General features: G+C 39.5%; 1 protein-coding gene and 1 long non-coding RNA gene across 2 annotated transcripts; both read left to right on the forward strand.

Annotated features, from left to right (window-relative positions):
• The first annotated feature begins 67,182 nt into the window (after positions 1-67,182).
• On the forward strand, positions 67,183-166,103 carry LOC140710207 (uncharacterized). The gene is made up of 3 exons (XR_012091146.1): positions 67,183-67,378; positions 71,519-71,640; positions 165,970-166,103. It is a non-coding gene; the product is annotated as an uncharacterized lncRNA (long non-coding RNA).
• Positions 166,104-169,976: 3,873 nt separating this feature from the next.
• On the forward strand, positions 169,977-203,709 carry DPT (dermatopontin). The gene is made up of 4 exons (XM_007989602.3): positions 169,977-170,332; positions 185,086-185,211; positions 198,050-198,157; positions 202,564-203,709. Exons 1-4 carry the CDS (start codon positions 170,028-170,030, stop codon positions 202,628-202,630), a joined length of 606 nt encoding a protein of 201 aa, XP_007987793.1. The 5' UTR covers positions 169,977-170,027; the 3' UTR covers positions 202,631-203,709.
• The last annotated feature ends 84,649 nt before the right edge of the window (positions 203,710-288,358 follow it).

The following is a 288,358-nucleotide window of genomic DNA, read 5'->3' on the forward strand; positions in this document are numbered from 1 at the left end:
GTGTTACTTATTAACTGTGTGACCTAAGGCAAGTTGTCTAGCAAACTTGGCCACTAGTATCTTCATCATTTGAAAGAGCCTATAATATTATTTACATCTTCGAGTGGTTGTAAGAAATAACTGAATTTACACATGTAAAATGCTTAGCACTGTACTGGTGCATAGTAAGAACACAGGAAATGTTGGTGCAAAAGTAATTACTGTTTTGGACCATGAATTTTAAATCATTATAACGAGGCTCAAGCACATCTTTATTATTCAAGATAGGAACCATTACAATCAACACATTTTTGCCTACAAGAAATAAGTTTGTTTATTCCTGTAGCCTAAAAATTCAAGCCTCCAGATTCGGCAAACTCTTGGAAAGCATTTTCTGTATCCTGCTGGTTGTGGAAGTGTTTTTGCTGCAAAAAGTTGTCAAGATGCTTGAAGAAGTGGTAGTTGGTTGGCGAGAGGTCAGGTGAATATGGGAGGTGAGGCAAAACTGCATAGCCCAATTTGTTCAACTTTGAGGCATTGGTTGTGTAACATGTAGTTGGGCGTTGTTGAGGAAAAGAATTGGCCCTTTTCGGTTGAACAATGCTGGTTGCAGGCATTGAAGTTTTTGATGTATCTCATCGATTTGCTGAGCATACTTCTCAGATGTAATGGTTTTGCTGGGATTCAGAAAGCTGTTGTGTATCAGACTGGCAGCAGACCACGAAACACCGACCAAGACCATTTTTTAGTGTGAGTTTGGCTTTGGGAAGTGCTTTGGAACTTCCTCTCGGTCCAACTAATGTCACCATTGTCATATAAAATTCACTTTTCATTGCACATCACAATCTGATTGAGAATGGTCCATTGTTGTTACATAGAATAAGAAAAGATGACACTTCAAAGTGATGATTTTTTTGATTTTCACTCAGCTCATGAGTCACCCACTTATCAAGCTCTTTCATCTTTCCAGTTTGCTTCAAATGCTGAATGACTATAGAATGGTCGGCATTGTGTTCTTCAGCAACTTCTCCTGTAGTTTTAAGAGGACCAACTTCAATAAATACTCTCAATTGGTCATTGTCAACTTTTGATGGTTGGCCACTCCGCTCCTTATCCTCAAAGCTCTCCTCTCCTTTGCAAAACTTCTTGAACTATCACTCCACCGTACATTCCTTAGCAATTCCTGGGCCAAATGCGTTGTTGATATTGCAAATTGTTTCCACTGCTTTACGACTCATTTTGAACTCAAATAAGAAAATCACTCAAATTTGCTTTTGGTCTAACATCATTTCAATAGTCTAAAATAAATATAAACTAAACAGCAAGTAATATGTCATTAGCAAAAAAAAAAAAAAATCCATAAAGCAAGAAATGTGCATTAAAATGATGTATAACACAACCATATTTATTTAAGAATGTATTCCAATATCAAATGGCAAATTCCAACAATGTAGAAACCACAATTATGTTTGCACCAACCTGATAGCAACAAATGTTAACAACATCCAACAATTTTTGAGCACTACTATATCTGCGTGTTAATGTATGTAAGTATGGATGTATATGTATGTATGTATGTATGCATGTGTGTGTTCTCATATCCTCAAAGCAGCTCTGAAAGAAAGGTATTACTAATATTCATGTTTATAGATTAAGAAAGTAACACAGAAATGTTCAATTACCTGCCCAAGTTCATACAAACTGTAAGTGACAGAGCAAAGATCTGAACCTCTGAGTTAGCCATTGTGATCTCTTTGCTTTCTATTGCTTCTTTGCTAGTGTTACTGTTTTAAAAAGGAGTGGAAAGTCTATGGTCAGAAGTACTAATTGCATTAGGTTCTGTATAAGGCAGTTTAGTAACCTAGCCATATCGCCACACAACATTTTTCCCACTCTAGTGTGACATTTAGCATCTATCTTTATATAATCTAGATAGCCGAGAAGTTTTCTGTTTAATTATTACAGCTATTTCAGCAAGCCACTGAGTTGAAAGTGAATAAAGCCACTAAAAGATATAAAGCTGTCTTTGGCTCAGATTTACCTCACTGGTTACAATCTCAGGGGGACCATAGGTGATGTCATGCCGCTATGTTTATGCTGCTCACTTTGGGTAAATTTTATCAAAATGTACTTCTTTTAGTGGAAACCAGTCTATATGCAGGAATACCTTTTGAATCAGGAAAAGTTTGTATTAATGAAATATTGAGAAAGAGAAAGGAAAAAAGAAATGATTGGGGAAGTTGTATTTCACTGAGGGAAAACACATGTTTATTTTTAACACACCCGATATTAGCATTGATTAGTGCTGTGGGATCCATCTATTTCTGTTTCTTCTGAAAGTGACCTCCCATTGGAGTCAGTCACGTTATCCCTAGACACAAAGATTCTCACTTGGAAGCAAGAGTTATCAGCAGAGAAATGGAAGCAAGAGTTATCAGCAGAGAACTCAAATGGAAGCAAGAGTTATCAGCAGAGAACATTTACCATGTGTGTGAAGTGGGTAAACAGCTGGTCAGTCTCCATCTAGGGCTTTTATTTCTCTTTTGGAGCTGAAATCATTGGAAGAGGCCAACATGGACTTCTCTACTACTTTATTTCCCCCAAGCCTGGTCAGCTTCTTCCAAGGATATTACTGGGAGGAAGCTTCTAGGATTTCTGGGTATGTGAAGTTGGGGACTGAATGGGGAGGGAGGAAAGGAAGAAAGGGCAGAGAAGTTCAAAAGGTGACAATGCGAGTACTTTTGAGGATAGCTATTCTTAACGCAAGTGTCCACATCAGGCAGTATAGATTCAAGGACCGTGGCTGGGCAGAAACTGTGGGCTTGGTAAAGGATGCACAGGAGGAGTGTGAGGCTAATACTGACTACAGTATTGATTAGATTGAACTTAAAGAATTTAGCTGGTTATACATCAACACATCTGCCAGATGCAGCCTCACAGCCCCTGCAAGTGGGGTCCTTATACATCAAAGCTCTTAACAGAGATATAGATGAATACTTCCTCTAAGACAACTCTGAGAAAACTGTGGCAAGGGAAGGAGGCAATAGCAGAGAAAATGCTAAATATCTTTCTGCAGGCAACCAGTAGGAACTCTGGAGCTCTTGAGCTGTTCAATGAAAGCTCTAATGTGGCACTTCTGCCCAGAGGCCCCAGCACACGTGGGTCATCACAGCCTTGAGAATAGATGTAATCGTGCCACAGGAGAATAAAAAAAGCTAAATTCAAAAGGACGTCATCAAACCAGTTTGATGAATAATGTTTGCCTACTGCTTGTATGCTTTTGAAAGAAACATAAAATCAAAGGCCAAATTGTTAGGACAGTACACAAAGCAGGTAGCTGGTTAGCGTGGCTTTACAAATTCCAAATCTAAGCTCCTATGTAAAAAGAGCAAGCCGGCTATTGAAAGGACTTTCGCAATTTATTTAGAAAGGATCTCATGTTCTAAGGCAACGACCACATTTTCCTTATTAGAGGTGAGCAAATACCTAAGTTCATGGCCATGAGATCAAGTGTAATTAATAGAATGTTAACCCATTTCTGACATTAAATCCCCCAGATACTGAGTGTGAGAAGGAAGTAAAAAAGCCACTTCAGTGAGAGGCTGTGGCTTATAAAACCAAGAAGAAAAACCACCAGCATTTTTGCTTTTTGCTTTAAATTTCTATAACAATGAATAGTATAATATAATTTTTATGGAAGCTGACAGTTTTGAGTATCACAAAGTTAAAAAGAATGGGTATTAGTATTCTCATTTGTAGGTGAAAAAATTGGGACTCAGGCTCAAATTCTCAGAATGAGTGCTACATCTCCTTTTATCCCCTCGTATCAAGGCGCATCCTATCATGTTATGATTGCTTCAAAATCTGCTTAATGTGGGAAGAAGCAGACAGGATCTGCCTAAGTTACATCCAAGCTGTCTCCTGGTAGGCTCCCAGATCGTTTGGGGTTATCCTAAAAAGGAGAGGCATGGGTAGTCATAATTCTGGTTTGATGACATGCAGAGGATTGATGATTATACAATAACTAAGAAATGAGCAATGAATGGCACCGTGTTAAGAACTTTCTGTGTATTACCTTCATAATGATCCATGAAATTAGCATTATCATAACACCTATTTTACAGATGGGGGCACTGAGGCACAGATGTGAAGTAACTTGCTGAAGGTCACACGGTAAGTTCAAACCCATCCAGGTCCATACTGGTGGGCCTTAATAGTTAATACTTTGTCATTAACTTTGTTGTCAATGCCATTCCTATGCATTTGAATGCATTTAGAGGAACAATTCATATAGTAGATAGGAGCACCGACTCGGAACCAGGAGGCCTGGGTTTTAGGCCCAATTCTGCTACTGATTAGTATGGTATCCAGATCTCATGTTCCTCATCTGCAAAAATAAGCCTTTATGCTACATAATTTCTATACTTTCTTGAAAATCTAATGGGGTATATTAGATTAAAGTTTCTGCCTAGTTAGGTACTCAAGGGTCTTCATTTTCTAACTAAGGTTTAAAGATATTCTTCTGGCTTCTGCAATTCTGCAAGACTGTTTTAGTTGCCTTTGAAAAACTAAATTTCTAAGAACGATTTTGTAGAGTGCTTGAGCTTTTCAGAGCTCCTAAAAAGGTTCATAACTCATCTTCTCACATTGCTGCTTGTGTTGACCTTGGCATCCACCATCCACAAACTCTTCAAGGCCATCCTGAAAGGTGGGTAGGAGGCAGCAGATCATTGTAGCAGGCACTGAGAGAGCGACTACCAAACATCTTCCCTTGGATTGCTTTCAGCAGCTTAAAAATCACTTTCACAGATTGTAGGGATTCATTTATTCCTCACAACACCATTTGAGGTAGGCACTAGCATTCTCATTTTATAGATAAAGAAATTAAAGCCCAGACAACCATATATTTTGTCTAAGCTTTGAACATTTATAAATAAAGACCTGAGTTCCAGCCTACATCTCCTGACTCTAAAGCTAAATATATTACCATTGCCTCTTTTAAGGAAGGCTGCGTAGGTAATTGGTAGGGCCCTATAGTGGCAGGTTTGACTGCTCCGCTCTTTATCATCCATGTGATTTGGGTAAGCCAACTATTTTCTATGTCTCTTCTGTGAAATAGATTAATAATACTTTCCTTGAAAAATTATTGCAATGCTCAATGACACATCCAGAATTACCTAGCCGAGTACCAAGCACAAAATAGATGCTCAAAGTCATCATTATTTTCACTTCTCTATGTTTTAAACACTTTCACTTCTAAGGAGTTTACAGTTTTATTGTAGTCTAATTACTACACAAATGAAGAATCTTAAAGACCTCCTATAGAAATAATTTTCTCATCAGTAAAGAGTAAAGAAGAGGACACATTAGAAAAGTGAAAAATTTGTCAGTCAGAGAATAATCTGGGGCTGCAGAGTTTAGGCTTTCTTGCTATTTTTTATGCCTCTTTATTCTTTTAGTTTCTATACTTATTTCCCTTTGTTAAACTCAGATTTAAAAAATTAACTCACAAATGATATGATGTATTAGTCAGGCTGTTCCATTAGGCATGATGCACAGAAAACTAAACTCGAATGGGAAGTCAAGCAATGCAAAATCTCTATTCAGCATATACAACTGTGTCCATGGTGAAACATTCTCCACTTACACTGTAATAACAAAAAGACTGGTATGCTAAAAGAATAAATAAGTCTCCAAGCTAGAATTTTCAATTTTTCATGTTTTTACTAATGTGCATTTATTTTAAAACAGAAAATTTTATTTTGACCACCATCATCATTTTTCAGTTCCAGATGTTGGATACCCTGCTGGTTTCCCCATCTGATTATTGAAATTGATTTTTGGAGTTGAGGAAAAGAAGGCAAATCATCACATATCAACCTATTATGCATGTTATGCTGTTTGCATTATCACATCTAATCCATTTGACACTGCAAAGGAGCAGGTAGTGTTATCTGACTCAAGTCTGTCCTCCAATTCATCTCACCACCTCCAGGATTCCTTTATGCTCTTTGTCAAGAACTCTGGTAGAGCAAAGCAAATGGTGATGTTTGTCATGTTCAAAATCTTATTGACCAAGACAATCCTCTCTCTGTGTCTCTCTCTCTCTCTCTCTTATTTTTTTCTTTTTCTTTTTTTCTTTTTTTTTTTTTTTTGAGACAGAATCTCATTCTGTCACCAGGCTGGAGTGCAGTGGTGTAATCTCAGCTCACTGCAACTTCCACCTCCTGGGTTCAAGTGATTCTCCTGCCTCAGCCTTCCAAGTAGCTGGGATTATAGGAGCATGCCACCATGCCCAGCTAATTTTTGTATTATTAGTAGAGACAGGGTTTTACCATGTTGGCCAGGATGGTCTTGATCTCTTGATCTCGTGATCTGCCTGCCTCGGCCTCCCAAAATGCTGGGATTACAGGCATGAGCCACCATGCCCAGACGACAATCCTCTCTTAAGGAGAAAAAGGGGTATATATTTACCTAGGGAATTCCCTAGAGGAGGAGAGGCAGAAAGGCGTAAGAGGAGTATAGTAAACTGAAATCTTGACATCTAAATCTAAGACCTGGCTCTGTCACTGTACCCCTTTGGAACTTTGGGTAAATTCTTAACTCTTTCTGGGTCTCAAGTTTCTCTTTTAATAAGGCAAAGATTTAGAATAATAAAACTCTAAATTCATTTCCAGCCCTAGGACCTTATGGTCTAAAATGAAACTTCTTACATGATTCTAGTTAAGGTAAAACAATTCAGGATTAATAATAGTTATGTTAAGTACACTAGGTTTTTAAGAGCTCAATTTTGCTTATGTATAATAATGAGTTTGACAAAAAAAGTGGATTAAAGATGAATGGTTGAAACCCTCATTTAGCCTCTCCCTAGACAGGGGGATGGATAGTTTGCAAGGGAAAGTTTATTTTCTAGCATTGTGCCAGAAGAAAACAGGATAGGTCTAATAATAGCCTAAAAGATGCAAGCACTTTGAGATTCTTGCTTCCATACCATAGTCAGATTCTCAGGGTCTCGGTGGACATAGTCTTGGAGTTGGACAGGGCATCTTAAAGCAGTGATCGTCACCTAGGTTTAAGTTGAGATTCTTACTTTACAACGTGCCTTCTGCCCAGTGACTCATGAGTGACACAGACAGTTATGGGTACTGGGAGGAGGGAGTAATCACTTAAAGGTGACAATGTTAGAGAAAAGTATAAGGAGGTGACTGGAAGACTGGATCTTCTTTGAAGGTTGGGTATGATCTAGAGAAACAGAGAATAGTTGGGGTCTAAGAACACAGAAAGAGATGGAATACATAGTGTAGCTGAGGAAAAATAAGTGGGCCAGCTTAACATAAGCAACTCTGACATAGATTCAGTCTTCTGAATCAAAACCAGAATTTTGAGGCACTCAAGAAAGAGGGGTATTAACTACATCGGTTATAAACTTTTTTAAAAAGTGATTTTACAGAGACTAGTCTGGAGTGGGTAGTTTCGATATCTTCGTAAGGATGACATTGCCTTGACTCATTCTTTAGCATTATTGTCCTTATAAAAAGTAATGCTATTAAAAATTTCATGTGTACATTGAGTCTTGAATTTCTTTTGGCACCTCCTGTGTCCATTGATTCAATGCAAGGAAGCTGTATTCTCTTTCTCGAACTTTATGAGTTTGAAGTACAGTCCATCCTATTGAGTGAGTTCTATGGGGCCATTGTCAAATCTAAAAGTGCTTTACAATGCTCCTGAGTAGATGGCATCCCACTGGGGTCATATCATTCACTAATTGTAGGTAATGTTCTTGGATGATAGCAAAAACCATATATAGCTCTAATAGCTGCTCTACAGATAGGTCCAAGTGCTATACCAACCCAACCCCAGTCTGTTTATGTAAACCAACTATAAAATAATTTGCATGAAAAATATTATTTTACAAACTCCAATATCACAGGAGTAAACTATCTATTGAGAAGGCTTTGAATACTTGCATAAATGTTATATAAATGTTACATAAACATGATGGGCTTTAGTTTGGAGTCTTTGTTAATATAAACATTTTTAGAATTATCATAACCTAATTTATTTTAGCTCTAGACTAATTAATATTTATTCATAACCTATGTCTTTGCTAACTTGCCTAACTAAAAAGAGCCTCTGACATTTCTTTCCCCTGGTATAATTAAAAATTAAAATTTGCCATCAGTAACTTATAGAAAACTTTTTTCACACTTATTTTTATCTTTTATACATTAGTATCTTAGAGGTCAAAATTGCTCTTTGGAGTAAAAACTCTCTGTCTGGTTCTTTAAAGAATCTATAAAATCTTTCCTTCCTTCCTCCCTCCCTCCCTTCCTCCTCCCCCCTTCTTCTTTCTTTCTTTCTTTCTTTCTTTCTTTCTTTCTTTCTTTCTTTCTTTCTTTCTTTCTTTCTTTCTTTCTTTCTTTCCTTTCTTTCTTTCTTTTTCCTTCCTTCCTTCCTTCCTTCCTTCCTTCCTTCCTTCCTTCCTTCCTTCCCTTCCTCCCTCCTTTCCTTTTTTCCTTCCTTCCTTCCTTCCTTCCTTCCTTCTTTCCTTCCTTCCTTCCTTCCTTCCTTCCTTCCTTCCTTCCTTCCTTCCTTCCTTCCTTCCAGCAACGACGATAACATTTAGCACATATATACATTTTAGGAAGCAAAGCATGGGGAATCAGAGGCAAATTATCCCCAAATCTCTGCCTTCTAGGAATACAAAACCTAAGAAAATTAGATCTAAATAAAAACTGTAAGCTACATGTAGACTGAGTTGTCCTGCTTATTGAGATTAAAATGAGATTTATTTCAACCCTAACGTGTAAGCTGTAGTAGCCTTGAATCCCTCCCAATCTTTCCAAAAGTACTTTTGAGAGGGAGGATGGAGGGAGGGAATAAGTGGTGATTGGTATGATAGTCACATGCCCCTTAACATTTCTTGCTGCATATGCTGTTCTTCAAATGCTGTTTCTGCACTATATTGCCCAAGATGTGAAACACAGTCTCATTACCCCTGACAATTTCACTCACACAAGACATTTGCTTGTGTGGTAGACTTTGCTGAAAGCTTGAAATGATGGAGGGGTTTCACACAGCCCATTATTTGCCCCCCTCCCTTGATACACATCCTTTTCTCCATCGTCCAGGTCTCCACCCTATTAACACAGAAGAGAGAACCTTAAGAGGATTTTGGAAAGTAAGGGATGGGACAAAGCATAAAAGATGAACAGGTGCTAGCCAAGTTGTGGGACACTTTGCTGAAGAGAGGGAGCCCTGCCCTCGTGTGATAGGCAGAATCTTCATCTTTCTTCTTCATGCTTTCCTGTCCATGGACTCTTTCGTGTCTGCTTAGTATAAGCCACCAACTCCCATCTCACATTTCAGTGACACCAAAGAATAGCAGATACTTTGAAATTTTCTTTCTCTTCTTTTGCTTCTCTGGCATAAAGGAAAGTAAGCACTATACAGATTCATTGATATTGAATTAGGCCATTTATATTAGAAGAAAAGAGTGACTTTTAAATGTTATTTTTTCTCCCTTTACAATTGCAACACATTTCTATCTAGTCCCATCCTACAGTTGAGTGTTAATATCTTATTCAGTGGATGATGGATTCTTTATTTTTCATCTTAAAATTAAATAGCTATGTTCTATACCAGAGAAGTGCTCACTGGCTACTAGAGAATTCACTCCCAAATGAAAAATAAATGACATTAAATACATAATTCTGTCACTGCTAGAGCACTGTATTGTTTTCTTGTCATGGTCAATAGATACTTGTTCACCTTTTGGCAGCAGTGAAGGTAATTTTAAATTTTAGAAAGGGAAAACTTCCAGTTATACAGGAATTACTATTCTAAAAGAAATGTGTTTTCTGAATTTAATCTTTTAGATCAAAATGATAGAATTGTAAAGTCAAAAGGAGAAAAATTGAGGATTGCCTGGTTTGTATTATCATGAGTTCTCAAATGTTTATAAAGGCCATCTAAGAGTGAAAAGACAATGGAAACACGTAAGTCATTTCCTAATATTATTTTAACCTTCAGGTTCAAACTTTTTATAGAATAGATGAAATGATAGGTACTTCATTGATTACCTTTTCACATAATCCTGTTTATCCCATAAGTGGAAATACTTCTCAAGAGTGAAATAGCCAAATGGAGGAAAAGGTCTTGGATAATAGCACACATTAGTCTTATTTAAAATTGTCATTCCAAATTATGATAATTTGTTTCCAAAGATGGCCGCCATAAATTTCTTCTTTCTCTGCACCTATGCACAATTCCCACATCAAGAGGTGAAGTCTAATTTCCCTCCCCTGTTATCTGGACTGACCTTCAGTTTTTGTTTCACCAATACAATCAGGTAGAAATGATATTGTAGCACTCCCAAGGCTAGGTCGTAAGAAACTTTGCACCTTTCCCCTGGGCCACATGGAACATTCCTCTGGGGATGCTCTTGAAACACATCAGTCATACTGTGAGATATTCAAGTCACATCCAAAGACCACATATAGAAGCTTCAGGAGACAGTCTCAGCAGAACTGCCAATCAACAACTGGCCATATGGTACAGCTATCTTGACCATAAAACCCATTTGGGCCTTCAAATGATTCCAACCCAGCCACCATCTGTTAGCACCTACTTGGGAGACTCTGAGCAAGAACCATTCAGCTCAGTCCAGTTAACCTAACAGAACTTTAAGAGATCATAATAAATTGCTATTTTGAGCCACTAAATTTTAGGATGGTTTATAGCAGAGCAATAAATAACTGAAACAGAAATACAAATATTTTGAATAATCCACCTGTTCCTTCTTTTTTCAACTCTTTGCATAGTCTTTTTTAACCAGGTACTATGCTAGGTGCTGGTGATAGATTCAAAGATGAAAGAGATATAAGATGTAAAGCCTGATGTATTTTCATAAGGAACATTTACTTGGTGAGACAGACAAATGTGTAGAAGAATATTATGCCATATGATAAGTGATACAAAAATGCATATGATTCCTGAGAGATCACATAGCTTTGGGAAAATGAATTGACTTTTTCTGGGAAGGTTATTAATAAATAAAACTGAAAACTAAGCAGAAGACACAGAGAATCACCTGAGCACTAGCATGGGGCAAAGGTGGCATGTGGAACTTTCTTGGAATTGCAAATAGTTCAGTCTGGCTGGGGCACAGAATATGAAGACTAAGTGGAGAGATATAATTGGGAAAGTTGACAGAGAGCTCAAAAACATGCTTGTATACTGTCAAACGAGTTTGATTTTATTATTCAATGTTAAATTCTAGTCATTTTCATCCATTCATCTTTTATTTTACCTTACTATCCTTCAACAAGTAAAAAATATTCATACTCCTCCAATGGCTAAGTTAAAGGATCTTGAGGACAGGAAGAGAGTCACATTGTCTGATTTATGATTCAGGATGATGGAATCTTTGACCAGATTTCTTTTTTTTAGATCTTAAAATGCATTATCTTCAGTGAAGCCATCTTTGGGGTTAGTCATTACTCTCACCTTATCTGTCATCTTGACTCCAATATGCTATTCCTCTTCTTTTGGTCTAGACTCTCCAATTTTAAAGCTATTTTCAAGTTAAGGAAAGGTCATTTTTCCACAGTTCAGTTCTCTGAAAAACTTACATCCCCCAGTGAAAGTCACAGTCCAGGAGTGAAGCAATCACGTGCTAGAACTTTAAGGCCAATTGGAAAGTCTTTACAAACACTTGCCTTGGTCAATCTTATTTCTTGCTACAAGCCTGAAAATGCACAGTCCTAAAAAATATATTGTCTCTGTGCACACATGTAATTTTTAAAAAGGAGAGGGCAATACGAAGGGAACTGAGGCTTGGTCACCAAAAATCAGCACAATGGAAACAAATGATAATGAATAATGAGCACTAGAATTCAAATTACCAGATGTTTTAAAGAGATGGAGTGCCAGTTTTCAATTCCATTTTGAGTACCACATTACAAAAGAACTATTTTAAAAATAAAAAACTGATTGAGGGAAAAGAAAAACAAATAAAAGAATACCTAAACTACTGAATGATCTCATTTGCTCCTGATAAACTTCAATCACATCTTCTTACTCCATTCCCAGTTCTTTTATAGTATGAGTAGCAGCAATTCTCTGATCTTCAAAGACAAATCTGAGTGAATTCATTGGAACTCCGTCTTTGACAGTATGATTCTTTGAGTTTCTTCAGATGTGTTGTCATTTTCACTTTGAAGTGAATCTCACTGCTATCCTGTCCTATGACTTTAACATATTCTCATTCCTTCTTATTCCCCAAGTCATTGGTTGAAGGTTTTGCCTCTTGCATAGCAGTGACCTCAGGTAGGCAAAACTTCATCTGGGGGTTTATAAATTGGTCTCCCTTCCCCATAGTACAATACTGTGGCTGCAGGGACTCTGTTCTTGTCTTTTAAAAGGTGGTGTAGGTATGTGCTTGCTTCTATACAAAGGAAGAAAATGCATTAGAGAAGAAGAGACAGAATACATGGATGAAAGGAACGAAGAAGGGGAACTCAGAGCACAGGCAGAGAAAAGGCATTGGAGGACACTTTTCCCCACTGAGGAAGGTGGGAATAAGTTAAAGATGCATAAGTTTCTAAAGGCATGACGGAAAGGGGCAGGACGCAGTCAAGAAGCCTATGCAGTAGGTGAGAGCTGTGGCATCCAAGAATAATAGAGAGGATGGTAGGTAGGTGGCTTCTAAAAAAATGGCAAGGATCTGTAAAAGCTACTGTAGAGTAGTAAGATTGGACTGACTTGAGTCTCAGAGGACTGCTGCACAGCTACACGGCCAAGCTAAGGTTTAAAAGAATGAAAATCTGCATGGGTATGTTATCTTTTTTTCCTAGCACTCAGCAATTCAAGTATGACAGTGAGAAGGTGAGTGGCTGGATTGATCCAAGGTTATAACTTTTTTGGGCAGATGCAGTGAACTCAAAAACTGGATGACAGTTAAGAATACTGACAAAAGAGTAGTGAGAAAGATAGGACACAGGGTCTAAGCAAGGACTTGGACAGCTCATTCAGGTGAAAAAATGGGTTTAAAAGTAAGAAAGCTGAAATGATCGGGGGCTGTGGTTAGAGAGGTGTTGTGCAGATTGGAGACTGAGTGGGCTTTCCTTATGGGCACAAGAGACACAGGGTGATGTAACACTTCTAGAGAAGGGATTGTGAGCTATCCATGATGGTGATGACATCACTAGTCATCACCATCACTTCAGTAGGAGGTCAGTAAACTCCATCTATGTCAAGAGTGAAGAATGCTAGAGCTATAGTACAAGAGCCAACAGGAGCCTCAAAATAAGAGAGAAATACAGAAATGATGATAAGGAACAGGCTGATTAACTCTGAAGCATTGAGCAGGTAATGTCTGAGTTTAGCTTTTAAGGATCAATAGGAGTTCTTCAAGGAGATGAAAAAGGTGATAGAGGAGATTTCAGATAATGTCAGTATCACCTGCCAAAGTTTAGAGGCATTTAAATTATTTTCTAGCACAACAGCCTCAGGAGGTATAAACCATAAATACATGTCCTACTTTCTATTTTTCCTCTTTTCTTCAGACCATGACCATTCTTGAAATGAACTTTCCCATAGAATTAAAATAATCCCATTTCTGGATACTTGAGTAAGTTTGACTTAACTCTTTTCTCAGTTTGCCAGTTGTATAGTCTGAACAATCCTGCTACCTGTGGTTCTTAAGGAAGAGAGGGCATAGGTAAAGTTGGTGCAAAAGTCATTGCGGTTTTTACCATTACTTTCAATGTACAAAAATTGATATCCTAGAATCCATGATTTCTTCATGGTCCATTTTCTTTTTGTATCCTTTTTTGGAAGCGGGGTGATTTTAGAAAGCGTATGTATGGCATTCAAGGCTAAACAGAGCTGGTGTTGAATTGTGCTAACAACACCTACAAGCTGTGTAACATTTGGCAATTCACTTGGCCTTTCTGAATTTCCATTTTTGTGAAATACAGATAACATGTCTATCTCCTAGAATTATGAGAATGAAATGCAATCATGTCAATAAGGGATGGTACAGAATAGATGCTCAATGCTTCCTCTTTGTGGTTCTCTCTGAATCTCCCTTGCTTCTCCCAGCTCTGTTTTCCTAAGCTAATTTCTTTCAAGCTTATGGCTGCTGACCTTTTATTATTCTTAATCCATTGATCCCTCTATATTGTGTATCTGCCCCCTGCCACACCTCACATAAATACATCACAATTCCCTGAAAGTGTCCTGCTTTCTTAGAACTTGACTTCCAGCAGACTAACTCAGAAAGATCCAAGACAAAAAGATGAGGAAAAGGGAATCTCTTTTATACTGGATAGTTTTAATAATGGAATCCTAGAGACAAAGTCAGAAAGTGATCATGGGAACAGAAAACAAAGAGAAAAAATACAAGAACATTGAGGAGACACCCTAACAATAAGACTAAGAGCAGGAGAGTGTCCTCCCATGCTTTGCTGAAGTTGAGTGATATCTGGTTAGTTTCCCTGGGCTCTTACTACCTTTCTGAAACTAAATGTTGTTTGAATAGGAGGAGCTAAATTTTTCATAAATAAATCTCTCTGATGGTTTGTTACATGTCCTTTACTTTGTTCTGCATTAAAGTGTAATCCATATTTTACAGTTTTCCCACTTGCCGACTTATTTAACATTTTATCTCATATAGAGGTCTGCAACCAAGGAAAACTGAGATTCTCCAACCGATTCTCTATGTATACTTTCAGAATAGAGTAGCACACTGTATTTAGGTGAATGACAATCCCTGGGGTTGTGCAACTATGCTTGCCCCGAGAATGACAGAGGCTGGGTTTTCAGGGACCCAGGACACTGAAATCCCTGGAACTGCCAAGCCTCAGTAGTTTCTTCACCTTTTCCTGTTAATGATCACACCACTTTATTCAAGTTTCTATGAAACTATACAGCAATGATAGAAAGATAAGTTTGCAATATAGACAAGACCATCAAAAAAAGTAATTTACAAAAAAAGAAGTATAAATGGTCAATGAGCATATGAGAGGATGCTCTGCCTCTCTAGTAGTGAGAGCAATGCCACTTAAAACAGCAGGGATAAGCCATTTAGAGTGATTTGACATTGATAGCATAAAATAATAACCATTGTTGGTGTGAATGTGAGAGAAGCCTGGAAGAGATTATTCCTATTTTTATTTTCCACATTTAATATATGATTATGATGTATGTCTATTGCAGTAAGGGGCTAATAGAAAGTTGTCCAGAGAAGTATAAAGAAGAAAGAAATCACCCATAGTCACCTTGCTCAGTGATAACCACCACTGCCATTTACAATTGATTTATTTGAATCAGGATCCAGTTGAGATCTAATCATTGCATTTGGGATGTCTTTTAAGTCTCTTTTAATTTCGAACAGATCTCCCCCCTGCACTCTGCCTTTTTTTTTCTGGTGCTTGACTTCTGGAAGAAACTGGGTTAGCTGTCCTACAAATTGGTTCAAAATCTGGATTTGTCTATTTGTCCTCCAACTGCTCTGCAAACTAAAAGTTAGACCTAGGTCTTGATTCAACTCAAGTTTAACATTTTTTGGCAAGAAAAGTTTGCAAGTGATGCTGTGTATTTTTAATTGCATTACATCATGCAGCACATAATGTCTGGTTATCTCATTTTGAAACTGCTTACATTGATCAATGGCTTCAGATGGGACAGCCTGATTCTTCCGTTGTAAAGGTCCCTATCATCTCTTCTCTTAATGGTTTTAGCATCTGTTAATGTTCGTTGCCTGAATCAATTATTTCATTATGTTGTTAAATGGGAATTTTCTAATTTCACTAGTTCTTCTACATTTGATAACTATAATTCTCTCTAAGGAGAAAAATGTTCCTCATCAACCAGAGATTTTGTTATTTTGAAATATAGTAAAACAGTGGAACCAAAATGAGTATTCCCTAATTTTGTCCACTCAAATTCCTAGAAATAATGACAAACCAGTGGCAAGAAATATCCATACATGTTCAGATTATGGTTTCTATGTAACATTAACGACCAGAGATTCGTGGAGAAGGGCTGAGTCCAAGTTCAGGGTGAAATAAGTAAGATGAACCTGATAAACCTTGTGGTGGCAATAAAGAATCTCTCAAAGATAACGGCTGTGTCAAAAAGATCTCCCAGGAACTAGTTTGAAAGAACTTCTGCCAGTGCAAGATGGGGCAATCTTAACATCAAAAACAATAGTGACTGAAATTGATTATCTCATATTAAATATATTTTTAAGCCTATTAGTTCATAATAACACAGACAAAAAATAAAAACTGATAGAGAACCACAAAAGCACCAGCCAAAACAAAAACACAACAAATACCATTTCAGAAAAGTAGGGCACCAACCCCTTACTCTGAAAACTGGTAAATTACAGGGAAAAGATGATTTATGTTTCTAAATGGTCATCATGGCTGCTGTGTGAGGAGTATGTTGTAGGAAAACAAGAGTAGAAACAGGGAGGCTTCGACCAGACTCCAGGGACTGTGTAAGTTGCCAGGGATACATAGATGATGAGCTAGCCCCTGACCTCCTGGAGCTCCCATCTCCAGTGGGGAAGGCTACCTTGTCACCAGGCAGTTAGAATCAAGCGGCAAGTATATAATAACAGAGGCAAGCAGACGGTGCCACTGCAGCACACGAGAATGGCATCAAGCCATCCTGGGAGCTCTAATACAGAGGAGTACATACCCAAGCTGAGTCTTACAGGTTGAGTCAGAAATAAAAGACTATCATATCCAAGACCAACTCCAGAACCAGTTAGAGCCTGCTGGAACTAAGGCAGCTGTAGTCAGTACTGACTCAGGACCTGGATAGGATTAAGCTGGCAGGAGGAAGGGAACATTAAGTCCAGCAGAGAAGGGACTGGGGAAGATGGGCTGAAAATTGATCCAACTTAGCTACAGAGAGGATAGGGCTCAGATTTCTTTTGTACTTCCATCATCTCTCTGTTTATCTGATCATTGCTTGTAACGGTGAAGCACGCTAATTGGTGGTGATGAGAGGAGAGCTATGAGGAAAAGTGGGGAGGCAGACATCAACGAAGCACAAATCACAGCAGTTTTACATGGAAGGTGAATTATGCTATGTTGCTGAGCTGCATCATAGGAAAAGAGGTGCTGTGTCTATGCTGTGTTAAAATTTTAATCACTAGGGATGTTATAAACACTGAGGATTCAAAAACACACTGAGAGATCACTGACCAGACAGAAGTAACACATGGAGACAGACTCAGGCTGTGGAATAACATGAGATGATGTCAGAGTAGACCCTCACATGACCCAGTGGATCTGCAAATATCCCAGATCCTTGGGATATTTGGATGGATGAAGTGGACCCTGCCCAAAGGAGGCTGAGTAATATGGACTGCCTATGCACAGAAATACAGAGAAGAGTTACAAACCGATGCTGAGCTGAAGTGTAAAGTTTCAGAAGAGGGTTTAAACAAATATTTAAAACAATTAATGATAACATTCAGTTGTGGCAGGAGTGCAGTAAAACTGCTGTTTTGATGTACTACTAGTGAGAGCTGAATCAGTACAATCTTCCTGGAAAACAAATAACGGTATGTTTAAATATCCCTAAAATGTTCTTATACTTTTTCCTAATGATTTTACCTTTGAAAATATAAGGAAAAAATCCCCAAAATATACAAGAATATATGTATATACACAAAGTATATCAGAGTATTAGTTTAGAGGAAAATAGAAAACAATCTAAATTCCTACCAGTAAGGAAGGATTAATTAGGGGTGGCATATGTGTAATTGGAATATTATGCAGGAATTAAATGGTTACAGAGATTTCAGTAATATGGGGAATGTTTATTATTTGAGATTAAGTTAGAAAGTAGAAAATAAAGTGTATAAATTTTTCAGTTTTTAAAACCTTAGAAAAACTATATCTAAAGTAGAAGCACAGCAAAATTATCTGTAATCAAATTATGTTATTTTTAGAAGATTTATTGGGAGATAATTGACATACAACAAAATTCACTAATTTAAATGTCTAATTTGATGACTTTTGATAACTGTTTATACCTGTGTAACCGCCACCACAATTAAAGAATATTTTGATAACCCCCAAAATTTCTGTGTTTTTTTATATTCCCTTCTATCAGGACTCCCTGACACCTGATAACCACTCTCTGCTTTCTGGTGCTATAGTTTTGCCTTTTCTAACATTTCATGTAAACAGGTTCTTATAGTGTGTAGGTTTCTATGCTAGTGTCTAGCATAATGGTTTTGAGATTCGTCCATGTTGTTGGATGTATCAATAGTTTGTTCCTCTGTGTTGCTGAAGAGTATTCTATTGTATAGGTATACTACAATTTGCTTTTCTATTCACTAGTTGTTGGACATTTGGGTTGTTTCAATTTGCTTACTACGATAAATAAAGCTTCTATGATCATTAGTGTACAAGTCTTCGTGTGCTCATATTTTCATTTATCTTGGGTAAATACATAGGAATGGAATTATTAGATTATTTGGTAAGGGTTAACTTTATAAGAAACTGCCAAAATATTTTTCATAGTAAAATAGATGTACCTGTTATAATGTGTGAGACAGTTCCAGTTATTCCACATTATAATTTTGAGGATTCCTTTGAGATTTGATTTCTAGTCTTATTCTGCTGTGGTCTGAGAAGATACTTGATATGATTTCAATTTTTTAAAATGTGTTGAGACTTGCTTTGTGGCCTATCATATGTTTTATCTTGGAGAATGTTCCATGTGCTTATGAGTAGAGTGTATATTCTGCAGTTCTTGGGTAGAATGTTCTGTAAATATCTGTTAAGTCCAATTGTTCTAGAATGCCATTTAAGTCCATAGTCTCTTTCTTGACTTTCTTTTTCAAAGATCTGTCTAGTACTGTCAGCGGTGTATTGAAGTCTCCCACTACTATTGTGTTGCTGTCTGTCCCATTTCTGAGGTCTAGTCGTAATTGTTTTATGAATCTGGGATCTACAGCGTTAGGAATATATAAATTTAGGAATGTAATATCTTCTGTTGGATTGATCCTTTTATCATTATATAGTGACCATCTTTGTCTTTTTTTTTTTTTCTGTTAACCTTTTGAAGTCTGTTTTTTTCCTAATATAAGAATAGCTATTCCTGCTCACTTTTGGTTTCCATTTGCATGGAATATCTTTTTACACCCTTTTACCTAGAGTTTGTATGAATCCTTACATGTTAGGTGAGCCTGTTGAAGACAGAAAATACTTGGTTTGTGATTTTTAAAAATCCATTCTGCCATTCTGTGTCTTTTAAGTGTAGCATTTAGGCCATTTACATTCAATGATAATATTGAGATGTGAGATACTATTCTCTTTATCATGTTGTTACCTAAGTTTGATATTTTTCATTGTGTTATTTATAGCCCTTGTGAGTTTTAAGCTTTCAAGAGGTTCTATTTTGGTGCATATTTGGCTTTTATTTCAAGGTTTAAAACTCCTTCTAGCATTTATTGTAGGACTGGTCTGGTGGTGGCAAATTCCCTCAGCATTTGTTTGTCTGAAAATGACTTTTTTTCACCTTCATTTATGAAACAGTTTTGCTGGATACAAAGTTCTTGGCTAACAGTTGTTCTGTTTAAAGGGGTTGAAGATAGAACCCCAATCCTCTCTGGCCTATAAGATTTCTGCTGAGAAGTCTGCTGTTAGTCTGAAAGGTTTTCCTTTGTAGGTTACCTGATACTTTTGTTTTAGTGCGCTTAAAATTCTTTTTCTCGTGTTGACTTTAGATAGCCTGATGACTACATGCCTTGCTGACGATCTTTTTGCAATGAATTTCCCAGGAGTTCTTCGATCTTCTTGGATTTGGATATCTAGATCTCTAGCCAGACCAGGGAATTTTTCTTCAATTATTCCCTTAAATAAGTTTCCCAGACTTATTGTGCTCTCTTCTTCCTTAGGAACAACAATTATTCTTAGGTTTGACCATTTTACATAATCCCATATTTCTTGAAGAAATATGGTAGGCAGAGGTCCCAGCCTTGACAGAGGGGTCTGGAGGAGCTCTCAGTGTGTCACACTGAGGTCTTAACAGGGGGAAGGGTTGGAGCCACCTCAGGTCCCCTGCCAGGTCAGCAGGAGAGTTATCCAACTCTTAGACATATCCCCGTCCCAGTGCGATTGCTATTCAGATCACACACGTGCCTCTTTTCATCTGTAGGAGTGTTGATGTTCCAACTAGAGAGGAATTGTGACTCTTGTAATCCTGAACCTGGAGGGTGTTCCTTCTGCAGGAATACAGTCGCCCTGACGTGTTCCAGAAAGGCTGTCTATAGTTGCACCCATGTCAAGCTCCCATGGCAGAAGCCCCAACTGTGTCTGCAGTAGTGGACAAAGTGGGAAAGATGTCCCCTTCTCTGGTACCCTTCACGCACACCAGGGCTGTCTGACTGTTGGGTTAGAACTGAAGTTGCTCCCTGCTGAGCCTAGCACTGCAACTCTGCCTCTGCTGAAAGAAACTTCCCACCAATGGAAAGATCTGGTGCTCAAGGCCTGCCATCCAGATTACTTTGTCTCACAGGGTATTCCCTTGCTGTGGTACACTACCACTTCCCCTAGGAGTGGGAGTCCCTGGGAGACAGACTGCTTTGAGTGTTGTTGCTCCTCTGGGTCTAGCCACCCAGTGAAGTTGCCATACTCCAGGCAGGAGCTGGAAAACGTCTGCAAGGGATCTGTCCTCAAGTCTTCCAGCAGTGGATAGCAGCACCAGCTCTAATGGGGGTTGCAGGGGAGTGATGTATATTCTGTGAGATTCCTTGGTTATCGTTAACCTTAGTGCATTGGCTTTCTCAAATGCCAGTTAAAGTAGTAATGAAATAGTCATCTGGACAGACTCAGGACCTCCTGGTTAGCCAGAGTGGTGCAGGCAGAGGTGATAGCTGAGATCATGAAGCTGTTTCCTCCTTCCTGGGTGCAGTGTTATTCTATCAGGAGATGCTGTAATGGACTGCGTTGGTTGGTCTCCAACTAGGAAGTGCTGCTTGCAAAAGAGCATCAGCTGCAGTGGTAGCAGTGGGATTTTTGTTTGCCTTATTTTGCCTGGGGAGAAGGGGATACTCTGGTTTCTCAGGCAATGAGAGGAGCCATATAGCTCCCAAAAGATTCTGTCTTTTGCGTTAAGCTACCAGGGCAGGTGGTGGGGCAAAGCTAAGTTGGGGCTGAGACAGGCAGGTTTGTACAGTGAGTCTCATGCAGGGTAAGCAGCAGCCCCTGTGGGTATCAGAAGACAGGAGCAGTTCTCAGGCCACTGGGTTGATATTTCCAGAGTGTAGTATTGCTGCCTCTGTTGCACAGAAGAGTTAGCACAGGGAGTGGGGAGTAATGGTAAGCCCCACACAGATCCCACACACTTGGCAAGGCATATCCACTCCTGCAGTGTTCCACTGGCAGCAGTGAGCTCAGTTCCAGGTGGCCTGCATTCAGAACTCACAACTGCTCCAAAGCGTATGCTTTCCCTCTGGAGATGGCAACTGTGGCTTTCAGGCCATGCCCCTTCCTATCCACTGCAAAGCTGGGCACCCAACTTCTGCACTTGTGGTTCCTGCACTAGCAGCTGGAGCACACTTTTCACTCACCCGTCCCAGCCCTGGCTAAGGGAGTTCATCCTTACCCAAGATTATATCGTGAAACCCAGTTGGGGACTTCTTTCAACCTGAGACCCTGACTGAACTATTTATCTGTGCTCTGCAGGGTCCCCTGTGAGGAACAGTGAAAAATGCCTTCCCTCTATCTGCACTGGAAACTGGGAGTGCATGCAAGGGTCTTCCTGCTGCTGCTCCTAGTTTTATATTCCATGTACCTCACCAGGTTGGTTCCTGTACTGGGTAGGGTTAAAGCCTTCCCCTGGGGCCTAGATTTCCAAGGTCCCTGGAGGGGGCTGTATGTCCCAGGGGTAGTCTCTCCCCTCACTCTAGGGACTCATAGCCCTTCACCTGGCTCACTGTGTGGGCTGCAGCCTCTTGTTTCCTTCAAAGGGTCTGTACATCCCTTTGGTTTCCCTGTTTAGTTTCTGTATCGCTTCTTGAAAAAAGTTCACAGTGTGAATATCTACACACTATTTTGTCCTTCCAAGTGGGAGAGGTATGCTAGCAATGCCTCTAATCCACCATCTTGGACAAAATAAAAAAACAAAAGAATTGACATTATTTTTTCAATAAACATTTGACAGAATTCAACTGTGAAATCATCTGGGCCTGGGGTTTTGTGTGGGGAAGAATTTGTTTTAATTATAAGTTCAATTTCCTTCAAACATAGACAAAAAACTATTCAGGTTATCGTTTAGTTTTTGAACTACTTGGGTAGTTTGCTTCTTTCAAAAATTTTTCATTTTACCTAAATTATTGAATTTATTGGCAAAAAGCCGTTGATTGTATTTCCTTATTTTCCTTTTAATGTCCCTAGGAACTCTAGTGATGTTTCCTCTTTCGTTGTTGATATTGTCAAGTTGTGTCTTTTCTCTTTTGCCTGATCAGCTTGGTTAGAGGTTTATCAGTTTTATTGATTTTATTGTTTTCTTAAAACATTTTTTTCTATTTTATTGTTTTCTAATGTTTGTTATTCCATTCCTTCTATTTACTTTGGATTCCATTTGCATTATTGTAATCAGAAAACAGTCAATAAACAAAATCAAATATGACAGTCTAGCTACACTAAAATTATCTTTTCTTGAGTTATTAAAGTAAAACATTTCAGTTTGAATAGAAGACTAGAGACTCACCCAGTCTTCAAGGACTACAAGCAGTTCAACAAAATCAAATAAGATATTATTTGCTTTTCTGTAGAAACAAATGCTAGAGAAGGATTTTCATTGGCACAGGGGGGCTAAGAAAGAATTTTACTTTTTTAATGTCAGTTTTTATCCTGAATCTTCTCAATATGTTTCATAAAATCACCGTACTATGCTTTTCTAAATTTAGAACAAAAGAATGTCAGGGAATGATCCTCATCATTCACCTCCTGAGCATATCTTGACAAAATCTGATGAATAATTGTGAAGTGCCCTATAAAAACAGCTGTGGAGTATAATTGCCAAAATGCTAATTAAAATTTATAAAGTGTCAACATATTGACATTGAGAGTCTCCAATTTACCTAAAAATTATTAGAATTCATGATTGAAATGATGTCACTGCCATCCAAAGCAAGAAATGTTTGTAGAATGTCAGCTTGTATATGGTACTGGGCTAGCAAAGAGGACCCTGCTCTCAAAGAGTTAATATTTTCATTGTGGATCCAAGACGTACATAAAGAGATAAGTGCTACAGGTTGTCCAAAGCTAAGTGCCAAATGAGTAGTGCAGAACTCTAGAAATTCAAAAGCTTACGACATATAAGGGCTATAATCATGGATCAGGGATGTAGAAGAACATTTTATAGGGAAGTTGAAATGTATCTGGATCTTAAAAGAAAAAATCCAACTGAAACAAGAAGGAAAGACACAAATCCACTCAGAGGAATCAGGGTAAGTAAATGTGCAAAGAAAATAATGCTTATAATGTGCTTTTGAAACAAGCCAAATGGTTGTAGTTAAGTGGGTTTGTGAAATGCAGTAGAAGTAAATAGTTGGGAGAAACCAACAACCCCCTAAAGTGTGTTTTATGTGAAATGGTTTAGATGTGCTTTGCACTTTATTGTTGGACCCATGATGTCTTTGTTGGAGTGCAGGGATTATAATTCTAATTTTACAGCAGAGGAAGCTGAGGCTCGGTGAGCTAAAATGACTTGCCCAAATTCAGTCAGGAAAATCTAGCAGACATGGGCTGATTGGGGAGGGAAAATAACGTTTAAATTTGGGTAAGTTGAGTTCGAGGAGTAGTGTGACATCCAGACAGAGAGAACTAGCAGGGTATAGGAACCCAATATAGTGCTGAAATTTACAAATAACCATTAAGGGAATGTACAAGTAGGGATCAAGGTTAAGAATCTTCTTAGAATGCTTTTCTATAGCTGGTCCTTTCTGGAAGATTGATTCTGTCTTTAAATTCTCCATAATTAAAGAGAAATCAAGTATGATGCTTTGAAAAAGTGATGAAAAGCTTTGGCAAATCAGTCTTATGAAGAAAGATTTTATAATAGCTGTGCCAGCAGCCAAGATGGATGAAATATTTTACTATGAAGAATTCACATTTGTGGACTGCTTACTATGTACTGGATGCCTTTCAGAGTCTACCTCATCTAACACTGACAAAACAGATAAAATGGAGGAATCTCATAGCAGAATCATAAAGCTTAGAAGAATCTTGGAGTGCTGTTCAGAGATGAGGAAATGTGGACCCAAGAAGGTTAACTGACTTACTTTCTGAAGAGTTTTAAAAAGAAAAGTGTATTCTTGTTATTTTTATGTAATCATACTCCTGTTTAAAGCCATAAAAAAGGACCATGGAGCCTTATAAAATCTTTTCTGGGTGTGTGAGTACATTTTGGAATTGCGTTTAGTAAGGATGACCGCTCCATCAGGGTTCAATCTTTGGCCCTGTTTCTACTCTTGGAGTGACTAGGAAACCAACAAGTATATGGCCTCTACTCATACCTTGCATGCAACCAGTGATTGAACATTTCTGCTATTCTAAACAATTAGCATTTTTCCTCGGAGTCCCCCATAGGTCAGTCCTTGTAGCCTATTTTAAGCTATTTATGCTACTTAAGCTTCTTTTTCCTTCTAGATTAACATTTCCCACACTTGATTTCAGCTCTGAAGAAAATCTTATTTTTGGAAAGTTCTAAAGAAAATCTGTGCAGCTATTTTTGAGTTTTCAGAGTGAGAAAAGTACTTTGATGCTTTGGATACCCAGATAATTAAAATCTGTCTTCTCATAGAAAGTTCTAACTCAGCATACTTATCGTTCTCAGGAAAAAAAAAAAAAAAAATCAGCTGCTATGCAGAGTTTGACAATATTGGCCCTGTTTTAGTTTTCTATTGCTGTGTAACAAATTACCACAAACTTTGCAGCTGAAGCAACACACATTTACTATTTCACAGCTTCCATGGCTGAGGAGTGGCACAGCCTAACTGGGTCCTCTGCTTAGCCTTCACAGGGTGGTGATCAAGGTGTCAGCTGAGGCTGAGCTCCCATCTGGGAGGTCTTCTCCCAAGTTAGTTCAGGGTGCTGTGATTATATGATGAGGTCTACATTTCCTTGCCAGCCGTCAGGCAGGGACCACCCTTATCTGTAAGCAGCTCATAGCATGGTTGCTTGCTTCCTCCAAAGCCAGCTAGAGAAAACTGCATTTAAGGGCTTACCTGACTAGGTCAGCTTCTCCCAGGGTAAGATCAACTTATTTGTGGTCTTAATTGCATCTGTGAGATCCCTTTGCTATATCATGTAATATGATCAGGAGAGTGATATTTCATCTGATTCACAGGTTCTCACCACACACAAGAGGAGGAAATTATACAAGGATGAGAGACTGGGCATGATGTTATCATAGAATTCTGCTTACCACCGGTCCTGAAATAAACTTGTTTCAAATGAGTAGAAGCTGTCATAATATATAGTAGTCTATCAAGTCCTCTATCAAGATTTGAGAGTCAGGGCTGGTTGCATAACTGAAACAAACCACAAGCTCTTCAGGCCTTTGTGTTTCTCCTCTTTGTACTGCTATAAAGAATGAGAAAGCTAAATGGAGGTTAAATCTGTCTTAGGCACTGATGAGAAGAGTAGTGGACACCCATTCATTCATTCATTAAACGTGTGTGTGTGTATATATATGTATATGTGTATATGTATATATACATATATGTATATATGTATGTATATGTGTGTATATGTATATATGTATATATGTGTGTATGTGTATGTGTGTATATGTATATATGTATATGTGTATATATATACATATGTGTATATATATGTGTGTGTATGTGTGTGTGTATGTGTGTGTGTGTATAGGAGACCTATATAGAGGTATTGGGTAAGTTGAGTTTGAGGAGTAGTGTGGCATCCAGATAGAGATAACTAGTAGGGTGTAGGAACCCAATATAGTGCTGAAATTTACAAATAACCGTTAAGGGAATGTACATAGGGATCAAGGTTAAGAATCTTCTTAGAATGCTTTTCTATAGCTGGTCCTTAGAGAGGCCAGGCACTATCCTAAGCAGTGGAGATGAATGATAAAACAGATAGGTGCTCTGCCGTTGAGAAGATTTACCGACTGGTAGGAGTAACAGGAAAAAAATTTAAGGTGGAAGGAATAATTGTTCCAAAGACCTTGTAGCATGAGAAAACATGGTATATATGAAGAATTCAAAAGAAGTTGCCATGGCTGGGTTACAGTGAGCAAGGGACATTGTGGTTTCAGATACATCTGGAAAATTACTTAAACAAATAGAGAATACAGAACCTTTCAGACCATGGTAAGGATTTTGCTCTTAATATTGTGAGCAAGGCAATAACACACAAGGGTTTAAGCAGAATAGTGTGATCAGGATTGCATTTTGAAATGATCCCTCTGACAAGAGGGTAGATACTGTATTTTAAACTGGCAAAAGTAAATGTTAAAAACCAACTGGAAGACCGTGATAGAGACCCAGTTAAGACAGAAGACAGCATGAAGTAGGGTGCCGGTAGACTGGATGGAGAAAAGTAGAGTTTGAAGAACTTTAAGAGATAAAATAAACATGGCTTGGCAATAGACTTAGTAATAGGGTGAGGAGAAGACAAAGGAAGGGTCCAGGAGGGTGGCCAGGGCCCTGGATTATGCAGTGGTGTCACCATTTCCTGAGGTTAGGGTCACTGTAAAAGGACCAGGTGTGTTATGTCGGAAGAGAAGGAGATGGCAGATGGAGATCATAAATTTGTTTTTGGACAAATTAAGTATAAGATGGTTTGATATATTTAGGTGGAGATATCAAGAAAGTATTTGTATAAGGAGTCTGGATCTAAGAACAGAAGTCTGGACTAGAGTTATATAGTGAATCCAATTGTATTTTTTTTTTTTTTTTTTTTTTTTTTTGGACAGGGTCTCACTCTGTCACCCAGGTTGGAGTGCAGTGGGGTGATCTCAGCTCACTGCAACTTCTGCTTCCTGGGTTCAAGCGATTCTCATGCCTCAGCCTCCCGAGTAGCTGGGAGTAGAGGCATGCGCCACCGCGTCTGGCTAATTTTTGTATTTTCAGTAGAGACAGGGTTTTGCCATGTTGGCCAGGCTCGTCTCGAACTCTTGACCTCAAAAGATCTGCCCACCTCGGCCTCCCAGAGTGTTGGGGTTACAGGCATGAGCCACCGTGCCCGGCCAAATCCAGCTGTATTTGTTGCTCCTGTAACAAAGTACCACACCTGTAGTGTCTTAAAACAACACAGATTATTCTCTCACAGTTCTGGAGGTCAGAAGTCTGTAATGAATCACACAGGACTAAAATAAAAGTGTTGGCAGAGCTGGTTCCTTCTGGAGGCTCTAGGAAAGAATCTGTTCCTTGCCTTTTCCAGCTTCTAGAAGCTGCTCCTGTTCTTTTCCCTCCTATTCAAAGTGAGTTGTGCAGTATCTTCGGAACTGTCTCTGCTTCTGTCTTCGTGTAGCCTTCTCTCTTATAAGGACCCTTGTGATTACATTGGGCCTATCTGGAAAATTCGGAATAACCTCCTCCTTATCTAAAAATCCTTAATTTAATCATATCTGCAAAGTCTCTATTACCGTGTAAGTTATGTTCACAGGCTCTTGGAATTAGGACGTGGAGATCTTTGGGAGTGGGGACATTATTATTATTATTATTAACTTTTATTTTAAGTTCAGGGATACATGTGCACGTTTGTTACACAGGTAAACTTGTGTCATGGGGGGTTGTTGTACAGATTATTTCATTACCCAGGTATTAAGCCTAGTATCCATTCATTGTTTTTCCTGACCTCTCCCACCTCCCAACCGCCACCCTCTGACAGGCCCCAGTGTGTGTTGTTCCCCTCTATGTGTTCGTGTGTTCTCATCATTTAGCTCCCACTTATAAATGAGAATGTGTGGTATTTGGTTTTCTGTTCCTGGATTAGTTTGCTGGGGATAATGGCTTCCAGCTCCATCCATGACCCTGCAATGGTCCGTGGTATGTATGTACTACATTTTCTTTATCCAATCTGTCACTGATGGGGTTTTGAGTTGAGTCTGTGTCTTTGCTATTGTGAATAGTGCTGCAGTGAACATACACATGCATATGTCTTTATGACAGAATGATTTACATTCCTTTGGGTGTATACCTGGTAATGGGATTGCTGAGTCAAATGGTATTTCTGTTTTTTGGTCTTTGAGGAATGACACACTGTCTTCCACAATAGTTGAACCAATTCACAATAATGTATAAACATTCCTTTTTCTCTGCAACCTCACCAGCACCTATTATTTTTTGACTTTTTGTAATAGCCATTCTGACTGGTGTGAGATGGTATCTCATTGTGGTTTAGTTTGCATTTCTCTAATGATCAGTGATGTTGAGCTTTTTTCATATGATTGTTAGCGTTGCGGGGTGGGGACATTATGAAACCTATTATATCAACTCTGCCAAAGCAGATGGAAAGGGATTATGAGTACAACTACCATATTATTATATGCTAGGAAGATTTTCATACATTGATATATCATCTAGGCACTTTAATATACATTGATGCAGATCCTTAAAGATCTCCTCAGGGTAGATATTGTTATTACTATTTTACAGATGCAGAAATAGAGACAAGGAGAGGTTAGGTGACTTATAGCTTGCACAGCTAATTAGAGGGAGAAGAAAGATTTAATCCAAGTCTGTCTAGTTTCAAAGTTCTCACAGTTCCCTCTATGCTGAAGAGCTCGCTTTTGTGGCAATCTGGCCGTCTTTTGAGAGCTTCTTCTCTCTTAGGCCTGTTATCCTTCACTCACTTTGGGTGCCTACTTAACTCCTGCTGAACCAACCTTTTCTTGTAGTGAGAGATGCAACTAAGAAGCAAATCCACAAAGGGTTATATGACGTGTACTGTTGCCATGGGTATTTGCTTTTGAAAGAGGAGTACATAGCCATAGTCATGTTACACTCAAAGTATTTCTCGATGATAGAATTTTAGGTTCACTATACCAGGAAGAGAAAGGGCAAGAGGAAGAAGTCCCTCCTGAATATCCTATGATGCCCGCCTGGTTCTTGGCTGAGTTAGTAGAAATACTGAGCTGTGATAACTATAGGTGTCTGTCTAAATGGGAGGGAGAACTTAAAGCCTGTGACCTCATACCATTTTCTTCATAGGTTCAAGGACATGGGTTGGCTAAGGAGACAATTGGGCTACATTCACAGGCAGTGGGACTTTGGATAGTTGTACAGATTGGCCTTCCCTGAAGTAAATTTTTCTTTGTTGCTCTTAAAACATGTCAAATATGCTGTTCTTTGGGTTCACCTTTCCATGTCTCTACTTGCGCAAGTCATGATAAGATTCTGGAGGGTCACACTTGGAGAGTGGTTCTAGTGTTTTTTCAGGTGGAAGAGTCAAATAATTTTCTTATCTTTGTAAGGTCCAGCCTGGCTCACCTGGGCTCCATGTAAAGACTTTGGCACATACATCCTTATAGAAGTAGACTTCTGAAATCCGCCTGGAGTAAATTTTCTGCCTATCTTCCTGTCAAGACTAAATCGGTGGTACCTGATTGAAAACCCAACATTCTGGAAACTAAATATCTTCCTATGTCCCTTTTCACCAGGGACATAATTAAGACTGGCCTGTTTTTTAAAACCATATTTCGGGGAACAACATCAATGCATGTTCTGACTGAGATTTACTTGGAACTTGTATAGTTTTGAAAAATATCAAGATATGTGGCCATATAATTAACCACTATGCATCCTCAAGTAGGATTGGAGTTCCATTTACAGAACCATGGCACCCAGATGAATTTGTCTCAGAAAAATCAGTGGATAAGGTTACTGACCACTTTTCTGTTGCTTTGTGTGGCACACTGAGGTATTATTCTGTTAGGCATCAGTCTCCCTAAAGGCCCTCCTTTGAGATGCCAATATTTTTTCTCTGTCCCTGACACTGAATTACGAGAAGAGGATTTCTGCTTACCACTTTCTATTTTTACTAACTCTCCACCTTTATGTCAGGAGTTGCGTTTTTTTTGGTGGAGTGCAAATGAAAGCTTGCATTCCTGCTGCCTCTGGCAGATCCGTTGTTTGGCAGAAATTCTTGCAACACAGCGTATTCTACTTGCTTAAGTTAAACTCAATAAACTTAAGTTTGAACATCCATCATATGTTGGTGTTATCGGGGATGCAGAGATAAGTAAGCGTCACATCTCTGTTCTCCAGCAACTTCGCAGCGGATATTCTCCTTCTATAGCTCAGAGAAACTCCTGCTGTAGTCTCCTAGAGAAGAGAAAATTCTTCTGCTCCTCAGGCCACATCTCCTTTAATTCTCTAGTTAACTCCAAGATACTGCTCAAGATAGCTTAGAATTTTAATCCCCATTTCATAGATAAAGCCACTAAGGCATGAGAATTCAGCAGCACTTTGTCTGTAAGTCAACAGTGACACTTACTATTGAGTTAAACTTTCTTTGTCTCTCTATCCCACGGCTATGGGCTTTTTGTTAAAAGTGGTACATTACGGCTGGGCATGGTGGCTCGTGCCGGTAATCCCAGGACTTTGGGAGGCTGAGGAGGGCAGATCACCTGAACCTAGGGGTTTGAGACCAGCCTGGCCAACATGGCAAAACCTCGTCTTTACTAAAAATACAAAAATTAGCTGGGCATGGTGGCAGATGCCTGTAATCCCAGCTACTCAAGAGGCTGAGGCAGGAGAATTGCTTGAACCCTGGAGGTGGAGGTTGCAGTGAACTGAGATCGTGCCACTGCACTCCAGCCTAGGCAAAAGAACAAGACTCCATCTCAAATAATAATAATGATAATAATAATAATGATAATAGTGCATTTTTCATTTCAGTGTTCCTTCAGCTGGCATGCTGTCACATAGTGGGAGTTAATGTTAACTTTTATTACAATTGTTATTATAGGTTATATATTCCTTATATAAAACGCTTGGGACCAGAAGTGTTTTGGATTTTGTGTATTTTTTTTTTTTTTTTTTTTTGAGATTTTGGAAAAATTTGCATTATACGTACTGGTTGAGGATCTGTAATCAGGAAATTGGAAATCTGAAATGCTCTAATGTGCATTTCCTTTGAGTGTCATGTCAGCATTCAGAAAGTTTCAGATTTTGGAGCATTTTGGATTTCGGATTTTTGAATTAGGAATGCTTAACTTATACTTCTGAACATCAGTTCTAAACTTACTGTGTATGTGAATCTCAGTGCTGTGTTCTTTGGTTGGTTCTTTTAAGGGAAGGACAGTAACACGTTTGAACAAGGGGAGACTCCATTTATGCTGAGGGTCTTCTTAATCTCGCACTCTAGTCTCAATCATCATATCCTTAGCTCTGCAGGATACATGGCAGAACCTGGGAAGATGCTGACTTCCATTCCTCCCTCTTGCCTAACATCTCCCTTTCCTCTTATTTTCCTCTGTTGAACACATTTCCATGGAAGGCCCACAGGTGTTCAGTGCAGCCATTTTCACTTTTTTAAGGTTAAATTGCAAAAATCCCTATTATGCCACCTACTTTACTTACTTTTTTTTCTTCTCAACCCTCCATCTAATATAAAATAAGCCTTTAGGGTACTCATTGCGTTTCAGCATTCTTTTTTCTTTTTTTTTACACAGAAAAAAAAAAATTAATGTTTTCTTAACAAAATAGGTTCATTTGTAATTTGAGGGAATTGCCTCATTCCACCTCTTCACTGTACATTCACCATCTGAAGGATTCCGGAGGATTTGTCCCAGAGTTTCCATGCACATTCGATTCGATTCAGCAAACATTCATTAAGTGCCCACTAAATGCCAGACTCAGGGTTAGGCTCTCGGTATGCAAAGATGAATTAAACGTTGTTTCTGCCTTTGAGATGCTCATGGTCTAGATAGTGGAGGCAGAGCAGCATATGCAAAGCTGTTGTGAAAAGACATTTCAAAGAAGAGTTATGAGAGAAACGTGGCTAGAGTATAGAGGACTTGTGGGAAGTGGTGGAGATTGGGGCAGGATATAAGTTTAGGACAAGTTGTGAAGGGACTTGAATGCCAAAATAAGTTTTTGGGATTTTGTCCTGATGTTTATGGGGTGACCTCTAAATGAAAAAATTAGATTTTTGTTATGTTTTGAGTCTGATGCAAAAACGGAGCTGAAATTCAAATAACATTCAATTAACTTTAAAGTAGATAATTCAGGGGCATTCGGTGCATTCACAATGCTGTATAATGGCCGTTTTTCTCTAGTTTTAAAACTTTTTCATCACACCACAAAATACCTTACATTCATTAAGCAATGATTCTCTATTCCCCCTCCACGAATCTGCTTTCTGTGTCTATGGATTTGCCTATTCTGAGTATTCCAAATACAAGGAATCATACAATATGTGGCCTTTTGTCTGGCTTCTTTTGCTTAGCATAATGTTTTTGAGATTCATGTATCAGGACTCATATCACATATGTAGCATGTATCAGGACTTTATTCCTTTTCAGGGCTGAATCATATCCCATTGTATGTATTTAGTATAAGCTGTTTATCCTTTCATCCACTGATAGGCATTTGGGTTTTTTTGACATCTTTTGACTATTGTGAATAGTGCTGCTATAAATGTCCATGTACAAGTCTCTGTGTGGACATATGTTTTCATTTATCTTATCTTTCTAGGAATGGAATTATTGGGTCAAATGAGAATTCTGTATTTAATTTTTTGAGGAGTTGCCAAACTATTTTCCACGATGGCTGCACCATTTTATATTCCCACCAGTAATGTACAAACTTCCCTATTGCTCCACATTTTTGCCAAATTTGTTACTTTCCATTTTTAAAATCATAGCCCTCCTATGGAGCTTGCAGTGAGCTGAGATCACATCACTGCACTCCAGCCTGGGTGACAGAGCGAGATGCCGTCTCAAAAAAAAAAAAAAAAAAAAAAAAAAAAAAAAAAAAAAAATCATAGCCCTCCTAGTGGGTGTGAAGTGACATCTCCTTGTGGCTCTCTCCTTTCCTTCCTCCCTCCCTCCCTCCCTCTTTTCCTTCCTTTCCTCCCTCCCTCCCTCCCTCCTTTCCTTCTTTCTCTCTTTTTTTTTCTTTTTCTTTTATTTTCCTTCCTTCCTTTTCTTTCTTCTCTCTCTTTCTTTCTTTCTTTCTTTCTTTCTTTCTTTCTTTCTTTCTTTCTTTCTTTCTTTCTTTCTTCTCTCTCTCTCTCTCTCTCTCTCTTTCTTTCTTTCTTTCTTTCTTTCTTTCTTTCTTTCTCTCTCTCTCTCTCTCTCTCTCTCTCTCTCTCTTTCTCTTTCTCTTTTTCAATGGAGTTTTGCTCTTTTTGCCTAGGCTGGAGTGCAATGACACTATCTCAGCTCACAGCAACCTCCACCTCCCAAGTTCAAGCGATTCTCCTGCCTCAGCCTCTCAAGCAGCTGGGATTACAGGTGCCCACCACCACACCTGGCTAATTTTGTATTTTTAGTAGAGGCGGGATTTCAACACGTTGGCCAGGCTCGTCTCGAACTCCTGACCTCAAGTGATCCACCCGCCTCTGCCTCCCAAAGTGTGGGATTACAGGCATGAGCCACCACACCAGGCCTGATTTGCATTTCTTTAGTGACCAGTGTTTAAACTCTTTATATGTGCTTGTTGGCATTTTTGCATACCTTCTTTGAGAAAAATCCCTATTCAAGTACTTTATGCTGTGTTTCACTAGACAGCTTTATTGAGGCAAAATTCACATACTATACAACTCATCCATTTAAAGTATGTAACAATTCAATGATATTAATATATTGACAAGATTGTGTGACCACCCCCAGAATCTAATTAATTTTAGAATATCTTCATCACTCCAACAAGAAATGAACTATCCACCAGGAGTCACTACTAATCCCTCCACATCCCTCAAGCCCTTGGCAACCACTAATCCACTTTCCATCTCTATAGTTTTGCCTATTCTGAATGTTTCATATAAATGGAATAATATAATGTGTGGTCTTTTGTGACTTGTTTCTTTCACTAAGTGTAATGTTTTCAAGGTTCATTCATATTGTAATATGATCAATACTCCATTCCTTTTTATTGTCAAACAATAGGCCATTGGAGGAATACACTACATTTTGTTTATCGGTTCATCAATGAATGGAAATTTGGGTTATTTATACCTTTTGGATATTGTGAATAGTGCTGCTATGAATGTGATTGTATATGTATTTGTTTGAGTACCTGTTTTCAGTTCTTCTGAGTATGTACATAGGAGTGGGATTGCCAGATCATAAGGTAACTCCATGTTCAACTTTTGAGGAACCACCAATCTGTCTTCCAAAGTGGCTCCAACATTTTACATTCCCAGTGGCAATGCATGAGAGTTTCAGTTTCTCCACATCCTCTACAATGCTTGTTATTAGCCACTCTATGGTGGCTTTGTGAAGTGGTATCTAGTGGTTTTAGTTAGCATTTCCTTAGTGAATGATCATTGTAAGCATCTTCTCATGAGCTTATTGGTTATTCCTATGTCTTCCTTAGAGAAATGTCTACTTTGATTCTTTGTTCATTTAAATATTGGATTAATCATCCTTTATTATTGAATTATAGAAGTTGTCTATATATTCTGGATACACATCTCTTGTCACATGTATTATATGATTTCCAAATATTTTCTCCCATTCTCTGTGCGATCATTTCATTGTCTTAATAGTATTACTTGTATTATAAACCTTTTACATTTTGATGAAGTCAAATTTATCTATTTTCTTTTGTTGCTTATGCTTTTAATGTCATTTCTAAGAAGGCTTTGCCTGACTCAAGGGCACAAAGATTTATCCCTATGTTTCCTTGTAAGAGTTTTATAGTTTTGACTCTCACATTCAGGTATATAATCCATTTTGAGTTATTTTTTAAGTGTGTAATGTAAGGAAGGGGACTGGCATCATTATTTTGTATGAGTTTGATGTGTTTGGATTCTCTACTTTAAGGAAGGAAAAACTAATGATAACTTTAGTACAGGTTAGATGGAGGTGCGGAGAAGAGATGAAAATTTGAAGAGGACAGTCAAGATGATAGGTTTGAGCTTTGTACTACCAGGGCCATAGTTCAGGAATGTAGATATGACTGAAGCCAGCTCAATGTGATGCAATCTCAAGACTTGCTGGAACTATTGGAATAAAAACTCTTTTTTTTTTTTTTAAAGGATTATTATCTGTTTTGATAACTTAAGTCTCAAGCTACCAGTCTCTCTAAGTAGACAGCTTACTGGAAAATGGGTCAATAAAACGAAAAGCAAAGCCAATAGGTGGGGTGAGACACTGAGTTTGTTAACATTGTTTGAACTTTGAAGCAATACTTGAAAATCTACTCTTGAATTTTCAGTTTTAGATTTTTTTCACTTAATTACCAAGTAAGTGCAGAATGGCACACACCTGTGTCTTGCTCCAAATACCCATCAACAATATACACTAGAGAAAGAATACATTTATTATAGTTTCCTGATCATTCTTTGAAGCCTTGATATGGCTGTTTCTCCCACTAGGAATGTCTTTTCTCCAATTTACTTGATTAACATTGCCTTTCCTTCAAAAATCATGAAAAGGCCTCAACTCCTCTCCTAGAAGCCTTTGCTAATATAGTGAGGCAGGGTTGAAGGCCCTCCCCTCAACCCTGCCATGATCCCCAGTGGTGTCTGTCTCATTTCATTTTAGTTTTCTGGCCCCTCAACTTTTGAGAAAGTAAGGGGCAGTGAACACATTTATCTGTGTATTCCTTGTGCCTAGACCAGGGCCTAGTATGTAACGGGCAATCAGTAATGTTTGTTGAATGAATGGTAAATGCAATAGAGCGCCCATACCATGAAATTTTATTAAGATCTCACAGTCCTCTAAATATATAATTATTTTCTCTGTATCTAGCTTGTTCCCTCTCCCCTTGTGTTGAATTTTAAAACATTCCTACCAGAAGACACCTAAGATTAAGAGGAGCACAACCCGATGTATTAGTTTTGGCCAGTGTGGAATGCAGCTGCCTTCTTGCTTTCTGAACAAAGTGATGGAAACCAAGTATAACAGTCCTATATTCTCTCTGCTTATCAGTAGGTATATATATATATTTAGGTTGGCTTTCTTGAGTCAGAAGGCCAATGACAAATAATCCCCTTTGCCTTCAGACACATTTAGCATTCTTGAGCTTACCTTCCCACTCAACCACACCCATCGTGTTTCTGGAGTTACTGTATGGTTTAAGTCAGAGCAGTGAGCAGCTGGTGTTACTTTATTTCCTTGTGAAAACTTCTCTGTTCCAGCCAATATCCACGCAACCTCTATTCTTTTAATATTTCCAATATTAATTGAGTTTGCTTATTCTACACACGATAGATGGCTGACCTGTAAAGATTTTCAGGCAAAGGAAAGAGCACTGGAGCCAGGCAAGTAGCCTCAGTTCCTCCATTAGCTTATTATATTTGATGTCTTCAATCCTCAATTTCTTCTCCTGAATCATGATAAGCTTGGATGGAAGAGCACCTAGGGCCCATTGCAGTTCTCAGATCCACAGGACACTCAATGTTCCTATGGTTCTCATTGAAGTTATTTGTGATGCTGGATAGAGGCTGAGGGAATTTGGCCTTCTGACTTTTGGTAGCATGTTCCCAGGACGTAGGCACTGTTAATTGTACTGTTAATTAAAGAGAAAACATTGGCATTAAAAAGAGAGTTCCTTTTTACTTAAGAAAATCTGTCTTTACTTTCCCCCTTTTTGTTTTTATCTCTTTAAATCCCATGTTGTGACCATTTTATGGAACCGCCCAAATAATCTAAGTGGGCCCTGTGATCTGCCTTATTTCTTAAAAGAAGGCAATATGCTGCCTAGTCTCTAAGACTTTACATAGCTGGGTTGTATAGTCAGAATAGGCCAAATACTATACTAAATAATCTCCAAATTTCAGTGTTTTAACACAATAAAGGTGCATTTCTTACTGACATCATAATCTAGTGAGAAGTGGCAGGGGCAAAGTGTGGGGATGGATCGGGACGTGAAGGTGTCAGAGAGACTGTTTCCACCATGCTCCAGGACCTTAAAGTCTTTCACTGGGTCTTTTGCTTCCACCAGCAGATACAGAAAGAGAGGGGAAGGGTAAATTGTTTTGTCGCCACATGACCAGAATTCAGTCGCATGAAGAAAGTTTAACTGTACACCAAAGACAAAGAGGAAATTAGTTTAGTAATCTCTGCTGGGTCATCTAGGTATGGCAGAAATATGCATAGGGAGATGTTTATATAATAAGGTAATGATACAGACAGACATATAGACTGAAAAGACTCATGAGACTGGAGGGCCACAAAGAGGGGCCAGATGGTGATTCTGAGCTCAGACAGGGGACTTAATGCAACCCCTCTTGTTTTATAGCCAAGGAAATTATGACCCAGGTAAGTAAAATGGCTGCTCAAAGTCACCACAAATTAACTGCTTATCTGAAACAAGTACCCTTTGGTCAGCGTCCTTCCTGGCATTCGTGCAGTAGAATCACAAGTGCCAGCATTATTTGGAGAAAAGCCTACTTGGCTCTGGTTTAAGACCAAAGTGAAATATCAATCTTAATTTTTTTTTTTTAATGGAACTGGTCTAAAAACCATGTAGGATTTTAAAATTCTGAAGAACTATTGAAAGTCACCAAATGTGTAAGAGCACAGAGTAGGCATTTAATTAGAGATAGGAGACAGAGAGAGAGAGAGAAAGAGAGAGGGAGAGAGAGAGAGCCATTAAGAAAGAGTCAAAGATCTATTAAAGAAATACTCTTTTGATACTACACCTGGCCTATTGGTTTTGCTAGCTATAGGGGTCTGTAAGTTTTACTTCCTGTCTTGTAGTTCTAAGGAGAAGGAGTCACTAAACAAATATTGACAAAGATAAAGGCTGCCTTTGGGCCGTTTGCCCCTTTGATGGTATTCCTCTTCTAACATTCAAGTTGTACCAGTGTCTCCCATCCCCCTCACCAGATAGCAATGCCTTCATTCCATTCCCTGGTCAATCTGATCACTCCATTTTCCATCCCCAAACAGACGATTATAGTTATGTGCAAAGTGCTGATTACATACAATCATTGTCTCTTTTAGAACTCACATAAATTTTAGGAGCTAAGTTTTAGTATACCAATTTTACAGATGAGAAAAAGAACAATAGATAGAGCTACCAATTATTGAATACATGCTATGTTCCAGATGCTTTATATGCTCTATCACAATTTACACGGCAATCTTGCAAAATATTATTATATCACTTCCCTTTAAAATATGAGGTATCAATATCAGAGGGGTTAAATAATTTTGCCAAGATCACCAAGTTGGCAAGATAAAGAGACACATTTTAAACTTGGGTTTATTTGATTTTAAAATCTATGTTTTCCATGATGCCTAATAATAGCAATGATGATTTTATTATTTTTTAAATCATTTTTACTGTTATTAAATTTTTTATTTCATAGTCTTTCCAGAGAAAATTCACATTCTCTGATGGGATTCTTAGAGGTGCAATGTTTTAAACATTATGAATAAATGTGGTAGTTCAATTTATCAGTTAGGGTGCTTTTAGCTGGACGTTAAAAAAAAAAAAATGAACAAAGATAAATGGTATAAAAAGCAAATAAACAAGGCTATTTATTTTGCCCCTTAAGGAGAAATCTAAAGCTAAAGGAATTTTAAAGCTGGGTAATTCAGTGTCTCAGTGATGCTACCAAGAACCCAGTATCCATCCTTTCCGTTCTGTCATCTACAGTAATTTGCTTTATCCTCTTAGGCTGGTTCCCCTGATGGTACCAGATGGCTCTCTCATTCCAGGTATCTTAAGCAGGTGACAACATCCAGAGGCAGAAAATAAAACTGCTAGACTTGTGTTCATTTTTAGGAGTGAGAAAACCTTCCCAGAGCCTCACCGACAGACTTTCCTTGACATCACTTCAGCCAAAATTAGATCACATGCCCATGCCTAAACAAAATCACTTTCCAAGGGGAATGGAGTTGCCATGTTTGACTAAATCACTTAAGGCTTTAATGTCCTTTGAAATAATTGACTTATCAATATCTGAGCAAAATTCAGGTTCTGTTAGGAAGAAGGATCAAGGCAAATTCTAGTGGGTAAGAAGCAATAGTGATGATCCCATTCAGGTACCAGGACTTGGTGGGATAGGGATGGAGGTAGAAGCTTTCAAGTTCACACAGAGATCTTGCCTTCCCATGAGCCCAGCCCTGCTGTGAGTCATCTTATAGAAGTAAATACTATAAATGTTTGGGGAAGAATTTACACATTATCCCAAAGTGTTATTTTGAAATTACAAAGATTCTCAGTTGACTGACTAGAAACTATGTGGGGAAAAAAAGCCAAATTCTGACTCGTTAAGGGCCACTTATGTTGTTATACTGCTTGGCTTCCTTCTACAATGTCTTTTCCTCTTGATTATGTTACCTCTGCTACACAATTTGTGGCAAGAGGCTTACTACTTGTGAGGCCTCCGAGCCCAAACTAAGCCATCATAACCCCCGTGACCTGCAAGTATACATTCAGATGGCCTGAAACAACTGAAGAACCACAAAAGAAGTGAAATAACCAATTCCTGCCTTAACTGATGACATTCCGCTATTGTGATTTGCTCCTGCCCCACCCTAACTGATCAATTGACCGTGTGACATTCCTTCTCCCGGACAATGAGTCTCAGGAGCTCTGCACCAAGCACATTGTGACCCCCGCCCCTGCCCGCAAGAGATAACCACCTTTAACTGTAATTTTCCACTACCTACCCCAATCCTATAAAACTGCTCCACCCCTATCTCCCTTTGCTGACTCCTTTTTCGGACTTAATACGCCTGCACCCAGGTGATTAAAAAGCTTTATTGCTCACACAAAGCCTGTTTGGTGGTCTCTTCACACAGACACACGTAACACTACTTACACTCTTTTATCTTTGAGGGCAATTATTTTTGTTACAAAGTTATTTCTCATTTTAAACTGAAGCTGCTGTTATTAAATAAGTATATCTTTTACATAGACACAAATGTGCTGTGTAGAAAAAGCAGGTTTTGGAGTCAGACAGAGTAAGGTTAATATCTTGGGTTTGCCAATAACTGGTTAGAGAGTTGGGAGCCCAACAATTGGCCTTAAATCTCAAATATGCTGTTTATCAGTATGTAACCTTTGGAAAGCACTTAAGTCATCCCTTTATCCCTCCATGACCCAGTTTTTGTAGCTGCAAAATAAATCCTATAGTGCTATCTCCTTAATAAGGTTAAGTCAGTCAATACATGTAAAGTCTTAGTGCTGGAGACAAAAAATATTTCTTATTATTACCAAAACTAACTGCGAGGACATATGAAAATGGTTTGAACTCTTTGGTACTCAAGAAAATTGATATAATCATAACATACTTTTGAGGTTCCATATAATGATTAAGTGCACAATAAGCATTAGCTTTTGATATCATTATTATTTCACAAACTCAATTGTTGGGCAGCTAATGGGATGGGGGATAGTGGAGAATACAATTATTTCAGAGCTTTACAGTACTTATTTTCTTTCTTTCCTAGCCAGAAATTCAAATGTTTACTTTTCCTCTCCCAAGATGTAAGTCATATTCACAAAGACCAGCCCGCACAGTGGGCAGGGAGTTCTAAATGTCTTGTGGACCTATTTTCTGCATATCTGTGCTTTGGCTGGTGTCAATTTGCAGTTTGAAGTCATGCAAATTGTATTTTCAGTGAATTAACCTAAGTAAAAGTTTGATGACTTCTGCCCCTAAACATGCTTTGCCTAAATCACTTATTTTTGCCCTTCAAATGATAAACTGAATTGCTTATGAAATATGGCATATGTCACATTAAATCAAAACACTGATCCATTCAGTCCAACCTTTTCTTCCCACTGCCATCTCAAGGTATGGATTGCACAAGAATTTTGTGGTATAAATTTGAAAACAAAACCAAAAACAGTTCTTCATTATCTTTTATGGATTCTCCATTATGGATTAGTCTTAATGTTTCTTGAATTTCTGTTAGGGAACATCAAGGTCCCTATTTTCTCCCCCATTTTCTTAGGCTTGTGCATTTAATCACATGCCCTTGGGATCAAGCTTGTGTTTTCACTAAGGTCTTGTAACTGCTGACCTATTTCCCAGCCTCCTCCTTAGCTGACCTAAGAGGCCTGCTCTATACAATGGCTGCCCTCAGCTTTGTGGGATCTCTTCTTTTAATCTTTGGTATGCTTGAACACTAAATAACTTATTCAGATCCTGCCTGCCCAGGAAAGATGTCCGCACTTTTTTCTCTTAATACATAACTTCCTGATACCAAAGAAATCTATTTATCTAAGGAGTCAGAATTTCAGAAGCTACACTGAACTATTCTTACTTTGGGAACTAAGTGTGAAATCTGATGAATTGACTCCTACTTTTATTTTAGCTGGGCTGGGATGTCTGTATAAACAGCGCTTCTTATGACAATTTGGCAGCGCAACTTTTGGTCAGGAAGAGAATCAACAAATGCTTTATTTCTCAGTCTCCATCCTTACCCACCCTCCCCTTTACTGACCTTTCTTTGAACCAAAACTACAGTTTTTTTGGGGCTTTGTTTTGTGTCTTGGGCAAGAGTTTTGGATCAGCTGAGGTCAGATCTTATTTTATCTAAATCAGTTTGCCCTCCCCTAATCGCAATGGAAAAACTTCAACAAAAATACATTTACACATAAGTCTTAGTTTTCATTGAGTTCTGTCTTGGCAAAGGAGGCCAGATTCTTATCCCTAGAGGCACTTAGCCTCTTAAACAATGTTTTATTAATTTTTTTCAAAGAACCTCTACTCAATCATAAATAAATTGGCTCCCCTGCTTCTGATTCTGACTCCAGAGGCTTGTGGACTTTTGATGTTTTCTGTAATTTTGAATCTAGACATTGTCTCCCACATATAGCAAGAGGCAACATTACAGAACAGAGAATAGAGGATTGGTGGTTAAGAAACCTGGGTTCTAGTTCTGACTGCGCCACGATGCATAACCTTGGGCAAATTTTTAAATCCTAGACTTCTCATCTCAATAACAGAAGATTGGATAATATTTACAGTTTCTGTGGACTATACGATTTTATGATTGGATTGAGAGGAACTAAGTAGAAATTCAGGACCTCAAAGTAAATCAAAAGGCATTGGACTTATGTCAGAATTCAGAATTGTATTAATTTTTTAAAAAGATTTACTATTATTATTATTATTTAGAGATGGGATCTCACTATGTGGCTCAGGCTTGAGTGTAGTGGCAATTCAACAGGTGTGATCATAGCTCACTGCAATATTCAACTCTCAGCCTCAAGTGATCCTCCCATCTCAGCCTCCCAAGTCAGGTGCACCACTGAGCCCAGCTGGAGCACACAATTATCTGCGTGGTTAATTAAGACAGAGGTACTCCTTGAGTTCCCAGATTAGGGTAATGTGAGGAGCAATAGAGAAATGTTGGCATGTCAGAGCTGGAAGGGCCAACAGAGGCTGTCATATCTACCCCATTTCTTTAATAGATGAGGAAACCAAGGCGTGAAGAGGAGCAGAGGCTTTCCTAAATTTGGCCAAAAAAAGCTGCCGTGGATTTTCTCTTCATCGCTTTCACTTCATACTACTTTGCCTCTTTATACTACTATTCAGAGGTATTCTTTATAATAAATGTTGTTATTATTGTGTTTTGAATAATTCTAGTTTTGGAAAACTCTGTTAAAGGCAAACCTGTTAGGCCACTCTCTCTTCCGCATTAAGACTGTAACCATAAGCCAAGGGGCGGTGTGTTGGTTGACACATTGTACATACATCCTGGTAGTTTCAACACATAAGAGAGGAATTTAAAGCACCACGTATGTGAGGCCACGTGGATTTTCTCTTTCATCCCCTTTTTTTCTGGTTCCACATACACCGATTATCCAGTATATTCAAGCCTGAAAAATACTTTCTTGTCACAATTTTCCAAAGACTACCTTTATCTAAGGTATCTGGGTAACTGAAGTCCAAGTTTATTTTGGAAAATTGAATAATCAGGATTACTAGCTGTGGGAAGTTTATATACTACATTAAAGAGGATAGATTTGGTTTTGTACACATCTCCTCTCATCCCCAAACTTTATGTGTTTCCAATATTCCTCAGACAATGAGAACAACACATTCCATTTTAGCAGGAGTCATATTTGAGTTCAGAGTTTGCCAGCAAATATTTTCTACCCTTCATGATCTTATCCTGTTTATTCCATATTTGAGAGGATGAAAAGGATCAAATAAATGAGTTTTTTCAGACAATTAGTATCTTTATTTTAAAAAGCGCAACCCTAGTTTTAAATTGATAATATTTGGCAAGATATTTGATTTTATATATATATACACACACACACATATATATATGTTTAACTGGAGTAGTTTATAGATGTTTTCACATCATTTGAATGATCAAGCTTCATTATGAACATCGATTATTGTACAGTTCCTGATAATACAGTGATTATCCTAGGGGCTACTGAAGTGCATGGGGCCATCACATGACCCGAGCCAGTACACATCTGTATTTTGGGGGCAGTGGTGGTATAAATGATATGTCATCTATGAGGTCCTATCATGAATAGTGTGATAATTTTCGGTAGCCTCTCATGCACCTGAGAACATACTGCTTTAGGCTTTAAACCACATAAGCAAATTTGTTATAACTGTGGGAAGAATGAGAGATAAGAATCTGAGAGAGGCTTGTTGGACTTTGGTGCATGGAATTTTACTGCTCAAAGATCTCTGCTATTTACTCTAGCAATCACTAGCTTCTAGGAGGAATTTTCTCCAGGGTTTACAACCATGTCTTAGTTTCCTAATTGGAATTTTGGATCAGTTTGTTTACATTCTTCTAAATAAAAACTTGAGTCATTCTTGGAACTAGACAAGTTATAAATTATGAATGATTGGGTAAATAATTAAGTAAACAGAATTTAGATATATACAGTAGATTCTCTTACAGTTCATTCTATTTCTAAGAGACAGCATAGTATGCTTGTTAAGGAGAACAAGCTTTGGAGCCAAAGCAACTTAGGTTTGAATCCAAGTTTGAATCCATAAACTTAGGTTTAACTCCTATTTTCTTCATCTATAAAATGCATATGTAATAATGCCTACCTCTTATTTTTTTGTGAATGTTAAATGTGATAATGCATGTAAAACACTTAGTACAGGGCACATGGTACTGGCACATGGCAAATGATCAGTAAATATTAAACTGTATTTTAAGGCACACCTTCCTCTTTATCTTCCAAATGTCTCTAATCTTTTTGTCAGTCAGGATTGGCTGACTGCTATAATGAACACCATTTAAATTTCAGGGACTTAGGATAACAGAAGTTTAGTTCTAACCTATCTAAAGTCCAGTCAGTAGTGAGTAGGGTGTAAGCTCTGTGTTCCACACAATGATTCAGAGACCCAGGCTCCTCCCAGCATGGAGAATCTCCCAGCATGGTTCTCCATGACTGCCTTGGGGAGGAAGCAGCAAATGATGGCCCATGGGCCAAATTGGCCTGTTGCATGTTTTTTTTTTTTTTTTTTTTTTTTACAACCCATCAGCCAAAAATATTTGTTATCTGTTTAAATGACTGTTTTAAATGGTTATAAAATAACACATAATATCCTTGATTTTGCTTCTTAGTCTACAAAGTCTAAAATATTTACCATCTTGCCCTTAAGAAAAAGTTTGCCGAGTCCTTTCCTAGGGCCCTACAGCAGAATTGTCTGCTAGGTTCTTGGCTTTGGGCCATAAAGTGTAGGAAGGGAAGAAGTGGAGGATCATATGGGAGATTTTTGTAGGTCCATTCTGGAAACGGCATGCATTATTCTCACCACATTGCTTTGGCCAGAAAGTAGCCAAATGGCCATACCTAACTGCTAGGAGGGCAAGGAGATGTGATCTAGTGTATGCTCGGGAGAAAACATAGTGGATTTTAGTGATGACAAGGCAGTACTACCATACTATTGTAAAAATAAACAGAAACTTAGCAATTCTTCCATTTATCTCCAATCAACAACCTGTTGCATACCTAAAATTTATAATTTCCTTGTATCTGTATTTTGCCTTAACCAACCACTGTCTCCTTATTCACTATAGATGACTATAAATTAGTAATTTATATATGTTTTGCTCATTAATTCAATACATATCTATTGAGAAACTATTATGCACTCTATTACACTTTTATCTATTTTTTTTCAGGCCATCCAATATAAGGATGTCAATTTACTCTTGATTTCAAAGTGTCTGTATCTACTTACCTCTCTCTCTGCTCCTTTCCACTATCTTAGAGGATGAAGAATCTCTCCCATTTTCTTAGGCTTGTGCTTTTAATCACATGCCCTTTTATCTCTGTTAGACCTAGTCCTATCAATTATTCATTTTCTTTTCTTCATGTTCCACTCTGAATGACTCTACTTAAAATTATGACTTAGTATCCTCCATTCTAGGAAACCAAACTCTTCTCCTGATCCTACTTCCCCTTACAAAAAAATCCTGTCTTTTTCCTTTGTCACCGTATTTTTTTTTCAGAAAAGCTGCTTTGTGTATTTTACCACATATTAATATTTTAATCTCCAGTAATCTAATTACCCCTTTCCCCTCCTGAATATGGTTCTTTTTAAATTTTATTTTATTTTAAGTTCAGGGGTATATGTGCAGGACATATAGGTTTGTTACATAGGTAAATGTGTGCCATGGTGGTTTGCTGCACCCATCAACGCATCACTTACGTATTAAGCCCAGCATCCATTAGCTATTTTTCCTGATGCTCTCCCTCCTGCTGAATCCCCTTCCTCGACAGGCCCCAGCGTGTATTGTTCCTTCTCTGTGTCCATGTGTTCTCGATCCCATTGTTCAGTTCCCACTTAAGTATGAGAACATGTGGTGTTTGGGTGTCTGTTCCTGTGTTAGTTTGCTGATGGTAATGACTTCCAGCTCCATTCATGTCCCTGCAAGGACATTACCTCATTCCTTTTTATGGCTGCATAATATTCCTATAATATGCCTGTGCCCTGAATGGTATTGCTTCGATTTTCTTCTAGGGTTTTCTTTATCCAGTCTATCATTGATGGGCATTGGGTTGATTCCATGTCTTTGCTATTGTGAATAGTACTGCAATGAACATACATGTGCATGTGTCTTTACAATAGAATGATTTATATTCCTTTGGGTATATACCTAGTAATGGGATTGCTGGGTCAGATGGTATGTCTGCTTCTAGATCTTTGAGGAATTACCACATTGTCTTTCACAATGGTTGAACTAATTTACATTCCCACAAACAGTGTAAAAGCATTCCTATCTCTCCACAGCTTCACCAGCATCTGTTTTTCTTGACTTTTTAATAAGCACCGTCTGACTAGAGTGGGATGGTATCTCATTGTGGTTTTGATTTGCATTTCTCTAATGGTCAATGATATTGAGGTTTTTGAAATATGTTTTTTGGCCACATAAATGTCTTCTTTTGAGAAATGTCTGTTCATGTCCTTTGCCTACTTTTTAATGGGGTTGGGGTTGTTCCTTTTTTTTTTTTTTTTTTTGGTTTAAGTTCCTTGTAGACTCTGGATATTAGACCTTTTTCAGATGGATAGATTGGAAAAATTTTCTCTCATTCTGTAGGTTGTCTGCTTGCTCTGATGATAGTTTCTTTTGCAGTGCAGAAGCTCTTTAGTTTAATTAGATCCCATTTGTCAATTTTTGCTTTTGTTGCAATTGCCTTTGACATTTTTGTCAAGAAATCTTTGCCTGTGCCTATGCCCTGAATGGTATTGCCTAGATTTTCTTCTAGGATTTTTATAGTTTTGGGTTTTACATTGAAGTCTTTAACCCATCTTGAGTTAATTTTTGTATAAGGTGTAAGGAAGGGGTCCAGTTTCAATTTTCTGCATATGGCTAGAACATGGTTCTTTTTAAACATTTTTTTTCTTCTTTTCTTACGTAAAAAAAAAAAAAAACAGGATACATGTACAGAACATGCAGGTTTGTTACATAGGTATACACGTGCCATGGTGGTTTGCTGTACCTATTGACCTGTCCTTTAAGTTCCCTCCCCTCGTACCCCACCCACCAACAGGCCCTTGTGTGTGTTGTTCCCCTCTCCGTGTCCATGTGTTCTCATTGTTCAACTCCCACTATGAGTGAGAACATGTGGTGTTTGGTTTTCTGTTCCTTTCTTAGTTTGCCTAGGATGATGGCTTCCTGCTTCATCCATGTCCCTGCAAAGGACGTGACCTCATTCCTTTGTATGGCTGCATAGTATTCCAGAACATGGTTTTTCTTTAACGGTAATCCTTGACCTAATAATTACTAAAGCAAGTACTTTTTCTTATTGTTTATTCCTTCTGATCTCTACCTTCAATTTTTTAAAATTAATATAATAAAATAAACCAAATAATTTCTAAGTATCTTTATAATATATCCCAATTTCTGGTGGTATAAGTGTTCAACTTTGTTCATCTTTAAGATTATTTTGGCTATTGTTGAATCTCCACGTAGATTTTAAAATCAGCTTGTCAATTTACACACACATACACATAAACTGCTTGAGATTTTAATTTTAATTGAGATTGTACTAAATATGCAGATCAGTTTAGAAAAAATACACATCTTTACAATACTAAATTTTCTAATCTATGACTATGGTATATCTTTTTTTTTTTTTTTTTTTTGAGACGGAGTCTCGCTCTGTCGCCCAGGCTGTAGTGCAGTGGCGCAATCTCAGTTCACTGCAACCTCTGCCTCCCGGGTTCAAGCAATTGATTCTCCTGCCTCAGCCTCCTGAGGAGCTGGGACCATCTTTTTCTTTATGTAAAATTTCTGTCATTGATCTTAGCAATATAGAGTTATTCCTAGGTAATTGCTGTTTCACTGTTATTTTGTAAATCTTTGGTTTCTAATTTTTTGTTGTTGATATAAAGAAATTAAATGTATGTTTATATATTGATCTTATATCCAATAGACTTGATACATTAATATTTAATTCTAACCTTTTATCTGAGATTCTTTTGGATTTTCTATACACATGATCATAACATCTTTGAAAAATAAGAGTTTTCTTTCTTTTTTTCTTTCTTTCTTTGTCTTTTTTCTTGTCTTATTGTACTAATGAAGGCATTCAACACAATGTTGAAATGGTGATGATAAGCTCTTTGAAGTTTTTTTAAAATCATGAATGGTGTTGAATTTTATTAAGTAACATTTCTGTATCTATTGTGATAATTATAATATTTTCTCCCATTTATTATTATTGGGAAACCAATTGGTTGATTTATATATATATTTATATTTTATATAAAATATATAATATATAAATATATATTATATTATATATTAATATATAAATATATTATATTATATATTATTATATATTAATATATAAATATATATTATATTATACATTAATATATAATATATTATATATTATATAAATATATATTATATTTCTATATTTCTATATTATATATTTCTATATTTCTATATTATATATTTATATATATATAAATTATATATAATTTCATATTAAGCCCAGCATCCATTAGCTGTTTTTCCTGGTGCTCTCCCTCCTGCTGAATCCCCTTCCTCGACAGGCCCCAGCATGTATTGTTCCCTCTCTGTCTCCATGTGTTCTCAATCCCATTGTTCAGTTCCCACTTAAGTGTGAGAACATGTGATGTTTGAGTTTCTTTTCCTCTGTTTTATATATACATATATACATATATTATATAATATATATGTATATATGTAATATACATATATTATATAATATATATGTATATATGTAATATACATATATATATATAAATCAACCGATTTGTTTCCCAGGATTAAACATAAGTTGGATATAAAAATCTTATTTTATACAATATTTAATAGTATTTTATTTAGAACTTTTGTATCTAAATTTGTAATTGACTGATATGTTTCTTTTCTTGCATTATCTTTGCCAGGTTATAGTATCAATATCATACTGGGAATATAAAAAATTGGGACATAGTCACTCTTTTTCTATTTTCCTGAAGAGTTTATGTAACATTAGCATTATTTCTTTTTTTAATTAATAAATTTTATTCTTAGAGTACTTTCATGTTCACAGCAAAACTGAGTGGAAAGTACAAACAGTGCTCATGTGCCTCACATGCACAACCTTCCCCACTATGGAAATCCCACCCTAGAGTGGTATATTTGCTGTAACTGATGAACCTACATTGACACATCATTCTCACCCAAAGTCTATGGTTCACTTTTAATGTTGTACATTCTATGGGCTTTGACAAATGTATAATGACGTGTATCTGCCATTGTAGTATCATACAGAATAGTTTCACTGTCCTAAAAACCTCTGTGCTTTGTCTATTCATTCCTTTCTTCCTCCTAACTCCTGGCAACCACTATCTTTTAATTGTTTTTACAATTTGCTCAAGATTATATGGCTAGAAAATAGCAAAGCTAAGTTTCAAACCCAAGCCAGAACACAAAGGTTTACCCACAAAATTGTGCACTGATTTACCCCCTTAAAATGCTGATTTCTGACAGTAGCACCCTCTTTGCAGCCCTCACTACCCTCACCAACCATTCCCTAGATTTGAACACTGAATCCTGTGTTATCACTAATACAAAGCTATTTCTGGAATACGGGAGCCCTCAATAAATGCTTATCAAATTAAAACAAAGCAAGAAAATAAATGTTTTACTATGTCTGAATTTAGCTGACTTATTTCTGAACCATTCAATATCCCAGGGGCACTCTGAAATTAGAATGGGTTAGATAACATAAAATTAAGAAACATAATTCAAATTCTCCTTAAGGTCTAGGTGTAAATTAGACTCTTGGAGACAGAACCTACACTATTTTAGGCCTCTTGTGTAGGAAGTTTTACGTGAATTCTTTGAGACTGCTGATTAAATATACTTATGCATATTCTACAGGTACAAGAAAGAGTCGAGTGTGCTAAGCATAGTGGTCTTCCTTGGCTGAAAGGATAACATGGACAAAAGCCTCTCTATGTAAGTCCACTGTGGCCCAAAAAAGTTAGAGTCTTCCCAAGGAGCCTGATTTGCAATGGGAGTGCCAAGTAGCCCCAAGAAGCTACTGAATCTCAGGGCAGCACTTCCTTCTTCCTAGCACAGTATTTTGTATTGTGGACCATCTCTCAGGTTTTGTCCATAGTGAGTGGGAATTCTCATCACTGGAGAACATGTACATGATATGCATGATGTGCATCTGTGATACAGCAGGGGCGCTTTGTTCTTGGGTAGCCTTTTGCAGGCAGCTTCATCCTGCATCCTGGGAACAATGTTCTTTGACTTCAGTTGCAAAGCGGGGGAAAGGGATGAAAGTGGGAGTGGTGGCTGGATGAGAGTCCCTGTCTTCATAGGACAATCCTTCCATATTTAATTCCTTCCAGCTCCAGCCTCCTTACAGTATTACTCCTCTCAAAAAAAAAAAGGCAGGAGATGGTGGTACAAGTGGGAGTTTCTACCTCCCTGGGTGTGAATGTGAATATGCTTTATATACTGGGAATTTCTATGCAAATATAAAACATGATTATATTATATATTACACTCTGTTTTGAGGGGCAAATGTTGACTTGCAAAGAAATACCCACGGCTGCCTAGAACAAAACCTGTGACAAATTTAACCATGTAAATTAGCCCTGATAATTTAACAAGAATTAAGATAATTTGGAAATTTAGACTGAGCCTAAAGGACATGAGAATAAAAATAGGTTTAGGAGATTAGGAGGAGTACATTTTGGTTTTCCTCTGTTGGAAAGAGTTAACTCACTGTGACACCTACAATTTGCACAAAAGGCTGTATTTTTCAAAGCTCTTTAACATATTACCTCTCATGTAATTTGATCCTCAGAGTAACTGTATGAAGAGGATAGCATTATAACCCTTTTGTAGAAAGGAGGAAATAGTTATCCAGGCATTTGTTCATTTCTATTACTTATTGTCTATGGGAAGACAGGGTGGGACTGGAAAATAAAACTTGCCCTTCTGCTTCCAGATCTTTAACCTTTCTACTACAGTGTAGACTGTAATATAATGTTATTATTAAATCAGCTTTCTTCCTATGTCACACCTTAGACAAAAGCAGAAGGGTGGCAGTAACGTTTGTGTAGGCTTGAAGAGCTTTTGTCATTGACTCAGAGTTACTGTGCAGAGGGAGACATGTAGAGCAATCCCTGACATATATTTAATCAAGAAATTGTGATCACAAGTGCATTCCAATGTTCCCTCTAATTCAGCCTTGCCCTTCTTCTCCTACAGTGGTGGAGCAGATTTTGTCAACAAGTGTGCTTTGGGCACTGTGCTGGGCACCATAGGGAATAAAGTTGTAGTTTATTGCAAGATCCTTGCTCCCAGGAGCCTGAAATCTAGACTAAATAAATTCACACACACACAAATCTATAGTACCAGCTCTGTTTGAAATTCATTTAAGAGAAAAGAGAGACCAGTGAGGGCAAGACTAGCTTCAGGAAGCTGCAGGAAGAAGGCATCCTTTACAGCTAGTCGGACATAGATAAAGAACTAAATATACTGAAGGGTGAAGGCACATATTTCCAAGGGAAAACATGAGCCAAAGCTTAGAGGCAGGAACAACCAGGGTATGTGTGTGAGACAGTGAGGAAGCCATCTTGCCAGAGGTAGGAGGGTAAACCACAGTTACCTATTAGGAGGAGAAACTGCCAGCCAGGCCCAACCAGTGGCAGAAGCAATGAGAGAGCTTTGATGATGCTGTGGCAGGGACTCTACCCCGCCCCAGGTGTATCTGTATTGTTGACCAGAATGATCCTCAGAGGGATGTACTCAGTATGGATGTAATTTTTTTCCAGGAGTGTGAGAAGGAGGAAGTGTAGGGAAGTAGGAGAGAGGAGAAGAAATGCACTGGGGTGGGGAGGTTGTAGGTTTCTACCAGCTCACATTGTCCCACAGGAAAACGCTTTCCACGAGGCATATCTCCTTCCTCGTCTTTGCAGGCTGATTCCTGCCAATGATCTTCCTTTGGGAGATTTCCCATTTTCTCTTCCCGTTCCTGCTTGGTACATACTTTTTCTTCTTATGGCAAATTTTGTATTTTTAGCCCAGGCAGTTGCTGTGGAAACCACTAGAGCTGAACATTTTGTTTCCTAAGAACAAATGCATGCTTAAATATTCAAGCAATTTTCTGTTGTTCAAGGAACTCAGATTTCTAGCGTATTGTTCAGACCACGTGAAAGAAATTGAAGTTTTTCTTCATTACTTTTAAGGGTCCCCACAGTAGTCACACTTTTCTAGGGTTGAGAGGAGGTCAGATTTGATGTTTACATCAAACATGGTAATCCCTTTCAAAAATAAGCATAAGGAATAATTTTATAATGTTTCCCTTCTTCTTCCAACTTTTTAAAAAGATCTTAACAATGAGTCCTCTAGACAATGAAGATGGGAGTTCATTTTTTCCCTCTTTGGGAGGGGGAGATGCATTAAGAGGCATGCTTCTTCAGCCTTTCAGTAAAGAGGTGCCATCTCTTTCAAGTCTAACTTACCTCGAACAACACTGGCATTGAAAAATAGCTTTTTGCTCTGTATTTCAACCTGTCCCTACTTTGGAGAAATTGTAGAAATTGCATTTGCTGTATCTGAGTAGCCTTTTTCCCCTAAGAATATTTCATATACACATTACAGCCTATGAATTGCAAGCATGTCCCTACTTTGGTATCTGAGGTTCTGAAGCCTACCCCAGCCTCCAGATTTCTTTCAAGTACATTAGAGAATAAGAATGGATTTCCCACACATCTAGATAAAGAGTTCTTAACCTTGGGTTCACAAACTTGGATGGAAAAAAACCTACACCATTATTTTTGCTAACTTCTAACTCAGATTTATAATTTCTTTCACTTACGAATGTAGGCAACAAATCAAAAGTCTAATGATGACTTTGTCACCACTGGAACTTATTATAGTTGCTGAAGAGTTATATCAAAATTTTGTGCTTTCTTCACACTCCTTTGAAATTAGCCATTAGATATGCTGTGCAGTCCAATCTTATTTCTTGAGTTAATAAAGAATATATATATATTCCTATGGAAATTTGATTTATAGTATTTTGAGAGCTATATTTAAATATAATTGCTATTCTTTGTAATAAATTTTATTTTATGCATTTAAAAATGTTATTTTGAGAAGGGGTCTGTAGATTTTCCAGACTGCCAAAGGGATCCATGGCACACAAATATTTAGCAACTCTAGTGTTACCATCTCAACAAGCTGTCACCATCTATTCACTTCCGACATTTTCTGCATTCTGTTTATTACCTTTGAAAGCCACAGGTAAAATTTATAATGTAAAAACAACTCTGTGGAAGGAAGTGGTATCAGTTATGGTAGTGTCAGGACTGGGAAACCATTCTGGATATTTTAACCAGGAAGAGATGTAATATAAGGAGTTATAGACTGGAGCTGAAGGATCAAAGGTCAAGGAATACTACCACTGACATTCTAGAAATCAGGAAGTTTAAGGAACTTTCGGAAGCTTTCACTAACATTCTTAGCTGCTACAACACCAAGGGGTATGATTGGTGGCAGAAGGATACCTGAAAGCTTCTGGACAGTGTCACATCTACAGTGTATGCAAGCCCACACAAGGCATACAACTGCCTGTTGCTGCGCAGAAAACTTAATAGTTTCTATTTTTTCTCTGTTCTCCAGTTCTTGCGGTTGCTTTACATTGTTGAAATGTAACTCGGGCTGGGATTCTGAGAAATGTAGATTTCAGGCTTCCAGCCTCTGGAACACAGAGGCAGCATAAGGTGGGAAGCAGGGAGCATGCAAAGAGGAGTGCTGAGCCAACAGCATACCCAGCACACAAGCCTGGTGCAGCGGTGGTGTCATGGAGAACATCAGGTTTAGATGTTGGGATATCTGAGTTCTAATAACCTTGCCTGTGTGCCTTTGGGTAACTCACACTTGTCTTTTCTGAGACACAGCTTCTACATTTACAATTTACAAAGGTTTAACTTTTAAACTAGACTAATATTTTGACTCAAGTCACTTTTAGCTCTGAATTCTGATGGTTCTGGGAATGTAGTTCCTTGGAATTCAATCCCTTGAAATAAAATTTGCTTTTCCATTCACAAGAACTGATGAATGATTGGGTCTAGGAAAAGTAGAGCTTGTTAGGCAATGGGTTAAGGAAAAGTAGAGCTTGTTAGGCAATGACCTGAGGAATTTTGAAATAATTATTTAGATTTCTTTTGCTCTGAAGAGAGGATACGCGTCCTTCCCAGTACCACATAATTATAGGCTGACATCTTTCTCTACAGTGTTGCTTGGGCAACCTGCGTAGAAAGCAGTAAGACTAATTCCACAAGCCACACAGAAGGGTTTGATTGCTTTATCTGAGAGTTTCATCACTTACATGTATTTACATGAAGTGTTTGAAGATAATTTCTTACTAACACAGAGGCATCTCTGTGTGATATATTCAACCACTTTGAAGAATCTCCCTCTAATCTGGCTCATATTCACCTTCACCATTTCCTCCACTCAGTCCACTTCCCCATCATTTTGCCGAGTGAGGGAAAAAGCAGACTAGGAATACAAATATTTCAAATACCTACAATAGGTCAAAGCAATACAGATTGGATCTAGAGGCATTTTGTTGCTGTTCCATCACATTCATGTTAGCTCCCCAGAGGGACTCTGGCTCAAGCCTTCCAGGGAAAGTTCTCTTCTCTCCGGCAGGCAGGTGCATCCTGGAGGGCAGGAGCACTTTGGTCAGAAGGCTGAGCTCCTTAACCAAAAAGCCTCAGGGGTGCCATGCTGTCACCCATCAAGTGAAAGGTTGAGGAAAGAGGCTTCGAATGGCCAACATTGATTCTCTGAGCTTATTCTCTTGAAAGTGAAAGGATTATGTGCAGCTGGGAGATCTAGTTTAGCAGGAATTTCCTTTCAATAAGGAAAGGACTTCGTATTTGATTTTATACAAGGGCAGGTCTTGGTTTACAGAACATATCAACAATTCTATTCCTGTCCTGAGAGTGAGGAGGCCTCTGGGCAGAGGTGGGGCAAAGTCAGAAGGCTAGGCTTCCTGGAATTCTTGGCTCTGTAGAGAGGCGATAAGCTGGTTGTATAGTCAAGTGGGTTGCAGTTTTGAAGATCTCTGCTTTATATTGCCTATTTTCTGCCCTGAAGTGACAAAGAGAAAATCAATCGAATTCACTTTTTGAAAGCAACTGTGGATCGCATATATGTAAAGACCCACGCTGAAGCTATTGCGGATTCAGAGATGAAAAATGCCTTATTTCTGTCTTCAAGATTTTATAAGCTGATTGGAATGAATTACTCATCCAAACAAATTTGATACAATTCTGTGATGACTACTAAAAACCATATTTTATGAGAGAAAGAATTATTTCTGTCTCTGTGAATCTGAGGAGTCATCTAAGAAAACATGAGAGTTGTGTGGGCCTCGAAGGAAGCAGAGGAATTTAATAAATAAATGATGGGAAGATTAGTAAGGGAGAGTTTGCATTAGTAATACAAAAGCCCAAATTCGTACTGAGGCCTAAAGTAGAAGGGTGAAGGACATTATTTGAGAAATAAGGAGTGGCCATAAGTTCAGTGTTAATGAATCAATACTACATATTAAATAAGGTGTCTTTAAAGAGAAACACACATAAAACAAGCTTATGTATTCACTGCTTGACAAAAATGTTATGACCAGATACTCACAGGAACTTAACCTTGTATTTCTTCTAGGAACAATGGGTCAGTATTTGCTAATTCATTGCCTGCAGTAACTTTACAGAACACAACTACCATGAATAATGAGAATCAATTGTACTTGTCATCTCTGGGCTAGACAATAATCCAAATAACAGATACACTTAATTACTAAGTACTACTTGGCAGGCATTGTGGTAGTTGTAAGAGATACAGTGATGAAAGAGAGAGACACAGAGACACAGCCCCTTTTCTCAAGTTTATAGATCATAGTGAATTTAGATGCTAATGTGCTCATTGCAAAAGTGATGGGTATGATGAAAAGGGAATTATGGCATGCTGTGGGAAGATATGCAGAAGGACCTAATCTACAGGTAGGCACTATTACTCTCCTATGCATAGAGGACTTGGAGGCACACAATTCCTTAATAATTTGTCCCAGGTTCCCTTATCCCACTTTGCACAACTACCTCTGGGGGTGGAAAATGTTGGGAGGTTGGAAGGCAGAAGTGATGAGTAATCTCACTATAAAAGGAATCTTGATTTTATTGGGATTCACTTTAAATACTATGGTGCACAAATGCAAAGTGTCAGGAACTACTGCAAATGAAGACAGAAACGATGAACCTGCAGTGCTTCAATTTCAATGGTTGTCAGTGAGATACAAGTCAGTTTTCTAAGCATTTCATTATGCACAACTTTTCAAGATAAATCTGCTACATAAGGCAAGGTAATTCTCATGCAAATGAATTCAAGTTTCTAAAATAGGGAATTTCATAGAGAAACCTTTTTTCCTTCTTTCTTTTTTCTCCCTTCTACAGCTCTGCTGCTTTTCTCTTGGGACCATGGTTTCTCAACTGAACTGTATTCAATTTTATAATTATGTTTAGTATTGATATTTTCTGGTTCCTGAGAGTAAGAGAATCAAGGAGAGAAAAGCAAGTAGTACATGGTTTCCTCTTACTTTGCTCTCACTTTCTAGAGATTTAATTTGTTTCTGGTAATGGGTAATGACTCCCAAGAGGCCTTGATGACACAGGCACTACAAATGGAAAAGTTTCTAGGGAAGCCCCTGTTTTCCTTGTTTATGTGAATACAACAGCATCCCTCTGTCCTTAGGTTTAAAGGAAGAAGCACTTGCCAGTGACAAGGTACAGGCACAAGAGAAGGCAGGAAATGAAGAGTTCTCCTTAGGGGAGAAGGCGTGGGATGGGGGATAAATGGGGGAAGCATTTGTTGGGTGGAGACTTTAATGAACAGCATGACAAAGAAGCCCCATTTCCACACGAAGGACGACCACTTCAGGATCCTTCAAGAGGGCACAGATTCTATTCACCTCATCTGGTGGCACATGTCCCAGTTCTGCTTTTTGTGTTTTGGAAACCTTTGTTGTTTCAACTGTGGTCATGTAGAACCACCTATTGTATGTACAGTGTTGTTCTACTTCCCTATACTCCTTCACAGTACAACAGTTCCTGAAGTGGGTGGAAATGATTACCCGTAGGTTTCTGATGGGAAGCAAACCCTTGAGAGAGAAAATGTTTGTCCAGGGCTCTCTAGCCAGTGAGTAACACAGCTGTGATTTAAGGTAACCATTATAGGCAACAGAGCAAACAGAAAAATATAGACAAGAAAATGTCTTTCTCTGGAAGACCAGCTTGCCAACTGAACATGTGCTGAGAGCTCCATCACTTGCTTTTAAAATCAGCTGACTTAAACAAATGTCTGAAAATCTTATACTCTACCAATGTCTATTTAAACATGGCTGATTAAATCCAAAAGAAGGGCAGATCAAACAAAAATAATGTTTGGACTTCAATTGCCAGATCGAGCCATTTGATTAAAAATATGCCTGTGCCTTGAATAGAGATTCTATATAAAAATATAGCTGAGCTTAGCTTTCTTGTTTAAAATAGGACACTTGTAAAAATGGAACACATGTGGGAGATTCTTCACAAATGGCCATTATTGTTCAAATTGGAAGAGGTGGATACATGTAGGATTGCCAGATAAAATGCAGGATGCTTAGTTAAATTTGAATTTCAGATAAACAATGAATGATGTTTTAGTATACGGATGTGCCAAATACTGCGTGGACCGTGCTTATTCATTGCTTATCTGAAACCCTAATATGACTGAGTGTCCTGTATTTCTACTTGCTAAATCTGACAAGTTTAGTCATGTGCTTTAAAATCAACATCTGGTTGTGGATATCAGAAGTGCAAATAATATCATAAATGCAATGCCTTTCCAAAGCATTTTCTAGTCCCTACTGCAAAGTTGATACATCTTGAAAATGCATATATCCTGAAAATGGAAATCCAATCAAAGGAACTTCCTCATGCTCCAAACACAGAAAATTTGGATAAACTATGCCAACAAAAGTTACATATGCTGCTAAGCTCAACAAAAAAGGAACTCCATAGGTAGTAGAAATAAAGAAATTCTCAAAGTCATAAATGGTGATAGCCTAAAGCTACAGTGGCTCATGGGACAACAGGTCCTTGATATATATTTTAATGTATGAATATTGGGTTTTTCATGGCCACAGAGGACAGATTATGAGATCTAAAGCCATTTGAGATGAGTAACTATAATGGAGTCTCTTACATATTGCTGCAATTCTTGAAAGCAGATTCTATCTGTGGAAAAATGATTTTAAAAAACCTCCACCTATTAATGACCCAAGGAACTAGCTATCCATAACACCCGTAAGAATTCAGAATCTTGAAATTATATAATGATTGTGTGTAGAGTCTAAATATACCCCACCCACGAGGTGTAGGAACCCCAGATTTAGAAAGCAGCATAAAACTGGACTAGCTTTGGTCAAACGCTGAGGCCCTGGCAGAGGCAAATATGAAAATACTGTGTAAGTGCACTTCCATCAATCAGTGCAACAGAATTCCCAATGAAACCCACCTGCAGTAAAGATGAACTTTTAAAAGTTACAAGAGACAACACAAGAAAATTCTGAGGAAAACCAACAACAATGTGAAAAAGAAAATGACCACTTCAGTAAAAAAAAAAAAATGAGAAAATGAATATGTTTAAAATATTCATGTTAGAACATTAAAAAAGGCAAAGAAATCAGAAGACAAGAACAAAAATAGTATAAGAAAAGAAAAAAGCAGAGAAATGGCATTTCTAGAAATGAAAAAATATGTAGTTCAATTAAAATAGCAAATGATGAGTTAAACTAAAGCACATGTAGCTGAAGAAAGTTTAGTAGAAGGTAGAGCTGAATAAAACATCTATAATGCAGGAAAGAGTGACAGAAATGGGGTGTTTTATAAAGAGATTAAAATATATGAAAGTTAGAATAAGAAGATCTAATATATATCTGTTAGAAAAAATGAGAAGACACAATATTCAAAAAGATATTGGCTTAGAATTTTTCAGAACTACAGAAAGATGTAAGTCATCATATTAAAATTATGCAAGTAATCCCAATCAGAATTAATTTCATAGTGAAAATGCAAGATAACAAAGATCAGAAAAAATAAATTGTACAGGTTCCAAGAAAAAAGACAGATTACCCACAAAATAACTGCTAAGACTAATAGCATACTTTAGCAACAATAGAAGCCAGAATGAAATGGAATATTTGCAAAATGTTCAGCTGAAGTGTCATTGAAAGGTATGATGAAATACAGTCATTTTTCTGTAAAGGAAGATTGAGTTTATAAATCACAGATTTTCACTGAAATAACTGCTAAAAGTAACTGCTGATTGTATAAACAACAAAAAAGGCTGTTTTGAGAAGCTTGAAAACAAGGTGAAACTAACGTTAAATAACATGAAAATGGAAGGGGATTGGATTTAAAGCATACCAAGTTTCCTCTATTGGTCAATAAGAGATCTTTATTAGAATTGGACTTTGTTAGGTATCCATGTTAAAGAATAGAAATAAAACACGTATGTTCAAAAGAGTAGATGAAGAAAAGGAAAGAAAGAAAATGGATCTGTTATTCAACTACCTTAAAAAGTAAGAGCAGAGAACATTTTAAAGTAAAAATGTTTTAAAAAGATACAGTAGGAAAAAAGAAAGCTGTTATTGCAATATTAATATCAGACAAATCTAGTTTTTAAGGCACAATAGCTGTGAAAAGGTTTATTTCTTAATGATTAAAACAGTTCAGGGCCAGGTTGGTGGTTCATGCCTATAATCCCAGCACTTTGGGAGGCCGGGGCGGACAGATCACCTGAGGTCAGGACTTTGAGACCAGCCTGCCCAACATAGCAAAACCCCATCTCTACTAAAAATACAAAACATTAGTCGGGCGTGGTGGCAGGCACCTGTAATCCCAGCTACTCAGGAGGCCGAGACAGGAGAATCGCCTGAACCCAGGAGGCAGAGGTTGCAGTGAGCCAAGATCATGCCACTGTACTCCAGCCTGGGCGACAAGAGTGAAACTCTGTCTAAAAAAAAAAATGAGGAAAAACAAAAACAAAAACAAACAACAACAACAAAAAAGCTTCATCAGGAAAATATAATAATCATTACATACTACAAACAGAAACTGACAAATACAAAATCATAATGGGAGACTTTTTTTACCTCCCATCAAAAACTGATAGATGAAGTTAATAAAAACTGGTGAAGGTATATATATTTGAATATTTGTGTTTATAAGCTTGATTAACTAGACATGCTTAGAACACTTTACCCATCAATAGAGAATTTAACACATACTTTCATCTTGTAAGCATTTTTTCCAGAGGAAAGGAAGCAAGCGAAAACTCCCCAAGTCAATTCATACAGCTATTCTAACTTTGACAGCCAAACAAGACAAGAATAGTAGAAGAAAAGAGACCTGAGGACAAACTCTTCATTTATAAACATAAATGCAAATTTCATAAAATATAAGGAAACTGAACCTGTCCATTTATTAGTTTTAAAAAGTTCATCATGGTGAAGGAGGGTTTATTTTAGACATGCAGGGATATATTAACATTAGGAAATCTATAAAGTAACTCACCACATTAACAGATTCAAGAAGAAAGTCAGATGAGCAACTCAATAGATGCAGAGGATGCATTTGATAAAAATTCAACATTCCTTGTGGTTTAAAACAACGCTTAACAAACTAAAAGAAGTTTTTTATATTAAAAGAATCTAATAAATGTGTATAGTGAATACTATACTTACAGCCTTAGAATCTATTCTTTTAAAGTCGGAGATACAGCAGAGATGCCCATTATTATTTCTAATCATCATTGTATTGAAGGTCTTAGGCAATACAAAGAGGCAAGGAAATGAAACAGGAAGAATAAGGATCAGATTGGGAGAAACAAAACTTTCTATCTACAGACAAGCTATTACAAGTTATAAGAGAAGGAAGCAGCGTTCAGGGTGTGAATTTCATTCTGTAGGAGTATAATGACTTAAACACACACCTACTCCAGTCATTCCTGCTTCAGTCCTGGGTTTAGTTTGGTTACTCTCTGCAGTCTGTCATTTTTTTTCTTTGTGATAGATTCTTCCTTTGGTCATATTCCCTACATTGACCACTGGATTATATCTTTCCATAAAACATTTTCTCCCTCTTCTTTTACTTACAGATCTATAGTATAAATGCAGCATGGGCTATCAAAGATAGTTTGGTGTTTTTTTTTTTTTTAATTTAACTTTCATTTTAAGCTCAGGAGTACATGTGCAGGTTTGTTACACAGGTAAACTTGTGTCATGCATATTTGTTGTACAGGTTATTTCATCACTCAGGTATTAAGCATAGTACCCATTGGTTATTTTTCCAGATCCTCTCCCTTCTTCCACCCTCCTTCCTCCAATAGACCCCAGTGTGTGTTATTCCCCTCTCTGTGTCCATGTGTTCTCATCATTTAGTTCTGACTTATGAGAACATGTGGTGTTTGGTTTTCTGTTCCTGCATTAGTTTGCTAAGGATAATGACCTCCAGCTCCATCCATGCTATGGAGAGAACATAATCTCATTCTTTTTTATGGCTGAATAGTATTCCATAGGGTATATGTACCACATTTTCTTTATCCTGTCTACTATTGATGGGCATTTAGGTTAATTCCATGTCTTTGCTATTGTGAAGAGTGCTGCAATGAACATACATGTGCATGTGTCTTTATGATAGAACGATTTATATTCCTTGGGTATGTACCCTGTAATGGGATTGCTGGGTGAAATGGTAGTTCTGTTTGTAGGTCTTTGATGAATTGTAACACTGTTTTCCACCATGGTTGAACTAATTTACATTCCCACCAAAAGTGTATTAGTGTTCCTTTTTCTCTGCAACCTCGCCAGCATTTGTTAGTTTTTTACTTTTTTTATAGTCATTATCAGAAAGATTTTGAAGCACCATCAAATACATAGCGGGATTCCATGTTCTAGCTAGTCCACACTTTCAGTCAACACTGTGATGACGGATTGTAGATCCCTATATTCATTAATAAAAAGAAATGTTACCAAACTTAATAGGAAGGTGAATATTTTGATGCTTCCCTTTCAGTAACTGAGGATAGAGGCATTTACAATACTTTTTATACTATTGTGGAACTTCAGTCAAAGGACCTAGAGAGTGAAATTTATTTGCTCTGATAATTTCACTGATGGAATGACTGTCACAGCTGGAATAATATGCAGAGAAGAGAACAGCAAGGAAAAAGTAAATAGACATTACAGAACACTGGGGTTCTATCATTGCAAGTTGAGGAGACTCATATAGTAGGAATAGTTCTTTCCTCCTTTTAAGAGTGATTTTTTTCCTCCTAGATTTCCTTTCCTTGGTGGCTGTGGAAATCTGTGCCTTTGCACAGTAGCCTCCAGAAGCATGTAAGCAAATAAGATATCTGACATTTACAAAATATCTTATAGTTTACAGTGCAGTTTCACATACATTATCTCCTTAGATGCTCATAACATCCCTGAGCCTGCCATGTGGTGTCATTTCCACTTAATAAGGAAGGATACTGACTTTTCAGAAAGGTTAAGTGACTATTCAAAATCATGCAGCTCATTTAGTAGCAGGGTCCAGATTCAAGCCAGTAGGTTGTCAATGTTTTTTCAGCAATGCATTGAAACTCAGTGACTGATACAATGGGTGGCAGTAAATAAGATATCAGAAACCATCTGTCTGTAGGTAACAGCTTTTCTAGGATCCCAGGTCTCTGCCAAGGACAGAGGGCACAGAAAATGTCTTTGGAGACTATTGCACATATCCTTAGGGCTCCAGAAGTTTCACCCACTGCAGATGGCTCTAACCAGGTCTCTTGAATTCTAGTCTTGACTTGTCCACTGTGTTTGGAATCTTGGGCAACTTGTGAAGTTTCTCTGGTCTTACTTTTTCTTTTCATTAAATAGGGTTAATGATAATTCCCCTAATAACATCAGGATTGTTGCAAGAATAGAGCAAATAATAAGCATCATCTCAGAAGGCTTAAAGTGCAATATAAAAGCTAGAAAGGTATTGTTATTCTTGTCAATAATAATGGAATAAATAGTACAGTAAGACTTTGGTTTCAGTTAACATTTGACAAGATGTCCATGGACCCCATGCCAGGTAAATGCTGCAGTAGCTTCCTAGAATTGTGTGCATTTATTTTTCCAATTTGAAAAAATACCAAGACATATCAATATAAAAATTATCCACATTTCTAATATTGAAAATGAATACAAATTAAGAATATGACATCTCCTGTCCTCGTCTGCCCTCTCCTCCCCTCCCCTCTTCTTCACCTTCCCTATTACCTCCCACTCCCACCCCTAGAGTTAATTACTGTTGACTGCTTCTTGTTTTCTTCCCTTTAGTTCCTGGATTTTTATGAAATGTGCTACACTGAGAAATAATATTGCTATGCAAATAATGACCACACCTTACAATCACATGGAGCCCTATAGTTTATGAAATACTTGCTTGAGTACAATCACCTTTGAGCCTCCTAAGAACCCCTAAAAAGTGTTTATTATGACTTTTGTATTGTGGTTCAGTCAGAGTAATACCATGGAATCAAAGCCATGAATCTTGCAGCAATCACAGTTTAGTGAGGGAGATGAAAAAAATATATAATATGCTTATATATTTTTAAAAATTTATATTAAAATACATTTTACTTATACACATAAGTTTTATATTATAAAATGTATATATTTATATATTTTTAAATATATGTAAATGTATATATTTTTATTATAAAGTATATATATTTTAATGTATTTTAAATATATAAATGTATACTTTATGTAAATAAAACATATATATGTGCTATAGACATATATACACATACATATATATACACACATACATGTATATATAAAATTAATTCAGCCTAGGGCCTGGTAGAAAAGAGAGGCCAGGAAATATTTTATATAGGAGATTACAGTAGAGCACAATTATGAATGATATTAAAATCTAGAGAGCAGTAATTACTCAAGGTCAGACCACTAGAAAGGACTCAGACTCATATCTTGTGGCTCCAAGTCCAAATTTCTTTCTCCCACACTTTATTGTACAGTTTGTGGTTTGCCCATTCAAAGCAAGCATGTTTTGTGTAATATTTAACCAGAGTCAAAGGAATTTCCCAGCTTCAAAGACATTTAGTACAGCTGACAGAGACATGTGATTGCCTGAATGGATTCTAAAGTTCATAGAATTGCCAGTTACTGTGAGAATACCCTTGATGTGTCAGAATGTGTATGGTGTGAAATAGATGAAGTAAGGAAAGTTTCCTTTTGGACCGTTTCTCCTCAAACCCTTTAGACTTCCTGGCTCTCTTGCTGTCTCAGGCTTCTCAGGCCCCATTGTGATAACACAACCAAGGCTACCTGGTCCTTAACACAGGCCTATCCCTGCATTATCCAACACTGACCTGCCAGTGTGTCATAATGATGCTTAACAGGCTGCAGTGGAATCTGGTGTGAGTACATTACCATGATGTGATCAATTACTAATCATGGTGTGAGAGTGGTTTATGTAGTGAATATTTAGTTCATTTAGGCATGAGATACATAGAAACTACAGTCCCTTGATTCAAATATATGGCTTTCTAAAGCTACATTTTGAGATGTGCTGCCTGAGGAGGGAAATATGATTTGTGTTAGGCAGTGGGGGATTAGAAACCACCAACTCTGTTTACATGTACGCTGGATCTCACAACAGCAGAAATAACTGTGACCTTGCTTAGCTTATTTATTTGTTTTCCATGCTGGTGGTGACTGGCTACTTTGGTAGGGGAGGAAGAGTGAAAGTTTTTCTAAGACAAAGGACAACACATGGAGTGTTCAGCTCAGAGGGGCTCCCTCCCCTTGGCCTTGTGTCTTATCACCCCTGTGGCAGGAAGGAAGATGCCTGCTGGGATTGACAGCTCTGGCAGGGCCACCTCCGGTTTCCTGTTCTTTGGGTTGCCATGGTGGCAGGGGGCAGGTAGCAGGGGGAAGCACTGGCTACCAGAGGAGGGGTAGCTTAATGAAGCCAATAATGCTTCAGGAATTGGAGGAGAAAAAGTCAGGCTTAAAGATGTCCCAACCAAGAAATACTATTATTTGGACTATGAGAGCTCAAAGGCCTTTCCAATGCCAGCACTCAGTGACTTCATAACTATGAAGGGAAAGGGCAGAGTGGTATTGGGGAGTATCTGCTAAGGGAGCCAAAAGTTTTGCCAGCCTTTGCCTGTCCCCATGACACCTCTTTTATTTCCTGTCCTTCCCATTGCTACGGTAATTTGCATGGGTAGTCACTATGCCTGTTGTGTTTATTGCTTTATTGCAACACTTAGCATTGTGTCTGACACATAATAGAAAATTAATAAATATTGCTGAATGACCTTTACGACTATCTATATCTATTTGAAGTAAAATCCCATTGAACTATTTCCTTCTGTATAGTCTATTCAGACTTAACACTTTGGTTAACAAATAAACAAATTAAACTTGTGCATAGGACAAAAGACTAGAGGGAAATTATCAAAATATTAATAACTTTCTTTGGGAAATATAAATATGTTTATTTCTCTCTGTTCTATTTTGGTTTAACTTTCTTTTTCTACCTTTCTGTAATTAAAAAGTGTGTTAACTTTTGTAATGAAAAAAATCTTCAGCAAACTTTATTAAAAAATGTAAAACCTTTTTTTGGGGAATCTATGTTCTGAAGAAATAACAACTACTGTCTTCCTGTAATGTTTGGGGTGCAGCCATGGGTGGGCTTCTGTGCACATAAGTACATATCTACATATGTAATACCTGTACATTCCTCCAATGGAGATGTTAATTCCTTTTTTTAAAGTTTAGTGTAACCAAATAAGAAAGACAAGCATTGTACTTGGTAAGCTCTTCCAGGACAGTAGCATTACACAGTTCCTTCATGAACATCTGCAGAAGTGCTTCCCAGCTTCCCAACTGATTAATTCTACAACCTCATCTCTTTCTGGGCCCATCTCCTCACTGCCAGCAGTGCCCAGCATCCTCCACTGCTGCCATACTGAATTGCTTGTAATTACCTGAGGAAGCTAAGTCTTGTCTATTTCTGCTTTTGCACCTTTCCACCTAGGAAACACCTCTCCTTCAGAATGCAGCTCACTAAAGTGTCACACACTCCATAAAGCCCTTTCTGGCTCTTTTCCCAACTCTACTCTTCACCTTTATGGACAACTGATCCCCCATCCTCTGGGCATTCGTTGCACCCCATGAGGATCCCCATCGCAGGCCTGCAACCCTGGACTGTGCTTATCTGCACAAGTTCGCTCCTCCACTACCCTTTGGCTCTCTGCAGGTGAGCAGCAGGTCTGAGTGCCAGAACCTAGCCCAATTCTTTGCACCTAGAAGGACCTTGAGGGTTGTTCGATAAAGGAGCAAAACTGACCTCAGCCTGCCAGTCCCAGTGACAGGTTAACGGCAGGTGGTGACATAGTGGCAAGAAATGCATGGGGGGGGGGGGGGTGAAGACGTGTTTAAAATTATAATGAAAGTCAGAAAAAATGAGAATTTACTGCAGCCAACTTTTAGAGATGTAAACTGACTTGCCATTTGTTTTGGATCTCCCAATGCATTACTTTGTTGTTTTTGTCTAGAAATGTCACCTGAGATGATGCTGTTTATATCTTGTCTGTCACAAGTTCTACGGTTTGGTAGTAAGAACACAGAAACTGGCTTCTGTGCTGCTACGGTAATCATTACCTGTAAAAAACAAAATGAAGCAAATAACTTTTATCCTTGAGCCCATAAAAAATAAAAAAACAGCTTTGAGATACTACCTAATTAAGATGTAAATGTTCACCCTATATACTCCAAGACAACTATGATAATTATAATAGCACATTCATTATATTCACAAACGTTTGCAAAGCACCTACCATGTGCCAGACACTGTTTGCAAGTGCTGGCACGGCTCTTGACAAGGGACTGGGGACAATAGGTCCTTTCTACCACGGTGTGGCTGGGAATGTAGCCACACCGTGGCTTCATTCTTCCCTTCCCCCAATATCCATGGGGTACCATGCTCTGACCTCAGCCTGAAAAGCGAAAGGCATTTAACCCCTACCTGAACATGTGAAGGAGGGAAGCCTCTTCTCTTTTCCCACAGCTCCTTGATGAGAGATGTACCAACCATGGGGCTTCAGAGAATGAGGGAGACCATCGTTACGGGGAGATGCAATGGTAAGGAGAGAGAGAAGAGGCTTTCATGTACTGACGATGGGGTGGAAGGGCAGTAAGACAGGAGACTTGAGAAATGGGAATTGCAGCAAGGAGCTATCAAGACAAGAAATGTGTAAAGAGAATGAACTAGAAGATAGGAGAGAAAAATGGATAGATGGACGCTGGGGAAGAGACCGGGTGTGGGAGAGCTTGAACTAGAGAAAGAGTGGTGAATGACAAAGCAGTTGTGTTCCTTCAATGTGTCCCGGTTGTGCGCTTCTCTTGGAGAACCTGGGGCCTCTCATTGTTTAGCGACTTTAGCCCAGCTTGAGATCCTGGGTCAGCTGCCCAGGCTCATTTATTTACTTATAAAATGCAACCTATCAAACTTAGAATCTAATGAAGATTCTTCTCTTGGCATAATAGGGCCAGTCTGGGCATAGGGCATGATCTGGTTCCTAACCCACTCTCCAACCTCATTACCTCCTACTCACCCTTTTGCTCAATCCACACTGGGTTTCTTACTGTACATCAAACATTCTTCTCCTGCGTTTGGCCTTAACATATAGGCCTTTAAGCCTATAACGCTCTTTGGGCAAATATTTACATGTCTGTATTTCTCAGTTTATTCAGATCTCTGCTCAACTGTTACCTGATCCTAAAAGTCTTCCCTGACAAAGCTATTGAAAACAGCTTTCCTTATCAATCTTCATGCCCAAACTATGATTTTTTTCATATCCCTAATTACTATCTAACTTCACACATTTATCCCTTGATTCATTCAATATATTTATCTTTGCCATTTAGAAGATAAGAGCCATGTGTTGGGAGAGATTTCTCCATGAGTCTCACATTTCTGCCTTTCTTGTGAACAGAGACATGGACTTTGTTGCAAATGATCTCTTCTAGTTCATTTGTATAGTAAACACCCTGTAAAGTGGAGAGAGCGTCTCACTCCAGAGCAAAGACCAGGAAAGCTTAGTGACCAATTAGAAAAGATTCAGGTTCCCTAAACTCAGTGTTCTTCTCCTGCAATACAACCCGCTGAGTGTTCCCGTCACCTGGTTCCACGGATCCCAGTTCTCACAGGGTGATGCCAGTGCAAGAAGAGGCTGTTATTCTGCATCCACTGAAAATGTTGCAGGCTAACTTTTAGCTTACAACTAGGGTAAAATGCTTTAAGAGTGGATAGTCAGCTATTTAATTACATTTAGTTACATCTTGGTAAAGTTCCTTCCCACCCTTCCCACACTGCTACCTATGCCCAGATTCCCTGTTCCTCTATTAGCCACTATTGGTGTCTAGAGCACAATAAATTGCAACCGCCCTCAGTGGGGCATCCCAAGACCTAATCAGGACTCACATGAAATAGCTTAGGGAAATTCCCAACCAGTGGGGCTGATCTCAAATCTCCTATCTCTGCCAGATTTGCACCCAGGAAGTCAATTTAGATAATCCCCTGACTTTTCCCCAAGGCTTGCAGAGTTTGAATTTTGTCTGTGGGAGTTATTTATAGAGAGTTTTCTTCGTGCACAAGCAAGGCTGAAAATTTACAAGGTTGTTTTCATAGCTCCCTGATCCTCAGCTGTCTTAAGAACATTTGATTCAAAGGGCAGTTTTGTAGCTAATGCTAGTGGATCAGTTGGTGAGACTGAATTGCTGTTTTGCCTGACTTAACCTAAGTATGGTTTTAAAGAGGTGTAATTATTTATTTGCATTGGTAATAGAAGCACATGCAACAAACTTTATCCCCAAAGGTCTATGTAATTGAGTTATTATAGATCAATTTGTATTTTCTCATTCAATTGCATTACAATTTTAGAGGTAAAAGTACTTATTCTCATTGCTTAATGGTCTACAAATGGAAGTGATTACTGCCTCAATTGTCATTCTCCAAATGTTTATTGAACACCTATAATATCCAAAGGATAGTGTTAGGCTTGCAATAAAGCTGGCAAACAAGTGCACCCTAATCAGGTTAGAGTATGATACGTGTCTTAAATATAAACAAAAGGTTAAGTATCAGTATAAGCAAAATGCCATGAAGGTTTCAGGAAATGGAGTGATGGGGAGTAAATAAGGTTCTTATATAACATCAAACGCAGGGCTTGATTTAGACTAAGTTTTCAATAAGTGCTTGTATAATTGAATGCAGAAAAGAGAGCATATCTTTTGGGGAAGATCAATGATTTTATGGAATAAATGTTATTTCATATAGATCTTGAGAAATAGGCTAATGTAAAATCTCTGGGAAAGAGTCCAACATTTTAGTAAATGTATATGAAAGTGAGAAGATGGAATTCTCTGCCTTTGAACTCCTTTTACTAATGTTTCATGACTTTGTTCTCTCCTCTGCTTCTAATACTAAGTATTATTAGCAATTATATTATTATTAATTACTACATCTTATACTATATAGTTATTAATATAATTACTACAGGTGTTTGTATTATATTAGTAATAATATAATTATATATTAATGATTACAGTAATATTATAACTACTAGTAGTAATAATGACTAGTGAAGTGTCTTTATCATATTAATCCTTGTTTTCTTTTCTAGTGCAAATAAATAATTTTGATATTGACTAATGCATTTTATTATATTTCCAAAGTCAGTTTAGAACCAGGACCACTCTAGACAAAATTGTAGTAAAGCAAGGGGAATTTGTCATCACTGTTCCTTTCCCAGGCAACACATATTCTGAAACATTATACTCACACCAGTATAGGCCATTCTTGGTTCCTAAATCTTAAAGAGTTCCCTGTCTGCTAATCTGTAGCTAAGTTGCTTGATAAACAAATGACAAAAAAAAAAAAAAAAGAATTATATTGTAATGTCTTGCTTTTATCTGGTGTTACATATTTAAAGATGGCAGCATGGAGCCAATCTGAAACTCATAGTCTTAAAGCGATGATTCAGATAGTGGGGGTTTTGTTCACTATGACAAGCTGGTGGTTGAAACACACTACATGCTGCTACATTTATACTATCTTCTTTGGAATCATAGAATTTTAAAGCTACAAAAGACCTTGGATATCAACTTTTAAAATAAGGAAATTGAGGCCTAGAGAGATGGAAAAAAACAAGTAAGCAAGAAAATAAGCAAACACAGATTATCCAGTCATGATTCACGCTAGCAGCATCAAACTAGATGAAATGAAAATTCAGTGCTTTTAATGTATAAGCTAGAGTTCTTAGCAATTTTAGGAACCACTACTTATCATTGTTCTGAAATAATTTAATTTCTAATTAAGATCAGGTATCAAACTGACAGTTAATGGGTCTCATTATATGAAAAAAAATTCTGAATATTATGATTCAATTACATATTACAGGTTTGTTTTTTCTGGTTACATCAAAGACAAAGCAATTTTCATTGTAGAAAATTTAAAAGCTAGTAATTTCTAAGTGACTGCTCTAAGATCATACAAAGTGTCAGTGGTTCAGCAGGGATTGCAACTGAAATTATTCGCCTGCTCTTTAAAGTTTTTAAGTCCCAGAACTTCTGCCGTGGACCCTTATTTCCCACAATATTTCCAGCTGTGTGTAAGTTTTAAACACATAAATGTATGCTTAAGTATTTGTGAATGTATTTAGGCAACTGCTGTCTGAAATCCAAAGAAGAATAATCTCTGATGTCAAGGAGTTTCTATCTGGCTGGGAATTCTCAAGAAGTATATTCTATCCAGGAACAAGGAGGTTAGATAATCATATGGCTTGTAAGCTTCCACAGATGGTTTATACCTTGAAGTAACAGTAACATAAACCAGAGCAAAGTTTTTGACGAAAGGCCCTAGAAGCTCATAGATTTTCTATCTGACATTTTCACTCCTTTCAAGCCACATATTAATGATGCTGACCTTTTTAGTAATTTGATTCTGACAGTGACACAGCAGCAACAGTACTCAAAGGCTGACAGCCTGATGTGGGCAAGCCAGGGAAGTAATTACTGCTTTAAATCAAAGAAGAACTATTTGTGCCTCTGTAGCAGGAAAATTCCGTGTTAAGCAGGAACACTTCCATGCTCTGAACCATATTGTATCCATCATCTTTCTGTGGGTTTACTTCCCAGGGCTCAGAAAAACTGGCTGCCTATTTGTGCCTCCAGACATAATAAGCATGTTTTTTGTTTGTTTGTTTGTTTGTTTGTTTTAAGACAGGGTCTTGCTCTGTTGCCCAGGTTGGAGTGCAGTGGCATGATTATGGCTCACTGCAGCCTCGACCTCCTGGATTCAGGTGATGTTCCCACCTCAGCCTCCTAGGTACCTCGGACTACAGGTACACACCATCACACCTGGCTAATTCTTTTGTAATTTTGTAGAGATTGGGTTTTTCTATATTGCCCAGGCTGATCTCGAATTCCTGGACTCAACTGAAGACAGACCCTGGAAATGTTGGACTAAGATCTCAGTATCCTATAGATAAATTCATGGTGAAATGAAGGTGCTTATGAAAATGCATTTTCGTCACATAACCTTCAGGCCGTAGTTTTGGATAAGAAGGAAAAGGGCAAGTTAAAGAATATTTTTAACTTAAAAAGTGTAAGCAAACTCAGTTTGCAAAAGACTAATTGGATTTTCTGCCTAGCCATTCCTTATTTCCCCATTGCATTGCACTTTTCCTGGAAGAATTAGATCAGGCTGGGCAATTTAGCTTTTGGTTTGTAACCAGATTCATTTCCTATCCCTCCTGGGTTTTAGCAGAGTTAGCTTTTAAACTATAGGAGGGAAAAACCACATTCTCACACTCAGAGCCAAGATTTCAAAACGATTTTTCAAACACCATTGACTTCTCTAATTATCAAATTCAATTCTTCAGCACTGCACTTGGACCATTCTAAACTATCTAGTTTCTCATATCTACTGATGATATATCCGAAGGGCAGAGACTAAATGTGGACTTCTTGCTCCTACTTACTGAATTTCCTCATTCATGAGGAATAACTCATGCTTTGTCCCCATGAGTATAGGGCCATCGTTAACCTACACAGCACCTTTGGAAAATGGCAAAACATCCCATCTTTGGGTAGATGTACAAATTACCTAGCAGAGGGTAGGGCCTCCTGCCTCTGAATAAATGCTGCCCTAATCTAGTGCTTTAGCTTTGCATCGTAAATATAGCACAGGGAGTTGAGCTAATACTAGCTGCTATAACAAACTAGCTCAAAATGACCAGTGGATTAAAACAACAGAAGTTCACCTCTAGTTCACGACAGTTACTTATCAACCTCCAATAGGCAGATGGAAGAAGGCAGAGAATGGAGAGGTCAACCTGCTTCTTGATTTTGGCCTAGAAATAACATGCTTTACGTCTGCTCGTGTTCCACTGACATTCCTCTAGAATGGAGCTTTCTAGAGGATGGGGGGAGTTAGGAGATATAGTTCATATCTAGGTAGTCACTTTTCAGATACAAGGGAATTTCTGTGCCTTATGATTTAATAACATGCATTTTGAGCAAGTCAAAATGTTCTTGTGGAGCCCTACATTCACCAGGACACCGCAGAGCTGCTAGTGTTCAATTTAGGAGGCTGAGTTCCAAATGCTTTTCATATGCTAACGGATTCAGACTATAAATTCATGTGAGCATGGACTTGGGAGTCAGCCAGAATTATATTTAAAATCTCACAAATTGCTTAGCCACTCATGGTCTCAGTTCTCTCATGTATACAATACAAAATAGAGATAATAAGAACCCCAGTTCAACATAATGAATCGAATGGCTTGTTTGTCTTTGTTCCTTTCTGAAGTCCCAGTAAAATAAATATGAAATGTAACAATGTTATAACCTTTAAACCCATTGGACAGTGACAGCAGATAGAAATGTCAATACATTTTAGCTGATGGGTGGTGGACTCATGAAAGAGAACTGATTTGATGTAATGAAGCAAATAAAACTTTAAAATGTAGTGAGGGGGTGAAGAAAGCCAGCAACAAGCAAACTGATTTATACCACAGAACACTATAAAGGCTCAGAAATTGGAGAAAGGAGGTACATCTGAAGAAAAGACTGTAAGATTGAACTGAAAACAAGATTAACTGCCACCATCCTGGGAGCTGGAGAGAGATGCAGTGCCACGTGAAACATGGGCTTACAGACAAGTCTGTGAGTGGTATGGTAAAACCCTTATCTTTTTCTCCTGCTTGGTTCCCAGATTTTGAGAAACCAGGATTACATGTGCTCTCTTCTGGAGAAACTTCTGGGCAAAAGAAAACGCCTATACACATCCTCATTGGGGGTGTATTACTTGCTTGCTGCTGCTGCAACAAATTCCCACAAACTTGGCAGCTTAGACCAACACAAATTATCTTATACTTATGCAGGTCAAATGTCCAAAATGGACCTCTTTAGACTAAAAGCAAGGTGTTGGCATTCTGGGGGATCTGGGGAAGCATGTTCACTTGTCTTTTCCAGCTTCTACAGGCTTCCCACATTCCTTGGTTTGTGGCTCTCTTCTTTCATCTTCATCAACGTCAGCAACATCAGACCAAGTCTTTTCCACACTGCCATCTGTCTGATTCTTTCTTCTAATTACCTCTTCCACTTTTAGGTGCCCTTGTGATAATACTGGGCAGCCCAGATAATCCAGGAAAATCTCCCTATTTTAAGGTCAACTGATTAGCAACCTTAATTCCATCTACAACCTTAATTTCTTATTGCCATGTAACCTGATACAGTCACAGGTTCTGGAGATGAGGACATAGCTATCTTTGGGGGACATTTGATCTCATCTCACAAAAATGCATTTGTGTCCTAGACTAATCACCTTGTGAGGCCCACTGACTGCCAAGCTGTGCCCATGCAGACAGAGCTCCCAACTGGCTTTTTAGAGCCTCTCCCTTATACATGAACTCACAGTCAAGGACCATCAGACATTAGGATACCTCTCAGAGGTAAGAGAAACGCATACAAGCACACTTGAACACATATCCATGCACTGCACTACACCACACGCACCCACACTTATACTCAGATCCCTCTCACCTCTCACCCACCAGGCCCACAAGGGTGAGAGGAATGTGAGTGTAAGTGTGGTTGGGTTTGGTTATAGTGCAATGCATGGATAAAGGCTCACCCCCTGACCTTTTGTAGGGTTCTGTGGTATAGATCACTTTGCTTGTTGTCATGAACTAGCTTTTAGCTTAACAACCTCTGCCGTATTTATGATTATGGCATCCCTGACTACAGATAGAGCAAGGATCTTCATCAGGCACATGGAGCCATTCCAGAATGAATAGGACTTGCTGTATATTCTCCTGCTTTTCCCCTAGAGTTAGAACAGAAGGAAGGCTGGAACTACTTATCAAAAAGCAGATGAAGCTGGGGCCTATTGCCCTCGGCATCTGGGGCCTATGGTCCCAGGCCAAGTAAAAGAAGAACTATGAAAGAAATGTTCTGGCCATGTGTGAAAAGATTAGAGTGTGAGGTAAAGTTGGAATACCCTGGTCTACTAAGCTGCAGACAAATGGGCCAGGTCAGAGAGAGCTGTTGAGATGTCGGGTAACATGAGAGGCTGGGGACATGGCCACATATGCTACATGGTTTCACCCTGTATCTCTCCCATTCTTCCCCTTCTCTTTTCCTTCCTTAATCCTGCTATTTCTTTCTTCCTTCTCTATAACCTTTCCCCACTTTGGATTTTGTCCAAATCTCATATGGAATTATAATCCCAAGTGTTGGAGGTAGGGTCTAGTGGGAGGTGATTGGATTGTGGGGGCGGATTTCTCCCTTTGGTGCTGTTCTTGTGATGGAGTTCTCATGAAATCTGATTGTTTAAAAGTGTGTGGCACCTTCCTCTACTCCAGTCTAATGTCCCCTTTGCCTTCCACCATGGTTGTAAAGTTTCCTGAGGCCTCCGCAGAAGCTGAGCAGATGCCAGCATCGTGTTTCCTATACAGCCTGTGGAACGTGAGCCAATTAAACCTCTTTTCTTTATGAATTACCCAATCTCAGATATTTCTTTATAGCAGTGAGAGAATAGACTAATACACTTCTCCCCCTTTTTTTTCCTTCAATGTCCCTGCATGTCTTTCTGTCTCTGTACCTATTTGTCACTTAAACTCTCCATATTATGACAATATCCTCTTAGTTTACACATAAATACGTACCAGAGTCAATGTACCTTTCTCCTCATTTTCCTGAAAATGAGTTTGATAGATTATTGCCATTTCTGGCATATCACCTGCCTCCCCAAGATTTCTAGGAATATATGAAACAGGAAATGTAATAAATTGCTTTTCTTTCATAATAGGCTTTCATCAGGTATACTCTGAGGAAGTGTGCTAATGGAAGAGGTAGAAGTTTTATTGTCTCTAATCAATAAACCTAACTAAAACATTCCAAGTGCTCCACAGTTTTTCCTTGAGTTATTGGCATCTCATGGTTACATGAGATGGAGTGATGATTTTTGGAGTGATGATGGCATCAATGAATGCTAAATGCTGGGGGAGAGCTTGGGGTTAGCTCAGAACATTCTGGCCCTATTCTGGTGATTATCCTCCTAACGCCTGCCAAGAGGAAAGCTTTGAAGTTCTAGTTCCCAAACTGAGCATTCGCTAGAACCATCAGAAACATCCCAACAGGCAAGGGATAAAGGATCATGAGTTATGATGACTCTTAAAAGTGAAAGGAAGAAAATTGGATTATTCTCAAATATGTCATTAGATTTAGGTTTCTATATGATCATGTCCAAATTGATATAAAAGAAAAAAAAAACTCGCTTCAAAACATCTTAAAACCCTCTAACATTAAGTTCTTATATACTTAACTTGTTTCATAAGGTGTAACTAATGTTTAAATTTGTATTGAAATAATACATATATGTAGCCTAAAAATTAAAACAGTACTACAAGGTTTATAATGAAAAATAGCAACCCCACATTTCCCCAATTCTGATTTCTACTCCTATAGGTAAACATTCCATTCTTTTAGCTGTTTCTTCTGTTATTTATCTTCATCTTGCTATATAAATACTTACACTGCCATTTCTTGATCTTCCAATTTTAGACACTGGATTTCCTACAATATAAAATAGGGATTTAGACCTCTTGCTCCATGTCCCCTTTGCACACTTGCAGATTTATTCCAAATATATTGACATCATAAATTTTGGTTATATCAATATTCAGGACTCAACATTGTTATGTTTACATTAATAGCCATCACAGCTGGGCCACTGGCAATGGTGTCATTGCATTATATTTCTCATCTAGCTTTTCTATTTCAATGAGAGTAATCATTGCTTTTATGATGATTTGCTTAGATTTTGGTGTCCTTTCACTTCCAAATTCTCTACCAGATCTGTAAGATTCCTCTCATTATAGTCAGGTTTATCACAAATTCTATGCATTATTTTTAGTTTTTCTTAAAGACATCCCCTCTGGAGGCTTCCATTCTCTTACTCCTAGCTGCACTGGTTGTTGAACAGACTGTGAAACAACTGGGTATTTTGGGGTCTTCTCTTTTTTTTCTATGTAAATCTTGCCTGTTTGATTCTAAATCCCTGTCCCTCCTTATTTTTTGCATATTTCCCTTTTTTAAAGAAATGGAAAACATCCTTTAGCAACTTTCTAAGAAGGGAATAATAGGGATAAATATTTTGAGACTGCCTATAAATGAAAATCTTTTCATATTCCCATAATTGAGTGGTCATTTATATGGGCCCTGAAGGGTTAGAATTTAAATTTTACTCGATATTTAAGAGGCATTTCTCCATTATCTTCTGTAGTCTAGCTTTGCTGTTGATCAATTCAGTACCATTCTGATTTCAAGTCTTTTGTATGTGACCTGGTTTTGATTTGTTTTCCTATCTCAAGAAGCAGTGAGAATGTCTTGACAGTGTTCTGAAATTCTCTAATGATATGCTTTGATGTGAGTCATTTTTCATTTATAATAAGGGGCTCTTAGTAGACCTTTCTGTGTCAGGCTTATGTCTTCAGTTTTGAAAGTTTTCTTATAACATTTCTTTGATAATCTTCACACTTCCACCATGCCCCTCCACTTTCCTGGTCTTCAATTCCTGGATCTTCTGATGAATCTTTAATCTAATCTTATTTTAGAGATATTTCCTTAACTTTATCTTCCAACCCATATATTGACTTTTTTGTAAACTTCTACTATGTTTAATTCTCCAAGATATTTCTCTTTCTCTCAATGTTTCTTTATTACGGCACTCTGTTTTTGTTTTATGACAATAAAATCTTGGTTACTTAAATAAATTAATTTTAGGTTTTCAAAGTTGTCATTTTCTGCCAGCCAGCAATATCTCTATTTCTTATGAGTTTCCCTTCCTTCCTTGCCGTTTTCTTTCTTTTTCTTCCTTTCTCTTCTTCCTTCCTTCCTTCCTTTTATTGTTGTAAGAATAATTAACATGAAGTTTGCCCTCTTAATGACTTTTTAAAAGTGGATAATAAAGTATTATTATCTATAGGCACACTGTTGTACAGCAGGTCACTACAACTTATTCATCTTGTATGACTGAAAGTTTATACCCCTTGAATATCGACTTTCCATTCCCACTCCCCTCAGCTTCTGGCAGCCACCATTCTACTCACTGCTTCTATGAATTTGACTATTTTAGATACCTCATATGAGTAGAATCATGCATTATTTGTCTCTCTCTAACTGGCTTGCTTCGTTTAACATAATGTCCTCAGGTTCATCCACATGGTCACTTATGACAGAATTTTTTTTTTTTTTTTTTTTTTTTTTTTTTTTTTTAAGACAAAGTTTCCTTCTTGTTGCCCAGGCTGGAGTGCAATGGCGTGATCCCAGCTCACCGCAACCTCTGCCTCCCGGGTTCAAGCGATTCTCCTGCCTCAGCCTCCAGAGTAGCTAGGATTACAGGCATGTGCCATCATGCCCAGCTAATTCTGTAGTTTTTTTAGAGGAGACAGGATTTCTTCATGTTGGTCAGGCTGGTCTCAAACTGCCGACCTCAGGTGATCCACCCACCTTGGCCTCCCAAAGTGCTGGGATTACAGTCATAAGCCACTGCACCTGGTCAGAATTTTCCATTTTTATGACAGAATAATATTCACAGATATATGGATATGGTATAAATATTTATTATGCCTTTTTTATCCTTTTATCCAATGATGGACATTTAGTTTGTTTCCACAGCTAAGCTATTGTAAATAATGCTGCACAGAACATGGGAGTGCAAATATCTCTTTGAGATTCTAATTTCAATTCTTTTGGATAAATAACCAGAAGTAGGATGCTGGATTATATAGTAGTCCTATATTTAATTTTAATTCTTGAATTTTTAGAGAAACTTTCATACTGCTTTCCATAGTGGCAGCATCATTTTACATTTACACTAGCAGTACATAAAGCTTCTAATTTCTCTACATCCTTGCCAATTCTCCTTCCTTCCTTCCTTCCTTCCTTCCTTCCTTCCTTCCTTCCTTCCTTTCTTTCTCTCTCTCTCTTTCTTTCTTTCTTTTCTTTCTTTCTCTCCCTTTCTTTTTCTTTCTTTTTCTCTTTCTTTCTTTCTTTCTTTCTTTCTTTCTTTCTTTCTTTCTTTCTTTCTTTCTTTCTTTCTTTCTTTCTTTCTTTCCTTCCTTCCTTCCTTCCTTCCTTCCTTCTTTCTCTTTCTTTCTTTCTCTCTCTTTCTTTCTTTCTTTCTTTCTTTCTTTCTTTCTTTCTTTCTTTCTTTCTTTCTTTCTTTCTATAATAGCCGTCTATCAAATGTGACGTGGTTTCTCATTGTAGTTTTCATTTGTATTTCCCTGATGATTACTGATGTTAAGTATCTATTCATACACTTGGCCATTTGTATATCTTCTGTGGATAAATTCAAATCCTACTCAAGTCTTTTGCCCATTTTAAAATCAGGTTATTTGGTGTTTGGTTTTGTGTTTGCTATTTAGCTATAGAAGTTCCTTATATATTTTAGATATTGACCCCTTATCACATATATAGTTTGCCAAAAATTTCTCCCATGAGTTATTTTTTCTTTTAATCTCTTATTTTTCTTCTCATTACTGAAATGCTGTTTGTCTGTCAACTCATAATTAAATTTGAGCCACATAACTAAATTCAACTTAGGTTGAATGGGGGTGTAAGTGTGACTGTCTGCACTCTGGGTATCGGGTTTGCAGTAGGTTGTACTGTTCAACTTGTGGGCTTTTACTTCATTTTTTTATGATTCAGTATGAGCTTTGCTCTTGCCCTGAGGTAGGCGGGGTACCCCCAAATCCTGAGTTCCTCTACTTTAACCTCTCTTTAGAGGAAATCTCTATCATTTTCCAGAGTGAGAGAATGAGTAGATGAGGATGAGTAGATGAGTAGACAATCTGCAATTCTAAGCTCCTTATACAAATTTATAATCACTCTTCTTTTTTTCAGCCTTCCAGACCATCCCCACCCTTTACATCCCCTCAAAAAAAAAAAAAAAAAAAAAAAAAAAAAAAAAAAAAAAAAAAAACCTAGAATTTCTAAGTCTTTCTAAGAATCTGACCTGTGGCTTAACTTGATTTCCCATTTTCTTGGCTTTCCCCCTACATGCTTAGGGCTCAGCTTTCTATTTGGTCAGTTACTACTGGTGCTGGTGCTGTTGTTTTTCATTTTCCAAAATTTTGGCATTGCTTATTGACTATTGTCTCTCTTTACCTTCCTTTTTCCTTATACATTTACAAAATCCTTTACTATAACTTTAGTATGCTTCCAAAAGGAAGTGTTCAAGTGTTCAGCCCACCACATTTAATACAGTCATCTTATTTAAAGTTATGATGTAACAGAAATAAACTGAACTTGCAATGAAAGCATAAGATTGGATTCTATTGCATCTTAGCTTACATGACTATGGTCAAATAAATTAATATGCTGAGGCATCTCAGTTTTTTGTCCTTAAGCGGGGAAACTTCATTACACCTGTACACCTGTGAAGTATAAAATCCCAAACACAGCAGGTTTCTGTAAGCCTTTATGAGGGTAGGTATTGGTAGTCCTATTCAATAGTGTGTCCAGTGCCCAGCACAGTGACTGATGCATACTAAGCATCCATTGTTGTTATTAAATGTGAAATCACTTTGTGAAGTATAAAATACTGAACATTTATAAGGCATTACCAATGGGTATTATGGGAAGGCAATACTGAAAAGACTTAGTCAAGAATTTACTATATACTAGGCACTGTTCTAAATGTGTTATAACATTCATGCTCTCATTTATTTCGTATACAAACATTCTGAGATAAGAACTAGTGTTATTCCCATTTTATATATGAAAAAAATGAGGCACTAGTGGTTAAATAATTTGCCAAGGGCCGTGTAAAGAAGTAGCACAGGTTATGATGCCTGGTAGACTGACTTTAGTGGTCAGGTTGGTATTTACTACATTGCAGTCTCCATGACACGGGACCAAAATATTAGAATGAAAATTCCAGAGACTTACTTTATTGTTAGGTAAGACCAAAAATATAACTGGAAGATAATCAGCAAGCAGCCTATTAAAAAATGTAGTATATCAGTTATTTAAATAATCATTGTGGGAACAAAAACACAAAAGGAAATAGACAGTTAATCCAAAAAGGCTTCCTGGGATCAGTAAATTTTTAAGCCAAAAAAAAAAAAAAAAAAAAAATGCTTGTAGAAACTCCAACTAAGATTCAACTATGGTAATTATAGGGACATTTAAAATGTTAATACAAGTTTTTCACACCCCACCCTGTCCCCACTTTTCATGCCTTAGTCAAACCAAGTTATGGATGATAATGCAGGAGTCTCCAAAAACGTCCAGAATTTGGCCCTGCAATCTTTCCTTCCTTCCTTCCATACATCCATGTATCCATCCATCCATCCATCCATCCATCCATCCATCCATCCATCCATGCATGCATGCATGCATGCATCCATCCAATCATCTGTTTATCACCCTAGGCTCTCAGGCACAAAGTTGAATACATCACATTCCCTTTCCACAGAGACTTTGTAGACTAATGGGAGAAGCAGACACCTAACTTATGCCATAGGTATAATAATATAAGGTAGACATCAGGAATTATAGAAGGAAGAAGAAGGGGCTCTTGAGAGTCAGGAACGGCTTCATTGAAGGAAGTGGTGTCCAAATTAAGTCTTAAAGGATGAACTGAGCTTAGATAAGCAGAAGAGAGGAAAAGAGAAGGGAGTAGTAAAGAAATTAGAGATCTGCATTGCTGAAGCAAAAGGTTTAATCCCTGAGAACTGAGGCTGGAGAATTCAGCAAGTATCCATTAAGGAAGGGTATTTATGGCTGGTTGTGGAGCTCAAATGTCATGCAGTGTTGGAAGGAAGCCACTGAAGGTATTTCATTAATGAAAGATACTCCCAAACCTCATACTGCCAGGCCTAGTACCTAACATCTCACCCTTGTATGACAGTGGGAGCTATCCTTCAGGCAGCCAAGAATTGGACGCCCTTTCTTTAATGGCATTTTTCATTCAAATTGCTAGTTCATGGGCCTTCAACTCGCCCAAGACAGACAAAGGCAGTTGACATCCTAAACCTAGCCCTTTAACGTTGCTTCATGGAACTTCTGGTTTCAACCCAGTGAATCAATGGACAATGAGCATATCTCTAAGCTCACTACAATACATGCATGAATGCCATTGTTCTTACAAAAATAGAAGAACAATCTATCACATCTTATATTCTGTGTTGACCCTCAAGCTTTTCTATTTATTCATGCAAATTTTAACAATTGACTGAGTAACAAACATAAAAAACTAATTTGTTCTAAGGAACTGATATTTAATAATGTCTTAAAATATTAATTTCACCAAAAAATGTCTGCATATTTTCTGGGGTCTTCAATCCCCAACCCAAAGAAATCCTTAAGGTGAGAATATCAACAAATTGTCAGACCAATGGATAAGGTATCTGTGGTTAGACTTCCCATTACACATTCCTCCAGTCTTACTCTCTGTGTAGACAGTCCCATATTCATTCATTCTTTCTTTCTTTCTTTCTTTCTTTCTTTCTTTCTTTCTTTCTTTCTTTCTTTCTTTCTTTCTTTCTTTCTTTCTTTCTCTTTCTTTCTTTCTTTCTTTCTTTCTTTCTTTCTTTCTTTCTTTCTTTCTTTCTTTCTTTCTCTTTCTCTCTCTCTCTCTTTCTTTCTTTCTTTCTTTTTCTGAGACAGGCTCTTGCTCTGTCACTCAGGCTAGAGTGCAGTGGTACAATCATGGCTCACTGCAGCCTCCACCTCCTAGGCTCAAGTGACCCTCCCACCTGAGCCTTCTGACCAGCTGGGACCACAGGCAGGCACAGCCATGCCTGAATAATTTTTTTTTTTTTTTTTTGTAGAGGTGGGGTCTCACTATGTTGCTCAGGCTGGTCTTAAACTCCTGACTTCAAGTGATCCTCTCATCTAAGCCTCCCAAAGTGTTATGATTACAGGGGTGAGCCACTGACCCTGGCCTCATTTTATTTTCAGAGTCAGAGCAGCTGAATCTATTCCATTAGGATACCTGGACCAGTTCTGTGTAGGCTCAGAGCAGGGATCTTCCATGGAGAAGATACTGACTTTCTGAAGAGTGCTGCTTTCAACCCAGATCCTGGCTCCACTAAATTAACTGTATCCATGAAAATGTTTCCACAACCATAGATTGCCTTGCAAACATATGCTGCCATTGAGATACCAGGATATGAGATTACATTCATGGCTAGGTTCATACTCTGATCTTCTGATGTGATCCTTCATTGCTCAAAGAGACCATGAATGATTTCAGAGGATGTGTGCTTGTTCTTGATGGAAGTGGGACTGAAGTTCCGGTAGAAAGATAAGGTATTAAGTAAATCTGAAGAGGAGGAAAAATGAAAGGAGTTCAGGTCTCTGATGATTAAAGAGTTAGGGTTAGGAAAGTAAAAGTACTTCTTAGTTAATTGGTGCACACACTAACATCAATTTACAGAATAATTTTTGTCAATCTGCTAAATATTTCCATCCGAAGCTTCTTAATTTTTTAAATCTAAAAATCACTTGGCAGCCAAAGCGAATATATCCTAAGTCAGTGTGGTGAATATGATTTTCATTTCACATCAGATCTAAAAGAAGTAATTTAAAATAGACTTAAATAGCTTACATTGAGGCGTTACATTGAGACATTCTCTCCATATATTTATGTATGGCACGCCTATAGAAATTTTTTTCTTTCAACTTTTATTTTAATTTCCAAGGTACATATGCAGGGTGTGCAGGTTTGTTACATAGGTCAATGTGTGCCATGGTGGTTTGCTGCACAGATCAACCCATCACCTATGTATTAAACCCAGCATCCATTAGCTATTTTTCCTGATACTCTCCCTCCCCCTTCATCCCCCTACTCAACAGGACCCAGTGTGTTTTGTTCCTCTCCATGTGTCCATGTGTTCTCATCCTTCAGCTCCTACTTATAAGTGAGAACATATGTTGCTTCATTTTTTATTCCTGTGTTAGTTTGCTGAGGACAACAGCTTCCAGCTCCATCCATGTCCCTGCAAAGGACAGGATCTTGTTCTTTTTTATGGCTTTGTAGTATTCCATGGTACATATGTACCATGTTTTCTTTATCCAGTCTATCATTGATGGGCATTTAGGTTGATTCCTTGTCTTTGTTATTGTGAAGAGTGCTGCAGTAAACATAGGCATACATGTGTCTTTATGATAGAACGATTTATATTCCTTTGGGTAATATACCCAGTAATGGGATTGCTGGGTCAAATGGTATTTCTGCTTCTAAATCTTTGAGGAATCTCCACACTGTCTTCCACAATGGTTGAACTATTTTACATTCCCACCAACAGTGTAAAAGCATTCCTATCCCTCTGTATCTTTGCCAACATCTATTGTTTCTTGACTTTTTAATAATCACCATTCTGACTGGCATGAGATGGTATCTCATTGTGATTTTGATCTGCATTTCTACAGTGATAAGTGATGTTGAGTTTTTAAAAATTTGTTTGTTGACCACATAAATGTCTTCTTTTGAGAAGTGTCTGTTCATGTCTTTGACCACTTTTTAATGGAGTTGTTAATTTTTTTCTTGTAAATTTGTTTAAGCTCCTTGTAGATTCTGGATATTAGACTTTTGTCAGATGAGATTGCAAAAATTTTCTCCCATTCTGTAGGTTGTCTGTTTGCTCTGATTATAATTTCTTTTGCAGTGCAGAAGCTCTTTAGTTTACTTAGATCCCACTTGTCAATTTTTGCTTTTGTTGCAATTGCCTTTGACGTTTTTGTCAAGAAATCTTTGCCTGTGCCTATATCCCGAATGGTATTACCTAGATTTTCTTCCAGGATTTTTATAGTTTTGGGTTTTATATTTAATTCTTTAATCCATCTTGAGTTAATTTTTATATAAGGTGTAAGGATGGGGTCCAGTTTCAATTTTCTGTATATGGCTAGCCAGTTCTCCGAGCACCATTTATTAAATAGGAATTCCTTTCCCTATTGCTTATTTTTGTCAGATGTGTTGAAGATCAGATGGTTGTAGATGTGTGGTCTTATTTCTGAGTTCTCTATTCTGTTTCATTGGTCTATGTGTCTGTTTTTGTACCAGTATCATGCTGTTTTGGTTACTGTACTCTTGTAGTATAGTTTGAAGTCAGGTAGCCTGATGCCTCCAGCTTTGTTCTTTGGCTTAGGATTGTCTTGCCTATTGAGCTCTTTTGTGGTTCCATCTAAATTTTAAAGTAGTTTTTTCTAATTCTGTGAAGAATGTCAGTGGTAGTTTGATGAGAATAGCACTGAATCTATAAATTACTTTGGGCAGTATGGTCATTTTTACAATATTCATTTTTTATCCATGAGCATGGAATGTTTTTCCTTTTGTTTGTAGCACTACAAACCACTGCTCCAAGAAATCAGAGAGGACCTTCGCTTCTCTTGTTAGCTGTATTCCTAGGTATTTTATTCTCTTTGTAGCAATTGTGAATGGGAGTTCATTTATGATTTGCTTGCCTATAGATTTTTTTTTTTTTTTTTTTTTTGACAGAGTCTCTCACTGTCAGCCAGGCTGGAGTGCAATGGCTCAATTTTGGTTCACGGCAACCTCCGCCTCCCGGGTTCAAGTGATTGTCCTGCCTCAGCTTCTCAAGTAGCCAGGAGTATAGGCACCTACCAGCCACGCCTGGCTAATTTTTTGTGTTTTTAGTAGAGATGGGGTTTCATTATGTTGGCCAGGCTGATCTTGAACTCCTGACCTCATGATTCACCCACCTCGGCCTCCCAAAGTGATAGGATTACAGGTGTGAGCCACCGTGCCCAGCCGAGATCTGATATATATATATTTTTTTTCTGAGACAGAGTCTCGCTGGGGTGCAGTGGCCGGATCTCAGCTCACTGCAAGCTCCGCCTCCCGGGTTTACACCATTCTCCTGCCTCAGCCTCCCGAGTAGCTGGGACTACAGGCGCCCGCCACCTCGCCCCGCTAGTTTTTTGTATTTTTAGTAGAGACCGGATTTCACCGTGTTAGCCAGGATGGTCTCGATCTCCTGACCTCATGATCTGCCCGTCTCGGCCTCCCAAAGTGCTGGGATTACAGGCTTGAGCCACTGCACCCGGCCTGTCTGATGTTTTTTATAAGGAGCTTTTCCCCCTTTTGCTCAACACTTCTCCTTGGTGCCGCCATGTGAAGAAGGATGTGTTTGCTTCCCTTTCTGCCAAGTTTCCTGAGGCCTTCCCAGCCATGCTGAACTGTGAGTCAATTAAAACTCCTTCTTTTATAAATTATCCAGGCTCAGGTATGTCTTTATTAGCAGCATGAGGAATAATATAGTGTTTTAAATTATAAAATGCATAATCATTACTGCAGATACTAAAGGCATGTATTTTAATTTGCATTGAACACACGAGGAAAGCAAGGCTCTGAGAAGTTAAGTAACTTGCCCAACACCACATAGCTTATAAGTGGCAGAACTAGGGGTACAGGTGGTGTGGGTGGATTAATCAAAACTAGGGCTGTTTGACTCCGTGGCCCAGGCTCTTATAAACTCACATGTTGATGTCCTCTCTTCTGCAAGCCCACTAAAGTGCAATTTTATATTTTAAAGGCTGTGACAGAAGACAATTCCACCATACATTTGTTTATCCATTTCTTTAATATTGTTTTTTGTTTTGTTTTGTTTTGTTTTGTTTGCCATTTACATCCTCCCCTTGTCCTGCCACATGGCTGCTCAAACCTATCAGTTTGAGGCCCACCCTCTCTCCTGCATATTCAAGGCCAGCTTGAGTCTTGGAGATTTTTCTGGAAAGATCTGCTTACTGGTCTTCCTTCACAGTATTATAGAACAAGGGAAATATATCAGTGTTCTTGATCCCAGTCCTACCTCATCATCCTCTAGTTGTCATCAACTCTTCAGGTAAAAATTAAGCCATCTGGCTATCCTCTGACTTTCCTCTGGCTTCTTGAAGCCCCGTGTTCTTTTAGTTTGTGTAAGGATAGAAGGGATGATAGCTCACCACTCAGTAAAAATGGTGGAGGGAAACATAAGGAAAATATTTCAAAATGTTGTTTAGCAGGTGTCGTGGGTTGAATTGTGCTTGTTGAAAAAAGATATGATTGGAATTGTAACCTCTGTTGCCTCAGCATGCGACCTTATTTGGAGACACAATCTTTACAGAGATAATCATATTGAAATAAGGTCACTATGTTAAGCCTTAATCCAATATAACTCATGTCCTTATAAAAGGGAGAAACTTGGAAACAGAGACAGACACACATAGAAGGAAGACAATGTGACAAGACAGGGAGAAGACGGCAATCTGCAAGTGAAGAACATTGGCCTAGAATAGATCCTTCCCTCATGGGTCTCAGAAGGAAGCCTGCCAACGCCTTGATTTTGGACTTCCAACCTCCAGGACTGAAATGATAAATTTCTGTGTTTAAGCCCCCCAGCCTGTGGTACTTTGTTATGGCAAGCCTAGGTAGCTGGCAAGCAGGTGAGTATAAGGGAAGACGTGCTCCAGGAGAGCAGCCCAATGGTACTCTGCATAGGAAATATAAAGACAGGAAGTGAGTCTCCAGGGAGCCACCCACAGAGCCCTGTGAGTGACGGAGCTCTCTCAGGATCACTGAAGGAAAAGGATCCTTGTTTGAGCTGCCAGCATCTCATTCTACATCCAGGCTCCAGGATGCTATTCTCTCTATTGCCATGCCAAATGAGAAGTCAAAAATTCAAGACCATCTTTTAGGTTCTCGATCCAGCACTTACCATGAGCACACTTGCCTCCTTAGAGCTTCCATTTTAAGGTGGATAAGTCATAGCATTCTTTCTTTTCACTGATTTCAAGGTTATGGTCTATTTCTATCAATAGAAACACCTCTGTATAGTATGTGGAAACATTCACCACAGTGTGTTGGGGCAAATCAGCAAGTAATGTTTTGGATCATTGTTATGCACAAAAAGATGATACCCCTCAGGGTCTGAAGCAGTAAATGCACTTCTTTCATCACTCATGATTGCTTGTGTGCATGCATACACCTACCCACACCCCCCAACCCCACACACACACACACAAACTTACATAGTACTTTCTTTGATTCTTCCCAGTGCATTTCCATTCTCCCCATCACCTGCTGTACCACTGCACGTATTCCTGTGGGAGCTCAGGTGTCAGACTTCAGACCGTCTATTTCATCATAGGTGGTTTCATTAGTGATGAAATCATCACTTATTCACCTCTGCTGTCTGAACAAAGGGAATAGGCAAAATCTCTGTCCTTGTGTCTACAAAGCTCAGAAACAAGCAAGGATATAGGGCATCTTCACAGGGGTCATGACAGGCTTTCTAGGAGCCCCTTAGCAGCTGGGTACCTTACTTCAAGGAGATGGAGAATTATTTATGGTCTGATGACATTCACTCACACACTGACTCCGAACAGTGTTTCATAGCTGTGTTTAGAAGTTCTCAAGGGAAGATATATTTGGAATATTTTTTGACTGAAAAAAGAGTAGTGGAAGGCAGGCAGGCAGGTGAAGGCCAGCAAGTGTCACCACAGCAACTGGAACCTAGAAGAGGACAGTGGTGGCTTATTTTCTGCTTCCTCTCTGTCCCCATAAATACTCACAGAAATCATGACCACTGGGACCTCGACTGAGTGGAGAGCAAAAGTAACGAGTACAACTTTTCCAAGCTAATTTGGCATTTATGCCTATCTAGAGAGAGACTGGTTTTTTTCTAATTCTTCTTTGTGCTCAGTTACTGTTGGGGGAAGGCATAAAATTACAGGGACACTCCCAGGAAGACAGCATGGTATAGACAAAGTAAAAAAAAAAAAAAAAAAAAAAAGAGGGGGCACATCATAGAACTGGAGTATGAATAGTGACTGTCTCTCACCTTAGATTCTGTGAACTTGGGCAACTTCTATAACTCATGTTTTGGGGAGAGGATCAAATAAGAGACTCTATATTGATAGATTGCTAAGTTGTAGAAATGTATCTTTCATTCCTCTTCCCAGGTCTCCCCTGCATCCTGCCACTGAGCACACTAGCATGATAAGTCTGAGCATCTGAATGAAAGGAAAGTGTTCTTTAAAAAAATATATCAAATTTGTCTTAAGAAGACAATTTAGGAAAGTTCTAAATTTCTTTCTGGCTGACTGAAATGCAGTACCCAACAGCATTCCTGTTCTTCCATACTTTCTTTTCCTCTGTAATACTTCTGCCCTTATAATATATGACATAGGACTTCTTTATTTTCATTATTTGTCTTTACAAAACTATATTAAATCTCATGGGAACAGGTTTTTGTTTTTGTTTGTTTCTTTGTTTTTCCAGATGCCCCTCTGCAAGGCCTGAGGTTCTCAGACTCGTCATCTGCTTCTAACTGCATCAGCTAGGCCCAAGTTTCCTCCATTTTGGTATCTCTCTACCTTTATCTCTCTCCAAAAAATGAAACGAAACAAAATAAAACAAAAATCTAATAAAAATAAACACACACCATGATCCAAATATCTCATAAAACATTATCTCTGAGCTTTGCTAGGTAATTAACTTATCAATATAATCAAGATACTATTCATATAATTTTGTATAGTGATAATATAATACAGCAGTAATTATAGAAATAAGTAAATTGATTTATTTGATTCCTTATTTGTATATGTTTGATGTACTATTGTATTATGTTCATGTTCATTGGCATTACTGAACTTTTTGTACGAACACATTTCCATTTTTAGTAATTGTTGTCAATGGCCCTAAGCCAATTTGTGGAAACCTCAAGCTCTGAGGCAGGTGGATGTTTTCTGAGCAATGGAAGTGAGTGAGTGTTACACATGTGAATGGAAGTGAATGAGTTATACTTTGTGAGGAGGAGATGTGGTATCCAGTGAAGCAGGGCTTATGGTAAGAGCTGTCCCCATTGGACACAGGTGGCTCCTGAGGCTGCAGACTCATGCAGTGATCTGTATCAATTTTGCTCTGACAACAGGCATGCAGGGATGCCTGTCTGAGGGGCTTTGAAGGGCATTGAAAGCCTCCCTGCATTGGTGGTTTTCAAGTGAGAATATGACAGGATACCCAGGAACTTTGGACTTAGAGTTGGAGGGTCTATGTTTGAGTCCTGATTCTGCCATATATGGTTGGATGAGTATTTGTGTCTTCATGGGTATAAAGTTGCTAATACCACCTCCCAGGATTTTTATGAGGATTAAACTCTAGTGAGAATGTGAAAATGCCTAACATTGAAACTAGTTCTATGGCAGCTGATCAATACACATTAGTCCTATCTGGATCTCGTTTCTTTAATTGCCTTACTTTTCAAAGCTGTGAAGCCACATAATGCACTGGTTTTGAAACTGGGAAACTTTCACCCTCCTATTCATACACATGCACAGGAATGACAGCTCTCAATTCATCAGAGTCAACACTTAAAATTGGGCTCTCAAACTCTCATATGTCCAGTGTTCAGGTGGATAAAGGGAAGAAATCAACTTGCTTCTCTTGACAAAGACAAACGTGAACAGTGAGTTCTATGTCTATAAACAAATATGCAGAGAAATACACACAAACAATGATGTGTCTCAAGTTGAAGGAAAAATAAAATGGGCCTTAGGTTGTCACATTGATGTTATTAAGAAGGAAAAAGGATATGGACACATGAGAAAGACTATGAAAAGGGATTTCTAGGTAGACGGTGATAAGCCAGCAAGACCAAAGGGGAAAATCAGTGAGATGATCTTGATTCTGCAGAGTTCTAGTCAGTCACCATGTTCCTGAACATATAGGGTATAACTTGAATCAATGACATGAAGAAAATTCTTTGTTTTTAAAAGAATAGCTTTAGGAAAGTTAGATTATACAGCAAATATTCTTCTTTCAGCTGGGTTATTTGTTTGGCACACCATGATTTTTTCATATTAAATGTCTTTTAAAAGCAGGGTAACCCTATAAGCACTATTTCTTTATCTGTAAGCCCAAAAAAGGCATATACCAGAATGTTAAAACACGGTGCCATAATATTTTACATGAGTTTATTTAAAGAAGAGTTTTCTAAATTATGACCACTTGGCAGAACTAGCTATTATTTTACAAATGCGGTAAATTGACTACTACGAATTATTTTAAAGTTAAGTTTTGAAAAAGCTAATTCACCCTGCAGTTATAATAATTTAAGAAACAAAAGTCAGAGTATGTCAAAGAAGATTAAAAGACTCCAGATATCTGTTCAGAGAGAAGATGGAGGGTGATTTAATCATCCTTCCTTGCATATATATACAGGGTTGCAAGGAATCTCCATTCATTCTGAATCTTCTCAGAACAAGATGACAACTAGGTATAAACTATGTTCTGAGGACTTGCTTAGACATAAGCAAGCTCTTCCTCCCTGTTTGGGTGTTTGAGCATTGATACACATCTGCAAGACAGGTACCAAGGAGCACTTCTGGGGAACCCAGCTGAATAAGGCAGGCACCCAAATGGAGCCTACTTATTCTTGGGATTCTAGAAGCTCCTTCTGAATCCAGCAATCTCTGACTATGCCTTATGTGATGGAAGACCCTATGCAGCATGAAAAATCACTAGGGCATGAAGATGCTTGGTCTATAACTGGGTCTGGAGAGCTGAATGCAAAAATGTGAGTAATACCTTCCTTGCAGCTCTTTCTTGGTGCCTCCTCCCGTGCAGTCTGCCCAGCATTCCCCTGGAGCAGATACATCTCCAACTGTGTAGTCATAGCACCTTGGATTGCAGCACTCACTGCAAAGTATGGATATTACTTGCTTTTGGCTCTTCCTAAAGTCTGTGCATTCCTTATATTTCTCAAGAAGTAAGCAATAAGCAAGCCTGCAGGAGGTGTTTGAATGAATAAGTGAATGTGTGAATGAATGACTGTGACCTCTAAAGGAGGCTTGTGTTCTCTGAGTAGTGTCTCTAAGTTCTGGATCCATCTTTCTACCCCATCCCTCTTTTTTAAAATCAAAATATACTATTCTTACTCTCTCTCCTCACCTTCAAAGGTGCAAATTCCTCCCTATGAAGGAATTTGCACCTCCCTGGTGGTGGAATGCAATAAAAGGAACAATTGTACCTAAGTATGTTACCACTCGAATGCCATTTCCATTTTAACTAGAGGCTTCTGAGGTTATAAAAGAGTAAGTCAGAAGAGCAAATTCCTAGTAACTGAAGAGAAAACATTTAGGGATCCCCCAAGTAAAACGTTTAGGGAAAAATATTGTTTAGTCCGTGCACTGGGGTAGCTCTTTCTATAACATTGAATGTTGGAAAACATCTCTAAGAATTAGAATCGTGAAGACAAGTCAGGCTGATAGATGTATTGAATATTTTCTATTTAAACTCCCACTTTTATAGGATAAGGGGTTTAAATGAAGCCTTTGGTTATAGGTTTCATTATTCACTCATCCAGCAAATATGATAACCTATTATGTGGCAGGCACTGCTCTAGGCTCTTAGGATACATGAGGGAACAACACAGACAATGACCTTTGCTCTCATGGGGCTTACATTACAGCTAGGGAAACAGACATTAGCAAACACATGCAAATAAATAAATATATTCTACTTTACATAAGAGAAATAATGGAATGAGGCAAAGGAACTTGAAAGTACAGAGGGGCAGTGGGAGTATAGCTGGGAGATTATAGTAGTAATGAGGTGGCCAAATCAGATTTTATTGAGAAGGTGAGATAAAGGAGTAAGCCACACAGGTATTCAGGAAGGAAGGTTCCAGCAGAGAGAAAAACTAGCACAAAGTCCCTAAAAAGAGAGCATGCATGCCTGGCATTTTTGGGGAAAGCAAGATCAGAGTTGTTGGAACAGGGCAGCACAGGGAGAGTAACAAGAGAAAAGAGACCCACTGGTGTGGCAGCTCGGAGAGGGCCTTATGCCGTGGTGAGGACTTGGACTCTCACTCTGATTGTAAGTGGGGGCCAGTGCAGGTTTGATAAAGGGAGTGACATAATCTGATTGACATTTTAAAAGCATTATTGCTACTGCTCTGTAGGGATCGTACAGAGGCAAAGACAGAAGCATCAAGAACGGTTAGGAGGCCATTACAATCAATATTCCAGGCAATTGATGATGGTAGCTTGAGTGGGCAGTAGCCCCGGTGAGGGCAGGAAATGGTCAGGGTCTGGATGTGTTTTGATGGCTGAGTCTACAGGGCTACCTGATAAATTGTTTAACTGAGGAGTCAAGGATGACTCCCTGATTTTGGTCCTCTCAACAGAAGGACAGAGTTGCCAGAACTGAGATGAGGAATGCTGTGGGTACAGTAGGTTTCAGATGAGGGAGTGGGGAAAGCTGGAAGTTTCTCTTTGGACCTGTTGAGGCTGAGATATCTATTGACATCCGAGATGTTGAGTCAACAACTCCAAGAGAGCCTTCAGATTCCCCAAGGTATATTTCTGTGTCTCAGATAGAGTGGGTCAACTTTGTCAACAGGCTGGTGCCCAGCCCAGTTATTCCAAATAAAAGAAAATCACTCTCCTTACTTCTAAAACCAGCTAGTTTCTGATTTCTTTCTCAAAAGAAATATCAGTAAACAGAAAAAAATAAGGGACTTGGATATTCTCCAAAAGGCATACATATCCCTTATGATAACTTTAGATAGCAGTTTACACAGAATATGTGCAAAGACCTAATTACTGTTAGGAATGTCTTCCCTCTGCTGGGATTACATTCATATGTAGGTATTGACTGATCATCAGAACACCAAGATTTAGGCTGGGCCCTATGGCTCATGCCTGTAATCCCAGTGCTTTGGGAGGCTGAGGCAGGAGGATTGCTTGAGACCAGGAGTTTGAGACCAGTCTGGGCAACATAGAGAGACCCCATCTCTACAAAAAATTAAAAAATTATCCAGACATGGATAATGGCTAACGCAGCAGGCTGAGCTGTGACAATAAGTTTGGGAAGTTGAGGCTACAGTGAGCCATGATCATACCACTGCAGCCTGGGAAACAGGGAGACTCTGTCTCAAAAAAGAAAGAAAAAAAAAAAAGAATACCACAGTTTATACCTCAAAGTCTCAATTTTACTTGCTTTTTATATTTGGTTAGATTATTATGATAGCACATTAAAAGAAAAAAAAATCAAGAAAAATATGTGTAATATTGTCACCCTACTGCAATGACATCTTTTTTATTTATTTTCATGTCACTTTCCAGTTACTTCCAATTTTATATAAAGGCTTGATTAAGAGACTTTTCAACTGTAGGATTCAGAGAGGCCTTTGGGGGAAAGTTAGCATATCCAAGATGTGAGGATAGAGGTATTTGCAGCTAATAGGGTGAATAAATAGAACTGAATTTCACTGAAACATTATTCTGTTTTAATAATTTTCAAAAAAGATGGAAGACCTATTTTCCTGAGTGTTATCTCTGCCAGTAATAGCACCTATTAATTACACTTTTGTGTTCATGTACTTTGGGTGTTTTTGTTTTGTTTTGTTTTTACTATTTGCTCTGTTTACTTTTTAAATTCTAATTAGTTTTTTACCATATACTTTACACATACTCACACATTCCAATTTCACCCTTGATTTTGTATTTACAACACATACATATAAAATAAAGCCCGCCCCTTAAAATAACCCAGGAAATACTGCATCTTGCAATATCAAATCATTATCCACTTTCCCTACAAATTCTTAATGTCATGAAAATCAATAAAGAACTTCAGATACATTTTACCTCCCTCTGTGATTTTTTAAAGTAAACCTTTCTTTGAAGAAAGTGCTAGAACAATAGCAACAGATTACAGACTACCTGTAGATACAGGTGGCATTCTTGCAAAGAGATAATTAACAACAAAAAGAAAGAGTGACAAAAAACAGAACTCTGGAATCTGGAGAGCTCTTTCAGAGGCAAAAATAAGACCTTCTTCAAGAAATGCGTATATTAACCCGAGCAAAAACACCAGTCACCTGAAAACTTACCTGATGATGCATCTCTATTAATAAAAATGTTTTAGTTTGTTCCTCCAGGAAAAAACATATTTATTTATAACGCATGAACAATTGTACTAATATATTGTATATTTTATAAAATACATGCAAAACAGAAATTAAATGTAAGTTAATGTAAATAGCATCCTAATCATTTCATCCTGCACCTCAATGGATCATTTTCCCCCATGGACCACATTTACCCTATTTAGGAGAACACTGAACATTGCAAGTGAGTACTGTAAAAAACTTTTCAGCGAATGCAGCCTCTGTGTCTCATTCTCCATTGTTTTCAGCTCTGGATTGCTGCCCTGTCACACCAAACACAAAACCACAGCGGTTAGCTCTTGTCACAGTGGTCTGAAAACAACTACCCCAAGTGGTCAGCCTGAGACTGGAGACAGGAAGGCGTCATGTCACTTTAAAGGACTGGAAGGAGATAAATGCCACAGTCTCAACCAGCTCTTGCCAAGTTCAGAATATGTCAGGCCTTTTGTAGGGCCCTGAATGATTTGCCTTAGTATCCATGTCTGCCAATAGCAATATAAAAATTACCCCTCTTAAAAGCAGTGCTTTGATGTTTGCACAAGGCGTGCACTTCTCTCTTAAGCAGGCATTCCCTTTCATCTTCTACTGGCCACTGGCAATCTTATGACTGCCTACGTAGACATCCAGGTGCATTTCACTTGGCTGTTTCCCATCATGGGTTCCTTATATAGAACTTGCTCTCTTTTCTCATGGAGAATGTGTATATCTGTTTCCGTCCATATGTACCCATGTACATTCATGCTGTTTAAAGAAAATTGCTCTAAAAGCTGGGTTGACATCCAAAGAAGGAAATAAATGAATGTGTGTTTATTTTAGACTGATCGAAAGCCTGGATACTTGGTGACGGGATTATTGATTTCCCCTTTATGAGACAAACAGACACACCAAGTCATTGCCAAGACATCGTGTCCCTGGTCATAAGACAGTGTCTTAGTGAATCATTTATTTTGTCCATTTTAATGATTTGGGTGGTTAAATGGTAGAACTGACCTGCTGAACAGAAAATCAGCCAATAGCATCTTCAAAGACCATAAAAGTGAACTGTCATAGATGGTTTGGCTCACTGGTAAAGCAACTAAAGCCCTTTTATGAATGTTCTCAAAGAGAAAGAACCAACCAGGTTATAAACCAGGGTCTTCTTGAATGTGAAGGAGAATAATTATTGCTTTAAGCAAGTTCGTGCATTATTACCAGGTTTTAACAAAGCAAAGCGTATCCTACCTTTACTACCTGCCATGAGATTTATAATCATACAAATGAGATATAGGCCTGAAACACATTGCCATTTTAGCAATGACCACTTGTTTTGTTTGTTTGTTTGTTTGTTTTTTGAGATAGAGTCTCGCTCTGTTGCCCAGGCTGGAGTGCAGTAGTGTGATCTCGGCTCACTGCCAGCTCCACCTCCCAGGTTCACACCATTCTCCTGCCTCAGCCTCCCTAGTAGCTGGGACCACAGGCACCCGCCACCACGCCCGGCTAATTTTTTGTCTTTTTAGTAGAGACGGGGTTTCACCGTTGTAGCCGGGATGGTCTTGAACTCCTGACCTCGTGATCTGCCCGCCTTGGCCTCCCAAAGTGCTGGGATTACAGGTGTGAGCCACCGTGCCCGGCCGACCGCTTGTTTTTTATCCCAATAGAATATTTCAAGAACTTATTATTACTGACAATTTAAATGTTAATATAATTTTAGTTCAATATAATTGACTTAATTTTTTTTAAAGTTTCATTTATTTATTCAATAAGTATTTACTGAAGGCCTTCTAGGTATTTCATAGGGGACAAAACCCAGTCTCTACTCTTAAACAGCACCATTGTTGTTAAATACAGGGTGATAGGCACTGCCATTCAGGAGGTCCTGGGTGCTAAGGGAGCATACAGGAGGGCAAAAGGGACACTTAACCCAGTCTAGTCATTGAGGGAAAGAATTTAGAGGGAAGTGAAGTTTAAGCTAAGAAAATAGACTAAGTGGGAATTAGCTATAAGAAGAGGGTAGGTAGAAGAAAGTCTGAACAGGGTAACACAACTTGTAAAGGCCCAGAGACTCAATCTGAGTCCAGAAAGTAAGCAGGTACGGCTAGATTGTAAAATGAAAATGAACCAGTTAGAGTGGAGAAAGATGAAGCTACTGTGATAAAAAGAGTGGGTGATGGAGGGTCTTAGAAACAATGTTAGAGTTTGAAGTTTATCCTTAGAGTAATGAAGGCATTGAAAGATTTTAAGGAAAAATAATTGTATTTTGGAAAGAGCATTCCAAACGGCCATTCCAAGTGGCCAGGTAGAAAAATATCTTCTTAAACTGCAGATCACGATCTATTGGTCAGTTATGAAACCATTGCAATAAATCACAAATAGTCGGGTTTTTACAAAATTAAATATATAGAATAGAAAATATCAGCATATACTGCAAAAGAGTATAGGAAGTATTGTTTCATGAAACTTTTGTTTCAGAAGTGTGTGTGCCCTAGATCTTGATGTGAAATGTATTTCTTCCTGTGGGTCTCAACAAAAAAATAAATAAAATAAAATTTGAAAGTACAGAGAATAGACTAGAGTTGAATACAAAACTCTAGCAGTTCAAAATTGTAACCTGAAAAGAGCAGTAACAGGGAAATACAACGGAATGGAGGAGTTACTCTAGTAGAAAGAATGAATAGGAATTGGTGATGAAGTAAATGTGGTGAAGAGGTAGAGATCAAGGATGACTCCCAGTAGGATCAATAGGTATATGGTGATGATGCCAGCCCCTAGACACAGGAGCACAGAGAGGGAAGTATGTTTGCTTAAGAAGATGGAGGTTCACTTGCACAAATTGGCTATGGGAAGTATGTTAGTTTCTTATCGTTGCTGTTAAAAATTACCGCAAACTTTGTGGCTTAAAACAATACAAGTTTATTATCTTATAGTTCTGGAGGTTCTAAGTCCAAAATGGGTCAACTAGGAATTGACTTTTTTTCTTGACTAAAACCTTTAGCCGGTTCTCAGCTTTTTCCACGTTACAGATTCAATCAAAAGATCATTCAAGAGAAAGTAAAGAGGAATTAAAAAAAATGTTTTAAGTTATAAAAATTAAATTCTACTCACTATTTTGGCACAGAAGTTTATTCTGGATAGTTGGCTATCCTGGCATATGCAAAAAATGCATTATCTCCTATTTAGTATGAGCACTGTTTGTGTATTTAATTCTACACTGTTCATGTTGCAGATCTGTGAGGTTTAATTATCACATATATGCACACTATTTATCCTATTTAGAAACACGGAGAGATAAAACATATAAAGGTACTTACGTATCTGCCTTCAATTCCCTTTGAAGACTAAGAAAATGTTAAATATAATAAAAATTGCTTCATAGAACTTTGATGTTTAAACAGAACTTAAGCATCATTTATTCTAATCTCTTTATCTTATGGTCAAGAAACCTGAGACTTGCTCCAATGACTCACAGCTAATCAATGGCTGTGACATGAGTAGAAGAGAGAAGGTCTAACTTTTTTTTTCAATTCCCTTTCGTTGTTAACCAGAAATGGGCCTAACCATGGCTCCCTTCAAGTAAATAACAAAAAAAGAAAAAAGAAAAAATTTAAGTTTAATGAAAATTTTTTTAAAGTTAAGATTTTCTCAGTATAGTTGATTTATTATTTAATGCATATTCAAGTACACTACAGAAAGCTATATGATATGGTTTGGCTCTGTGTCCCCACTCACATCTCATATTGAATTGTAATCCCCAGGTGTCCGGGAGGGACCTGGTGGCGGGTCATTGGATTGTGGAGGCGGTTTACCCATGCCGGTCTTGTGATACTGAGGGAGTTCTCAGGAGATGTGATGGGTTAAAAATGACAGTTTCCCCTGCTCTCTCTCCCTCTCCTGCTACTTTGTGGAAAAGGTGCTTGCTTCCCCTTCACCTTCCACCATAATTCTCAGTGTCCTGAGGTCCCCCTTGCCATGGAGAACTGTGAGCCAATTAAACCTCTTTTCTGTGTAAATTACCTAGTCTCAAGCAGTTCTTTATAGCAGTGTGACAATGGACTAATACACTATAAAATAGTTTACTACATTAATAATATGAATATCTATTATGCTGAAGTTCATAATTCTAATAGTACAAATGTCCTAACTGATTGTACATTTCCAGTCATGCACCTCCCTCCATTGCCACCAGACTATCTAAACTATATGAAACATATAAAATATAAATCTGACCACTTATCCCCTAATTAAAATTCTTCAGTGGACTTCCATTGTCTACACAAGTCAAAGACTAAGCTCCTTCACTTATCCCTGTCCACAGTTTCAGCCTTCTCTCTTGCACTGCCTGTCTCAATCCTTATGCTCCAGCAACAAGCAGCTGGTCATGACTTTCATAGATCTTGTATTTATTGCTTCTGTGCATTTGTTCCCATTCTCCTTTCTGCTTGAGATGTCCTGCACCCCCACCTCCCGCCACCCACCCTGCCCCATCACAGCCTCACTCCTCTCTATGGGCTCTCACTTGAGACTCAGCACTCAGATGACACCTTCAGGAAGCTCTTCCTAACATGTTCCCTGTTTCCTGTCTCCTAGATTAGGTATCCTTCCTCCCTGATTCTGTATTTTTATCTGCATAAGTAATCATTACTTTTAAAGAAGTAATTACAAGACATTGTGTTACGTGTCTACCTTACCTAACTTACTGTGGATTCCTTGATAGAAGGGCTATTTTACAGCAAGCGTTAGTCCTAATATATTTTAAGAGCCTGGTATGAGCTCAATAAATGTTATTGGAATGATTAAATGGTTAATGATTAAGTGAGTTAATCATACAAAGTGTGTAGAAAAGAAGTTGGCATACAGAACAGGAAGAATGCCAAGGAGTAAATGAATAACTCTAAGATCTGCCCCAATTAGTTCTTCTGACTAATGAACGTTGTACTTCAATAGGAGTCAGGTGGTAAGTGGATGATCACTAGAATGTGCCAGAGGAATTGGGAAAAATTCTGATTCGGAAAACTCTTAGGAAGAATCTTCAAGTGTGGGCATACCTTACCTTGGCTTTGCAAAGAGTTATAAGAGTGAACTGCAGAAAAATAAAAAAGTCTCACAAAATAGTTTTATGAAAGTTTTTTCAGTATGCAAAGAACATGACATAGTGTTACGGCTTCAAGGAAGCTCTCCTTCCTAAGTTCTTGGCATTCATCAAATCTTTCTTTAGTCTGTAATGGTTTTGTGCCTGGTATATCTACTAGAGGTCAAACTTCTAAATACAGTGTATGTCCTTTCAATAGCATGGAGGGCCTAGAGAAACAATTTTATTTCCTTCTTGGCTGTAGTAAAAATTGCTGTTCTCTGTAGGTGGATTGCATAGCAAATCAATCTCCTATAATAACTTGGGGAGTAGAACTAAAAATTAAACTTTTTAAAGAGAATGCTTTTCTCCTGTCCTATGTCATGCCTCTACTCTTACCAGAAATGGGTGACGATAGCACTGGCAATTCAAAGACTATATCTAGTTGCAGAACGATTTATGTAGGTTGCCATAGGCAAGCAGCAACTAAACCTAATTCTTTGTAGTACTGATAGAATTTTTTCTGTTTTATTGTTATATAGGCATACCTTGGTGATAATTGTAAGTTTGGTTTCAGACCACCTCAGTAAAATGAGTAGTGAGAGAAATTTTTTGACAAAATTTAATATTCTTTTCTTATAAAATTCTCAGCACTGTAGTAAGAGAAAAAAACCTCCTAAACCTAGTAACTCGCATCTATAATAACCCGACAGTGAATTCAGTAACAGTAAAACACTGAATGCTTTAACTCTAGGATGAGCCACAAGGTACAGATGACTGCCATCAACCACTTGTATTCTATCTTATACTAGAAGTTCTAGTCAGTGTTTGATAAGGAAAGAAAAAAATAAAAGGCGTTCAGTTTGGGGAGAAAGAAGTAAACTGTTTTTATTTACAGATAATATGATAGTCTATGTAGAACTCTAAATAAATCTACAAAAATATACTAGAACTAATAACTGAGTTTAAAAAGTTTGCAGGATACAAAAGTAATATACAGAAATCAATTGTAGTTCTATGTACTAGCAATGAGCAAATGAAAATTGAAATTAAAAATGACATTTACAACAGCAACAAAAACGTAGCATGCCTAGGAATTAAATTAATAAAAGATATTCAATATCTGCACACTGAAAACTACAAAAACATTCCTGAGGGAAATTAAAGAAGACCTAATTAGTATATACTGTATTGATGGGTTGGAAGATTCAATATTGTTAAAAGATCAGTTCTCCTACATACCTATCAGAATAGCTAACATTAAAAAAAAAAAAAAAAAAAAAAAAAAACAGTAACAATGCCCAGTTCTGGTACAGACGTAAAGAAACTGGATCTCTCATACATTGCTGATAAGAACGTAAAAATGTCACAGCCTCTCTGAAAAAGAATTTAGTAGAAGTCATTCAAAACTAAACCTGCACATACCATACAACTCACAAATTACAATCCTGCGACTGAGTGTGATGGCTTATGTCTGTAATTCCAGCACTTCGAGAGGCTGAGGTGGGCAAATCACTTGAGGCCAGGAGTTTGAGACTAGCCTGGCCAACATGGTGAAACCCTATCTCTGTTAGAAATACAAAAATTAGCCAGGCATGGTGGCATGCAACTGTAGTCCCAGCTACTCAGGAGGCTGAGGCAGGAGAATTGCTTTAACCCGGGAGGTGGAGGTTGCAGTCAGTTGAGACTGTGCCCCTGTACTCAGCCTGGACAACAGAGCAAGACTCTGTCTCAACAACAACAACAACAACAAAAAGTAAAAGAAAGAAAGAAATTACAGTTCCTGGGCATTTACTTCAGAGAAATAAGTATGTACTTATGCATAAAAACCTGTATGTACACAATTGCTCACGGCAGTTTTATCTGTAATGACCAAAAACTATAAACAACCAAAATAACCCTCAAAAGATGGATGGTTAAACAAACTGTGGTATATCCATACCATGGAATGCTACTCAGCAATGAAGAATGAACAATTGATGCATGCAACAACTTGTATGGATCTCAAAAGCATTACGCTGAGTGTAAAAAGTCAGTCTCAAAGGTTATATATAAATGTTATATATATATCCTTATATAACATAAATCCATACAAATCCATATATGACATAAGTGTTATATATAATCCATATAAAACAGTCTTAAAATAAAAATATTATAGAGACGGAAAACAGATGAGTGGTTGCCAGAGGCCAGCGATGATGGGAGAGGTAGGTGGGTATAAGCATAAAGGAATAGCACAAGGGAGATCTTTGTGGTGATGAGCAGTCTTGTATTTTGTCTGTGATAGTGGTTACACAAATGTACGTTTGATAAAAAGACATAGAACTGCACACACACACATTGAACAAATAAATACCTTGGACTAAACAGACTGAAGGGCATCTGTATTTCTTTGTACGATCTTTGCAACTTCCTGTAAACCGATAATTATTTCAGACTAAAATTTTAAAAAGGTGTCAATTTCTCCCAAGGTGGTGTGGAGATTCCATAGGATACCATTCATGTCCCAGCAGACATTTTTGCAGAAATTGTCAAGATGATTCCAACATTTATATGAAAATTCGAAGGATCTAGGACAGCCAATATAACTATGAAAAAGATAAAGTTGGAGGACTTATCGTACTACCTGACTTTAAAAATTATTTTAAAGCTATGATAATGAAGACGAAGTAGTGTTGTTGAAATGGTAGGCAAATAGATCAATGAAACAGCATCCAGAAGTAAAACCACATATATATAGTAAATTGATTGTGGGTTTATTGTTGTTATTGTTGTTGTTGCTGTTTTGAGATGGAGTTTGCTCTGTCACCCAAGCTGAAGTGCAGTCCAAAATCTCGGCTCACTGCCACCTCCACTTCCTGGGTTCAAGCGATTCTCCTGTCTCAGCCTTCTGAGTAGCTGGGATTACAGATGACTGGCACCATGCCGACCTAATTTTTGCATTTTTTAGAAGAAACGAGTTTCACCATGCTGGCCAGGCTGGTCTCGGACTCCAGACTTCAAGTGATCCACCTGCCTTGGCCTCCCAAAGTACTGGGATTACAGGTGTGAGCCACCATGCCCAGCCGTCAATTGATTTTTGACAAAAGAGATAAGGTAATTCAATGGAGAAAGAATAGTTTTTCCTATAAATTCTGCTGGAATAGCTGGTTATTCATATGCAAAAAAGTGAACTTAGATTCACATCTTATGACATATACAAAAATTAACTCAAAGTGGATTATATACCTACATGTAAAACTAAAACTATAAATTCCCTATAAGAAGAAAAAGAGAAAAATTATTGTGCCCTTGGGTAAGGCAAATATTTCTTAGATATTACACCAAAGGCACAAATCATAAAAATTTGATGATTTGGACTTGATAAAAATGAAAAACTATTACTATGTGACAAACACTATTAAGAGAATGAAGATAAGGCATAGTCGGAGAGAAAATATTTACAAGTAAAATATCTGTTAATGGTCTTGTATTCAGAACATGTAAAGAACTCTCAAAACTCAATTTTTAAAAAAAGGATGGAAAAAAGACTTGAGCAAAATTTTACCACAAAAGATACATGGATGGTAAATAAGTACATGACATATATTCGATATTATTCATTAGTGGGGAATTACAAATTAAAACCACAGTGAGTTAAGATTGCACATCTATCAGAATAGCTACAATATTAAAAACTGTTCATATCATGTGTTTGCAAGGATGTAGAAGAGCTAGAATGTGGTTGGTGGAAGCATGAAAGGGTACAGCCACTTTGGAAGAAAACTGGCAGTTTTACTCCAAGTTAAACATATACCTACCATATGTTCCAGTCATTTCACTCTCAGGTACTTAGCCAAGAGAAATGAAAACATATATCTGGACAAAAATTTGTACATGAATATGTCCATAGCAGTTTCATTTAACAAACTGAAAATGACCCAGGCATTTTTCAACAGGTGAGTGAATAAACCAATTGTGGCTTATTCATACATTGGAATACTTTTTAGCAATACAAAAAGAACGAACGATTGATGCACACACAGCATGGAGGAATCTCAAAAGAATTATGCTAAGCACAAGGAGCCAGACAAAATATAGTATATGTGGTATGATTCCATTTATAGAAAAGTCTAGAAAATGCAAATGAATCTATAGTGACAGAGAGTAGATCAGTGTTAGCCTGGGAGGGGTGGGGCTGGGGAAGGCTTGGAAGATGGTATTACAGAGAGACATGAGAAAACTCAGGTGGTTGATGGTTATGTTCATGCTCTCGATGGTTGCAATGGTTTCAGGGGTGTATGTGTAAGTAAAAAATTATCAAATTGTACATTTTAAATATGTACAGTATATTTTATGTTAAGTATGCCTCGATAAAGTTGTAAAAAAAAAAAAAAAAGTGTGATGGCAAATGGACCAAAAAGACCATATAACAACAACAGACCTTGTTTTATAAAGGCAGACATTGCAAGTGCCACAAAAGGCACCTGCATCTCTCCTCTTGCCTCCTGCTTCTCTCCCCTGTGGTGGAGGAAGGGTCTCTCCTTCCCTCCTGTGTTCTGGGTCCCATCCCTTTGACCTTTGAAACTTTGACCTTTAGTCTTCACCCTCCTCCTGTCACCGTTCTTTTACTCACCTTTCCTTATTTCCATGGGGACACAAATGTACTCTTGGTATCTTTCTTTTTCTTTTTTCTTTTCTTTCTTTCTTTTTCTTTTTCTTACTTTTTTTTTTTTTTGACAGAGTCTTTTTCTGTCACCCAGGCTGGAATGCAGTGGCGTGGATCATGGCTAAACTGCAGCCTTGACCTCCTGGGCTCAAGCAATTCTCCCACTCCAGCACCTGACCCCAAGGAGCTGGGGCAATATGTGCATGCCACCACACCCTGCTAATTTTTGTATTTTTTGTAGCAACAAGGTTGCACTATGTTGCCAAGGCTGGTCTTGAACTCCTGGGATCAAGTGATCTACCCACCTCAGCTTGCCAAAGTGCTGGGACTACAGGCATGAGCCACCACACCTGGCCCGTTATCTTTCATTTTAAAACCAAAATAAAACTCTTTTTATCTAAACATACTCCCCTAGGTCCTGCTCTCTATACACACCCCCTCAACAAATATACACACATGCATCCACATACTGAGTTCCCCAAATCTGATTACAACACTTTTTGTAATTTCTCCCAACTTTGTGAATTTGGACATAGCATGTCTGCCACACTGTTTATTAAACTAATGAATCGTGATAAAAGTGAATATAAAGTAGATATTCTGTTAACACACTGTTGACATGTATTAACAAATAGATCAAATAGATCTAGTTTTGAATTCTGGTTCTGGCAGAATTCAACAGTCACGGTATTAAGTGTGACTGAGTAGGTTATTTAACTCCTTTAAGAGTGTTTGCTACTTGTAGATGCATTTATGATACCCATTTAAAGTATTTCAAGACTTGGTGTGAGAATTAAGTGAAATCATGTTGTTCTGTGTGCCAGCATCCTGCCAGGAAGTCATTAGACTCGGTGGGTAGCCAACTGCTGCACTTCTGCCTGCCTGGGCACCAGAAGCTCAATCTTCCTCCACTTTCTCTCTTCCCCTTTCTTCCAATGGGGTTGCTTCTTTTGGCGTGGGATGAGTCAGTGCGGCTCAGCACCTCACACAGAGAGCTTACCTCATCTTCCTTAAACCCGCCAATCCCTCTTCAAACCCAATAAGCATTGCTAGGCAGCATCATTAGTCCACACCCACAGTGAGAACACTCACTGGCCATGGAGCTTGGGAGCCCGGACTCACTCAGAGCTTTTCAACATTTTCTCATTCTCAGCCCCAGCTCAATGTCTGTCTCCCTAAAACATTGATTTCTTTAGAGCAATTTAATATTTCCACACTTACAATAAAACTACGTTCCCTGCAATCAATCAATATAATGGTAAAATGAAATATAAATAAACAAAAATAAAATCCTACTCCTATGGCATTTATCTGTACTTTGCAATAGGGCTACTACCTAGATATTCTCTGGTATTAGGCTCATTTGTTTTGTGTGTACGTTTTTCCCCTGGCTGAGTAATCCTCGAGAATTAAAACAGTTTTCTAAAATCAAGTACATAATATAGTGCTCAATTTATATCTGTTCCATGGATTTTGATGATATCAACTGGCAAGTCATAGACACCCAAACTACTTAGTATTCTTCTCCCGCCTCCACATCAATAAGATTTCTTTACTCATATATTTATTCTCTCTTTGGAATTACTTTCCTTTTCACTTCGATTCCAGAAGGAAGAGGCCCAACCCAGACCCCACCTCCTCCATAAGACTTTCTCTTATTGCTTCTGCTGAAGTTATTCTCTCCCTACTATGACCTTCCATGGTACTGGAGTGGGATTCAAAAGATCCATATGCCAATTACTATCTGTGAGAATGTAGGCAAGATATTTACTCTCTCTGAATCTTGGTTTTCCATAACTCTAAAATGAAGATAATAACACCTATCTCACAGGGCCATTGTGAGGATCAAATGAGGTAATGTGTATGGAAGTTCTTTGTAAACTAAACTGAGATAAGTAAATGAAAGGGATGATTATCTCTATTATAGCTTTTATCTAGTCTGCCTTGCATTGTAGTTACTTGTCAGTGGATGTGTCTCCTGAATTGGCTTGAGAAATCCTGGGAGAGTAAGAATGTTTTAGTCGTCCCTGTAACTTCTATCGTGCCTTGCACACGTAGGTGCACATTAGAACCTGTTGAATTGAATACGTAGCTGAATGCACTGGAACCAAGTCCTTCTTCCTCCAGAGAAGTAAATGTCTATCACGGCATTGGTAATTCTATGGGCAGCTAAAGAAATCCAAACACATTTGCTTTCTTTTTTTAATGCACCAGAAGATGATTTTCAAAGAAGAAAGGGGAAATCATTTCCTCTGATATGTGCCACATGCTCAAAGCCTGCAGAGCCAGTAACCAACGCAATTCATCAAATGAGATTACAGGAATTCAGGAAACAGCAAGTCCTAATTAAGCCAAAACAACAATCCACACCAGATGCACACTCTATTTTCAAGCTATGATCTTGTATTTTATTATCCCACCGAGTTCTGGAGTCAGGACTTGTAGCAGAGGGACTGAGCTGGAAGCCAAAATAGGATGACAGTCTAGTTCTTGTGGAGGAGTCTAAGCTGGAATATCAGATGTTTGTATTCAAAGTCAGGAAGATCTCCAAACCAGGGAGGGGGTAGTGCTCTTGAGTGACCAACTGCTGACTTCCTGGATTCAAATAGGGAAAAATGATGTTGAGAATTCTAAGCATTCTCTTTCTGTATAATTTCTTCAGTAGTTTTTATCTACCCCTCCTGGTAGAGTTGGGCCCTTTCTCTCTGCGTTCCCATCATTCTGTGGCCATCTCTTCTTAGCCCATAACACACTGGGAACAAAAATGGTCACTTGATCCATGTCGGGTCAACCAGTCATTCTTTCTTATCAGGCTTTGAACATAGAGACTGAATTAGTCACATGGTGTTAAGATTGAAATCTCTACAGTCCCTCCAAGAGGAAATGTTGACTAGACCACTGGGTGTGACTTGAAAGGTCTGAAAGAGAGCTGTGGGCTGAAAATACACATTTGTAAGTCATCACCATATCGATGGCTAGCCATGTGGATGACATCTCCTAGGGTAAAACAGTATTAGGAGAAGAGAAGAGAGAAGACAGACGGTACAGGAAGGGGGAAGAGAGCTCAGGTTTCAGATGTACCACTTATTTATTTGGTGATGGAAAGACCTTTGATCATCCTGAGTGACTGTTTTAGTTTTTGTAAAAGACATATTTATTTGTTCATTCATTTAGTTGACAATTTTTTAAACGCTTATTATAAGCCAGATACTGTGCAAGACGTTGGCGATACAGTGGTAAATATAACATACAGTGGTATATCATATAACATACAGTGGTATAACACACATAGTGGTAAATATAACATACAGTGATAAATATAACATAGGCTTTCTCTCTCTCTCTCTCTCTCTCTCTCTGTATATATATAGCACATCTTTATGATACGTAAATATATTTACATATAAGTATATAAATTTATATATCGAATATAATATGTATTTACATAAATGTATATTAAATATATGTTTATATATTACATATATAATAAAGATGTGCACAATATTGGGAATACAGTGGTAAATTGTGGGCACTGCATTTTAGCGATATAATTATTGTTGCAGTCTGATTGACAACATAGAGCAGGTGACCATTCTTGTTCCCAGTGTGTTATAGGCTAAGAAGAGATGAGCAGAGAAGGATGGGAACACAATATATTGACATCTCTCTTTATCTCTCGCTCTCTCCAGGGAGAGGGGTGTGTGTGTGTGTGTGTGTGTGTGTGTGTGTGTGTGTGTGTGTTATGGGCTAAGCAGGGATGAGCACAGAACGGTGGGAACACAATATATCGACCTCTCTCTCTCTTCAGGGAGAGAGAGAGAGAGAGAGAGACAGACAGACAGAGAAAGAGAAAGTGTGAGTGTGTGTGTGTGATAAAGATAGAGGAATGCTATGATAGGGTGTGGCCAGGAGGATTTTGATGCTCTTTTGAGAGGCAGCCATTGCAGTCCTGGGGCATCAGGAGGTTTCTGGAAGAATAACATTTAAGAAGAGAACTAAGGAAGACATTAAGCAGTCGTTCAAGTGAAGGTTAGGAAGTGGAAGGATATAAACTGGGCGGAGGGAACAACAAACACAAAAGCCCACAAACAAGAGAGTGCATAGCGAAATGTAAGGAATGATGAATAATTTCAGTCTGATTTAGAGAGAGGATCTGCAATGAGGAACGATGAGAGAGTCAGGTTGGGTCCAGATTACAAAGTGTCTTGTAGGTTGGTTTTAGGAGGCAACCTTTCATCTCAAAGAAAGTAAAAAGCCATGGAACAGTTTTAGTTATGGAAATTTCATTAATAGAATTGTGGTTTAGCAATAAAATTCTTGTTGCAGTGTGGAAACTGTATTGGAAATAGAAAGGCATGCTAGAAAACTGTTGAAATAATCTAGATGAGGAATGAAGATGCCCTGCATTGGGATAGTGGTTTAGAGATGAAGAAAATGTTTGGATGCTAAAGACAAAAAAAAAAGCAGGCTACAGCAGTCACTAGGGTTCCTGGGGTGGATGGAAGTCAAGGAAAACTGGACTTCAGTAGTTAGTTGGCATTTTGATGTCACTTTAGCGATAAGAAGCAAATTAACTAAGCCACCATGATGACCTCTGACTTCTACATAGTTTTCTTTTTCTGTTTTTTTGTTTGTTTGTTTGTTTCCCAGGCTGGAGTGCAGTGGCACAGTCTCAGCTCACTGCAACCTCCGCCTCCCAGGTTCAAGCAATTCTCATGCCTCAGCCTCCCATGTAGCTGGGATTACAGGCGTCCGCAACTACCCTGGGCTGATTTTCTTTTTTTTGTATTTTAGTAGAGACGGTGTTTCACCATGTTGCCCAGGCTGGTCTCAAACTCCTGAGCTCAGGCGATCCACCCATCTTGGCCTCCCAAAATGCTAGGATTATAGGCATGAGCCACTGCGCCCAGCCAACTTCTACATAGTTGTATATATATATGTGCATGTGTATGTGCATGTATTTGCTTTAAGAAACCATCAATAATACCCTCAATTTTCAACCATAAAGACTACAGACTTACCTACATCAGAATTTAATCTTGCTCCTTTGCACTGTTGAAAAAGGAGTTGTCCATCCTGTCTGCCATTGGTCCCTCTCTCTGTGCTTTGGACCCTTCTGCTTTATCTTCTTGTGAACAATTTCCCCTTCTCTCTCTCACATATTTAGACACTACATCTCAATTGAATCCTTTCTATTAGTGTCAAAAATGCCTAAGCCTTGCCCAGTGAAGAGCATACACCTCAACCCACATCCCTCTTCCAGCCTTTCTCCTTCCTCTTTCTTTGAAAAGATGGTCCAAACTTACCTCCCCCTTTCCTCCCTTCTACTCCTCACTCCTCAGCACACTTGAGTCTCATGCCCACTCCCATCATTTTCCAGATCCAGCTCCTATTCAGCTCTCCAAAGACCTCTATATTTCTAAATTCCTCAGACATGTTTCAGTTTTCCCCTTACATGAATGTCACAAAAACCCTTTTATTTACAAGCTATTTTTAATTGAAAAATGCAAAAGAGAGCAAAGAATAATATAAAAAGCACCCATGTAATCAACAACCAAAATATAAAAATGCTAGCATTTTTCACATTTGCTTAGGCTATTTTTTCAAAAAATAAAACATTACCTTCTTAACATCGCAATTCCCGTTTCTTCCTTCTCTCTTCAGGGGACAGGCATTTATCAGGAATTTAATATTTATCCTCCCTGTTTGTGGCCTCAGGGCCTAGCACAATGCCTGGCACATAGTAGGTACTCAACAAATATTGTTGGATACATCCATTAACGAAAAAATAGTTTATATTTCAGTGCTTTGGGGAAATAGGGAAGGTTATTAATTTTCTGAGAATCGGATGCGGGAAAAAAGCCTAGGGAGAATGCCTCATGATAGAAAGGCATATCGGATGCCTATCTGTAGGCATTTTGCTGGTGTGGTTATAAAACATTACATAGTCCAAACTTTATGCTACACACTTCCAGCGACAGCTAATATACTGCTTTATAAAGTAACCCATTTCATTTCCATACACCTGGGTTGAAGAAAATATTGATTTTCAATTTGGCATCTCTTTTCAGGTATTTCCTCTGAGTATTTCCATAGTAACCACTATGCATGGCACATGCTTAGCTGAAACGGAGGATTTTTCTCCTTTCAGATAATGGTCAAGAGGGTGGAACTTGAAAACATTTCCATAGTGAAGTGGATGCATAGGAGGAAGAAACGAGGTGAGTTAGGGAGGGATGAAGGACGAGAGGGAAAGAGAGAGAGAAATACAGAGTACGTGAGCAAGAGGTGCTAAGACCCTTCTCAGTGAAAATGAATAAAAGGAAAAGGTAAGTAAAGTTGGATTAGTTATAAAGCTTCCCAAATTATATTGTTTTGTACATACCACTTACACATGCACACACATACATATACGCACAGAGAGATGTATACAAGTAAGGCAAACATGCAGTTGGTGGGGAAGAGTGAGATTTGGAGCTCTATACCTGCTTCTGAACCCTATGTTCTAGCAAAGCATTCTTCATGCCAGATTGTTTCTGTGGAAATACTCTGAGAAATTCTCCACATATCTGTGTTAGCCCTGCAAGAGAGAAATTCTGTAGTGCAAATACATATAGTCTCAAGGAGAGGTTAGAAAAGCAGAATGGCCCGGTATGATTTCATTCCATACACCCCCAAATTACTTAATGCAACACATCCAAGGAATCCCAATAGCCACAGAAATACTATTTTATTTTTTACTAGTTTGTAAGTAAACGGTTACCTGGCATTCTGCTAGTTTCTGCCTGGCTAGAAAATATCATCACTCTCTATACACATGTAGGAGGAAAAGTTTATGAGAAAAGAACAGAACAGAGTCAGGAAACTTGTCTTCCTGTAGCAGATCTTTAACTATGTACTGTTTGACCTTGGGCAAGTAAGTTCCCTCTAGGGCCTCATTTTCTTACTTGTAAACTGAGAGGAAAGCACTAGACAATTCCAACAGATTGCATCACAGAGGAGTCTTTGGGCTGTAAATGACCAAAACAAAAAATTCAAAATTTCAAATTAGCTTAAAAATACATACATGTTGGGTCATGAAATTAAAAATTCCAGAAGTGGGACTGGCTTCAGGTAAAGTTTCCTTTAGTACTTCAACAGCGTCACCCAAGGACTCAGTTTTGATATCCATTTCCTCTTGAGGCTGGTCCCAAGATGGCTGCCAGAATCTCAGGGCTACATGGCATCTCATGTAGCAGGAGTGTTGGCACTGCATTCCCAACAATCATTCTGAAAGTTAGTCCAGTTGGACCAGCTTTGGTAAGAAACCCACCCCTTAACAATCATCATAACTGGAGGATAAAATGTGGTTATCGGCTTAACCTTGGCAATATGTGCTCTAAATAGGAAGCAGAGAGAGAATTCAGTTTTCCTGGAAATACAGGTATCTTTAAGACAGCTAGAAAGAGGGTAAGGGGACTACTGAACAGATAACCAACAAATGTCTACTCTGGGGTTTCCTCAATTCTGGCATCTTCTACTTGCTTTTTCTGCTCCAAAGAAGAAGCAAGTTGGCTTTAAGCATGAAAGAGGACACCGTTTGAAGCTCTTTGTGCTTGAAAGTTCCTATTGCCTTTGAATTTTGCCCTAACCTTGAACCTCACAGAAAACTACACAATAACTTCAGTGTAAGGTTTTTTGGTCTTTTGAAGAGTTAATGAAAATAAAACATATGCAGAAATAGGGAACACGCATATGTACACTCACACATGCACACACATATAGACACACACAGACACAGACACACACACACACCCCTGTCCTGAGCATATTTCCATTCTACTGCATAGCACTTGTCCTTTCCCTGTTCTTAATTTCTTATTTTTACAATTAATCTGCAGTTTTCCTTTATACTTTTAAAATTTGCACTAAACTTCTTTCTAAGGATGAATAGAGACACCTTTCTCCTTCCCTTATCCCTTAAGCACATACATGCACACACACATATACACATATATTATACCAGGAAAAAGAAACCCCTATCAACAAACATGAAATTGAAGACCCCTATCAGTCACCACATTTCAGGCAGGGTAATCAAAAATCAAATTTAAAATGATCTAAATATAAGGAAATACATTATCTTATAAAGAGAAATATTGAGTTAGGATAGTTCTAGGTTAATTCAGCAGCTCAGCAATGTCATCCAGGCCTTGGATTTTTTTCTCCGTCCCCACCCTGCTTTTCCTAGAATGCTGGCGTATTCTATTAGGGTGACTCTTCTCAGCTTTTCCTAGAATTCTGGTGTATTCTCTTAGGTTGACTCTTCTCAGAGTACTAAGATGGCTGCCATAGCACTAGGTATCACATGATCGTGATGAATCTAAAGACAAAAAAGAACACTTTCTCCTCCTGCTTCCTTTTTGTAAAGCAAAATAAAATCTTTTTCTGGACTACTACCTCCTTCCAAGAAGACTTCCCCTCATGTCTCTTTGACTGGAGTAGTCTTACATGCCCATTCTTAAATTAATCCCTGGAAAGGTGGTGTGCCAATCAGGTTCACTGCCTGGGAGAGGCGCTGTCTATTCAAGCACAAAGCTGCCTGATACCTGAAGCTAATAGAATCTGCTACAAAAGATTTTCAGAAGAAAATGCTCTGGTGAAGGATGTGCAACATGAAGCCTTTCTCTAAAGCCCCACCCCTACCCAGCAGTAGACTTTCCCTTCTGTGTCATTGGGCAGACAGGGTTACTGGTAAGCTGAAATACCAGCTTACTACAATTCCCAAAAAGAAGTACAGTAATCATTCCTGTATTAAATTTTGTTTCTCTTTTTATTACTGGCCATGGAAATGAGGGTGATTTTTATTTTTGTTTTTTTTTTATTTTTTATTTTGAGACAGATTCTTCCTCTGTCACCCAGGCTGGAATGCAGTGGTGCGATCTTGGCTCACTGTAGTCTCTAACTCTCAGGCTCAAGCGATCCTCCTGCCTCAGCCTCCCGGGTAGCTGGGACCACAGGCATGAGCCACCACAACCAGATAATTTTTTGCATTTTAATTTAATTTAATTTAATTTTTTATTTATTTTTTTTTATTTATTTATTTTTTATATACTTGAAGTTCTAGGGTACATGTGCACAACGTGAAGATTTGTTACATATGTATACATGTGCCATATTGGTGTGCTGCACCTATTAACTCATCATTTACATTAGGTATATCTCCTAATGCTATCCCTCCCCCACGACAGGCCCCGGTGTGTGATCCTTCCTGTGTCCAAGTGATCTCATTGTTCAGTTCCCACCTATGAGTGAGAACATGCAGTGTTTGGTTTTCTGTTCTTGCAATAGTTTGCTGAGAATGATGGTTTCCAGCTACATCCATGTCTCTACAAAGGACATGAACTCATCCTTTTTTATGGCTGCATAGTATTCCATGGTATATATGTGCCACATTTTCTTAATCCATTCTATCGTTGATGGACATTTGGGTTGGTTCCAAGTCTTTGCTATTGTGAATAGTGCCACAATAAACATACATGTGCATGTGTCTTTATAGCAACATGATTTATAATCCTTTGGGTATATACCCAATAATGAGATGGCTGGGTCAAATGGTATTTCTAGTTCTAGATCCTTTGAACTAGTTTACAGTTCCACCAACAGTGTAGAAGTGTTCCTATTTCTCCATATCCTCTCCAGCACCTGTTGTTTCCTGACTTTTTAATGATCGCCATTCTAACTGGTGTGAGATGGTATCTCATTGTGGTTTCGATTTGCATTTCTCTGATGGTGAGTAATGATGAGCATTTTTTCACATGTCTGTTGGCTGCATAAATGTCTTCTTTTGAGAAGTATCTGTTCATATCCTTCACTCACTTTTTGATGGGTTTTTTTTTTCTTGTAAATTTGTTTGAGTTCTTTGTAAGTTCTGGATATTAGCCCTTTGTCAGATGAGTAGATTGCAAAAACTTTCTCCCATTCTGTAGGTTGCCTGTTCACTTTGATGGTAGTTTATTTTGCTGTGCAGAAGCTCTTTAGTTTAATTAGATCCCGTTTGTCAGTTTTAGCTTTTGTTGCCATTGCTTTTGGTATTTTAGACATGAAGTCCTTGCCCATGCCTATGACCTGAATGGTATTGCCTAGGTTTTCTTCTAGGGTTTTCATGGTTTTAGATCTAACATTTAAGTCTTTAATCAATCTTGAATTAATTTTTGTATAACGTGTAAGGAAGGGATCCAATTTCAGCTTTCTACATATGGCTAGCCAGTTTTCCCAGCACCATTTATTAAATAGGGAATCCTTTCCCCATTTCTTGTTTTTGTCAGGTTTGTCAAAGATCAGATGGTTGTAGATGTGTGGTATTATTTCTGAGGACTCTGTTCTGTTCCATTGGTCTATCGCTCTGTTTTGGTACCAGTACCATGCTAATTTTTGCATTTTTTTTTAAGTGATGGGGTTCTCCTTTTTGCCTAGGCTGCTCTTGAACTCCTGGGCCAAGCAACCCACCTGCCTTGGCCTTCCAAAGTGTGAGGATTACAAGCATGAGCCACCATGCCCAGCCAAGGCTAAATATCTTATCATTATTGTGCCTCAATTTAATCCTCTGTAAAATTGAAATAACATTACAGCATCTACCTAATCATATGTTTTTGAAGGTTAAATGAAATGAGGTAGAAATAAATGACATAGAGATATATTAGTATTCTTTAAATATTAGTTCCTTTCTTGTATTGCCATCTTTCTTACTATCCTTCACCTATGGACCTAGAAAGAAGAGAGTCACACAGCACAAAATACATTAAAATTTTCATGTAGCTGATTTTGTTTTCCCCAAGATGGAGTCTTGCTTGTTGCCCAGGCTGAAGTTCAGCAGTGGTGTGATCTCACCTCACTGCAACTTCCGCCTCCTGGGCTCAAGCAATCTCTTGCCTCAGTCCCTCGAGTAGCTGGGATTACAGACACTTGCCACTATGTCTGGTTAAGTTTTATATTTTTAGTGGAGGTGCAGTTTCACCATTTTGGGCAGGCTGGTCTCAAACTCCTGACCTCATGATCCGCCTGCCTCAGCCTCCCAAAGTGCTGGGATTATAGGCATGAGCTACTGCACCCAGCCTGATTTTTTATTTATTTTAAATTTTGGGATACATTTATTATATGAAATAAATACATGCTAGCATATTCATTTTGCTCCATATTTGAGACTTTATAACCCCAGTCAGCCTGGATCTAGAGCTCATAACTTTGGTGCCCTACCTTTGTCTCCTGAGTCATCTGTTTTGGGGTTGTAGGAAAGCTGCCCGTTTGTTGGTGACTATGTTAGAATGATATTGATTGGATAATGTGACCGATTAGAAGGTCATGAGGCGCCCTCAATTCTGTCACTTTTTTCTTAAGTATCCCATTAGCATTTTAATTTCAGACCAATGTTTGAGTTATAGTTCTATGTATTTAGCTAGAGAAGAAAGGTTTTGCTTAAGGATCATTGAAGTTAATATTGAGGCAGAGAAGTCTTAATGGAAGAGTTAATATCTTAACTGGATTTTGAAAGATAATGAAAATTTGTTAGTAGGAGTAAAGGATAAAGGACATGCTGGGCAGAGAAAGTCATATGTATAAAATTTTGGAAGAAAAAAACATACCAAGTTTATTTAAAAAGCAACATTTTAATGCTGGAGAAGCCTGGCAGCAGATGTGACTGGAAAGAGGGAGCTCAAATGTTGAAGACCCTTTTATGCCACACTAAGGAATTTGCACTTTATTCTATCAACAATGAACAACTACTAGAAAGTTTAATTAGGGAAGAGATATGATTAAACTTATGGTTTAGCAAGATATTTCTCTCCAAAATAAAGATTTTGGGTGACTTTTTTTATGCTAGTGGATAAAATAGTGGCACTACTAACCAACATTTTGTAGGAAGAAGGAATAACAGGTTTGGAGAGGAAGATAATGAGCTACCTCAGGACATGCGGAATTAAGATGTTTTTGGAACATCCAGGTGGAGGTCTTTGCTTACCATTTGGACCAAAGAAGAGGAATGCAACCTTTAAACATTGTGTAATTGTCCACTTTCCCTAAGCTCCTCCAACAATACCAATTGTTTATATTTAGAATGATTAAATAATAATAAATTATTTGATTAAATTAAATAACTTGCAATTTAATATGATAAATCAATGATTTAGAATTTAAAATTTAAAACTGTAAAAGTGCTTTGTTTATAAAGTTTAATAATAATAGCCCCTTTGGTTATTCTTTTTCTGTTTTTGAATTTATCATCCAAAAAAAGTTCAAGTAAATTAGCTAGCCAAGATTTTTCTGGACAGAAAAGAGACTTACTCTCTCAAGAGATTATGCTTGCTTAAGTGTTCAAAGTCTTCCTCGTTTATCAGAGATTCCATGTCCTTGCTCAATATGAAAGTGAGACAAGTATTCAGTCTCTTGCTGGAAAATGCCCCACAGATGGGAGCTACGTTGATGATCTTCTGCTCTAGTAGCCACTGGTCATGAATATTGCAGAATAGCCATAGTTTTGCAGTGTCACTTTTGAATTCCTTCAAAATTCTTGGGTGAATTCCATTCAGAGTAAGTAATTTTATTTACATTAGTTTGACGATTTGATTTAGAAAATTCTGTATGTTTCCAATTTCTTTCTAAGTAAAAACCAAGTGTTACATAGACTACCGTTCTTTTTCACTTGGAGTAAACATCATTTTGTGGATGGACTATAATAGCTGGCATCCCATTAAGCTGTGCTCCATAGAACATGGAAACATGAATACAGTATTTGAACCTTGACTCTATTGCAGTAAGTCCCTGGATTAACTGCTGGCTGATACATTGCCTGGAAATGAAGAAAATCATCAAATAACCATCAGATAAGGTGACCAAGACAGTCAGACTGGAAAACGGCTAGCTCATCTTTTTTAGTAGCTCATCTAAATGACTAAACTGAATCTAATACTACAAAATCTTTTCTCGGTTAAAAGCTTAAAGGATGTCTGAAACCTGCTTATTTAAAGGCCTTTATTTATTGTACTTGATGTAGAACTAATTTAGTGTTAAGTTTCAGATTATGCTTAGAAAGAGACATGTGAGGTCTTATGTGTATGCAAACTCCATTCATTCTTTCATTCATTTTATTTATTTGTCATAAATTTTATGCTATGATGTGCCATGTCCCATGTCCATGTTATGCATGCAGATAGTAAAGACAAACATGATCCTGTCTCTCAAGAAACTTAAAATAAGTTGAAAGTTGTGATACATAACATTAAGTGTCATGTTAAAATTGCTACAGATGTGAATATTAAGAAAGTATATTGCTAAGGAACAACAGAGAAATGTCAAAATCATACTGAAGGATTAGGAAAGGTTTCCTAGAGAAAGTAATCACTACACTGATTTTTATCGAATGGGTAGGAGATAGCTTCATTAACAAGGTAAGAGAGGAAATTCCAGCATGGGGAGCATTACAAACAAGGCTGATGACGTGAACATGCAGAAGTTTCTATACAACTTGCCTGGAGGGTATGTGGATGTCAAGGCGGGATGGGGTGAATTTTTGGAAAATAAAGCTATAAAGGGAGATTGGGATCAGAATATGAAGAGTATTTAAATTTTATCCCCAAGCCATTTCTTTTGGAATTCCTCTCTGGCCCCTGTGATTGTGTCATACCTTCTTGTAAGTGTTTATTGCACAATCAACCTTTTTTGGTGGAACTTATCCAGATGTTATTGGTGTTTACCTAAATAATTGATTACTTGATTCATGTCTTTTTTCTTCACCAGATTGTGAGTCCTCTGTACTCCTGCTTTTTCACCTTACAAATCTTGGTATATAACATCCCCTTTGCTGTAAGCTTCATGAGGACAGAGACTCTGTTTCATTAACTTTGTATCCTAGAATTTATTACAGTGCCTAGAACATGGTGAATATTCAGTAAGTGTTGACTGACTGACTGAATGTATAAATGAATGCCAGACATGGAAGCCATTGAAAGTCCTTATGAAGTGAATGATTTGCTAGATTACATCTACATTCTGGAAAAATCCTGCCGGGCGTGGCCTTGAGTGATAAATTGGGAGAGAGTCAGATCAGAGGCAAGGAGAACAGGTGGAAATAGTGCCACTGAGAATTAATAAGAGTCTAAATCAAGTAGTGTCAGAAAGAGTAACAGAAGAAAACAAATTTATTAAGGAAAAAATAGATTTATAGATACTATAAAACTTGATATCTATAGCTTGGTATTTAACTGGATGTGGGGAACATATGACATTGAGATATTTAGGATGACTATTGCAGATTTGGTTCCCGAGGAAACAGACTCTGAGGCATAGATTAGTATGCAGGGGGTTTATGAAGGAGTGCTCCTGGAATTAACACCCGTGGATTGGAAGGGAAGCTAAGAAAAGAGAAGGAAAAGAAAGGAAGGGAAAGAAAGAGAGGAGAGGGGAAAAGAAGGAGACTCATTAATGTGGAAATAATAGTTGAAGTGAAAAGAGACAGGTAGAGAAAAATTGGATTTGAAAGAAAGGAAGGAAAAACACAATGAAATGATGTTCTCAGAAATCAAAGAAAGATAGAACTTCAGGCCGGAGGAAGCAAGTGACTATGCCTCAATGAAGTAAGATGAGAACCCCAAATTGTGTGCTGAATTTAGCAAAACTTGCTGACTTCTTCCAAAATGTATCATGGAATGAAAGGAGGAGGGGTAGGAGCTTGACTATAGTGTGTTAAAGCTTGTGTGTAGTGAGAGGCATTGCTGTGTGAAAGTAGGGTAGATTACTCTTGGGACACTTGTCTGTGAAGGGATGTGGAGTCATAGGATGGTAGCTATAAAAGGACATGGTGGTCAAATAAAGTGCTTTTTTAAAATTATTCCTTTTTTAAGATTGGGAAGATATGAAATGTTTTTATTCCAAAAGAAAAACGCCTATTGAAGAGTTTGAGGACATAGAAGAAGCAAATGGGAAAGCATGGGAGATAGGAAAGCATGGTATCCAAACCGCAGGGAAGTGGTCTGACATGTTAGGCATGAAACTCCTTCCATAGGATGGAAAGGAATAAAGAAAGCAATGGGCACATGTATGGGATTGTGAATTTATTGCCTCAGTTTTCTCACTAAAGGGTATAGGCAGAAATGTCAAATAGATCTGGAACCCCAGCAGCTAGTACTGTGCCTGACATTTGTAAACACTAAATAAAGATCTATCAAGTGAATATGAGAAAGAAGAACTTGCTCTCAGCAACTCTGAAAAACTTCAACCTTTTCTTAAGATCCGCACCCCACTACCTCCTTGACATTTCTGCCTGCACCACAGGCCAGTTTCATGGGTATAAAACGTGCATTCACACAGGAACCTCTCCTTGAAACAGGTGGAATATGATTGGCTTAATGCCCGCTCTCACTTTCTTGACACTCTTAATCATTTTAGAGCATATGGTCCCACATTTTTATTTCATACTGGGTCCTGCAATTTATGTAGCTGGTCCTTCTGCCATCACAGAAGCTATATCTGTTAAGAAAGACAGATATTAAAAAATTTAAAAAGTGAAAGAAAAGCATGATGTTCAATGGATTTTAAAAGAAAAATGAATAAACAAGCAAAAACAATAAAATGAGTGTTTCAAGTGAAGAGGTACAGAGATCTGTGAGACACACAGCAGAAAACCCTAACCTGGTAGAAGAATGAGAAGGTCAACTCCAGGTGGAGGTGTGAAGAGTTGGTAGATGTTAATAAGGAGAGGTGAAAATGAGAATGGTCCCTGCAGAAGGAGAGCAAGTGGGAACATCCAGAGGCTTGAGACAGCCTTTTCTTTCAAGTTCACTATGTTTGGATAAGAGAGAGTCAAGGGAAAAGAAAAGAGATGGGGTAGAAAGATGGGTGGGAGTCCAATCATGGATACCACTGTCGAACACTTAAAAAAACTGGAAGCTCTATTCTATTAGGTTCTATATTGCTTCATAGAAGCTAGTTAACTTTAGGAAAGAATTTGAGAAGGGGTTTTGGATGTTTTAGAAAGAACACACTGGATGCTGTATCGAGTGAACAGAAGAACATCAGGATGGCAAGATGGTAAGTGTAGAGATCAGTTGTTAGGCTCTTGCCTTAGTACAGGGAATAGGAGATATGGACCCACTACGATGTGGCAGTGAGAATAGTGACAAGTGGCTAGACTTCAGATGATGTTATCTCTTCTAAGAGAGGGTCCATGTTTACTTCTGCCAAGCAGTTAAACTGCCAAGCAGTTAATTCAATCCTGAGTTGAGGTGACTTGAAGGTATATTTCAATCTTTGTGAAATCATATCTGGCCTAGCCCTGCAGAAGTCCAGCTAAAATTCTGGAGTATATTTATCAGAGTCCCTCCTTCTAGGTGGGCTCTGAACTCTAGCTGCTTCTTAGTCTCTCTGCTATTGCTTTAGAATTGGCAGATGCCAGCAGGAAAAAGAGGCATTTGGTATTGGACTCACCTCTCAGGGATCCCTTATTTCCGGGATCTTAGCCTATCAAGTCCTTTATTGTTCTCCAAAGCCTTTAAACAGACTTTTTAAAAAATGCATTTTGTCAAGATTTTCTACCAGTGCTTGATGGGAAGATTGGCCCAATAAGCTGTTTTACCACAGCTGGAAATGGAAGTATCAAAGTTGACTCTCTGGAATCAAAGATGTATCCATACAAGAGAGAAAAGAGGAAAAGCACCTAAGAAAGCATAAGGCATGAATCAAGACACACTTTATGACGGCTATTTTTAATATACCAAGAACAAAGCATACATCTGTTTGAGGGATTCGTTATCCATGGATAAGTACAAGGAAAAAGAAAAAGAGAGCATGTTTGTAGGAGCAATGCTTAGGAGAATCCATGGGGATATACTCAAGTGCATCGAAGGAGGGAATAAGGTTATTCCTAAGAGTGGTCACATTCCACAAGGAGAGAGGGGAGGGAAGAAAATATTAGCAAAGGTACAGAGAAGTGAAATTTGGAGATGAACGGAGTTGAGGGAACTTGGATTTGGCTTTGACTTTCTGCTTGAAGTAGGAGGCAAGATAGTTTTGAGGAAATAGGAAAGGAAATAGGACACAGGACAAGGAAACTGTAAACCCAATGCTAAGAACTTCTAAAAAGGAAGAGAGAGACTCCTGGAGGCATAGAGATACATCATAGAGAAAAGGACCATGTATTGGAAGTCCATTCTGGGTGTGTCAAAACAAAAAATTCAGGTGAACAATGATTAAGAAACAGCAGTGTGATAAAGTCACTTCTAACACCTCCTTCTGGTCTGGGAGAGGAAGATACTGAGAAAAGGATCCACTGGGTGGAGATGAGAGGGAAGTTCTGTCAAGTTCTGTCATCAGTGGAAAGTCATGTTTATTTTAATAGAACAAGGTTGAAAACGTGTATGAAAAAAATAGTGAGGACTGACTTCCACTTTCAGCCATAAGAAGCAAGAAAATGTGATCCATGACTAGAAAAAACATCGATGAGTTGAAAGATACCCAGAAATAACAGAGATGACGAACTTAATGAACAAGGACATTGAAATTGTTTCTGTAAGTATATTCCATATGCCCAAGAATGTAAAGAAAATTGCAAGCATAGTGAGGAAATAGATAGAAGATACGAAAGAGACATAATGGAGCTTCTAGAAATAACAAAGACAATATTCAAAATGAGAATTTATCTGAATGGGATTTACAGTGGATTTGACACTGGACAGATAGAACAACTATTCAAAATCAATCACAGGGAGGAAAAAAAATCTGAAAAAAGGTGAGTAGAAGCGTTCCGGAGGCACTGAAACAGTATCTACTTGGAAGCCTTCAGGAAGCATGAACTCTGAGCAAACTTCAGCTTGACAGGGCAGAGATGGAAGCCAAGGAGAAGAGAGTGTGAAGAGCTTGGTTCCTAGGGGATATAGTGGATTGTGGCCATGCATTTATTTATTTTAAAAATGTTGCCCAAAGTAAACTAATATTCCTTGGGTGTTTTCTATGTGCCATACTTTGTTCTAGCCCCAGTAGATAAAAAGATGCACGTGGCACTATTTATAGTTCATATAGGGAGGCAGGCAAGGAAACAGGCAGCTGCAGGAAGGATACTATGGAACATGATGAACGTAAGGAAATTAAAGGAGGTGCTCACTTTCAAGGTCATGCAAGTCAGCCTGTCCCTGAGAGGGAATGCCTCCTTACATCCTGCACCCTCGCTACCTCTCTCCGTTTCTTTTTTATAAATTTTACTTATTGATTTATGAAACAGGGGCCTCACTAGTCCCTAGCCTCTGTCCTGGGTAAGACAAATTAATGATGGTAGAAAGAAGTACTGAATTTAGGACTGAACTACCCAAGGTTTCTACTGTCATTCAAATGTCATTGCCTGCATCACAGCATCCAGTGTTTGAGGGAAGTTGGGCCTCTGGTTTCTTGAGAATTTGAGTCTTTGAGTCCTCACTTCAAGAGACTGTCTCTAACCGATACCACTAACTAAAAAGCAAAACAAAGACAAATAAAAAGGTGGATTTAGTTCACAATGTCCTCGTTTGCATTCACCATGTCCTTTACATCTTTCTGTATTCTCACCAACAATACTTTATTGCATGGGTCTGTCTTTCTTAGTAGACTTGGGCACTGTGAAGACCAGGACTGCCTTATTCATTGCTTTTTTTGGTAAAGCATTTTTCTTATTGCAGTAAAATATATGGAACATAAACTTTTCTTATTTTTTAATTGACAAATAATAATTGTACATATTCACGGGGTACATAGTGATGTTTTGATGTGTATAATGTACAGTGAACAGATCAAGGTAATTAGCATGGCCATAATCTCAAACATTTGTCATTTCTCTGTGTTGGGAGCATTCAATATCTTCCTTTTTGCTATTCAAAACCTTATGATATATTGTTGTTAACTGTAGGCATCCTATAGTGGTATAGGACACTAGAACCTATTCCTCCTGTGTGGCTGTAACTTTGTATCCTTTAACACATTTCTCCTTAACTCCCCCTTCCACCTACCCTTCTGGCCTCTAGTATCCTGCATTCTACTTTTCATTTCCATGATTAACTTCTTGTAGCTTTCACATATGAAAGAACATGAGGAGTTAAACTTTCTATACCTGTCTTATTTCACTTAACATAATGTCATCCAGTTATATCTATATTGCCATGAATGACAGGATTGTATTCCTTTTTGTGGCAGAATGGTTTTTCACTGTGTATATATGCCACATTGGCTTTATCTATTCATTTGTTGTTGGACACCTAGGCTGGTTCCATATTTGGCTATTATGAATAATGCTGCAATAAGCATGGGAGTGCAGATGTTTCTTTGACATAATAATTTCCTTTTCTTTGAATAAATTCCCAGTAGTGAGATTGTTGAATGACATGGCCATTCTAGTTGTAATTTTTTTGAAGAACCTTCATATTATTCTCCATAGTGCCCGCTTTAAAATATACTATTCAGTGTTATTAATTACAATCACAATATCGTGCGTTCATCACCATTATCTATTTCCAAAGTGTCTTACTCAATTGTTGAGTCCTTATAACAGTGTATATCACAAGTGTTCTTTTGATCAATATTTATTGAATGAATTTCAGCATTCATACATGAATCAATCCAACAGTCTAGACACTGACTATAAATACAAAGCAATTAAGATTTTCTTTGCTGCTATGCAAACAAGGACAGAGAATAGAGGCTGTAAAATTGAAATGAGATGTAGATAGTAGGGGTGGCTACGTCAAAGGAAATAGCTTTAGAAAGAGAAGCTGTGCTAATGAGGAATCATAAGGCATGGTTTTGGTGAAGAAGCCACATGACAGAACTCAATGAGTTCCATAAGTGGGTGACAGAGTCCCTTCCCAATAGGCAGCTGTCAATGGAGGCAGGCCTGATGACCCTTTGCAGGTAGTTTGACTCCTGAGGTGTCCAAGAAGTACTCAAAATATTTTTGACATTTAATAAGCCTTTTTTTTCCTCCTCCTAAGAGGAGGGCAGGCTGGTCCTATTACTATCTTTGGGTGTAGAAGATAAATGGACAGTAATAACTCCTCTTTGTGCTTCATTCACGTGCAATCATCAGGACAGCAGGCATAGAATGAAGGTCAATGTTGACTGGATGTCACAGTGAGAGGACAGTTCTATAGGTTGAAATGGGAGAAGAGGCAGAATAACAACCAGAAATTGTAGGTCATGTGGAAAAATCAACAAAGGTTGCTTTTATTCTGGTGATATTTTCCAATTATGTTAAGCGCACTGTCTAACTTGCTAACATTCCTCTTGCTTCCCACTGCACTATAAGGAACTAGTTATCTGACTGTGCGGTCAACCAGGAGACCTGGTGTGGCCCAGCCCAGAGGCTGAGGAAAAACGGCCCACAAACCATTCCTTACAATGGAATACATTAGAAAGGGTCAGAAGATACAGTCGTAAGGCCGTTCTCAGCCACCTACTGGTTCTATGACTTTTTGGGGGTTCATATGTTTATATTCAAGCAGATTTGTATCACCCTTATAGTAATTATTATAAAACAAGCTCAATACGTTATTGTCTAGTTTTTTCTCCTCCTTTAAATATCTGCTTGGTCCACTCCTGACCTAAACAAACAAATCTAAAAAGAGCTTGCAACACCCCCCTCAGTGGGTATGAGTGTGAATATTTTGTATAGGAAATAGATTCATGGTTAACTTTAGCCCACATGAAAGCTCTTCCCACTGTTGGAAGAGAAAAACAGATTTTCACTCAATGTCTTCTCAATTGCTAGGTTCTCTTCTTCATGGGAAAACACCCCACAATTATGGTAGTTGCTGCCAAGAGAATAATGGTAACTAAGAGAAAAGAAACAGTTATTATGGAGTTTGTCCAGAAATCCATCTCTATTATGTAACAGCAAATGATACAATTGAGTCCCTCAAACTTGGGTCAGGAGACTTTTTTTGGTAAAATGCAGCCAATCCACAGATTCTTTCCCCTTGTGTATTTCCCTACTCCTGTTCCAAACTAATCTGCATACCTGTATACTTAAGAGAACCTGGATCAGGATCCAGAACCTCCAAAATGTTAATTAATATATTATATATTATATGTATGCACATACATATAGCTTAAATATATGTACTTATATATTTAAATATATATATCAGCTTAAATATATATAGAAAGAGCTATTATGTGTATATATAGACAGAGATAACCATATATATATGTACATATATATATTAGCATAAGGTTACTAAAAATATATTTAATCCAAGTGTTATTTATAAATTTAAAATCCAGTGTCTATAGGCATTTGAAAATGCCCTATAAACATACACAAAGGCAATTTATAGTTCATCTAGTACTAAATTGTTTTAATCCCTAAAATGATCCTCAAGAGGAAGACACAGGGACACTCAAAGCAAGATTGGCTTAGGGTCAGGGTTTATGTTAGATGCACATTGGTGGAGAGTTCATGGATCTTCCTTTGAAATTCTACCTTTATCTCCTTTTAAAAAGTCAACTAATTTGTTATTACTCATGAAAACTTTTCTACAGATTATTTTTTCACAGAAAAATAGAATGGTGGCACCTGAGAAAGAGAAAGAAAAAAGAGAGAGTGGAAAGTTATCAAGAGCAGAAATTTTTGGAAGGCAGAGGATGAGAAAGGTGTGGGCCAGGGCAGGGCAGGGCAGGTAAGTGGTGACACTAAGGAGGAATTGCCAGCTTGGGTGCACAATAAAGTTTAATGGGGAGGGTTCGCCAAATAAATTTCACTGCAGGGTCTGGTCCAAGACCAGCTCTGGTTCTCATCATCTTTCTCTAGCATGCTTTCACTCTGCAGCCCTCTGCTCCCAGCCCCCTACACTAGTTTCTCTCTTGAGCTTTATCTGCTCAGTGATGACCTCTGATCCGTTCTGCCAATAGTTGTCCCAGACTCTTTCTGTCTCTCTGCAGAGAAAAGATGTTGGTGGACAAAGCGAAGCAGAGCCCTGACCTCAGACCAGCTGGCTGAGCTGTCTTGGCTTGCATTTGCTATTCCAGCATTTGTGGAGTTTGAAAGCTGCATGCTTGGAGTGCAGAGAGCTGGATCTTGCACCACAGTCTCCCTGTGGGCTCTGGAGTGAGCGCTTTTAGCAGCTAGGGAAGGTGGACACAGAAAGGGAGGGGAAGAAGAGGAGTTAAGAGTATTTGTATAGTGTGATCTGAGGGACAGTCAATAGCTCTCTCTCCTCACAATCATAAATGAAAAGTATCGTTCCCAAGGGGCACCATGGTGTTAAAAATGCAGCTATTAGAAATACACTCAGTTCAGTAAAGCATTGCTCTCTCCCCTTGATTCTTATCTTCCTTTATTAATATAAATATCCTTAGGAAGAATCATAACCGAGTCACTGATACTTTAGTATACATAATCAGAAAACACTCTTCAGTACCAGGAGAATTTAGATGATCACTGTAGCTACTGGGTTGAGATGCTTTTGGGAAGAAATTGATGAAGAAGGATAAGAAGAAAAGCACAGCACAGAAAAGGCAGAAAGGGATGTCAAGACAGTCTTCGCTGACTTAGCAGGACCTCCAGGCCCACCCCAAAGCCACACTACAAAGATCTCTTCCTTTCATCTTCAGTGGCACATGTTATGGGGCCATTCAATCTCAGTAAGTGGGTGCATGAATGTCTGTTTAGTAAGTATTCTGTATTCTAATATATACTAACTAGGTAGTAAGTATGCTAGAAATCTGTTTTGTTACAAATATGATTTTACCCGTGATCCTGTGGAGGCGTGATCAGAGAAAATAAGAGTTCAGAAAGTACCTTTCATCTCACTCCAGAAACTACTACAGGCTACCAATTTTCTTCTCTAGGTATTGAACTGATACATTTTATTTCTCCCAGAAAAGATTAAAATTGTATCCACAGAGGCAACCTCAAAACAGAGTTAATTGTTCTGGAAGCAGCTTGGTACATTTTTTAAGATTGTAGGACAAAGTCAAGTATGAAATTTCTCCTGGTCTATTCCAAGATACAAAATATAAATCAATTTTGGAACAATCCACTTGCCTGCAGCCACAGACAGAAAATAATCTTTCCATAGAAAATGAAGGGAGAAGGTGTGGAGAACTTGGGTGATGCAGCAGAAGAAACAGAAAGCCTGTGAGTATGGGCAGGGGCATTCCAGAGTCACCAGAAGTGGAACGTGCAGTTCTCCCTGCTGATTGCTTATTAGTTTCACCCAAGATTCATTCTTGCTCTGACACCTTCAGGAAATTCATAGACCAATCTATTCTTTTTTTAATTTGATGCTGCCATAAAAGCACTGTATGGTACTATGAAGGGACAAACAGCTTCCTCCATAATATCCTTGCAAAAAAGAGAGCTCCAAAGGAATCCTTGAGGGACCCAGGTGACCTAGTCTGTGTTCATTTCTACTCCACATTCAAGTCACATAGCTCTGGTATCCGTATGGATGACTATTTTGTTTAGAAATAAAAACCTGTGCTCTGAAATTTCTTAACTCTGAAAATAGTGACATGGTTGTTTCCCAAAACCTCTTGAGCCTGTAATCCATCAGTTATACTTGCAGGCTTAGACTTACATAATTTGAAGGAGTGTGGGTCTTTCCCAAATATGTTACTGAAATGGAAATCCCACAAGTGAGAATAGATTCTAATTCATCTCTTCTCAAGTCATAATTTAGATTGGGAATGGACACTTTTTTCTGTAATGAGCCACACAGTAAATATTTTAGGTTTTGCAGGCCAAATGGTCTCTGTTGCAAGTACTCAACTTTGCCCTTGTACCTTGAAAGCAGTCACAGATAGTGCATAAACAGATGGGTGTGCCTATGTTCTAAAAAGCCTTAATGAAAGCACGTAACAAGCAGGATTTTCCCAGGCCATTGCTGAGCCCTGCTCCAGATCACTCTTTGCAACACCCACTTTCTTTTATTTTTCTGTGCTACCTATTGCCACTATCTGAGAGTTCTGAAAGTTTCTAAATTTACCTAAATTGTCTATGCATTGTTGTGATTTTCTCAAAATTGCAGTATTAACATGTGCTTTTCAATTTCTTTTATCATATCTTTATAGATTAAAACATATACAATAAATTCTACCTGGCTACATGCTAATTATTTTTCTGAACACATGAGCATATTTTGATGTAGCTGTAATTTGTACATGTATTCTATTTTTCTATTTTGTGATTTATACTCAAAATTCTTTGTAGAGACATTGTTATGTGTTGATACATTCTGCTTACTTATTATAAAAGATGTTGCAGCATTTCATTCCACTAATAATGCTGACTTCCTAAATATTCTCCTACTGTTAAATATTTGAATTTTTCCATTTTTTTTTCCCCATGAGCTAAACAGGGCTACTATAAAAATTCTTAGTATGAATGACACACAAGAAGGTTAAAATCCAAATGTAAAAGCTAACTAGCTGCAAGCTCTACTACTAATTGTGTTTGAAACACGGTAATGTTACATACTCAAAAACATAGCCAGATAATTTTTTAAATTGTAAATTCATTACATTGTTCCACCACAACATCACATGATCTGTCAGAAGACTATCCTATACAACTTTTACTGAGATATGGGATTTGATCTTAATTTTTTTAATATTCTGTAGTTCCCTACGAATATTACATATTTCCTCTCAGATTTGATGATGTATCTCAATATTACTATACAAGTCAGCTGTGCTGATGGCTTAAATACTTCAATCTATGTTCAAACACCGTACTTTAGTATCTAAGTTGGATAGTTTCATTAACATTGCCAACAGTCTCATAATTAACATCCAGATACTGTCATACTCAAGCTCAATAGTTTCTTTTTCCCAGTGGGAGAGAGTTGAATTTCGAGATTGGTAGCGACTTTTCCTTAGTTCGGAGCTCAGGTATTGCTTGGCATTTCCAGAGCCAGCAGTGGATTCTTGCCTTTTAGGCCTATGGGCCATTGATGTATAAAGTAGCAGAGAGGGCTGGGTGGGTACATTGTAAGGAACCATTCTGAGGCTTTTAATTTTTTTGGCAAGAAAGGGCTTGCTCAGATGCCTTTCACCAAATGATCTACTTAAAATGATTGAGACAACTGGGTACCCTAATATACCAATTCATAACTTTTTAAAAATCTATTTGCATCTTCAGATCTTCAGGTGCCTAAGCCAGCAAGAGGGATACCTTTATAGAGAAAGGACATGTTGTCTAGATCTCTGCTTCTCAATTATCACTGATAAAGAACCTTTTTTTTTTTTAATTTTCAAAATGTCACCCACCACTACTTTCATAAAATACAATAAAAATAATTATCAAAACAAAAATCAGACATGCAAGATACCAGCCCTGAATCTCACATTTATAACTAGAGATCATTTTAAATTTTTATTATAATTAATATAAATACATTTATTATATATTTATTACATACTTCTGTTGGATGTTATATTACATGAGCATGAAATGAATATAATCAGAACAAACAGCATAGGTAAAAATATTAAGACTGTCACTTTTTAATTGAAACGGTCATGTTTTTCATTTTTTATTGAAAGCTTGTGTATGCATAAATAATATAGATTTTACCTAGCCCATAGTGAACAGGTCTGAGGCCTACACTTTTAGTACCACCAGTGTTGAAGGCCTGACCAAAGCTTTAACTCCAAAAATACCTGGTCTTTTCTCAGTCTCTTACTATCTGTGTGATTTTGTGACAATTGGCTTGTTTTTTTTGTTGTTGTTTTTGTTTGTTTTTTTTAAATTTTTTTTATTGAGACAGAGTCTTGCTCTGTCAATGTAGTGATGTGATCTTGGCTCACTGCAAGCTCTGCCTCCCGGGTTCATGCCATTCTCCTGCCTCAGCCTCCTGACTAGCTGGGACTACAGGCGCCTGCCACCATGCCCAGCTAATTTTAATATCTTTAGTAGAGACGGGGTTTCACCGTGTTAGCCAGGATGGTCTCGATCTCCTGATCTTGTGATCTGCCGGCCTTGGCCTCTCAGAGTGCTGGGATTATAGGCGTGAACCACTGCACCTGGCCGTTTTTTTTTTTTTTTTTTAATATATACTTTAAGTTCTGGGGTACATGTGCAGAATGTGCAGGTTTGTTACAAGGGTATACACTTGCCATGGTGGTTTGCCACACCCATCAACCTGTCATCTACATTAGGTATTTCTCCTAATGCTATCCCTCCCCCAGTTCCCTACCCCCCAACAGGCCCCAGTGTGTGATGCCCCCACCCCCATGTCCATGTGTTCTCATTGTTCAATCCCCCTTATAAGTAAGAACATGCAGTGTTTGGTTTTCTGTTCTTGTGTTAGTTTGCTGAGAATGATGGTTTCCAGTGTCATCCATGTCCCTGCAAAGGACATGAACTCATCCTTTTTTATGGCTGCATAGTATTCCATGGTGTATGTGTGCCACCTTTTCTTTATCCAGTCTATCATTGATGGGCATTTGGGTTGGTTTCAAGTCTTTGCTATTGTGAACAGTGCTGCAATAAACATATGTGTGCATATGTCTTTATAGTAGAATGATTTATAATCCTTTGGGTATGACATAAACTAAAAGTAATGGATTGCTGGGTCAAATGGTATTCCTAGTTTTAGATCCTTGAGGAATCACCACACTGTTTTCCACAATGGTTGAACAGAAGCACAGACTGGAAGGCAAAAATTGTTATCTGACTACATAAACATTAAAGATTTTTGTTCAATACAGGCACAATCAACAGTGTTAACAGATGTGTACCATACTAGGGAAAAATATTTTCAAAGTTTAAAATAAATGAGATTAATACTTAGATTATAAAAGAAATTCCTACCAACAATTAGAGAAAAAAATAGGAAAATGATTGAAGGATATTAATAAGAAATGCACAAAAGGAGAAACTTGAAGGACTACAGTTAGATCAAGAGATTCTCAACCTCACCAGTAATAAGAGACATAAAAATTAAAGCAATAGTAATATACCATTTAATACTCATTCAATTGGCAAAAGTTAAAAAGTTAGAAGAATTCAAGTTTTAAACAAGTTAGGGGAAACAGGAACCTACATACATGGCTGGTAGGAGTGGGAACTGGCACAATCTTTCCGAAAAGTATTCTGGCAGCTTTTAGTAATTAGTTTCTGTGTACCCTACAATATAGCAGTCTCTCTCCTGGGAATGTGCCTGAGAGATTTTCACACAGGCCTGTAAGACACCACGTAGAAAAATGAACACAGCAGCATAATTTTAACAGCAAGAGTTGTCCATCAGCAGATGAAATAGAATTCAGCTGTCAGATGCGATAAACTAGTGAGTATACACCAGAACATAACATTGAATAAAGAGACAAGAAATATAATGAGACACTATGTATGACGTAAACTAAAAGCATATACATGGCCAGCTGTGGTGGCTCATGTCTGTAATCCCAGCACTTTGGGAGGCCGAAACGGGCAGATCACAATGTCAGGAGTTCAAGACCAGCCTGGCCAATATGGTGAAACCTTGTCTCTACTAAAAATACAAAAATTAGCTGGGCGTGGTGGTAGGTGCCTGCAGCCCCAGCTACTCAGAAGGCTGAGGCAGGAGAATCACTTGAATCCGGGAGTTGGAGGTTGCAGTGAGCCGAAATCACACAACTGCACTCCAGCCTGGGTGACAGAGCAAGACTCCGTCTCAAAAAAACAAAACAAAACAAAACAAAAAAACAAAAACAAAAAAAAAAACCAACAAAACAACAACAAAAAACACAGAAAAAATACATATGTATGTATCAAGAGTATAAAGAGACATACATTAAACATGTTAGAGGGAATGTATACTAAGTGGTAAGGAATGGGAATGGGAAATGAGAGATGAAGGGGAAAACTAAAATAAACTAAGAAAGGGGCTTTATGGGATCAAACGTAAGAGTGTGCCAGGAATTGAAATAAAAGTATGAGTAAACTGAATCTCTGATTCTAAAATCCAAAAAGTTAAAAAAACAAAAAGGCACACATAATATGGAACAGGGTGCTATAAGAAGCCTCACTTGGTCTCTGTAGAAGTTTCTTCTAAGCACATGGGAACACATGAGCCTCACAGGATATAAAGTGCAAATCAAGACCCTGTTCTTAAATTCATGAACTATGATTCTCTTTAGACTGTTCTCCTTCAATCTCTTGAAGCTCTTTTCAATTCTACAACAGTGGTGATAATTAGCCAAGTGGGGAGAGGAGGGCATAATTCCTCTTTCCTGAGAAGCTGGTGACAAAGATTCCCCCGGCAGAGGTATTTTAGAAACGCTGATTGTGTTCTTGTATTTTCCATGTTTCCCTCTATGTGCTGGCAGTAGCAAATGTCTTTATCGTGGCTGTCGTCCAGAGAATTCGAAGCCAGAGCTCTGCTCTGGGCATACATCCAGAAGAGTGATTTGGATTCCATGGCTGAAGAGCCCTAAAGTTTAAGGAGGGCCCAGAGGCTATGCTGACTGCCTCTTCAAGTCTTTACAAGTTGAAGAGAGAGAAAGGCTGAAAGCCCTTGATCTTTCTCAAGGTTGTGTGTGGCCTTACTTTGATTTTTGTTCTGGGACAGGATGCCTAGATGTTTAGAAGTGTTTTAAGAGCAAGAGGCCAAGTATCACCCTCTTGAGGGGCCAGAGTAGAGTGGTGAGACTATATATCTGTGTTTTAGATCTTGCCCTACCTCCAAATTGGATATGAAGATTAATTGGGTAGAATTTTCTCAACCCATTGCATTCCTTACCATTTAGTGTGCACTCACTCTGAGATGATGGCTAGGATTTCATGAGCGCTGTGTTTATGAAATGACTGAAATGTGTTCATCGTTTTAGCATGGAGGAAACACCACTCATTGACAAAGAAGTAGTTACTCATGAAGAGTGATAAAAAGCATCTGAAATTCCTTCCAATCTCACATCAAATGTCTTCCAATACACTGGAAGTCCCATTATTTTTATTGATAGTAAAAATTTTCGTGTTAAGTATTTATAGTTATCAATTATTTAGAAACAAAATCTTATAATTTTAACCAAATTGCTAAGAAGTTATTATTTGCATTTTATAAGTAAAGAATGGTCTTAGAGAGAGAGGTTACCTGCCTTAACCAAGATGACACAGCCAGGATATGGTAGAGCTAGGATGAAAGCCAGGTCTACATAGATGCATGTGTACAGCTTTATAGCTTATTAGTGTTGCTATTAAAAGCTTTTGCTAAGATAATACATATATTTTATGCAGCAACTTGGAAACTAAGGCATTCTCAAAACTTCTGTATTATTATTTTTTAATTTTTTAATTTTTTGTGGGTACATAGTAGGCATATATATTTACGGGACACATGAGGTACTTTGATGCAAGCATGCAATGTGTAATAATCACATTATGGAAAATTGGGTATCCATTCCCTCAATATTATTGATTGGTTCCAACTAGGCAGATATAACTTCAAAACCAGATCCTTGAAAGAATGAAGCACAGAAAAATTTAAAGGCTTTCAAGCTTAGGATTACTCATCCCCTAAAGAGCAAAATAGTGCCCTGCAGATAGGAGAGACCCCATCAATACAAATTCCCATCCTCTTCTGCCTAGCACGAGGTGCACAGTAGAATGTGAGGGGCAGAAGACTGGATACCAGAGACCTTGGAATCTAGGAGAGGGGACACAAAAACCGAAGGCACTCTGAAAAGGTGATAAGAGATCTTCCATGGCAAACAGAACCTGTTTTTCCATTCTTCTTGAAGGTCAGGCCTTACTCTGTTGACACAACGGTTGTTTTCTGTGTCATTTTCTAGCTAAGGCTGATGGTACCTAAGGGTGGTACAGATTTTGATTCTTTCTCATCACTTCAAAGTCTACATAAAGATTCTGCTGAGAAGGAGCCCATAATTTTTCATTGTTATGGGTTAAACATACTGACTTTCATTTGATAGGCAAAGTGCCCTGTGATAACAGGTAACAATAATTATAGTTGCAGTAATAGCAACCATTAAGTAAATGTTTAGTATGTGTCAAATGCTGTGAAAAGTGCTTTATATACATACATCCTCTCACATGATCCCCTCAACAGCCCTCAAAAGTTGAAATCATTACTTCTACTTTACCTAACTAAAAGCAAAGGCCGGGTGCAGTGGCTCATGCCTGTAATCCTAGCAGATTGGGAGGCCAAGTTGGGTGGATTGATCGAGCCCAAGAGTTCAAGACCAGCCAACAAGGTGAAACTGTCTCTACAAAAAAATATAAAAATTAGCCAGGCTTGGTGGCACATGCCTGTAGTCCCAGCTTCTCAAGAGACTGAAGTGGTAGTATTGCCTGAGCCCAGGAGACGGAGGTTGCAGTGAGCCAAGATCATGCCACTGCACTCCAGCCTGAGTGACAGAGTGAGAACCTGTCTCAAAAAACAAACCCAACAAAACCCCCAAAACAGTCAAGTAATTTCCCCTTGACCATCTATCTAATGCCTGGTGGAACTAGAGCCAATTTACTTCAGACTCCAAATACCATATTCTTGACCCTTATATTTTAACTTTGTTACTAATACCCTGATCATCTATGACCTAGGGAAACTGACACACAAGGTGTTGATTCATTAAGGTAACAGTTTGGAGTAGACGGGGTGGACTTGCGATTTATAAACATAAATTTTGCTTCTTAATTGTCCATTCATTCATGTAACTAATATTTATGATCAGGAATAATTAATGCTGCATTCTGTTTATTAGTAACAATATCTGCAGTGAAGTATAACTGAACATCATAAACATGTTAATAATATATAACAAAATAAATATTAAATGCAATCATCAGTGATATTTCCTACACAACTTACTGCTTTCCTTTAAAAAGCCTTCTTCAGTTTCCTCTAAACTAGCATTTTTTAATCTGAGGCCCCACAGGATTCACAGATAAAATTTGAGGTAGGGAAGGGGTGATGTACATGGAGTTGGTTTGGAAAAAACTGACATTTTTATTTCACTAGCATCTAACTGAAATTTGATGTTTTTCAATTACAAATATTGGCAACAAACTGCTGTAAAGTTGTAATATCTCTAACTTTATCACTATGCATATTTTAAAGTATGAGTTTGCAGTTGTTACAGATACCTTGAAATATCATTTATGTTCATCTCTATTTGGAAACTAATTGTTATTAGATATACTGCTGCACATATTTATCTAACACTTTAATAAAGACATATATATTCCTATAGCACAAATATTTTAATATTTGATAGCTGCATTTCAATGTAATTTGTCTCTTTTGCAGCCTTATGCCATTTATGTATTTGACAACAATATTGAGGAAAGTCCATGGACTTTACCTTCTTTACCATAAAAAAGTTTGAGAACTCCTGTTCTAAGTCATGTAATAGGGGTAAATTTTCTTATAAACGGGAGTTGGAGTGTAGAGAGGGTAACTGTGCCTGATATCTGCAGAGCAAGAAGGTCCTAAGCCTGAGACCATTCCTAAGAAACTCCTTCCCATACACCTTGCTCGGACCAATGCATGTGCAGTTAAGTTTCTCTCTTTGGCTAGCTTATGTCTTCATGATTCCAAGAAGAAACATGTCCTCATGGACAGAAAACTCAGCAATTGGTGTCTGTCCAAATATTGACTGAGACTCAGGGCCCTGCAGTGTTGACTGGTCATTCAGGAGCTTCGTACTGACACCTGGGTGCCTGTCGGGCTTTCTTGTGTGATCCCAGGCAAGTTCTTCAAGACTCTGAGTCTTGAACTCATCTTATTATAGTTGGGATAATAAGCCTTGATGTTTATAAAGTGCTTTACAATTTTCAAACTACTACATTACCTCCTCAATTCTCACAATAGAACTTTAGAACTGGATAAGCATTGTCACTCTTATATTGTATGTGAGGAAGCAGGCTCTGAGAGATCACAAAACATGCCTAGGATTCTATATGAGTTCAGGGCGAAGTTGGGAGTAGAACCCAGATCTTCATACTCTTAGAAAAATACCTTTTCTCAACATGGGCAACTTTACACAGCTTACCAACATACATATCCTTTGGGCATCTCTCTACCTGCTGTTTTCCTTCTTAAAAACTCAGTTCCTGCAATGACCCTTCATGTCACCCCACCAAAATCCCTTTATACCCCGCACTTGTGTAGTACCCAACAATGTGCCTTTTGATATTGGGTGGATTCCTGCCTTAAGTTTTGACAGGCTTGTGTGCTATTACTCAGTGTGAATTTCGGGTCTACCAGAGTAGCCGGCTGACCTCGGACAAGTCACTTAAGCAGACTGGGCCTTTATTTTCTCCTCTATAAATGGTGGTAATACCAGTTTCACAGGTTTGTTGTGAAAATTGAATAAGAGGATTATGAAGATGGTTTTATAGAACTGTAAAATGCTTTATAAAATATCACTTGATGCTATCAACAACCAAAATAAAGATAGGTTGGGAGGTGGTAAGGTGCAATGAGTGATTCAGAAAAAGAACCTGAGGGCATGGGAACTGTTCAAGTCCTGGCACTTTTTACTTGCATAACCCTGGAAAAACTGCTCTCTCTTTCTGAACCACAGTTCTCAGTTTTGACACAATTTTTTTAGTTTATCTATTAAAGATTTTGTGAAGATAAATGAGACAAAGTATCAAAGCTCTTACTACAATATCTAACATTCAGTAGCTTGTGTTGTTGTTGCTGTTATTATTATTTTTTCTGAAGATGAAGAATTTTTTTTTTTTTTTTCTTTTGAGACAGAGTCTCACTATTGCCCAGGCTAGAGTGCAGTGGTGTGACCTCCTGGGTTTAAGCGATTCTCATGCTTTTGCCTCCAGAGTAGCTGGGATTACAGGCATTCACTGCCACACCCAGCTAATTTTGTTGTTTCTTTGTTTCAGTAGAGATGGGTTTTCACCAGGTTGACCAGGCTGGTCTCGAACTCCTGACCTCAAGTGATCCACCTACCTCGTTCTCCCAAAGTGCTAGTACTACAGGCGTGAGCCACTGCGTCCAGCCAGAAGAAAAGTCTTTTCTTACACATCTTATTGACCACAATGTCAGCACAGTATTTTGCAAATAACAGGTGCCCAAATAGAATTTTTGAATGAACCACTGATTTTTAAAAAAATTCTATGAGGTAATAGAGATGGAAAACACTGTAAATTTTAAAAATTTCTATCCAAATATCATGCCTTGACATTTTTTCTCACGTCAGAGACACCGTGTTATAGAACAGAGTTAGCAGGCCTGAATACAAACCAATTCTTGAGACTCATCCCGGCTGTCTCCTGCACTTCTAAAGATTGAAAGATATTTTAATCTTCCATCCTAAAGATGAAAGGATATGCTATCTATATGGCACTGCTTCATTCTTCTATGTGACACTGCTTGCCCATCTAATGGGGATGGCTTCTTTTCAAGCACATGCAGTTTTTCAAGGGTACATCACTCTCATCAGATGATAAGCTCCATAGGAACCGAGTCCATATTTACAGCTCTTTGCGTTCTCAGGAGTCAGCGTAATGGAGGCCAGAGGGAAGGCCCTCACTGAATGTTTACTGCTGACCGTGATGGTTTTACCCATTCCATAGCCCAGGTTCCAGGCAGAGGCAGCTGCTAAGCCTTTGAATATACGACCCATTTTCCTTTATTCTTTTAGAGTTCTTTTGAGAAAAGAAGCACTTAAGAGAACTAAGGCACAGATTGAGGATGCTGTGATTTTTACTGCAGCTGTTAATTATTAGCTGATGAATGAAAAAAGGAAGTATTAAATGCACAGCTGGTCAAGATCACTCCATCAGATAGAAAGAGGTTAGCCATACACCTCTAGCTTGTTGCTTCTAGGATCTCATGATGCTTGATATTAAACAATTAAGAATGAAAAGACATCTATCTGAATTACGATATGTCTGGAGATAGAAATCTCACTTTTGTGTCACACTTTTACTGTAAAAATCGCTTTTTTTCCACCTTATTATTTTGTCTCACAATAGCCTTGTAGAGTAGGTGGTATTGTCCCCAGTTTTACAGATGAAGAATCTGGAGTGTAGTGAATTAGATCTAAACCACTCCTTAAGGCTATGCAGCCAGTAGATTTATTATCTATTGCTGTGTAACAAATTACCCCAAACTTTAGCAGCTTAAACCAACAAATATTAGTTATTGCACAGTTTCCGTCATCCAAGAATCTGGGCACTGCTCAGCCAGGTGCCTCTGGCTCAAGGTCTCTCATGAGGTTACAGTGATGCTGTTGCCGCAGGCTCAACTGGGGTAGGATCAGCTTCCAAGCTCACTTGTGATCATTGGCAGAATCAGTTCCTTGCAGGCTGTCAGACTAAGGGCTGCAGTTCCTCACCAGCTGCTGGCCAGTTCCTTGCCATGGGGGGTCTCTCCATAGGGCAGCTCACAACATGGCAGCTGGCTTCCCTCAGAGTGAGCAAGTGAGAAAGCAAGAGAGACCACCCAACACAGCCACAGTCATTTTATAAACCAATCTTGAAAGTGACATAGCAGTATGTCTGCTGTGTTCTGTTCATTAGCCTCACTCGAGGAAAGGGGGTTACAGAAGGGAATGAATAGCAGGACACAGGGTCACTGGGGGCCATCATAGCGACTGCCTCCATAGCTCAATTCAGTAAAGAAGGATTCAGACTCAGGCTAGTGTTCTTTCTGACACACCATGCTGCTTCAGCCAGGACCCATTAATTCTTTAACTTGCCTAATATTTATTGCAGAAACTATTATTGACACAAGGGATGCAAAAATAAAATGTGTGGCCTGAAGAAACTCACAACACATGAGTGAGGAATGGACAATTCCAGTACCCACTGGGGTCAAGGCCATGCCAGAAAAAAGCAGGTGGCATTGTGGGAAGTTCACGGTAAGACACACTCCCCAGTCTCAAGAAGCCTCCTGGATGGAGGAGCTGACATCTGAGACAAGTGTTGACAGACTTACGGACTGGCAGGATTGGGTGAGGAGAAGTGGAAAAGGCCTCTCCAGCACCTATGAAAGACTAAGTTTGAGAAAACATCACCCATTCAACAAAGTGCAAATTATTTAGTACAACAGCCAAGAGATAAGCAGGGTAAGCAGCTGCTGTTCAGGCTGGAAAATTGAGCTGTGTGCAGTTATCAGCCTCCATCACATTGCATCACCTGGAGAGCTTTTAAAAATACCTATACCTTAAATCAAATTAATGAAATCAAAATCTCCGGCAGTCAGGTCTGGGCATTGGCATATTTTTAATCACTCTAGGTGACTCCAAGGTGTTGTCAGAGTGACAACTGTTGGACTCAATTATAAAAGGGCCTTGTAGACTGTGCTAAAATGTTTACATTTACAAAAAATCAAGGAGACTTAAAGTAGAGAAGTGATTTGATGAAATTTGTATTTTAGAAATATCATTCTACTCATACAGTCTAGAATATGGAATATGAAAGCAGAAACTACAAAGCAAGATTCAGGCAAAGAGGTTATTGCAATAATCCAGATGAGAGATGAAGATTAGCAATGGTAAATTAAAGCAGTATCAGTGAAGATTCAGGGGTCAGGACAGATGAATATTATTTGAGAATATTAAGACAACAAGTTGATTGCATGCAGGGTGTAAGGGAGACAGAGGAACAATTGGTGACGGGAGGTTTCTGGTTTGACACAATGGGGAGATGTGGTAATATTCCCCAATAAATGGAATGCAGGAAAAGCTGTGGGAATGAGTGAGGAAATGATACAAATATGAGTTGAGTTGGACAGGACACCTATGTGGGCATGTCCAATAGGCCACTGGAATGATGGCTAGAAGCTGAAAAAATAGGTGTAAGCTGGAGATAATTATTTAAGAGTCACAAAGCCCAGGGAGTAGCTGAGATCAACAAGAGAGAAGAAAGTGAAGGATGGACCCCTAACAGATAATCATATTCAAGAGGCAGGCAGAGAAAGGGAAGCTGTCCTCCAAGACAGAGAAACAGCAACCTAAGATTTGAGAGGAAAAGCAGAAGGCAATGGTATCTAATGGAAAAGGGGAGAAACTTTCATAAAAAAGAGGTGATCAGGAGATCCCAAAGCTACAGAAAAGTAAACAATAATGGAGAGTTATGGATAATCCCTTTTTTGAGTAGCAGTTAGGTATCAAGCATTTCACAACTCTTTCAATGAGGAATTTGGGGGCAATAACTACAAGAAAAATTCTGATTTTAATCATAAGAACTTCTATTGTTTCATCTATCAAGAAGTGTATGGAGAGAAGACTCCCGTGATAGTACACTAGGGCTGATTAGGATTTACTCCTGAGCTGGGCTAGCGTCACCAACCGGGAGAGTATCCAGCCATCTATAAAAATTTTAAGTTTTTCTTAACCAGTAGAAAGGATGAAATGGATGTTGGATGGGTAAAAAATAGTGTCTGCTACAAATGTTTTTCTTCAGGTATATCCTTGCAACAAGGTAGAGATTATTACCTCCTTTTCTACAGATGAGAAAACCAGGGGAAGCAGCAGTAAGAACCTGTTCAAGAAGGCACATCTCAGATGTGGAAGAACCATGATTCAACTCGAGTCCGTCTGCTTCCCAAGACTGTGGTATTTAAACAGCTTATAATGAAAATTCCTTCTATAGCTCCCCATAAAAGGGCACACAGTTCTCTCTTAATGTATTATTTCAGGCATTCATTCACCACTCATATATTTGTGAAGGTGTTCTCGCTAAATAAACTATTGGGACCTTACCTGACTGTGACTTCATCAGTTTATGACTAATTACCTCTCCAACTTGTCAAGATTATTCAGAATTCTAATTTTACTCTGTAAGGTGTTAGTCATTTCTTATAATGCAGGATTAACTAGAGAGAGACACTCTTTCAGCAACATGTTTCAAACTGTGACTGCAGATACCTGTGAGCTGGTGAGCTGGGTGGCCAGGACTACTCCCTGAGCATGATTCATGGTGCATCCACCTCACAGTACAATGGGCTCTGGGACTGTATTTTCCTAGCTTGCTAGCAAGTTTGCTGCAGTATAGTCATATGTCATATTGATGATAAGATAGGCAATATTTATTATTTATTTTATCTATAGAGCAGCCCATCAATCTGCCACAAAAGAATATTAAATTGGTTTACATAACATGGTTTTGAAACTGGTTTATCCCAAACATCTGTGATCATCCACGTTAGCAAATTCATCGTTTGACTTTCTCTAGGGTCTTTCCAGGAAACCAGGACACAGTGACTGATCAACCATGTCCAAGAAATCTTTCTTTACTTTCTCTTGTTTCCCTACATCTTCTTTCTTTCCCTGACACACCTTGCCTTTTATTCATTCCCCTGAATCTCTTTTCCGTAAGTAGTTTAGCTAATTTAACCCTGGAGCCATGCTTAGTGATGAAATAGGCACAGGCTTAGAGAATACTCGATTATTGATTGATTATTAACCTTCCAGCTTCTGCAACCAACATCACCCATCCACATTCCATAAGGGAATAAAGAGGAAATAAATGAATGGGCACCAAATCTAGTGCATTTTTAAGGTAGTATAATTTGTTTTAGGTTCCCAAGGTCCACACTGACCAGTGATGTGCTACTTCCTGCTCAATAACTGTCAGTCCTCCAGTCCATGAAGAACAACTACGGTATATACCCAATACCAACATACAATGAGAAGACGTTGATATCAGGAGAGTTATTAATCATAATAGCTACATTGATTGAGTGCTTACCATGTGCTGGTCACTGTGCTCAGCACTTTAACACTATACCTCTTTTAATCTTTGACTTTGCAAAGTAGCTGCTCTAAATAGCCTCTCTCACAACAGAAGAAACTGAGGCTTCAAGAAGTTAAGCAACTTGTCCAAAGTTACGCAGTCAGGTAATGACAACCTGATATTCCAGTCCAAGTTTTTGGTTTTCTCTTGTTGTTGTTTTTAGCTGCAGAGATAGAAATTCTCAACCATTCTGATATGGTTTGGCTGTGTCCCCACCCAGATCTCATCTTGAATTGTAGCTCCCGTAATTCTCACATGTTGTGAGAGGAACCTGGTGGGAGGTAACTGAATCATGAGGGCGGGTGTTTCCCGTGTTGTTCTCGTGATAGTGAATAAGTCTCATGAGATCTGATGGTTTTATAAAGGGGAGTTTCCCTGCACACACTCTCTTGCCTGCCACCCTTTACTCTTCCTTCGTTTTCCACCATGATTATGAGGCCTCCCCAGCCATGTGGAATTGTGAGTCAATTAAACCTCTTTCCCTTATAAATTACCCAGTCCTGGGTATGTCTTTATTAGCAGCATGAGAACAGACTAATACACATTCTGTCTTCCAAACACTTAGATAAGCAACAGCAGTCTCCTCTTGATTTATTCATTTAACTCACACACAAATTTCTAAATCTCGCTGCTTTATGCGCAGAACTTGAGTTTTAAAAAAAGAATAACATTTTACCTATTCTTTAGAGTAAGTTCTTTCTTAAGCCCCCCAATTTTTCTCCACAGGGAGATCAAAACCAGCCTTGTTTAACAAAGGTAAGAGGTTTTGGGAAGGCTTTTTGAGGGAGAGGCTGGCTCATTTCTCAAGTGGGGGCCTCCTAGGAGAGTTGGGACAAGAGCCCTGAGTCACCTGTGGCAGAGCACAGAAGGAAGAGGAGCTACCTAACTTGTATGTAAGAAGGCAGCTATGTTGTTGTTGTTGTTGTTGTTATGGAGTTTCGCTCTTGTCGCCCAGGCTGGAGTGCAATGGTGTGATCTCAGCTCACTGTGACTTCTACCTCCCAAGTTCAAGCAATTCTCCTGCCTCAGCCTCCCGAGTAGCTAGGATTACAGGTGCCCACCACCATGCCTGGTTACTTTTTTGTATTTTATTAGAGATGGGGTTTCACCATGTTGGCCAGGCTGGTCTCGAACTCCTGACCTCAGGTCATCCACCCACCTTGGCCTCCCATAGTGTTGGGATTACAGGCGTGAGTCACTGCACCCAGCTTTTTTTCTTTTTTAACAACTATTTAAAGGTCAAGTGAACCTCTGGGAGCCACAGACACAAGGAGAATTTTCACCCACTCAGAGGTTCTTCATCATGCACATCCATTGGGTGCTTGGGAGAAGAACTGGAGGCAGGGCCAGGGACCAGAAAGAACATCCCTTGATAAGCAGGCCAGCTGCAGGTAAGGCGTGAAAGGTCATCCAGACCCTCTTCCCTAAGGAAAAAAAAAAATCACTTGTGGAAGCGCAGCTAACTCTGTCACCCCCAGGTAAAAAATGAAGACTCAGGTGGGCTGGGAATAAAACAAAAACAAACAAGCAAACAAAAACCAACCCTAGAGGAAGGGGAAAGAAATCACCAGGGAGTAGATTATTAGATGTCTTCCACTATTGGGAGTGGCACAGGATCCAAGAGAAAGGCTCATTCTAACAACAGGATGCACAGGGCATGCCTGAAACCAGCCTAGTGGCACCAGGTAACAAACAATCGCAATCTAATGAGAGAAATAGGGAAGGGGCAAGGAGAGAGCCTCTCAGATGTTCAGGTGTACAGGAAGGCAAGAGGCATGGGTGGCATACAGATATTGAGGAAGACTTTCAGGCAGCCAGCCCTCATCAAAGGTAATGTTAGAGGAATCTGAAGCTGGTGTTGCACTAGAAATAGCCACAGCAACAATATAAGCCAAATCCTGCCTGGGTTTCATTTGGACTTTCTGCAACTCACAGTTCATGTCAGTTCTCAATTCTTAAAAATATTGTGGCCTTTTCTTCATTTCAATTCTAAACCTCTGTTCTCTATGCTGCATTGTGGCTAATTTTTTGCAATGTGTCTTCCATTGTATATATCCTTTCAGCTGGTTCTAATCTTCTGCTTAGTCTACTCAATGAGTTTTTAAGTTGCAAATATACCTTTTTTTTAAAGAAGTAAAAAGAAGTTCTATTTAATCTTTAAATCTGCCCTATCATTTTATATTCTCTTCTCTTTGCTCACGCATTTGACACCTTCTATACCTTTAACATATTAAATATACTCACTTTGTATACTGCATCTAATAAATCCAGTGTCTGAAATCCTGTGGGTCTGATTCTCCAACCTGTTTGTTTCTGCTCTCAACCACAATGCTTTGTTTCTTTCATGCTTTTTCAGTGAACTCTTGTTTGATTTAATTTTGTGTGGAATAGATCCCTGGTGATGGTGCATTCTTCTGTAAAGAATTTGTGTTTGTTTTAGTCAGATGATAGGGGGCCACCAATCTAATACCACCTAAAAATAAAATTTCGACTTGTACTTTTTTGAATTAAATAGGCAAAATGAATTTTTACGAAAATCAGAAAATCCCCAAAAGGCTAAATTTAAGTGAAAAAACTCTGGGAATATGATTTTTTCTCTCTCTCTCTATGGTTATGTTTAAGTTAACAGTTTTCCTTGTTGACCTTCTTTGTGGTAGAGGTTTTTGTTTTTGCTTTAATGAAAGGATTTTCCGAAGGATAAATGACTCTATCCTTTCTGACTTTGTTTACCCTCTCTAATTAGAGTGGGCTCCTATAGCAGGGTTAGTCACCAAGGCCACCAGAAATTAACTGATTTCTCCAGGATGGCCGGTGGTTTTGGATTCCTGCTTTCACTTCGTTTTCGCAAGTTGAAATCACTTATAAAAAATAAAGGAACAAAGTGTCCTAGTAGTGTCTATTAGTCTTGTCCTGGATTTGAATCCCAAGTCTGCTATTTTAATTATTGTGCAATCCTGGGCAATATATTTGCTTTTCTGAACTTGTTTGGTCACTTGTAAAACATGAATAATAGTACTTATCCACATATCTGGCTCTCATGAAGACTCAAGATAATGAATATAAATTGCTTAGAACAAAGAAGAAACCTTGCCTGGCACTTAATCAGAGGCAGCTGTTACAAGTTGTTAGCAGACTCTCTTGGCATAAATGTCTTGAAATCTTTAAAAACAAAATTGGTCATTTTCCATACAGGCCTTCTGCCCACTCAACCCAGAGTGGTAGTAACAGAGAAGAGACATGGTTTGGAGGCAACTGGGCTGTTACAGTACGAGTAAAGGTGCTGGTCAGTGGGATCTCTGTTTCCCCATCTTCTGTTGCGTTGTTTGTGTCCCAATCAGAAACGATCCAGTGGCATAAATGACATATCTCAAATGTACAGGTGAATAAATAAATAAATTGGGTGGGGAGGATGTCAACTGAGAGTTGACTTCTATTATTAAGTGCTGTTGTACAGAATCTTAAACAGTAATGAGGAATTAGCTCAATGGTATTTGGGCAGATTCTCCATCTGCCAGGGTGATAGCCTTAATTATTACTTCCATAACATCCAAAGGGTAAATCTAATTCACATGTCCCTGATCCACTTACACCAATGTAATTTCAACTTGGCCTGACAGACACTGACTGATATACAGACTGTCCTCTCTCCTTTTGGTTAATTTGGCCAGATGAAAATTAATGAGAACTTAGTGTTCATTTGAAAATAATTAGGTCTATTGAATTTTACATGTGGCAAACCATCTTTATTTTTAAAGGATTTTAAGAGTTTGTTGACTGATGGTTATGTGACTATGGTCACTTTGGACTTTTTCATTTATTGTGCCCTGTATCAATCATTTTAAAGTCTTTCAAAGAAATAATAAATTATGGCAGCATCATTAACTGAAAGCTCTCTGATATCTTATGGAATTTTTGTCTATAGGAGTATGGAAAGAATCCATGGTTTATATTCCTTCTCAACTTTGAAAGATGTTTATATCAAATTGAATTGATTTTGTTGGCAACTTTATCCCTTCCAATGTTCATTCAGCCTTCAACAAATATTATTGAACCCTACAATGAGTTCAATTGGTTGGGCTCCCTGGGATACAGATTGCAAATTATAAACTTGCTTGCAGGTTTATTGAGAAGGTACAACATCTGCGAGTGAGGGAAATTGGACTTGGCAGAAGTTAAATTGTGCTGCAGTTTTGACCAAGGCCTCAGCTGGCCCTTCAGAGAGTTCTGGAGCTGGGGATAGCCTTTGAGAGTTGTCCTGAGTTGAGGCAAGTGGCCCAGGCCTTTGTACCACTGTATTGACTAATCACTGGGTTACAACTTTAGAAGAAACAAAACATTGGGCAAAGAACTTTCTTTCACCGGTGGCAATTCCTAGGAAGGCAATGAGCTGTGAACCATTGGCAGCTGACACTCCCAGCTGCTGGGGGAAAGCATGACTCCATCCTGAAGGCAGGACCTGAGTAATGCACTGCAGCCTCTCCTAGCCCAGGGATACATCAGTGAGCAAAATCTAACACCGTTTCCTGCTTCATGGAGCTTACAGTCTAGTGGATAGTCGCAGTGAAAAAAAAAAAAGTTGTAAAATTATATATTGGCTATGGGTGATTGAGTCACTGAAATCTGCTCCTGTAGGCTGTCCCTAGGGAACTCAGTGTTTCACAGCTATCAGGTATATTTCGTAAAGCTTCTGTGAGAATGTATAAGACAGGCAGGACACTCAGATTATTTCCATTCTACACAGAGGAAAACTCAGGTACTGCATAGGTGGAGACTTCCCTAAGCCGTATTCTAAAGCAAGGGTGGAAATGGTAAAAAAATAGCTACAGGTTATCAAGAATCCTCTCACTCTTAGGCCTACTGTAAACATTACCAGATGATTTTCCTTGTTGGCTTTCTTTGTGGATGTGTTTTTTGTTTTTTCTTTTAATATAGTTTATTCTTTTTTGAAGGATGAATAGCTCTTTAGGGTTTGGCTTCATTTTCTCTCCTTAATTTGAGTGGGCTCCTACAGGTAATACCTACCTGAAAGGTAAAGATGAACAAACTGAGGCCCAGAGAACCTTAATTGCATATGGTCACAGCCAGTAAGTGACAGAGTTTGGGACGAGCCTATCTGGTGTTTCCTTACCCTTTCATTACCCATGCCCAGGTATTCTGATACATGATCTGGAAGATCACAGGTGAAGTGGGGAGGTAAAGTGGATTTTTGTGTTTCTCAGTCTTCTATTGTGCATTCCGTGACCCCTTCAGAAACAGAATTGGTTTTCAAACAATTTGCAAGTAAACTCTCTGGACTTTAGAGAATAGTGCATGGGACACAGTCAAAGATGAATTTAACCTCAGGGGAAGGCTGCTACAAAACCAGATGTCCTAGCTTCCCAAATATAATGAAGTTGCACTAGGAAGTGGACAAGACAGGGAAGAGTTTAGGAGCCCTTCTCCGGCTCAGCAGAATGAATGGTGCAAGGATCCAGCCCTCAGCTGGAAAGAAGAGCCTCTCATGGGGAGTGGGCACTGATATCTCGTATTCGAGCCTCCTGCAGAGGAGATCATGAGGGAGGGTCTATAAAGTAGTAAAGAATAGGGTGAAACATAAACTTCACAGCCAGTCAGACTGGGTATAAAGCTCAGACTTGACATTCTCTAGGGTTTACCTTGGATACATTGCTTCACCTCGCTGAGCCACAGCTTCCCAGTGTGTGAATCAGGGATATTCTGATCATCTTCACAGCAATATGGTGACAATTCAATAAGAATGTATGTTAAAATGCCAATAGCAGAGCAGGCACTGGGTAATTAGTAGCTCTACCTCTTAGCAAGGTATGAGCTCCCACTTTTGGTCTTCTTGCTGTAAAGAGGCTGGAACTCAGAAAGTGTTCAGAAAACCAGTCTGCTTCCCTGGGGGTTAGTTGTGACTCAGGGCAGCCACAGCTGACACAAGCCAGACTTTGCCTTTATTGCTCTACAGAAAGGAACAGGGAAGGGACATGGTTCTGGTTCACTGGCTGGGGACAGGCAATTTCCACCAGGCTAGCTTAGAAGAATGAGGCAGTGAGTACAGGAACTGCTAGAAGCAAGATTACCTCCCCTGTGCCATTTCCCTGGGGGAGCCCTGTGCCTCTCAGAAAGCTGTAACAAGCGAGAAGGTTTTGTAGAGTCCCATAGGTCCCGGGAAGGGGTGGGAGAGAAACAGCCTACTTCTCAAGGTCACTTGCAGGCTGTATGTCACCCACACCTTTGAGCAGAGCGTGAAGGCAGCACCACCCTCTGCCAGATCACCTCCTTGTATTTTGCCTGATGAGCAGCAGGCTCTCGTGGGCAGAGATTTAGAAGAGTGGGAACTTCATATTCCAGAACAAATGGAGCCTACCTGGCACCAGGGCTTCGGCATTTATTATTCTTTGGGATCCTTTAGCTCTACTTTAACTTTCAATTAATATGGTGAACTGTTTTTCACTTGTCAGCAACCTTGACTAGGTACCCTCTCACTGCAGAGCACAAGCTGCGTAGCATGGGACTTGAGAGCTCTGACTTCAGTTCACACAATGAGGAATAGAAATCTGCTCCACTGCTTACTAATTGTATGACTTTTAACTCCTAGAATTTCAATCGGTAAGATGGGAATAACGTTAATACACACCAGATGCAAATGAGCTAAGGCACTGTGAAGTGCTATTCTAATGCCTTACACCTGTTAGATGTTCAATTAATGTCACTCATATAATGCAGTGTTTCTGTTAAGCAGTCAGTCCTTTGGTAGTAAGAGTTGTATGACCAACCTGGCCACAAGGAAAAGCAAAGGAAATATAGTAGAAAGAAATGCACAGATTCCATGACTTAGAAGAAAGATGGGATGAAGAATTTTGAAAAATGACCTTAAAGGCATTTATTCAGGACAGATGGCCATACTGTTTCTGATAAAAGTCAGTCTGCTCTAAGGGGGCCTCAGCTTTAGAACTGCATTTTAATGAGAAGGATTCTTAACTTAGTTATCATATGGCATAGGGGTGTTGGTGATAATTTCATTCATTCCACAAATATTTTTACTGCCTACCATGTGCAAAAGTTTTCAAAATAAAATAACTGACACATTCAGAGTAGTGTGGTACATATAATTTCTTGTCAACCGGATTGGAATTATTCGGAGTGAAACTGAAGAAGGCCAAGTTTGCCTTTGTATTTTCTGCTTGCTCTTCTAGCATTCTCCTGCTCCAGGTACCTCCAGCCTCCTCCCACCTCCCACCACATTCCATCGCAGCTCATGTCCTTAGTTGTTTCTTAGGCTCTCCCCTCTTCTAGATGCAATCAAATCCTATCTGTCCTTGCCCATCGTGTCTTTGGTTTCCTGAATGCCCCAGATTCAGGTATCTGTGTGAAACTGAACTGAGAGACCATATTTTATATTATATTAATGAGTTACCATCTCATTCAAGTGTTACACATTCCAGAAATATTTATACTAGAAAGGGAGATAGCTGGGGACTCAACACTTTGGCTCAAGGAACTGAATCTAATAGGATTTCAGTCTATACAACAGGAAGATGAGAGGCATACAGATCTTTCTGCTTCCTCCTACTCTGACATTTTCCCAAAAAAAATGGGAAGAAGTAAAAGATCATGCGGTGAGAACAGTGTGCCGGATACTGAACTGGACTTGGGAACTACATAAATAAATAAGGTAGTCTAAGTAAATTTTTAAGTTAAAAAAATGTAGGCAATTTGGAGAGTGCTAAGATACCTAATACTTTTCATTCCAAATAGACATTTCAGCCATATGATGATTGTGACATGATCTTGCCATTATCCACGTATATTGAAATTACGTATGTTTGCCGCCTCTCACTTCCCACCTGACTTGTCTCCTGTTTGACCTGTTGGAGCAATTTTTAAAATGCTCCAGTTCATTAAGTAGATTTTTAAAAGGAAATCTATGACTGTGTCAACACAGTGCTTCTGTTAAGTCATCAATCCTTTTAGTTTGTTTTTCTAACATTCTGCAACAGTGGTCACTTGGAGGTGGTGGAGGGGGTGTTTATTAAGCCAAATTAGGCCAATGGGGTTTCACAGGTAAATATTAGTACTTACCAAAATGTGACAGTTTTGTTTGTGTACATTCACAGTTGGAGCCACGTATTTTTTGCTGGGGAAATACCTTTGAAATCACAGTGCAAGTATAAAGTTTAATTCATTAGGAAAATTCAGTTTTATTTAAAAATATACAAAAGGAACCCAAGACTTATAATTTAGCTGTTCGATTGAAACTTTATAATACCATATGGATTAAAAGTCGGAAGATATCAGATCTTTCATTTTTAACTTGATATTCTCTGGAATATTGAATTTTAAATTGGTATATTTGAAGGAAAAGCAGTGTCCTTGTGTTTTGCATCCTCTTGGTATTCATTCTTAGTATTCAAACTATCCAAAACACTATGCAACAATCCTTCAGAACAGGGACCTGCAGTCCGTGGATAAATTCAAGGTGTCCATAAAGTTTCTGAAAAGAAATGTTGAAAGTCAAATGTATATACTTTCTTCTGGAAAGAAGGTTTACAGTTTTCGTCAGATTCTCCAAGTTATCTATGATCTTCAAAATGTTAAGCCCAATTGTCTTGGAGATAAGCTAACCAGTCATCTCATTGTACCAATTGGGAAACTGTTCACCTGCTCCCAAACTTACATGGCTAAGCAGCTTGCCTGACGTCCTCCATGAGTGTAGCAGATCCTGGGCATGAATAGAAATCTGTGGATTCCAGGAACATAAGAATTAGAACCATTCCCACCAACACCAATATCCCCTGGACCTTTCAGGCAAACAATAGATATTAAATTTAGTTTTAAAAAATATTCTTGGCTCGGCATGGTGGTTCACGCTTGTAATTCCAGCACTGTGGGAGGCCAAGGCAGGTGGATCATGAGGTCAGGAGTTCAAGACCAGCCTGGCCAAGATGGTGAAACCTCATCTCTACTAAAAATATAAATATTAGCCGGGTATGGTGGTGGGCGCCTGTAATCCCAGCTACTCAGGAGGTTGAGGCAGAGGTTGCAGTGAGCTAAGATAGCGCCACTGCACTCCAGCCTGGGTGACAGAGTGATACTCTCAGGAAAAAAAAAAAAAAATTCTTTTCACTTTAACTTATAAATTACCCTTTAACATTGAGGAGGAGCTTGGATTGTATCAGTGAGACACTGTATTTCTTAGGTTTGCCATCACCCAGTTTGGCACTGATTTAGGACAGGGGCTGCATATGTGTTTGAATAAACACTCCCTCCCTCCTTGTCTCCCATACTTCATCCTGCACACAAACGTGGTGTCTATAGCAAAGGTTTGGTCTCCTTTGATGAAGCCCTGGAGTTGGGGGTGGGGGATGTTATCTGCTTTTGTTTCATGGGAAAGTAGTCCCATATCTAGCCCTGATTCCTGAAACCTCATACCACAGTTCTCTTCCCAGGACTTTCAGGTGTGAGGGGTTTGCACAATAGTTGTCTTGGACAATAACAGAGAAGATAAAGTTTCACAGATAAGGAGAAAGTGGAAGTGGTGTGCATGGAAACTTGCAGAGGTTTAGTTTCCATCCCCTTCTCCCCATGCCTCTTCTTTATCTCTCTCCCAGTCTCTCAGTGGGATGCTTGTCTGCACGTGTAACTACGAATTATAGAGGGGCCATAAAAATTGTGAGTAATCAGCCAGTTAATATTTACATGCACAACATGTAAACTCCTTTGTCTTTAGCTGGGTGACGGTAAATAATATTGAATCTGAAAGGTAAAAATCATCTGTCAGCAGCTGAGTGAACTTGATTCCTTTTTGTGTAAAACTTGGGGGAAATTGCCCAATTCATCCGTACATCAATGCTTCTCAAGCAACTTGTTTAATGTTAATAACTCTAGAAATTGATTCACACTTTTCTTTCTGATGCATAAATATTTTTCTCAATTATATCAATCTCTTTTTCTCACTCGCAATCAATTTCCTGACCATCTACATTAGAGTGACTGTTAAACATGGTTTGCTTCTTGCTGGTTTTTTTGTTGTTTAGGGGACATGATAACTGTCTCCCTAGTTATCATCTTAGTAGAAAAAGCTTTCAGTTTTAATTTGTCATTTCAGTTCAGTTCAACAATGTCTTTACTATGTAACCCTCACTGATTGTGAGGACCTCATCACTGAAACAGTCTTTGTCCTCAAGGAGCACATGAGCTTTTACAGAGGTTTTACATATGCTACTAATTTTTACACATGGCAATACGGCAATTTCATGTTGAAAAGAAATGCACTACAGACAATGTGTTATAACAGCACAGGGAGCAATTACAGAAAAATCTTCAGAGAGGAGGATGTTACTGGGTTGAACTCTTATTGCCTAACAGAGTTAATAGGCCTCCTTTATTGACTGCTTGCTACCAAGCATTGTGCTCAGTCTTTCACATGCATTTTCTCATGTCATACAAGAATCCTATGAGGCAGACGATGTTATTATTCCTGCTTTACAATTGGGTGAACACAGGCTTTGAGTTCAAATAACTTCAACTGCCAAAGGAGTTCTTGATGACTCCACAGTCTCTCCCCTCGCCACTCCAGCACACACCTACTCATTTGAGTAGATTTTTTAAACAGATAGAAGATGGAAAACATTCCAGGCTGCACTTCTGTGTTTACTGAATGAGGAGGGAATGTGGAGTCTGGTGGCAGGACTGTGGCAGGCTAGAAAAATAGCCTTGGAATGATTCTCAACTACCAAGAAGTTACTATGTGCCAGGCAGTGCCTGAGTACTTCACAGACATGATTATCATTTAATTCTTATAATAATCTTGAGAATTGGATATTATTATCTCAATTTTTACAATTGTCAAGACTCAGAGAGTTTAACTGTACTTGCTTGAGACATCAAAGAATGTTGAAGAGCAGGGATTTGATCTGTAGTCTGGCTAGGATCTTTAGGACCTCTCTAATCCACTACAGGGAAAGGAGTTTTCACAACCCTGACCAAGAATTTCATGTCTTTAACCATTACTATAACTTCACTTCCTTTCTTTCTTCAGCCCAGGACCAGAAAGCAAATTAAAAATTCAATACAATTCCGGTTAAAATACATCATTCTTCGCAGAACTAGAAAAAACAATCCTAAAATTCATATAGAACCAAAAAAAGTACCTTCATAGCCGAAGCAAGACTAACCAAAAAGAACAAATCTGGAGGCATCACATTACCCAACTTCAAACTACACTAGAAGGCTATAGTCACCAAAACAGCATGGTACTGGTACCACCCAGCAGAAAATAAGTTATTACGTGAAAAAGACACTTGCACACACATATTTATAGCAGCACAATTTGGAATTGCAAGAAGTATGGAACCAGCCCAAACCGAGATCGTGCCACTGCACTCCAACCTGGGCAACAGAGAAAGACTCCATCTCAAAAACAAAAACAAAAACAAAAAACAACTTGGGGGCTTTGGGGAGTTGGGGGCAGGGTGAGAGGGAGGTGAGGGATAAAAGACTACACATTGAGTACAGTGTACACTGATCGGGTGATGGGTGTTGGGTGCCCCAAAATCTCAGAAATCACCACTAAAGAACATATCCGTGTATCCAAACACCACCTCTTCTCCAAAAACTATAAAAATAAAAAATAAATAAAAGAAAAATCTATTCACTGGCCAAAACAAAATGAATAATAATAATGACAACAAAAGAGTTCTAGATCCCTGCCATCAAATTGCCTTCCTATTGTCAGCTGGAATATTAGCAGCTGGATGGTAAACCAGCAATAAGGAAGAAATAGGAGTAAAATATTTCTCACCATGACCCTTCAAGATGAGTGGTCCTTTCTACATTTCCACATTTTGCAAGCAAAGGAACTCATACAAAGAAAGTGCATAACCTTAGCTAAAAATCAAATAGCAATTTAGAGGCAGAAGTGGTTAATATATCATTGGATAATATTTATGGAGCTTACCAACATATAAGACACACTATATTCATATATTTGCCCAAAAATCTATTTTCCAAAGCTATTTTTCTAGGCTTCCAGTCAAAATTTGATGAGTCTCCTTCCCTACAGTTTCAATTTGGGGTTTTCTGTTCCTTATGAAGTTTTTGGAGCTTTGTGTTGGGCTTGCCATAGATGACAACAAATACTCCTTTAGCATTCTTTCATGAAATATCCTTGGAGCAACCCCATCAGAGGCCACTCGCAGATCTGCATTATCTCTATCAAGGATGTGGAGGAGATTCCCATGATTCCAGGGCCCTGGGGAAATTGTGAGATGTACTTCCTTCTCCAACTCAGAAAAGTGAAATAGAGTGTTTCTCTGCTGGCCATAGGATAAATGCCCAAATATCTGTTGGACACTTAGTTGTGCTAGTAATTGATGGAAAAGCTCTCCATAACACTCAGATGCACTCAGAAGAACCAACTGACAGTCATGCATGTCAAAGTGTTGCTTAGAGGTGAAGTGCTGTCACTAAACTATGCGGATGTCCTAACACTGCCCAGGGTTTAAAATTCTGTATATATCAACAGTGAATATTTATTGAGCATCTACAATGGGCTAGATACTCTGCTAGAAATGGGATTTAAAAGTGAATAATATAACGTTTCCACCACCAGGGATCTTACAATCTATTAGGTTGGTGCAAAAGTAATTATGGTTTTTGTCATTACTTTCAACAGCAAAAACCACAATGACTTTTTCACCAACCTAATAGAAGAAGCTTCTAGAAAGCAAACAGGTAAGCACAGTAAAGTTTGGGAAGTGGTATAATGGAAACACTCGAAACAGAAATTCTCAGGAGGGGCACTGTGCAGCTGGGAGGGCCCGGCGAGGCTTCCCAGGGGAGGTGCACCGAAGCTGAGGTCTGCAGGGTGAATTGGGGTGAGTCTGCTGAATGCAGAAGAAGACACAGAGCGTTCCATGCCATGTGAAGACCAGACAAAGGCCAGGAAGTAAGAATGATCATAGTATTTTCAGGTACCTAGATGTAATTCATGTGGCTAAATCGTACAGTTCCTGGGAAGAAGCAGGGGCAGACTGTGAGAGGACAGCCCCTCTTCTTTCTCAGTAACCGAGTCTGTCCCATAACTAATAATTTAATGGTGACGTTGAGGTTTCAGAGACAGAAGTATTGTCGATGCCAAAAAAACACTATTCATGTTTTCAAGAACATATTTTAAATATAGAATCTGTGAATGTTAGAGTTCGAAAAGGCCGCTTATCTAATCCAATCCCTTTGTTTAACAAATGTGGAGACTGAAGCTCAGAGAGGTTTGGTGACTTATCCAAGGTCCCCAGTAAGCTTTAATAAATGCTTTTGCTTTAATCAGCACATAGGCATATTACATTCCTGGATGGGAAGAACATGTGTTGTCAAAGAGAGTGCTTTTTTAGATCCAGGTATAGGGTTCACATAACTCTAATTACAGTGGCAAAAAGGTTATTTATGAACAATTCACCCAATCATTCCAGAAATCAGTGACACTTAAGTTTTCAAGTCATTCAAGGTAACTGTCTATTTCACAGTGCACTCTAAATAGAAAGGTAGAGTGGAAGACAGATCAGCCATTTCCCCAAATACACAAGGTACTTTCATAGGTTATAGCTCGCTTCTCATGAGTATGAGTACATTTTAAGAACACACTTTCTGAGGAAATATTCTTGTCCTTAATACTGTTCATCAGTCTTCCTGGTGGCCAGCAAGCTAACTTAAAGGTAAGCCTTTGACATCACAATGAAAGTAAGCCTGCAAAGGCACTGTCAATTATCCCTGATTCAGAGCCTTCCATTCCAGCCCGTGAAAACACTTCCTATCTTAGCTCTTCTTCCTTCCAACTGCAATGATAATTAATGCTCCTATAATGTCTTTTATTCAGGGAGCTCTAAGGGATTGACTAGCATTACAGTATTGGTTCCTCTCTGATTAGCCATGGGAAGATGTCAGTTCTCATTGTTCAGGAAAATTACTGCCCTTTCCAATTTAAGGCACTACACACCTTCTAAATCATCATTCTCAGGCCAGCAGAGGGAGGTGCCTATGTCAGAGGGGAAGCTGAAAGCTAAACATGGGAGGACCTTTGTCAGGGACCTCACACATAGCTCAGATGGCAGTGTTTCAGGAGGCTCTGACGCTGGGCAGATCGGTGCTATGGAAGGGCTGCGTGTTCCAGGAGCCTCACCCATCAGGCTGCTGTCTCCGGTGTGCTGCAGAGTACTTTAAGTATCATGATTTGAAATCATGAGCCGCCTATAAGCCATCTTTTGATGTTTCATGAGTCTATTTTAGTTCCTGATGGTTTTGTGTGTGCGTGTGTGTGTGTGTGCATGCGTGTGTGTGTGTAACTCCTAATTGACAATACAGTAAGGGGACAAAAATTGCAGAGTCTGGGATACCTCCATTCAGAAGTATGCAATATCACTTGTAGGGTGTCCAAGTAGTTAGATACAATGATTGCTTCAATGGGAAAATTAGTATTTTATACTCTACTCCTTTAGGACTCTTCCAGCATTGTAATAAGGGTCTAGTTTTAGAGCTAGCTCAGACTGCCTTTAGGGAAAGGTGAGCTGGTGAATCTTAAAGTCAGAATTCTTGACTTCAAATCCCAGGTGCTCCACTATTTGGCAGTGTGACCTTGGCAATTAGTTAACCTTTTCTTATCAAACAGTTTTCTCATGTGTAAATGTGTATAATCCCATCTCAAAAGATTGTTGTGGGATTAAATGTGATAATGAACGTAAAGAGCTTAGCATGGTGTCTGCATATCTCGGGCAGATGGTGGCTGTTATGTCATACAGTGGTTGCTGCTGCTGCACTTGCTTACTGAGTTAAGCCAAGTACTTCTTTGCCTTTGTAAAAAGGAATGAATTTTTTTTTTCTCTGTTTTCTCAGGATTTTTTTTTAACTTATAAACTGAGACCTGGAAAAAACAATATTTACTCCCTTAGGCACTTTTCCACGTAATAATCCTTCCCCCAACATGTTGCTTTTGCATTTCTTTTTCTTCTTCTGATCTCATTAAAAGAAGATATTTATATGATTATCAGATTGTTTCTAAAGGATTAGGGTTTGATGAAGAATTCTCATTAATATTTGGTATCAAAACCAAAACCTCCATAAGCCAGATAACAGCATATATCATTTACCACTTACTAGGTCTAACACCTTTCAAGTGTTTCACATATGTTAATTTATTTAATTTCTCACAATTGTATGAGGTAGAAACTGCTAATTTTTCCATTTTTCAGGGGAAAAACAGAGGCACAGAAACATTAATTAATTTGCTGAGGTTACACCACCTTGTCTTCCTCGGGTCTACTAAATGTTGGAGTTTGTGGCGAGGACTAAATGTGAAGGAGGTTGTATTGGGGATCTGCAAATCCCAGTGAAGATGAAGGGAAGAAAGAGGGGATGTGTGAGATGGTATTCAGCAGATGTGGCCCCTGGGCAGCTGGACTTCTCTAGAATGTTTGCAAGGAGAAAGTGTGCCTCAGAGCAGACTGAGGAAGGAAGAAAGGAAGAAGAGATGTTTCTCCACACATTTCCCTCCATCTCTCATTCCCCTTTGCTTGAGGTTCCCTCCTCTTCTCCCCAAGAGGTCCCTGCCTGTCACTGCCAGGGTTTGTCATGCAGTCCCTCAGCATAGCAGCTGCTCAGGAAGCAGACACTGTGATGTTCCATCCCAGTTAAAATGTGGAGGGACAACCTGGTGCAAGTGGCGTCTGTCAGAGAGAGAAGGAAGGTGGTTTAGAGAAGCTGAGAAGGCCTGCCGGGATTGTGTATTCACTCAGGTGTAACTAGAAGGATGACTGTATCACCCCAATGATGGAACCCCCTTGAGCCCAGATGATTTAATTTCCTAGACATACCATCACAAATACCACCAACCTGATGGTTTAAAACAAGAGAAATTTACTCTCACCATTCTGGAGGCTAGAAGTCAAAACTCAAGATGTCATCAAGACCATGTTCCCTCCAAAGACTCTAAGCAAGAATCCTTCCTTGCCTCATCCTAGCTCCTAGTGGCTCCCAGCAATCCTTGGAGCCCCTTGGCTTGTAGACGCATCTCTCCAGTCTCTGCCTCCATCTTTGTATCAACCCCTCCTCTGTGTCCCTCTATGTCCTCCCATCTTATAAGGACACCAGTCATTGGCCCATAGCCTCCCTCTAACTGCAGGATGATTTCATCTTGAGTTTTTAACTAATTACATCTGCAAAGATCTTTGCTCCAAACAAAGTCACATTCTCAGTTTTGGGATAGGCAGACATTTTGGGGGGACACTATGTAACCTACTACAGCAGGTCTTAGAAAGCCATAAGTGCTGTTGGCTGTGGTAAAATAAACTGAGCGAGTACGTCCTTGCCTGAGAGAGAACAAGGACCATTTAGTGCCTTTGTAAGGCATCAGGTCAAAATTTTTAAAATCAGAGTATCTCAGGAAGTATAGATCATTGATAAAGTTACTTGATAGCTACTAAGGATTGTGGGTTATGAACCATTTTCTTTGGGATGGTCAACTGAGATGAGCTGTCTGATCTAGCCATACTGTTACAAAAAATAGTTACATTGACGCAGAAGCCATCTAAGTAGGAATGGACACATCTACACACACACACACACACACACACACAAATAGGTAAATAGAAAAAGAGAGAATAAGTTTTACATGACACTACTAATGATACCATTATGTTCATATAGCTGAAAAGACCAAAAGTTCTTCGCATGTTGTGCATTTGGAGACTTTTCTTTTAGTTGAAGCCATGGGTTATTTTGGTATACAAAACATGACACTTTTTGTAGTTTTTCCTCTTCATTCTATGAATTATATTTTTTTCTCTAAAGTCATCTCGTTTTAGATATTGCCACATGACGTGCTTTTCATTATTATTTTCTCTGCAATATTACTGGCCAGAAGGTCACGTTATTTCAAGTGTTGCTTCAGTGACTCCTGAAAGCATTTTTTAGGGTAAAGGGTACAAACTGAGAAAAGAAGAGTGGAGAGTGCCTTTACTTCGTTGATATGGGTCTATTTCAACTCATTCGTGCAAGAAAACACTGATTCAATATCTGCAATCAATATACCAGTCCCTGAGTTGGGACACAGTGGTGAATGCAAGGGCATCTTTCCTGCTTTCACATGACTTGTTGTCTAGCTTACCAAACAGCAGCTGCTCAGATATACTGGGGTCATCTGTCAATCAATGAAAAATCAGAAAAACTGTACTTTTGTTGTTGTTTTTGTTTTTAGAGACCGTGTCTTGCTCTGTCACCTAGATTGGAATGCAGTGATGCAATCATAGCTCACTACAGCCTTGCACTCTTGGGCCCAAGAGATCCTCCTCCCTGAGCCGCCGAAGTAGCTAGGACAAAAGCCATGCACCATGCCTAGCTAATTTTTAATAAAAATTTTGTAGAGACAGGATCTTGCTGTGTTATCTAGTCTCCTCTTGAACTCCTGACCTCAAGAGATAATCTTGCCTCAGACTCCCAAAGTGCTGGGACTACAAACATAATCCACCATGCCTGGCCCAAAACTGTACTTTCTGAGCTACTTCCTGATCTAAATTTCATATCTTGGGAGGCATCAGATAAGCAGAATTCACCTCTTGATCCTTAAGGTAGATCCTTATGAGGTCAAAAGACTGTGTGTGACCTTACAGGTTATTTGGTCCAGTCCCCTGATTTCAGTGAACAGACATTTGACAAATATTTACTGAATGTCCGCAATGCAGCAGACACAGTACTAATACCCTGAAGAGACAACGGTATGTAAAATCAGGCACAGGATGGCCCTCTTGGAACTTATAGTCTAGTATGGGGAATCAGATGTTATCAAATAATTATACAAATACATATAAAATTGTGATTGGAATAAGGGCTCTGAGGGGGTTTATGCAGCCCTGTGAGAGTGTGGGGAATTTTCTGATCTGATGAAACCCTGAGAGGTCCTTCATTTGGAGAGCATGAGCTTCATTTTATAACAGGCTTCAAAACAGATCTTCTCCAGCAGCTGGGTAACCCTGGGCAAGTTTCTCTCTAAGAACCAGCACCCTCACTTGTAAAATTGGGAGGAAGTGTCTTTCAAAGAGTATGGAGATGACATTCAATAAAATGGATATAAAAGTTTGTGGCACAGTTAGACCTACTGATGTAAGCATGCAGGTTGGCAAGATCTCACTTTCCTTTGCTCAGGAAAATCTCCAGGCCCAGGGACAACATGGCCTAGTGGGAAGCCTGACACACACAAAAGGACAAATCAGAGGGATTCCCAGTGGATTTTCAGGAGAAGATTTACCTTTGACTTTCTGAAGGGAAAAGGTTGCAAAGGTGTTTGGATGGAATGATATTAGAGTTAAGGGTAGAAAAATAGTGGGTGGAAGTGGTGCTGGCTTTGCATTGAAGAAGGAAGCACATGGATGCTTCCCAACATCACACAGCTGGGGAGGACTTTCTTCTCCCCATGAGCAGCTAAGGACCACAAGAAACTGGAGACAGATGCCCAGTGCTGGAGACAGTCACATTGTTTCAGGATCTTCCTCGGATCAAATCCAGACAGTTGTTCCTTATATCAGTCAGGTCCTGCAAGAAACAGGTCCATATTCAACAGTAGTGACTGGAGAGAATTAATGAAAGAACTATGTACAGAGATGTGAGCAGGGTTAATTGTGAACATCCCAGGGCTAGCTACAGCTATAAACCACGGTAACACCACCCCTGTATTCCTAAAGTTGCAGAGTGAGGGAGTGAGGTTATGGAACCTAGCAGAAGCATTCACCTTGGAAAGGGGGCCAGCCAGCAAAAGCTAAGGCTGCATGGAGAGAAACCTGGCCACTGCCAACCAGGCCTTGGTGGCAGGGAGCCAGGGGAATTCATATTTTGACCCTTCTCCTGATCCTTCCATATTCTGCTGGTGCCTTTCATTGGCCAAGCCCAAGCAGGAACCAGAGGGCAGGAGAGCACCTTAAGACAGCACATAAAACCTCCAGTGCAGGGAAGAGAAAGATCTGAAAAGTAAATAGGGAATATTCAGCACATACCCTTGCAAAATGGTATCTCATTGTTTTTTGTATCAGCAGTACCAGGCCCTGTTCCAAGCATAGTACATGTACATGTATTGTCTCATTTCATTTTCATGATAAATTAAAGAATGTGCATGTCTATTTGAGTGCATGTGCATTTATTCTGCAGGGCTTTAGCAACACAGCAAAGATGCCGTAGCCCCTGTTAGTATCTTTTTCGGTGAAGCCAGCCCACTGCTGTAGAGAGTTGAATTATTTCGGTAGTTGTTAATATTGCAGCATTTTAAAAAGCTGAGGTAGAAAATAGTACTCATTAGTGTGCAGCGTGCTCAGCTCCAGGCTGTTGACAGGCGTGAGAAGAAGGCTGAGCTGCTGCCTTTGCTGCAGTTCTCAGTTCTGCTCTGTCACCGCCTGTGTGGGTGGTGTGTGGCAGGAGGCAAATGGTGGGCTCCCTGAAAGCAGGATTAAGGTGCAAAACCCTCAGCAGAGCCCACAGGCCACAGAGCCAGGGGAGTATTTCTACCACAACCAACAGTGGGGTAGTTGGCAGAGGAGCCCTGCCTGGTTCTGCCTCATACTTGGAGACGCATACAAAATCATAAACATTCTCAGGAAATAAATATGCACCTTTGCCTGTGGCTTTACACTTTGGGATGCATGAAAGTCAGGTGGGAAAGCTCGTTAAAAAGGCAGATTCTGGCAGGGCACGGTGGCTCATGCCTGTAATCCCAGCACTTTGGGAGCCCAAGGCAGGCAGATCACGAGGTCAAGAGTTCAAGACCATCCTGGCTAACATGGTGAAATCTCGTCTCTACTAAAAATGGAAAAGTTAGCCAGACGTGGTGGCGGGCACCTATAGTCCCAGCTACTCAGGAGGCTGAGGCAGGAGAATCGCCTGAACTGGGAAGTAGAGGTTGCAGTGAACCGAGATTGTCCCACTGCACTCTAGCCTGGTGACAGAGCAAGACTCCATCTCAGGAAAAAAAAAAAAAAAAAAAAAAAGGCAGATTCCAGAGCTCCACCTCCAGGATTCCACTGATGCAAGGCTGTCAAAAACTCAGGAATCTGCCTTTAGCACACGCCTCCATGGCTGTGATGCAGGTGGTTTGTGGACCTCACATGTATCAATTCTTTGGGGTAGGTGTGTGTTTTTAGAGCTGGGAGAGACAGTATGCTTCTTAGGTGACCAAGTCCATTATCTGAAATTGATGTACAGTGATTGTACAATGCTGAAAAGAGGTGCCAATCTGCAGCTTCAGGAATGGGAGCAAGAATGGGAATCTCGGTTAAAGAGCGAGCCAAGCTTGATCAGAGGAAGCAGCACACAGAGACCGCACTGGAGGACGGCACCAGCAGAGATGTCCTGTATGGGAGAATGCTGTTTTCAGGGAGGCTGCTCCTCCTGTTAAAGCCCTGCCCCCACCACCTGCCTTCAGGATGGTAGAAGGGAAGGGCTTGGATAAACTGTGTGAACTGGCAAAGTGCTCTAGAATTGGCCACCTTGCTTTCCTAAAGGATGTGTCACCAAATCCCTCAATGCCATGTCCTCCGAGAGAACTGGCAGGGCTCAAACTGGGGAACGTTGGCTTATGCCCAAGCCCTGTCACCCAGTATTTCTGTAACTTTGGACATCACTGTACCTCTCAAAGCCTCTATTTCCAAACTGATAAAATGGAAATGCCAACTTTACTACCTTCACCAATGCAAAGATGAACTGAGATCTATGAAAGCCCTGCAAATGGAAAAGAATAAATATTTATTGAATGCTGGATTGTGTGGTTTATATACATTATGCAAAATGCTACACAAATGAAAGGCGCTATTATTTATTTTATGAACCTTGGGTTTACTCAAAAAGTCAATTTCAAATTAGAAAATTTGGCTTTAAATGAATCACTTAAGTACTTCCTGATGAAATTGTTTTCTTTCTTTTCCCCCGTTTGTATCCAAATCTCTCCAATGAACCCCCCTGCCTTTTTTCTTTTTTTAACCATGGTCTCTAGCAGGTCATGAGCTCAGAGGTTGTAATAGGTATCCTGATCTCTGTTACTCCACTTATGAGCACATAATATATTTACTAAACAATAATTTCAGCACCTACACACGCATCTCTGTGCTTCATTCATCCTCACAGACCCCGGAACACTAATTAGCACTTGGACCCTCAAGCTTCCTTCCATGAGTGTCTCAGAGCTAACTTGGCTTAGCATCACCCCATCCCCATCCCTGCTCTCACCCCAAGACACAGTCCTGGTTCCCAACCTTGCAAGTTCCCAAGCTTCTTCTCCACCATGATAGCTCCTCCATCTGCCTGCTGTTCCCAAGCCTCCTGAATTCTCCACCCTCACTCTCTGCCTTTAGTGCTCACCCCTGTTATCCTGACACTTCTCCCTGCAAACTCACTCTCAGGAACCTCTGCCATTGACATTCATCCACTTATTAATGGAACTCCAGAGAGTGGTGAAGCCACATTCCCCCAGATTTACTCATTCCCAAACCCTTCCAGTCATCATCTGGACAAGAACACTCTTCTGCCCTGCATAGTCCTGGGGTTGTTCATTACACTAACATGCATGATTGTCCCCTCAACTCCAGCTTCTAGTGTTGCCCTGAGGTCAGAATAACAACGTACATTTGTTTCAAGCTTTACAATCGACAAAGTCTTTGCAAGACCATGGTTTGATATGACTGTCACAATAATCTTGTGGTGAGTGGCTGCTGTTGTGATTATCCTCCGTTTTACAGATGATAAAACAGAGGTTATGGGTTTTGTCTAATTCAGTGGTTCTCAACAAGAGATGATTTTTCCCTCCAGGAGACATTTAGCAATGTCTGGAACATTTTTGATTGTCACAGTGGTGGAAGAGAAGATGCTACTGGCATCTAGTGGATAGAGGCCAGGGATGCTGTCCAACATCCTATAATACACAGGGCAGCCAGCCTCTACAACAAAGAACTATCTGACCCAAATCAGAAGGTCATTTTGATTACTTGCAGAACCAGAACTTTAACTTAGATATTTGGATTTCAGGAGTCTCTGCTCTTCTCAGAACCATCTGCCACTGCTCTGAGGCCCTGCTGGGACCATTTGGCACTTGGGGTAGAATAGTTACTAACAAATTCAAGTCCCCTTTCTGTACTAGCTGTGAAACTTGGGGTGAGCTACCAGTGATCTCTGAACCTAATTTTCCTAGAATTGCTGGCAGGTCAATTGGTCTATCATATGTAAAGCACATAGTATTTAGCACACAGTAGGCGCACCTTATTCTACTCCTCCCAATCTTCTCTATTTCCTCAACTTAGATTGTCACTCTTTCTCCTACTGCTTCCAATATAAGCATTTTTAACCTCGTTGGTGGCCCTTAGGGCTAACCCCAAATAATATGACAGTGGGTTCCACAAATGATCTTAAAAAGCAATGGGTCATGCAAGGGTGGCAAGTTTGCTGAAGGTGAGGACAGGCTGGGTGTACTGAGGCTATTGAATGCCTTCCTCAGCTAAACCGTGAAACTGGCACAGACTCATTTTGGAGGAAAGCCATGGATGGCTCAGCATATACTTGCCGGGAAGTTTGTAATAGTACTCTGGCCACCTAGAGCTGCAGCCAAGTCCTGATTATACACAGGAGTTAAAAGGGGAAAAAAGACAGCAGGCAAAATGGAATCCTCCAATAACTGAGAGTCAATATTTTGGGTTAAGCATCCATTCATCTGGGGCTACCCGCTTCCCCCAGGCACTAGCATGAGCCTTGCCTTCTCCTGTCTGAGCAGCCCTCCTCGGGGCCAACAGGTCACATCCATAATGCTCCAGTGGATCAGGTCTGCTCCAGGGTGACCTCTGTAAGTCTACATCATTCCCTCTCAATGTACAATAGCAGCTACCCCAATCCATAAAGTGTAAAAGTAATTCAGGAATGAGTAGATTCTAGGGCCATTCTAGGGGTTCCCAAACAAGATTGGGCAAAGTATTATATTCAGAATCTCTCAAAAAGGGATTGTATGTTTGAGAAAGCTGCCAGACAGGAGTGGATCCAGGTCCCAAAACGTGTCACCAGAGTGGCTATGAGTTCATATACCTTTTGGAAGAACCCAGACTTAATAAGCATTGGTGAGGATGTGGAGAAGAAATTGGAGCTCTCATACAGTGCTGGTAAGAGTGTAAAATGGCACGATTGCTTTGGAAAACAGTTTGGCAGGTCATTAAAAGATTAAACACAAAATTACCAACAATTCCACTCCTGAGTATACACCCGAGAGAAATGAAAATATATGTCCACACATATACTTCTACATACATGTTTGTAGCAACACTGTTCATAATAGCCAGAAGGTGGAAACAACCCAAATGTCCATCAACTTATAAATGCATAAATAATGTATGGTAGACCTACACTGTAGAATATTATCTGGCATTGTAAAGAAATGAACTAGTGACACATGCTGCAAAATGGATGAATCTTATGAACCACTAACATAAAACATTATGCTAAGTGAAAGAACCTACTCATGAAAGACCACATATTGAATAATTCTATTCATATGAAATGTCCAGAATAGACAAATCCATAGAGACAGAAAGTAGATTAATTGTTGCCTAGGGCTAAAGGATGAAGGGAAATGGAGAGTGACTACTGATGTGTTCAGGGTTTCTTGTTGGGTGGTTAAAATATTCTAAAATTGCTTGTGGTGGTGGTTGCATAAACTCTGTGAACATACTAATTTAAGGGATATATTGAATTATATACCTTATGTGGTGAATTGTATGGTATGTTAATTATATCTCAATACAGCTGAAAAAGGAGGAGGATAAGGAGAAAGAAAAGAAGAATAAGAGAGAGAAGAAAGAGAAAAATCATGCAGACTTTTGAATGCTCTTTGTCAGAATCTCCAAAATATCTCAAGTCCATCATCTACTAGGAGGTAAGACAGCCCAGTGGTGAATCGTGTTGGTGCCAGAATCAAAATTAGTCAACTGAGTAATATAGGCTTCAGCATCACTACATAACTTCTTGAGAAATGACACCTGGAATCTGGGTAGAGTGTTCTGTATTATCTTCTATACAGTAATTCTCACTTTAGTGAGTATCAGGTTACCTAAAGGGCTTGTTCAAACACGCATTGCCGGACCTACTCCTAGAGTGTCTGATTCAGTAGGTCTGAGTGGGGCCAGAGGATTTGCATTTCAACAAGTTCCCAGGTGATGCCAATGCTGCTGGTTTTAGAGCAACACTCTGAAAACTACTGATTGAATTTTTAATTCTTTAAAGTCCCCAGGGTCTATTGAGCAGACTTTTCAAATAACAGCAGAAATGCATAGTGCAAATTAGTTATATGTGTATGTTAATATAAATATTTTATGAGTGCATTATTTGACAATTATTCCTAAATGTTATAATTAGTAACTGCAGTTTTGATGAAATGATGGAAGGAATCATGGAATGGAAATCAGAAGACATGGGGTCATATCCTTCCAGTTCTAGAAATTTGGCCCAAAATGCTGTCTCACTACGGTTTCCTCATCTGTGAGAAACTAATTCCAATAATGCCTCACTAACATATAAAGTTATGAGGAAGATAATATAGTAACCTAGTCGAAAATACATGGTCAACTGTAAATGCATTAATCTTATGTCCTCAATGTCTGTGTATGGAAACCATTCTCAGTGTGGTCACTGGAATCTCTCTCAAAGGCATCATCAGTTTCTGGAATCTCCTGAGACACTGGATGAATTAGGTTGCTTTCAGCTTCGAGTAACAGAAATCTATATTCAAACCGGACTCTAGCATGAAGATATTTATTTTTGCACGTTACAGGGAATCCAACTGAGGTAGTTCTAGCTGTAGTTGAAAGAAATCTGCAGAGAATGGAGATAGGCAGAGGCCCTGGAAATCGTTGGAAAATAAGTGTATAATAAAGATGAGTGTTTACAATAATTTGCTTTGTCTCTTAGAGCACTTTAAGGTTTAAAGTAGCTCATGTCATACCCAGAATGCAAGATACAACTCATGAGCATCAGGATGATAAACTGAAAAAATTAAAAAAACAAAACAAAAAACTTCTAGCATAGAGATTCTCAACCCTGACTTCCGGTGAGAAGCCTATAGGGAGGTTTCAAAGGACGTCATTGTTGGGACCCTGCTTAGAAGCTTCTGATCTGATTGGTCCAGAAATTGCTCAGATGCTGGAGGTTTCCAGAAGCTTTCCAGGTAATCCTTAAATGCTGATAAGGTTGAGAATGATTGCTTCAGCATATCATGAATCAGAGAGATCATTCTAAGCTAGGAAGAATTCCGATGCCAGCACTGGGCAGTTACTTAGGGATGGAAGTGATGGGAGAAGATGGTGCTAAAAACAAAACTAAGACTCATATAGCTGTTCAGCCCAGAGCCTCTCCCCCTCGCTTCAGTAACCATGATCATCAGAGAAAACTGCATGCCCAACACACACACGCACACACACACACACACACACAAGTTAATTGTTGCTTTATTCTCATGTATGACTTTCTTTCCCTTTTAAGGCTATCTTGGTGTTTGATCTAGACTAAATACCATCTGGTTAATGTGCCACAGATTAGGCAGACGGTGAAATTAATAGTGTGATTTTTCTCTGGCTCCACATTCCTTTAGGAAAGTGACTCTTAGACATTGATGTGAATAAGAATCACCTGGAAAACTTTTTAAAAATATATAAATACCTGAGTACTCCCTGTGAGGTTATGATTTAGCAGGCCTGCAGAAGAGCCAGAGTCTAGACATTTTAACAAACTTCACAGAGGCTTTAGATAGAATTGGTCTATGATTACAGTTCTAAGAAACTTTCAGAACAACACTGATGAGAAATGGGAAGTACTTTGTGCTTAAGAGATGCCCAAAGGTTTCAAAAAAAATTGAAAAGCCAAATCATCAATGAATGCATGGAATGGGTAATGAGCACATGAAAAGATGCTCAAAATCATGGGTCATTAGAGAAATGAAAAATCACAACCGCACTGAAATATCACTACAAACCTATTTGAATAGCTAATTTTTTTTAATGGTAATTTTCTGGTAGTGGTGGACAATGCTATCACCACTTTGGAAATTAGCTAGGCAGTTTCTTTTAAAGTTAAACATACATTACCTTCTGATCCAGCAATCCCACTCCTAGGTATTGACCCAAATGAAATAAAAGTTTGTTCACACAAAAACCTATACATAGATGTTTATATCAACTTTATTTATAATTACTTTTACGTAATTCATTATGTAAAATATAATGAATATACAATTCGTTATATAACAAAATGAATTTTCGGGCCCGGCACGGTGGCTCAAGCCTGTAATCCCAGCACTTTGGGAGGCCGAGACGGGCAGATCACGAGGTCAGGAGATTGAGACCATCCTGGCTAACACGGTGAAACCCCGTCTCTACTAAAAAAATACAAAAATTAGCCGGGCGCGGTGGCGGGCACCTGTAGTCCCAGCTACTTAGGAGGCTGAGGCAGGAGAATGGCGTGAACCCGGGAGACAGAGCTTGCAGTGAGCTGAGATCCGGCCACTGCACTCCAGCCTGGGGGACAGAGCGAGACTCCGTCTCAAAAAAAAAAAAAAAAAAAGAATTTTCAAAAACTGGAAACAACTCAAATGTCTTTCAACTGGTAAATGTATAAAGAATCTGTGGTACATCCATGCTATGGAATGTTACTCAACAATAACAAGAAACAAAATACTAACACATACAACAAGATGTTGAATTTTAAAATGAATGAATCTTAAAAGCATTATGTTAAGTGAAAGGTGGACATGAATAACTACATGTAGTATGATTTCATTTATTTGAGATTCTGGAAAAGGCAAAACTAGAGACAGAAAGTAAATCAGTAGTTACCAAGAGCTGGGTGTTTGGGAAGATTTGACTACAAAAGGGATATAAGGGCATGTTTTGGATTGATGGAACTGTTCTAAGTCTTGATTAGGGTGCTGCCTATATTACTGTACACTAAGTATTTTTAAAGGGTGAATTAATTATATGTGAATTATAACTCAATGAAAAGAAAATTCAATGTGAGGGCAAAAATACCAAAGGAGAAAAAGTGGGTTTATTTAGATTAAACCCATTACATTTTTGAGAGCAGAGCACAGTTTCTAGACCTGACTGGGTCCAATTTCAGCAGCATGGTAGAAGCTTAAGTGTAGAAGTTGTATCCAACTTATCTCCCCATGGGCCTATAGTGCTTCCTTATGCAACTCATGAGTTCTCAGAGTAGCCCTGCAAACTGGTATATCCATGCTTATACTCAAGGGTTAAAAAGTGTTGGACTGACAACTTAAAAAAAACAAAACAAAACAAAAAACAGACATTCAGGCTTACAGAAATCTAGATGGCTCTGTTCCTTCAGTCTATGATTTCGGTGTTTTGAAATCACTGTCTGGGTATTTGTGTGGTCCCGGAAGGCTAGTTTGGAGAACAAATACAGGGGTTTGCTAGTAGCGGGTAGAGTAGGACAGAAAGGGGTGAGGTGCTAAAAGGTGAGGAACAAATATGCTGCTCATCAGTGTTTTTCAACTGAATGTTTCTATAGGGGGAGGTGGCAGTTGGCTTTTATAATCTACCTACAAAGTTGTTCTTTCTCCGGGGAGCTTCTTAGACTTACATGCTGCTGGTGTATTCCTAGAATTCCACCTTAAAACAAGCTGAATGTCCTCATGGCTGACATCTCAGCACGGAAAAGTTTTGCTTAAGCGATGACACACTGCAGTTGGATCCTTCTCACCCACATCTGGAAGCCACATGTCAGCAGCAGCTATATAAAACAGTCAGACCAGCAATCTTAGAGTGACATCGTTTGCCAAAATCCCAGGCAGCATGGACCTCAGTCTTCTCTGGGTGCTTCTGCCCCTAGTCACCGTGGCCTGGGGCCAGTATGGCGATTATGGGTACCCATACCAGCAGTATCATGACTACAGCGATGATGGGTGGGTGAATCTGAACCGGCAGGGCTTCAGCTACCAGTGTCCCCAGGGGCAGGTGATAGTGGCCGTGAGGAGCATCTTCAGCAAGAAGGAAGGTTCTGACAGACAATGGAACTACGCCTGCATGCCCACGCCACAGAGCCTCGGGGAACCCACGGAGTGCTGGTGGGAGGAGATCAACAGGGCTGGCATGGAATGGTAAGGGCCAGTGGCTGCACTGCACTGGGTCTGGGAACATCTCTGCATATCCCTCCTCCTGGGGGCTGCTAGACTCTCAAGGAATATCAGTAACCAAAGCCTGGGCAAATCCCAGCCCAAACCTCACCACTGCATGCTCTGGGTGGAGCAGGGCTGCTGCTGAGCAGACTACATTACAGCACAAAAACCCGGGATGAGGAGTGTCTGTGGGAGCTAGACTCCTTTGTGGCTCTCTTCCTTCCAGAAGCTGTTCTACCTACTCTCAGTTTGGGCCAGGGACTGGTGTAGGTCTGCAAGAAGCTTGCTTACCAGACTACCAAAAGATATGTACAGAAACTGAAAGTAAGAAACTTTATAGCAACTTAAACTTGCTATGCCATCAGAATGGCATTTTTCTTTTTTAGCAATTTATTTTTACCATTTTACAAAAGTATTGGCCCACAGTAGTCTGGAAACAAGAAAAATAAACAACTGATCTCTCAGCACAGAGGGTTTGAGAAATATTGATTTAGAGCAAGTGAATAGGAAAGAGGGGACAAGGAAATTTAGGCAAAGGAAAGTGACATTAAATAGCTGTCTACTGCCTTGATTACATGTGCTCTCTCAATTATGAGTACTGAGGTCCTTCTCTCTGCCTGATTTAAAGTGGGTTTTATTGCTGGAAAATAGTTTACTAAAGGGTTTTAGAGAGAGGTGCTGTCTTTCCCTGACTGTTTTCTGCCCTAGACAGTGACATGGAACTTGTTCGAGCTTGTACTTTTTTGTGGGTGTGATTGTCTCAGCTGGGTCTCAGCCCAGGTGCTTGGTCAGGAGCTCATCCTAGTAGCCATTAACTGCTAGGCTGATTATTGACAACAGCCTAGATGGAGCCAGCACTGTAGGAGGTTTGGAGGAGAGAACGGAGGAAGCGGTCCAGGGAGGAGGAAGCCCACCTGGAGGGCTGCTGCCTGTGCTATCTGTATCTGTAGAGAAACCCAGATGCATGGCAACAAGTACTTAGTGTAGTGGAGCTGGGAGGGGTCAAGTACAAAACCTGGCCAGGTATGGTGGCTCACGCCTGTAATCCCAAGCACTTTGGGAGGCTGGGGAGGGTGGATCACTTGAGATCAGAGTTCGAGACCAGCCTAGGCAACATAACCAGACCCCATCTCTATAGAAAAAAAAAAAAAAAAAGGCCAGTGTAGTTATATGCAGCCTGTGGTCCCAGCTACTCAGGAGGCTAAGGCAGCAGGATCACTTGAGCCCAGAGAGTTGAGGCTGCAGTGAGCCATGCTCACGCCCTACTGGGTGGCAGAGCAAGACCCAGTCTCAAAAAAAAAAAAAAAAGAAAAAGAAAAAGAAAAAAGAAAAAAGAAAAAGCATAGAACCCTGGGGGACACAACTAGTAGAGAGGTGATATGGGAAATCCAAGAGCAAGAAACACTGATGGGTGGAGGAGCCAGGCAAGAGTTCAGTCCTCTAAGTAATAACAACAGCTACAATTTATTGAGTGCTTACTCTGAGCAGGCTCCACACTAAGTGCTTTACATGGATCATCTCATGTAATGCTCAAAACAAATGTATATGCCATTTATAGGTAGACAAATTGCAGTCTAGAGCTCAGGTATTTCCTTGGCTAGAAAGCTGGGGTTTGGATCCAGAGAGTCTTGCTTCAAAGAGTTTGTGCTTTGCCAAAGTGATGGGCTCCTGAGAGGCTGCTGCCTCCACACAGCGTGGGCTCCCACCCGACAACTGATTCTGTCAGCAGAGCCAGTGCCACTGGACCAGACTCAGGGCAGTTCTTCCTCCTGGAGAGGGTGGGGACCTGCAAGACCCCAGCAGAAGCCCAGCCCCGGAGGGATGAGCCCTACTTGGTTACCAGGGCTGTGGAGGGGGTCAGCCAGCCTGAAGAAGGGTTGGAGAGAGAACTCACACAGGCAGCAGCAGGTGAGGGCGCCGGGGCTGTGGAGGCTGCTTGGACAGCCTTTATGGGCCATCCTCATCCACCCCCATGGCCTCTGGTGAGCAGATTTAGTTATTCAAAACCCCTTCTGACAGATGCTGATTCAGAGACCTGGCTTGCCTTGATTGTAGTCTCCATACTCCTCACAGCCAGGCCCACTGCCTAATGTGGAGCATGGCAATGACCTAATTATAACTGTCCCTCCAGTCCTCACCTCTCAGGAGCACCATCACATGGGCGAGACTCCTTTCTAACAGCCCTGTTTAGAGCCACAGTCAAACAGCACTCAGCAATGGTTCCCCAAGCCCTAGAGGAAGAGCCCTGGGCTCTGAGTCAGAAGGCCTGGGTCTGGATCCTGGTTCTAATGACTTGTGGTGTGACCTTGGCCCAGACGCTCAGCCCTCCAGGCTCCCGCCTCATTTGGAAAATAAGCAGTCAGGCTGCATGATCTCTGAAGGCTCCACAGAGCTGTGGCTCACCCCTGAAAATGCTCTTGGCTTTTTCTTGCATTCTGTTGATCTCTGTGTTCATCCCTGCTAGAGAGAGAAGCCAAATGATGTTTAGTTTTAAACTCGCCAACTGTGACTGGTTTGTTGTGAACTCCCAAACTATTTGAAGAAAAGCAAAAGAGGAAGAAGGTGAAATAGCATGATTTTATTTGGCCCATGGGAGTCGAGGGAAAAGCTGACAGGCGAGATGTCTCTTCTACCTCCTCTTCCTCAGCATTTTTGGGTGTGCAGTGTCTAGTAATTTTGGTTTCCTTTCCTCCTTCCACCCTCTGTTGCCTCCTTCTCCCCCTCTACTAATCACAGGGTTGAAAACTCACAAACATGCAAAACAGCTTCTTTACAATAAGATCCAGCTGCCCCAGGACTGACACCAATTACCCTGGAAGCACTTTTAAAAATGATTATGCCTTTGAGTTCAGGCTCCAGTCTCAGTGAAAAATCTGAAAGGAAAGAAATTGCTTATGGGCTGGGGAGCAAATTACATCTTCACATTGGCTACAAGCTTAGTCTGTTCTCAGGGAACAGTTGTTGATGCTTTTGTGCAATTTGGCTGCCTTGTGTAAATTAGCTTTCAGGTTTATTTTAAAAGAGGGGAGGAGTCTCAAACATAGGCTTGACAATAGCACACAGGATCTGCTATAAAGAAAACCTTTCTAATCAAAGTGCCATCTTTAAAAGGTGCTGCCATCATAGCTGAGTGGTCTGTGGTGCTACCATTGATCACAGTTTCTCTGTTGAAAACCACCTCTTCAGATATCGGCTTCTGAAGTGTGGATGCTGGTCTCTGGCACTAACAACTGCCAGGAGGCCTTACCTGGGTCCCAAAGAGTGGTATCTCGCCATCCCAGGGCATGCCTAGGTTGTTCTCAGGGAATCTGCTCTAACTTGGGTCAGCACAGGCTGTAAGGCACTGGGTCCTTGTGGAATAAAATGAAGCTGACATTTCCTAGTAAGATTGAGCTACTGTGTAGTGGAAGGAGCCCTGGGCTTGGATGGAGGAAACCTGGATTCACAGCTCTTGCTGGTATCTGTGGCATTCGGTACCTCATTCTGGCAGAAAATAAAGAAAGAGAGAAGGAAAGAGAGAAAAGAAAAAAGAAAAGAAAAGAAGGAGGGAGGGAGGGAGGATAGAAGGAAGGAAGGAAGGAAGGGAGAAGGAAGGAAAGAATGGAGGAAGGGAGAGAGGGAGGGAGAGAGGGAGGGAGAGAGGGAGGGAGAGAGGGAGGGAGAGAGGGAGGAAGGAAGGAAAGAAGGAAGGAAGGAAGGAAGGAAGGAAGGAAGGAAGGAAGGAAGGAAGGAAGGAAGGAAGGAAGGAAGGAGGGAGGGAAGGAAGGAAGAAAAGAAAGGGAGGGAGAGAGGGAAGAAGGAAAAAGGAAGGTGTGACTCCCACCTCACAAGCTGTTACTTGTGTTACTATGATACTTGTAGGATAAAGTATCAGAAAACTCTAAAGCAAATTGAAGTCTAAAACAAATGCCTAGCACACCGTGGACAGGTAGTAAAAGTTTAGTGAATCTGGAATTGATGTGGCTTATGTTGGGCAAGCCAGCTTTCCACGGACTCTGAGTTCAGAGGAAAAGTGTTCCATTTATTGGCATCTACTTTTTACCCCGGGCTTCAAGGAATCCCAAGGAGATGTTTTGGAGTGGGAGTTTGTGTTAGAGCTGAGTTTATGAATTCACCAATGACAAGCCACAGACTGGAGAAGAGGAGAAAGGAATCTATGCAACAGGGCTATGGCAGCATCGAGGTGCATTTGAAGGTGGATAGGTTGGGTGGGAACTCCGTTTTCCACGGTCGGACTGTTTCCTTAATCTAAGCAAGACCAAGCCTCAGTGTAGTGCAGGACAGTCGTCCTGAGTCATGGTTCTGAGTATTGAGTACTCACAGTGCCCACTTCCTCGGGGATGCTTTCCAAGACCACCTCCTCTCCCCACACATCTTGCTGTCTCCACTCCCTCAGCCTGCTTTGTTTCCTACAATGCCCTTGTCACTGCCTGATTGGCATTTGTTTCATGTTGTGTCTCCCTCACCAAAATACGAGCTTCATGAACACAGGGTCTTTGTCTTATTCACCACTGTATCCCCAGTGCCTAGAAGAGTGTTGGCACAAAACAGGCCCTCAGTACATACGCAGTGAAAGACTCAATCAGCAGTCCAAACCCCAGCCAGTGTCCCGACGGCCCTCAGCAAAGAGGCCTGCAGATTTTCCCACAGGGGAACCATTTTGCTTATGTCTTTGATTCCCAATATTCCAGTGTCCAGTCCATAGTAGGGGTATCAACTGTGTTGTTCACATCTCATCTTGATTTATTGCATTTACCAACAGGCAGGATGGTCTTTCAAGATTTCTTAAGGATAGCTAAAGCATGCACAGAGGGTGGCTGACACTTTGCCACCGCAGAATGAAGTTTTTATCAGGTTTTCGTTCTCTCGGTAATCTTCAGGTCTCGATCAGTTTCAAAAACTGAATAGTAAACTCTTTATTTCAAAAGCCATGAGGACTAAATGCTGCACAGTCATCTATCCTGGTTTGACATTTGTGGAACAACTGATGAAATCCAAATTCTGGAGTTTGGTGTTATACCAGGGTTAATTTCTTAGCAACTTAGCATTCCTAGACACTCCAGAGTTATGAAAATTAACATTAGAGGAACCTGGGTGAAGGGTATACATGAATTTTGTGTGTTGTCTTTACAAGCATTCTGTGAATCTAAAATTACTTCAAAATAAAATTTAAAAAAATAAATAAATATAAGGATGCAGTACAAACATAGTATACCAGAATCCTGGAATCCCAGCACTGGAGGGGTCTTGCACACAATCTAGAGCAACTTCTGTGCCTCATAATGTAGGAATAAAGGCTGTGAGACTGAAGTGGTTAAAAACTGAATAAAAACATTGCTGTCAGGTTAGGAACTGTCATCCTCGTTTTACAGAAGTAGATATAAATATCAGCAGAAGGGGAGAGATGGGTCATGGAGCAATTCTGTTTGGAATTAGGAGAGAAATCCATAACTTTACATAAGTATAGGTTCTATGGCCCTAACCCTGATCTACATGGTGATTTGTGATTTATAGATTATTCCTCATTTATATATTCATTTGTTTATTCATTCACCACCAAATGCTTATTAGCACAAACTTTGCCAGGCCCCAGGAAGATGGAGATGAAGAACATACAGTCTATGCCCACGAGTTACTCAAAATCTAATATTGTTTGATCTTTGCAACAATACTGGAAGCCAGGTGTTTTTCATATGAGGAGGTTGCCCTTGCATGGCTAGCAGATGGCAGAGGGAGGACCTGAGCCAGCCAGCCTGATTCCACAGTGCTGTGGGTGATATGAAATGCTGATGTTATTTTTGTTCCTAGATAAAGCCATAGTGAATGCTGATCTAAAAAAGATATCAAATCCACATAAGGATGACTTCTGAGGGCAAGAAGGCTGAGTGTGGGAGAATAGGGCTATGACAGATCTAGGATTCTTGCCAACTTTCCATCTAGGTCACTCTCCTAAGTGCTAGGAATCAATTGTCTGGGGGAACTTGAGCTCTGCACAAATGGCTGTTGGCTGTTCTTGTAAGGATGGCAAAAGCTCCCTCCTCCCAGGAGGGGATTTGCTTCTGTCTGGGAAACTACAGGACACAATCTTCCTAATCAATAAGAGATTTCTGCAGAGTTAAGATATCGTGTGTGTGTGTGTGTGTGTGTGTGTGTGTGTGTGTGTGTGTGTGTGTTCTTTGAGGTATCTTGAAATATTGAAAAGTTAATGAAGTTTAGAGTCAGACAGAACAATTCTCAAAATACAACCCCACTAACCCCACTGTTACCTTTACTCAAGTCATCTCAGCTCTCAAATCCTCAGCTTTCACATCTAAAACACACCTCCCTAGAACTGTTATGAGAATTAAATAAGATAATATATGTATATTAACGTGTGTCCTTAGGGGAATTACTTATCTTCTGTAAATCTGAGTTTCCTTATACATAAAATGGTGATCATGGTGAGAAGCTCATTATTTGAGCCCATTTTATAGGATTGTTTTGATAATTAAGGTAATTAATGCACACTTAGTGCTAAGCACAATGCCTGGCACATTGCAAGCCCTTGATAAAAGTTATTTATTATTACTTTTCATGACTACTCTGTGGAAACTGAGACTCATGGAGACAAATATCACACAGTTGGTAAATTACGAAGCTGGAGTTGAAAACCAAATTGCTAGATTACAGAGCCTCTGAAATATATCATTTGGCTTTTGGAACATATAATTTAATCACAATCTATAAATATTATGTGTACATTATGAGTGTCTTGAATATTTATTACATTTTAATAGACACGGAGATAGTATTAGATCTCTTGGTTAAAAATATTGTAATTGATATTCATAAACTCACATCAAATTTATTGTGATGCTAACATACCTCACATAATCCCTGCATGACCTGGAATTGCTCTCAGGACATAAATGCATCTCACAAGATAATCTAGATCTTCTCAGAGGCCTTAGGGGTAGCCTCTCCTGCATGTATTTTTCCAAAAAAGACTGAGGAATTTGTATTTTGGGAGGCGGTCTCACTCTGTCCTGTGCTAGGTCTTTCTATCCAGAGATGCTGTTCTGCAGGTCATTTCTGCTTCACTGTGTTAAAACCTTGTAGAGAGACTAGCAGACTGAAAACCCGGACATAGAGAAGACAGCAGAACTCTTACCCAGATGCAGGCAGGAACAGAGCAGAATGTGTGCAACTTAACACTGTTTAAAGAGACTGTTCCTATCCCCACCATGGTGGCAGGAGGATGAGCAGTAAATGGTGCAGTGTTTGCCTTCAAAAACTTTACAGCCCTCAGCCCTGCACTGAGGTTACTCAGTGACAGTATGTGTTAGGTGAAATGTGTGATGGTGATATCAACATGTCACAAGGAAGGAGAGTTAGTATGATTTGGAATTATCAAGAAAGGAAGACTCTTTGAAGAGGAGAGGCTTGGTATTGTCTTTTGTGCTCTGATACATGCTTTCTGAGGCTCCTCTCAGTGTCCAGTTGGAGAAGTTCAATCCTGACAATTTCTAATATAGGCTCCAATATTTACTGAAAGTGATTGGAGACTAGGATGTAGCCTGTCTTTCTATTAAATTACAGGTATTTTTGGTAGCATAGCAGTACTAACTACGATTTCCCCTGCCTTTCAAGTATGTATGTTGTGCCAGGTTCTGTGCTACACACTTGACATATAGCATCTCTTTACTTTTCATGTAATACTGTCAAGTTAAGACTGTCATCCTAGTTTTACAGAAATAGGTATAAATTTCAGCAGAAGGGGAGAGATGGGTCATGGAACAATTCTGTTTGGTATTAGCAGAGAAATCCAGAACTTTAGAGGCTTCTTTTACTGGGCAAACTTGCCCCCAGCTGGGTTTATCTCTGTCCCTTGCCACTTCACTGTTCCACCATCCCCACCCACTCTCCTATTTCTCTGCTCCTCTGTCTTTGGGACCAGTCTACTTCTTTCCAGTATCTGTATTATCATAGTGTCTACTTATCAGTACCAGTGTCTGGTAATTCTGCCTGTCCAATGTCATAGTGTCTACTTATCAGTACCAGTCTTCTGAAGAGATTCCAGACCAAGTGCAGCATCAGGTATAGAGTGAGTTCTAATGAATATTGCCGAAAGACTTAATGAACATTCTAAAATTCTGTGGGACCTGTTATAAATGCTTGCTAGCAACTCAAAGAATTATTCTGGTGAAAATAGAATTAACAAAAATCAAAGCTTTACTCTAAAAGAAAGAAACTCTTTCGGTATTACTTAAGACCTCATCCACCTTCGGGGCAGGGAAGAAATTTAGGGGTGTTAAGGATGCTCTGCCACATGGAGTGAGCCTAGATCATGGGCAAAACTTCTCATAGTCCATCTCTGCAGTGGGGTTGGAAACTGGCTAACAGCCCTTGAAACACCTATGTGTCTGTGAAGCTGGGAAGAAAAAGACCAGCACAACCAGCCCATCTATTATCTCTTTAATGGAATTTTGAGAACTCTTGACCAAAATGGTGCTGCTTCCTTTTACCTTGTTCCTCACTTGACTCAACCTCACACCACCTAAAGTCCTAACTTCTTAGCAAGTCCAACTTCTAAAATTGTATAGAGGGGTTCACCAACAAAACCAGACACTCACACACCTTACAGATGCTCTGGAATTCTGCCTGTCCAATAGCTTTGGACTTGGTAAAGAATGCAGACAAGAAGAAGAAGTCCTGTCCAGCACACCAATCAGAGCTGTGGAACCATCTTGAAGAGATTTTTTGTATTCCTTGAAAGCTCATGAACATGAGCTTTGACCTCAAATGAATCTAAGTTTGGGTCCTGACTCTTCCAGTTACTATCTTGGCCAAGAGTTTTGTAGGCATTATCACTGACTCCACACAGTGCCTTAGGTGAGGCCCCACAAAGCATGTTAAAGTCAAGGCTACAACCAGAACTCATGTCTGCTGATTCCTCAACAAGGGCTCTTTCCCCTGCACCCCACTGCGTTTATGTTTTACTATTGGAGATACAGGAGAAGGTCTTCCGTTTTAGCTTCCAGGGTGATGGCCCTGAGATCAATCATTTTCAGAAAGTCCACTTTCTCAGAACAGGTTCACAAATATGTTTTCAGAGGAGTAGTAATCACCTTGTGACTTTCCTTCTAGAAAGTTTGAGCAGTGTCAGATGGAGCAGGGCTAACAATGCTCTAGTTTCTGAAACTGAAATTGAGCCTCAGCCTTCAAAGAGATGGTAAGAAAAGAAAGAAGTACGTCTTCTCAGACAGGAAGGAGAGTCTTGTAGGTAAGGTACCAGTGCCCTCCTGCTCTAAGGAAATAAGAATATTTCCTTAGAGCTAGGGTCATGTCATACAATTCACCAGGAAATTTGCCATTGTCTTGGTGACTTTTAGAAACTCCTCACTCAAATTCATGAAGGGGCCTGAAATTCCCTCCAAGTAGTTTCCCTCCAAGCAGAATAAAGCATTGAGCCACTGCTCTGTTCTCCAGGCCATTCAGAAGCAGCAACCAGATGCTGTGAAGTGAGTCAGAGCATTAGTCATTTGACTGCTACCCATCTCTTTTTAAACTGAGTTTGAGTAACTTTAGCAATGCAGTCCCTTCCAGCTCCCCGTGTCCTGTTCCATTTAGAAGTTGCCTCTCTTCTCACCTAGCTCTGTGTTTGTAATCCTGCAGATATGACCAGTGTTTAGGTGAGTCTTGTTAAATAAGGAGCTTTGTTAAAAGTGAAAATGAGAGGAATGGAGGAGAGGAATGCCCAAAGCTATATTTATTTTGCCCCCTCATCATGGAGCTGTAGGGAGAAGATGGAAGCAAGAAAAGGGATCGCCCACCCAAGATCCATGGAAACTACTTGGAGGGAGTTTCAGAGGCCTTAATGGAATTGAGTGATGAGCTCTTAAAAATCAATTCTGCCTCCAATAATGGGAGATAACTGGGTCACTCATTCGGTCCCTCATTCTTCTATTAAACATTTGCTGGACAACAATGTCAGACATTGCACGGAATACTACTTCCGGGGGGTGGTAAGGCATACTAAAGTACTTGTGCTCTAAAGTGGGTGGCTAAGACATCCAACCTCATTGAGCTTTGTTTTAGGGAAACAGCAGCTCAGAGAGGGCCTATGAATCCACCAGTGTTTCACTGATTAGACACAGGGGAGCCAAGGGACAGCATTTACAAAGTAGATTCATAATTACTGTGTAGACTAAATGTAAGTATAACAACACTAATAAGCAATGTGTTAATTCCAGGAATTTTACATGCATTGTCTTATTTGGTCTTCAAAATAACTTTAGTACATATGTGCTATTATTACGCCCATTTTACAGATGAAGAAACTGAGGCTATTAGAGGGCATGAAGCCCACCCAGACGACACAGCTAAGAAACAGTGAAGCCGCCCAACAGCATAGCCAGTGCTCTTAGCCACTCTACTATCTGCTCCCCACAGTGTGAAAAGGTACACCTACAAAGATCCAGCTCTGGGAGGAATGCTTTCACATACCAAACTCCTGCACAGGCTCCCTCTACCAAAATGTGAAGGCAATCAAACCAAAGCTGGAGGAGGAGGGTTATATTTGATTATCTCACTTTCACCATATGTTCTTAGGCTCTGAGCCTGTAGGGTCCAAATAATCTTCACAGGGCAGAGTTATCTGAGGTGGTGTGTGAGAAAGTGACACACACTTCCCATACAGGCACTGGGGTCAGCAGCTTGGCCGACAGCCGGCGGGGAATTCGTGGAACTTGGATTGCCTTCAGAACGGGTACTCCATGAAACAGTTCAGCTTATCTTCCTACATTTATTTTTACTTAGGGGAACTTACCCCCATGGGAGCTCTGTCCCCTGTAGAGGACAAGACAAGCCAAAACAATGGAACAACGGCTCCATGGAAACCACAGCCTAGCTCAGTTCTGAAAGGGCTTCATTTTAGATGAAGGCAGCATTTTAGTGATGGTAGGAGAACAGGTCACAGAGAGCACTAGCTTGTGGCAGCCTTCTCTTTTTGGACACATATGAGTTTTGCTTATGATTCTTAGAGCTTCATATTGAAATCACCTCTCACACACGTTACTAGGAATTAGGATAGAATAGGCCACCCTTGTACATCAGCCCCCAAAGCAACTTTCCACCATATCATGAGCCTAGTCCATTACACTCACATAGCTTGCTGAAATATGCTAGACATTAGTAGAGTCCTGATGAGATGCAAGCAGTGCTATGGTACAATAAAGAAGGCTACATCAGCCATATGCAGAAAACTGAAACTGGACCCCTTCCTTATACTTTATACAAAAATTAACTCAAGATGGATTAAAGACTTAAATGTAAAACCCCAAACCATAAAAACCCCAGAAGAAAAGGTAGACAATACCATTCAGTATATAAGCATGGGCAAAGACTTCAGAGTGAACCTACTGAATGGGAGAAAATTTTTGCAAACTACCCATCTGACAAAGGTCTAACATCCAGAATCTACAAGGACATTAAACAAATTTACAAGAAAAGAACAAACAACCCCATCAAAAAGTGGACAAAGTATATGATCAGACACTTCTCAAAAGAAGACATTTATATGGCCAAAAAACACATGAAAAAAGCTCAACCTCTCTGATCATTAGAGAAATGCAAATCAAAACCACAATAAGGTACCATCTCATGCCAGTCAAAATGGTGTTTATTAAAAAGTCAAGAACTAATAGATGCTGGCGAGGCTGTGGAGAAATAGGAATGCTTTTACACTGTTGGTGGGAATGTAAATTAGTTCAACCATTGTAGAAGACAATGTGGTGATTCCTCAAGGATCTAGAACCAGAAATACCATTTGACCCAGCAATCCCATTACTGGATATATACATAAAGGACTATAAATTATTCTACTATAAAGACACATGCACAGGTATGTTTATTGCAGCACTATTTGCAATAACAAAGACATGGAACCAACCCAAATGCCCATCCGTGATAGACTGGATAAAGTAAATGTGGTACATATACACCATGAAATACTATGCAGCCATAAAAAGAATGAGATCATGTCCTTTGCAGGGACATGGATGAAGCTAGAAGCCATCATCCTCAGTAAACTAACACAGGAACAGAAAACCAAAGAGTGAATGTTCTCATTCATAAGTGGAAGTTGAACAATGAGAACACGTGGACACAGGGAGGGGAACAACACACACTGGGACCAGTCGGCGGGTGGGGTGTGAGGAGAGGGAGAGCATTAGGACAAATTGCTAAGGCATACAGGGCTTAAAACCTAGATGACAGGTTGATAGGTGCAGCAAACCACAATGGCACACATATACCTATATAATAAACCTGTATTTTCTGCACTTGTGTCCTGGAGCTTAAAGTAAAACAAAATAAAATTTAAAAACCTAGATACATGTATAATAAACTACAGTCGCATATACCAAAAAAAAAAAAAAAAAGGCTAGATTATCAAAGAGTCATAGGTCTCAATTTACACCTTAACCTGCCTTATTGAGCCCCTATAGCTGAGTTTTCTAGTCTGCCAGAACTTCTTACAAGTCCTGGGAACAGGGAATTCAAGCTAATTTACATGGTTGACCAAATACTGAGCCCATCTCTCAATTCTTCTCACAACACAATAGCAAAGTGATTGATACAGAACAGTAGTAGAGTATAAGACGTTGAATGAATGAATGAATGAATGAATGAATGAATGCATATTTTAATTATATATGAGGTGAATAAATGAATAACAAGTAATAAACAATTAAAAGGACAGATTATTTCTGACAGACATGTATTGTATTTAATATCTAATTTTGTTAGATTCGCAAGTTCATTCTCAGCAATGGAAAAGAATAAATGAAATCCAGTTGTTGATAATGTTACAATTTGTGTGTCAACAAGGTCTCTCTCACCAGTCAGCAGAGGGTACTTATTTTATGCATTATATTTTCTGGAAACTTATCTTCCCATGGAATACAGAGTTACATTCCAGCAGCTGTCTGGTCATGCCGCAATAGACAACTGCCTGCTCTGCCCACACATAACAGGAGATAGACCAACGGCTGGGATGGTGGGAAATGCAAAGAAAGAGTGGTAGCTGAAGAACTATTTTGGAAGAGTTTGTGAAAGAGCTCATTCTGTAAGGTGGAAATCCACTGGATTTCATTAAAGGGCAATGGATCACCATACCTATCCGGGCTTTGCATGCTGTGTACGGGCAGAACGAATGATCGTCCTTGTGCTCAATTTCCAGGGCTCTGCTCTTAAGCAGAAGAAATGTTTATTTGAAATTCATCAATACATTGTGCTTCTCTTTGTCTTCTTTTTATTTTAAATTCCAGTAAAATGAATTATAATATCTTTTATTTTAAATGACATGACCAATACAATCTTGAATTTGTAAAATTCTAGATGTAAAATTCTAGATCCTGGATAAGTTGCAAGAACAGTGGAAATGCCCTCACTGTGTAGAGCTTATGATCTTGTGGGTGGTAGAAAGATTCCAGGATAAGTAGCAAGAACAGTGGAAACCCACTGTGGCCAGGTAGAAAATAGCATTTTCATCATCACAGCAAAAAGCGGCAAGTCTGAAGGCACCACAGGAACTGGGTGCCATGGGAAAATCATACTAGAGATGGAACAAAGGAAGAAATGATTGTACTATTCTAAGCCAGTGTTTAGTTAGAAACGTGCTGTGAAGACCAGCAGCAGCACAGGTCGAATGAAAGAGCAAAAATTATTTCTGGTCTGTGGACTGGAGTGGAGTGCTTACTATATTTGAAGAATTAGGACTAAGCAGCTAGGATAGGAAAGGGATCTTTAGAGGGAGTTCGAGGCATTCAGTTGGCCTGTTGCAACTCTGTAGGGACTGCCTCCACAGTCGGGATTCTTCTTGGCCACCTGGAAATAGAATTCTGAGCAAAACATGCCCTGGTTGTGTAGAGCTTATGGTCTTGTGGGTGGTAGAAAGATTCCTGGATAAGTAGCAAGAACCTGGGGTGCGGTCCCAGCTTTCCCACTGGGCTGACCTGGGCACATTCACCATACTCATCTGGGCTTTCCATGCTGCATAGGGGCAGAACGAATGATCATCCTTGTGCTCAATTTCCAGGGCTCTACTCTATTTTTTTTTTTTTTTTTTAATACTTTAAGTTCTAGGGCACATGTGCACAACGTGCAGGTTTGTTACATATGTATACATGTGCCATGTTGGTGTGCTGCACCCATTAACTCATCATTTACATTAGGTATATCTCCTAATGCTATCCCTCCCCCTACTCCCCACAATAGGACCTGGTGTGTGATGTTCCCCTTCTAGGGCTCTACTCTTAAGCAGAAGAAATGTTTATTTGAAATTCATTGTACTTCTCTTTGCTTTTTATTTTAAATTCCAGTAAAATGAATTTTAATATCTTTTCTTTTAAATGACATGAATACTACAATCTTGAATTTGTAAAATTCTAGATGTAAATTTCTAGATCCACCCCTTTATGCAGGCTTCAATATAACTACATATTCAAAGAGGTATGACAGGAGCAGTGTTCCCTAAATTTTGTTCAGTTAGAAAATTCTGAGTCACTTACATTTTAATGGAGAGGCTATATTATCTCTACAAATATAATAAAGACTATTACTTGCATAAAAATGGAATACATTGTTAGGAATCTAGGTCAGAGAAACAGTGTGTAACTGTGGCAATGGGGTCTTGGGAAGGGGTCTGTGTATGTGTCACTGTCCTTAGGTTCCTGGGGTTGTTGTCTTCTCTTCAGGTACCAGACGTGCTCCAACAATGGGCTGGTGGCAGGATTCCAGAGCCGCTACTTCGAGTCAGTGCTGGATCGGGAGTGGCAGTTTTACTGTTGTCGCTACAGCAAGAGGTGCCCATATTCCTGCTGGTGAGTCTGGCTGCCAACCAAACCCTCGTGATTCCCGGGGTGGGAGAGGCACCTAGGAAGTGCTCTGGCCCATGTTTCTAGCTTCAGGTAAGCTTGAGGGTCATACCCAAGCCTGGAAGGCAGCGCTGGTGTATAGATGAGAATGAGTGAACGACTTAGGAGGATGTTCATGCCAAGAGGGATCTTTCGGGTTATCTGACCCCCCACATCCTTCTTTTGGCAGAAAAGGAAACAACCATAGAGCTGGCAGTGACTGGCCCAAAGTCACCCACCTACTCTGTGGGGATGCCAAGTCTTAAGCTTAGGCCTCCTGACTCCCATCCCAGTGCTGTTCTCCTCTTCCCCAACTTCTGGTAACTTCTAATCACATCTAAGGCTGCAGGGCCTATTTGGGAACCTAGTTTCCTGCAGTCCCTGTTTGGGAGAAACCAATCTTGTCATGGGTCAGAGTCTAGTACATAGTTGTACACAGAAAAACAACAACAACAAAAAAAGATGGTGCTGTTTTCTGCATCCATTTGGAATTCCAACCTCTGACATTTTGTTTCTTTCCCTCTCCCTGGGCTGATGCCGAATATTTCCTGACCTAGCCTTCCAATGAACTAGGAGAATGTGTGTATTGTCATTTGCCCTGATGACTTACACTGGGTGTTAATAACACAACTGCCCCAGGTTTTTTGATCTGAAAACAAGCCAGGCATTTCCGCCTTGGGCAAGAGGATCCAGAAGTGTCAACATGTGAAGGTTGGCTCCCTCAAGTAATTGATATCTCTACAGTTTAATTCTTGCAAGGACAGCTTCAGAGATCATGCTTATTCTCGCAATCAGACAGCTTACTCCACAGATGCCTAGTGGCACATAGTATCTCTAGGGATGCAAAGCCCCCAAAGCTTAACGTTTTTCTTTTTAAAGTAATGACTGATAGTAAATTCAGAGCTCAAAGTCACCCATCACTGTTTGATGGAGCAGAAATCTCCTTTAGTTCTTCAAAACCACTTCCATAAAGCAGTTTTTACTCTACCACAGTAGATGAACAGGCCTGGCAAAGGTTTATGATGCAACTGGGATAGTTCCTGAACCAAAGACCTAAAGATCTCTTACAGCGGAGGAGGTGGAAGGAGCACTAGTGTGGGCAAAAAGAAACTTGACTTTCAGTCTCCGTGCTGGCCTCTTCTCACTTCCCTCCCCTCCTTCCCCTTTCCCCTTCTCCCCTCTCTCTCGTAACTCTGCAGGCTCAAGCACATCACCTAAAATGATGACCACTTTTTTTGGGTCTCCAAGATCTTTAAGACTCTGATGAAAACTATAGACCTTGTCTTCAGGGGTTAAAATACACTTAGCATGTTCATACAAAAGTTTTCAGAGAATTTCAGGAATCCTCAGACTCCCTGAAGGCCGTTCATGGACACACTGCCAAGAGCCCCTGGATCATAAGTTGAAATTCCAAGGACTAGAAGATCTTTCAGGTTGTTTTGAACCCTAAAAATGTCTTAACTCCAAAGGCACTTCTGCAAAAGATGATCCAGATGCCAAAATTGTTTTGAGAGGATGGAGTTTCCAAAGGCGAGTGAGCCCCAGTGAAAGGGGAGAGTAGGTAGGAGTTTGGCCTCCACAAGTCTCTCCTTCCTGGACTATTAACAGAATGGCACTTCCCACAAGGAAACCAGCCTCCCTTTGTTGCAAGGCATTAAAAGCCAATTAAAATGTATGTAAATTACCTGAAAGAGCAAGCAAAACCTAATACTCAGTCAGTGAATTTATTTACTACATTAGCATAACTCTCCCTGAGTCAGACTCCAAAGGAACACATCAGGTCTGGGGTATGCTGGGTGGCCAAGAGGAGTGGATTCAGGGGCAGGAAAAAGAGCGGGGAGGCGAGGAGTCAGCTCTGCACGAGCTGCAGTCAGGAGGAAGGGGAACATGGACAGCCTAGGGGCAGCTGGAGGCCTGAATGTGGGAGGCCCTGTCTCTCTGCCCTTCGTAGATGCCTCTGTCATAGCACTTTCTGCACTTTGCCACCTGCGTACAGTTGCTCCTCTCCACCTGGACTTCCAGTGTCTGGAGGATATGGGGCCACTCATTGATCTTCAATGAGTATTTTCAATGCCCAGCATAGTGCTTAGAACATAGTGTCTTCTTAACAACTGTTGAACAAAAGTCCACATTAATAATTGTGGAGGGTGTATATAATGTGAAGTGGCCCAGAAAATATAATTTTCTTACAAAGAAGTTTTTGTACTCTCCCCCACCGCTCCACTTCTGCCTAGAATATAAGCTCTACACAAGCAGAGATCTTTGTGCTGACATATGCCAAGCCCTATAAATAATGCCAGGCACATAGCATTTGTTTGGATGAAGGAATGACTTCAGCCTACTTTTTGTTATGAGCATTAAATAAGATAATACATTTCTGGTCTTGCCACTGTCTGTGATCACACAGAGCTGACCTGTCTTGAAGCAGAGTCCCCTTCACGCTCCCAGATGCAGGAGAGACCCAACCTCCTCACCAACTAACAGGACATTCAAAGGCAAACCCTGCCCAGGAACAACCTGACAGGTGTCTGGTCATTGCAGGAAGCAGAACTTGAGAGCAGGGTTGGTTATGCAGAGGAATAAGACACGTGATCAATTGGACAGTCTGTTGTTGGGTGTACTAACTCATTCTTCCCCAGGCAAAGAGGAGTAAGCTGAGGCAGCAACATTCCTTATCACAGCAAGCCCCAAGGTCTCTGCAGAGATGAGTGGGAGAGCCTGCTGTGTCTGCGGTCATGTCATCATGGCTGGCTTCCCCCTGCCCAAACAGAACAACAACAGGGAGTAGGCTTGGGCCTCAAGGCTTTGGGTGATCAGGCAGGCAGCAGGTGAGGAACTCAGGCTCACTGGTTTTAGAAAAGTTATCAAGGCTGGGCACGGTGATTCATGCCTGTAATCCCAGCACTTTGGAAGGCCGAGTGGGCGGATCACAAGGTCAGGAGATCGAGACCATCCTGGCTAACACACTGAAACCCATCTCTACTAAAAATGCAAAAAAAAAAAAAAAAAAAAAAAAAAAATTAGGTGGGCGTGGTGGCGGGTGCCTGTAGTCCCCAGCTACTCGGGAGGCTGAGGCAGGAGAATGGCGTGAACCCGAGAGGCAGAGCTTGCAGTGAGCTGAGATCATGCCACTGCACTCCAGCCTGGGTGACAGAGTGAGACTCCATCTCAAAAGAAAAAAAAAAAAAAAGAAAGGAGGAAAAATTGTCAAACAGAGGTAGGGGGTGGATGAAAGTAAGTGTGAGAGAAAGAGGTAAACATCTAAATCTTCCCAGAATTCCCATATTCCATGGATCTCTGTGATCTGTGTTAACACTCTGAGCATTGCTTCTTGAAGCTTATCCTGTTTATTTGAATGCTGAGACCTGAAAAAGACAGGTCTTTGTGTCTCCAGTTCCACTGTTGTTTTAATGATGCCCCAGATTTCCAGTGGTCACCTGGAGACTGGTTCCAGGATACTTCTGCTTCCTCAAAAATGCTAGGCATCATTCCTCTCACATACTTTAGAAATGACTTCTCAGGCTTTCTTAGGTGCAATTCATCAGCTAAGATGCTAAAAATGTAATGATTATGTAGACATATATGTAGGAACAAAGTCTCAACATTAAAGATTGATAGATAAAGATGAGAAATTTTGAGTTCCCAGAGATATTCATGTCTCTACTGACAAATTTTACCCAAAGCCTTGATCTGCAATTATTTTGCCACCCCCTCACCCCACCCCAACCCCCACACCCTTCACCCTTCCTTACCCCATCCTACCATCCAGACATGTTACTGTTGGTCTGTAGAGTCAAAGGGTGGGGGAAAGTAGAGAGAATTACTCCAAAAGACATGACAAGTCAACTTTGGAACAAGTCCCACTAAGGTATGTTTCCACCTGGCTGGTTCTATTTCTGATGGCATGGTGTTAGAGCTGAGAGCTATCACGGTCGCCAAATAAAATGGTGTTTTTTCAAAGAAAACATTGGAGAAGCAGCAGAATGAGATTCAAGTATGCACTGTGGTACACAGTGTATGACTCACCATCCCACTGGTGTGTCTAGACATTTTAGTGGCATCTTTAAATTGCCTGAGTCATGATGTTATATTATATGTCTTTCTAAATGCCTCCAGGGCATAAATTAGGTCTTATTTTTTCAACATCTCCAGGATATTACCTAGCACAAAATAGACTCTTAATAAATGTGTCAGTTGAATAACTGAACATTGTAAGTCCCTAGGAACAGTAACAATGGTGAAACCCGACATTGATGTGATGACGTTTTATAGTTGACAAAGACTTCTTTCAAGTACATTATTTTATTTGATCCTTTTAACAGCCCTACAGAGTGAAGTGAGAACTCTTTTTCCTGCACCTTCCCACAGTGAAATGCTGATAACCCTCTTATCTGAAACCTTCCTTTACATGACTTTAATTAGCTTGAATTACCTCCCAGGGAACTGGACCCATGTGTGTGGGAACGACATTTTCCCCCTTCCTTCTTTGAAAGGCGTTCTGCAGCATGCAGCCTGACACCGTATAAACTAGCTAAGTGGGCATCTAGCGCCTGTGTTCGTGAGCACTTAGGGATTCAGAAATATCATCACTCTAGGCTGGAAAAAACAAGTCATCCAACCAACTCCCAAATGAGTGTGGGATTTATTTGTTTGGTGGGAACCAAGGTGCTGCTCTCATTTCAGCTTGTGCAGTTTCTTGTTGGATATTACAGCCTCACAGGACTCTGGCAAGAAAGCAAATTCCTGATAGATGTGGACATGCCGTTATGAAATGGTCTCCACTGGATTGGATGAATATGTGAATTTTATAGATATTTATTTAGGTATGAGAGTTCTAATTCTTAGTCTAGTGGTCTGCAAACCACAAACACGTGTCACTGAAGTTGCCACAACCCTTTAGACATTGTTTGTCATAACCTCTCTTCTCCAAACAGCTCAGCAGCTGCAGGCTGCACACCAGACTGTCTACTGTCCAGGCGGAGACTCTGTGTCCCAGGAACTGATGGTTGTAAATTATTTTCTTTTCTAAATGGTTCTTCTCCAGAGCCATGGCCTTTCATTAGGTTCATTGGATAATATATTTTTACCATAAAATAATGCATCCATTTACACGACCTTTACTTTTCTCTTCAACCCTGATATTCTGTCTCTTAGACTTTGCATTCTTCACTGCCTCCTTCTCTACTCTCTGTGTGCAAGTCATAAGCCAGAGAATGCTTTTTTTTTTTTTAATTCCTGTATAGCTCTAGTTAACAACATCAGTTGATTAGAACATTCTTATCTCTCCCACCCCAAAGCACCCAGTCAAAGCTAATCTTTAATTCCTAACCTCTTTGTTCAGATGTTAATACAAGATAGGGAGTGTTTGCATGTTCACTCCTGTAATGCTGTTTCAGGGACAGGAACAATCTCACAGGCCCCTGCATTGCTGTGCCTGTCATATGCCACCTGTGCCCAGACAGCCTCCTGCAGTTCAGCTCCCAGAGGCCTGGTAAGAAGAGCAGTTTGCATGCTGGTGGTCTGTGCAAGCTGGAAGCTATTACTATAGAGACGGACATACTTAAATGTTGAGGAAATTGGACTAGATGTCACAATTTAAAGGAAATTATATAGGGATTAGATGCTCTGTGCTGTACTAAAACCATTGCCTTGCATTGCATGATGTACATAGCACTCATTGTGCAGACAGCCGCCTCTCTGAGCTTGAGCAAAATCAATCATCCTTTTCATCAGCTGGAGTGGTTTTCATAATTACTGTGCCATATTTAAAATGTAGACATGTACAATTGGCACTCCATATCTGGGGGTTCCCTATCCAAGAATTCAACCAACTTTGAATCAAAAATATACGGAAAAAGACAATAAAAATAAAAATAACAATACAACAATAAAAAATGATACAAATACAAAACCATATAGTATAATAACTATTCATGTAGCATTTACATTATCTTAGATATTATAAGTAATTTAGAGGTGATTTAAAGTAAATGGGAGGATATTCATAGGTTATATGCAAATACTACGTCATTTTAGATCAAGGGCTTGAGTTTCTGCAGATTTTGGTATTCATGGGAGTCGTGGAATCAATCCCCTGCAGATGCCACTGATGACTGTTTTATTAGTCCGTTCTCACACTGCTAATAAAGACATACCCGAGACTGGGTAATTTATAAAGGAAAGAGGTTTAATTTACTCACAGTTTGTAGGGCTGGGGAGGCCTCAGGAAACTTACAATCATGGCAGAAGGGGAAGCAAACACGTCCTTCACATGATGGCAGGAAAAAGGGTCAAGCAAAAGGGTGAAAAGTCCCTTATAAAACCATCAGATCTCATGAGAACTCATTCACGATCATGAGAACAGCATGAGAGTGACCACCCCTATGATTAAATTACTTCCCACTGGGTCCCTTCCATGACATGTGGGGATTATGGAAACCACAATTCAAGGTGAGATTTGGTTGGGGACTCAGAGCCAAACCATATCGACTGTATTTGGTGCCTGCATTATAGGTGATACCTTTCTCCCTATGTTCAAACTTCAAAAGCAGAAATATCATAGATGCGTCTAGCTAAGTATTTGTTAACCCAAGGCCAGCTACTTAGAACAAAGTAAACCTCTCAGTTACAAACCAAATCTGATGTTTTATTCTATCTAGTCTGCTTCCCTCTACTATAATAGATTCTAGAACTAGAAGCAATCATTCTTACTTCTATTTATTAATTCACTTAAGCAGTCAATGAATGTGAATGGATATGAAATAATAACAATTCATAGGCTTTGGTTGACCTTAATAGTGATAATGATGATAATAACAATATTTATTCACACCTACCATGTGTTCATGTGTTACTGCATTTAATCCTCACACACAAAAATTATGATACTATCATACAGATGAGGGAACTGAGCTATAGAAGTTATGGCTTCCTTCAAAGTTCCAAACTTGACTCAAACAGTCTATCTGCCTCCAAAGCCCATGCTGTTTGCATTGTACTGAGCTGTCTCTATATGAGGAATAAGACTTCTATAGGTGAAACATTACATAATAGCACAGTAGGCATCTGGTAGAAAACAGAGAATAAAGCTATTTTAATTGGAGGGGAGCTGCTGAAGGTGGAGTAGCCCCCACTGATGTGCAGACCCAGGGTGACCACCATATAATGTGGCTAATGAAAATCAACACAAGTCAAAGCAAATGTGCTTGCTGACTAGCCCTGGACTTGGACAGTGAGTTAGAAACTCACTTCCAAGAAAGCAATTTGGAAAGTGTTCAGGGACTTTCCTCTACTCATTTAAGCCACAGATATCCCTGGAACTGTTGTTCCCTTGTGTTGCGATACATGTCTGAAGTGTTTGAAATATGAAGTCCCAGAATGCCATAAGAGGACAGACATGGACATTTGTTTTTATTTCTCACACCCCAGAGCCCCAGGGTTCAGGTTTTCTGTGTAGAGAAGGGCACTTGGGTGACTACAGAGGTACCACTTGGCCAATCCCCAGCTCTTGTGGGAAGAAGCCGGGGGGTTGTTCTTTGTGGCTGTTTTCCTTTACATGTAACTCCATTTGGGGTTTATTTTTTCTGTCTTTGCAAAACTAATTCAAAGAGAGTCTGATGTAGCTCATAATAAAGACAAACTAAGCAATCTGAAATATGTTCATTCCTTATAGCTTACCTGGAAAAGCATTATGCAAGAGGATTGATCATGAACAGACTGGCTTTATTTAACAAACTTCTCAATGATTTGCCTGTCGGAAAGGGACATCTTTTTAGCTGAATGTACAAAACATAAGCCAACCTCAACACATCAAATTCACAAATGTTGAGTTTTTCCTCCAAACCCACCTCTGAACCAGGTCATAAAAGCATATTTGATTCCATGCACAAATGATCCCTCAAAGAGCTCACTATATTGGCCCTCATGATGTTATAGAGCATTCCATTATTCTGCTAAATATATAGTGCTGATGTATTTGTCCATTTTCATGCTGCTGATAAAGACATACCTGAGACTAGGCAATTTACAGAAGAAAGAGGTTTAGTAGAGAACTCAGAGTTCCATGTGGCTGAGGAAGCCTCACAATAATGGTGGAAGGCAAAGAGGAGCAAGTCACATCTTATGTGGATGGCAGCAGGCAAAAAGAGAGCTTGTGCAGGGAAACTCTCATTTTTAAAACCATCAGCTCTCATGAAACTGATTCACTAGTATGAACACAACACAGGAAACACCTGCCCCAAGATTCAGCTACCTCCCACCAGGTCCCTCTCACAACATCTGAGAATTCAAAATGAGATTTGGGTGAAGACACAGCCAAACTATATCAGCTGACATGTCACAGGACATTAGAATAGGATATTTAAAGTAAGGTGCTAATTAAGTGGTGGAGAAATAGAAGAAAAACAGAATTCAACATTGAACGACCAACAGAAGCTTCTCTAAAACGTTTGAGCATGAGCTGAGCTATAAAAGATTATTTAGAAGACATTCTAATTTTATTCTTATTTTTTAAAAAGCTGAAGTATGGCTTCCTTAGGTACCCGTTCTGAACTGGTCGTATGTAAATGCTGGGGTTTTCTTCCAGTTTTTATGGTAGGGAGGCTGTGGTGTGTGCTTTTCTGGTGTCCCCACAAAGTGGACCAAGGTTGGGGATCTGATGGTTCCTGACCATGAGATGAAGCTGTATCTGTTCATGTGCACATCAATAGGAGGGAAAGTCCTGAAAGTGGAGCTTCCAGGTGACACCGAGTAATCCAGTTGTCCTAATTCCCCGAAGTGAAACGGCTGTAACAAACACATGTCAGTGCTATGAAGTCTGACTTTCATAGAAGAAAAGTGTCTAGCTCTGAATAAGGTCTCGTAGAGGTGGGTTTTCACAAAACCTTATGCTGAGCCACTTTATGTCAGGGAATAGATTGAAAATCTTTACTTTAACTATTAAAAACCTAATCAGTTCTCAACCAAACCTCTGACAATGAATAAAATTGGCCACTGTATAGAACTAGATTGTATCTCCATTTCCCTTCCTAAAATGGATGTGAGAATATATATCTGGACTCTGCTCTGTGATATGTCTATTCTTGTGGCAAAAGAGCCAAGACATCTATCAGCAGCAGCTCAGTCTATGATATTGTATTGACCAGCAAACATTCATTGAGTCTAGTTGGATCTGTTGATAATTTTAGTGCTTCAAGAATCTTAGATGGTAAAAATACTATATCAATCTAAAATTTTTCTTCAGTTTGAACTGATTTCCCTCAGCTCATAACTAAGATAATATTTAATTTTTTTCCCATCAGCCTCAGCGGACACAAGAGTTGTACAAGTGGCTTTATGTTATCAAGTTTTTACTTAGCTTTGGAACAACTCTCTGTCTCTCATCTTGACAGCAGAAAAAATGTTGTGAAGTGAGAAATTGTACCATCAGAATCATTCATCTGAAAGTGACAGGAATAAACACACACACACACACACACACACACACACACCCCACCGGTAGTTTTTATTAAAAATTAAATAAGATCTAAAATTGAATAAATCTATTCAAACTCTTTACTTTAGGGGAAAGGAGAAAATAAGTCTTCGCAAAGAAATGTTTGAAAAGTAGACTCATTTCAATAAAGGCATCTTCCTGACCTGCACTCTTCTTCATCTTGCCAAGCTGAAGGTTTGCTTGATTGTTTTAATTCATCTAGGAATGTATGGCAATGCTCAGTATGAAGTGTGTTTTTCAAAAAAACTACTTGAAGTGACCTAGTAATTCACAAGGAAGCTGGAACAACACTGAACTCTTCCCCCACCCATACTGGCAAAGCCCAATGTCACAGCTTAGAAAACCCTGATCATTCTGCTTCCTTGTAGCCTCTTTTAATTTTCTGACAAGTCCCTATGCCCTGTCTCAGTGTCTAGTTCTGAACGTTTAAATTCTTTTTTCTCTCTAAGGAGCTATTACTGGGGCTTTCACTTATTAGGACACTGTGTGTGTGTGTGCGCACACACACCCGTGCATGTGCAATATCATCAAGAACTAAATGCAGCCACATATATCTGGTTTGAAAACACAGAATACAGAATCCTGGGCCACATTGACACAACAGTTCTTCCTATGGATGGTGTTTGTGAGATTCACTTTCTACCAGTGATTTGGGTCATTTCTTCCTAGGTATTTTTTAATCTCATAAAGTCGGAGAGATTTCCATCGCTATCCAACCTCCTTCCCTATCCTCCTTAACCCAGGTTTCTCTAAGACAGTCTAAACTTGATCCCATGGTGCTATAACAAAAACAAGACAAAATAACAACAACCAAAAGTCACACAAAACAAAACCTGTCTGTGACCAAGGAGAAAACGTACCAATGGTCATGTACCTCACCTTCTCTAGGACATTCTAGAAATTCAATGGACATCAGCCCCTCACAAAGAGGCTTCTCAGACAAACTGTCCAGTTAGACAGGGGGCTTATGTCTGGTCACTACCAAAAATGAAGCAATAGAGAATCCTAATTAAATAAAGCATTAAATAATATTTTCCTTGTTTGAAGCATAAAACTTCTTGATTTTTTTTTAAAGGTAAGCTTTTCTTTCCCACTTTATTCCATGGTATTTATCCAAGTATCTGAAGACAGATCAGAGTGGTCAGTAAAGACTTAAAAATAAAAATCTAGCCTCATAATTTCCAAATACTTTTAGCAATTGGATTTAGCCTAATGCAGTGTTGCTGTATGTAGATTCTGCCTTGGCAGAAAAAAAAAAAAAAAGGTTTGGTAATTAATTTTTACACACTGTATCCAAAGACTGCTTCAAAAGTTTTTGAAAGTATTTTTTGTTCCCTGAAGGAAGGAAAACACGCACACCCCCACCCCCACCCAACCTCTTATTCTAATTTGCATTATTCACATTCTCAACAAACCTCTCTTTCCTTGGGTAAACTTTAATACAGTCCTTGTTAGAATTCTCATGGATCATAAATCAGTGGGATCCAAATAAGGCCCTATTAGTTCTACTTATAAGACATTTACCATGCTGGGCGTGATGGCTCACGCATGTAATCCCAGCACTTTGGGAGATTGAGGTGGGCGGATCACTTGAGGTCAGGAGTTCCAGACAAGCCTGGCCAACATGGTGAAACCCCATCTCTACTAAAAATGCAAAAATTAGCTGGGCATGGTGGCACACACCTGTAATCCCAGCTACTTGGGACACCGAGACAGGAGAATCGCTTGAACCCGGGAGGGCGGAAGTTGCAGTGAGCTGAGATTGCGCCATTGCACAACAGCCTGGGTGACACAGTGCGACTCGGTCTCAAAAAAAAAAAAAAAAAAAAAAAAGGCATTTACCTGAAAGATAAAGTCCTGCTTCTGGACGTCTTTGGAAGCACAAAATAAGTTTCTGGAGTGGCAGGGCCTTATTTCCCTTCATGAACACATTAAGCCAAAACACATGTACCTCACTTTGGGTTGGGCTTGCCATCCTGATAGAGCATAATTATGTGTTAGGAAAATTCAAATCAGGGAGCAAGGGTTAGTGAATAATGGGTAAAAGGAATGATTATGAACCAAGAGAATGAGCTAATCATTGATCTTGCTCCATCTGTGCACTGAGATCCTCCCAGGAGCCCTTACAGTTTATAAATCAATCTTTTCATGATTTAATGACAATCTTAGAGAAAGATCACCATCAGTCTGCAGAGGGGAAGATCTTTCTAGCATTAATAAACAATGATCTGTTAAACCCAAATCAGATGAAATTATTGACACTCACAAAATTGTTGTTTTCCAAGCTGCCCTGGGGTTTGGATAAAGACATTGGAGGAACTATTTCATGGTAAAAGGACTGTTTTGGTCCTGAAGGTCCCAGTGGCAAAGCCCTTATGAGAACCAGCGGATTCTAGACTTATTCCAGGATGGACTACCATGGAGCTACTCATATGAAGGCCCAGGATTTACTCAATATTGGAAGAGAAGGAAAGGAAAGGAGGAAGAGGAAGAAGAAACAAAATAGTTCTTAGTGATTCAACACCTACCATGTGTATAGCGCCCTCATCATTCATTTTTATTAGTTCCAATGACAAACCTATAAGGTAGACTTTATTCTTCTACAGGTCAGAAAACTGAGATTAATTGACTTTCCCCAAGCCATGTATTTATTCAGCTAATATTTATTATGTATCTGTTTTAGGTGCTGGATGAACAATGGTGGACAAGGCAAAACCTTTGGGGAGCTTACATTTTAATTAAATAATTTTTGAACACTTTGTTGACTATAACTCACAATAAAAAACATATGTTAAACTAGCACAATACGTACATCTTATTAACACACACATATATTTGAAACAAAATGTTTACATGCATAGAGTTATCCTTATTGCATGTGATGCATGCTTTGATATTTTCTTTTCTATTGTATATCTTTTTAAAGCCAATTAAAATGACTTTGTTATCAACTAATGAATCATAATCTAAAATTTGAAAACATTGTCTTAGTTGACTTGAATAGAATAGGAATAATATTGATATTAATCAATATCAAGAACTCCAAAGTTATTTTGATAATTCAAAAGCCTAGGGAAGTATCTACATCTTTTTCAGTGTACAGTTTAATGGCCTAGAAAAGGAAGATGAGAAGCGGGAGGAGAGCTGTCTGTTTCTTCACAGCCTGGGGTGGTTTGGTGGATGTCATTTAACTTCAGTCTGGATTTGCCAAGATGCTCAAGCTCCATCTCTTCTTCATAGTGTGTCTTCTGTTTACTCCCAGCAATAATAATGTGTTTTATTTTCCTCTAACCTTTTATTCTTCCTGCATAGGCTAACAACAGAATATCCAGGTCACTATGGTGAGGACATGGACATGATTTCCTACAATTATGATTACTATATCCGAGGAGCAACAACCACTTTCTCTGCAGTGGAAAGGTGAGAAAGATAGCCCCTTCCCCATGGGGCTAGGGTTAAAGGAGCTGGGACTAACTCCTGCAAGGATTATACCTGCAGGAATTTATGAACACACACACACACACACACACACACACACACATACATATATGCAGAATACAAGTGCAGATTTCTTACATGCACATATATTTCTGCAGGAACTTTGACCTGAGTTTTTCCTTATTTTAGTTTCCTACCTGGTCAAGGATTAACTTCAGATTTGGCTGGAAAATGGGAGGTAATGGGAGTGAGCTGTTCTGACGAGCTCACCTCGTGGAGCTGCTCACCTTGGAGATGAGGGTGGATTCCAGCCTGCTTAAGAGCCAAGTCCTAAACTTGGTATCCCTTGATGGTCTAAGATTTTTCCCCTTACTCAATTTCAAAGAGTATTTTTCCTCATGAAACACCAAGAGGAGAAGGCAAATACAGTTAGAGGGGTGCCCATTGTCAAAATGGACCCCCTTCAACCCCATGCCTCTATATGATCCCTACTTTGGGTTTTAGGAAAGAAGAGAGAAGAGAAAGAAAAGGGATTGGAGATAAGAAACACACAGAACCTACTGTCCTAATCTGTTTGGGCTCCTTTACCACATTACCTTAGACTGGGTAACTTACGAACAATAGAAATTTATTGTTCACAGTTCTGGAGGCTGGAAAGTCCAAGATCAAGGCACCAGCAGGTTCAGTGTCTGGTAAGGGGCTGCTTGCTGCTTCAGAGATGTTGCTTTATTACTGTGTTCTCACACATGGTGGAAAGGGCAAGCCAGCTCCCTTCAACTTCTTTTATATGGGCACTAATCCCATTCATGACAGCAGAGCCCTCACGGCTTAATCACCCCCCTAAAGGCTCCTCCTCCTAATACTATCACATTGAGTATTAGGTTCCAACATATAAATTTTAAGGGGACACCAACATTCAGACCACAGCATCCACCAACCATATTTAGAAATGAAAGGATTTAACAATCCCTCAGTAAAGCTGACAAAAATTAGTGAAAGAAGAGAATTTAAATGGCCTGAAGAAAAAACTGCACTAACCCTTTTTTCATCACCTTTCTCTCACAATCAACTCCTTTGTCCTACCTCAAATACATCAAAACAGTCAGAAGAAAACAAGAATTGTACTCCCTACTAATATAGAGAAAGGTGTGGGTAAATTCAGGTGTTAATGATTGGTTTGGCCTACTTTTAGTCAGCTGATAATCACTTTTTACACAGAAATGAATTCCTGAAAAGTTACCAATAAATATTTTGCAAACCAAATAACACTTACATTAACTCATAAGATAGTATGCTATGATGAATTTGAGTGTGACACATCTTTGGTGTGTGTCTGTGTTTTCAAACAGAATTACATCTGAAATAAAGTTAACTTATTTAATATGACCTAGAATTTCTTTTTTCTTTTTTTTTTTTTTTAAAAAAAGACATTAAGTAGCTCTGGAAAGGCACAATATATATTTCAGGCTGATCAGCAAAAACCTTTATGTTTACCCATAGACAAACCACTCAGTTTGCACACATTACTTATTTTTACTTTAGATATACTTTAAACTAGCCTAGTTACCAATTTTCTAGAAGCAGAAAATTAGAAAGGGAACCCACTATATAGTACTTAGAATGAAACTCATTCCACCAATGAGAATAAATAGCTGGATGACATGACAACAAATATGCGTAAGAACAATAAAGAAAATGAAAGGCTGAAGAACTCAAAGAACGTGGGTTGTTATTTAGCAGGGCCATGCTCCCCAAAGTGCAAAACAAAATAACAGGGGTGCTCAATGCTGCAAATGATGACTTCAGCTCAACAAGAAAATTAGTTCCATGTTCCCTGTATAAGAAAGCAGGAGTGAATACAGTAAAGGAAGAGTGCCATCCAAGATTAGGATGAAATAAATATATTTGAATAGTTAAAATGCTCAATTCAATTTTCAGTAAATTCAGTTTTCAGTAAATTTTTGGTTATGTGGATTACCCAGAACCATGAAAAACTGAAATATTATGTCATTGCATTAATTTAAAATGAATATCTTCCCCCCAAAATAAAATAAAATAAATATACTCATGTAATTTTGCTACTGTCAACAAAAACAAGTAGCTTAATGACCCACAACTTAGGTTTCTTCTGCTCTGCTGAAAGATGCCGAGGCCCCCAGCTTGGAGAACTATTGTCAGGGCAGGACTCCTTGTGCAAGAGCTTTCCCTCCACATGCAAATGATAGTGGTTTCCTCTTAAAATGCAGTTTTTTCCATCTGTGCGCTATTGACATCTGGGTCCAGATATTTCTTTGTTTCAGGGTCTGTCCTTTGCATTCTAGATGTTTAGCCTACCCACTAGATGCTACTAGCACTCCACCCCAAGTTGTGACAACCAAAAGTAGTTGCAGACATTGCCAAGTATTCCCTTGGGGAGCAAATTTGCCCCCGCTGTCCTGGTGTGATATCAGAGACTGAACCTGGTGGAATCATTTGGTCTTCATAGAACCAAGTCTAAGTTTTACTCAGCATCAATTAATAGCCTTTTAAAAGAGTAGTTTGAATGCCTGATCATAAGATCTTGTTTATCTGTGTTTGTTGGTACACAGATAAATAAGACCTGGCTGCAGTAATTACAGTCATTTGGTAAACCTACATGCCACCAATTTTCTAATTTCCTTCTAAAACAATCTTTTGACAATTGCAGGAATCAAAATATCACCCAGGCTCTGGTATCACCCAGACCCTCAAGTTGATTATCCAGATTTGCATTGAGGGACTCTATACCCAATTGTTTTAAACAAATGACCCGGAGCAACAGACTCAGAATTAGAAAGCCTGCCTTAGGCTGTTTGAGCAGAGTCAGCCCCGTTTTTCAGTTTAGAAGCTGGATGGAGGCCTTGTTAGTCATAGTGTTTAGGATAAATTGTTGAAAACAGATCTTGCAGATTGAAAATGGAGATAGATAATTCTGAGTTTGTAAAGGACCCCACTAACTTTGGAATGATTTGCATAATTAAATATGGAAAACCTCTTTATTGTTGCCCTTTATCAGGACTGTGCAAAGGGCATGGCAGCCATGTGTTCTTTTGGGCTTAAGATTACCTAGTTAGGGAGACAGTGTGGTTTAAGAGAAAGATCAAGATTTGAGTCCAATAAACTGCGAATCTGAAATTATCACCTATTACTTGTACTACCTTAAAGCAAGTTAATTATTTCTCTGAGCCTGGTTCTTCACTCAAACAATGAATTGTTGTGAGGATTAAAAGAGAAAACAGGTAAAGCATCTGTTACAATGCCAGATATATTGGAGGCTACAATTATCATTATCACTGTTCAACAATATTAGACCACAGGAGTGTCATGCAATGTAGGCACTTGATACATTTCTCTTAAATGGATGAATAAAGAACATAAGTTTGCCCTGAGCAAAGAACATTCCTTGAAATGTATCCACACCACATTTTTCAAAACTTAGTAATGCTATGTACACTCTTCCCATCCCCAACCACTTAAACACATAGGTAATTCATTTAAACACATAGGCAATTCATAACTATTCTAGTGACGCCAGAATGGCAGCCATTTTCTTTTTTACTTTAAGGGATTTTTTCATTTCTCTGTAGCAGTGTTTTCTGAAGGGAAACACATGTATAGCACAGAGCCCAGTGTGTGGTGAGCACTCTGCATAAGGTAAGTGCTCAGAAAGAGTCAGTGGGAAAATGGATGGACTTTTTAAAACAAGATTTTTTTTTTTTTTCGAGACAGGGTTTCACTCTGTCACCCAGGCTGGAGTGCAGTGGCACCATCTCGGTTCACTGCAGCCTCAACCTCCAGGACTCCAGCAATCCTCCCGCCTCAGTCTCCCAAGTAGCTGGGACTACGGGCGTGCACCACCACACCCAGCTATTTTTTTGTATTTTTTTGTGGAGTCAGGGTTTCCACATATTGGCCAGACTGGTCTCAAACTCCTAGCCTCAAGCAATCCACCTGCCTCAATCTCCCAAAGTGCTGCGATTGCAGGTGCGAGCCACCAAGCCCAGCCTAAAACAAGATTCTTTACAATGAAATGGAGATGATGTTAAATAAATGCTTTTATTCCAAGCTGTTAACCCACAGGTCCTTGAGGTACTTTCTGGAGGCAGCAGGGGTGAGCTGACCACCAGTGATGAACAGAGGCCTCCACACAGCCAGTGACCTAGTTAGTCACCTTCAAGGGTGATCTGAACTCACAGATTTGTCGGCTCTTGGGAAACTGCATAAAGATGTCTTTTAAGAGCAAAGTGAGGTTAAATGTCCCTTCAGTTCCCAGATCCTCCAAATGTTCTCTGTTGCTGTTTCCCCAGCAGCGATTCTTCCTGCCCTGTCCTTTCTCACTGATATTCATTTTCTGACTCTCCCTCCCACAGGGATCGCCAGTGGAAGTTCATAATGTGCCGGATGACTGATTACGACTGTGAATTTGCAAATGTTTAGATTTGCCACATACCAAATCCGGGTGAAAGGAAAGGGGCCAGGAGACCGGAGGGTGTCCACATATGTTAACATCAGTTGGATCTCCTATACCAGTTTCTGCTGCTCTCTTTCCTTCTCCCTGAGCTGGTAGCTGCAATGCCAGCTTCCTGGACCTTTCCGACTAGTATCACACTTATAATAAAATCCACAATTAAACCATGTTTCTCACTTTTCACACGTTCCACAGCAACTGCTTTATATGACTGATGATGGCTTCCTTGCACACCACATATACAGTGTGCATGCTTACAGTCAGGCTTCTGGAGCACCCGCTGCAGCCTGGCTACTGCTTTTTACTGCAGAATGAACTGCAAGTTCAGCATAGTGGAGGGGAGAGGCAGAACTGGAGGACAGGTTCAGTGAAGGTTCTCTACAGCTATGCCTGTTTGAATGATATGTAGGGTCCCCACAAAAAGTAGGCTTTCTGCCCTGAGGGGCATCTTCCCACTTCCCTACTCCACATGAGCCATGCATGCTTAGAAATCCAAGTGCAGAGCTCCTTGCTCCAGGAGTGAGGAGACTGGGAGGTGAAATGCGGAAGTGGAAGGGTTTGGGGGCAGAGCTGAAAACAGGGTTGGAAGGATTTCCTGAATTAGAAGACGAACATTAACATACCCAGTAATGAAAATGAGTGCAGGGGCCAGGGGAACCCGTGAGGATCAGTCTCAAATGAGATGAAAACAGGGAAGCAGAGAAAGGTCAGAGAATGGGACTCAGATTGGGAACTTGTGGGAATGAGAGTGACCAGGTTGAACTGGGAAGTGGAAAAAGGAGTTTGAGTCACTGGCACCTAGAGGCATGCCCAGGATTCCTAGGAAGGCTGGCAGACACCCTGGAACCCTGGGGAGCTACTGGCAAACTCTCCTGGATTGGGCCTGATTTTTTGTGGTGGGAAAGGCTGCCCTGGGGATCCACTTTCCTTCTGCATGTGGTTCGGGAGTTCTTCTGCAGAGATGGCGCTATCTTTCCTCCTCCTGTGATGTCCTGCTCCCAACCCTTTGTACTCTTTATTACAAAAGAAATAAAAATATTAACGTTCACTATGCTGAAAATATTCAGGGTCGGTTTTTGCTCTCTACTCTTTCCCTTGGTGACTATTTATCCATTCATTCTGAATATACTGGTTAGCACTGTGGTTTGTGCCAAGCACCATGCAAGGCTCCAGGAGTACAATGATGACAATGACAGAGTGTGGTTGGGGAATTAGATATTTAAGACATAAAGTGCTAAATGCTTTACTTAAGATTAAACAAAGGAAGGAATCACATTTCTTGGCCTTTGAGTTTAGCCTAATCTTTTCTCAGCATCCTTCAACCTTCCTTATCCCAAGATGTCACGGGAATTTTTAACCCCAGCAAGCGCCTCTTTTCTTTATCCATAGCAGGTTGCCTTTTTTTTTTTTTTTTTTCCTGATCCATGCTGCTCTTCCCTCATCCTCTCTCCCAGTGGACACAGAAGAAGAGCCAGCCAGGCAAAACCCCAGGGATCGCCTACCCTGCCATACACCCCATCTAGGTGGTCAAGATGGTGACTCTCGGCCAGTGGTGATGATGTTTCCCACTGCAAGATCCCAGCATTGTGATGGGGAAGGCAGGGCTAAGGATATCTTCTCCTGCCGTAACTCTAAAACACTTTTTCATATTAGAGTTTTGCTTTATTTCCTCCATGTCATTGTTTCTGCCTCTCTGGCAATTTTAATTTATAATAAGAAGCGTCGGTGTTATTTTTCACCAAGGAAGCCATTAATATTTTAGCAATTGCAGCCTGGTTCAGGATGGCAACCAGGAAATAGCCTTAGTTGGGTGTGTGGAGCACAGCAGGAAAGGAGACAAGCAATGCCGATTGGCTGACTGGGCATCCATGAAGAAAACAAAAGGCTGGTGAGAGGATGGGGAGCTGGGAGGGTGAAGGGAGCATGGCTAGGGGAGGAGAGGCTATAGCTGGAAGAAGCCAGGAGACTATAAGAGAACATTAGCCAAGAAAAAAAAAAATTTAAAGCAACAGCAATTCAATAAATAGTGCCTGTGCCAAGTGGAATAAAAGGAGTTTTTGCTAAGAAGAAAACTATTCTTTGCATATAGATAGGCCAAGGGCAATGACAGAAAAGACACTGTCAACTTGGTTTGAATCTGAATAATTACACTTTATATTATAGGGCATTCATTAAGAACTAAGTGTCAGAGTGAATACTAAATTCCAGATCTGGTAACTGCAAATTTTGTTCTCTGTTTTTTTCATTACTCCAATCTTTCTACGAACTTGCTCCACAGTCTTGGATAAGTCACCTCTCCTTTCTAGACCTACTGTTAAAAATGAGGACATTTCTCTAGGTAACCATTGTGGTTTCTTGCAGTTCTAAGAATCTCCGAACTCTATCCCCTCCTGAATTGTTTATAAAGGGATTTTCTAAGGCATTTTCTTCCAGGAAAGGAGCCTGGAACTAGAGATGATCACCTGAGGCCTACCGCTGGCTCTGACAGAGGGTGGCTGTGTAAGACTAGAGAAATCCCCAAGCCCCCTTCCCCTCATCTGCCCAGTACAGGTAGGAATCCCTTTCCAAACAACTTTACAAGATGCTGGCCACATACAATGAGATGATAGAAAGAGGAGACCCACGATTCCTGCCTTACAAGGCCTTCAACCTAATGGTGAGATGAGAAGATAGATGATGACAATAACTGCAAGAAAGTTTCCTGAGGAAGCCAAGTCTATGCTTGGCCCTGAAGGACAAGTAGGACTTCTGAGGTGAGTAGAAGAGACTGTAGGCTCTGGCATCAGACTTCCTGGCCACAAATTGTGGTCCTGTCACTTCCCATGACCTTGGCTATGTCACCTACCTTTCCTGAGACTCTATTTCCTTACCTGTAGAAATAATTATAGTGCTTATAACACAGGGATACTGTAAGAATTAAATGAGATCACATAGTATCTTGCATATAATAAGTACCCAATAAATGTAGTCAGAGAAGGAAAACAGTGTTAGTATATATTAGAAATAAAATTCCTTAGGTAAGCTGGATTTTAGTAGACATCAATAATAGGAAACATTTATTAAGCAAACTTAAGTCCCACTTACATTTCCTCAGTAACGAATCAATAAATTAGCAAGTGTTTGCTATATACCAACCATTTTACTAGGCACAGTTCCTGCATTCTGGAGAATTATAAACTAAAGGAGTTAGTCAAGCAAACAAACCGTGACAGTACAGTTTGATAAGTCAAGGGCAGGCGGTATTTCAATAGAAGGCAGTGAGAGGTCAGGACAGGAAAGGGGATGGTAGCATTTAAGGAAATGGAAATGATATTATGGAAGGCATAAAATAAAGTATGGGTTTGAGAAAGGTTCTTCAGGAAATACTGGCCTTACCAAGGGGCCTGGGAGGTCCAACATGCAGTCATAGTGCTCTAAATAGGGATAGGTTGCTCACATCAGTACCATAAGGCATTCCACTCTTTGTGCATGTTAGTTGTAATTTATTCTATCTATCTGGAACTCAGATGGCCTGGAGAAGTTCTCTCTCCATCCTGGCCCTTCATCCATATATATGTCTTCATGCTTGATTGCTTTAACCCAAACATGAAACTCAACACTTTCGTAAGTTCCTTCAGAAAAATTCATTCTCACAAAAGCATTAGTGCTCACAAATGCTTAAACAGATCTGGGATTCAGTCCCCACAAACTCAAAAACATGAACAACAGATTCCACACATTTCTGTCTTTAAAAATGTTCTTGTTCACCAAGAAATCAAGGATTTCCATCTCTCTAGTTGGTCCCCCAGCTAGCTCCAAGCCTACTTGGCTCTTCTCTTTTTAATCGGAGAAAATGTTTCTCAATATAGTCCATGACCAAACAGTTGTGCACATCACGGTGGCCAACAGAACAGAGATCACGTAAGAGAACCCTTGAAAAAATGTTTCCTGGATGTACTAGGGTGTAGCATCCCTTTCCTATTAACTTGTTGAATCTCTGTTATTAAATGTATTCCTTTATAAAGCAAGAATTAAAAAACACACCTACCTTAAAATTTATGGGAAGAAATAATAACATATTCATGCATATCTCAGATTTTCATATCCCACACATATCTCAACTTTTCATAGAATGAAATATTTCTAAAAACTGAAAACCAACCAAAACTCCCTATTAATTTTAAAACCTATTCATTATATGCCACTGTGTCTTGCTAAGCACTTGAATCTGTCATTGTGTGGCCTTCCTCTTCCTCTCACACTAATGCAGGCCTATTTATCCATAAGGAGCCCAGTTATAAATGTGAATGAATGACTGTATCAGTGAAAAATGCTCAATAGAAATATTGCAAAATGCAAATTATGAATTTGCATTGTAACATTGTTGATTCCTTTGTTCTTCCATATACTTTTCTGCCTTCCCCAACTTATAAAAACAATAATCATTGATTGTATTTATAGTCAAAAAAGAAAAGTAATTTTAATCTTATAAAACAAAAAAAGTCACCGGCTGCCAGGCAGTTCAGTCCTAGGACAATGTTTCAGCTGAAAGGTGACCATATGGCTACTTCACGGAAAGAAAGAGATTATGAAGCCAGGCCCTTTCATCTAACCGGCCGCCCAATGGGTTATAATTTAATATGCAAAATTACCTGCTCTTTCCAAGGTCTCTAACCATCCCCAGAGACAATGGAACAGATGTGCAGCCTGTCATATGGCCAATGTGAAACTAACATTTACCGCAATCACTGGAAATCTTCTCCCCACGTCTTCCACTCATGGAAGTCCTACTTCAGGGCCAAGTATAAATTCAGTGTCCCCAGGAAACTTCCCTGAGCCTTCCGAGACTGGGGCTCTTCACTCCCTCCCTCAGCGTTCTGTGTCTTTATCTTCATTTCCCTGAGGACAAGAGTCTCATTTCTCTTTCTTCATTGGTAGATCTCCCATGCCTAGCTAAGTGTTTTACACATAATGGGCATCCAAGACATGTATTTTTAAACTAATCTGGATTTCTGGTTTGTTTCAATAGATCGATCAACACTCTAAGCAACCAAAAACTGAAAAAACACTTTGAAAATTATGAAGTTCTAGTAAGAGGCAAGGTATTATGATGGTACCGTGGTTCTGATAGGGGTTAATACCACTCTTACTCTCTTTATTCATCATCATTAGGTAATTATTCATTTAACCCCTTTAAAAGCTATTCACTAGTGATAAGTGAGTTGGAAAGTATAACAGACAATCACAATGATCACTTACACATTCAGAAAGTGTATTTTACCATCCTGGGTAACATAACAATTTTGGCGTTTTTATTAACTGTGAACTGTGTCAAAATCAACATGTGAACAGCTAGGACAGTACTAGGCACCTGGCAGAAATGAGAGAAAGTCTCACTGAATAACTCCTTGGGAGACGGGGGGACCAAGAGGCAAAGGGGCTCAAGTTGGTAAAATAGTGTTAACCTGTGAAAATTTGGATGCTGTTTTTAAGTCTCATATAAGCATATGAGTTCTAGGGGTGGGGTGCGCAGGGATTTTTGTCTCTGATGTATCCCCTGCACCTAGAATAGGGACTGACCCATGGTAAGAATTCAACAAATATTTAATGAAAAAATAAAAGTGGAGCCCTAAGACAGACCCTAATGCAGATTATGACTTCATTAACATAGACCTTATAGCCCTTTCTTTTTCTTGTTACTCCCGCTGAAAGTTTACCTGTGGGATTACTTCATGATTAGATGGACCAATGCAGTGAAGCTGGTTTCCCAGAATTAGGTAACTTTCTTTTTATGCGGCTGTCTAGCAGGCATTCGTAGACCCTGCTGGTGTCTGGAATCTTTCTTCTCTGTGTCTGGTAGATTTCAGCTGACCTGGGTGTCTCTGTGGGCCTCTTTTGTTGGCAGATTCAAAGGTGAGCTCATTAGCCATTACCCCCTTGGAAATCTGTTCCGGGAAGTCAAACATGCTCTGAGTCACATGTGTCTGCCGCCTACCACAACACTGTAGCATGCAGACTGCTTCTGCCAATAGGTTTCTGGGAGGAAGAAATGGAAAATCTGTCATGGTATGAAACTGCACAGCTCAACTTGGAGAAGGGCTTCAGTCCACAGGAATTCACAGAGTGAAGGAAGGCTCTTAGTTCTCTCCATGCGTAGGTAAGCCTCGAGAAAATTCCCAGGTCTCTGCAGAGGAGGAGAAAAATGGAAAGAGGTGGACAAGTGGATTGTGTTGGGCAGGATGGCAACACCCAGTGCTTTCCAGAATGGCCCTTTGGCTTGTTCTAAATGGATAATAACACATGGCTATGCTTTTGTACACATAATGTTGAGTGCTACTTCAACAAGGTGCCATTAATCACCTTCCTTGCTCCTGGTACAAACTGAAGAAAGCCAAGAAGCATAAAACACATGCCTTTCCTCGGAGAGATTTTTTGTTCTAGAGAGGGGGACAAGAACAAAAAACTGGAAAGTTTAATGAATAAAAGAAGGCTGCTTACAATCACACACCCAGTGAGTAATACACACAGAAAATCTTACACTATCGCAGAGAGCAGAGGATCACTATGGGCAGGAGAAATAGAAGGCATTAGGACAGGTAGAAGATGAAGATTTATGCCAGCAGAAGAGACTGCCTGAGCAAATCTATGGAAGTGAGGAGGCTCCTCAAGAAGCCAAGAAATACCTTGGGTCTCCTGAAGCCAATTCTCAGGCTGAAGGCCAGTGAGGCAAATGAATTGTCCAAGGACACCCTATGAGTAAATGACGGAGACACTTAGAATTCAAGCCTCTGGAATCTGAGCTTGGTGATATCCTCTGTCAGGTCCCTGTCCAGTGAGGGGCTTCCTGAGGTGAAGGGAGTGGGAGGGAACATGCATTGCAGGCTTTTGCAATCTATGCTCAAACAGGCTTTCCCATTTACTACTTGCAGATACCCTAGATGGGCATAGTTACTGCCATTTTATAGATAGGTTCAAAGGCCCCGAAACAGTAGGTGACTTGCCTAAGGTCACACAGCTAGTGGAAGTGGATGTTGAACTGAAGTCTAGCTGTTTACAAAGCCCAGTCCTCTCAGCTAGGTCAACTTGGAGTCAAGGGTTTCCACCGGGAGTAAGGAGAGATAACTGCTTTAAACTCTGCTTTTTAAATAATGTTCAATATGAAATAGTTGAATATTGTCCAATATGAAAAAATGATTCAAAGATTTATTCCAGTGTTTTAAACATTGCCTCTGGAGGGAGAGATGGCATTGTAAGGTGGTCAGGAGGACGTTGTTGGAAGTCTAGAAAGCCAGATGAGTTGTCTGAAAATAATAATGTTGCTACTCAACTGTTTTATATTAATGTAAACATTACCCATTATAATAAAATCAGCCACAAGTTCAACATCTCTTGTAGTAACAATAACTCTTGTCTGCCTTCTAAAATGACTCCTAAATAACAAACCCTCCATAAACTCAATCTAACCTAAATAAGCAGAATTGCTGTGACAACCGAGATCATAATTGTCTTTGTTTGATCCTTCAGCCTCCACAATTGTGTAGGTTCTCCATACCAAGTCATGGCCTTGTTTATCTTTGCTGTGTGTGCTCTGGGAAGCTTTCTGCCTAGAGAATTAGCACACTCAATAAGCGCCACTGTTCTCTTCAGTTGATTAAACTCCTGCGACTCAGTCTGTTAGCAGAAATGTGTTGGGCTGATATCACAGCTCTAGATCACCTCACCTCATGTTGCTCTTTTTTAATGTTATCTTAGACTGTGCAGGTTATCTGCATCATAAACCAAATTGATCACTGGACTCTGATAGTTATAATAGATTCTAGGCACATAAATTATTTTTCATTAGCTTTAATTGCCAGTAAAGGAATTTGGACACTTAATCTAAGGAAGTGAAATAATGTGGTTCAGCTCTATTAGACACTGTAAAGCTCCCACTTATTTAAAAAAAAAAAAAAAAGTGTAGAAAGGTAAGCAAATTTCCAGTACCTGCAACCTTGAAGTCCTTCAACAGGAAGCCAATCTCTATGGCCACCAACAGAGCTGTCTTCGATGTTATGTGCAGCTTCAGTCCACACTGGCTTCAGTGCCTTCAGAGCAGGTCTCTATCTCCTGAAGATCCAAGTCTTTGATTCTCCTGTGGCTCTAAATATCTAAATATATGTACCGAATAATAATGATGACAACAATTAATTATTTTTGTGCATACTCTGAGCCAGGCTCTTTACTTAACCTTTATATGCACTTCATTTGAATACTCAAGTATATTTCCAAAGTGGCTATCACTATCCTTACTTTACAAAGGATGAGACTGAGACAGAGGGAATGAGTTCCTTTCTCAGGGACATAACTGCACACACTGAAGCAGAACTCAGACTCAGGCCTGGAAGACACCAGAGCCTGTGCATTCCAGGATATTCTGTGCTGTCTTGAGACTCCAATATAGACTGTGCCATGCTGCCTCCTATAGGAGTAACAACTACTCATGGTGTATTTTCTCTCACCACCTAGGGCTCAGCCAGCATGAGTACCATGTCAACTTAACACCAAAGCTCACTTCAGACATTGAGGCTAGTAGGTCCTTTCCTGGTACACATGGTTCATGACTTTATCCCCAGGACCTTACAGAGTACTTAGTACATTGTTGATACTCAGTCACAAATATATGTTTGTTATAAATAAATAAACCCAATACATAGTAAATAAATAAATAAATAAAATATAAACATATACACAACATATAAACAGAATAAACTCACTAAGTGAAAATGTTCTGATTGAATGAATGACTTCATTGATTATTCTTGGTAGATGCTCTAAGTGGCAGTCCTTTCATTCACCTGTTCTTCCCCAGACTCTTCATTCATAGTCTTTCAATCCATATTCTTTCACTGTTGCTTTCATTCCCATATCCCCAAATATTTACACCATCTGTGACCTTAGAACTTCTACCCCATGGCTCTAAAAAAATGAAAAAATATGACCACACATATTCAATTTTTTCACAGACCTGTGCCTGACCTCCCCACCTTAACTGAACCCTGGCTTTCCCTGCAGTGCTCTTGGGTGAGGGTCATGCATTCACATAGGTTCTGAGTCCTGTGGAATCTCTAGAATAATTTTCACCTCCTAAGTAATTATTGAATTTGAACCCTTTCATCTATTCTCCAACTATCTCCTTTATTCAGATCCTTATCCTTGCTTTCCTGTCTCCTTTGGTCTAGGCTTTTCTTTATGAAGTACATTTAATTGCCGGAGGGAGATTTTTCCAAAACATAAAGCCAATAGGTTGTATCCCCACTTAAAATTTTTCCTAATCACTTTCCAAGCAAAACACATATTCTTTCAGTGCCATAGCACCCTTCACACACACTGCCAGGTTCCTGTGCTGCAGACATGCAGAATTAGTCATGTTTCCCTGAAGAGACCATGTGTCCCTATGCCTCCGTGCCTGTTCACATACAATTTCCCATGCTTGGATGCCTCTGTACCTGTACCTTCTTTCCCTGGGGGGCTTTCAGTGGTATTTTTCCTGGTTTCCAAGGTTAGTTAATAGTTCCTCACTGGTGCTGCCATATACCTGATTATACCTACGTCATAGCGTTTGTCACACTTCTGCATTTTTTTCTATTTTGACAGTAACTAAATGTTCTCATTGTCTCTTCATACCCAGTACCCAGCATACGGTAGGTGTTCATTAACTATTAACTATATAAATATTTAAAGAATGAAAGGAGAGTCTTCTGACACCTGGGAGTCTACAGTTCCATGGAAAATAACCACAAGTAGAACTCATCATCTCTATTCCAGTCTACTGCAACGGCTTTCTACCTAATGTATCTGTCTCTGTTCTTGCTGTCCCCTTCAAATTCCACTTACATACGACTGACAGAGTGATCTAACATTAAAATATTTGACTCCAGTGCTTACAATTGCCATGTTCCTAATAGTACATGGGTTTAAAATCAACTTCTTGAAAAGGCGTTAATGTCCTCCATGGAGTAGTGCCCTCTTAACCTCTGTTAAGGTTCCATGGAACTGTGCAACCCATGGATCGGATCGGAAGGCCCCACTTGTGAGCCCACACCACTGGGGCCTACAGTACCAACCAGGGAGCTGCGTAGATTCTCAACAGCCACTCAGCTAGAATCTGCTTAAGCCTGCCGAGTTCCTGGGGGGAGGGGCAGCTGTCTGTTGTCTAAGCTGTCTAAGCTGTAAGGGGAGGGGTGGCAGCCAACACTGGGACTGCTAGCTGCCTAACACACCAAGCTCCCAAGGCAGAGGAAGGGCAACAGCCATCTCTATAGCTCCAGGCCACACTTTTCCCCTGCTGGAGCCAGGGAGGCTGGAGGGCTTTGTCCCAAGACTAGTCCCCACAGCCCAACACACTGGCTATGGCAGACTGCAGCCAGAGTGCCTCTTCAGGCCTGACCCTGACCCATCCCTCACTGGGGGGGGTCTCTCTGTAGGAACTCCAACAACTCCAGCCAGGGGCTCAGGGACAGAATTCTGATCTACCTGGGCTTGAACCCCTAAGAGGAGGGGTGGCCATTGTCTCCATAGACCAGCAGACATAGCCTTTCCTCCTGCTAGTTCTGAGGAACCTGGGCAGCCCAGACAAGTAGGTTTCCCCCAGCATTGCACACTCGCTCCACCAAGGGATAGCCAAAGTGCTTTCTTAAATGAGTCCTGCTCCCCATGCCACCCAACTGAGTGAGACCCTCCAACAGGGGTTGTCAGACGCCCTATACAGATGCATTCCTACTGGTATCAGGTTGGTGCCCTTCAAGGTCAGAGATGCAAGAGGAAGAAGCAGGCACCCATCTTTGCTGTTCTCCAACCTCCTTGAGTGACAGCTCCAGGCGCAGGAGCAAACCAGATGAATAGGGCCTGAAGTGAACCCCTAGCAAAGTGCAGCAGCCCTGCAGAAGAGGAATCTGACCATTAAAGAAAACAAACAAACAGAAAGCAAAAGGAAAATCAATAAAAAAAAAGTCTTCACAAAACCTCATCCAAGGGTCAGCAGCCTCAAAGATTGAAACTAGACAAACTCATGGAGGCGAGAAAGAATCAATGAAAAAATGCTGAAAACGCAAAAGGACAGAGTGCGTCTTCTCCAAATGTTCACAACACCTCTCCAGCAAGGGCACAGAACTGGATGGAGGATGAGATGGATGAATTGACAGAAGTAGGCTTCAGAAGGTGGGTAATAACGAATTCTGCTGAACTAAAGGAGCATGTTCTAACCCAATGCAAAGAAGCTGAGAACCTTGATAAAAGGTTAGAGGAGCTGCTAAGTGGAATAACCAGTTTAGAGAGGAATGTAAATGACCAGATGGAGCTGAAAAACACAGTGAGAACTTTGTGAAGCATACACAAGTATCAATAGGCAAATCAATCAAACAGAAGAAAGAATATGAGAGTTTGAAGACCATCTTGCTGGAATAAGGCAGGCAGACAAGATTAGAGAAAAAGGAATGAAAGGGAAAAAACAAAACCTCTCAGAAACATGGGACTATGTAAAATGACCAAACCTATGATTGATTTGAGTACCTGAAAGAGATGGGGAGAATGGAACCAAGTTGAAAAACACACTTCAGGATATTATGCAGGAAAACTTCCCCAACGTAGCAAGACAGGTCAGCATTCAAATTCAGGAAATAACAGAGAACACCACTAAGATACTCCAAGAGAAGATCAACCTCAAGAAACATAATCATCAGATTCTCCAAGGTTGAAATGAAGGAAAAAATGTCAAGGGCAGACAGAGAGAAAGGCCAGGTCACCTACAAAGTGAAGCCCATCAGACTAACAGTGGATCTCTCAGCAGAAACCATACATGCCAGAAGAGACTGGGGACTGATATTCAACATCCTTAAAAACAATAATCTTTAACCCAGACTTTCATATCCAGCCAAAAAAAGCTTCATAAGCGAAGGAGAAATAAAATCCTTCTCAGACAAGCAAATACTGAGAGATTTCATCACCACCAGGTCTGCTTTGCAAGAGCTACTGAAAGAAGCACTAAATATAGGGGGAAAAAAAAAAAAAAAAAAACAAACCCTGGTACCAGCCACTGCAAAAATACACCAAAGTATAAAGACCAAAGACACGATGAAGAAACTGCATCAACTACTGTGCAAAATAACCAGACAGCATCATGATGGCAGGATCAAAATCACACATAATAAAATTAACCTTAAATGTAAAGGGACTAAATGCCTCAATTAAAAAACACAGACCTGCAAACTGGATAAAGAGTCAAGACCCATTAGTGTGTTGTATTCAGGAGACCCATCTCATATGCAAAGACACACATAGGTTCAAAATAAAAGGATGGAGGAAAATTTATCAAGCAGATGGAAAACAAGAAAAAGCAGGAGTTGCAATCCTAGTTTCTGACAAAACAGACTTTAAACCAACAAAGATCAAAAAACACAATGAAGGGCATTACATAATGGTAAAGGGATCGATACAACAAGATTAACTATTCTAGATATATATGCACTCAATACAGGAGCACCCAGATTCATAAGACAAATTCTTATAGACTTACAAGGAAACTTATATATTATATTATATACCCACATAATAATAGTATGAGACTTTAACACTGCACTGCCAATATTAGACAGATTGATGAGACAGAAAATTAACAAGGATATTCAGAACTTTAACTCAGCTCTGGATCAAGTGGACCTAATAAACATCTACAGAACTCTCCACCACAAATCAACAGAATACACATTCTTCTCAGTGCCACATGGCACTTATTCTAAAAGCAACCACATAATTGGAAGTGGAACACGCCTCAGCAAATGCAAAAAAAAAACTGAAATCATAACAACAGTCTCTCAGACCACAGTGCAATCAAATTAGAATTCAGGGTTAAGAAACTCACTCAAAACCACACAACTATGTAGAAATTGAAGGACCTGCTCCTGAATGACTCTTGGGTAAATAATGAAATTAAGGCAGAAATCAAGAAGTTCTTTGAAACTAATGAGAGTAAAGTGATAACATACCAGAATCTCTGGGACACAGCTAAAGCAGTGCTTAGAGGGAAATCTACAGCACTAAATGTCCACATCAGAAAGTGAGAAAGATCTCAAATTGACACCCTAACATCACAATTAAAGGAACTAGAGAAGCAAGAGCAATCAAATCCAAAAGCTAGCAGTAGGCAAGAAATAACTAAGATGAGAGCAGAAATGAAGGGGATAGAGACATGAAAATCCCTTCAAAAAAAATCAATGAATCCAGAAGTTGGTTTTTTGAAAAAAAGAAAATAGACCATTAGCTACACTAATAAAGAAAAAAAGAGAGAAAAATCAAGTAGACACAATAAAAAATGATCAAGGGGATATCACCACTGACCCCACAGAAATACAAACTACCATCAGAGAATACTATAAATAACTCTATGCAAATAAACTAGAAAATCTACAAGAAATGGATAAATTCCTGGAAACATACACTCTCTCAAGACCAAACCAGGAAGAAGTCAAATCCCTGAATAGACCAATAACAAGTTCTGAAATTGAGGCAGTAGTTAATAGCCTACCAACCAAAAAAAAAGCCCAGGACAAGATGGATTCACAGCAAAGTTCTAACAGAGGTACAAAGAGGAGCTGGTACACTCCTTCGGAAACTATTCCACACAATGAAAAGGAGGGACTCCTTCCTAACTCATTTTATGAGGCCAGCATCATCCTGATACCAAAACCTGGCAGATATACGAAAAGGAAAGAAAACCTCAGGTGAATATCCCCAATGAACATCGATGCAAAAATCCCCAATAAAATACCAGAAAGCTGAATGCAGCAGTACATCAAAAAGCTTGCCCACCATGATCAAGTCAGCTTCATCCCTGAGATGCAAGGCTGGTTCAACATAGGCAAATCAATCAACATAATCCATCACATAAACAGAACCAAAGACAAAAACCACAAAATTATCTCAATAGATGGAGAAAAGGCCTTCAATAACATTCAACACCCCTTCATGTTAAAAACTCTCAATAAACTAGGTATTGATGGAACATGTCCCAAAATAATAAAAGCTATTTATGATAAACCCACAGAATAGGCAAAAGCCAGAAGCATTCCCTTTGAAAACTGGACAAGACAAGGGTGCCCTCTCTAATCACTCCTATTCAACATAGTATTGGAAGCTCTGGCGGGGGCAATCAGGCAAGAGAAAGAAAGAAAGCGTATTCAAATAGGAAGAGAGAAAGTCAAATTGTCTCTGTTTGCAGATGACATGATTCTATATTTAGAAAACCCCATCATCTCAGTTCAACAATTCCTTAAGCTGATAAGCAACTTTAGGAAAGTCTCAGGATACAAAATCAATGTGCAAAAATTATGAGCATTTCTATATGCCAACAAGAGACAAGCAGAGAGCCAAATCATGAATGAACTCCCATTCACAATTGCTACAAAGAGAATAAAATACCTAGGGACACATCTAACAAGGGACACGAAGGATCACTTCAAGGAGAACTACAAACCACCACTCAAGGAAATAAGAAAGGACACAAAAAAATGGAAAAAATTTCATCCTCATGGATAGGAAGAATCAATATCATGAAAATGGCCACACTGCCAAAAGTAATTTATAGGTTAAATGCTATTCCCATCAAAATACCACTGGCATGCTTTACTGAATTAGAAAAAAGTACTTTAAACTTCATATGGAACCAAGAAAGAGCCCATATAGCAAAGACAATCCTTAGTAAAAGGAACAAAGCTTGAGGCATCATGCTACCTGACTTCAAATTATACTACAAGTCTACAGCAACCAAAACAGCATGGTACTCATACCAAAACAGACATAGAGACCAATGGAACAGAACAGAGGCCTCAGAAATAACACTACACATCTACAGCCATCTGATCTTTGACAAACCTGACAAAAACAAGCAATTGGGAAAAGATTCCCTATTTAATAAATGGTACTGGGAAAACTGACTAGCCATATGCAGAAAACTGAAACTGGACCCTTTCCTTACACCTTATACAAAAATTAACTCAAGATAAATTAAAGACTTTAATATGAAACCCAAAATTATGAAAACCCTAGAAGAAAACCTAGGCAATACCACTCAGGACATAGGCATAGACGAAAATGCCAAAAGCAATGTCAACAAAAGCCAAAATTGACAAAAGGGATCAAATTAAATTAAAGAGCATCTGCATAGCAAAAGAAACTATCATCAGAATGAACAGGCAACCTGCAGAATGGGATAAAGTTTTTGTAATCTACCATCTGACAAAGGTCTAATATCCAGAATCCACAAGGAGCTTAAATAAATTTACAAGAAAAAACAAACAACCCTGTCCAAAAGTGGGCAAAGTGTATGAACAGACACTTCTCCAAAGAAGACATTTACGTGGCCAACAAACATATGAAAAAAGTTCAACATCACTCATCATTAGAGAAATGCAAATCAAAACCACAATAAGATACCATCTCATGCCAGTAAGAATGGCAGTTATTAAAAAGTCAAGAACCAATAGATGCTGGTGAGGCTGTGGAGAAATAGGAATGCTTTTACACTGTTGGAGGGAATGTAAATTAGTTCAATCATTGTGGAAGACAGTGTGGCAATTCCTCAAAGATCTAGAACCAGAAATATCGTTTGACCCAGCAATCTCATTACTGAGTGTATACTCAAAGGAATATAAATCATTCTACTATAAAGATACACACAGGTATGTTTATTGCAGCACTACTTACAATAACAAAGAGATGGAACCAACCCAAATGCCCATCAGTGATAGACTGGATAAAGAAAATGTGGTACATATACACCATAGAATACTATGCAGCCATAAAAAGAATGAGATCATGTCCTTTGCAGGGACATGGATGAAGCTGGAAGCCATCATTCCCAGCAAACTAACACAGGAACAGAAAACCAAACAGTGAATGTTCTCATTCATAAGTGGGAGTTGAACAATGAGAACACATGGACACAGGAAGGGGAACAACACATACTGGGGCCTGTCAGGGAGTTGAGGGAGAGGGAAGGCAGAACACTGGGACAAATAGCTAATGCGTATGGGGCTAAAACCTAGATGACTGGTTGATAGATGCAGCACACCACCATGGCACACATATACCTGTGTAACAAATCTGCACATTCTAGGCATGTATCCCAGAACTTACAGTTTAAAAAAAAAAAAAAGAAATTTTTAATGAGGAAAAAAGAGAATCTTTGAAGAGCCCCTTGGAGATGTTTGAGGCAAATTTTCAGCTTTCATCCAACTCCCATATGGTCATTTCTTTTCCCCAAGGTGAATCCTGAGAAGCCAGGGACTGTGGCTTGCTTCCTCAAAGTATCTTCAGTAGGAATAGCTTTGAAGGATCTCAACAAGAGAGAACTCCTAATCACAGGCCAGGGGTTTTAGCCTCAGCTTTGCCCTAAGACCATGTGCTGGCTCCACCCGGCATGTACCAGCTGCCTTCTGCATTGACCTGACTTCCATATCTGTACACCTGGTGTAATTGCTAAATTCCTAAGCAATTTTTTTTTTCTGAAAGACAACATTTTAATTTAAATTGCAAATAATCTGCTTCTAACCAAGATCACAAGCCTTAGGTAAATTTCATTCATCAAAAAAAAAAAAAAATCAAGAAAGAAATTTCTTTATGATGAAAGCTCTGGCTTCTAGGGGCTAAGTGTGAAACCTCATGCCTTGGACCAGGTGTGTATGGTTATAGAGGAAGTTTTGTAGGAAAGTATTTCACCAACCAGGCTGGGAAAGCAGCAGCACAGCAGAGCTGGGGGATATGGGATACACAGTCAGATGACCTGCCTCTCTCCCCCTCTACAATGTTCAATCTGCACAGCTTCGGGCAAGTGACTCAGTCCTTACAAGGCAGAGTTTTTGTCTGTAAATTGAAGCTAACTATAATAATTCCTCCATACCATACTGCATTCTTGTGAGCATCCATTGAGACAGGATAAAATGTACTCTGAACATCATATGATGATTCATTATTAGTATTAATTCTACATTCTTACTTGCCATTTTAGGTTGCCCGAGTAAATCCTTCTTTTCAGCTCCTTCAATTCCTTCAACTTTGAATTCGGAAGGAGTTTGGAAGCTAGTACTCACTGAGCACCGGATATGAGTGCCACACTCTGCTAGGAGCTACAAGGGTTAACTATAAATAAAAATATGTATATCATATGATGGTCCTGACCTTAAATATCTCATAGTCTAGTCATGGAGATAATACAGACACAAAAGAAACAAATACTGAAAAAAATCAAGACAATGTCAATTTAAGGCTAATGAGGTGAGATCACTCCTGTATGGATTCACACATAACAGAGGAGAATGACAGACAGTACTGAGGTCTGGTATAGTAAGAGGGCAAGACTTTGTGAAAGAGGCACAGGAGCTTGGGCATGATGTGGGCATTCAGAGAGACATAGCCAAGGGAAAGCTCATCCCGTAATTGAGCCACTCCTGAACTGAGGCCAGAAAAGAATGATACCACAATTGAAGAGGAACAAAAAGGCAGAATCCAAAATGTAGGTCTTAGCACAAAGATCCCTATCTTCCTAGAAGAAGTTGGAAATGTTGGCAAATGTATAAGGAAATAGTTTTCACTGACGTTAATTAACCTCAAGGATAAATAAGAAACTATAACGTGCTCTGGTTGACAAGCTTGGTGAAGAGAAGAGGTGTGCCCTTGGAGTGACACCAAATACAATGAAATACTCATGCATGTAATGCTATAAGACAAATCAGGAAAAAATATCTTACTAAAGGATTAATTTCATGTTTTCCAGTATCCGTATCTTTTTTAAAATGAGCATTTGTTTGAGTGTGTAACACATTCAAGTTATTATACTAAGGTATAATTTAATACAGCCACCAAATGAACAAAGGATTTTTATATGCCCATTTTACAGATGATAAAACTGAAGCTAGAGAGCAATGGATAAACTTGCCTACATAAGTGACAGAGTCAGAATTCCAAGTTCAATCACTTTAATAAATACTTCTTATTTTTCTAGTTTTATGAGCTAATTGTTCACTCAGGTGTTGAAGCACTGCCAATATTTATGGGAGTAACAGCTAAAATCAGATATCAATCCATTCTGTAATTTTGTTTTCTCTGTGAATTGGGATGTAGCCTCCATTATTCTACTCTAGTGGTGGAACACTTCAGCACTAAACATTTTAGTTTTAGTGTGTGGAATATGCTCTCTAGGAGGTTGGTTTGAAGACCACTGCTAAGCAAATGAAAAACTTGGAAAAACACAAAAGCAAAGATGTTTGCCTGGCACTGAGAACACTTCTGGCAGCAAATGAATTGACTCTCTCTAGCATTTCTACAATGCCAAGGACTGGGATCCCAGACAGCACCAAGCAAAGGACTGCTGGGCTTTGTGAGATGCAGTCACCATTAAAGATAGCTGGGTGAAATATGGTTTTAACAATCCCATCTTTTTAAAAACATTACCCTAAATTCCAGCTGGTCGCTCTGGATATTTTTCCCTCTGTTCCCACCACCAAACTGAAAATCTTTCCATGACAAAGGAAAACCATCCAGCCCTCCCACAGCAGCCTCTTCTTCCCGAGAGTCATATACAGGCTCCATTAGCTTGAGCAGCTCTACAATGGAGATGAGGGAGGCTGGAATGCATGAGGCTTTGTAGACAAAGCCTTTTCTTTACTTTTTGACCCAGACTCCACTTCTCATCCCTGGAGGTACTCAGGGATATGTTCGTAGGCCATGGCACAATTCAGTATGGCTAAAATATTATTGAGAAAATACATGCACTTTTTTGTTGTTTTTTTGTTTTTGTAAAAGTGTTTAAAACTTTGCAGAAACTTTTTGATTTTGCTAGTAAGCACCTTATAAATGAACAACACAGAAAATTGGGGAAATTCAGACAACAGGTCATTAAGGCAAAGTCTTCTTCACCCAAAACAAAATCAGTGGAGAAAAGTGAATTTTTTAAATCCTAAAAGAAAGATTCCTCACAAGTCCTCATTTAGGATTTTCCTTTGTTTTTCTGTAAGTAAGGCCTTTCAGTCAGAGGCAGCCCTGAGAAAATGGGCCTATTAGGCAAAATTTAGCCCCTCACTCAACTAGATAGAAGGATTTAGTGCTCCAACACCTTTTGTAGATTATGTACCTACAGTAAGGGAGGAGACTAGTGGACAAGGGTGAGTAATCATCACAAGGAAAAATAAGCAAAAATGGAGAAGAAAAAAGATTTTAAAAACGATGGTAAATGTGTAAAACTGTGCTCCAAGTTAAAATAACTGACCCAGTTGGTCACAAACCACACTCCGTTCTGACACTGGTCCCTGAGTGGAGGGAGGGGATTTGGAACTCATCAGTAATAAAATAAGAGGAAGTTCATTTCTAGAGACAAGTGGTGAAGAGCTCTTGCTATAGACAAACCCCTGAAAAATAAAGAATTCGGGGAAATTAAAGAACAAAGATGATTTTTAGAGATCTGGCCAGAGCCTCTTACTCTCAGTGGCACTTCAGAGGGAGAGAGCTGGTTTTTCAGAACCTTTCTGTCTTCCTGTTGGCCTCAATTGGAGCACTTTATAGAGGGCTCTGGCTCAGAAGGACAAGCTATTTCCTTTTTATCCAAGGATCAGATCACTATCACACTCACTTCTGCCTTGTTTCAAATTAGCAAAAATAATAAGCCTCTTTGTCTAGGTTGTGCAGATAATTACCTCCATTATTCCTTTCTCTTGTGAAGTTCTATCAGTGCTTTTCACTTTTGCCTCTAAAATGAAGGGCCAGCTTAAAGTGTGCTGTGAGAGGTATGTGATGAGGGAGGAGGGAAAAAGTGGAGAAGGAAAGATATTCCTTGGGAAACCCATTGCAGAATATTGGTGAGCAGAGACGGTCATGCCAAATTTAAAAACAGAAGTAAGGGATATCCCACAATGTGAATTCATCTACCAGGTAGTGGCATCAATCTTTTTGGGATCTCTTTATAACATAAGAAGACCAACCACCCCAGTATGCCAGGGATTATCCCAGTGTTAGCAATGAAAGTTTTATCTCTCTAGAACCTTTCCCTGGGATTCAGAAAGTCCCAATGGCAATGGATATGAGAGGTTAGGGTAAAAGTGCAAAACCCATACTGTGCCTCCAAAAATAAATAGGGCTGTAAGTAATACTACTTTTTATTTCAAATGAATGTGACACAGATTATCACCCTCTTTAGTAGCTATTGCTGTTAATTTTTTTTCCCATGACCACTGATGTTGGCAACCATTATTTGCAGCTCACGATGCATAATGAATTATCCATTGTTGTATTGCTTCAAGTGATAAGACTTAAATGTACAATTTAAGTACAATGCAATTAGAAATGTGAGCAGTCCATTTTGTTTACTCTTGTGGATTAACTACAGTGCTTTGTACTGAGATAGTGCTAGTTTCGTTTTTTAAATATTGTGTCTATTGTGACCATGTTTTCTAAGAGTTCACATAAGGAAAATAAAAGTAGTTACAATAGCTACAGCAGCATGACTTGGACATCTCCAAAAAAGGAGGTTAGATGGCTGTGCTATTTTAATAATAGGAGGAAGGACACATACAACTGGACTAGAGAGGTAAATAACCAAAACAGAGCTACTGCACAATCTGGAGAAAAGAACTCATGATGAAGAGGCAATTATGATGAAAGCACCGATTTGGAGATTGAATCTCACAAGTCCAGGATGAACCAGGGAAGTATTAGGTCATAAGAAGGCTGTGTGGCTCTCATCTTGGGTGCTCTGTCTGACTTTCTCCTTCTTGAATCACCCTCTCTGAGGAAGTCAGCTGCTATGTTGTGAGGACTCTCTATCTCAAGGTGACTGTAAAGAGGTGCACATGACCAGAAACTGCCGGCAACCATGTGAGTGAGCTTGAAAGTGGATCCTCCCTCAGTTGAGCTCTGAAATGACTGCAGCCCTGACTGACAATTTGGCTGCTATATTGTAAGAGACTCTGAATGAGAGGCACCCAGCTAAAGTTGTGCCAGAACCCGCACCCACAGAAACTATGTGATAGTACATGTTCATCGTTTTAAGCCACTAAGTTTGGGGTAATTGGTTACATTGCAGTAAACAACCAATACAACAGATGCCTTTCTCTAAGTCTTCCTGCCACAAGCCACACACTTGCTGGCACTTGTAGCCCATCCTTTCCCTCTTCCCTCTTGCCACACATAACATATGTGCCACTTGTCTGAGACTAATCACCCCACCAGTGCTCCGAACCATCTCCTTTTTTCCAGGACCTCACCCTACCGATTAGTTATTCCTTCTGTCTTGAATTAGTGTTTTCTCTCATTTCTATTGTCACAACTTTGAACGGTTATTCAAAACTTTCCCATGATAAACCCATTCTCAAGTGATATTTCCCTTTAGTGACTTCTCTACTGTATCTCTTCCTCTTCAAAGTCGAACTTTTAAAAATAATTATCTCCATTTCCTCAACTTCCAATTACAAAATCCATACCACCTTTGTTTGAGAGAAATCAGTTTAGTCTTGCCCAAACTCCATAAACTTAACTCCAATGGCCTATTGTCCATCCTCTATTGGATGCCCTGCATCTACCTCACACTCAAAATATTAAAAACTGAAATCATTCTCCTTCACAAATCTGGTATTTCTCTTGTTTCTATCTCAGGAATGGCCCCATCACTTACCGTGTCTGAAGCCTTGTTGTCATTCTCTCTTTCTGCCATCCTGTGCACAAACAATCACCAAGCTAAGCCCCATCCACTTCCTTACTATCTGATACCTCCATCATGCCCAAGACTCTAGCCATATGGAACTATTTACAGTCCCTTGAATGAATTCTCCATCTTTTCTTGGATCTGGGGTTTTGTACCTGCTCTTCTTTTCACTCTATCCCCTTCCCCAGCTAACTCCTAACATTCGAAGAGGCCTTCCCTAAGCAACCTAGACTGGGTTGGGTGCGCTGCTCTGCATTCCCATAGCTTCTTGGGTTATTCTTATCATAGAACTTATGTCATGGTGTGGCAAGTATTTTGTTTTGCTTGCCTGGTATATTTTGGGAATGTATTTTATTCATTGCTATATTCTCAGCATCTAGGACCAGTGCCTTTCACAAAGAGCAGGCACATAATAAGTGTTTATTATTTTATTTATGAATACAAAATTAAATACAAATGTGTATAAATAAGCAATATAAGGTTATGCTTTGGCTTCTTAGGGCTGCCCTAACAAATTACCACAAACTTAGTGACTTAAAACAATAGAAATTCATTTTTCACAGTTCTGTAGGTCTGAAATCAACGTGTCAACAGGGCCATGTTTACTCCAAAGACCCTAAGCGAGCATCCTTCATTGATTTTTCCAGCGTCTGGTGGCTCTTGGCACTCCTTGGCTTATGGCTTTAAGGCCTAAGAATAGTCCTTTGTGGCTCACAGTTCTACCCTCTGGGCCCACAGCTCCATCACCCCTGAGCCTGTACTTTTAGGAACAGCCCCTTTTCCTATTTCCTTAGCAGCTGCTCCACCATCATCAGCTTCTGGGTCCACAGTTCACCCTCTGCATCATTCTTTCTTTTCCTTGAATGGTAGTACATATTTGAAGCTGAGTAGCTATATCAGTTCATTTCTTGCCTATAGAATTTTGGGACTCTAATCAATGTTTTTTATTTTGTCTAGTCTTTGTTCCTTTCGGTCCAAGCTGGCAGTGTTTCTACTGATGTAACATTTCCAAAAACATCATGGGTCTCCCATGTATGTTAAGAGTATTCACTGCATTAGACAATAGAGTTCTCCACTGATTCTTCTTGGATAAGCTCATCTCTATGCCTGGCTTCTTCTGAGATGGTTGATTGGATCCATGAATGACATGGCTAATCTCTTCAATAAAACGTTGTCCAGCTACACCCTTGGCCTTCTCTCCAGAGCACATTTTCTCAACAGTGAATTCTCAAATTTTATCATCCTTTGTAATCTGGATAGATTGAGAACTTCCCAAACCATCAAATGCTTATTATTTTTGCTTAACATTTTCTTTTTTTCTCATTTTCCAACAAGTTTTTCAATTGCTTAACAATTTTTCCAAGTCTTTGCTATTGTGAATAGTGCTGCAATAAACATACGTGTGCATGTGTCTTTATAGCAGCATAATTTATAATCCTTTGGGTATATACCCAGTAATGGGATGGCTGGGTCATATGGTACATCTAGTTCTAGATCCTTGAGGAATCGCCATACTGTTTTCCATAATGGTTGAACTAGTTTACAATCCCACCAACCCAAATGTCCATCAGTGACAGATTGGATTAAGAAAATGTGGCACATATACACCATGGAATACTATGCAGCCATAAAAAAGGATGAGTTTGTGTCCTTTGTAGGGACATGGATGCAGCTGGAAACCATCATTCTTAGCAAACTATCACAAGAACAGAAAACCAAACACCGCATGTTCTCACTCACAGGTGGGAACTGAACAATTAGATCACTTGGACTCGGGAAGGGGAACATCACACACCGGGGCCTATCATGGGGAGGGGGGAGGGGGGAGGGATTGCATTGGGAATTATACCTGATGTAAATGACGAGTTGATGGGTGCAGCACACCAACATGGCACAAGTATACATATGTAACAAACCTGCACGTTATGCACATGGACCCTAGAACTTAAAGTATAATAATAATAATAAATAATTAAAAAAAAACAATTTTTCCCTCAGTTTATATCTTTTCTGTTTCATCTTACTATAAACAGTAAAGGAAAACAAGCTAAACACCCAACTTCATTGTTTACAAATTCTGCTTTCCAATCTATAATAGAACACAATTCAGGCAAGTTTTCTGCCAGTTTGTAAAAAAAAAAAATTCTTTACTTTAGTTCCAAATAATGTTTCTGTTTTTTTTCTGACACCTCCTTAGAAATGCCTTTATATTTCTACCAATAGTCTCTTCAAAGCAATCTAGGCTTTTTCTTTCATGCCTCTCAAAATTCTCCCAGCCTCTACCTGCTACCCAGTTCCAAAGCCACTTTCTTGTGTGTACACATTTGTTACAGCAGCACCTCACTTCCCAGTGCGTGATGGGTACAGATTTATTTTTGTACTGCGAAGTGAGGTGCTGCTTGCTTTTCTTTGCAACCCAATCAGGGATCTACCAAAAAAAAAAAAAACAAAAAACAAAAAAAAACCTCAGATATTATACTGGATATATTGGAGAGACAGAGAGAGAGATTTATATCAAGAAATTGGCTTATGTGGTCATAGAGACTGGCTGGTTCAAAATCTGTAGGGTAGGGCAGCCCAGCAGGTAGGAAATCCATAGGAAGAGTTTACTCTACTTCTGGGAAATCTTAGCTTTTCTTTTAAAGGCCTTTCACTTAATTGAATGAGACCCACCTGGATTACCAAGGACAATCTTTAATTTTTTTGAAACAGAGTTTCCCTCTGTCACCCACGCTGGAGTGGAATGGCGTGATTTCGGCTCAATGTAATCTCCACCTCCCGAGCTCAGGCGATTCTCGTGCCTCGGAATCTCAAATAGCTGGGATTACAGGCATGCGCCACAATGCCCAGCTAATTTTTGTATTTTTGATAGAAACTGGGTTTTGCCATGTTGACCAGGCTGGTCTCAAACTCCTGGTCTCAAGTGTTCCACCTTCCTCGGCCTCCCAAAGCGCTGGGATAATAGATGTGAGCCACCATCCCTGGCCAAGGGCTATCTTTACCTAAAGACAACTGATTGTAGATATTAACCACATCCTCAAAATGCCTTCATAAAAACAGTTATGTTAATATTTAGCTAAATAACTTGGTACCATTATGTATCAGTGTTCTCCAAAGAAACCAAACTAATAGGATATATAGAGATATATAAGAGAACATTTATTACAGGGATTTGCTTATGCAGTTATAGAGGCTGAGAAGTTCCATAATCTGCTGTCTACAAGTTGGAGAACTAGGAAAGTCAGTGGTGTCATTCAGCCCAAGTCTCAAAGCCTGAGAATTGGCAGGGGGATGATGTGTAAGCCCTAGTCTAAGTCCAAAAGCCCAAGAACTAGGTGTGCCAATGTCCAAGGGCAGGTGAAAATGGATATTGCAGCTCAAGCAGAGAGAGAAAATTTACTCTTCTTTCACCTTTTTGTTCTATTCAGGTGCTCAAAAAAGAGGATGATGTTCACCCATATTGGTGAAAGCAATCTTCTTCACTTAGTCTACTGATTCAAGTACTAATCTCTTCTGCAACATCTTGTACAGTCATCTATATGCCAACATAAAGACACTGGCTCACAAAATTGATTTATTTGACTGTCATATCTAATAGAAAAAATACTTCCATTGAATCATGAATGAAATGCACAATTTATGATTTTGTTTATAAAAGTATGTAGTAGACCGAGTGCAGTGGCTCACGCCTGTAATCCCAGCACTTTGGGAGGCCAAGAAGGGCAGATCACGAGATCAGGAGATCGAAACCATCCTGGCTAACACGGTGAAACCCAATCTCTACTAAAAATATAAAAAATTAGCCAGCCGTGGTGGCAGGCGCCTGTAGTCCCAGCTACTCTGGAGGCTGAGACAGGAGAATGACATGAACCCGGGAGGCGGAGGTTGCAGAGAGCTGAGATGGCGCCACTGCACTCCAGCCTGAGTGACAGAGCGAGACTGTCTCAAAAAAAAAAACAAAAAAAAACCCCAAAAAGTGTGTAGTAAACTTCTTTGAATGAGGAGCCAATTCAAGCCAACTAAGCTTACAAAATATCGATTTATAAAACCAGGATATTGATGTGTTAATTTAAAATAGAACTACACTAAATGAAAAAGATGCTGGCATCCTCCTGACCATTCCTCTCTTTTTTTGTAGAAGAGCCTCAAGGAAACCAAACTTTTAAGAGGTTACTTGAGGCCTGCTCTGGGTCCCAAAGGAAGGAAAATACGGAACACAGGGCTCTAGATAAGACACTTACTATAGTATGTGAAGGACGCATATTATATAAACAAGAAACAAACCATGATGAGTAATCCATGGAGATTTTGTAGTTGATTTTCACGATAATAAAACTTTGCCTATCCTAACTAGTAAAATGGCATTGCACATTTTACTTGTGATATTTAGGTATGTCTCACAGCAATTTTATTTAATTTTTATAAGTTTTTGGCAAACACTTTACTATTGCTGGTCTCCAACAACAATGATCTGTGAAGTCATAAATAAATAAATTATATATATGTAGAATGAAGCTTCACGTTTATTAAGCTAAAAGATACTTACCCAGTTAACCCTAGCTCTGTATATATACCCTGAACTGCCACAAAAAAAAAAAAGCTGCCATTACTTCAAACACTTGTAATTACTGCTACATCTAATAATTATTGCTAAATAATTTGAAAATTTCAGGCAGAGCTTTATTTATCATATTCTTCTATCAAAGAACTAAGGAAGGACTGATATTGTACCCAATAAGTATTTTGTTTGTCTTGTTGTTGTTGTTGTTGTTGTTAGAGGACTCTATAAAGTGTTTACATTAGTTCCTCCTATTTTGTACATGACATAGTTCTCCTTCCCCTTTAGCCCTTAGGCTTGACCATCAATCCAGGCCCTCTAACATTATAGAAGGTATCCCACATCTGATCCATATCAAGATTCACCTTCCCATGAAGGAAAACTCTATGTGTGTGGAGATAAGAAAGATAACTTGAATCTCTTTTTCCTTCCTCTTCCTCTGCTGGAAGGTCAGCAATACCATCTTGTTCTCTTCTGTCTCTTTTTGTGGGAGAAAAGAGAATGGGGAAGACACTTTGAAGGGAACATTCCATGTCAAAGACTCTGGGATTGAATCACTTTCAAGAACATACAAATAGAGGATATGCAGACATTTTGGAAAAAGTACTTGAGACCTGTAGGTACCATAGACACATTATATCTCATTTTGAGAGACTGGAAATTCGTAAGTCATAAATATAGTCAAGATATACATTATCTTCAATACATAAGTTTCAATGTGATTGTATTCAAAATCACAATTATGGAAAGAAAACTGGCTGCTGCTTCTAGCTTCCTGCTTTTCTTTGATAAGTTCCTTTGAGGACACTTAGAAGCTCCAAAACTTAAGGCTATAAATAGCAATCAGTCACTGCAGAAGAGAGGACTACTCAGCTTAAGGCATTGGGAATGTTGCCACCACGTTACCAAGTCCTTCCCCGCAGTGTCTCTGGTTAGCATCTAGCCAATATCGGCAGCATGCAAGAGGCACATCCCCTCCTTTGCCCTATTACCTTCTTATGGTCTTTAAGAGATGCGTTGAGAGTTATTTAAACCTTTACAAGGGATTTATATACTGAACATTGTTGTTTCATGACTATAATACAAATATAGTCATGAAAGGGCCAAGGATCCAGAAAATCTTACAAGGCAATTTTACAATTATCTGGACTAGTCTCTTAGCCAAAGAGAAATCTGTTCCATGGTATCCCTGGCAAGAAATATGTTAAAGGAATGGGGTCTTATACTCAATATTTAATCACTGCGATGGCTATAATTTATTGAGTACTTATTATAAATCAGGGAATGTGTCCTCGCCAAAATCCTATGAGAGAAGTAAGTTTAGGGTCTCTATTTTACAAATAAGGGCCTTGAGGATTAGAAGCACTAAGTAACTTACCAGATATCTCAGAATACTTGAAACTAACTCTGGCATTTTCCAAATTTCATGATCTCTAATTTACATTGCTTCTAACAGGTAACGATTAAAGATTGAAGCACGAAGTGATATAATGAGCCTTTTAAGAAGATGGCTTTAATAGTATAGAAATAAGAGAGTTTATAGAAAGTTAGAGAAAGTCCTAATATCAAAAAGGGAGAAGAAACAGAACTAAAGCGTTATATCAAAGTCTAGATGAGAAATGAAATGGAAAAGAAGATTTTCAGAGGCCAGCTGTGGTGGCTTATGCCTGTAATCTGAGCCCTGTGGTGGCTCACGCCTGTAATCTCAGCCCCTGGGAGGCCGAGACAGGTGGATTGCTTGAGCCCAGGAGTTCAAGACCAGCCTGGGCAAGATAGGGAGACCCTGTCTCTAAAAAAGAAAAAAAGAAAGAAAAAGTAAAGGAGATTTTCATAAAAATCTTAAGATTGAAGTTTAACAATACTTAAAGGGAACTATAACTGAAACATAAATAATTTATTTTGATAATTCTTATGCCTTATTTCCCTTTAAACTCATTCCCCTACCTGATGTAAAGAGAAATACCTGATATATTTCTCTGTAAAGAAGATTCTGTGTTTCTTAGGGTAGGAACTGTGTCTTATCATTCTTGCTCATCATTGTGAAGTCAATTGGCATATACCTAAGTGAGACAGACACTAAAATATAGTTAGTTGACAAAGGATTCAAAGAGTGGCCATTTAGTTCTCTATTGATCTTCAGTTGTCTTATTTTTAAAAAACTTAATTGACACATAATTATTGTACATATTTATTGTGCAAAAAGTGATGTTTCCATACATGTATACCATGGGTAAAGATCAAATTAGAGTAACTAGCATATCTATCACCTTAGACATTTCTATTTCTTTATGGTGGAAACATTCAAAATCCTTTTGTAGCTACTTTGGAATATACAACATACTATTATTAATGATTGCCACTCTACTGTGCAACAGAATGCCAGAACTAATTCCTCTTACCTAACTGTACTTTGTACCTGTTGAACAACCTCTCTTCATCCTCCCCACTCCCTCTTCCTCCCCAACCTCTGGTAACCACTATTCCACTCGTTAGTTTTATGAGATCAACATTTTAAGATTTCACATGCAGGTGAGATTATGCAGTATTTGTCTTTTTGCACCTGGCTTATTTTACTTAACACAATGTTCTCCAGGCTAATCCATATTGCTGCAAATGATAGGATTTCATTTTTTTTAATGGCTAAATATCATTCAACTGTGTAAATATACCACATTTTCTTTTTTCACTTATACACTGATGAACACTTAACTCAATTTCATGTGTTGGCTGTTGCAAATAGTGCTGCAATTAACATGGAAGTTCAGGTATCTCTTTGACATATAGGCATACCTCAGAGAGAGTATGAATTCAGTTCCCAACTGCTACAATAAAACAAATATCACAAAAAATTGAGTCACATGGATTTTTTAATTCCCAGTGCATATAAAAGTTATATTTATACTATAATGTAGTCTAACTGTGCGATTGCATTGTCTTTTAAAAATGTATATACCCAATTGAGAAATACTTTATTACTAAAAAATGCAAACAGTCATCTGAGCCTTCAGCAAGTTGTCATCTTTTTGCTGGTGAAGCATCTTGCCTTGATGCTGATGGCTGCTGACTGATCAGGGTGGTGATTGCTGAAGGTTGAAATGACTATGGTAGTTTCTTAAAATAAAACAATTAACTTTGCCTCATCAGTTGACTCTTCCTTTCAAACAGATTTCTATATAACATGTGATGCTGTTTCATAGCATTTTACCCACCAGTAGAACTTCTTTCAAAATTGGATGCAATCCTCTCAAACTCTGTCACTGTTTTATCAACTACGTTTATGGACTATTCTAAATTTTATGTAGTCATTTCAACAATGTACACAGCATCTTCACCAGGAGTAGCCTCCGTCTCAAGAAACTACTTAATTTACTCCTCCATAAGAAGAAACTCCTAATCTGTTCAAGTCTTATAATGAGATTGCAGCAATTCAGTCACATCTTCAGGCTCCCCTTCTAGCTCTAGTTCTCTATTTCCACCACATCTGCAGTGACTTCCTCCACTGAGGTCCTGAACTCATCAAAGTCATCCCATGGTGGGAATCAACTTCTTCTAAACTCCTGTTAAAGTTGACCTTTTGATTTCCTCTCATTCATCATGAATGCTCACAATGGCATCTAGAACAGTGAATGCTTTCCAGAAAGTTTTCAATTTTTTTTGCCCAATTCCATCAGAAGAATCATTATCGATGGCAGCTGTAGCCTTACAAAATATATTTCTTAAATAAAATAAGACATGAGAGTTGAAATTACTCCTTCATCCATCAGCTGCAGAATGGATATTATATTAGCAAACATAAAAACAACATTAATATTTTTGTACATCTCCATCAGAGCTCTTGACTAGTTCCATTGTCTATGAGCAACAGTATATTGAAAAAAATCTTTCTTTCTGAGCAGTAGATCTCAACAGTGGGCTTCGAATATTCAGTAAAACATGCTGAATACACAATATGCTGTCATTCAAGCTTTGATATTCCAGTTATAGAGCACAGACAGAGCACATTTACCATAATTCTTAAGGACCCTGGAATTTTCAGAATGATAAATGAGCACTGACTTCAACTTAAAGTCACAAGTAGCATTAGCCCCTAACAAGAGTGCCCTGCTGTCCTTCAAAGCTTTCAAGCCAGGCATTGAATTCATCTCTCTCACTATGAAAGTCTTAGATGGCATCTTCTTGTAAAATAAGGATCCAGCATTTCATCTACATTGAAATTGTGTTGTTTGGTGTAACCACCTACATCAGTGATCTTAGCTAGATCTTCTGGATAACTTGCTGCAGCTTCTACATCAGTACTTGCTGCTTCATTTTGTGCTTTTATGCTATAGAGATGGCTGCTTTCCTTAAACCTCATGAATCAATCTCTGCTAGGTTCAGACTTTTCTTCTGCAGCTTTCTCACCTCTCTCTGGCTTCACAGAATTGAAGAAAGTTAGGACCTTGCTCTTGATTAGGCTTTGGCTGAAGGGAATGTTGTAACTGATTAATATTCTATCCTTCTAATCTTCTATCCTCTAAAACTTTCTCCACATTAGCAATAAGACTGTTTTGCTTTTTTATTATTCATATGTTCACTGGAGTAGCACTGTTAATTTTCTTCAAGAACTTTACCTGTTTATTCACAACTTGGCTAACAGTTTGAAGCAAGAGGTGTAGCTTCTGGCCTATCTCAGCTTTCGATAATTATTCTTCACTAAGCATAATCATTTCTAGTCGTCAATTTAAAATGAAAGACACAAAACTCTTCCTTTCATTTGAACACTTAGAGATCATTGTAAGGTTAATAATTGGCCTAATTATAATATTGTTGTGTCTAAGGGGATGAGGCCTGAGGAGTGGGGGACAGGCAGGGGAGGAGCTAGTCAATGGAGCAGTCATAATACACACAACAATTAAGGATTAATTTCACCATCTTCTACGGAGGTAGATCATGACACCCCAAAACAATTGCAATGTAACATCAAAGATCACTGATCACAGATCTCCATAACAGATAAAATAATAATGAAAAAGTTAGAAATATTATGAAATACTATGAAAATGTGACTCAGAGACATACAGTGAGCACATGCTGTTGGAAAAATGGCCCTGATAGACTTGCTTGATACAGGATTGCCAGAGACCTTCAATTTGGAAAAAACACAGTATCTGGCCAGGTACAGTGGCTCACACCTGTAACCCCAGCACTCTGGGAGGCCAAGGCAGGTGGATCACATGAGGTCAAGACCAGCTTGGCCAACATGGTGAAATCCCATCTCTACTAAAAATACAAAAATTAGCAGGGTATGGTGGTGGGTGCCTGTAATCCCAGCTACTCAGGAGGGTGAGGCAGGAGAATCACTTGGGGAGGTGGAGGTTGCAGTGAGCCGATATCACGTCACTGCACTCCAGTCTGGGTGACAGAAACAAAACCAAAACTAAAACTAAAACCAAAACTAACTAAATAAATAAAATAAAAACACACAGTATATTTGAAGTACAATAGAGTGAAGCACAATAAAATGAAGGATGCCTGTACTAACTTCTTTGTCTTTGGATATACACTCTGCAGTGGGATTGCTGGACCACACGATAGTTCTATTTTCAATTTTTTGAGGAAACTTCACACTTTTTTCATAATGGCAGCACTAATTTACATGACCAACACCAGTGTTTAAGAGTTCCCCTTTCTCCACATCCTCCCCAGAATTTGTTATTTTTTGTCATTTTGATAATAGGGACTCTAACTGGGGTGAGGTGATATCTTACTGTGGTTTGAATTGCATTTTGCTGATAGTCATGACATGTGATTAGCTTCAAGAGACCAACCCTTATTCTAAGTAAATATCACCTTCACTTATATTTTTAAAGAATGTTTATTATATTTTAATCTCATAACTGCTAAAATGCTTTTATGAAATAAAAATGCTTTTATGAATTTTTAAAAAATTAATATTTGGGTCCTTCTTTGTGGAGGGCAATAAAAAATGGTAAAGATAAGAAGACACTGAAATTTCTCCATTCAAGCATGTGACAGTCTGAGGTCCCTCCAAGAACCAGAGGACTTTACTCTGTTCTTTTAGAACACTCATTATCCCTCACCAGAGGCAACTCTTTCTGAAAGGTATGTATCAAAAGATAATAAGCAATAATAAATAGCTCCGTTCAGGGAAGTTATTCACAAACTAGAAAACCATATTCAAGGAATATATTCTTTTGATACTGGGCCAGTATTTTCATCTTAGTTTTAAGAAAATAAATATGCAGGGCATGGTTTTTCCCCATGATGCATGATGCATGTGCCACGCATAGTGAACCAGCATGGTTAACTTCATTTATGAAGAACGGCCATTGTTTTTCATGATGTTAGCATCCACTGTTTGGAAACAGAGATTGGATAAATGCAAATTCTCAAGAGAGAAGTCAGCTAAAGCTTTTGAAATCAATAATAAGTTATGAGTCACTCAATTCATCTCTAAATAATAGTATTAATGTCACTGATTGCTGTGATATTGTATAAACCTGGAAGGAAGAGTGGAAAATTATTCCTTGGCTATGACATAAAATATTACAGACCCTAGGTCATCACACTCCCCACATCAGCACAGGGTCATCTCAGTCCCCATAGAACTAGGTCATCACACTCCCCATTTAAGCACAGGGTCAGCACAGATCTTTATCCCTGAACCTGAACCTGTGATTGCAACCTTATTATGGAAAAAAATATCTTTGCAGATGAAATTAATTATTTATCTTTAAATGAGATCATCCTGAATTATCTGTGTGGCTCCTTAATCCAAAGGCAAGTATTTTTTAAAAAGACACGCAGAAGGATACAGACACAGGCAACAGGGGAGAAGGATATGTGGATATGGAAGCAGGTATTGAAGTTAGGCAGCCACAAGTCAAGGAACACTTGGAGGTACCTAGGTTGGAAAAGGCAAGAGTTTTCCCCTAGAGCCTCTGGAGGAAGCACATCCTTGATGATCCCTCGTTATCAAACATCCAACCTTCAGAACCATGACAAAATAAATTTCTGTTGTTCCAAACCTCCAAATCTGTGATTATTTGTTATGTCAGCCCTGGGAAATCCATACAGGGCATAAAAGTTACTTTTTTATTTCATAGAGCTTTGCATGAAGATGAGTCACATCCAAACTTGATATAAATGCCATCTGATATAAAGCCTACCTGAATGATGTCTGGCATCATTCAGAGCCCCTAGAATTTCAGCTTCCTGACATGTCTAAGTAGAATGTTTGCTGTGTCTCCCATGGGAAAGTACCTTGCCTGTGAGAGAGAGAATGGGCCAAATGTTTGGTGGTGGGAAGGGTACACTGTGATGATGGTCATTTGTGCTGTTTACCAAGTATTTCTTGTGCTCCAATCTCCAGGTACATGGCAGGATTTCATTTCTTTTCTTCCTTATAGTTGAATTGAGCCATTTAAATAGTGCTAGCAAAAGCGTTGAGAGCAAAAGTCACATCTGTCATTTAACTGTAGGGCACTCCACAAAAGTAGAGGCTTAATCTGTGTTTTTCATTGTTGTATTGTCAGCACCTGTAACAAAAGGTGTGTTTAGTAAATATTCATTAATTGCCAATAAAGTCATTGGCCCTTACCGACATGTTCTTCATCGTATTCATCCTTTTGACTAACCTTTTAGTTTGGGGCAGAGAATTGAAGTAACTGCGCAAAATTCGACTCTATAAAAATACAAGCACTAATTCGAGTTTTTCTATCTTCAGTTGGTAATCACTGTGCCTATCTTTATTTAAAATTTTGACATTTTTCATTATAGATTTTTGCATTAATCTTAATTTTTTAAAATATGGCATTACAATTTTACTTATCTCAATTACTGAGGTTTTTGGTGTTCCCTTAACTTTTGCACCCAAGGCAAGTGTCTCACTCACCTCACCCTAGTCCTAGTCCTGGAATAGCTACAATTTACATATATTTTCACTTTGATGTAACCAAACCTCCAATATCCATTGAAGGTTGGAACCATGCAGGACAATATTAATGTGAAAAGTGATTATCTATTTATATTCCTAGTAAACCACTTATGAGTTATCCCATGCAATCTCAAAACAAGATCCATTCTTAAAAAGAAGTAAAGCATATAGATAACCTCCTGTCATTTCTCTCTGCTCCAGGATTGCTGGCTCCTGAGACATAATGTGGACTCTTTTACAGTGTGATGGGTAGCACTATAAACTGGTTTCCTCAAAATTTAGGATGCTTAAGAATTACATAGGAAGATGATTTAAAATGCAGAATATAGCCTACACCATCACTACTACCATCAAAACTCACACAATCACCCCTCCCACAATCATAATTTCATCTATTTAGAATGAGATATAGGGATTTGCAAAAACCCAAGGGATTCTTAAGCAGGTAGTCTAGCTATCATGACTTGAGGAAGGTTGCAAGCTCCTTTCTGCTGCCATCTTAACCATTCATGCTACTGGGAATAAATTGGTAGTCATGGTATTGAAAATTGTTGGCAGCTGCTTATAATAGGTAAACTCCAAAGTACCCATGGTTTGACACAACATTAATTTATTTCTAAAGCACCAAAGTCCAATCATCAGTAGGAGAGCGGATTGTGGCCTTACTCAACACATCCACTCAGGAACTGGTGCTGATGGAACCTCTTCCATCTTCAAAATATGGTTTCTAAGGTTGCTCAAAGAGCATACATCCAGGGAATGGACCATCAAGGAAAGACAGTATGAAGGATTACATGGAAGCTTCGGGTAGGCCAGGCCTACAAATGACAGACTTCGCTTCCACCCACCTTCCATTAGACATAAAGCCACACCCAGATTTAAAGGGGCTGGGAAATAAAACCCCCCGGTTGAGTAGCTGCTTCTCAGCAAAGACTGTTTGCTATGAAGAAGGGAGTCCAGATTATTCATAGATAACTAGTTGTATCGGTCAGTGATACATGTCTACACAGGAGAATAATGGCCAGGCTTTGGACACGATGAATGGGACAACACTGAGGCAAAGGTAAGGACCCAAAGTGAAAAACTGGTCTCAAAGATGAACATCTATCAATTGTCCATTAAGCCAGGAATATCTTTATGGCTACAGGTGACATCCAAGGCTATCACATTAGCTTTATTTTAGGCCATGTTGAAATGTGGGATACTTTGCAACTGATATGTGATTCATAGAATCTTCAATCTCATAGCTGGAAGGGAACTCAAAGTAAAATAGTTCCAGTGGTTACAGTGTTATTGTTATTCAATTAATGAGTCATTCAAGCCTATGGTATGCTAAAAAATGCCTCCCCAGAAAAGATACTATTAATATTTCCCAATCCCTGGAATTGCCAAATGCTACCTTTGTCAGTGTGATTAAATTAAAAATCTTGACATTGGAAGGTGATCTTGGATCAGCCAAGTGGACTCCCAAATAAAATCACATGTCTTCCTATAAGAGAGAGGCAGAGGGAGATTTTTCACACAGATACACAGAGAATGATGTGACGTGAAGATGAAGCAGAGAGAGACTTGAAGATACTTGTCTTAAATATTTGAAGGATGCAGCCACAGCTAAGAAATGCCGGCAACCACCAGAAATTGGAAGAAGCAAAGAACAGAATCACCCTAGAGTCTCCAAAGACAGCACAACCCTGCCAACATCTTTATTTCAGCACTGTGATGCTACTTTCATACTTGTGTCCTCGAGAACTATGAGATAATAAATTTACGTTGTTTTAAGCTACTAAATTTGTGGTGATTTCTTATAGCAGCCATAAAAAAATAAATACAGAGTCCAAGGAGGTTATGTGATGTGACTAAGGACTCAAAGAGTAGAAAGAAAATTAAAATGCCTCTTTTTGCAGGCCTCTTTTCACTACAACATTTATACTGCAGGGATTTTTATTAGATATTCAAGGGCTAGAGGTAGAAATGGGGATTCGAGGGGCTAGAAGATGAGCATGTTAGAAAAATTTATTCCAGTGTTTCGTGGCTGACATAAACATTTGGTGGCTTTCAGGACCCCAATTTCACAGTAGGAGAGCGGGGTTTCTAGGGCACTGAACTGGCATCCACCTCCCCAGCCAAGAACATGAGTCAACTCACAGCAGTGAGCATTGCTGGCCAAGACTGCAGAATGAGCCAGCTTTCTGGGTCTTTTCTTTTTTTCTGCTCCAAGTTTGTAGGTGGATCAGCATAATTTTCAAGTGAAGAAAGATTCTGGAGTTTGGCAAGCAACATCTATAGATATTAATGGCCCTTTTAAGCTGAGGCTTAATTAATTGACCAAAATGATGAATGTGGCTAAGAATTATGGTTTGAAGATCCAAGACTCACTGAGCACACTCCTATCAAGGTAATCTGCATCAAGTCATAAACTGTGCGGAAAGTTATCCTTGTTCTTTCCAATTCACAAGCATGGTAGCATACATTCCATTAAAAACCCAGAATCAAATAGGAGCCTTTTACTGGAATTCAGACCTTCCTATCCCCAGGGGAGTCTGAGAAAATAGGAAATTATCAGCTTGGCTCAAGAGTAACATGGTGCATATCAATGAAGGAACTGCTTGAATCTCTGAACGCCCAAACTGCCATGTGTCCCTTTACACAGGACTCAGCTACACCAAGTGACTATCTGAAGATGAAAGAGTACTGCAGTTGCTTTCAGAGCACCTGGCCTAAGTCCTGGCTATTCTAAAATGAATTTAGAGGTCACTTTGAACCTCTCAACCTTCTTACCTGTGAAACGGTAAACTAAGAGCCTTAAAAGTTATTCCTGGCTCTAATGTCTGGGACTCTGCATTCAACTAATGAACTTGAATGTCTCAGGACTGAGACACTCCGACAGATGCACATGGATGCACACATCCATGCTCCAGACTATGTTTCTCTGGCCCAATAGGTATTAGGTAGACAGGGACTGGGTATTCTCACATGTGTGACTGGAGAATATTGATAGAGTGTCCTCTACTTTGCAGATATTTGTAAGCTGCATTATAAATAAGTGTATATTTACCTGTTACTTCCCAGAGGAACTTGGCTGAAGTGTGAATCATTAATCTATTATTTCAGATATGTCTGTCTGCTCTGTTGGAAAACAGAACAGAGATAAGTATTAAGGGAAAGCATGAGCATCTACACAAAAATAAAGAACTGCCTCCAAAAGACTTGTTTTCTTAAAAAGACAAAATTTTAAATTCTACACACACCCACCCTAGATAGGATAAAGAAAATGCAGCTTGATACAGTAAAAACAAATAAACAAGCAAACAATACCATAGAATCAAAAGACAAATGAAAATTTGTCTTTTCAAATTGGAAATTTGGATTCAAATTTCAAAATTATTACTTGATTAAGTCAGCAGATGAACCTTGGTTTGCTGAGGGGCAGCATGAAAGCCACTCAGAGGAAACGAAGCTCCTCCATATGCTAGTAGTGACAATGGGGCGAATTACATTCTCTCAGTCTCAGTTTCTTTATTTCCAATATGAAGATAATAATAACTCCTTCACAGTGCTTTCAGGATTTAAAGACAATAATAAGTGTAATAAACTTTCTGTAATGCCAGGAATATCTAAGCTCTCAGTATCCTGTAGCCAATATTGCCAAAGATTGAGAACAGCATTGATGATGAATGTCAATGGAGAGGGTGTTTAAATGACCATTTCAAGTAGTTTGGCTAAAAAAGAATGAGGAATAAAAAGGAGATAAAGGGATATGTGGAAATAGATGATGTAGCTGGTACCTGTTTTTTTTTTTTGTCTGACAATTATTGTGTTTTTTGTTTTTGTTGTGATTAATGGAGAGATGGCCCTAAAGGAGTCAGAATTCAATACATTTAACAGGAAAAGGAACATTATTCCACTGCAGTGGGTGGGCAGGAGGGAGGCAGAAGCAAAAGATAAGATAACCTGGGCCTATTGGGGCTGAGATTGCCCAAAGTTGGAGTGTCCTGGCCTGAGGACCACAGTGCACTGCATAATGTGAGGATTGAGGTTTTTGGGGGAGAAGGGGTATGAGCTGGATGTTCAAGGAGAGTCATAAATGTTTAAAAAGTCGTTTGGAGAAACAAGTCACAACGAACCCCCATCCCCACCCCACAATGAGTTTGTTCACTTGTCCCAGGGAGTTCACCCGAGATACATAAAAAAGTTGCCAGGTAGAAATTTAAAACTCTAAATTTGTAGTCTCCAAATCTATAAAATTGTAAACTTTTTTCCAGCGGGTTTCAGCAGTCACACTGAGGAATTATAGGATGCAGGCCATCTGGGGTACTTCAGGAATGGAGTTGTCTTGAGTGATTGGAGTGAAATTACAATAACAATATTATAATGTGTAGACACTGTGGGCTACTGTGAGGGGAGGCAGGGGGGGGACTGGGGGGTTGAACTACCTTTTGGGTACCATGTTCACCACCTGGGTGCAATATAACCACGTAACAAAACTGCACATTGCACCCCGTATATCTAAAATAAAAGTTTAAATTAAAATAATAATAATATTGTAATGTGTCTACTCTGTGCCAGAAAGTAGTTCACGTTTAGTTAGAGTTTCGAACATACAAGTTTAGGCATACATAAAATGGGAATAAGAGCATCAATGGTAGGATACTTTTTGTTCATCATTATTATTACTGTAATGCACAAAGGTGATTAAAAATGTAAGCACTGGATTTGCATAGGTTTGCATGGGTTTAGAAATGGCAACTTTCACCATGACAACATGGAGAAACCCTGTCTCTACTAAAAATACAAAATTAGTCAGGCATGGTGGCGCACACCTATAATCCCAGCTACTCGGGAGGCTGAGGCAGGAGAATCACTTGAATCCAGGAAGCAGAGGTTGCAGTGAGCCAAGATCCCACCACTGCACTCCAGCCTGGCAACAGAGCGAGTTCATCTCAGAAGAAGAAGAAGAAGAAGAAGAAGAAGAAGAAGAAGAAGAAGAAGAAGAAGAAGAAGAAGAAGAAGGAGGAGGAGGAGGAGGAGGAGGAGGAGGAGGAGGAGGAGGAGGAGGAGGAGGAGGAGGAGGAGGAAGAAGAAGAAGAAGAAGAAGAAGAAGAAGAAGAAGAAGAAGAAGAAGAAGAAGAAGAAGAAGAAGAAGAGGAGGAGGAAGGGGAAGGGGAAGGGGAAGGGGGGGAAGGGGAAGGGGAAGAGGAAGAGGAAGAAGAAGAAGAAGAAGAAGAAGAAGAAGAAGAAGAAGAAGAAGAAGAAGAAGAAGAAGAAGAAGAAGAAAGAAGAAGAAGAAGAAGAAGAAGAAGAAGAAGAAGAAGAAGAAGAAGAAGAAGAAGAAGAAGAAGAAGAAGAAGAAGAAAGAAGAAGAGCTTCTAATTTAGACAAGGTCAAACACTGGGACAAGTCAAAGAAACGGCTCTTCTTTTGTTTTCCCCGTCCTATGAACTGTTGAAGATTACTCAAAATCATTGGAGCGTGATGCCCGGAGTAGGATTTGGAGTCAGAAAAGCTGAGGCTAAAACCTGATTGACCATTGACTAGATGGTGACCTTAGAAATTATTAAACCTCTCTCGCTCTCCATTTCATTATTTGTAAATGGGGATAAGGATAAAATGACTCCACAATTTGCTGTAAGGATTAATATAGCTCTATACATGAAAGGGCTCTGTAATTAAGCTCAAAAATGCTGTCAAATCTTAGTTGTTGCTAAAAACACATTGTCTTTGTGTAAATGGTCTGTGTCATGCAGATGCCATACAAGATACGAGTTGTTTTGTCTTCTGAACAGAAAAAGATTTTTGTAGTTTTTAATGTGTTACCGATCTGGGTCATGTTTACATTTCACAAAATGAATAAATGTAATAATGGACTTCAGGTTTCCACAAAGGAGAGTACGGCAAGGAGATTTAATAAGGAGTGCAGGCTTTGGGGTTAGACCCAGTTCTAAATCCTGCTTCTGCCATTTCTTAGCTGAATGACCTTGGAGAAGTTATTTAACTCTGAGTTTGGATACTGAGCCTGTAGAGGGAAGATTAATAATTCCTACCCTAGGGATTTGTCGAAAAGATAAAATGAGAAACTATGTGTAAAAACATGTGGCCCCATGCCTAGCTCATAGGAGGAACTAAGAAATTGTGTTCGCTTCCACTTTGCCATAATTTATTGTGGGCAGCATAACAACTGCCTCTTCTACTCTGGAGGCAGGAGAGCCCAAAAAAGAGTGTTCTTCAAGAAGGTTTGAGTTCAAATGGGATGGGAGAAGATTTGGAGGGAGAGACCAGAGCCTGGAGTGGGAGCGTCACTAGCATAGAGGGTAATGGTCAGCCAGAGATCCCAAGTGAGGATCTGGAGTTTGAGGAACAGGCAGGAAATGGACCTGTCTTTTGCAGATGTCTCCAAGGTTGTGGTTTTTACAGGTGATTTTTCCACCTTATCCAGAGTGAGTTGGAACAGCTCCTGATAACCTCCAAATTCAAAATGTATGGACTTAATACCCATCTCTGGAGCCAGAAAGGAGGTTTTCAAACTTTAGTTCCCATTCAGGCATGAACTCTCCCTAAATATGTGGGGTAGGAAAATGTTCATTGAGGCATAAGCATTGCAGGGAAAGTTAAAGATTTTTGCACCAGAATTGGTATTCCAAATCTGCTCAGAGGATTGTTTTAATTCAGCTGGAGACCGCTGATGAGTGGTGGAATTAATTTCTAGTTGAGAGACCTCTCTTTGTTTCTCTATGCTCTTTCTTCCCAAAGGAGCTTAACTGTTCCTCCTGATTAATTTCTAACTGTATATATACTGAATAGAATTAAAAACAGGCAGGCAAGCCATATAAAGCATCGAATGAGCTACATCCTAAAATAACTGTCTTTGTTTCAGAGTATGGGCTGCCTATGCCAACCTCATCTGAGTTCATAAGAGGGAGGACGCAATGAAATCTGAACTGGCCTCAGACGCCATACAGCATTACCATTGCTGGTGGTGGGTCCATGGGCTCCTTTCTTGACAGTGAGGGTGACACACTCATTCAGTTTTTCTTACAAGAGCTCTGGAGCTGGATGACCCTGCAGTGCTGCCCCAATTTGGGGCTAGGTCGAGCTTTTATTCTTCCATATCTACCATTCACTGAATGCAGGCTGACCTGGCAAAGGAACTGTTACCTTGGGCAAGGGGGCCCTCTCCAGCTGGAGACAAGTCCTAGAGACAGACTCAGGTGAGAGTGGCTGGCTCCCAAGCCTCCCAACAGTTGGGGAAACAAGGGCTTCAGTCCTTAAGCAGGGCAAGGAGGAATTAATTTGGGTGAAACACTGCTGCATCCACTACACCTTCTTTCTACATTTTCTCCCATGGAAACCACTCAGGTTATTTCTTGTCTTTAAATTATATTCAACATTTCTCTCCTTTGTCTCAGGTGCCTTACGGTGTTAATATTCTGGTTGATACCAGTCATCTTAAACAAAAAACATTTTTAGCATTTTATGGACTAAAAATCAGTTGCAAATGGGCTTTTCTACCTCTCTGTCAGTTACGTGACCTCAGCCTCCCTAAAGTGCTAGATAACAGGCATGAGCCACCTCAACCAGCCTCAATGTTGAGAACTTTCAACGACAGACTCACCTCCACTCTTTCATGAAGGAACAATTTGTCTGAATTACTTCTCTTAAAAAAATAGTTGTTCAAATAAATGTCAGGTTGCTAATAATAACAAAAAGCTGGTTAAATATTGAGTGCCTGTTATCCAGTTTAAAGTGTTTGCTCACCTTTGGAGCTTTCTAAAAGCTGATCAATAAAAATAAACATTGGGTCTTGATGTGTGATCACAGGCAACATCAAGACAGAGATAGTCAGCCATTCACGGATCAACACTACACTGGAACACCCAGCATGGAAATAGCACTAGTCAAAGGTGAAGGCCTCCTTGCAAAAGAACATGGCAAGTACATTTTAGAAGCATCTGTAGTTAAGGGAGAGGGGGAGAGCAAGGAAGATGGAGCTCTAGGTCTTTCAAATGCTTTCTTTCTGCAAACCCACTTTTGAATGTCTACAAACAACCATGGAAAAATTTTGCTGCCTTTGTCCACCATTTCTGTTATGATTGTATTGTTTCTTTGTATAATTTTCCTCTTTTTTCCATTTTCCAAGCTTAAACTAATACCTAAGGAACATGGTAAAGGAAAGAGGTTTCTTAATTACTTGTTGAGTATTATTTGTTCTGGATAGGTAGATGAGTAGCTTATCTTCAAGGCCAGCTTTAGTCAAATTATCAATCTTAACAAGTATAATGATTATCACTAATTTTACTAAGCATGTCTTCTGATCCAGCTACTATTTGATGTATTATACATTCTGTATCTAATTTAACTTTTACAAAAACCTTATGAGATTGGTCATATTATTCCTATTTACACAGGTAAAAATTAGGACTCAGTGAAGATAAGCATTTTGGCCAAGATCGCAGAACTGGCAGGTAGTGAAGGTAGAATCAGTACCCAGGTCTGCCTGAGTCTAAAGTCTTTGCTCTTTATATGTTCTTCATTTGGCATTTATTTACTAACACTGTGAGCACCTGCTGTGTGCCACATACTTGGCTGGGCTGTAGGGACATCATCATGTGCAAAACAGAGTCCTAGCTTTCATGAATTATTTGATCAAGTAGGAATACTAATAGGAAAAATATATCTGTATGTTAAAGGATATAAAAGGGGTGGATGGCGTGTTATGGAAACTTATAACATGGGTATCTAACCTAGTTTGGGGAATCAATGAAAATGTGAAAGAAGCATTTAATTTGAAGTCAGAAGAATGAGTAAGAGATAACCAGATGAAGGAGAATACAGGAATATTGGAGGGAAAGTGATAGCATGTTTGAAGGCTTAAGCCAAAAGACGTAACCCATTGGAAAAAATATCTGGCCTAACAAAACTGGAGCACAGAACTGCTTTATTATGGGCAGTTGGGTGAGGAGGGACTTGGTATCAGGGAACCACAGACAAAGAATGAGAGGTAGTGAAGGACCAAGTCATGATGTACATGTGAACCAACTGAATGGTATCAAACTTTATAGTGATGTAGGGAAAACATCTAAAGGCTTTAGGGATAAGGTCAGATTTATGCTTGGAGGAGGGCAAGAGTGGATGTGGGAAGCCATGGTCTGCTTTAGATATTTTATAAAGGCACAGGTAAAAGAGAAGACATTTCTATCAAAGGAATTGGAATCTAAAGATGGGATGTAACAATTGGCAATGCTTGTTGAGAACTGTGTGCCATTCATTCACTTTCAGATATTTATTGAGCACCTACTTTGTGCCAGGCACTGTTCCAGGGGCTGAGGAGGCACCAGTGACCAAAAATGCCCATAGTCTTAGAGCTTACATTTGAGCACCAGATACTAGGCACTTTAGAGATATTAATTAATTAACCCTCACCATAGCCCTATGATGTGGACTATCACATTATTTCACTTTACAAAGAAACCGAAGTGCAGAGTAGTTAAGAACTGTCCAAGGTTTGCCTGCAGACCTGTCTGGCCCGATGAATCTTTTGATGAGATAAATGCAAGGGAAAGGCAAGAGACCTCGAGTGAGGAAAGCCCAAAGCACAGCATCTAATGTGGCTTCAGCGGTGGGAGCAACTTAGGATCCTACAAAGGCTAAATCCACAAGCTTTAATTCCAGTCTTGTAAATGACCCCTTTGAAGCTTCATATGATCTTCTATTTTGTTTTGCAACAAAACCACCATTGCCCTTTAATTACAGTATTTCTCTTCGGTAAAGTTCATTCTCTGTTTCACATGGAAATTAGCTATACTCTCTAGAGACAGCACTCTCAATAGCCAGGTTCCATGGAGCAGGACGTGATGAATCAGTTTGAGATGTTCTGGCAGGGAGATAATGCCTGTAGGTGCTCTGTTGATTTTCCTCTCATCCTGCTTCTCCTTCTCCTCCCTGAGTGTTTAATAAAGGAAACTCTGCTTTGCTTCAGTCAAGAACCAGATCCCCTCCTTGCTCTTTCTGGACAGTTATGCCTTCTTAGCTCCTTAGTTCTCAATGCATCTCAGGAACCTAGCCCAGGATTAAAAGGCCATTTTAGCATTGGTTTCTGCAAGAATGTGCTACAAAACACTTCCCTCACTCATGGTACAGATGCTGGCAATTAACTTCAAAATCAGATGTATTTGTAGCCCATAAATAGGCATAACATGGCCAAGGATGGTGTTTCTCCTCCATTCTTCCTGCCCCCTCCCTCCCTGATCTCCTGTCCAGCTGAAGTCAATTGGCATGGTTTTGCCGACATTGTTCAGGCCCTTTAACCATGTCTTCAGATACCTGTGAGAAGTTGTGTGATGGTTAATTTTATGGGTCAATTTAACTGGACTATGGAATACCCAGATAGCTGATGAAACATTTTGGGGGATGTCTGTGAGGGTGTTTGTGGAAGAGATTAGCATTTGGATCTGACTGAGTAAAGACACCCCAGCATCACCAATGTGGGTGGGCATTGTCCAGTCTCTTGAGGGCCCAGAAAAGACAAAAAAGTAGAAGGAGGGTGAATATCCCCTCCCCACCACCCTTTGATCTAGGACATCCACCCTCTCCTGCCCTCAGACATCAGAGGTATTTGTTCTCAGGCCTTCAGACTTCAGGATGTACACCATCAGCACCCCTCCCTCTCCCCATTCTCTGACCTTCAGCCTCAGACTGGGACTTATGGCATCCATTCTCCTGGTTCTCAGGTCTTTGGACTCAGGCTAAATCACACCACCAACTTTCCTGGTTCTACAGCTTGCAGATCACATTATAGGACTTCTCAGCTCCATATTGCCATAAGCCAATGCCCATAATAAATAGGCATTCTCCTCTTATCTATCTACCTACCTATCTATTAACCTGCCCGTCTATATATCTATAAGCCTGTCTATCTATCTGCCCTATTGGTTCTGATACTCTGAAGAACCCTGACTAATGCCGGTTTTCAGGGAGAAGCTAGGTAAAACCCACTTTCCATTCTGTGTACAAGAAAATGAAGAGGGGGAAATAAAAGGACAAGTACTTTCCCCATTACAGTCAAATTAGGTAAGAATTACTTTGCTTCTAATTTATTCCTGAACTAAGTGATAAGCTCCTCAAAGATGCTGTGTTCTCTTCCACTGAAGGATATTTACACATGAGGTTCCCTGTGCTAGAAGCAATGCTCTCCTACAAATCCCATCCAAACTTCCCTTTACCAGCTAACTGCTATCCATCTGCCAACTTTCAGCCCAAGATGCCCAGGCTAGGTGGTACCCTCCATGTGTGCTTTCATGGGGTAAGGCTCTTTTCCCCCATAACACTCGCCTCACTTTGTGTTTATGCCTTTGTTTGTGAGATTCTGTCATTAATCCAGTGTTTCCCACTAAACCATAACAACAGACTGGTTTACCTACTCCTGATTCCCTGGCACAGTGCCTGATACATAGGACACACTCAAAAATTTTGTTTAATAAGTGAATGAAACCACATTGCCAGAAGAGGAGTCTCTTTTCAAAAGAGGCCTTGAGTAGTAATAGGAAAAGGAGTGAACTATATAAATCAGGGACAAATGGAAGCCTGAGTGAGGCCCTGAGGACAGAATGTAAGGATAGGCCTTGAATGTGACCCAATCACACATTCCCATGATGTTCCCTTGTTTAAACAACCTTTAATATGGTATCCACCAATTCAACAGGGTTATCAGGCTCTCTGCCATTCCACATATGCCTACAGAGGTAAAACTTATTCTACCAACCTCTGGGGTAAATCAATTTGATTAGTTAACTTGGATCAACAGCTATTTATCATTGATTAGGTATTGTACAGTGATCTAAGTGTAAGGGATTATAGAGAAAGTGTTAACAGAAACGTGGCCCTTGCTCTCAAGAAGCTCACATTACAGCATATGGGCTTTGAATCCAAGTCTGATTTGTTTCTCCCTGGTTGGTTGAGGAGTGAGTGTCAATTCATTGGGAATATAAACTTGAAACTTTTGTTTCTTCCAATGACGGTCACCAACTGTGCTATGTTGTTCCTATCTAACTCAGTTAGGCATCCCTTAACCACAACATGGCTTAGTTTCTTAATTTTTCTAAATATTGTGGTTTTAAGAACTGCCTCCATTTAGTATTTAAAGTTTAATCCTGTTTATTTATAAATCTTTTCTTGGAATTCAATTTAAAGATTATCTCTTCCCTTCACAAACCTCAATGCTGGCTGGAAATGCCTGTGGCTCTAGTGGGTTGGCCAGACATCTTCCCTAACAGGGTGAGGTTGCTGCCCGGCTGTGGGTTAACTGCACAGCTCATTGTCTACAGGCCACGTCATGCAACTGACCCCACTGACAAGTCTTGCTCGTGCACAGATCTCCTAAGCGTTAGTGATCTGCCATGAGACTTGGCCTCCTTATCAATCTGACCTCCAGCTTTATGACCCAACCTTCTGATGGGCATACATCTTTGCCTCCATCCCACCTTGATACGGTTTGGCTCTGTGTCCCAACTCAAATCTCATCTTGTAGCTCCCATAATTTCCACATGTTGTGAGAGGGACCCAGTGGGAGATAATTGAATCATGAGGACATTTTCCCCCATACTGTTCTCATGGTAGTGAATAAGTCTCACAAGATCTGAAGGTTTTATAAGGGGTTTCCACTTTTGCTTCTCTCTCATTCTGCCTTGCTGCCACCATGTAAGAAGTGCCTTTTGCCTTCCGCCATGATTGTGAGGCCTCCCCAGCCATGTGGAACTATAAGTTCATTGAACCTATTTTTCTTTCCAGTCTTGGGTATGTCTTTATAAGCAGCATGAAAATGGACTAATACACACCCCAAAGCCTATCAACATATTTAGGTTCCCCAATCTCATCTGTCTGCTACAGTGACAGCCAGGAGTATAAGCATGTGTAGTACATATCTCCATGCTTCCTTGGAACTGAGAACTTGAAGAGCCCATCTTGGCATCCTTCTTGGGCACACTGTCCCACATACCATTTTTTTTCCAATTCTGTTTTCCTTATTCGTGTGATACAGCACAGGTCATAGAGTCAGCTCCAAAAGCAGAAACTAGCTGAAGAATGAAATGCCAATAATTTCCCTTCATGCCCAAATCCCCAATCTTTACAATCCTTGGATAGCCTTCTTCACTTGCCGGGGCTTCAGGGAGGGAAGCCTCTCCCGTGGACAGGAAGGACAGGGTTTCTCTTAATTCATTCTGCATCCTAAGGTGACCTCCACTTCTCTGGGCCTGTTATATTGGCAAAGGAAGGAACAGGGATTGGTAGGAGAGCCTCTCTAATAAGCCCATTTAGGAAGGGATCTGGTAGATCTTTTAACTTAGAATGTTGAACATTTACAGCCTTTTGACTTCATCTTTGGGCTTTACCTCCCCTTTAGGAGCTACAGGAAAAGCTGACTCAACGTCTAGTGACATATTCCATAGAGGAATAGTAGACAAGGCATGTGGCTCTGAATGAAACAGGTCTCGATGAAACAGCTTATGTCCATTTCAAAGTTTTTATATTCCTATATCCAGCCTTTCTTCATTCCCATCTCAATCAAGTATAAAATAAACTCCTTTTTGTTTTCATAGTTAATCCTCCTGCCAACCTGACTCCTTCACCTAGGAAATGAATCTCCTTTCTCAAGATTCTTTACTTCACCCTAAAGATATACCTAAATATTCTCTATGGCAGTAAATGCTCATTAAAACTTTTCTGCTAAACTAGTTAAGTAAACTTTCTTTATCTTGCCTTCCTTTTACCCCAAATTCTCAAGTCCATCACTAACTTTCTTTACTTCCAATTCTACTCACCACCCAATTCTTTTCACCTTAGATTCTGTTACTATCCTGAAACTTTTCTCTCAAAGATTCTATGACATAACTACAAAAGTCATTTTTTCCTCATTCTGTAGGAAATTACTGAGAAGAACTGGTATAAATATAAAGGCTAGATGAGTGAAAGGTGGGATTGAGGTTGGGGATATGTAAACAAATATTCTGACGTAAGTAAAGACGGGAAAGACGAGAGCAAACACAGGTCGGGAAGAAACCAGGAAGGTTCCAGAGAAGGTGTCTGTATGCCCAGCTGGCTGCAAACAATACTCACGGTCAGCAAGTATTTGTGTGTTGGGGTGTCAAATTAGCTTATAGATTTAGGAGAAAAACATTTCTCTAAGCCCTCAAGTCCTGTGGTTCTTGTAACTTTGCCCCAGAGAATATTTGTAAAAGCCAAAGCAGGATGAGAGCCCACTGCTCTGATGGTGAATAATTGCCCTGCATATTTACACATATAAAGAAAAAATCATATATCCTTGAATTTTTCCTTCTTATAGCAGTGGTTGCAAGAACTCCTTGACCGCTGTTTCCCAAAATCTGTTCCTTGATACGTCCCTCACAAGAGCCATGAGGATGAAGATTTATTGGCTGGAATCTCCAGTGTCCAGATCCGGCACAAAGTAAGTGCTCAGAAACACCTATTGTATGAATAGAGAAATGGATGAATGTTGCACATATAAATGCATCTACCAACGTTTCTTTGGTAAAGTTTGGAAAGAGCTTGGTTGAACAAAATCCCTTTGCTGCAGGACTACTTTGAACCTTTACATTATGACACAATAGAGGGCATTTCTCAAATGCTTTTGTGCATGAGATCATGTTTCTCTATATAGCTTCTGAATGTATACATTTGGAAAAAAAATTCCCTAAATAATTGCTGGTAGTGCAACGCTAGGGCCTATTCCTCCATCTCCAGTTTACCTGCCCTCTCCCTTCATGCAGTGCTCACTTGTGTCTGCCAGGCTTTGTGATGTCCCATTCTTCATATGCAAACAAAACACAACACGCACTGTAAGAACAAGGGAGTTTAAATTAACTGCCTATTTAACCGAACCACATCTCTTGGTTTTCCTCCAAATATATATGTAAAAATGCAGCCCACACAAGAGTACATGTAACGTTGAAAAAGGGATATGGTGTTTACATTATTAGCATTTGTAACAGGTATTTGTGGGTATTGAAAATTTTATAAGGCTGTTGTGAGAACTAAATCAGATTATATATGTTCTAATACATTATACACCCTCAAAAACCAGGTATTAAAGCCAAGTAGATCTACAGGGCATAATGTTGGAAATTATGAATAGCATGAAAGAGAAGAGTTCTAAAACCATGCTGAATTATGGAAAATTATGTATCAGTGTTTGAAAAGGCTAGATTCAGCTGATGACAAACTATGCCTAGATAAAGGTCAATGGAACATCATTACATCATTATTTGGTCAAATGTCAATGAGATAGAACACTCAATTTGTCTTTGTCAAAAGTTAAAGATGGACCACTTGATTTATCTTAAATGTTGGTTAGGAAGGCCGAACTAAAGATAGTGGTGATGACAACTTTCTGTTTAAAAATTTTTTTATCATAAATAGTTGTGCCTTTGACTTTTCTTTAGTCATTTACATTAGTCAAAGGATCTAGGCATTAGAGACAAATGTGACACTTCCTTCAAGGCCTACTAAACTTGTCTCATTTACTCAACAAATATTTAATTTATTCTACAAATATTTATTTTGAGCATTTACTAGACAAGACAATATGCTAGTTGTTCTGGGGATACAAAGATGAGTCAGACATGAGTTATTAAAGCCCTCAAGGATCTTATAAACTAAGAGAATAGCAAAAATAGGCATAGATTGACAAGATTACAAAGAAATGTATATGTGCCATAACTAATGCACTGATAAAAAGTTATACAAACTCCTAGTGGAACACATTTTATTGTATTATAACTCTTAATTTACAATTCTGTCTCCATTTGAAGAATGGATTTTATCTTTTATATATCTGCAGAGACAGACATCATAGGCTTTCAACAAATGTATAATAAAAGAGTCAATGGTTGCACAAATGAAACTAAAGACTCTGCGATTTAGTTTTCAAAATAGTGCTGCTATAGAATCTCTTTCATTTGCATATTTTTTTAGGAAACAATTATTTTCTTGAAGCAAAGGACCATGACATGTCTCATTGTAAATTCTATATAGAACCTGGTTGGCACAGTTAATGCAAAATAAATATTTTCTGAATAAAATGACTTATTCAGAAAAGACACTTTAACAATGCATAACAGATAAACAACTCCAATGTTTTTATTTAAATTCACAGACTTATATGCAAAAAATAATGTATTTTTGTGTACGTAAATTTACCTCAATAAACTTAAAAAATAGCTAATACTGTATTGCATACTTGAAATTTGCTAAGAGGTGCATTGTAAATTCTCAAGGAATGAAGGAAGGAAGGAAGGAAGGAAGGGAGGAAGGAAGGAAGGGGAAGAAAAGGAAAGAAAGAAAAAGAAAGAGAGAGAGAGAAAGAAAGGAAGGAAGGAAGGAAGGAAGGAAGGAAGGAAGGAAGGAAGGAAGGAAGGAAAGAAGGAAGAAAGGAAGGAAGGAAGAAAGGAAGAAAGGAAGAAAGGGAAAGAAAAGAAAGAAAGAAAGAAAGAAAGAAAGAAAGAAAGAAAGAAAGAAAGAAAGAAAGAAAGAAAGAAAGAAAGACAGAAAGAGGGAGGGAGGGAGGGAAAAGAAAGAAAGAAAGAGAGAAAGAAAAAGAAAGAAAGAGCGAAAGAAAAAGAAAGAAGAAAGAAAGAAAGAAGAAAGAAAGAAAGAAAGAAAGAAGAAAGAAAGAAAGAAAGAAAGAAAGAAAGAAAGAAAGAAAGAAAGAAAGAAAGAAACAAACAAACAAACTAGCTGAGTGCAGTGGCTCACACCTGTAATCCCAGCATTTTGGGAGGCCGAGGCGGGAGGATCACCTGAGGTCAGGAGTTCGAGACTAGCCTGACCAACATGGAGAACCCCATCTCTATTGAAAATACAAAAAGTAGCCGGGCGTGGTGGCACATGCCTGTAATCCCAGCTACTCAGGAGGCTGAGGGAGGAGAATCACTTGAACCCAGGAGGCAGAGGTTGCGGTGAGCTGAGATCGTGCCATTGCACTCCAGCATGGGCAACAAGAGCGAAGCTTCGTCTCAAAAAAAAAAAAAAAAAAGAGAGAGAGAGAAACTATGTGTGTGATGGATATGTTAATTAGCTTAGCTTGAATGTGGTGATTGTATCACAATATATACATTTATCAAAACATCAAGTTATATACCTTAAATATATACAATTTTATGTTAAGTATGCCTCAAGAAAGCTGGGGCAAAAAGAAAGTTCATTATGCCACAAAGCAAGAACTCTCGAGATAGGATGACTCCAGAGTCAGCTGATTAACAGCATTAGGATCCAGTTCCTGTCTCTCTCTCTCTGTTCTGCCATTTTGGACGGGTCATTTTGCCCTCAGACTAGTTTATCTCCTGGTTTCAATTCTCCACAGTAATTCCAGATGTGACATCATCCAGACATGAAAATTTTTAGAGGAAGAAGAAACCATTTTCTGTCTGTATCTTTGCTAAAGCAAGTTAACTTTTCCTAGCAGCCCCCAACAGACTTTTCTTCATGGTTCAGTGGCCAGAATTATCATTTTCCCTGAACCAGACACACCTAAAGTGAGTAGAACCACTTTGATGGGCTTGGAGCATCAGTGTCAACTCCCTCAACCTCCAGCCTTCCCTAGACACATGGCTCTCCAGAGGTGGTTGTTTATACTAACAAAACCAAGTCTGTCAGGAAGTAAGAGTAGAAGAAAAGAATGCTAAAGAGACACCCAACAATAATGCTACATGGAATGGATTTTCTAAATACTAAAAAATTAAATGTTTATTTATGATAAGGATAGAACCTTAAGAGCCAGGACAAGTTCTCAAGAGAACTTGGATCCAAGTAAAGTAATTTTTGACACTTCCTCATCACCTCCCTCACAGATGACCCTCTCCTCCCTCACAAATACCAATCCCCCTCCCAATGTTTCACCTTCAAGCTAACCTCTAGTTACCCGGGATTCCCAAGATGTCTCATTTAGACCTCTACTCCTGCAGCCAGACCTCACTTACATCTTCCAGTCATTACTTCTCCTCCTATCCAAAATTACCTAGCATCCCACTTATTTTTTTAGAGCACTATTCTCAGCACTCCAATAGCTTACCTCTTTTTACTTTTCTCATTGTCTTTTAAATTGCTTGCAGGAAACCTCGTCATACTATGTGACCAAAGACGTGTATTTTGACAAATTTCTGTGGAGTAAAACTAGCCTCAATTCAGAAATAGACTTTATCTCTGAGAATGGGTGTCTATGATTCTGAGACAGGTTGAAGGGGAAATATGAGGGAAGAGAAATTTTCCTAGAGGCCCTCACACAATCACCTCTTCCATCATGGTCTTTCTCTTTTCTGTGCTGTGAATAGTCTGTTCCTCTTGTATCAAGGGCAGATGACGTATTTAGAACATTTCTGGCTGCCGGGTAGCTACAGAGAGAGGGTAAAGAAAGAGTAGTTGTGAGACGCAAAAGATCTCATTGCCTTAAATGTTACAGCTAAAGCTGTTGAATGGCTTAGCTCCCCCTACAGGATGCCTGGTAACATAGCAGCACACACTTGGAAGGTACCATTTTGTTAATCTCCTGGCCCTTCAGTTTCATCCTGTCTTGCTCTATTATACGAGAACGCACAGTCATGGCCACCATCTTTAGCCTTTCTATACCAGAAACTTCTTCCTAGTCTACCTAAACTTCTGCAGATAGACTCAAATATCAGGAAATAAAATATCTGTCAAAATTAAGGAGATGAACTTCAAACATCCGGTAGTGGGAAGTTGAACTGAGAAACTGCTAACGTCGTCTTCCAATTCTAAAGTACTGTCAAAGTCAAATAAAGTATAGGGATGAATCTCTGAAATTAAGCCATTTTGTGGGGGAGGAAACAATGGTAATTCAGGCCATACATGCAGACTGTCTTTAGTATGTCCCAGTAACAAAGAGGTTAGGGGTTTTATTTTTTAATAAAGGAAAAGTTACATATTGTCCTTTGAAAAAGCTCACAGGCGCTAGTAAGGTCTGGGAGAGTTGGCAGGATTTGGTTGGTGACTGAAGGCAGTAGGTAAAACACAAGGGGTTGTTTTCACAGCCCTTAGACAAATCAGGTTACAGCAGGAAATTTCAGCAACTAGGCTTGCAGAGAATTACATTCTTAGAGCAATGTCAGGTGCTTGGAATGCTTTCTCCCCCTGGCTTCTCCACCCTGTTTTAGGAGGGTATAACAAGAATGCCCCAATTCATATGATTAGGGCATTTCACAATCATTGTCCTTCTTGCCACATGACAAGCTGTTCACGTAGTAGGCTCTGGCCTCAGCCCGTGTGTGACCTATAAATAGCACCTGTGTCACTAAAGGGAAAAACTGCTGAATCAGGGACATGGGTTAGAAGAAGTGTATATCACCTTTTTGTCTGAAATACTCCTAATTGTTGATTTTTAAAGAAAAAATCTCAACAAGGGTGTGTGTGTTTGTGTTTGTGTGTGTGTGTGTGTATCTGTGCATGTCACGCACATGAGCTTAACAGAAAGAAATCAAGAGCAGGAGTGAATGAGCAAGACAGAAGAGAATGCTCTGTTTTATGTTGTACTATATTGCACTTAGAGAAGACATAACCAAAACAGAGCTGAATTTCTTATTCCAGAAACCTCTATCATCACAATCAGACAAACTCTTCATAATTGGGCACCCCACAGAATTACACCATAGTGCCATCTAGCTCTCACTACCAAAGCTTGACATCCTATTCTCAGCTAGGTTGAGAGGTTTAAGGTTAGTCGCTGACCAGCAAAACTAAACTGATTGCCATTATTTAATAATGAAAATAAGCAAAATCCCCCAAAGAGGTTTATGTTTGGTAACAATTTATATTCAACTTATGTTATCAACATTCCAAACCTGTTTCTCAATATAAATATTAATACTTAGATCTTTCTTGTTGAATATAGATTAAATGTTGCTCTCGGTTTTTATTAATCAAATTTCCACAAAGTTTGCACTGATTACTTCCTATCTTCTTTGGAAAGCTGTCAGCTGACAGTGCTACCGGCTATAGATCTGATGTCCACAAATCACTGGTCTTGCAAATTTCCAGAGCATTTGCCAAAATCCCTAAAAAGAACAAATGGGAAAATTTAATTTTAATTCACTTACACTGAATAGCAGAGTTGTTCATGTAGTACTTGTAGGGAGAAGGAGTGCTGGTGTCATGTAAAATAAAATAATAAACAGGTGTCATGCCTGCAGAAGATCAATGATTCTTACTGTAGGCATGATCTAGAAGAAAGTCTAAGAACTGTACTTTGTAGTGCTTGTGAGTTATACATTCTTTACTAAAGTATTCAATTATGGGGAATCGTGCCTGCTTCCCACTGCTGGTGCTGGCTGGGATGGAAATACTAAATGCCAAGAAGGAAAGTACATAATTGTTTTACTCTTTCTTCTGGGATAAATAGTATCATGGTGGAAAGAACTTGGCCTTTGGCCTTAGAGACTTGCATTCAAACATTGAAACAAAGCACTTTCTAAGTATTTGGGATAACTTACCTCCTTGAGCCTATCAGCATTATGGCAAAAAATAGTGGAGATAATATCTGTAAAAATATCTAATATTGTATCTTTTTTATATATAGTCTTTATTTTGTGTAAATACTATTAAAACATCAAAGAGGAATATAATCATGTGCTGTCATCTTTACAGATGTCATTAGACAGTACATATTTGGATCCCTGGTAATCTGGTTATGACGTGAGTCAGTGATTTATGAGGGGCAAAAGTTTTCCTATCACATTACCTATTCTCTGCATCATCTGGCTTACAAAAATAGGAGCAGTGCATCTTTGAGCAGAAATAGATGTCTGAAATAGCTGTTAAACTGTTTGAGAGTCAGTACGAGGTAAATTAACCCAAAATAGAGCTATAGCAGAAAAGAGCCAAAAAGTGTGACTGTATTTAGCTATGGCGATGATGCTCATGTGTGGGATTTCTTCTGGCTCCAGGGGAGGGAATTTGGTAGGGAAATAAGCAACATCTCTACTGTATCAAGAAGACTGAGTTTCCCCACACAGCCCTTCCATTTACCAGCTGTATGGATAGAAACAAATCTACATTTTCAGAGGCTAATTCCCTTATCTGCAAAATGGGAATTATATCTTTACTACCTCACAAAGATTGTTGTAAAACCAAAAGAGATAAAGTATCTGAAAGTCTTTTGCAAATCATAAAGTGATAGGCAAATATCCTCCATCTGTTCACTTCTTTCCATCTCTACTGATATCACACTGATACAAGGCCCCAGTAGCTCTCATTCCAGCCGTCTAACAGTGTCAATCCTCCTTACCTAACCCCCTCTTTATACTTGGCCCTCACTAGGAACTATTCTCCAAATGACAGCCAAGATGACCATTTTAAAACATAAATCAAGAGATAGTCAAACACCATGTACCTCTTTCTAGAGGTGTTCAACGACTTTATAAAACATTCTTGACAAATGAATTAAACCTGAGCATGATCACCCTGTCCACTTCTCCATCACAACTGGTTCCTCACTCCTTCACTGACTGGGTTCCAGCCTCCTTGGCCTAACCCAAGGTCACTGAGATTTTTTTCTAGTTTTTCTTCTAAAAGTTTTAGTTTTCACTCTTATGTTTATGTTTATGATGATCCATATCAAGTTAATTTGTATATATGGTATGAGGTAAGATTTGAGGTCTTTTCTGCACATGGATATAAATTGTTTTCACACCATTTGTTATAAAGATTATCCTTTCTCCATTGAATTGCTTTGGCACTTTTATCAAGAATCAATTGATGAGCAATCATCAACTTTTGTTTATAGCATTATTATTGCTCAGAATTTAATTTCCTTTATGTCTGATGTTTAAAATAAACACATTTTGGTCTTGGATTTTTCTAATATTAAAAAAAGAAATGTTTCAATGCCATCATTTTTATATGCTTACACTACAATACTCATATTTACTTATATCCTCTTCTACACAAAGGCTATTGTAAAAGTGCAAATCCTTCCAAGCATTGTATGAAAAGGGAAAAAGTTTAATGACACTATTGCTGTCATAGAACTAATCACAGAACCACAGATGAAAGTACATCGGTCAACTTAGGAAGCAATGACTGTGTGCATTGTAAATAATCTAAAAAAGATACAAAAAATCACTTGGCCATATATATGTGGGTCTATACCTGGACTCTCTATGTTCATTTGATGTACATCTTTCATATGTGTGTATATACACATTATATACATATTACCATGGGACCTGACTCCATAAATGATCTTGAAATCTCATAATGTTAAGATAATGATGACGTTAAGATCTGATAATGTTAAGATTCTATCCTATTGGCTGATTTTAATTATCTGCACAGCACTTAACAATGTTTTCATTCTTTATTATCTATCTTATCTGAGTAGAATATAAGCTTCGTGAGGGCAGAGGAATTATCTATTGTCTCTTTTTTCTCAATGTATCCCTAGCTCCTTGAATAATGCCCTTTACATAATATATTTTCAATAACTACTGTTAAATAAATGAATGTATTAGTCTAAGGTGTTATTTTTGTCATGATAGTATTTGTTGTGCATTAAATCTCTCCTTTGCCATTGAGGAATTCTGATTGATCAGTCTTCTACAGTTCCTTCTTACATTAGAGAACTTTTCAATGCCATCACCATTTCCTCTGTACCTAGAAAGATTGAGAACAGCCAAAAGGTAATGGAAGAAGCACTGGCCTGAAATTTAAAAGGTCAAAGTGTGCAATTCTGTTCTGCCACTAACTAGTAGTGTGACCTTGGAAAAGTCATTTAACATCTCCAAATCTCTCTTTTTTTTCATCTGTAATTTGTGGGTGACAATTATATACATCACATATATAGATTATTTCAATGGATAATAGATGTGTGTGGTACGTTTCCTGTCACATAATAGGGGACCAATAAATGTTATTGTTATCGTGTCATTATTTAGATGGTTAAAACTTACAGAACTTCTTTGGTGTTGTTTTGGGGTGGAATGAAATCTGGGAAAAATAAACAAAAGTAAAGAAATAATGAAAACTTTTCTAGAGGTAGGAATTAGAAAATTAGTAATAACTCTTAGTCTTGGCTCCCCCTAGTATAACTTTGTATCACTTTCTACTCTGAAATAAAACTACTTAGCTGACCCTTCCCTTGATACAACCATCTCTCTTCACCAACAAACCTCCTTTCCGGAAAGTAAGCCCTTGATCTTCACCAGCAAATGTTTTTCATTCCCCAATGTCTTCTGCATCTTACCCAACCTGCCTCTCATACCATTACCATGGGACCTGGCTCTGTAAATATCAAAGAGAAATATCAAGCCAACAGTTCATTGAAGTATGTCAGCCATAGTTCTTTACACTCAGGCTGTGTGAAGTTAGTGGCTTTCCTCATTAATGCCATTGTTTTCTAGGAATGAAAGAAAACTGGGAAAGGGAGAAACAAAGACTAGGGGAGGTGAGTGAGAGTACAGCCTGCTCTATATGTGGGTGTGTTTTTTTGTGTGTGCATCTGAGTATGTGTGAGAGAAAGAGGAAGATAATAAAACTAATAAGGGAAGGCACTTACATCATCAGTGCCCTATAACTAGAGGGGACGCTTGGATCATCTCTTTCTTGAGGGCTACATCAGGGACTCAACTCTTTCTATGTCTGCTTACAGTAGGGTTGGAACTCAAAGCAGCAGGATGGGATAGACGTGATGACTGGCTAAACCTGTCTGTTCGTTGGCTATCTATTCGTTGGCCTCAGCTAGGGACCAGGCATCCGCAGTACAGAGTAAGTGGACCAGCTGAAAGATGTTAAATTACATGGGAACCAGAACCATCTCACCCAGGTTCAAAGATCTATATTGACCCCCACTAATTGAAAGATCTAAGTGGAAAATGGGAGTCTTTCCACATTATAGAAAAACTCTGGAACTGTTAGAAGGAATTATAACTCTCACTACTAAGCACTGAGTAGGGTGAGCTCAGGAGAGGCGAATGGACTTACCTGAACTCCAGAGGAGAGCAGGCAATGTTTGAGAAGCGGTGTGTCCTGGTCCTTGGTATGCAAGTAGCCACTACAATCTCTGCCGGTGCTCAGCCTTCCAGGAAGAACAGTTTGTGCTGCAGGGTGGGGGGCATGGTACACCCCACACCAGCACACAGAGGATGGCAGGACGCCACTAAGGATCACACTTTAAAATCTAGACAGACTAGGCAAGTGGTTTTTTTCCTGACAGGGAAAGAATGTTTATTTCTAAGCTGACTCTGCTTCATTTACTTGCACTTGTCCAACACATTCTCAGCATCCCGAGGAAACAGGAAAGGGGTACCCAAGAAAAAAGACAGCACAGAAACAACAAAAAAAGTAAAGAGTGTGTCCCCTCGGGCCACCTTCAGAGATAACTGAAAAGTAGCATCCTTAGAGGACAGATGCTAGGAGAGCACACAATGATTCAGAAATAATACTTGCTAAAATTGACAACAAGAAGCCCCAGAAGAGCATCCCCAAGTTGTAGCACTCTATTTGCAAAGCAATTTTAACCAACAGAGCTCAAAGCATGTAGAAAGCTTTCCCTGACTCCTTCCTAGCTCCTACAAAGTAGACGAAAGCAATTATTCCCAATGCACCAGAAGGAAATGTAAAGAAAGCAAGACAAAAGGAAGGATGCTTAGAATCCTTGAGACTTCTCTCCCAAAGTAGAGTTCTACCAACTCCATCCTGCAGGCGCTTGTCCTCTCCCTGCTTAAACACACATGGAGACAAAAGTTTGCTACTTCAGGAAGCCTGCTGGATTCTTGGCAATTCTCCTGATAGGATGGTTTCTCGTACTGTGCCAATATCTGTCCCCTGCAACTTCCACAGTCCTGTTCTTTGGAGCAATATAAAATAACTCGACTCCTGCTCTTCTTCATCACAATCCTTCAGATGTGTGGATATGACTATTAGTCCTGCCACAATGTGTTGTCATGAAGTCTCTTTATCTTTTTCTTCTAATTAATCTTATGTGACTGGTCTTTTAACTTTCAGCGTCTCAATCACCTCCCCTATCCTGGGGCAACTTAACATGGGGGCATCAGTCTGAGGTAGAAAGGGCCTTCCCGCATCTGACAAGCAACACATCTGAACCTCCTTCTGTGAGATGAGGAGAAAGGAAGGCACCTTGGTCAAACAACGTAAGAAAAGCCACCTCTATGTACTTAGAAAATAGAAAATGAAATGGTTTGACCTTTTCTGTGGCACTGTGCAGAGCTAACCCAGACAGAAGCTGCCTTAGATTATTATAAACAGATAATTGGAATAAAATTTAATACTCACCTTTCAAATTTAGAAGTAGATTTCTCTTGTCCCTCTTGCACTTTGTTGTCGAGGGGGATAAAAACATCCACCCACCCATTCCCTGCACACATACACTATCCTAATACTTTGAAGAGCAGGCAATGAACATGCTCCATCTCTGAGGGCACCCAGCAACTGGACCCAGAAAACACTCAGAAAAAGGAGTCAGTTTCCCTGGAAGATACCCGACACCCAGAGGGAACAATTGATCTGAAAGCTTTTCAGAGCTTCCAACAAAAGCAAGTGGGGCTTCCCCAAGAGAGAATAGTTTCCCTCCTTGGCCCAGTTTTCTGAGTCCAGCTAAGAAGAAAGTATACTTAATTTAGCTAAGAAACTATTACAGTTAAATGACCTTTCTTAAAGTTGCTTCATGTAAGAAGTCTTCAAAACCCATAAAACAGGCAATTCCACATAATCAAGAAAACGTTCACGTCTCCACCCACATTTATCATAATTTTTAATCTACTTCTCCAACACTCACTTTGACCATCTCTGTTGTTTTTCTGTAAATCGGTTTAGAGGGGGTACGAATCTGTTTTCAGCAAATACTTACTCCCTTCCCCCTCTTCAGTGCTTCTGTTCAGGTTTCTTTTGGGAAACTGAGCGTTAGGTCTTGTGCTTTTCGTCATGGTGTCCCCCTTCTACGTTTTGTCACACTGTCTTCTACATTTGACCCATGGCCTGTTATTTTATGTGGATTAGGGATAAAGGACAAAAATCAAAGAATGGCAATGTAGTTAATCAACAAGCACCAAGAACAGGACTAGTAATAGACAGACTACTAATTAAGAAAAACTTCTTTAGCAAAGGTGTCTAAGTTGGTTGCTTAGAACTCTAAGTACATTTTCACATGGTCACCATGTTATGTACATCATGAGAGGGAATTGAAACAGTGCAATTAGTGCCCTCTTTTGAGTAACATAGACCTCGTGAACTGGTCTGAATAACTACCTAGTCGTCATTTAGAATAATAGGTCATGGGAAGATACCCTCCTTCTCTTGTTCATCACTACCGTTTCTCCTGGTTCCTCCAATAGCAGGCATAGAGGGGTTTTAATTGTTTTTGAGGAACAAAGGAATAAATGAATAAATGCACTTATTTATTCATCAAATATTTATAAAACACCTACCATAGTTAGGTGCCATGTTAGGTGCTAAGGAACTAGATATAGCCCTTATCCTTAAGGAGCTCACAGTTGAGTGGGGGAAACAGACAAGTAAACAAATAATTACAGCATCATGTGATGGTGCATTAAATGCTAGTGAAAAGCATAAACATGGATGAGATCCCAAATGAGAGTGAGTGGAGTGAGATAAATACAGAAGACCTTATGGAATATAACATTAAAGGGACCGATGGGGGAAGAGGAGTCTGCCAAGAAAAATGGAAAGAAGGTGCAAGAGAAGACATAAGGAAGAATGGTGTCACAGAAGCCAAATAAGGAGGGCACTTCAAGAAGGGAGTGGTAATACCACCTCATCTACTTTGTCATCTAGTAGTGACTAAGTGACTACTTAGTCACTTCTTTTTGTAATAAATATTGCCAGTCCAGACCTCCCCCTTGAATTCAGAGACTCCACCTGCCCCTCCTACATCTCCACATGGCCGTCTGATAGGCTTCAGCTAGAATGACAATCAACAGGTAGAAAAAAACATTTGGACAAGTAAAGGGAATAGATGTTTAAGCCACTACTCATGACAGCTAAAACAAAAACCTGAGGCATGCAGGATGTCAGAAAGACTTCTTGGGGAAGGTGAGATACATTTGCTCAGGGAAGTTATAAATGATGAAAGGAGAGGAGAGGCTGCAACTTGGGAAAGAACAGTGATAGGATTGAACCCTTGAATGTTTCTGTCCATTAACCAAGATTTGATCAGTCAAATGATACATAAATTATATACTTATACTCAGTTGAAAGATCATTTCACCAACCATGAAGACGTCAGCTATCAGAACAAGCTACTTAGGACAATTAAGAACCATATTATTCCTCCTCAAACCACCTATTTTTATCTGTGAGGATAAAATCGAAAGAAGCTTAAAGAATCTCCCACTTCCCATGTACTGTCGCATGGGATAACCTGGAAACCAACAAAAACACCACTTAACCAGATGGTTCTTCCTACAGTGGGTCAGAGTCTACATTCTTTAATTGAGAAAATTAAGGTACAGCAGGTGTGGCTGATATTTCAAACAGTAAGCATCCCACTTCTTTGTAAAGGCACTTAATAGGTAAGGAATTAAAAGAGGAATGAATCTCAACAGAACTTCCTCTCAGCAGATGTTCAGCAAATCCTTCCCAATATGAGGGACTCCAATGTTAACTTCTTTATTTGCTTTGGTTAAAAAAAGAACAATTACTTCTCAGGGATTCATATTAAAACATTTTGTGTGATGCCAGATAAATGGGACACTCTGTCATAGACGAAATTTTATTTTGGACCAATGGTTTGCAGATTTAGTCTGTGTTCTTCTGAAAGAAAAGATCTATAAAATCTATCCACACGAATCCCTGCTCCTGGCCCTATGGAGTGATAAACCTCTGGGGTTGCCTGGAAACTTGGCTAAAATTGCTTGATTTCCTCTGGAACATCTCAGAAAATGGTGTGTGGAGCATTCAATCTCTCCTTCCTGGGTGTAATTCAAGAAGCTATGGATGACTCCTGATTTGTTTGTCAAAGAGTTAGATTTTCCATGATGTTCAGACAGGTCCTGGCTATTGACACTAGATTGGCATTACTCCCAAAGGTCAGATTCTCTACCTGCCACTGTATGGCATTTCTCCATGGGGGTCAGATGCACTCAAATGCACTTTTCCACCAATCATTGAGTCTGCTCAGCACACATCATGAACTTAGCTAATGCTTTTGCCAGAATGTTCAACTTTTCACCCCACATGATATATGAAACACGGAGGTGTGGTATAAACCATAAAGAATGAGAATTCACTAGATAGGATTGCTAAGAACATTGGAAAATGAAGTAAAAGTTGGGGAATCTTTCTTTGAGAGCCTACTCAAAGTAAGGCATTGTAGAAGACACAAAACATTAAGACTTAAATTGCTTCCAGAGAAAAGACATTAAAGGTTCATTTAAAAATGTAACAGCATAGGCAGAATTTGATGTGCTGAAAACTAACATCACTTCCTCAGCACATGCCACAGCTCCCCATGCTATGTACCCCAATCTCTTCTCTTCTTCAGCCCCAGAGACTGAGAACCAAGTCTTCTGTAGTCCCCCAGCTCAGACTAACAAAGAGGTACTGAGAGTTGTGACTAACTGAATTTAACCTACTGTGTGCCAGGCAATGTGCTAAGAATTAAGGTAGAAGATACACACGTGGTTTCTGCACTCAAGGAATTTGTTTGTAGTCTGGTGAAGTAAATCTTATTATTCTGCTTAGTGAAAATAAACCAAGACTCACCCAAATTACAAGGTTTCTCTTGCATAATCCAAAAATCATTTGCATAAATATATCCTGAGATACTTTATTGAATGCATATCTTCCCAAGCCCTATTTCAAACTTCTGATTCAGAATATCTGACAGACAGTACTGAAAACCTATCATTTAACGAACTCCCTGAATGACTCTTATACCTATTAAGCATTGAGAACCACTTACATCAGATCGTGAGAGTAATCACCATACAGAAGTCCCATGCTGCCCCTTTTTTGACTGAAGAGTGGAAGGCAACTTAGAGTGTTTCACCATCAGTGCCTGAGTCAGTCAGAGACATTATGATAATGAGCCCACAGCAGAAAGTAAAGAAGTTAGGAAAAGGGACACACAGCATTCAAGCCCTCCAAAAGGCATTGAGGAAGTCAAGAGATCTCACTCACTGCCAGGCCAGGCAAGAAGTGACTCTCAACACACAGCACATTCCTAAATGGCACTGGGGAGAAGGGAAGCTTTGCAGTTCAGAGGACCCTTTGCAGGTCCTTCTGTATATATTGCTGAGGCCATTATCCTTTTCCTCTGATGTTGCTGATCTCCAGATCAAGAACACACAGGTGAAAGAACACGTGCCTTGGCACCTGTGCCCAGTGCCTAGATAACTTGCTGCATCTGCCTCTCTGTTACCCTTTCTCTTCCCCTACAGCACCCCCCAGAGCGGGTCCAAACAAAATGGTAGCGTGCACACACACATGCACACCAATGTTTTCACCCTCTGAAATAGTCATTTTATCTCCATATCAGTTTTCACATCTCTCCTGCCTTGCCCCCAACTTCTCTTCTCTTGACTGGTATCCATGAAGACTTTGGCATCAGAAGACCCGGATTTGAGTTTGCTCTCCCATTTGATAACTGAATGACCTGGAGTCTTCCCCCTCCAACTTCATTGACTCTCCATTTCCTTGTGTGCAAAGTGGGCGTGATAATAATCCTTGTAAGATTATTGTGAGGATCAGACAATGCACAGGATGTGAGAATAGTGCTTTGTAAACCTACAAAGTGCAACAGCTATTACACTGGAGAAGAAACTGTTATGCTATGAAGGACACTGACTACATGATGGTGACACTGGTCACAGAGACTGGCCGAGGCTGGACACAGGCCTCAGGAGCCACTGCTGTGGAATGACCATGAAAGTCTCCATCACAAGTGACGGCGAATAAGGATCCACCAGTGACTCTCGTGGGCAATCTGGAATACATTCAAAAGAGGTCAGCACTTAAAAATGGGGAAAAGAAAACAAAATACTTGGAGGGAGAAAACAGCAAGGCAAAAGGCTGAGCAGGCAGAATCTATTAAAGAGAAAGAAGGTGGCAGAAGGGGGAACGACAGACAATGTCAAAGGCACCACCACAGGGAAGCACGAGAAGGGAAATCAACAGACGCCTGCTGATGGAGGGACTAGAAAATCAGGATATTCAACCTACACTAACCTAGATGGCCCAGTTCCTAAACAACCATCTTTCCTTTCCTTCATGACACTATGCAATGAAACATCTATTCTCCTCAATTTATTGTATATATGTAAAACAAACCTTGTCACTTGAGGAGACGCCAATGGACCTCTGCCATCCAGCCTGAAAAAGTCTAACACTCCAAAGGCAAATTTTGTTCTTCAAAGTCACGGTCTTCTTTTGTTGGGCCCAGAGCCCTTGGACCATTTACTAATAGTAACTTCCTAAAAAAGAAAAAAAATTGACTAAATATTTAAATATGCTCACAGCTAGATTTGAAAAGTGATATTCATGCCATGGAGAAGACACCAAGAAAATATTAGTAAACTCTTTGTTTTGACTTTCAGATCTTCCTGAGGAAATTACATATGTCGCTGTCTCAGAACGATGTATAAAAACACATAAAACAAGATCTCCTAAGAGGGGATCCAGGAATTGGCTTTAGGAAATCTATAAACTCCATAAAATTGTACAGAGAAGTTGTAATTTACATGCATTTTTTTGTCCATGAATTTCATCAAATTCACCAAAACATCTCGCCACTGAGTTAGATATTCCTAAACACCTTTTTTCTGGGACCCCTTTGACCTCTGAATATATTTTACAAATTAAATTGTCTTTCATTGATCATCCCCATAACTTGAGTTTCAATTCTAAATAATGTCACTCTTTTCTTGCCTCCTCCTTAAGCCACTTTTTTTCTTTCTCTTTTAATGTGTCCTTCCTTCTTTATTGATCCCTTTACTTCTTTTTCTTCTTGTTTCTTTTCTAACTCCCTCTCTAATTTCCCTCTCTCTCCTATCCTTAGTTAAGCCCACCAGTGACCTCCATGTTTCTCTTCTCTCAAAGCTAAAGAAGGTGCCACTGCCCATTTAAAATATTCCATCTGGGTCAGGCACAGTGGCTCACGCCTTTAATCCCAGCATTTTGGGAGGCCGAGGCGGGCAGATCACAAGGTCTACAGATTGAGACCATCCTGGCCCACATGGTAAAAGCCCATCTCTATTAAAAAATGCAAAAATTAGCTGGGCGTGGTGGCACATGCCTGTAGTCCCAGCTACTCTGGAGGCTGAGGCAGGAGAATCACTTGAACCCGGGAGGCGGAGGCGAAGTCTGCAGTGAGCTGAGATTGTGCCACTACACTACAGCCTGTCTCAAAAAAATAAATAAATAAAATAAAACAACAACAGCAAAAATCCATCTAACTCTTAGTCCTTCTCTACCACACTCCATATTCTTTTACATTTATTCCTACCCTTTCCCTTTGTCAAATGCCTGTAGGCCTGGAGTTACAGTTTGAATCATTGCAATATTAATAGCGTCCTTCATGAAGGAAGATGACATCACTAATCCACCATCAGTGGGACGTGTGCCCTTGAGCAATTTTCTCCACAGAAGGAGCAAGTGGGTATTGCTATCTTCCCACGCCTCAGCTCATACCCCTAAAAACAACCTCAAGACTATTCTAAGCTGAGATTTGGGGTACAGCAAGTAGACCCAGAATAGAAAGAAACCAACTTTATGGTCTCATGAGATTTTGATCTAGGCACAGTCTCAGGAGGGCCACACCCCAAACTAGGAACAGCCAGAATCTTTCAACTGAAATTGATTTTGTTTATGTTGAGTTAGATTTGATTACGCATCTCTAATTTGAAAGAATCAGGTGCACGGTAATGATGAAGTTACCAGTTAGCATGTACATAGTAGGTATATTACATCATCTCTAATTCTCTCAACCATCCTTGGGAAAATGATATTCACAGAGATTAAGTAACTTGAAGAAGCCACATAGCTAGTAAGTGATAAGCCCAGGATTTGAATCTACTTTTCTTTCCATTACACTGCACTGACATGTGTGTTATAGCTTCGGTTCCTTTCTTCTTGGATGCTGATAAAATGAGCGCAGCCGGTGGCAGAGAAGAGCCCAGCAGCAGCTTGAGTGACTAAGAGGCCCTCCTCTGGCTGACCTTCCCTTTCACGGCCACTTTCCTACACCAAGTCTGAGATGCTTTCAGTAACTAGAGAGCTGATGACTCATGCCTGTCCTCAGAATTTTAAGTGATACTTTCGTAACATGCTATCTTATCCCTGGCAAGGAAGTAGGATCCATTTTTTTGCCTGTCTTTACTGAACACTTACCTGCTCTCGTAACTTTGATCAGCTGGTGCAGGAAGTAACAGAGGCAACCTAGGAACAGTTTGTTTCTTTTGTCATGCCTGGACAGTGATCTTTTCTTGACTGGAGCCAGGTATGACATACTTGTGCTCCAAGATCAAGTGAGACTATAAATGCTAGCCTTCTACTATGCTCTGGTTGCATTTTGTATATCCCTCCTTCCTTGCAATGCTATGCCAGTTGCTGAAATGGAATTTCAGAAGAGGTCTACTGACTTCAGAGACCATATGTTCAGTCACTACTCTATATTGTTCCCAAAATTCTGATAGGAAAAATTTGAAGAAAGAGGGGGAGGGAGTTTCTTCTAAATGTAGATCAGTTTCCCTGCTTTGAAGATTAGAGAGAACTCTCAATTAATTCTATAAATATTTGTTGGATGCTTACTACATCCTAGCCTCTCTGCTGAGTTGTAAGAAGCCTACAGGTGTATTAAAAAAATTAACTCTAGCTCAAGAGACATACAAGGAAAAAGACTTTCAAAATTAAACTGAGGGGGGAAATGATGCAACAAAAGCATGAACAAAGTGTAACAGAAGTCCAACGGAAGAAACTAGAGGAATCTGAACAGGATTCTTTCAGAGGCTGGTCCTGAAAAGGTAGAGAGGATTTCTGTACCTAGAGAAGAACAGGAAGGATTTTTCCCACTGAGAATTCACCAGAATTATTAATAATCATACCTAATGTTGTTGAATGCATCCTATGTACCTGACACTGTTCAAGGTACATTCTATATATATTGATTTATTTAACTCTGATAAAAATCTCAAAAATTAATATCATCTTCTCCATTTCACACATCAAAGAAGTAAGGTTCTTGAAGGTTAAGCAACTTGGCTAAATGCCTGGGCTGGCTGAGGGGGTCTTTGGCTCAAAACCATGAACCTTCTTACTACCTGACATTATCTCCACATCACATTTGTGATGTCCTCTACAGATGTGGATGTCATCCTTGTACAGGAGCCATATTAATGAATCTATTAATTTTTGTTGTTTGTTTAAATAAGATTTTCTTCACAGCCTAAATAAGGCACAGAAACAACAAGCAGCTCAGCACTAGCCAAGGCACAATAATAAAATAATAACAATTATTTATCAGTATTACTATGTTTTTTAGCATTTACTGAGCTTTACTCTGTCAAATAATGTTCTAAGTACTTTTCAGGTATTAATAGAAAACTACCCTATAATGTAATTTCTATTATAACTCCCAGCTCACAGAGATGAGGACATCAGTACATATATAGGTGACAGGTTATAGGTTGATCACCTATCCTATCTACTTTATGTGCTTTATTTTTGGGTCAGGGGAGACCATTTTATCTGAAGCCTATTTTGTTTGTCATAGCCAAACTTTATTCCTTTCCCAGATGCTTCCTTCCTTGACATTCTTTTTTTCTTAAATGAAAGCTCCAAATCTGTTTACCTCTGAATTGTGTCTATTAGTGTCCCTGGGCAAATGGATTTCATTGCAGTTCAAACCAGACTCTGTTGACTAAGGATTTCCAGGGTCCCTAAGTTCCTTCTGGTGTAAAGGGCAGTGGCTTGACTTGCACAGAATGTCTGCCAGACTGGCTTAGAACACATTCGAATGCTTAAAATACCAGTGCAGTCAAAGGCCAGCCTGCCAGATGAATGCTGACTGGCAGGAAGAGCAGACATTCCAAAGAAAGTGCTGTCTGTCTTCAACCCCCAGCTCTCATCCAGGATTGAACTCAAAGCTTGGAGCAAACAGCCAAGAGTTTCAAGAGTTTTGTGTGCTGCAAGAAAAAATAAGGAAAAGAAGAGAGATGTTGGTGCACCCTTTCCTCTCTAAACTTCCACCCCAGCTAGAGAAAACACACAGCCAGGCTAACTTCTGTCACTTTCAACGCACAGCCACTAACCTCCCTGAGTCCTTTTGTGGTACCCTCTCATCCTATTATATATCTCTAATTCATTCCATCTCCCTCTCTTCTAGACAAGAATTTCACACCTTTTCCTCCCACTTCAAACATACAATTCCTCATCTTATATTCACAGCTGATAACAGAACATCCATGTGCTCCCATCTACCAGTCTACCTATATGCACTCTCTTAACTCTTGTTACAATGCATGAACTCCGTGCTCCTAGCTGAAGTCAACTCCGATATTTGTGCTCTGAGCTCCATTCCCTCATACCTTCTCAAGGATTTTGTTCCCTCCAAAGTTTCATCTCTTTACTACATAATGAATTATCCTATCTGCATACAAACACACTGCTGTTTATCTCATTTTAAAACCCATCTCTCAAACCCACTTTTGCCTCCGACTGTTGCCCTGTTTCTCAACAATCATCAGAAGTTGTCTATACTTGGTGTCTTCCCTTCTGTTCTTTCCATTCTCTCTTGAACCCATTCCAATCATACTTTCCCTCCCAGTACATCTTTAAAACTGCTCTTGCAAAAGTCTTCTTGCTCTCTCCTCACCACCTACAACACATACACATAGTCAAATCCAGGGCTCAATTACCATATTCCATTGCACTCAACTGCAGCATTTGACTCTGAGGATCATGATTTCCTTCCTGAAGTACTTTTTTCCTGGAATATCATTCTTTCTTGGCCTTCTACCTACTTCATTTGTTGCTCCTTCTCAATTTTCTTTATCAGTTCCTACTTATATGCCTGCCATCTAAATATGTACAGGACCAGGACCACACATTCTTTAGATGCTCAGCATCTATACTCACTTTCTTGGTGATCTTCCCCTGGTCTTGTAGATTTAGATACCATGTCTATGATGACGATTCCCTAATTCATATGTCTAGCTTAATCCCTCCTCTGAACACCAGCCTTATAAATACAATTGCCAGTCAATAGCTCCACTTGGATTTTTAATAAGCATTTCAAGTTTATCGTTCCAAAAAAATGAGCTCTTTAACTTCCCTTCCTGTCCTGAAACTTTTAGTTCCTCAGGCCGAAACCTTAAAGTAATCCTTGATTCTTCTTCTCCTGTTAACCCCCATAACAACATACTATGTCAGTTCTTCTCTGAAATTATCACCAGAATATGACCACATCTCACTACTTGGACTGCTACCACCTTGGCTCCAGCCACCATCACCTTTTTCCTGCATTACTGCAAAGCTGCCTCATTAATCATCTTTCTTCCATCTTTGTTCACTTATAGCCTATTCTGTAATCAGAAACCAAAGTAATTTTTTTTAATGTTGGTCAAATCATGTCACTCTCCTTCTCAAAAATCTCTATATTTCTTATGTCACTCAGAGTAAAATCCAAAGTCCTTACCATCTGCAGTGGGGCATTAAGATAATCTGTATGACAGCCCAACATAACAGAATAGCATTGACTGGCATTTTCCCATTTTTCTTTGTTCAGCTAAAAACCTTGGAATCACCCTTGTCTCGTCCCTTTGTCTCAAACTCAATCTCTACTTCATCTGAAGTTCTGTCAACTCTACCTTCAAAACATCCCCCATAGCTGACCACTTCTCATTATCCTCATTGCTACCATCTTAGTCCAAGACACCATTGCATCTTATAAGCACTATTTTAATAACAATCTAGTAGGTCTCCATGCTTTCCTACTTGCACCTTTCAGGGTAGTCCTGACAAAACTTAAGCCACATCATGTCATCTCTATGTTTATAACCCTCCAATGGCTGCCCAGATAATAAGGGTAGTTTCAGAGCATTACTAGGAATGAAAATCTTATTGGTTGAAGAGTTAATTAGAGATGATAAAGTGGGGACAATGAGGACAAACTACTATTTTGAGAAATGTGGCTGTGAACAGAAGGGTAAAACAGGACAGTAGATGAAGGTGGCTTAGACCTGCCAGAGATTTTTCCCATAAGATGGAACAAAGGTGAGCATACTTTCATGTTAAAGGTAGTTACTAGAAAGAGAGATTGAAGATACAGTAGAGAGAGATATCGAATGGCCTCAGAGGAAGCAGAAGGAGATAAGAACTTGGAGGCTCAGTTGAAAAGGACAGTTTCAGACAGGAGGTGGTGTGTGCATTCTAATGAGGCAGAAAAGGAGGAAAAGACTGATGCAGATAAGCTTGCAGGTAGTGGGGGTAAAAGCCAATGATGATGTGCAGACTCAGCAGATTAGAAAGTTCCACTTTCAAAATTTTCACTTTCATTGACTAAGTTAATGCATTTTTAAATCAATATCAAATTCTTAGTAAACAAATATTATTACATTAAAAAAGAATTCAATTCTTGATGGATTTTCTTCCTAAAAAATAAATATTCCATATTATGGCTATGGAGCACATATTCTAACTTAATATCAGGGCTCTATTACATTAAGGAATATCAATGTTTTGGAGCTCAAAAATGAGTTCCAGTGAGTTCATTTTATTAAAAACAGTAATGCCATTTGTTTGCATTGCTATTTTTAAAAGTTAATCAATAAAATAATTATTTAAAGTTATTTAATTACAAATAGAAGCTCAAAAAGATTATACAGCAGTCAGTGAAAATCAGATGAGTGGGCTGATGACTTAGTCAGTTCATCACTCAGCTGAACAAGGCTAGCTGCAATGGAGGCTTTCACTATTATACAGACTTACCCTGATTCATTCTTAGTCACATAATATTCGCTTTATACCCTTAATTAACATATGCGCATAATTAGCCATCATGAAGACAGGCAGCTTAAGCCATGTTACTATTGAAATATAACAAGTTAATAAAGAGAATAAAGAATTATAAGAAGTTGGCAGTTTTGCCCAAGGATGTTCTTCACCAGATACAGGTTGAAAGCATCTACTCAAAAATCCTCTTGTAGTCCCGGTCTTGGCAAATGTTATGCTATCCATTCAGTCTTTAGATGCAGAAACCTTTGAATCTTTTTATTCCTTATTCTCTCTCAATTCCCATGACCAGTCAACCAATCAGTCATTTCACCAAGACCTGCAGATACTTCCTCCTTAGAATCTCTTTAGAATCCCTGACCCTCTGCCAATCTTCGTTCAGGTCCTCAGCACTTTCTGCCATCCCTCCCTAATACACAGCTTCCTGGGTCATCCTCCAACAATCTGAAAACATACCACTCCCCTTGCCCTGATTCCAGTTCTTGGAGAACTCCCCAGAGCTTTCAGAGTAAAGCTCAAGTTCACAAGTAAGATTAACCCACAAGGCTCTGAATGATGTGACCACTGCCTAACTGCTCTTCTTCCTCCCCATTTTACTGCATCTTTGTCCCATCTCAAACCTATTCATATTTCAATCAAGACAACAGTGAATGCCTTATAGTACAAGGACATAACCAAATGCTATTTCCTTTACCGGAATCCCTTTCTCCTCCCTTGTCTAGCTAACTTCTATTTATTCTGCAAAGCATAATTCTGAATTTGATATACACTTTGAGGGGTTTCTTTTCATTTTTGTGTGAGTAGGAGAAGTAGGTTTGCCCAAATATAATTCTACTCTTCTCTCTGATCACCCTCAATTCAACAGTTCTTATGGAAAAACTGGAGAACTGGGCTGGGTGCAGTGGCTCACATCTGTAATCCCAGCACTTTGGGAGGCCAGGGTGAGTGGATTCCTTGAGCTCAAGAGTTTGAAGCCAGCCTAGGCAACGTAGTGAAACACTGTCTCTAACAAAAATACAAAAAAAAAAAAAAAAAATTAGCTGAGTGTGATGGCACATGCCTGTAATGCCAGCTACTCAGGAGTCTGAGGCAGGAGGATCGCGTAAGCCTGGGAGGCAGAGGTTGCAGTGAGCCGAGATTGTGCCACTGCACTCCAGCCTAGGCGACAGAGTGAGACTCTGTCTCAAAAAAAAAAAGAAAAGGAAAAAGAGGCAGGGGTGGGGGGACAATTAAATGCATCTTGGAAGACAGAACTATGATGCAAAGAATTTGTCAGGGTAAAAGGATGATAAGACTAGAGGTTAAATTATAGAATCACCTTAAAGAAGGACATGCACTAGAAGAACTGAGTATCCTACTCTAATATAACATAACATGGAATTTTCTTCAAGCCTGTACTAAGCTATGTTTTTATCCATTCTTGATTGCTTGAGTAATTCAACATATGAGTTAACCAAAATTCGGTTTTTTTTAAAAAAGTAGACGTTACTATACACACTTTTAGAAAATAATAATACCACAAAATATACAAGAGTCAAACAATAAGAAGCTTATTTTTTATTTGAAAATTCAGAAGTCACTATAAATCTCATAATCACCAGATTGTCGATACTCAGAAAACATATGTTAAACAGAATTCCCTGTATGATAGAATGATGCATGGGTACTGTATCTATGTTTCACAAATTTTCTGGGGCAATTCTTCTGTCCTATTTCAAAAAAGAAAATGAAAATCTTTGTTCAGACTGTATCTATCTGTCCTTACTTATAGCAACTTTTAATTTATTTCTATTTCAACTCAGTGTACTTAGTTTTGGAGTTTAAGAATTGCAAGTCTTAACCCTCTGTTTTCTGGCACTGGCTTGTGGAGGAGAAATACAAGATACCTTTTTTTTCCAACTTTCAGCTGATTTCAAATTTTGAAATCCTCCTCCACAGGGATTTCTGGGTGGTGGTATACCGATAAATGCATAAATTTACATTTATACATAATGTAAATATGTATACCAGCTCTTTGGGTGTGTGGACAATGGAGGAAACCTGATTTACAGTGTTTGCCAATTTTCATGATATAAATACTCTCACCATCCAATTTCAAACTGCCAGTGGTTTAACAGCCACTTCACAATTGCTGAAGAAAAAAGTGTTCAATGATACTTTTTATCACAGCAAGAATGATTTTATTCAAGACCTTCACTGTAGGTGGTAAGGACCACTGCAACAGGGTCTTAACAGTGAAGAACGGAGATGAGGCTTAACTCAGAATATAGCCTGGGCAAATGGGATCAAGGTCAGAGCTATTAAATGAAAAATTATTGAGAGGAAATATCAGGGGTAAGGGGGATTCTGGCTAAGCCTACCTAACAAAACGTTACCTGAAGATAGGCTAGGGTGATCTGGCATTACCTCAGGGATGGTGAAGAAAGAGGAATTTGATCAGACATGTAGGGTGGTAGATTGTTGTTAAACTAGCTTAGCAGGACTCTTTGCCAAGACTGGATTTTACAAGGGAAATACACAAATAGGCCTAGGAGAAGCTTCAGAAGCCTCACTAAAGTGTGGCCAAGCAAATCATCTTTGTCACAATATTGTTGTATATTTAACAATCAATTCTTGAGAGTGGGCTTATGCCAGCTCCACCATCCTACTGTTTTCAGGAGACACTGGTCCACAGAGGCCTCCCAATTATCTAAGTTCTTGATACACTCCTGGCCTGCACCTGTCCCACAGCCATTCCCACCCCACACCTAACAATGATTGCCTTATACTCTGACAGTGTTGAAACTCATCTGATCCCTGTGGTCCTGGAAAACAGCAAAGATTCAGAATATTCCCCTCTTTATATTCTCTGAAACCTCTACCCTTTCATGTTTCCAAAATAGCTAACTGCAAAAGACCCCCCTGCCCTGCGATATCCTGAATATTCCAAGATAAAACCCTTTCTTATGATGCTTTCATTTATCTGCCTTCATAAAACCCTGGGTTTTCCTTTCTTTTCTCTGAGACATTGCTTATTAATGAACATTCTTCCTATTTCAATAGCCTCAATTAAAACATCTCCTTAATTTTATGGTGCATTTTCTTTCACCACTCTCTGTTGTCAGTTCACTGTTACCCTGAACCCTACATGGATTCAGTCAACCACCTGTCTCTTGGGTTGCCCCTCAGAAGCAGGAAAATACAGCCTCTCCACACCAGCCCCAGTTGTGCTTTGATGCCACACCCCCAGCTGTGATACTCATTGTTGATTCTGTTGAAAGGGAGACCTTTGGGTGAGAGAGCATGAGCAGCTCAGGGCCTGAACTGAAATCCATGAACACAAGCCTTCTTGTCCATGTGATGGGATCTCTCCCTCACTTGGGTACAGTTCCATTGCCCTGCAATCATGGTGTTAGCTGTGGAGCGTGGTATAAATGAAGACCTGCCAGCTTTCTCCTCACCTAACATCCTCCTTCAGCCATGAACATACACACTTAGCCCCTGAGGGAACATCTGAGCTTGCTACAGCTGGTCAGCCTGGCATCAGCTCTGCCCCAGAGCAGCCCCTCCACTGCCCTACCCAAGCCTTTTACTCCTTGAGATCAACAACAGCTCTGGCCCCGCTCCACGGACATTGCTTCAGGCCTAAGCTCCTTTCCAGAGTCTCTGGAGGACCCCAAAGAAGACTCAAAGCTGCCTCACTCTCGGGCCATGCTCTGGAGGAGGCATATTCTCCCGTCCCTGGCCAAGGGCACATCCACAGCACCACTGAGCTCCATGACTGGGCTTTTGAGCCAGAAGACCAGAATTTGATTCTTGACTCTGTGCTTTGAAGCTGTGTGATTTTTGCTAAATTGTTTAATTTCTTCAGGTTTTTTCTATTAGAAAATTACTTTAAGATAACAACAACAATAATATTTCATGAGGTGACCATAAGGATTAAAGTAAACTTCAAAATGTTTTCTAAATGATAAAGTCCTATACATTTTAGCTGCTCCTGTTGCTAGTGAACCAAAATAGGAGATGGCTTTAGAAGACCTTCCTGAGGAGTCAGATCCCTGTTTTCATACATTAAAAATATTTATTGAGCACTGACTTCGTATCGGGGGCATGTGAGGTCAATGTCCTCAGGGAGTTTATGGTCTGTGACAGAAGATAGCACATTGGCAGGCGATTATAGCAGAGCCCTTGCCTCTCAGCTGTGGACCTTGCCTGCAGCCTGGGAATCTCATGGGAGCTTGTTAGAAGTGCAGGCAGGAACATACCAAATGGGAACCTGCATTTCAGCAACATCCTCGGAGATTTGTTTGCTGCTATTGAGAGTGGCAGAGGAAACACTGTGTGCAGCGGGTGGCTCCTAATTTGTTTGCAGGGTCTCAAGGCAAGCTGCCAACAGGAAGGGACATCTAAGCAGGGGCCTTAAGACCCACAGCCAGCAGTCTGAATTTCAGCAGGGACAGACTGAGTGTAGCGGGGCTTGCTGTCCACTCTCTGAGTCCTCCCCCTCCCTCTCTTCTTTCCCCATCCACTCACCCCCACTCCAGGCTTGGTATTCTCAGGCACTCCTCACACACCACACTAAGGTGAGGAGAAAACCCCTCTGGCCCAGTGAATTCCTTCTTAGAATGGCTTCTACCCCTTGTGGAGAGCAAGCGAGTCTTTTGAAAGGATTTTTCTATAATGTGTCGCTTGGATAGAGGGATGATTGATGACTTGATGAATTGTACATTGAACTCTGACTTTTAGGCACTAAATATAAACTGTGCACATGCTGGAAGAGCTAAATTTAGCGGCGCTGACATAGGCAGGGAGGGAGGGGCTGTAGGGAGCTCTCCCGGGACAGGCTGGAAGCGGCCAGAGTGATGCCCCAGCAGCTGCTGCCGCCCAGGGTTAATTTATGATCCTGTCAGGGGAGGAGGTGCACTGGAAATTTCATCCCAGGCTGATTTGTTTTCAGAGGGGTTTGTTGGGAGTCATTTTTCTGTTTTTCAAAAACAATAAAAACAAATGCAGACAGGGAAGATGTCTGCCTCCACCTGATCCGTTCTCTCCCATTTGGGTTATAGCACCGGGCTGTCCTCCCCAGGCTGGGCTCGGATCTCCCGGTGGTTATTTCTAATTCCGTCCCATGCTGCCCCAGATCTTCTTTGTTTAGTTAGATGAGAAGGCTCTAATTATTGAGATTGAAGGTCATAATGAGGGTGGATCTCTAATGCTGCCAAACTGCAATGCTCCAAAGTGCCCTTTCTGGTTAAAAATCCCGATTGTCTGGTGTACTTTGGGGGAAAGTTACTTAGCGGCTCATCTTTGTTGAGGTTGGGGTGAAGGGAGGAAGAAACAAGACTCCTTCGCCTCTTCCCTGTCTCCCAGCAGTGTGAGAAGAGAGCAGTAGTGCAGCACTCAGACTGCCCTGGCAGAAAGCAGACAGAGGAGACAGGGTGGCATCATTTCAGAACACAAAGTGGGCCTGCTGGTCCTCCATCCCACACCATCACCCTGGCAGCCACTGTGGATAGGGAAGCCACAAGCAGCATCCATTTGCCATTTCCCCTTCATTATCAAGAAGCTGTGTTTCCCTCCTGGGGTAACATAGAGAAAGCTCATCTACATTTTGATTGCTGTCTTTGGGTAATGACAACTGGAAATAGGCTCTGAACTCCCTCTACAATCACTTTCCATTAATTAGACTTAATTATGTGGCCCAAGCAAAGAAGAGAGAGCTCCTTGCCAGTCCATGAATAAATCATACTTGATTTACTCCACTGTGTTTTCTCTCACTTCTCCCTGGTTCCCGCAAATTCAAAAGGAAGAGAGGAGCTCTGTGGTCAGTTTACCATATCACCCAGTATCTCAAACCAAGAGCCTCTGTGTCTGCCGTCTCTCCCTCACCCTTCCTCCTCCCATTGGTGACTGAGAAACTGGCTGATCTGAGCTCCAAAAAAAGGAGAAAAGAGAGCATGTGGCCCACTGATTATTTAAGTGTCCTCATCTGCATGAGTTTGGAGGTAACATTCAAAGTGATTGACACTTAGGGGGCTCTCAGGTCATGCTTTGAGGAACATAGCTGACTCCCTTCTGGAAAGTAAGGACACACTCAGCCTGAGTTCTTGGAGAAAACCTTCCAGGGAGTCCTAATCATGCTCATTCTAGGCATGTCCACTAGCCCATGATTACACCCAAAGTGGTTTAAAAAGTCAGAGAGATTTTCTGCTATGGATAGAGACTGAACATGTTAATATGAATATGGCTCAAGGAGTTGTGATGGGCAGTCCTGGGAGCCCCACAAAGAAGTCAGAAGAGAGAGCTACCCTGAACTGTGGCCCAGCAGCTTAGCATCCATCAACCTGCTACCTGGGGTCTGGATCTCCCCACCCCTCTTGGGTTTCCTATTGCAGGCCCTGGAGACTTGTGGCCTGATTTCTCTCTCAAGCCTGCAATGCCACTGGAAGAGGAGTTATCAGGCCATGCAGTCTCTCTGATAAGTCAGTCAGCAAAAAGCGGCCTCTGGCACCAGCCATCACTTCAGTGGCCTCTACAGATATCTCACATCTTAGGGATGGTAGTCTTGAACCTAGGAATCCAAGGTGTGTGACAAGGTAACAACACAAATGCAGATTCTCCTTATGTTATAGAATCAACTGACAAGTATACTTTTCACAAATTAAACTCCCCGATCTCTAACTCCAAAGGTATTTTCTCTTTGATTTGCCTTGAATTATGAGGCTCTGGGGGCCCTTTCAGTGAGGGGATGAGCACTGGCTAGCAGACTCTCGGGGGTCATCTGATTCCACAGGGTGTGCACCTTTGACTGTTTTCATTCACTAGCTAATGTTACAACCATGAAGGAATAGAATTTAAGTTTTAGAAAACTGAGAGTAAAGTAAATTATTCTTATCTAAAGAAATGCAGGTAGATTGGTAGAATTTGATTGATTTTCATCCTGTAAAACAAGTTAACGCCAAACATTTGACTTTATTGCATTATGGGCTATTAATCAGTTTTCTATCATTTTTGGGTTTTTTTATTACTATAGTTTAAGTTCTAGGGTACATGTGCACAACGTGCAGGTTTGTTACATATATATACATATGCCATGTTGGTGTGCTGCACTCATTAACTCGTCATTTATCTTTTTAGCAAATTCATTTCAGCACTCCTGAGTGTGTGTGTGTGTGTATGTGTGTGTGTGTGTTATTCTTCAAATTCTCCTTGAACTCATTTTAGTATCTTACTCATTCCCTAATTAATTAATGGGTTAAGTAAAATTTTTGACATTTATTCACGTTACATTTACACGTGAGTCATGATTTTACCTTTTTGAAAATTGCACTTTAACATAACTTTCTGACTTAATGTTAACAGTTATTATATCATATTAGTAATCACTCACTATATCAACTTAAGTTTCCATTTTTTAAAAGAAAAGTGGCAAAAAAGAAAAAAATCTGTTCATATTAGACTAAATTATGTGCTACAGAATGTTAGAACAGAAGGTTTTTCTGTGGTTTCCAACTCATGATAAATAAGGGAAGAAGATATTCAGAGATATTCATATGTATTTTCCAGATATTTTTATGTATGTTATTTAACTTATATCTCACAGCATCCTTGTGATATAACTGATATTGAGTCCATCATTATTAGAAGACACTTACTCTATACCAGCCACTATTTTAAGCTCTCTGCATGTATTGGCATACTGTATTATTACAGTAACCTTATGAGATAGGTGCTATTATTATTCCCATATTTGAGATGAAGAAACTGACGCACCAGGAAGTTAAGCAACTTACCCAAGATCATACAGTATTTGGTGGATTCTGGATTCAAGCCCAGACAGTTTAACCCCAGAGCCTGTGCTCCTTAACCACTTTTTATTTAATCCCTGTTTTACAGATGCAAAAACAGATGGCAAGTGGGGTTACTTGCCCCACATCACAAAGCATGTAAGTGGCAGTGCCAAGATTTACAGCCAGGTCTGTCTGATTTTAAAGGCAAGCTTTCTCTGCTAGATCAAAAAGAGAGTAAATATATTGAAGTTGGACAGAAACTGAGATACATCTCCAGCCTTTACCCTATTGAAAACCCCATTGGATCTGGAGATTAGAAAAAAAAGTAATCCACATACTGTTCCTGCAAAGCAGTAAATCAGCTGGAAAGAAAGAGATGTTAGGTATTTGAACCTATAGAAAACACACACACACACACACACAGCACTTTGCATCTTTCTCAAGGTGTTCAGGTACCATGTTCGGCTGGATGCTTTGTTTATCTGAGCTCTTGTCCTATTTCTTACCATTATCCTGCAAGCCCGAGAGGGCAGCAACATTCCCTGAAGGACCTAGCCCAGTTCCTTACGCAGAATAAGCTCAAATAAAGATAGTGGGATTGGGGTAGACTGGTGTTACATGGAGGTGGCCACTCAGGTGAGATCCTAAGCATCCTCAAACATGATGACTCCAGCAGAAATATCTGCCCATCAGTCCACTGAGACATCAAGGAAAGGTGTTATGTGCTAGGTGCCGGGGTGGGCAGCTGTATGCCATGGTTTAGGAAAGTCCAAGATGGGGAGGAGTCTGGCTGGGATTACAAAGAAGAAAGAATTTGGAGGGCGGGGGCAGCAGCAGGGACGGTTGGGAGGAAGAAGTAGATTGAGCAGACAGAAAAGGAGAAGCCCATAAAGTGAAATTGTTCAGCTAATCAGTTACAGGGGACTGCTGCTTTAATACTGCACCCCTCCACCACAGCTCCAGGGTCTCTGGCCTTTCCCTCTCCTCAGCAACCTCCCACACTTCATACCCCACCCATTGTCACAAACAAGCCCCAGTAGGGCAGTTTTCCCCACCATTCCCAGCCCTCCCCTCTGAACAGGGCCAAATTAGGGCTTTATGCCCCAGCGCTACCCCTAGAAGCTCCTAAGCTGCCCCCTCCGCCCCTGCTGCAGGCTCTCTGACTGGCTCTGCATTGCAGCCTGCAGTCGCTGCACCTCCATGTGCTGCGAACTCAGCCCAGCTCTCCAAGCTCTGATCTGCACTGCGGTGCCGCCCCCGCATGTCTTCCCATTCTCCACTCTGCGCTACTGCTTACAGCTTACATAAGCCCCGTGCACACATGCAGCGAATTCATCTCTATCATTAAAACCCCTGGCGAGACAGTGAAAGCTGAAATGCTACTAGGTGGTCCTCCCCTCTGGAACTGTCAAATAGTCACGCCCTGAAACGACAAATCCAGCACAACAAATACCCTGTGACAGGTCAGAAAGACAGCCTAATCTAACCATGGACAGCGAACTCTTCTTCCTAAGGAAATAGGGACACTTGAGAAGGAGGCCTGTGAGTCAGTGCTTTGACCTCTCTGCTAGCACAGCGCCTCACCCAACCTGCTGCGACAATCGCCAGCCGGGTAAAGCCGGCCAAAATCATCAAATCTACTTTGCCAAGAGAAATGAAGGACAAACTGGTTTGTGCTGAATCTTCTCAATTACCTCACTTCATAGACTGACCTTGTCAGTAATTGCTTCCCGTCTGGCTTTACTAGAATGTTCTACAGTGACAATATTAAGAATTTTCCCTGGGGCCATGGGCTAGTCCCAGTTTCCTGCTGGCGAGAGTGAACGGCGCCAAGATCTCATCCTTTTGCCTCTGACCAGCCACAGCCACTCTCTTGCTTCCCTGGGAGCCTTTCAAGTCTCACCCCAGGAAGCTCAGGCCCTAAAATATCTGCACTTCAGCTTCATGTGGATTCTCCTCATCTTACAGAGCAAAGATCATCAAGCCCAGTTCACCAATCCATCTGCCCTTGTTAGATGGAATTGAGCCACAGAATGTCTTTCTAGTGAGGACAAAGCATTTTATAGAGTAGGGTTCATCACCTGCAGAGGCAGGAAGAAGGAACTGCTTACAATCAACACAACATGCCTAGACTGGGACAGCCAAAAAAAACCACATCACCCTCTGCCCAGGACTAACTCCTAAGATTCTTATTTGCTGTGACCATGCTCCCATCCCCAGCAGGATCCAGTTCTCAAAAACTAGTCTTAAATATAGGAACAGAAGGGGTATGGATTCAGAGAGGGGAATGAGTGAAGAAAATTAGGTCCATCGTAGGGTGATCAACCACCTCAATTTTCCCTAGATTAAGGGGAGGACACAGACTTTCAGCCAGGAAAGTTGTGGGGCAGACTGGGACAAGTTGGTACCGCAAAGAAAGGGTAGAGGTGGTAAAGCAATTTCTTCTTGGCAACTTGAGCTTTCAATTAAAAAGAAATCTTTTTTCTTCCCAAAGTATACAAGCCAGTATTTGCTCCTTGGGTATTGGTAAGGAAGAGGACAACTCCTCATGGACATTTTAGAAACTTGATAAGCAAAACCTGATTGGGAATGTAAACAAGACAGCATTACGGGAAAAAGGTGTCAAGAAATCTAATGGACTAATAATGTTCAGGACATTTAATCTTCAGCTATGTCTTGTTTATGCCAGTTAGAGTGGCATAAGTCATGAAAAATGACTCCATATCCGGAATGGCATCCCCACACTCCACTCCTGGCCGTCCCCATCCCCCGCCTGAAACTTAGAATAGTAACAGCCGCCTTCTACATGGCATTTACTGGGCATTGGACTTGGTCTTCTAGAAGTAGTCAGCTGCAACCTAACGGAAAGAGCCCTGATCTAGAAGTCTGGACACCTGAGTTCTATTTTCATCTTGGTACCCTCTGATCGTATTACCTTAGACAAGCGCTAACCTTCCCTAAGCTATAAAATGTGGAAAACAGTTCCTGCTCCTCTCCCTCCCCTCATTGTTGTGAGGATTAAATAGGTAAAATGGGCTTCCAATGACTCTTAAAGTCTTAGACCCTGAACAACAATTCCCAAGATGTCTTAAGTCCTGGTTTCCCATGCTGATTCATATTGTGCCCCAGTATTGGGAGTCATTGGATCCACTCTAGATAAATACTTAATATTTTGGGTATCTTCTCCTGTTCATCTTCATCTTATTGAATAGAGCACCTTGAACTCTGAAGTTAAATCTCTTTCCAGGCCTGTTTTGACACCCCAAACAATCATTCAGTCAGATATTCAGATGCCTAAAGTGGAGGTGAGGTGGAGGCCAATCTTAACCAGAGGCTAAAAGTCTATAGTGACAGCTTACATAAGGGCACCCACAGATCAGTGACCTCAGAATGATTTCCAACGCTTGAATTCCTAAGAGCATCAACATTTGAACTCTGAGCAGGGAGTCTAAGGACTTACGTACCAATGTGGCTCTGAAACTCACTAAGTTCTCTAAACTTCAGCTTTATCATCATTAAAGCAGGGTCAGGGCAAGTAGGGGTCAAGTGCATTCAGGGAATACTAGATATTCTGCCCACTTTGTGGGGATATGAGAATTAAATCAGATGTGGCAAACCTTTGTAAACTATACAACGGAATACTATGTGTCTTAGTCCATTTAGTGTTGCTATAACAGAATACATGAGTTTGAGTAATTTATAGGGAAATGAAGTTTATTAACTCACAGTTCCACAGGCTGTTCAAGAAGCATAGTACCAGCATCTGCTCGGCTTCTGGAAAGAGCTTTAGAGCTGCATCATAACATGATGGAGAAGGTCAAAGGGGAAGCAGACATCGCAAACTGACAAAACTCAAGGGGCATCCTGGCTTTATAAAAACCCACTCCTGTGGGAACATTCCCATGAGAACTAATCCAGTCTGGCCAGAGGGAGAGTCACTCACTACCATGAGAACAGCACCAAGCCATTCATGAGGGATTTTCCCCCATGACCCAAACACCTCCCACTAGGACCCACTGCCAACACCGGCACCTTGGGGGTGAAATTTCAATTGAGATTTGAAGGGCACCAACTCAAACCATAGCCGGATTTCAATGTGAAAGATTAAAGTAAATGTTTTTTTTTTATTATGGTAAAATACATATAATAAAATTTGTAAGTTTAACCATTTTTGGCGAATAATTTAGTGGCATTAATTTTACATTCATCATATTATGCAATCATCTTCACAATCTTTCTCCACAGCTATTTAATCACACCTAACAGAAACTCTGTACCCATTAAATTATAACTCCCTATTCCCCCTCCCCTAGGCCACTAGTAATCTCTAATCTATGTTCTTTTTATAAGTTTGCCTATTCTAGATATTTTATATAAGTGAAATTATACAATATTTGTCCTATTGTGTCTGACTTATTTCATTATGTATAATGTATTTAGGTTCCCTCCATATTGTAGCATATATCAAAACTTCATTCTTTTCATGGTTGACTAATACTTTATTGTGCATATGTACCACATTTGTTTATTGATTCATCTGTTGCCAGATCATTGGGTTGTTTCCACCTCTGGCTATTGAGAATAATGCTGCAATGAATATTGACATACAAGTATGTGTTTGAGTTCTTGTTTTCAATTCTTTTTCAGAGTGGAATTTCTTGGTCATACTATAATTCTGTGGTTAGCTTTTTGAGGAACCACCAAACTATAATATTCTCTATGAGGACTGCATCATTTTACACTCCCACCAGCAATGTATGAGAATTCTAGCTTTTCCACATCCCCACCAATGCTTGTTGTTTTCTGGTTTTGTTTTTTTATAGTCATCCTAGCAGATGTGGTATATAGATTTTTTTAAAGGCATATTCTAGTAATACAATCCTCAGACAAAAGCCCTCCATCAATGTATGTATCTGAATTGGGTATCAACTATACACAAATTGCTTCATGTAGAAAATGCTTCTTGAGTAAGGCACACTGCTTATATGCATGGTTCAGGCAAAAGATGAGAAAGCTGGAAATAAAGATGGATGTAAAATTAAATAGGGAAATTTTTCCCAACCAATTGGACAGTAGAAAGACCATTTGCCAAGTGGTTATGAGTGATAAGAAACACTTCTGAGATTCATTGCCTGAGATATACCTGTTATTTATTTATGGTTGCTAGTCAGTAAAGCTTATATCACCATCTTTACTCATCTCACCAATAACTTACTAAATTATATTACCTAAATTTTTTGCTCTTGTGCATTTTATGAGATGTACGACATACATATCATGGTGAAATCCTGCCTCTGTAAACTGCCCTGAGCCCACTTATGTATATCTCCATTAAAGTTCCCTGGAATGGCCAAACTAAGTTTTTTAATTTGAATAATCGAGGTTATATTCATTGTCTTCATTTCCCTCTTTCTCAATTTCTCTGCTTCCTCATGTTTTAGTACACTTTCATCTTTCTTTTGTCAAGGAAAAGATATGAAACAAACCTCCAGGCTCACAACTTACCAGCTGCATTTGAGTGTTTCTTCTCAGATCAATTAATGACCAGAGAGGCTGGCTACAAAAGAAAGTAAAGTATGAGAAACTTCAGCCACTTGAAGTCCAAAATGAATTTGAAGCATCTCTGAAACTATAATCTATGTCAAAGGAAAATCAGACTATAATTAAAAGAAAGAAAGAAGTAGGCCATTATCCACAACATTGTGTTTACCATGTAAAGGAGGAACCCAGGATTTCCAAGAAATAAGTAAATTGTGAGTAATTTAAGAACAGATATTCATACCTTATATACCTGCAGGTGAGAGACTTCTATTTGTCCTTTTATATCTGTTCTTTATTTAATTTCTCTTATTTTTAGTTGGAAAACAATTACATAGAATAAAGACTGAATTTCCCATACTTTCTTGCAGCTGAACTTACCTATATTCTTGGGGTTATGCATGCAGCTTCTAGAAAATGTCTTTTGAAGGAGGAAACACATCTTTTTCTTCCCTTTTCTTCTTCTTGCTGGATGGAAAGTGGATGCAAACTTGAGAATTAAAAATGAAGAGAACCTGGGTTCCAGGAATCTCATACCAGCCTTGGCCTGGTTAACTACTGATTTTGTCCCTAGATGACAGATAAAAAAAAAAAATCTGTCTAGTTTAAGCCACTATTATTTTGGCTTTTTGGTCACTTGCAGTTAAACCTACTCCTTAGCAATATACCCCTTCAACCTCTGGAAGAATACCTTGCAATCAATCAACAGCTGCAATTATCACACTTACAATGGAGTAAACAGATAAGTTAGGGCTGTTGCCATTCTCACATTTTTTGGAAGGCTCAGTGTTTTGGAGTCTCAAGGAAATAGCAGAGAGAATTGAGGCATGATTTATTTTAATATGGTGAACAGAACATCCTGAGGGAAATACACACCCATATATACATATACACGCACATATGTGTGTGTGTATATATATATGCATGCACACACTCACACATAAATATAATGTTTCCATAGACAGATAAAATACCATTCAGTGGCGAGTGCAGTGACCAGGGTACAAATATAGGCACTGTCACTGGATGGTGGAAGCATGAATTGCTGTGATCTTTTGGAAGAAATTTGCCAATATGTATCACAGCCTTCTCTAAGGAGAGAATGTGAACAAAGAGTGATGGCCAAAATTTTCATTGTAGCAGTAGATATACAGAAAGTTTCTGAACCTAAGGGTTCCAACAATAAATGCATGTGTTGTG

Source organism: Chlorocebus sabaeus, chromosome 25, assembly GCF_047675955.1.
Source record: "Chlorocebus sabaeus isolate Y175 chromosome 25, mChlSab1.0.hap1, whole genome shotgun sequence".
Classification (NCBI taxonomy): Eukaryota; Metazoa; Chordata; class Mammalia; order Primates; family Cercopithecidae; genus Chlorocebus; species Chlorocebus sabaeus.

Excerpts from the sequence above, each read along its gene's own strand:
- DPT (XM_007989602.3), top strand. The coding sequence starts at position 170,028 with ATGGACCTCAGTCTTCTCTGGGTGCTTCTGCCCCTAGTCACCGTGGCC. Across the intron at positions 170,333-185,085 it reads AACAGGGCTGGCATGGAATG|GTACCAGACGTGCTCCAACA; the intron begins GTAAGGGCCAGT and ends TCTTCTCTTCAG. Across the intron at positions 185,212-198,049 it reads AGGTGCCCATATTCCTGCTG|GCTAACAACAGAATATCCAG; the intron begins GTGAGTCTGGCT and ends CTTCCTGCATAG.